The sequence below is a fragment of the Aedes aegypti genome, chromosome 3, assembly GCF_002204515.2.
Source record: "Aedes aegypti strain LVP_AGWG chromosome 3, AaegL5.0 Primary Assembly, whole genome shotgun sequence".
NCBI lineage: Eukaryota > Metazoa > Arthropoda > Insecta > Diptera > Culicidae > Aedes > Aedes aegypti.
The window spans coordinates 6,013,205-6,279,994 of NC_035109.1; the positions used below are offsets into that span (position 1 = coordinate 6,013,205).

Genomic DNA, 266,790 nt, shown 5'->3' on the forward strand with positions numbered 1-266,790 from the left:
CTGTATCGGTAAAGAAGCTACAGATCAGCTGATTTCGGCACAGTAGTGGCCACGAGCACAGAGTGCCCTAAAAAAAAAAAAGGAGAATAACCCTAACCAACCTACAACCTTTTTATTAAACTTTGAATAAAATCCGACTAGAAAAGTTTTTTTTGTTGACCTTTTTTGTGTCTCATTTTTTTCGAGTGTAGCTTTTAATAAGCAATAAGCTTTGAAAAAATGAGACATTTTCCATGGAAGTTTTCTAGTCAAATCGTATGTTGGGAAACCTTACTATCAGTCCCTGATGAAAAATTGTTCCCAATTACTACGCAAATAGCCTTTAAGAGCACCGTGGGTCGTTTTGCCTCAAGGGTGCTTATTACTTCTTCTGGTTTCAGTTTAGGGGATTTTTTTTTACTACCGTACGGGTTTGGGCCGAAGGGTCTCAGATTTTCATGAAACTTTTTCCACAGGCAGGGCTCATGGATATATGAATAAAAAAAATTGAGAAAAATTCAGGGTCGCCTATTTTTCCGGAAAACTCAGGTGGAAATTTTTTGTTTTCCCTTGACACTACTTACTTTGAAAAATCATAACTCAAGAACAAAGCATCGTAGAAACAAAGTTTTCATATGGAAATTTAAGAAAATTTTCTCAAAAATCCAAAAAAAATATGAACTGGAAAAAGTTTTCCACAAAATTTTCCACCGTTGGGAAAACTCGTAAAAAAATCCGGAAAAAACTATGCCCGAACTCGTGGAAAATTTTCAAAAAAATATTTTCGAGAAGGTAATTTTATAAGCTTTAATCACTGAAATTTTTGGAATGCACTTTTTTTCGTTTTAGAGTTATGGCCAATTTTGTGAAAAATGTCCAGATGTGCCATATAAGACTTTTCTTTGAAAAATCATAACTCAAGAACGAAACATTGTAGAAACAAAGTTTTTATATGAAAATTTAAACAAATTTTCTCAGAAATCCAAAAAAAAAATATGATCTGGAAAGAGTTTTCCACAAAATTTTCCCCCGTTGGGAAAATCCTAAAGAAAAGCTGGAAAATCTATCCCCGAACTCGCGGAACTTTTTTAATAAAATATTTTTAAGAAAGAAACTTTATAAACTTAAATTCTGGTAACTTTTAGGATGTACTTTTCTTTAGTTCCTGATCTATAGTCAATTTTGTAAAAAATGCAAAGATTTGCCATACATGCCTTTTCGTTTAAAAATCATGACTCAAGACTCGTCATGACTTGTCGAACCGGATTCAAATTATCTCAAAAATATGAAATTTTTGAAATATAATTTCCCCCGTTTCCCAGGACATTTTTCACTGTTTATGAAAACAAATAATGAAAACCCGATTATCTATTCCAGCTTTCAAACAAAGCGATCAATAAAATCCAATCCTACAATATTTTTCAATACGCTCATTTTTCGTTCCTAAAACATGATCAAATATTGCTAGGATGAGCTGTTTGAACCATATATTTACAAATTTATAAGTTCATAAACAAAATTTCTTAAGAACGAAACTACATAGAAACAAAGTTTTCTTCAATCAGAATGTAGGCAATTTTTTCCTGTTAGGTAACTACAAAATTGACAGTTAAATAAATGGGTAGACAATATGACAAATAGGTATTTACCAATTCAAGTTTAAAGCGTTGAAAGCGTTATTAATTTTTGGAAAGTGAAAAAAGTTTTCCCGAAGCTGTTGAAATGGACAAAGTTCAATATTACGAATACAATTCTTTATGCTGTAACCCCTTCGGACTGGACGGCCACAAATCAGTAAGGACAAATCTACGATCGATCAGCCAAGGCCTCATCAGTAAGCTTCATTCGAATGGAGTTCGGTGGATTATGGAAAAGATGAAAATTTGCATGAAGTGCTCCATTGCCGGTGACCAGAAGGCTCTCGTAACGGATCTTCCAGAAGTAATGGCGTTTAAGGAACAAGTTTCACCACTATCTTCGTTGGCGTCGCCAAAGGAAACTCCTTCCTCGGGTGAGTCAGTTGGTTCTATAAATAATGTACAAAAAATACAAGAGCTTGCTAAATTCTTGGAAATTTCTTTATAAGTAAAATCTTCACGTTTGGATGCTTCTAGTAGTAACTATCGCAATGCTTCTATGGACGAAATGTTCAATCAAATTTTGAGTAAAATAAAGACCTTCCTTTCCGCCTAATATTGTCGATGTTACAGAGGATTTTAATTCCGTTTTATTAAATTTGAACTCAGCTGTTACAAAAGCCGAACCTGACAAGCAAATTGAACTTCTAAAATTACTTCCTAGGAATTGGTCATATGCCAAAGTTAAAGCTCATTTTGACGTGTCTCAACACGTTATAACTGAATCAAAAAAATACAATTTAGGGATTCAACCACTTTCAAAAGTAGGACGACCCTCGCATGGATCAGATGTCCAAGACATAGTTTCAAATTTTTACCTAAGGGATGATATCAGTCGGCCATTTCCTGGCTTGAAAGATACCATATCTATTAAGTTACCCAATGGAGTACGCCAAAATGTTCAAAAACGCCTTTTGCTTGACCCTTTGGATACTTTATATTTATATTATACAATATTTGGAAACCTGTAAGAGTGAACAGGAATCTGTCTCATTCACATCGTTCTGGAAACTTGAACCAAAACAATGTGTTTATACAAAGGATTCATCGGCCATGAATGTTTGTGTTTGCATGATACATGAGAATATGAAATTCATGGTTGATGCATTGAAAAAAACTAATTACTTTGAAGTTCATAATACAGAAAAAAAACTTAACACCTTTTTGACTAGACAAATGATATGTCCAGATAGTACAGATGATTGTTACTTGAGGTCCTGTGAGGATTGTAAATTAAAGAAATTAGATTTTGTTGCCAATCGCTTAGATGAAAACAACGTTGAAGAAGTTAAGTATTGTTTTTGGATTATTTCTCCTCGTTGTGAAATTATCAACAAAGAGGAAAATGTAAATGATTTTATAGAAAACTTGAAAAATCTCACAGAGAAGTTTCTTGTGCATCAATTCAAAGTAGATAAACAAAATAAATTTATAAGAGCTAAAAAGGAATCACTAGTTGAAAACAAAGAAATAATGTGCCAGATGGATTTCGCGGAAAATTATTCGTGCGTGATACAAGATTCCATTCAAAGCCATTACTTTGTACGACCTCAAGTAACAATACATCCAATTATAATTTATTACAAAGACAAATCTTCGATCAAAGTCTTAAATTTTGTTGTAATTGCTGGCATAAAAAAGCATAACACGACATCAGTTTATGCTTTTCAAACAAAACTAATTTCAAGATTGAAAAATAAATTTCCTGAGCTTGAAAAAAACATTTATCTTTCTGATGGTTGCGGAGAGCAGTACAAAAATAAATCAAATTTCAAAAATGTATGCAACCATGAAAATGATTTTAAAATTAGAGCAGAATGGCACTTTTTCCCAACCTCCATGGAAAAGGTCCATGTGATGGTATCGGTGGCAATATTAAGCGAATGGCTAGAGATGCTAGTATTAGAAAGTCAGCGGAAATTAATAACGCCAAACAATTTTTTGACTGGGCTGTGTCGCAAAAGGTGAAAGACCAATTTAAAAAAGATTGGGAATTCATCTATGCAACTGAAAATGACTATTCAGAGGCTGAAAAATTACTTCAGGAGAGATTTTCTAACCTTGTTCCAATTACTGGAATTGGAATTCCATTTTTGCGAGTGAATTCTCAGATGCACATGAAAACCAAGAAAATACAGCATGCTTTGTTCTTAATACTACAAAGAAACGAAAATCTTCTGGGGGTAGCAACCAAAGGCGGTTGAAAAAATAGATAGTTTTAAGATAAAATGTAAGTTATGTACTGAATAATTGAATAAATAAAATTAAAGAAAAATATAAAAAGAATCTTATTTGTTCCATAGAAAAGAAAGAATCCCTTGGAATGGAAAAGAAACAACTTTTTCCAGTTCATATTTTTTTTTGATTTTTGAGAAAATTTGCTTAAATTTTCATATAAAAACTTTGTTTCTACGATGCTTCTTTCTTGAGTTATGATTTTTCAAAGTAAGTAGTGTCAAGGGAAAACAAAAATATTTCCACCTAAGTTTTCCGGAAAAATAGGCGACCCTGAATTTTTCTCATTTTTTTTTATTCATATATCCATGAGCCCTGCCTGTGGAAAAAGTTTCATGAAAATCTGAGACCCTTCGGCCCAATTTGTACGATAATAAAAAAAAAATCCCCTTTATTGAACATATTTTCAAAACATTACTAGTAAGCAGTTTTGCTCAGAAGAAATGCAGCTTGGATATTTACTTGGATATTGAAGGTGATTTTGCTAACACGTCTTTCAATGCCTTATTTGAAGCTATACGAAATTATAGGCTACCTACAATGATTACCAATTGGATTTACCCAATGATCAAAAACCGATATCTCTGCAAATCGGAAATTAAGTGTTTGCATCCGGAGAGTCCACAGGGAGAGTCTTATCACTTTATGGCTTTCGGTCAACGCCTAAACTTGGGGTCTAATATCCAAGATTACCTAATCAGGAGCTATTTTTCCATTTGCTTTCGTATATTATTAGCACTCTTGAATACCATAAGCTGGAAATTTCCAATATCAATTGACTTAAATTGATCATGGAGTGGCCATTTCTTCAAACACCACGAATCCCTCAGTCAGGATGAAAACATTCTCATCCAGAAATTACGACTTCCAGGATTTCAACTTCTTGATGGACATCCGCTTGAAGCGTGACATTGTCGACAGAATGTCGTGATCCTTGCTCTCGTCGTCACTGAGAGTCTCCCCCTCGGAATGCACCTCCCGACGGTTGCTAGACTTGGATGTAGCGTTGCTGCTACTGCTGGTACTCGAAAACGAAGTGTCCTTCTCCGAGTTGTACTTATGCCGCCCGCCGGATCCTCCACCTCCCGAAGCCCCAGACGCGGAATTGCGGGAGTGCTTCGGCTTCGTCCCCAATGCAGCCGCATCCGCAGAGCGGCATTTGACCCGGGACGTCGTTGGATCGCTGAGCGCCACCTGGATCGGAGACTTTGAGGCCAATGAGTGCACCGAAGTGGACGACGAAGACGATCCCCGACTGATGCTGAAGCCTCTGCTGATCTTCTCGATCGGCAGTATCGTTTTACGGATCGTTGAAGGCGTGAGTTGACTTCGCTCGTGAATGACGAATCGTCCGATCGATTTCCAATTCGCTTGCGTTGTATAGACATTTTCGTCATCTAACAGAATTCGCTGCATTGTATCATTGCTTTTGTTGCTGTAGTTCAATTCTTCAACTAGCACAAAGTTGTTGGGGTTATCGAGGCGGCGCGCTTTCAACAGAGCTTGAGCGAGAACATCTTGCGCAGTAGATTTGATTGGTACTCGAAGAATTGCGTACGGTATGTCATGTGATACGTTGAACACGCAGACCAGAAAATTGTCCACATTTTCTAGAGCTAACGGGTCATCTACCGTGGGTCCAGCGCCCGGTACTCCGGATGATGTCTCATCGTTTGCCGTGGCGGTTGCTATCGAGGCTCGTCGGGCATCTGCCGTTCGACGAATCGATGTTACCCACGCTCGACTGCTTGGGTCGTTCCCTATCCGTTTCAGTATGAACCTTCCGTCACCTCTCCAGCTGGCCTGCGATTGCAACGGTTTCTCTACCATGTCCAACACCCTCTGCGTTGGTGGATATCGTTTGTCCTTCTTCTCCCATCCTGTATAAACTTCCTCTATCAATATGTAGTTGGCAATATCGGTTCTCGGTTTTCGCATTTTCTGCAGCACCATCATGAGAACGTCTTTCGTTGTGCATTCTTGAGTAATTTTGAGAATTGTAAATGGATTGTTAGGTACCGCGTCGTAAATAGTACAAAAGAACGTTTTACGCTTCAACAAAGGAACTTTACTTTCCAAAATGGGCTCATTATCTTCGAATTGCTCCTTCCTGTTTGCAGTTCGTAGCTGCTGAAGATATTGTTCGTCAATCTCCCCGTACGATCTATCTAAACCTTCTTCCTCGACTCGGGTATAAACGAATAATGATGCCATATTCAAGGGTTGATTGATCGGAGACCGCAACCGCACGTGTCTGTAACCAGGCCTAAAGCATTTGAGTGATATCACGCGTTGCGCCACAACTACCGATTCCGACTCATACACGGTAAACTTCAGGAACGCCAAGTCGTGGAACATTATTTTGAAGAAGAAGGTTTCGTTCCAAACTGGATTGAACAGATTGTGTTTCACCGGTTTCGTTCGCCGTCTTCCGCAGTCGATAGGAATCCCAAGAAGTTCTATTTCCACATGAATCACATTCCCACCCGTGACATGGTTCAAATATTGCCCGGACACCACGTTGATCACTAGTTGCGTTACGTGCAGTCCATCAAATTCCTTTTCCAAAGGATTGAATCGCCTGTACATAAGATGTGACCTGTTCCACAGTACATCCGGCTTGCGAACGTACCCACAACTGTTGTTTTCCTCGAACATGGCTTTATTGATATGCATGGGCATGTCCTCCGTTTGGTAATTCAGAGCAACCATTTGAAACCCAAACGACCAGAAGAACACCGGATTGAAGTTAGACGAGTCAATTCGCAGTCCCGCTGGATAGGTCCTCATCAGTTGGGTTTCGGTGTGTGCAATCAGTCCCAAAGGATCTTTCCTGCAGAGTTTCTTGGCGCTAGCTTCGTTCAGCGATGAACATTGGTAACAGGGATGGTTCGCGTTTGGCATGGTTCGTGTTCGCGCAGGAGTCGGTAGAACACTCTCACTTCCGCTGATGCTTGATGTGTCGTAGCTGAGAGATAGATTATCCGATAAGTGACCAGATGATGGAAGGCTTAGTGTGTCTCCCGAACTGTTCTTCAAGATGCTTCCCACCGTCACCACACTTCCACTGGTTTTGAGCGGTTGTCGCGGATTGGCACGCATTGAGTTGTGTGGACTGTACGGATTGAGTCCTCGGTACTTTATTGCTTGGATGTAGATCACCAAATCCGAGAGCTCGCGAGCGATTTGATTGCTACGCTTCCGGGATCGATCGTCGGATTGATGGTGCTGCTGTTGCTGTGGTTGGATGAGCTGTTGATGCTGCTGTTGCTGTTCGATGCGTTGCCGTGTCGGTGTAGAAACATTCGCGTGGGACACACTATGTCTAGACTTATCATCTATTGATCCCCAGTTTACATGATATGTTTTTTCTGAAAGTAAAAAATGGAAAGGGATGTAGTAAATGTAGTAAACTATGATTCCGAATAACAGACTGTTAATTATATCTTTTCAGCTTGAACTTCATGGTTAATCGTATGACATTTACACCTCACATGTATGACGTGTGTGGATACTCGAGTTATCAGTAATAACGAATTGGTTACCACAAATTCCATAAATCGACACTTCCTAACTATAGTAAACAATAGTTTGAACCTTGATTTTACCTTTAACCCTGAATCGAAACGGTTGGTACGGTTGTCCCCGTTTCTTCCTTTCTGAATTGAAAATATTATGGCTATCAGTTTATTCATGCGTGAGTAACCTGATCGTCATGATTTTTATCAATTATCTTCAACCCCAAAGTCTGCACAGTGGGCCTGGCCATTTTAATATTTGTATCATATCTATGATATTCTGCAAATATTAATGCTGACACGAAAATACCTGAAAAAAATAGGTATTTCCTGGATGCTTTTCAATATTGGCTGTGCAATCGCTTAGATTAGATTAGATTAGATTAGATTAGATTAGATAGTAAACAATAGTTTGAACCTTGTTGAAAATCTCTGGTAATAATAAAATACTTCTACATACAGTGGCCCAATTTCATATTCGTACGGGGGACTGTTTTCACATCAAGCTGATAAAAAACTATTATATGATACAATGAGCTTCGAATACTTTATCAATAATGAAGGTCATAGGTGTCATCTATAGTTCAACAATCAAGAACAAATTTCTATTTACATTTATCTTATACATAATGGAAAAGTATTGAACTCGTGTCTGAAAATGACCCAATTCCGTATTAGTAGGGGGAAGTCCTCTATGCCCGGACAGTTTGAATTTTCAAAAAAGAATAATGATATAAAGATTTCAGTATTCCAGGATTACACATTTTTGCAGTGTATGCCAACTACGACGTTTTCATGTCCAAACGTAAACAAACAGTAAGTAAGTTTTGCATGAATCACAATGCAAAATTTATTAGAAAATGTAGAATTTCGAAGAAAAGCAACCTTTTTTGTAAAACATTGCAAGTCCTCTATGGCCGGATAGTAAAAATGTTAAGCTAATAACTGGGATCTAATTTATTATTCACTTTTTCATAATTTTGGGGTACAAAAAATAAACAGCAACACAAGTAAAGCATAAACAACAACACTTTCGGTCCTTGGAGGCCTTATAAAGTGCTGTCAATATGATGCTTTTAAGGCAAATGAGCGTACGTGAAGCCACAAGATATGATGTAGGTACAGTCATCTCTCCATAATTCGATAAAGAAGGGACCATCGAGTTAGGGAGATATCGTGTTATAGAATAATAAAACAATGCAAATATGCGATTCATGGGACCATCGAGGTAGCCATGAACACCAAATTTTACTATAAACGCGTTGAATTCTCGAAGACATTTTCATCTGAATACGAGCAACCGCTTATGCAACATAGACGGCGACATATGGCGAATCGATCTATGACGCCGATCAAGAAGGAGTTTATGGAACTGACCTATGATCTCGCTAATATGCTTCATACGTTGTACATCATGCAAAGATTGAACCCACAAGGCGTGTGCTGACATACGAAGCACCTCTTGGCCTTTCTGTGCGTTTGGTGTAAACTTTGATGGTGAAAATCATAGTGTCCGGCCATAGAGGACACATTTCAGTGCACACCAGTTTTGGTACATAATGTAATCCGTCATAAAAATTAATTGTAAAGGTTCATTTTTGGTCTCATTTGAGTTTTTACTTAAAATAATGTGATTGTTTTATACTGTACAAAAATTAACGGTAAAACTAATGTAGATTTTGAAATATTACCAAAAAACCTAACCTACACCTATTAAAATCAAGCATATAACATTAAAAATATAATTTTAATTATCTCTTTGATTTCTCAGGTCCTTGATTACGTTGTTCAGATGAAGTAGAGTACATTTGGAAAACTTAAAGCGGACATATATGAAACTTATGTAAAATTATCAAAAATACATTTTCTTTCAATAAATGCTGTTATAAGGTCCTAAAATTTCAACAATAACGTTCATATTTTTAGATGGACCCATTCTCAAAATTATATTCGGGAGCACTGAGAATTTTTATTGAAATATGTTCAGTTTACACACATCATAAGCAGTTTTTTTTATCGTTTTTGAGTTCAGAAAATTGTAATATCACTAAGGGCCGGCGATGAGGGCAGGATCAAACATGTCGCGCATCGGTCGAGTAAAGTGAAAAAGTGCCGCGTACGATTAGTTCTTTTTGATCTTTCGACGTTGACGCTAGCTCGCCAAGAAAGCCCGAGCAGTCGTCAGTTGTTTTCCCTGTTGGGTCGCGCGCCTATTTTCTCTGAGTGCTTTTATATAGCCGAGCAAACGAGTGAAGCTGAAAGTGGATTGTTGCTGCTCAAGGATGACGGATCAATTGGTGAGCTCGTTTCATGTTACTATTTATAATCTATAAAATATGTATGACTGCACCTTTAATCGTTACAACGGTGAGACGTAAATATGATTTTTCAACAAACTATGAAAGGTTCGTCACTGTGAATGTCGACATAAACTCTGATTCATAAATTATTTGTGTCTAAATTTTTTTTTCAAAATACCTTTTTCCTTTTACCTTTAGTTTTGTTATTAAAAAAAATTTTGAATGGTTCGACACTACGAGTGTAGACTTGCGAAAGGTTCACTTTATTCAACAAACTTTGAAAGGTTCGTCACGTCAAGTGTCGGCATAATTTTTCTCCACATAGATATTGTTCATATGAAATGAAAATATTATATTTACATATAAGCATGTTTAAATCTCACAAATAATTATTTATCATGGTCTAATCGCTTATCAAAGTGAATTCTGTGACCCAACGATCCTCCCCATTAACAAACATCCCTCCCAGTAACTATTGTGGAGATGCAGAGGCAAACACGTTCTCCAAATAGCAAAGGTTACACACTAACATTCCTTCCCCCAATCCTACCTGACTGCAAGGACGTGGCCGGCGCCGTTATTGACCATGTATAAATAGAGGCACTGAATTATGCACACTGAAGAAGATTATGGCCAATCCCAGCCGAACTTCTAGTTGATTCTTTGTGCATTTTCACTGACTTCGGTCAATCACTAAAAAGCAACCATTGATATGTGTAGTCAGTCTAAGCTAAGCTAAGCTAAAATTGTAATGTCACAACTTTAAAGCTCTTTTCGAATGTTATTTTAAATCAATGTAACCCAATTTTTGTTCTAAGCAATAGATAAAGGTTAATTATAAGCTTGTCTGTAGAAAGAATGACAACTACGAACTTTCTTTTACAATAAACCACCTTGTACCATGCTGATTTTACCTTCAAACGATTGATGTTATCTCTATATTCAATTATCTTTGAATTCTTATTCAAATTACACACAAAAAAGGACCATGTTTCGAAATTTATTGATTTTATAATTAAAATACAACATTAATCGAATGAGTAGAGAGCATTGATATGCTTTTCCTAAAATATACCATTTTGTTTTCATCATTATGCGTTGCGATTACGGCAACAATATTTCTATCATCAGTCTTTATGATAATGTTTGATAGCAAAATGTAAAATAAGAATAATAATTAGGCAATATTTCAATAGGAACATAAATCATGGATCATGTGTTTCTACTTAAAAGCCAAACTGAGGGAAAATGGTTAAGTCTTTTGGTTTGGGTTTAGTTATAAATGGTATACCAACCAAGAATCCGAAGTATAGGATGCCGATATCCACATGTAGCTACTTTAAAACTGATTATAAGTTTTTGAAACTTGTTCAGTAATCGCAGCTATTATTCCTAAGGAAGTGGTGTTTAAAAAATATGTTAGTTGTACGACTTACTAGGTTTTTTTTAGCAAAAAACATAAAAAACGTTGTATTTTTGTTCAATTTACTAAATGTTTATTTAGAGTACATTTGGACAACTTATAAGCAATCATATATGAAACTTAATGTTTGCTTATAAGTTGTCCAAATGTACTCTACTACATCTGAACAACGTAATGAAGGACTTTAGCAATAAAATTGATCAGTAAAATTAGGTTTTGAATGTTGTATGTTCGATTTTTAATAGGTGTACGAATATGGAATTGGGTCAATTGGGTCCTAAAATGTTTAATGAATTCTTGTTTTTATTTAATAATACGAAAGAGCATGTTATTGCAACTAATTTAGCAAGTTTTCCAGCTCAAATAAAGGCTATAACATTTTTAAACTTCAATTTTAAAAATGGTTCCAAATATGAACCTTGACACTTGTGCTCTTGTTTGACATTCACTTTTTCGACAAAAATGCCACAGGGCATATAGTTTTAACACTGGGGTTGTTCCTATCTGACATTTCGGAAGGGACACGGAAAACAAAATATACCCAACATTTGAGTTTAAACCAAAGGGTGTGACAAAATCTCAAAAATCTTAAAAAAATGTTTTTTTGTGCTTAAACCAATGAAAATTATTTAAAAATTGAGTAAACATGTGTTTCTGCCCTAAACTTAAGCGTTTGGTACTAAAATTGAGACAGGGCTTTAGGACCCTATTTCAGACAAAAATTCAATACTTTTCCATTATTTTAAAAATGAATATAAATGGAAACATTTGTTGATTGTCGAATTATAGATGACACTTGTGACCCTCATTATTGATAAAGTATTTGAATCTTAATATATCATTTAACAGTTTTTAACAACTTGATGTGAAAACAGTGCCCCGTACGAATATGAAATTGGGCCACTGTACAATAAAATCAGTAAATATTACTCATTGGTTGCTGTTGATCATAGAGATCTTGGAAACTTCAACTTCATGATAATTTGAATGAGCTTGGCTCCATGGCAAATAACATTTTGAAAAGAAAAAAAGTTTTCTTATGCAAATCAATTAAGTAGCAAAATGGTCAGAGTTTAAAGTTCAAACACGGCAAAAAAAAAAAATGTTGCCATGTCGTTAAGAGTCAAAATGTGATATCATTCGAACTAGTGTTGGCTCTGTAGATTTCAAATTACATATATTACTGAGGATTGGGAAGTACCGTCGATCAAGGTGACAATAAGTGTAGGGGAGAAACTAGATCACAACGGAAAAATATAATATATGAAATATTTCAGCAAATAACGCAGATATTACTGAAATTCATAATTCATATGAAAGGGAACATACTATTATACATGATTAACCTTTACGTTACCGGTCTCCGACAAGGCATTTTCAAACAGCTGCCATTTCGTCAATGTTCAAAACATACCGTGCGACGTCTCAATCTTCATGAATTCGGGAGAACATTTCAATAAAGGAATAATAAACTAAATTTCAATAGATTTGGCCACTCCAGAGCACGTGACACCTGGTTCCGCCAGGGCCTCTTTGAGGACATTTCCTTTTTTTGTCGGAAACATACCGTGGACGTATCAATCTTCGTGAATTCGGGGGAACATGTCAATAAAAGAAGAAACACTCCGGTACAAACAGATGTGGCCACTTCAGACCCTGGCACAGGTTCCACGAGGGACTATTTGGGGACATTTCCGTTTTATGTCCAAAATATACCGTGTGACGTCTCAATCTTCTTGAATTCGGAAGATCATGTCAATAAAGGAAGAATAAACTAAATATCCATAGATGTGGCCACTCCACGACACCTGACACAGGTTCCGCCAGGGTCGCTTTGAGGACATTTCCGTTTTTTGTCGGAAACATACCGTGCGACGTCTCAATCTTTTTGAATTAGAAAGAACATATCAATGAAAGAAGAAAACCATGGTACAAGCAGATATGGCCACTCCAAATGTCCTGGCACAGGTTCCATGAGGGCTTCTTGGAGCACATTTCCGTCCAAAAACATACCGTGCGACATCTCAATCTTTATGAGTTCTGAAGAACTTGTCAATACATGAAAAATAAACACGAAATGGAAGATTTGGCCACTTAAGAGTTTCTGGCACAAGTTCCACGAGGACCTTTTTGAGGACATTTCTGCTTTTTGTCCAAAATATAGCATGCGACGTCTCAATCTTTGTGAATTGGAAGGTTGTAGGACATTTCCCAGAAAGTCAAACCCCAGAACGTCATTCCCCAGAATGACGTTCCCCAGAAACCCATTTCCCAGAATGGGACATTTCCCAGAAATCCATTCCCCAGAATAGGACATTCCCCAGAAAACCATTCCCCAGAATGGGACATTCCCCAGAATCGTTTTTATACGTTTTTAAAGAGTGGGAAAAAATTGGTTATTCAGTTTTTTTTGTCGTTAAAAAATGTACCTACTGAATTGATTCGAATTCCCAGAAGCTTCGAAAACCTTTTAAACGGCGAGTGTTTGCTTCCCTTGTCTCAGGCAAACCATCTAAGCGGCCGTCCATAAACCACTTGGTCATCCATGGGGGGGCATGGTTTGGCCAAAGGCACGTTTGTACGGACAAAAGATTACGAAGGGGGCAGGAGGTGGTTCTGAAAATCCAAAATGAATGACTACGTGATACATCGGCAGACCTAACCGAAATCTTAAGGGAAAAATGCTGTTTAACAATTTTACATCTACTTAACATAATTGTACTACTGTTATTTACCTAAATATCATTTCCCGGAATGTCACCTCTCCGAATGAGTCGTTTCCCCAAAAGACATTTCCCTGAATGACTCGTTTCCCTGAAAAATGATGCAGTTCAAACAGGTGCAAGAATAGTCTTGAAGGACTGGGCGCTGAACTAGAATGAATGGTAAGCAATTAAAAGAAGAAGACAACATAGATTACCCGAGTAGCACATATGTTATAATAGAGGCAGAATAACTCTTATATGACCAGATCCGGTCGTATAAGAATTATTTTGCCTCAATTATAACATGTGTGTTACTAGGGTATAACGTCATCCTCGACTGAACACATCTTGCCAAAAATGCCGATGATGGTGAAACTCTAAAGAAAAGCCAATGATGTGAAGAAGGGTGCATATCAGATGACCAAAGACAAGAGATATTTTCCATCGTTCATCACTTTGAAACATTAAAAGTTATGACAATTATAAGAGCTAAAAACTTTTCGGGAACTAGGCTATTCGGGGTAACGGGTTGTTCAGGACAATGGCATTCTGGGAACTGGCGTTCGGTAAAACGACATTTGGGGAACCGACATTCGAGGAAAAGTAGCAAAACCATTTAAGATAAGCTGCTCTTACGTATGTTTTATGATCAAACTTTTATTTGTGTTTTATGATCAAACTTGATCCAAGCTATTGGATTTTGTTTTGTTTTCAATGTTATTCTTCCTTCTTTTTGAACTGGCTGTTCTTTCTAATTGTATTTTCAAAGGGTGATTTGTATACAAAATAAATTGATGAAATTTGTTTTTCTGCTTTCATAGAATATTCTCCCTTCTTTTGAACATATGCTGTTCTTCCTAGGTTTATTGTCTTTGTAATTATGTAGATTAATGGAATATCATGGAAAATATCTCTTGTCTTTGGTAATTTCCTATCATAGCAAAACTAAAGCTGCAAAAGATCATAGTCTTTGTGCACTAGGGTGGCCCATATTAATCAGACTACAATAAAATACTGTAAACATTTGAACAAAGTCCATCAACTCTAAGGAGGGACTAAACGTGCTTGAAGTTTGTAAGGAGAAAATCGTCAAAAATATATAAAAATTGTCCAAACGGTTCGAATTACATTTCTGACCATAGGTGGCGCTGGATTTGATGAATTTCTATAATTATGGATTTTAATATTCTCCAGTGAAAAATTAAAAGACTGCAACAAACCTGTCGTTAAAAAAATACGAAAATGTTTTACCTATGAAAACTATAATTTGGTTTTCCTCGAATTTTGCAGTTAAATGCGTTCACAATTTACTATTAACCCTTTAACTGGATTTTAACACCCCAAAAATCTTTTGTTTTTTTCTGGGTAATGTCCCATTCTGGGGAATGGCTTTCTGGGGAATGTCCCATTCTGGGGAATGGATTTCTGGGGAATGTCCCATTCTGGGGAATGGCGTTCTGGGGAAGGTCGTTCTGGGGAACGTCATTCTGGGAAATGTCGTACAATCAATTGGAAAGTACGATTGTACGACATTTCGCAGAATGACGTTCCCCAGAACGACATTCCCCAGAACGCCATTCCCCAGAATGGGACATTCCCCAGAAAAAAAAATAGCAAGAGATCTTTGAGGTGTTCAAATCCAGGAAAATGGTAAATAGTAAATAGTGAATGCATCTAACTGGAAAATTCGAGGAAAACCATAATTTTCATAGGTAAAACATTTTCGTATTGTTTTTTATTTTTAAGTCCTACCTTTCGGTTTGTTGCAGTCTTTCATTTATTGAATGGAGAATCTTTAAATCAAAAAATCTTTAAAATTAAACACCTATGGTCGGAAATGTGATTCGAACCATTTGGACGATTTTTATATTTTTTGACGATTTTCTCGTCGAAAAAGTTAAAACTTAGCGTGACATAATATGTGTACCATCCTTAATAATTTAGACAATAAACCTAGGAAGAACAGCATATGTTCAAAAGAAGGGAAAATATGCCATGAAAGCCGAAAAACAAATTCCATTAATTTACTTTGTGACATATTACACTACACCAATCTCCCTTTGAAAGTACAATTAGAAAGAACAGCCAATTTTGAAAGAAGGAAGAATAACTATGAAAACAAAAAAAAACAATAGCTTTGATCAAGTTTGATCATAAAACACAGTATGGCATATGTAGGAACAGCTTATGTTAAACGGTTGAGCTACTTTTCCTCGAATGTCGGTTTCCCAAATGTCGTTTCCCCGAACGCCAGTTCCCACAATGCCAGTACCCCGAACAATCCGTTTCCCCGAGTAGCCTAGTTTCCGAAAAGTTTTTAGCTTTTATAATTACCATAACTTTTGTGTTTTGAGGTGGTAACGAACCGGTCATCTAATATGCACCCTTCTTCACTTGATTGGCGGTTCTTTCGAGTTTCACCATCATTGGCATTTTTGGCAAGATATATTTAATCGATGATGACGTTCAAATCTATATTATCTTCTTCTTTTAATTGCTAATCATTCATTCTAGTTCAGCATCCAGTCCTTAAAGACTATTCTTGCACCTGTTTGAACTGCATCACTATTCGGGGAAACGGGTCATTCGGAGAGGTGGCATTCAGGGAAATGATATTCAGGGAAACGACAGTAGCACAATTATGAAATTAATTAAGACACAATTAAGAAAATTTTTAAACAGCCTTTTCCTCCTAAGATTATGGTTGGGTCTGCCGATTAACCACTTAGCCACAAAACCACCTCTTTCCCCCTTCGTGATTTTTTGACCGTACAAACTTTTTTAAATTTGTATGCCACCTCCCTTCCATAGAAGACCAAGTGATTTATGGACGGCAGCTTAGATGGTTTGCCTGAGAAAAAGAAAGCAAACACTCGCCGTTCAAAAGATTTTTTAACTCAATTCCGATTTTATTCGCTTGAGATCCATAATAATGAATTTGACTAAATAATGTTTTGGGTGAATTGACGTCTGTGTCAGGAATTCGAAGTTTCTGAGAATTCGAATCAAATCAGTAGGTACATTTCTTAACGACAAAAAAAATTAAACTACCATTTTTTTTACTCTTTACAAACGTATAAAACCCATTCTGAGGAATGTCTTATTCTGGGGAATGGTTTTCTGGGGAATTTCCCATTCTGGGGAATGGGTTTCTGGGGAACGTCATTCTGGGGAATGTCGTTCTGGGGTTTGACTTTCTGGGAAATGTCCTACAACCGGAAAGTACATGACAATAGAAAAAGGATCAACTAATTATCAACTGATGTGGCCACTCCATAGCTCCAAGCACAGTTTCCGGAAGGGCATCCTTGGGGACATTTCTGTTTTATATCCAAAACAAACCGTGTGACGTGTAAATTTTCGTGAATTCCAAAGAACATGTCAATTAATGAAGTATGAACTAGGTATCAACTAATTAGGTCACTCCTAAGCACCTGGAACCAGGAGCAAGGCCTCTTAGGGGACATTTCAGTTTCATGTCGAAAACCTATTGTGCAACATTTTAATCTTTAGCTTCATGAATTCGACAGAACATGTCAAGTAATGAGGCTATTCCTTCACCCTGTGTTTCCACTCCTGAGCATCACGTTCAGGTTCCAGAAAGGCCTATTATGGCATTACCGTTCTTTGAAGGAAAAAATATGTCAATAAATGAAGAATGACCTCGCTACCAACAGATCTGGCTACTCCGCAAGGAATAGATTTCGCCGAAAACCTTTTTTGAACTGTAGATATCTTTTTCTTATTTAAGACTGTTCCGAAGCCTCTATAATTATAACAACCAAAACTGCATTATGCTCAATGAATTGTATCAATCTTTTATGCTTCAAATGGTTTAGCTTTTCCACAAAACAGTAATCCGTTAAGAATAATTCGTACAGAAAACATATTGTTCAATACCTCTAGCTATGTGAAAAAATATGGGGGAGTCTTAAAAAATGCAGCATTTCGTTACTGATCAGATCTGACCTTAGAGCGTGCATAAGAGGTAATAGTATTCATTTAGAAATTTTTAATTACATTAATACTAAGGTTTCTATTTCCACCCAGCATTCAAAGAGAAAAATGTTCTGTGAATTACACAACAAATCATACAAAGAAGTATTATATAAATTTAACATATTTTTTTTTCTTCCATTACAGGTTCCAGTTGCCTGAGGTAAGTCCGCAATTCATATAATATCAGCTTATTTTCCTGGTGATGAAGAAAATTATTACAAGCGAACACACCAACGAATGAAGTGTATCTATTTTTAAATTCCTGCAAAAAAACAATGTGAACTATATGGGAAATTAACCAACTTATGTAATTGGTATTTCATCATTTTCCTTTGGTTACTTTTCAAGGACAATTTATAGATTAATACAGGTAGAAATCTCAGCAGAATATTATGGGCCAATTTCCTAAATAAATCTTTGGAGATTCGGAGAAGCAATATCGATCATTTTTTTAAGTCGAATCTTATAAACAATAATTTTAAGAATTCTTGCAAACTTCTTTGAGTAATTGATATAACTGAAAGAATTTTTTTTTGGTCTCCAGGGTAACTTATTAAGGTGAAGATGCATCGGTGCCAAACCTCTAATTTTCTAGAGTACAAATCTAGAGAAATCGAGAGAACTAGAAATTTTATTTTGATCGATTGGTCATCCCCTGAGACGGGACTCGCAAAGTCGTAATTTTTAGGTTTTCTTTATTCTACTCTATGTTTACAGCAAGCCGTTCAAACCCTGACATGAACATCTCAGCAAAAAATATTGCGTTTGCATCACACCGGAGCTTTTGAGAGCCAAGGAGAAAGAATGTGTTCATAAAAAATGTTATGTTGCTATAGTAGTAATGTTCACATTCCATGGATTTCATTAGACTATTCTAGAACGTGAATCTAACTTAATTTTATTAATATTTTGCAACTTACCATCAATATTGTCAAAATCGTCATCATCCTCGTATTCATCGTCGCTGAATTCTTCGTTGAGGGAGCTACCGCTAGTGTTTGATATAATTGAACTCGCTCTACTGGAGAGATTTGATTGTTTGTACGTATTCTGACGGCTGTAAAGTCGACACCTCATGTTAGTTTAGGTTTGCAATGGTCGAAATGGTTAAATTAACTTACGTCAAACCAGTTGAGAGCGTGGCTGGCACTTCTACTATCAGTTTTTTGTTTTTGATCAGAATTTTGTGTTTCAGTGATAGAGGTGAGGGCAGATATGGTTCGTCTGTGTAGTCCTGATCGAATAGAAAATTTGTAACTAGTTTCTCTCCAAAAATGGCCTGTTTGAAAGAAAATTCACTATTTAAGTCTTGAAGCAACTTTAATGATTTTTTAATAAAATTACTTGAAAAATAGCGGCCATTCTCTGCTGCTGCGTTACCGAGCAGTGGTTTTCTATCGATAAAATGACCGGATATGCAGACTGTACGAAGGCTGATTTGTTTATTGCTTCTACAACTGCTCGGAATGGAATCTTAGTGGTGAACGTATGTCCATGGTAAATGACCGGTGTTCCGTCATCGCCATCCCAGCAGTCCAGTTCAACGCATCGAGCACCTAATTAAAGAATTTTGGAAATAATTACCACGAAAATTGGAATAAGATTTGAGCATTAACCTGTCAACAGCACTTGGCTGTATAGTTCTACAGAACTTTCACCTTTCAGTTGATGCCCGGTTAAGTACGTATTATGAGACGATGCAATGTAATACTGCGACAGAGGCAAGTTCATGTAGGTACTTTCAGGCATTAGCTCACTGAGAAACGCATAGTTATCCTTGTCCATCATGTACCGAGCAAAGCCTTCGAAGCTCATACAGTTTTCGATGCGGTGGGCAGCTTCTGGCTCGTGCCGCTAAATGGTCGAGAGAAGAGAATTCAGAACAGAAGAATGAAAAAACATCAGCACATCCGGTTTTGGTAACTATTAATGGAAAAGGCGGCATATAGCAAAGCGTGGAGGGAAATGAAATTTACTTGTATAATTGCTTTCACATCCTCGTCGCTCAGCAGTTCCATCTGGCGAGTTTCGAGAAATTTTTTCAACGTTGCTATCGTTATCACTTTGTTGTTGCACGACAGGAAATCGCTGCTCGCTGCTATACTGGAGGCGGCAATAGCGTCAAAGTGTTTTTTCCTCGTGTGTTTCGTGTCCGATAGGTCCAAGTCGAGCGAACAGTTACGCGTCAGAAGGCCTGTAATTTAAAAGGGAGAAATATGTTTCAATCAAGAGATAATACATCTTTCAATAATAAAATATGGGTATTTCGTTTCCAAATCATTTGATCCAATTTAGAGATTTTGAGATCGAAAGTTTAACAAAAATTGCTTTCCAAATTTGATTTTCCCATTTGAACTGTTTTGAAATTTATCACCATTGTGGATTACTATTGGAACCTTTAACTGATTCCTTGCGAATTACTCTGTGAATTATGATCAGAAGGATTGTTGTATTGAAATTGTGATTTGGTACTTCAAAAGTTAAATAGTTGTATAAAAAATGAATTTCTGATCCGTAAAGCGTTACAGCGATTGAAGACGGAGTTGGTGGTCTAATGGCCACCGCTTCTGCTTCATAAGCAGAAGGTCATGGGCCCGTCCCTTTTCTCGTAGTTGGTAGTTGTATGTATCACTCGCTTCTATCTTCCATTCTTAATCTATCACCGTTAATCTATTCGGTCATAGCATTTGCTAGAACCAGAGACGGACAATAAAAAAGTTTCCCTGCGCTTTCATTTTTCCATCATTATAGCACGCTTTTCCTTACGCTTGACACATACACAGTCTGATAACCAAACAGCAATCCTCTCTGTGATAAAATAACCACCCCTGCATCTTCCCGCATGAACTGGCGTAGATGCAGGGGTATATCCGGTCTACTGTGGGCCAGTTTAAAATGCATAATCAATTTCTTCCCCTTCCCATCATTGGTATGCATCCTGACGTGGCAGGAGCCATTGTTGCCTAGAAATAGAAGATCACCAGCACTTATACACCGAGGGTGTGACAGTTCCAAGCAGTCATCTGATTGGTTCTTTGTGTAAGTGCAGCTGATCTGATTATAGTAGATCAACAACTACGGGCAACCAATCAAGCTCATGCTCATAAAGCGTTATAGCGATTGACTTAGATAAATGAGTTAAATGAAAAAAATGACGTCTTCTGTGGGAATAATTCCAGACTTGTAATTGGAATTCCACTAAGGATACCAACATGAATGATTAGTAAAGAAATATGTTTAATAATTACAAAATATATTAATTAATTACTAGAGGTATGCGTAGAAGATATGAGATGAATTTCAAAAAGTATTACTAAAAAAATCTTGATGTGATTTCTATTTTTGTAGTATCCTTGAAATGCTTACCACAAGAATCAGGTCTGTAATTCCTAGAGAAATTTAAGTACCTGTATAATATTTCTGAAGATTCAAAAAATCATTCAAGTAGGCAGTTTATTGAGAATCTTTGAACAATTCATGAAATTTTTCAATTTATTTCAAAGGCGGGAAAATTTGATAAATTTTTGGAGGAATCCTTAAAAGAAGCCTTGGAGAAGTCACTGTAGAAACACTTGGAATAATTCTTGGAGAAATCTCCACAAAAATTCCGTGATTCCTGGGAGAACTACCATATCTTTATGAAAATCATCAAGACCACCAGCTGCCCATAACTCCATATTAGTCACATTCGACATTTTTGACAATTTCGAGTTAATACCGTGGAAAGTCATCAAATGATATATACTTTCGATCAACTTACTAAAATTTATGATTTTTTTCTAGAAAATTCGAAAAAAATACCAAGTTGTTTTGTCACATTGGCAATTGTAACCGTATGAGCTGTACAAATTTTTAGCCTCATATAAGCATTTTTGAGTTCCTGGTAATTTGAGGATATTTTAGTTTCTTCCCATACACACTTGGTGTTCCATTTACTCAATGCCTACTTTTGTCGAATGTTACAAATATGCTGTTATGGGCAGAGTAGGCATTGAGTAAATGGAATACCATGTGTGCATTTTACGGCAGTATGGGAGGAAACAAAAAATTCTAAAATTGCCAGGAACTCAAAAGTGCTTATTTGAGACTGATATTTTGTACAACTCATATCGCATACTAGGTGAATAGTCAGAAAATAATTCTGATAGAAATTTCATTGCTGCATTCATTACGAGGCTCATTTATAATCTCAAAGTGACTGTTATGCGGTTATAATTACCAATGTGACAAAACAATTTGGCATTTTTTTCGAATTTTCTAGAACAATCTCACAGATTTCAGTAAGTTGATCGAAAGTATTTATCATTTGATGACTCTCCATTGTATTAACTCCAATTTGTCAAAAATGTCGAATGTGACTGTTATGCAATTATGGGCAGACCAGGCAAGCAAGTAATTTAGCAGAATGGAATGGTACAAGTCGTCAACTGGACACGTTACCCAGCCGAGAAATTTAACTAAGCCTTGTTTCAGACTCCATTTTGCCCACTATGCAAGAGTGAGAAGGGTAGATGTCTTTTGCAGTCAGGCCCGGATTTGGAGGGGTGCTCCGATGAAGGGGGCCCCCGAGGAATCAAAATTAAGAAAAAAAAACATTTTCAAATACATTCTCTTTAGACATTTGAACATATAATTCTAACGTTAAAGTCAACTTTCCAATGTTTGAGTTATTGTTTTTCTTTGCCTAATCTCACAGTATGGTTTGGTCAATTATTATTCTTCTATTTAATTCAAAGATTTTATCTGGTTCCTATCAGAACTTTTAAAGTTAAACATAAATTCTATCAGAAACTTGATGCGTAAGAGAAATTATTTTGTGACGTTGTAGTCATTATTTTTATATATTTTTCAGTACTGCCAAGTCCCTAGCCAAGTCTAGGGAACTGTATAACAGCTTCTAACGAACCGATTAACATGAAAATTGAACTACATCTCATAAATAACTTGTATTTTGATATATGCGTAATTTATCAAATTCTATTCAAGATTTTGTAAGCTATTTAAAATACTATTTCGAGAAAAATAACAACATTTTCAAACAGGAATATTTTTGAAATGTCAGTATTTAGAAGAAGGCATGTTTTCTGTTTTCAAAATATCTAAGTAACAAAACTTTGACATTTTTGTCAATATGGGTGGAGTTTAAAAGCTTAGATACTTTTGCACAGAATTTGATGATTTATTTACAAATCTAAATTGAAGCTATTTTCAACATGCAGTTCAAATTTCTGGTCAATCAGCCTCGTGCACTTGATGTTTGCTAGTACTGTAAATCTTTTTTTTTTAGAGAATGCGGCAACTTGAGAAAAACTGGAAGCTTGTACTAAATAGAACCTAAAGGAGCTTTGGAGAAAACGAGAGCAATTTTTTACTCCATACCAATTATATAGAAGCCAAAAAACGAGCAAATCTCCTACGAATTATTATATTTTTCTATTCTGGACGCAAAAATCACCTCAAAACATTTTGGAAAGCTTAAAAACAGTCGATTTTTTTAATGGGTGTAGCTCACAACCAACAATGTCACTTACACTACTTTGAATTTGGGCCACTCACCGACCATCTCGTTCAAAACTCAAATTCAAATAAGTTTGTGGAATCCCAAAAAGTGTTGAAAAAAGGGGCCCCCTTTAAGAGATCTGACTCGGGCCTCCCAAAGCCCAAATCCGACACTGTTTGCAGTGTTAGTAATATTTCTGGTTCTTGTATAGCGGGCAAAGCGGAGTCCGATATGAGGCTAAATAAGTTCAATTTCTTGGCTGGGCAACGGGTTCAGTTTACGATTTGATACACTGTGTTACATTTCATACAAAAAATCGAAATTATTATGCCTACAGATATACATTCGATGTGGTCCAGTTATTCGACTAGTTACAGTGATCGGCGAAAAAAAATAATTATTTCGCCGTTCTTCCTACAAAACGGCCAAGTTTGGAAACTTGGATCTTGACTCCTTCTTCTTTCTGGCATTACGTCCCCACTGGCACAGAGCCGGCTGCTCAGCTTAGTGTTCTTATGAGCACTTCCACAGTTATTAACTGAGAGCTTACTGTGCCAATGACCATTTTTTGCATGTGTATATGCAGGTACGAAAATACTCTATGCCCTGGGTAATCGAGAAAATTTCCAACCCGAAAAGATCCTCGACCGGTGGGATTCGAACCCACGACCCTCAACTTGGTCTTGCTGAATAGCTGCGCGTTTACCGCTACGGCTATCTGGGCCCCCCATCTTGACTCCTAAAGCTCCGATTAATCTGAAATTTCTAGCGTGAAATGTATGTATTGTGACGTATATGAAAAAAATCGAAAATTCTTAGATTGCTCTTAGACTTCAGGCGATGTTTTGAGAAATCTTCGATGGGTTTTCAATAGATCTTTCGAGAAATTATAGTTTCGTAAAGAGATTCGAGATTTGAGAATTCTTTGTAAGAGGTTTAGTGAATCTTTGGTGAGTTTCTTGCAAGATTTTGGCCAGCATGCTTGCTTCTTGGTGCAAACTTTTCATCGGAGGAATTCGTAAAGTTATTCAAAGAAGGAACCGCCAGAATTTTTTTGTGACTTCCCTGAAGAAATTATTGGAGAAATTTGAAATGATACGTATAGCTGGAAAAATCCTCGAACAATTCCTAGAAATGCTAGTAGTAGACATTCTAGAAATCCTGAAAAGATTTTTGTGAAGTAATTTATGGTATAAACTATTGGTTTTCAAGGGAGTTTCTTCAGAATCCCCTCGAAAAAAAATTGATGTACCCTTAAAAAAATGTTGTTAAATTCATGAAAAGTTTTGAAAAAAAAAATGAAATCCATGAAATAATTTTAAAAGCAATATTTTGAAAATTCCTCGGTGAAATCGTTGATCATATTCTAGTGATTTGTGATGATTTCTTCTTTCAGGGTCTAGAAATCTATTCACTCGTCATTTTTGATTCAAAAACTACTCTTTGTTTACAAGTTTGGGAATTACTTGTAAAGAGATTTGTTGAAAAATTGCGGCTTAAATTGAATTCGAAAATAATACTTAATTTCTGTCGGAACATTCAAGCACTTACCGTAAAGCTTCTGAAACTTTTTGACAAAATTTCTGAATATACACATATTTGAAAAGCTTGAGTGATTTTTGTAGGATTTACTACAAAAAATTTTGTTAATTTTTCTTCATCTTTTCTGATGGACAATGATTAGCGTTAAAACAGATGGAATGTTTGCTAAAGATGTTTGCTCGTCTTGCTAGTGATATTAATTATTTTATTTTTTTCTTTTAAAAATGAAGTTTAGTGTTAAAGTTGAATTAGTGGTTTTCTTAAAGATATTTGTTTTTAACATCTTGGAAAATATTTTTCATGAACATGAAGTTTCATGATACTATGGCGAACAGATTGGTGTAGAAATCATTTTTTTCCTTACTTGCAGGAATCTTAAACAAACTTTTGAGGAGGGACGTATTTTAATTATTGTGGTAGAACTGTAGAAGTTGATTGGGAAAATATTGACGGTAAGAACATCGCCAATGATGTCTTATGGTAAAATTCGTAACTAGTACAAACTGACTTACTAAATTTATATTTTATTTTTGCATTATTTTCAATTTTTTTTGAGTAATTCCTGATGGATTTTAAGAAATCAGCAGCCGTACGTATAGGAATTATGCAATTTTTAAAACTCCTACAATTAAACTTTTTTCTTTAGTTTCTGTTGCTGTTGCTTTTTGGAGCAATATTTTTTTTTGTTAGAAGTCATGCCAAGGTTGAGGTCCGGGAACATATTCCGGATTTAATATGTGCATTAAATGTAGGGATAACATTACTGATTGTCCTGTAGGAGGAATTCACTTTGAAAATATGAACAAATTCCAAAATATGATATGACTAAATTACAAGAGATTGAAAGCAACATTTCTGACGCCACCCGTTGATGTTCATTAAGAAATGTGATTATACTATAAAATACTGATTATACTAATTCATCAAGGAATATCGAAGGGTGACTTCAAAATATTTGCTACAAATCTGTCGGAAATTAGTTAAATAGTTATTAGATTCTTTGAAGATTTTTTTAAGAACTAGTCTCGGCAGATGTTGTTGGTGGTGGTTGGTCCCTAGTGATAAATCCTACCTCCGTTCTGGTCACGATCTTCAGATTATCGTGATTCGTCAACATTCTTATTGATAAAGTGGGGGGACTGGCTTGAAATGGAGTTTGAAAGAAAAGAATGTCAGAACAGGTATCCACCGGCGACGCCAAACGGACCAACGTAATGTGGTGTAATCTGGGATTTGTGGATTGAATACTGATATTTTTGCCAAGCATCAATATGGGTGACTTCCGAGGATAGCGAAACGTAAGAGGGGTTATGACAAGGTTGTGGGTAAATCCATCACATTGGGGTTGTGACTCTGTGTCTTGTAAGGAATAGGGTCTGCTTGGTATTGTAGTATGCAATAGAGTTCGGAATTGATAGACAGACTTTGAGGAAAGAAGTGGCAGCAGCACCTTGGATCTTCGAGGGCGCAGGTCTGGAGAGTTGGGCAGCTGTTAATGCTGGGTTACATTACGTAGAAAGTGGAATCTGTTTTGTCTCGCATAAATTATGGGAAGTATTTGAAAATGGTTTCTTGTTCAGAATGTGTAACGCAAGAAAGAATCTTTAGCTCTGCGTTATATTAGGAGGTTATTATAGTGCAGGGTCGAAGAGAGGATGAATATTTGATTACTTAAACTTTACGCTGCAAGATATTCGTAGTCGTTTTTCGTTTTTTTCTGATCTGCCCATAACTGCATATTTGTAACATTCGACAAAAGTAGGCATTGAGTAAATGGAATACCAAGTTTGCATTTTATTGCATTATGGGAGGAAACTAAAATTTCAAAAAATCACTAAGAATTTAATAGCGCCTTTTTTAAGCTGAAATTTTGTACAACTCGTATCGCATATTGGATGAATGGTCAGAAAATAATTCTGATAGAAATTTCGTTGCTACTGCATTATGAGGCTGATGTATAATCTCAATGTGACTGTTATGCGGTTACAATTGCCAATGTGACAAATCAACTTGGTATTTTTTCGAATTTTCTAGAACAATCTCACAGATTTCAGTAAGTTGATCGAATGTATTTGTCATTTGATGACTCTCCCCGGTATTAACTCAAAATTGTCAAAAATGTCTAATGTGACAAATATGCAGTTATGGGCAGTGATGTACAGGTATAAACAGGTATATTTAGCCTAAATAACCTAAATAATGAACAATCATACGCGTAGAGCCTACGGGTCATGAAGTTAGGATTGAAATCAAAGTAATATTGCGCATTTCTTTCACACCACAGGATTATCGCAGAAGTTTTTACATGTGCGGAGGTGCCGGTAGAGGCAGTGTTGCCACATTTTTTTCGATTCTCATCTGTGTTTTTAGGCGAAAAAATCTTTTTTATCTTAAGTCAACCTCCAAAAATCTTGGTAAAAATCTGTGTTGCGCTAAAATCAAAATAAACCCTTTTTAGATCGAAAAGAACCTTTGCAAACGTATTATGACTATTCTTGGCATATCAACAATTTTTAATTTGAACTTATTCTACTAAAAATAAATTAAAAGTGCATAATTCATTCTAAAACTATAATGCACTTAAGTATTTCAGTAAAAAAAAACTTTTCTGCTTCATATTTTCCAAAAACCGTGTGCTAAACAGCTGTAATATTCTAAAATCTTTTTTTTTTTGTCTCAAAAATCTGTGATCTGTGATCACAGATATCTGTAGGCAAGAACAGGAAAAAATCTGTGTAAGTAGAGATAAATCTGTGTATGTGGCATCACTGGGTAGAGGTGCGCGATTGCGCCGAGTCGGGTCGGTGTTTTCAGCGGACTCATATTTCGCAAATCGAAGAATGAGTGCTCTGAGGGCATCAACATGATTCGATGCGGTCCCACACTTTTATTTGTGCTTTTGCACTTGTCTTATTAAATAGGAATACTTTGTGTTAGGGAAAGTGTAGGAGAATAAATTATGAATTATTAGAATTTTCTGATAGAGGCAGAGTTCAAATGTTACTTAGGTATTTGAAAGCAAATGAGAATTACATTAAATAATAGATAAACACTAATGCTCATATTTTTATATTTTATATTTTTCATTTCATCGCGGTCCTCATTGCCCGAGCGGAGTCGACAAAACTCGAGGTGGATAGAATCTACGGAACTACGATACGGAAAAGAAACAGATGAGAAACTATCGATACATTTATTCAACTATAAAAACCACGTTTTAACGTAATAACTTTATTCTTTCTTCTCGTTTCAGCAATCCAACAGCCAAACCATTTCTACTATCTTTTCATTTCCTCTTCGTTACATTTATAGTCCCTCTGGTACTGAATCGAATGGCGCATTCCGCTTTTATTAGCGCTGTCTTTGCTGTACGTTGAGCATGGTGTCGGAGGTGGTGTGCTCTGTAGAACATCTGATGTGCTACACGGCACGCCACTTCCGGCATTTTGTTTGGCGTGCGGGATGGGCAGTGCTGGTGATGAGGTGGAGGGCGCTATTCGGTTTAGTGGCAGAGTGACTATATCTATTTAATGTATCTGAAACTTGTGGGACCGCTTTAATTCCGGCGCCTGCTTGTGGAAGAACCCGGTGTGCTAAACGGTATAGGACATGTTAACGGGGGAGGCTTGGTAGGTCCTCACCCAGCCCGTGTCTAGATTGGCGGATAATTGTCTGCCAGGGTGTGGATTGAGCAATTACAATTAACTAGTCTCGGCAGATGTTGTTTTGCGAAGCAGTAGGCTGTGAAGTAGCCCATATAAAATCCCCTGTCAAAATGTTAGAGTTGCGTTTCCCTTTTTTTTTAATTTTTTTCGTTAGATTTTCATCAATAATTAAACTCACGGACACGTCACATCCCTAGTTGCATGCAACAAAGAAAGAACAGTGAAAATCCATTCTCCAGTTCTCAAGCCATTTCGTGACATACAAAAACCATTTAATTTTAATTATATAGATAGATTTATTAACATGATAAAATTTATAAATATTAGAGTTTCACCAATGAGTTTATTCATGCGGAATTACTTGGAAAAATTGAAGCAAAATTTATGAAAGAATTAATTAAAAAATCTTTAAATTTCTGCTATCCATCTAAAGCAAAACTTAGCCAGGTTGAAATTTCTTGAAAAGATCTGTTATGAATTAAGCCTCATTTTTCGCCAAAAAAATTCCGTTTTCTATTTTTTTAAGAATTTCCTAATTTTAAATAATAAATATTATTTGTGATGGCTATATCGGTCATGCTGAAAGGGCATAGGAGTCTATAGAAGATATTTTTTTTTACGAATGATGAAATGAATAAGTGGATAGGCGTCGCAAGGGAGCGACAAGATTGAAAATAATTAGGTGGTGAAAATTGAGCAAGCCATGGGGGAACCAGTAGAGCATCGAAGCGTCCTGTATAGGGTTCCTAGTACCAAGCCCTTTTGACGAGTACCGGTTCTACGGTACTGTAACTCTCAGCACCGGTAGTACCGGTAAAATACCGGTGCTGGAAGATTTTTTTTGCAATAAGTGTGAAGCATACAGTATTTGCCAAAAAATTGCAACTTTTTCGAATTCGTCAATAAACACAAGTTTGCTGATGCTATCACACTGAAAAAAAGGTCTCAAAATAATAATGAGTTGACCGTTCTAATTTTATACAATATGTATTGAAATTCATGTTTTTTCTGACTGGATGGATCTTATGTATTCAAATATGTCTGAGAAAATACTCACAAAAAATGCAAAGCGTATTAAAGATCAATGTTCAACTGCCATTCGATTGCGTATTGTTATGACAAAACTTTCAAATACGGACAAAGCTCTTTCAGGGTCATTCGCAAGTTGCTTAAATTGCTGCCCATGCATCGTGAAATGTCAACAAATATTTCGCTTAGAATAAACGTATAATACACGAATTTATTCGAATAATTTCTCTTGATCTTTGTGCCATATAACTTAACAATTTAAATTCTACAATATTCTGAAACCATTGTTTATATTTGTGCCTAGTTTTCTTGCAAGCTTGATATCACCATCGAAAGCATTGTTTGTATTCGAAAAACGATAATCCGTTAATCCTGTTGGTAATCTTCTGATTCATTTTAGTTCCACAGCTTCACCCTTAGTCTTTTTAGAAAGAAAGAAAGAATTTATTAAAGAAATTTATTGAACCAAACGATTATTATATTTTTCATCAGTACCGAAAATACCGGTACTCAATGCTTTCCAGTACCGGTATTTCGTTACCAAAGAATTGTCGGTAGTACCGGTACTTTCGGTACCAGTACTCCCGGTACCAAAACCACCCTAGTCCTGCATTCTAGCTAGCTTTGCTACCAACACAGGCTGTCGCATGACCGACATAGCCTTAACAAATAATATGGAAGACAATCACAGTCGATACCTTCTCTACTTAAATGATAAATAATTTTAGTAATTTCACCAATCTTTTCAATTTATTTGAATTTATGCAGTGCTCAAGCATATAAAACAGCATTTTTTTCATAATGATTGCGCTTATCGCACACAACAATAAGCTGTTTTAAGGGTTTTTTTTCCCACTACTGTTGTTCAAAATAAAAAAATCTTAACTTAAATAAGAATCGTGTGAATTGATTCAGAAAATGTTTCTTCACTTACGTGAATTGTATTTTTTTTTACATTCATTATCATCCAAAAAAGAGGGCTAGCCTTCCTAACCCCCCTGTTCCTACGCCAATGCTGATAATTACGATTGATGAGTTGAGTTGAGATGAGTTCAACTTGATGACATTGTCTATGGCATCTTTATCTTAGGGAGCTGGTTGGTTTCCGACATAAATTTTCCTATATTGTCCTATACTGCTTGCACTCTAAGCGTCATTGAGGTGTTCATCGAAGTACTACAACCACCTTTCGCTCATCTCACGTTCGCCCGTTAAGATGCTCGCATGCTTATATCTGCCCGTTTCAACAAGATCAACTGCTGTTTCCATTTGCAGTCAATAGCGTACTTTTTTTTACACTACCCGTCATAAATACGGACTCACTAAAATAAGTATTGCAACACTCAGCTGAATATTGAATCACCCTGAAAATTTTAGCATCACCTCAAAACAGGTAAATTCACATTGCTATATCTCGAGATCCTTACGACTTGCAAAGAAGCGATCTTCAGCAAAGTTGTTCAGGGGATCAAGGACATCCGGAAGGCAAATAGTTTAGTTCGCGATTTTGCCACTAGGTGGCGGTAGAGAGCATGTAAAATTTTGCATTTTAAACAAGTTCTAGCATATGATTCACAAGGGATAGAAAGTTCGGGTCTTCGGCAAAGTTGTTCAGAAGGTCATAGACATCCGGAAGACAAATAGTTTGGTTCGCGATTTTGCCGCTAGGTGGCGGTAGTGAGCATGTAAAATTGAGCATTTCAAACTAGTTCTATCTTTTAATCCACAAGAGAAAAAAAGTTCGAGTCTTCCAGTTCAATCCAGATTTAATCGAAATTTTGCGTCTTCAGCAAAGTTGTTCAGAAAGTCAAGGGCATGAAGTGAATCTCACCTGAAACACTTGAATATGAATTGAATTGGACTTGAGTCACTGTGATATGGAGCTAATCAAATCTGAAACACTTGAATATAGAGTGAATGAGACATGAATGCCTTAAATTTACTTCAAAAATCAAACATCAATCATCCAAGTGAACTAATCAAACTTGAAACACGTAAATAAAGTGATTGAAGCATGAATCACTTGAAAATGAAGTGAATCAGCCCTAACCAGCATGAGCATGGAGTCATATCTGAAAAAGTGAAAAATGCACCTACATTCTAGATGAATCAAACCTTCTTCTTCTTTCTGGCGTTACGTCCCCACTGGGACAGAGCCTGCTTCTCAGCTTAGTGTTCTTATGAGCACTTCCACAGTTATTAACTGAGAGCTTACTATGCCATGACCATTTTTTTGCATGCGTATATCGTGTGGCAGGTACGAAGATACTCTATGCCCTGGGAAGTCGAGAAAATTTCCAACCCGAAAAGATCCTCGACCGAAGGGATTCGAACCCACGACCCTCAGCTTGCTCTTGCTGAATAGCTGCGCGTTTACCGATACGGCTATCTGGGCCCCAGATCAAACCTGAACAACTTGAATATAAAGTAATTCGTACTTGCTATAGGTGAATATGAAGTGATTCAGACCTGCAGCACTTGAATATAAAGCGAATCAAACCTGAATCACTTGAATATGGAGCGAGTCCGACATGAATCACTTGGATATGAAGCGAATCAAACATAAATCATTGTAATAATCCTAAATCTCTTTACTATGAAATAAATCAGACCTGGAACTCTTGTACATAAAGTAAATCAAACTTGAACCATTTGAAAATGAAGTGAATCAAGCATGAATCACTTGAAATCATTTGAACATTAAGTGAATCAAACCTGAAACAGTCGTATATGAGTGAATCAGGTAAGAATCACTTGGATATGGAGCGAACTGAATCACTTGAATATGAAATGAATCAATGCTGAATCACTAAATTATAAAGTGAATCTGATGTAAAACACTTGCGGGTATGGAGCGAACAAAACTTGAATCTTTTGAATCTATCCCTAGTCACTTGAACATGGAGTGAATTTGACATAATTTTTTTGGCTCCATATTCAAGTCAAACCTGAATTACTTGAATATAGAGCGAATCAAACTCGAAGGACATGAATATAGAGAGAATCAGACATTAATCACTTGGATATGAAGTCAATCAAACTTGAACCACTTGTATATGGAGAGATTCTGACTTGAATAATTTGAATATGATGAATATGAGTCCTGACTAAATTACTCGCACATGGAGTAAGTCATGCCATAATCACTAGAATATGAATCAGATCTGATACACTTGAATATAGAATTGATCAGACCTGAATCACTTTAATTTAATATGATTCCGTCCCTAATCACTTCAACTTTCAAATACCAAAGGCTTTCTGAACAGCATGGATCACAAGCTAGAACTAGTTTAAAATGCTCAATTTTAAATGCTCACTAGCGCCACCTAGCGGCAAAATAGCGAACCAAACTATTTGTCTTCCAGATGTCCATGACCTTCTGAACAACTTTGCTGAAGACCCGAACTTTCTATCTCATGTGAATCACAAGCTAGAACTAGTTTAAAATGCTCGATTTTACATGCTCACTACCGCCCAGACTGCTCACTACCGAACCAGACTGCTTGTCTTCCGGATGTTCTTGACCTTCTGAACAACTTTGCCGAAGACCCGAACTTTCTATCTCTTGTGGATCACAAGCTAGAACTAGTTTAAAATGCTCAATTTTACATGCTCACTACCGCCACCTAGCGGCAAAATCGCGAACTAAACTATTTGCCTTCCGGATGTCCTTGATCCCTTGAACAACTTTGCTGAAGATCGCTTCTTTGCAAGTCGTAAGGATCTCGAGATATAGCAATGTGAATTTACCTGTTTTGAGGTGATGCTAAACTTTTTGGGGGTGATTCAATATTCAGCTGAGTGTTGCAATACTTATTTTAGTGAGTCCGTATTTATAACGGGTAGTGTATGTGATTCACAATTCCTCACCAAAATGCCAAATAACACATTCCTCTAGTGTTCGCGCTCAATTCAGGCGTGTGCAGAAAGGGACGACTAATTCAACACTGCCAGGCAGCATGCAGGTTCTTCAGCTGACGCTAATCCAACAGCGCATCAAACTACGGAGAGAAGCATGCGCGAGAAATGAATTGTACTTATATTGTTTTGTATTTGTGTATCCGTACTATGCGCCTATATAAGGCGCACCAATTTATGTTGTAAGCTGTTGTTGCAACCGTCCAGTACCCCCCACCAAGCAGGAGCACTGCCTCTCGGTGGTGGGCAATAAATTAGTTAGCGTAAAAGTCGTTTGTTTGTTATTTCGTCTGCCCCTCCGGGACCATCTTAACCCTCTAATACCCAAGTTTTTATTTTCGATTTAAGTATTATTTTTCGTTATCTAAAATAGTTCTAAACACGTTTTGGGCATTTATTTATTTGTATTCGCAAATTTTCAAATTTTGTTTTTTTTTATTATTATATAGGCACTCCGTGCTCGTGGCCACTACTGTGCCGGACTCAGTTGATCTGTAGCTTCTTTATCGATACAGATCTATTTTCAACTTATCTATATTTACATCTAGTTTCACTCTCTCCTACTCTTTTACTCTAACACCGAGCAGGTAGGAGAGAGCTCTGCTATTAGTGAGCCTAGCTGCCTGCGAAGAGTGTCAGTTTGTCTCAGTCAACATCTGATACTGACGGAGGATGGATGTGCTCCCCCAAGCACGGTCCTCCGTGAGGCGTCTTCTGGTGGCTGGACGGTTTTTTTGTGTGGAGGGGCTGGGAATCGAACCCATGACCTTCCGCTTATGAAGCGAAAGCGTAACCTCAAGGCTACAGTCCCCCCTTAAATTTTGGTTTTTGATTTTTATAATTTTTATTTTTGAACATCCCTAGCTTTTTTCATTTTTTCTTGAAGCCTTTTCTAGTTGTTGATTTTTGGCAATAATAAAAATTTTAATTGTTACGGTATTTTGAAAAATATTAAATTTTTAATTTTTTTTCGGAGCGTATTTTATTTTCCGTGTAACTAACGGAAAAACAGGTTTGAAATGATTTTAATACCACCAGGCTCTTCGTTTGTGATAAGTTAATCGTAGAAAAATATAAAAGGTACGATTTTTTATATTACACGTTATATGAAGCCCAGGCATTTGTAGGTTATATAAGAATGCAATTTTTCAAACAATTTCTAAAAATACAAAAAAGTTTCAAAAGTCAAAAAAAAAAGTTCTTATATGCGTGTTATGAGTCAAGGTATAAGCCAAAAATAAAATCATTTTGATTTCCGAGCTACGAAAAAATACACAAAATTCCAAAGTGTACCCCGTCTCAGAGGCGTCGCGTGCTCAAATAAGCCACTTGTGCAACAACAAGAAAAATATATTTTATAATTGGGTAAATAACGCCTATGTAAACGGTAAACTGGTGATTAACTGGATTTTGCACGTTTCAGCCACAAAACATTCAGAAATAACAAAATGTATCAATGTGCGCGTATTTGCATATATTCTTGCATTTAGTAAAATAACTGCAGTGTGCATTATTACGATTTATTGGTACGTTTTACTTGATTTGCAAATGTTTTCATCTGCATATTAATCTCGTGTATCCGGCAGAAATATAGAAAAAAAAAACACAATTTTTTTTAAATAATTTTAAATAAGGGACCAACCTTAGGCATTACAACTAATATGTGAATATGTGCGTATTGTGCTCTGCAAAAAAAAAATCCACGGAATGCGATTAACAGAAAATGGTGGTATATCGTCGCAGTGATTCAGATTTAGATAATTACAAACATTCGCGTACTTGAAGAACGAAAAAAATCAAACCTACTTGAATGTTGACGTTGCGCGCATATCTGCGCGTTATCGCCGCCGCTGGATGTGGATTTAAAATGAGCAATACCGTCGTCTTTGGTCCATAAGGGTGACTTTGGGCCAAGATTTTTACAGCAAACTATAACCAGAATAATGAAAACGATGTGGCAAGCTTCAAGAATACGTTATAAATAGCCACTAGATGGCCATCGATTAGTTTTTTGCCTCCCGTGCAATTCAAGAGATGCATCAAAAAGGGCGGTCAAAGTCACCCCCTAGCACCAATGTCACCCCACACGGCGGTACTTGAATTGTATGAATGCTGCGTAAGAACACATCGCGAATGATTTGTACGCTGTCCGCTTCGGTGGCGAGCCGAAAATCCCGTTAGAAAGGTTAATCCTTCTTTAAAAACAACATGAATCCCACAATAAACTATAGAGAAAACAGATATGGAATCATCTATTATTAAAATATGGAAATTGGAACAGTCTACGGAGCAAAAATAAATCTCGCGGAACATTACTAAAGGACCTATGTACAAATGAGAGATTCTCTCCTCTCTCGTTCTCTTTCGATTATAACAGTGGAATACTAAAGATTTTGGGAAGTTTTTCACTATAGATCGAAAGTCAATTTCCTTGACTAGCGTTTCATACAAAAAACGCAACAGAAGAGGTTAATGTGACTCAGTTATTAATGAAAGAGAAAGTAAACAAAGAGAGCCTCTCAATGTTAGATAGGTCCTTTAGTAATGTTCCGCGAGAAATGCGCTAATTCCATTGATAATACATTCTTCCTGAGCTTTTATCATCTTCTTCAGCTTGTTCAAATCGGCTGGTTGAACCTGTCGAGAGAAACCGATTTCGTATTGCATGAAAGTTAGCACCGTAAAGCATGCAATTTGCACTCTAAGAACACTCTATTTCCATATTGACTGCGCTAACTTCACCAAAGACCAGAAATGATTAGTTTAATAACTACAGTAAACAGTAAACAGTTGAACAGTAAAACCTGTTCAACTTCTTTCGTTGAACGGGTTGTTTCCACACATGAATGCTTTTGAGCGTGTACAGATTACTAAGCTATGAATGTATGTGGGACCTTAGTTATATGGGATTTGGTTCAACAGCAGCAGTTGAACAGGCACAGTAGTTTCTCTTCAACTTTTGCGCTGCTGTCTTTGGTGAAATACCACGCTTGTGCTGTGGATGTCAAGCGAGCTTTTTGCATGGTGCGTGAACTCAGCACACTACGCGATCGTTCTTGGTGCCTTGGGACAATTGTTATGCTACTTTCTATGTAGTACGTATGAACCCACACTCATGCTATTTTAAAATTTGTTGAATTTGATTTACTTTTTTAAATTAGTTGTACGATTTTGATTCAAATGGTCTACCTGTTCAATGAACAGGTTGAACAGGCTGACCAGACGCCTCTGCCCCGTCTAAAGGCGGGGTTGGGTATTAGAGGGTTAAAACACAACGTAGCGCCTGGTCAACCCTGGACGAAACATCTACATTTGCATACAATATGCATGATATTTTGCACTTTTTTGAAATGATTCATTTAACAGCTAACAATTGATTTTTTTATATCAGAAATAGAAATCAAGCCCATAGAAAGACTTAGTTTCGTAATTTATACTCACCGATTTTTCTTTTCACTGCCACCTCGGAGAGCTCCGGTGCACTCATGCTTTTCTCGCCGTTTAGTGTCTTGCGACAAACCGATACCACAGCCAGTTGATTGAAGATATCGCAAAGGTCAGGTCTCGTCAATATGCTAAAATATCGAAAGGAAATGAAAATTTGCGATTTCATTTTTGAGATTATCCAGAAGAACTTCTCACCTGAATGATCTATACAGGGAAACGAAACTTAGAAAGTCTAATTGAGTATCGTGGGTAACCGAACCGATTCGCAGGTTTCTCATGTTCTGCCACAGCTGATCGTGCGAACCGTTCCGATCTTTTCGACGTTCATTTGCGCGAATTTTTTCCATCTCACTAATATTTTGATCTATGGTAGGGTTACTGTGACTGTTAACATTGCTTTGAATGAGTAGGTTGGCCATCGAGCGTTTCTTGCGGATCTTAGTGTTGGAATCCTTCTTGTTCGAAGCAGAGATGCTCGCCGACACCAGCTCAGTAGTGGTATCGTTGATATGCGTCCCCGACAAGCATCTTATGGAAGACAAGTATAGTTGGCCTCCGAAGGCTTTCAATGCGTCAGCTACCGTAGGTTCATTGCAAGCGCTCTCCTCGAAGTACATCTGTATGTACAGTTGCTTCAGCCAAAGCATAGACCGATCTATCAAACATTGCTGCCTTCGGAACCCCCGTAACATCCAGTGGAGTCCAACGTACCATGTTCTACACAGCATCGGTGGGCATAATATGCAAAGAATTCGGTTTTCACTAGCCGAGTTTCCGTATAACAGTGAAACGCAGCATTCCACATGGGTTAGTCCGAATCGTTTACCGGCGGCCAAAATGTCCGGATCATACTCGTGATTCCTGGAGCCCATCGATATATCCTTAACGGTGCCGAGGTCCAGGATTCCCTCCTCCAAATTTTGACACTGAATCTCCATATCACCTAGATTTGAGGCACACCGCGAGTTAAACCTCCAAGCAACACTCTCCTCCGGGTTTTGATTGAAGTGGCAGTCTGCAAGAAGAAGAGAAGTATATCATCAGATAACCTCTCAATTGTTTTCAAATAAACTACTTACCATGCTGCGATTTGATCCTTCGCCATGCCGTTCGTTGCCAAGAAATGTGGGAACAGGACCGTTCTAATCTTAAGTACACGTAAGTGGATCTTTCCGCAGGTATGTCTGGCTCCCAAAGGATAGCCGTTGAACCGTGGTGAAGTATCTGTGTGGCAGAGAGCAAAAGATATCATCCGGCGGACGTGTGTTAGACCAAAATTAGTCAAAGTGAAATGGAAGGGAAAATCCTTTTTGGTAATTCGATTCATCTCGGCACTGCGTGATGGCACAGCACAGTTGATTTAGGAGAACAGGCAAGACACATAATTCGACGTCGGAGAGGGATCGTCATGTGGCAAATCGATTTATATAGGTCATCGTCATTTACTGTGGTTGGGTACATATAGGATACTGTAAAACGGGATAACTTTGATAGTTGCTTTAGCAGAAAATCAGATTTTTTCTGTGTTCTCTCTCAAACATTTTAATTTTGTAATTTCAAAGCAAGTATTGGTATTCAATGTTTCAGTTGCAGTTGGAAGATTCCGTATCGATACATTTTGATTAGACCTATAATTTCTCAAATAAATGAAAATCATTTTTTGGTTTTGGGCCACTTTGTTTAGTAAGTTATGTGTTCTGCACTATTGAAGTTCTCCACGTTATCAAAGATACCCCGTTGTACGGTATATGTATAAGCCAAACGTTTCGATATTGATATTGATGACGTGCGAATTCTCTTGAGGTTTACCCAGCGATTGATTCGTAGTGCGTAGGTGGAGCTGCTGTGCAGAACTTTTGATGCTTCAAGTTGGCAGGATTAAAGCCACCGTTTTCCAATCGAGTAGACATTATTCGAGGGTAAATCTTCTCAATTTAATTGACTTTTTGTGATCGAAATGGCAAGTGCGATACACCCACCGATCGAATTCAAAAGAAAGTTTAATGGAGTAGAATCTATAGCCGTCTTCATCCACTTCAGAGAACACTTAAGTATACCACCCTATTGAGGAGCTCTCGATACGTGGAAAAGACATCCGCCTGATGGAAGCGAGGAATGGCTTGTGACATCAGTTGCGGTTCGTAATGATGGGCACTTAATGAAGTAGATTGGTCAGAATATTGATGTTTCAATTGAGTTGAGGGTTCGACTTGATGAGGGAAGATGGGGAGTTGTTGACCGAGAATTCTTTTCGGTTGTAGCATGCATATCCTTTTTCTTCTTCTTGGCATTATGTCCTCACTGGGACAGAGCCTGCTTCTCAGCTTAGTGTTCAATAAGCACATCCACAGTTATTCATTGAGAGCTTCCTTTGCCAGAGTTGCCATTTTCGCTTTCGTATATTGTGTGGCAAGTACGATGATATTCTATACCCAGGGAAATCAAGGTATTATCAATTACGAAAAAAAACCTGGATCGAACCCAGACACCTTCAGCATGGTTTTGGTTTGTAGCCTTGACTCTAGCCACTCAGCTAAGGAAGGCCACATATCAATAGATTGTATTAAATTTCATTATCTTAATTAACACATTCCTTCGTATTTAATGTTTTTTCCTTACTTATCTTCCTAGAAATCCTTAAGGATTTATCCTCAATTCAGCTTGAAATTCCTCCCAAATTTTCTAGCAGATTTATGACGAGATTGTTGGTAGATACGTTTTAAATTTGTGCTTGTGCTTGAAGGTCCCCATCATTGATGGATTTAAGATTTGTTTCTTGACTAATTCTTTTCGAAATATTTTCTAAATGGCTGGTGAGCTCTCATCGGATTCTACCCGAGTTAATTATTGAATTCTAAGATCTTTGAAGCATAACTCTCTAGCTCATCAGCGAATTGAGCTTGAGCTTGGTCTTGATCAACCGCCCGTTTTTTGCTTTGAAGCTAGCTATTCTTATACAAGGACCCAATCAGATGACTGCTTAGAACTAACAAACGCTTTCGATGAATAAAACGAATAAACTCTGGTGATCTTCTATTTTTTGACAGCACCATTTGTCTGATGGCGTTAACTGTCGTTGTGCCATGTCAGAATAATTGCATTGAGCATTGAAGATTGAATTAAATTTTGATTATTTTTAATTCACGTTTTCTTAACTAAATGTGTATAGATATCAAAGTTCCGGCTGGTGGGAAATTCCTTAAGAAGGTTGAGCCGGATCTGTTAAAGATTTTCTGAAATATTGGTAAGGAATTTGTAGAAGATCTCGTGAATAATTTACCTAAAAAGCATACAAGTAGTCAGACGTCGCCAAGTAATGTTGCTATACACCAGGGTGTCGACTACCTGGAAAACCCTGAAAGGTCAGGGAATGTCAGGGAAATAGTTTTTGACCTGGAAAGTCAGGGGAAGTCAGGGAATTTTGCTATAGGTCAGGGAAAAATTATCTATCAATACTATACTACAACATCAAACGAGTTGATTTTCTGCAAAGATATTCTTCTAATAATTCCCTCAAGTATTTATTCCGCTATTCCTTCAGAAAAATATTACTTCAAGTATATCCGCAATTTGTTATAATAATTCATCGACAGAAATTTCTTCAGAAATCCAGAATATCCCTTTAAAGCAGACATTTGTGAGATTTCTTGGAGATACTCATAAAAGTATTTGTTAAAGAATTCTGCCGTGAGTTCCGAAGTGCATTGTTGGAGGCACGACAAAATTAAGAGATACAGCGCATTATTGAATGTCTGAATGCATTTCTTTAACCACTCTACCGGCAGCTTCACTTTTTCAAACAGTGATAACTTGTTTGTTTTTCGAGGTTTTTGTTCCATTTTTTTCACAAGCCCTCAAAAAACTCTTGTATTCTAAGAATTTGTGTCGATATTCTTCATTGATCATCTGGTTCCGGAGCATTTCCTAAATTGCAAAGGGTACCGACGTTTTTCCATAACCCACGTAAATATCTCAGGCAACAGAATTTTTCTCATATTCGATCATTCGCTTTTCGAAACAATACTTCAATGACAGTCTGCTTTGCAAAAATAAAGCAAATTGGTGCAACAGTTTTGGAGTGATAAACATTTTCGTTTCTGGTACCAATCTGGCCGTATAAAGATCAAGAAATCTTCAAAAAACATAATTTTGTAATTTTTAGATTTCTCGAAGACAACTTAACCGATTTTCATGATTTTTTCAGATAAGCTCCTTATAATCTGACATTGTATAGCCCACATTTTAGTTTTCAATAAATTGACTTAAAAAAGGGGGGAAAGAAATGTTTATATTGGGTATGTCGGTCCCCCAAGGAACATCTAAATATCTTCAAAACCATATGACCAATGATCAATATTGACACAGATTCTAAAAATAGAACAGTTTTTCCCCCGAAAAGAAAACAAAGAAAAAATTCATATCGGAAGTCTTAAATATAAAATAAAACAAATTACCTGTAACGCATAATCGCCAATGGAACACAAAATGTTATTCCTGAAAATTCAAAGACTTTAAGGAATTCATTAAAAAATCTATATAAACCTTCTTCGACTTCTTCTTCTTGGTATTACGTCCTCACTAGAATAAAGCCTGCTTCTCAGCTTAATGTTCAATGAGCACTTCCACAGTTATTAACTGAGAGCTTTCTTTGCCAAAGTTGCCATTTTCGCATTCGTATATCGTGTGGCAGGTACGATAATACTCTATGCCCAGGGAAGTCAAGAAAATTTCCTCAACGAAAAGATCCTGGGCCGAACGGGAATCGAACCCAGACACCTTCAGCATGGCTTTACTTGGCTTGTCACGGACTCTAACCTCTCGGCTAAGGAAGGCCCCATAAACCTGGAGTGCTTAAAGAAGCTTGGATCAGTTTATGAAACAATTCTTATGAAATATGTGTGTAGAAAAACGTTGAAGAGCTTCTGGAGGAGAGGCCTTTCTTAGCTGTGCGGTTAGAGTCCGCGGGTACAAAGCAAAGCCATGCTGAAGGTGTCTGGGTTCGATTCCCGGTTGGTCCAGAATCTTTTCGTAATGGAAATTTTCTTGACTTTTTTTTTTTTTTTTTTATACCCACCACTGACCCCCACACCAAAGAGCTCGCATTGTGAGCTCCCTGGTAGTGGACGCAACTAAAAATTAAATGACTAATAAACTAACAAACGCGAAAATAAAAACAAACAATTACCATACAAAGGTGTGGTGCAAAAACAAGAAGGTGAATATATCTAGGATCCAGTGGAAATCAGCTTTCCTTTGAAGGATCCATTTCTGAACAAGAGACGTTGATATGCTTAAGCATTAAATAAATCTTAATAAGAATTCGAGTGATTGAAAGTAATGTTGAAAGCAATGGATAGTTGAATTTGTGCTACAGCAGATATGCAATAATGTTACCTTTATAATGTTGTTTCAATTTGGTTTTGAAGATATCACGATTATTTATCTGTTTAAGGTATTCCGGGAGGGAATTGTATTTCAGAGGACCGAAATAAGATAATTTTGTTTGTCCAAAACTAGTGCGTGCTCTCGGTTGCACTAAGCTATTAGCTTGTCTTGTGTTGTGACCATGATTGGATGTTGTAAGAACAAAATTATGATGCAAGTTTTGGTTTTTTAGTATATCATACACAAAAAGAGACGATTGCAGTTCGCATAGACAACGTATGGGTAGGATACTGTGCAATGTGTTAGCAAAAAGATGGACCGTAGGATAGAGCAGTGGTAATTTTAATATGATTTTTAAACATCGATTTTGTAGGACTTGGAGTTTTTTAAGTTTAGATTTACAAGCATGACCCCACGCAATTATGAGGTATTGGAAAAGAGAATGTACACAACCGTAATAGAATTTCATCAGTGCGTGACGAGGAACAAAGGAGCTCACACGGTACATCATACCACAAAGAGATGCAACTTTACTTTCTACGCTTTTAATGTGATATTCCCAAGACAGTGTTGAGTCCAACTGAAGGCCAAGATATCTGATTGTAGACACCTCCTCAATAGTGTCTATTCCAAAACATGGATTACCATGATTTTCAAGTTTTCTTCGTGGGCTATGGAACAGCATATATTTTGTTTTAGAAAGGTTTATGGATAACAAGTTAGTATTAAAATAGCGGATGAGGGTTTGCAAGTCCTGTTCAATGCTGATGATAACAGAATTACTATCAGCGTCAGGGTAAAAAATGGATGTGTCATCTGCGAACAATCTTGGTACACCAATTAGTGGTAGATTACCAATATCATTTATATACGTAAGGAACAATAGAGGCCCTATATTGCTCCCTTGTGGCACCCCGACGTTAACTGTACGCAAAGAGCTTTTAACACCGTCAATAGCTACGAACTGCTGCCTATTTTTCAAATAGCTCCGAATGATATCATTCGCAATACCCCTAATTCCATTCAACTCTAGCTTTTTCAAAAGGATATTGTGGTCCAGCGTATCGAACGCCTTTTTTAAATCGATGAAAAGCCCTCCTACAACACATTTGGAATCAATTTTATCAATAAGGAAATCTATTAGCTCTACTATTGCGGTCGATGTACTACAGCCTTTTCTGAACCCGTACTGATATTTGTATAACACATCGTACTTGGTATAAAAATCTGTTATTCTGTTAACTAGCAATTTTTCAAATATTTTATTGAACACAGATAGAGTGGATATTGGGCGATAATTACAGGGATCGTTTAAGTCACCCGATTTATGAATTGGTACAATTTTGGCCAACTTCAGGCAGTTTGGATAGATCCCAGAACATATTATTTGATTGAACATAGTTGAAAGAATATCTGAGAATTTTTGGATATTGTCTTTCAAAACACTAGCTGGAAAATCATCAGGGCCATTACTTTTTTTAGTATCTATCTCTTTTATTAATAGAAAAACTTCATTTACATTTGTGGGTTGTAGAAAAATAGAATGATTTAGGTGACGCATATTATCAAGAGGATTTAAGTCTGTTTGTCTCGGAATGATATCAGCTAGTTTAGTTCCAACAGTTGAGAAATATTCATTTAGCGCTTCACAAGCTTCGAAGTTATTATTTGTTTGGATACCATCGACATGTAAGTTTATTATATTTTTTTGTTTCGAGCGCCCCATAATTTCATTCAAGTTTTTCCACAACTTAGAGTTACTAGTAGATTCTAACAAGTTTTTGTAGTACACAGTTTTACAAGACTTTTTTGCAACTTCTACTTTTTTGGTTAGGTGTTTCAACATTCCCTGCAAATGTTGATCATTTGGATTGTTTCTAAATTTTTTTAAATATTTATTGTTAAGTTTTATAAGTTGCCAAAGATCAAAAGTGAGCCATGGACAGTATTTGGACTTAACACTTAGAATTTCAACTTTTTCCGTCGTACAACGAGATAACATTTCACTATATGTTTTAACTATGGATAACAATGAACAATTGACATCATCTGAACAAACAAATTGGTTCAAATAATTATTGAACATCAACCCTAGTTTGCGTTTGTTCACAACTTTTTTTGTAAGTGTTACACGATCTTTTATACAAGATAACATGAAAGATGATACAACAATCAGATGGTCGCTAACTTCAGTGTAAATCGTATCATGACGAACATTGGGCGTGTCACTTTTCTTGCTGATAAAATGATCAAGAATATTGTTGCTTACTGGACGTGTGACAGATGAATTTGAACATACAAAATCATAAGATTCCAAAAGGTTTTTATAGCGAAGGACAACATTATTGCTGGACAAGTTTGTTGGTACATTCATATCACCTACAATGAAACAAGGTTTTCGACGACAGTTAGATAATAGGTTTTCCAAAACATCTTGAAATCTGTTGTATTCGAATGAAGGGGGGCGATAAATACCAACGACATCATAAAGCACGCCTTTCATTTGTAATTCGATCTGGATCATGTGGAATCCATCAAATGTCTGATTTTTTATGATTGTGTACTGATGTGTATTTTTTATAAACATGGCCAATCCTCCAGAAGACGATTCACGGCACGAGAAAACAGCATTATATTCAGGAATTTTATATAAACTACAGTTATCAGATTTGAGCCATGTCTCTCCTATGACAAATATATCAATAGAAACTGCACAATTATCCAAGAACAAAGCAATATTATCAAATTTTTTTAGCTCATTCATGCCCCTTATATTCCATTGGGCAATTCGCAAGTATTTCATGTTGTTTTCAACATTGTTTGAATTAAAGTCATCGACACTATCATGTTGGAAATTTCTGGTATTTGACATTGCTTCCATAAAAAATAACTAAAAATAAAATAACACAAAGAAAAAAAACAAAAAAAAAGGAACATAAATAAAACAAAACCGAATATGAAGATGTTCATTCTGATTCTGTACTATTAATAAGTTTTTCGACGTTTTCTAAATCATGTCTAGATCTTATTGCCAATGGCTTTGAGTATTCGTATTTTTTCATCCACACGGTTCCTCCCCTTCCAGACCATACATATTTCAAGTTTAAAGACTTCTGCAATTCCCTCGCTTGTTTGAGCAACATTAATGAAATAGGCGTTAACTCATCTCTGAGGTTAACAGTTGTAGGCTGACCATTTTTCATCAGTAGTGGATCAATAGATGACGATAATAATTTACCACAACGTTTCTTCATCTGAAAAACATGATCTTTAAACTGACTTGTTTTAAATGTGATTTTAATGGGAATCAAGGGGTTTGGTAGTTTTTTATTTTCATAAATCCTCGAAACCCGACAGATTGAATCAGAATGAAGTTCAACACCAATACGATCCATGACTTGTGAAACAATTTTCTGAACATCTTCATCGGGCGAAAAGGGAATTCCATGAAGGACAGCAGTGTCATCAACAGTTATCTTAGCGTTTCTATCTACATCAATTTCAAGTTTATGAACTGTTCCTGTCAACGTACTGAGTGAGATTTTTAAAGCTTTTATCTCTTCCTTTAAAATTTCGTTCTCAGACTTGAGAGCGTTAAATTCATCGGCAATCGAGTCAAATTTGTGTGAAATAAACTCCTGAGAATGCTCAATTGCAGTTGTTAGTTGTTTCATCTCAGATCTAACACTTTGCATCTCAGTAGTTACCGCATTAGCCACAGTATCCTTAAGTTCAGCAGACAAGCAAGTAATCAATGATGCTTTTTTATTTTGTAGATCGAAAATTCGTTGATATATTGAGGAGCATTGCGGAGTACAAAAATACATTTTTTCTTTAATACGTACTGCAGCGTTGCTGGAAATATTACGACACTTGATATGTGCTTCCGAAAAACAATACATACATGTAATTATCTTATTTTGGTCCTTCTCAAGCTTACTACACACAACACAACATATCATTCCCTTATTCGCCATCTGACCAAATCAAAACAAAAACAATCTGTAAAGGTAACAAAATATATCTTACTGCAAAATACAAGCAAACCGCTGACAAATAATTATCTATATTAAATTAAATATACGCACGCACACCATCGATTAATACCACATGAAAGATTTTGATACAAATATATATATGGTCGTTGTACTAAAACTTAACTCATGAGAGGGAGGACAACTTGTATACAAGACCCAATACAAGCATGGATCATAGAAGGTACCGTAAGGAGACTTACCGAGGTAGTGGCGTAAAAGAAACAAGAACTATTTTATCTGAATTCCTCTGTACTCGCTCGAACAACCCGCTTATGCTACTTGACTTGAGTTATGTTGGCCACGCGTTCGGTCTGCTTTCATTAAATCTGCGTATTCCAACCTCAGCTGATTAATGTGCCTACAAACTATTTTGTGATAGCTGTACGCATTCATACACAGCCCATGCCAGACAGAACCATTTGCATGTACTACTAACAGACGTACTACAGTACCAGTACTCTATCTTTCGCACCCGGATTACAGTGAGCAACAACAGAGAAGCAGCACAGCAGTCAACAACAATAGCAGCAACAACAGACCTGTAACCACGATCAGCACCAATACAGCCACACAACCAAGATCAATGCCAGATTGGTACCTTGGCGTACAAGATGTTTAACGTAAAATATGAGTTATTTTGGATTTTATACACATATCTTTGATCAAAAACAACAAGTTGGCACTTAAACTCGCGAACTAAACACGCAGGATTAATTAATAATTTCAATGTTACGCAAATTCAATCTCTCAAAAATTCGCTCTTCAAGAGCACACATCAACTATCCACCAGTGTTGCCAGCCATTACCTTCTCTGGCTTCTCTGGGCATAGAGTATTATCGTACCCGCCACACGATATACGGATGTAAAAATGGCAAACATTGACAAGAAAGCTTTCAGTTAATAACTGTGGAAGTGCTCATAATAACACTAAGCTTAGGAGCAGGCTCTGTCCCAGTGAGGACGTGATGCCAAGAAGAAGAAGAATACGTTTGAGAATTCCAAGAGGAAAGTCATTGTTGCATTCTTCGAGAATGTTCTTCAGCATGCTCGTAATTTTACCTGAAAAAATGTATTCAATTTACCTTCGTCTTTTATAAAGAATTGGTATACTCGGGTAGCGAAATATTACAACATGTTTTTTATGTCTGAACTTCGTGAAATCATTTCTGAGGTAGTACAATATGTAACATTCATCTGAGTATGATTAGTGGCTCAGGACTTACTGAGCATCTACTCAGGTTTTACCATTTTATTCATACGTATTTTGAAGTTCTAAAAGTAATTTCTCTATTGCGCAGTTTTATCAAACCGCCATGAAGAAATGCTCTAGAAAATTATCTGCCATGTGTATTTGAATAAATTAAAACCTTTTCTCAGTTTTTTTCAAAAGACCTATAACATAAAATATACAAGTAAAAATAGTATATTACAAATCGTACCTATTACGGTTCAAGTTAACCAATTCAGTGGTCTGGATTTTTTTCTTAAAACGACTGGAAGGTCAGGGAAAGTCAGGGAATTTCATTTTCAAAATTGAGTCGACACTCTTTATTAAGTATCATCAAGTACAGGTCGAACTCGATTATCCGAAATTTTAGATTCCATTATCCGGAATTTAGTTTATGATGTTATTGTTTTTCAATTTTTATGCAAAAATCTGAGATAATTTGGTATTGCAATATACAATATAAATGGTTTTGCAGTTTAGAACGTATTTAAGAAAAGGGGTTGAAAAAGTGTTTTCTTGTGTATGCTGGTCAATTTTTTTTTTTCTTGTAAAGACCCCTACTGTTCATAGAAAAAAAGTCTGGCTACGCCACCGCATCATATAAATAAAATAACGAAAAAATATAGTATTTAAGTTCTTCTGTCAAAGATTTCAATTTTTTTCTTAGTGATTCGATTATCCGGAGGATTCGATTATTCGGAGTGAAAAAAAATCGATACTCCCGATAATCGAGTCCGACCTGTAGTGAGTCTCTAAGGATTTTTTGATTTTTCCTGGATCTTTTCAGAAATTCACAAGCTGTTCTGCAAGACACAATCATTTCGGGTGGTATTCGTGAATACAGGATGATTACTGTTTCCTGTCAGTAAAGTAAATGATCATAGAAAACAACTTTTTATATAGATTTCAATTTTCAGTATATATCCTGATTTGTACATCTATATCATTTGTCTTGAAAAAGTATAGATTAAATCTTTCTTCATTTACCTTAATTTTTAATCAAATGTGTTTTTCCAAAGTTTTACAGCTGGCACGCACGTTTTGCATCGAGATGCATTTTTAGGCAAACCCAAACTTTAAACTTTTTACGATTGAAACAGCATGTTACCTTAATCTCCAATTATGGAAAAAAAAATCTGAAAAAAAATGCCACATTCGATTGAAGTATTTGCTTTTAGATGATGTACGTGCTAAATAAAATGCTTTTAGAACGACGCATGTGGCCGAACATTAAAGCAAGAAAAACCATATGTTACCTACACTCCCGTGCAAAAGTTTGGGTTCACCCCCTCAAAAACATACAAAAGTGTTCTGTCCATATCTCTGTGATTACACGTCCAATTGAAACTCTTTAAGCCGCATTCGAAAGGCAAAAAGTTATTCTTACTTTGTATGTATTATTCCAAAAACATTTTTTGAATTTTGTATACTATTTTTTTACTTAAAGTTGTGACATTTTTCAAAAAACACACTGAAAATTCATATTCAATTTCCTCAGCATTGGGTCGACCAAAATTTTAAATCAAAGTGTCATTAGAATCGTAATCTTATATTCTTTGAAGAGACCCCACGAAATTTTTGCGGAAAAATCTGGAAAGTATTCAAAATCAATGAAACAGTCAGTCAAGTCATCGTGCAAAAGTTTGGGTTCACCTGAGCCGCATGCACATCATTTTTGTCAATATCTCTGCCATTTTTCAACCGATTTTAACAGTTTAAAGCTTTTTTAAGCGCAAATAATGACGCGTACATGATCGGTTTGAGATTTCACAGATTTAGGTAAGTTCAGGTGAACCCAAACTTTTGCACGATGACTTGACTGACTGTTTCATTGATTTTGAATACTTTCCAGATTTTTCCACCAAAATTTTGTGGGGTCTCTTCAAAGAATATAAGATTACGATTCTAATGACACTTTGATTTAAAATATTTTGGTCGACCCAATTCTGAGGAAATTGAATATGAATTTTCAGTGTGTTTTTTGAAAAATATCACAACTTTAAGTAAAAATTTAGTATACAAAATTCAAAAAATGTTTTTGGAAAAATACATACGAAGTAAGAATAACTCTTTGCCTTTCGAATGCGACTTAGAGATTTTCAATTGGACGTGTAATCACAGAGATATGGACAGAACACTTTTGTATGTTTTTGAGGGGGTGAACCCAAACTTATGCACGGGAGTGTATACTGTCAAGACAAAGGTTACAGATGTACAAAACTGAATGTGCACTGGAAATTGAAATTTATTGAAGCATCTTTTTTCAATGATCATTTATTTTACTGACAGTAAATAGTAATTTAACCAACCATCTCGCCGCAGGCATCTTTCAAGGAATTTCGAAAAAACGTGCAGGAACTTGCCTAGGACAGTACTCCTTTCAGCCTTACTGTAGTGAGCTCTCAGAATATGAATAAAATCGTAACTTCAACCAACTAAATTCAAGAAACGTCTTCGGGACCTATATTGCTTTCAGAGTCCTCATTAAGGTGAAACATCTCGGAATCCAAATATGGCCATCGGCTCCATCCCATTACCCCGAACGCCATTACCCCGAACGCCACTACCCCGAACGCCACTACCCCGAATGGGTCACTACCCCGAAAGCCATTACCCCGAATGGGTCATTACCCCGAACGCCACTACCCCGAATGAGCCATTACCCCGAATAGTATGAGATACAGTACAGTATCTTGTTTTGCGTGCAAAAATGCGTCTCTTATGAAGGCTGGTAATTAATGGCACGTAAAATTCGTCGGTAAAATATTCATCATATACTTTACCTTCTTTTATATGCCAGCTATTCTTTCGAAATATCTTGATGGCAACTATATTCTTCTCATTCTTTCTGAGACAGTGCCTGTTTATCAGCTCAGTGGGCACCTTCGCAATTCAAGGGTTCATTCACAAATTTCATTTCGCCAAAAATTGCCATTTTTAACACCTACCCACCCCCTCGTACTTTTTTTTGTATGGGAATTCTACATATTGTGAATGGGCTGTAACATTTTGAGGACTAACACCCACAAAGCCTTTTGCTTCCTTCAGCGTTACGAAATTTGTGAATGGGCTTTAATAAAATAAGCCTTTTATTGACTGAAAAGAATTCGAATCCATAACCCTCAATATGGTGTTGCTTAACAGATGCGTAATCACCGGTATTTGGACTTGTTGGTGGTGTTCATATTTCAATTTTGTTTTTGAACAAATATTTTTCTCTCTTATAGGTTATGTCATAGCATCACGTTGTTACAGTGATCATTCACGTCATAGCTGCAAACATTTCACAATAAATTTGCCCTTCTTTTTTAAATAGGCTGTTCTTTCACGATTTTGTTGGATAAACTAGTCACTAATATTTCCATATAGAACAGCTTTTTATAAAGGAATATATCTTGAAGGCATTCACTAAAGTGATTCCTGCTATAATTCTAATCGGAAATTTTCCCTTTATTTTATCTTCTTGTATTAAAACAGACAGGTCTCTTATGGATTTACTCACCACTTTTCTGCATTCATCATTTCTTCATTATCTTGAATCAAAAAATATTTTTTTTGTGGTTATCTCACAGAAATTCAAATTAATGATCCCACAAATCAACAAAAGTTCTTACTGTAGCGTCAATCAGAGGCCGCCGATTTTTCTAACATGTACAAGTGTACAAGTGCGATAGCGGAACGGTCGTCTATCAGGTTGGTTTTTAGGCGGGTTCCATAGAACAACACTTGCAGAGACTATCTCAGGCTGAACATCCATTACCATCGTTTACGTAATAGACTTTACTACATCCTAATTTTGTGCATATTATAGCTATCCTTCTCATAAAAAATTCACCCTTCTTTTCGAAATAGGCTGTTCTTCAGAGCATTGCAATGTGGCTGTGTGAATCTTCCCAAAATTAGAGGACAAAACTTAGTGTGTAAAAATTATTTGCTGAACAACTAACTGCTTTTTTATCTTCTAATATTTGAAAAATACATTTTTGACCCAAACTCGTGAAATACTCAAAAGGAATCGTACAATTATCTCCCCACTCTCTAACTAGAATATGTCTCAAAATGTTATCCATTCGGGGTAATGGCGTTCGGGGTAGTGACCCATTCGGGGTAGTGGCGTTCGGGGTAATGACCCATTCGGGGTAATGGCTTTCGGGGTAATGGCGTTCGGGGTAGTGGCATTCGGGGTAGTGGCGTTCGGGGTAGTGTCATAGAATCATGGCCATCACAATGGCCGACTTGTGCCCCTAATTACGTTTTCAATGGCACTAAACTGGAAAAATGGTAGGCAGACGTTTCTAATCTTCTTAGTTTAAGCTTTCTGCTAGAGCACAAAGCCAAAATAAGAAGTATAGTGTTGTTCGATGCTTCATTCGCAAACTTAGTGCCTCTAAGTTTTTGTACAAAATTACATTCCAAACTGATTCACCTTAAGCGTTGGAGATTGTGGGGCTTTGAATCTATGAGCCTAACATAGCTTTCCCGAATAAATTCATTAAAGAAGTTTTCGGATATTTCTCAATATAATTTTCTAAGAAATTCTTCGAAGATTTTTCTAGATGGCTGTGAAGACACTATTTTTTATTATCTTCTATCGGCTCCATCCCATTACCTCGAATGCCACTACCCTGAATGGGTCACTATCCTGAAAGCCATTACCCCGAATGGGTCATTACCCCGAACGCCATTATACCGAATAGTAGTGCAGTATCTTGTTTTGCGGCCAAAAAATGTTGACGATACTGTAATAATGTAAACTAGTAATCAATGGTGCGTAAAATTCCTCGGTGAAATTTTCATCGTATATTTTCACTTCTTCTATAAGTCAGCTTTTCTTATGATATTTCCTGTTCAGGACTATCTTCTTTTTCTTTCTCGGACAGAACCTGTTTCTCAGCTCAGTGGGCACTTTCACAGTTTTTGACTGAGAGCTTCCCTTGACAATTGATCAATTTTGTATGTGTGCCTCTACGCCAGGGAAGTCATGGAAATTGTCTTACTGAATATCTGCTAGTTCACCGCTATTTGGATTTAATTTTCAATTCCATTTATTTTTGTAAAACATATTTTTCTTTTCAATAAACGAAGATTTTACCATAGAATCACGTTGTTACAGTGAATATTAACGTTATGCAAGCATTTTATCAGTGATTTGCCCTTCTTTCTTAAATAGGCTGTTCTTCCAAGTTATCATTAGAAAAGCTAGCCATCAATATTTTGATATGGAGGAACAGCTAATTCGTTTGGAACCATCTTTACAGTTTTAATTAAAATCAAGAATAGTAAGAATCGATCATTTGTCAAAACTGAAATAGCAGTTTTTTTTTCATATCGATCAACAAATCAAGAAAAACAAGAACGTCCGTGTATCATAATTGACACAATAAGGAAACAGACGTTTTTATTTTTCTAGAATTTCTGTCAATTTTGGCAACTGGTCAATTCTAAGTAGAACCTTAACCCCACTGCCAGCAGCCTAATTTTTAGCGCATCACATACAAACCGTATTCACACCGCGATAACTGTTTTGTTTCTCAATATTTTTACACATTTTTTTCACGAGTTCTCAAATATCAATATTAATACTTGTTTTTAATTTTGAATCGTGGTTTACGGCTAACCAGCCGAGTGGAAGTTTAACAACTACCGAAAAGCTAAACATTGCATATAATTTGCAATTGCATTAGATGAACAAATTCACATCAATTTGTCCATCTAATGCAATTGCAAATTAAATGTAATGTTTAGATTTTCGGTAGTTATCAATATCAGTTTATTAAAAAATAAAATGTGGACTATAAAATGCCAGGTAATAAAAAGCTACTCGGAAAAAATCATAACAATCGGTTGAGTATTTTTGGAGATATCCGCAAATTTCCATATGACGTTTTTTGAAGTTGAGAACTTAAATGCTCATTACTCGGCTACACGAAATTGCTTCATTTTTTCACAACATACTCTCATTAATGTATTGTTCCAAAGAGTAAATAGCTGAATATGATACAAATTTTGTAGCCTAAAAAATTAACGTGGATTATGGGTACGCGTCGGTCTCCCAAGGAATTTTGGAATATTTCTCGGATCCAGATGATCAATGATCTATATCGATACGGATCCTAAAACTAGATGAGTTTTAGAGAGAACTTTTGAAAAAAATAGTGCAAAAATATCGAGAAACAAAAAAAAATATCGCGATTTGAATTTATATTTGCGGTAAAAAATGAGACTGCAAGTAGAGGGATTGATCTTGTTATAATTTCAATCACAAATTTCATTTTTTTTGTGTGTTAAAACAGTCAGATCTCTTATGGAACTGCTCACCACTTTTCTATCATCATCCTTTCTTAATTGTCTGGAATCAAACAAAGAAAGTTTTTACTGCAGCGGCAAACAGAGGCCGCTGTGTTTCAAGTATTCTACAGTGGAACAATTGTCTATATAACAAAAAATGGAAGACAAAACCAAACGAAACTTTGTATGTATGAATTATTTGCTCTTTTAAAGCTCCTTTTTTATCTTCTAAAATTTGAAAAATAAATTGCTTAAGCCAAAGTCGTTTCATGTTATGCATTCGGGGTAGTGCCATAGAGTCATTCTATCTTATATTGAGTTGATACCTTATAGACATGTATGAAAATAACTAATCATCAGGACTTGCGAATGGATTTGCTCTATACATTAAAACAGGTCGACCGTTAGATGTTCGAAGTTCTAGAGTTCGAGGTACTGTAAACAATTTTCGACAGTATACAATAAAATGTCGTCTGACGGCTTCACAACTGTATAGAGAAGTGGACATTGACAAAATTATGAAATACGGCAGACTGCTTTGGGCTGGTCACTTTACATGAATATCGAAAGAGCGACGAGCAATGATAATATTCAGCAGAGTACCTTTAGCAGATTGTCGATTTTGAGGCAGTCAGTGCACAAATTGGCTTTCTGCGGTTGAAGAAGACTTAAGGGCATTTAACGTCTAAGTCGACTGGAGTTCAGGACCTGGCTCAGTAGAGTGGATCATCAATTCTGCGTAGTTTCAACAACTTAACGGGTGTTCAGTGGAAAATGAGATTTTTTCAGTAGTACAGTAAAAAAAATCAACGGTATCACCCTAAATGCTTTGGAATGTCAAAAATCCTGTGTCTATGCAAAGTGCTTGGTGAGCTTTCAAGAAAATTGCCATTTTCATGCCAAACTGGAGGTGGTTCGTCTTACCCTGGATGGCACTCTTACCCCGTCTTCCCCTACAGCGTTTCGTAAAACGCGGAGTGCTTGCTGTTTCGGTAAAAATGTCGCATAGTGCTTACTGTTTCGACGCCATCTTCAATTGAACTGACAGCACCCGAGCGAAAAGAAACATACCGCCAATTTTTGGAGAGTACAGAGTGCAGTTCTCTTGCAGGAAAAAAATACGCTCTTTACTTAACTTACTGAAAGGTATTGAAATCATTATCATTTTTTTACTGAACACCCGTTAGCCCATATTTTATTTATTTTTTGTTAAATTGACTGCACACAAAAAGGCAGTCAAATAAATTTTATATAGAATGTCGGTCCCACAAGGAACAGCTGAAAATCTTCAAAACCAAATGAACAATCAATATCGACGCAGATTCTGAAAACAGTGAACGAAAGAAAAAAAAATTGAGAGTTTGTGAAAAAATGGTGCAAAAATATCGAAAAACAAAAAAGTTTTTGCGATTTGAATCTTTTTTGATAGTAAAAAAACAAAGCTACTGATAGAGGGATAAACTCAGCAGAAATGATCAGTACTAGAAACTCTAAATAGGATTTTATCTTAAAGCAAACACAAGGAGTACATATTTTTCTTTGTACAAATCTCACAAGTATTCACGGCAAAACCATTTGATTATATTTTAGTCATGACGAATAATGTGAAAAGTGGCAGTAATGACGATGACCATCAGATATAACGAAGCAAGAAGTGCAATTACAGTAGATCTATTCGGAAGAAATAAATCAAACGGCGAGAACTACTAACCTGAAGTATATGATGATCGATGGCATTTGGATCCTTTGCGGAAAGCGAAACTATACTGATACCATGGTCGAAACACAGCGGCTGCACTGGATTGTAGTTCCCAATCTCGACTTCGTAGTCTTCCTCCAGTTCTTTGAGATTTGATGGCTGATAAAGCGGTATTTTAACTTGCCGCGGGCTATTCGATGCTGATCTGAGAAAGTCAAGCAAACTCTGCGGCGATTCTCGGCATAGATGGTCATGATGCTTGAAGAAGGCAGACAGCTTGTCCGCAGCAGGTGCTACCCTAGTGATGATTTCTTCCGCCAAAGGGTCGTTATCCGGTTCGTCCAGCGATTCCGGCGACAGTAGCGGCTCTGTTAACTCATCGGATACATGTTCTGCGGTAGGAGTCGGCGCAGGGAATTTTAAAGGCAGCGTCACCTGGGATAACTTTTGCAACATTTCTTCATCGTCAGGATCTGATGTTTGGTTGCCGTCTCCCAGGTAGTATTTTTCGGTATGCTCTTGAAATTGACTTTGCTGCTTGGTTGCCTTTCGCAACAAGCACTTGATTTCCTCGACATGGTTCTTGAAGTAAGGAATAGTACGACACGTCGGTATTGCCTGGTAATTTAAAAACGATCTGTGAAATTAATTGAGCTATGTATAATTGACTATTGCAACCCACCAGTGCTCTCGAACCAGCATTGCTGTACTCTGCTGAGTCAAAAACGTTTTCAAGAAACTCGTACACGGAATTTCTTCCCCGATCCGTAGTGGACGACCAAAAAGGTTCCTTTTTAAGTGACCTGTAACAGAGAAGGGTAGACAAACGAAACCGCTTGTATTTATTCTGCATCAAAGTTTTCAACGTAATGTCTCTTATAGTAAGAAATTTAAGTAAAACTAAAGGCACAGCTTATTAATCAGATGTTTTTAAACGACGGAAGCAAGTAGTTTCCGCCGGCCTACAACTATCTAATGCCGCTGGAGGCCGAAAGAAACCCCTTCTTCCTTCGATTCTCTCAAATCTAGAATTAGCACCTGAAATATATCATCCATCATAATAAATCAAATTAAAAAGAACAAGTTCGGTAGTTCAGTACCCTCTCAGCAGTAGAGTTCAGGGAAGTTTTGGGATAGGCACTCACTTTAGACCGTCCACTATCTCTTTAGCACCATTGAAATTTCCGATGTTCCAGCATGACATAGCAACACGCAACAGACATGCAAAGGCCGCTTTTCGTTCGTCTTGTGTACCTTGTGATAGGATAAAATAGTTGGTCCACGCGCTTGTCTGCAAAATTAGAGATGGGTCACATAAATCAATTCCCATTAGCTGAGATTACAGTTCAAAGTTAAAAGTATAACACCATCAAGTCGGTACCTCATCGAAGCGTTTGCGTATGGCATTCAGGGTTGATGAAAACCCACTCGGAGTTCGGATTGCAGTTGATACGCTGGAACTTGCAGTCAAATTGGCAACGTTGGTTGTCGACGATGATGTCGTAGTCTGCTCTCGGCTGCCGTTAGCTATGCTATAGGTACTACCGCTGGCGCTCGTTGTATTGGGTGTAGCAAGATTTGGATTACTGTTTATCGAGGAATGGGTCCCCGACTCCTTCTGCAGCTCGTGTATTGCATCATTAATGAAATCGTGCAAGGATACCTGTGAACAAAGGAACAAAAATGGAACAACTTTAGGACGTTGAAGCACATTAACGAAGGCGACCTTTAAATTCATTCGATACTTTGTGCTGTTAATTAATATATTTTTTGTGTAATGGTTGATGGCTGAGATGCTGAAGTATTTATTTTTGATTTTAAAATTGGTTTCGATTTCAACTTTCCGCTGATATTCGACAGATGAAGATTTTGATGGAATCAAAAATTCAGTCAGAAGAAAGAATTAAAAAGTTTTATACGTGCCTCTCATTACATTTCGATATTGGTCAACAATGATTGCGTCAGTGCGTCAATAATAGGAAAGTAATTCAATTGGCGACATTGAGCATGTCCTTCAAAACAATTCAGATTTAAAAATAACTTCCAGGATGTTCTTTGTAGAAAATAAATATTCTATTAATGAAAAAGACATTATTTAGAATCGAAAACAATAGACAATAGATTTTTCTTTAGCATATCTAGATTAACATCGTGCCTGCCGATATACGAGTGCGAAAATAGCAGCTTCGGTGATGAAAGCTCTCAGCTAATAACTGTGGAAGTGTTCTTTGAACGCTGAGCTAAGAATCAATCACATAGCAAGAGATATTATGATTCTATCACTATTTCCCGAGCACGAAAATCATTCGTCCGAATTAGAGTGTCCATCCCAGGATATCTCGGGATAAACAATCCCGGGATTTGACAAATTTCGGGATTTCCCGTTTCCCAGGATATTAGTTCTGTCATCCCGGGAATCCCGGGATTCCCGAAATGTACGTAGAATTTGATGAAAACCACTAAGGTTCAATAAAAAACAAATGACATTTTCCTCACTTTCAAGCCTTATTTGATAAAATAGAAAATCAGTATGAAAAAGAGTATAAACGATTAATAATTTTCATGAAAAGACCTACTTACCAAGTAAGAAACACATATTTTTATTTGTCTAGTTGCAAAGAATTAATGGATTTTTCTTAAACATAAGCCGTTTTTACAAGCCTAGGCTGAGCAAGCAAATTTGAAAGTAAATACACCCAAGCTTCAGTGAATAATTTTCAGTAATTTACTTTTAGCATGATATTTTAAAATACCTTCAATGATCTTATTTAGTTTCTTTTTCTCTGAAGCTTTAAATCAATTTTCAAATGTCTTTAGTAAATTGATTTGATAATCTGACATATTTTTACCATACTCCCATTCATAAGTGTTATAGAGAATCTGATAAAAAAACTTACTTGATATATGAAATGTGGTTCCTTGTTATCAACATATTATCTTGAAAGTTACATAATCTTCTTAATTCGATTCCGAAAAACATTGTATTGTTGAATTTGTACTTCCATTTCAACCAAAATACTAGTTTTACTGACAATCCCGGAAATTCTCGGGACGACAATAGATTTTTGTCCCGACCCAGGACGAGCAAAATGGCCGGGAAATGGACACTCTAGTCCGAATGACAAACGGCCGAATGCAACAAACGCCCGAAACTTATAACGCAGCGTAACAAAAATAGCATTTTTGGGTGTCTCAATGATCATATCATACGTCTCTAGTAAATTTGGGTTTATTGAATCTGGTACCGCTCTCAGAAATGTTCTAGCACGTCACAATTTTGAGCTACAGTTCGCCAAAGATGTATACAATACTGATTTTATTAATGTTTACATAACATTTGATGATTAATGACTGTTTAATTATCTAATCCATGAAGCGATCAGAACAGGACTTAAACTGTCATGTAATATATAGTTTAGTTTAAAATGCACGATTAAAAATCGATTTTTTTTAACATGCCTGCACTGCCCATAAATGCATAATTGTCCCAATATATAAAAGAGTAGGAATTGAGAAAACAGCACTTATAGTTTGAGATTTGTTTTCTAATACAAATGTTTATAATTTTCTAGACGAGTTTTGCATGCCATATTCATTTAGCATACGCTTAGGCCTACCATGTGACATTTTTGTAAAGGAGGACAATTCGAGTGACTGGAACTGAAAAAGGAGGGCATATAATTTTGTACCTTTTTCTCGTAACTGCCGATCCTCGTATTTAATTCATGGCCTTATGCTTAGTGAGCTGATACATTTGTCATTGGTTCTTCTTCAACTCGTATAAAATCTAAATGTTATCATACCAAATTCCAGCTCTAAATATAAGCTCAAATAAATCAATTACTAACAATATTATTATTATATTCAGGAAGCAATGTTCAAAAATAAGTAGAAAGTCGTTATGCTTGATTATATTCTTGTTAGCACTCAAACATAATGGAATAAGTACGTTAAAGATACATTCTTTTACATGCGTGGCTTTGTTTCATCTTCACTCAAACTTATTTGTTCCAGAAAATTTTTTAAAGCAAAAATCGAAGAATTCAAAATTGAAATACTATTTCCAATACAATTAGGATAAAGAATTGTTTGGGAATTTTAATTCTTTACTGTGGCATCTAGAGTTTGCAATTTTCCCGGGATTCGATCTGTCGAACATATATTTAGATATATTTGGTTATTTTTAAGAACTGATTGATGTAACATCCGAAGCTTCTACAGTCTTTCAGTTAGCTTTAGCCAAATTTTGCGACCTTCTGAGCTAAATTCTCTGTGAAGCAATTCTTCAATTTTCAATGATTAAGAATAAACTATACCGTTTTTTAATAAAAAAAATAATCCCAAATATTTGTCAAGCTGGGAATGTTCTAAAACATACAATGATAATTTTCCTTCGACCAACTGTTTTTAATAATCGCAACGTTTCCTATTGAAACTTAATGCACTGGAAGATCATTCTTATCATTGAAAACTTGAAAAAGTATTTGGGAAAAAATAGGTGAAAAGTGATTGAACGCGATCACGCTAATGTAAGTGCATCAAATTCAAACTATTAGTGCAGAAAACGACGAACTTTCGAACAAACCATGAAGGATGAAGATTTACCGTTTTATCTCAAACTAATGGTTCCGGCAAACTTCGTCTTGCCATCAAGTAGGCTGTTGAAAACGCCATGAAACGTCCCATACAAAAATATAGTTCCGTTCAGTCTCGTTTTTTTCGACTTTCCCGGTGAATATTCTGAACTTTTTATGCACACAAACACGTCGGAACACTACACGAACACTTTAGTGAAAGAATTGTTAAAATCTGGTATCCCGTTCGTAAGCCATTTCGTGACATACAAACACCACTCCATTTATATAGATTTCAAACATGACTCATATTCCGATGAGAGATGATTTTAGAGATAAAAACTTATATTAATAACTTCAGTTGTACATGAATTGATCATCGAGTGCAGAAATTTAGATTGATTTAATTGAAACCCCATCGTTTACAATAGACTGTTTGGAATAGAAATTTGAGACAAAATGGTCGATATCAGAAAATTATCTGTTTTAACTATATATATTTGAAAAGTAAAATTTTCCCTAATTCTTGAAACGAATAAAATATTCTTTGGAACACGAAGCTGGTCCTATCCGGCGTATTTCGGAAAATTTTGCATTTTAAAAAAAAACTCTTTTTAACCAGTGGTATAAGTTGATATGGAGAAGTATGCCTAGAGTGGACGAGAAAAGCTAAAGTACGCAAATGTTCTAAAAAAATATATATAATTTTTTCCACTTTGACCCCCGTTTCACCTGCCAAAACCCCCCCTAGAGCCGAATCCTGGTTGCGCTACTGATTCGTATTTCATGTATATATGTTTTATACCAGTAAATTTATATGGTTATTTCTCTTATTTTGTGAGTTTGTGCTTCTAAAAAAAATCTGTTGGCTTCGTTTTAATTGTGAAATTGAAATCATATATACTAACATCGAAGCAATCCTTTCAAGCCCTAGAATAACAACCAACTAGAGTCTTATGTTGAAAATTGTGACTGTTACATCCATGAAAACTTTATAAGCCCACTCAATTAATGAAAAAAAAATCCTTTGTTTACTATAGCTTTTAATCATTTTTAGAAAAAAAACATATCGTCAAAAACATATACATTTTATCAACAACTATTTAATTTCGGAAAACAAAAAAACAACGTCGAATTATAACTAGTTATCTAGTGAACTAATTGCTTCTAATGATGTTATTCTTCTTCTTGGTGTTACATCCTCATTGGGACAGAGCCTGTTTTTCGGCTTAGTGTTCAATGAGCATTTCCACTGTTATTAAATGAGAGCTTTCTTTGCCAAAGTTGCAATTTTCGCATTCGAATATCGTGTGGTAGGTACGATGAGTACGATGATATTTTCCATTACCAAAAGATCCTGGACTGACCGGGAATCGAACCCAGACACCTTTAGTATAGAGCGGTTCCATTTGAATTCGAATGTCGGTTTACTTTTGTATTTTTTGATTTGGATGAAATTTTGCATATGCATATGCATATGCATATTTCTTTATGCCCAAAAATGCCTTTTTGCATCATCGGCTCGCCATTTTGACTCTAGCCTTACTTTTGAGAAGGGCCTAAGAAAAAAATCCTTAATAATTTTCAAAAAATTATAACTTAGAAACGGTTTGTCCGATCAGTTTGGTGTCTTCCGCAAAGTTTTAGGTTATTGTTGGGACTATCTGGAAAAAAAATATACACTATAAAAAAAATGTTGTAATATTTTATATATCAAAGATAAAGCTTAAAAATCAATTTTCTCAAAAATTTTATTTTTAATTTTTTTTATTTTTTTATATGTTAAAGTAGTCAAAAAATGAAGTCTTTTGCACAGTGAGTCAAGATGAAGAAATCATGGACAAAAAAGTTATGATTTTTTTAAAATAGGTGAATTTTTGAAAATGATCATAATAAACTTTTTAAATATTTTTCAACTCGATTTTATGAAAGTACGCAAAATTTACAACAAAAAAGGTATACGGAAAAATCAGGCTAACTTTTACCGTTTTAAAGATACAGCGATTTTATTACAAAATTATGATATAATTTTCAATTTTCGGTCATTATAATGTAACTTAGAAACGGTTTGTCCGATCAGTTTGGTGTCTTCCGCAAAGTTTTAGGTTATTGTTGGGACTATCTGGAAAAAAATATACACTGTAAAAAAATGTTGTAATTTTTTATATATCGAAAATAAAGCTTAAAAATCAATTTTCTCAAAAATCGTATTTTTGATTTTTTTTTTTTATATGTTGAAGTAGACAAAAAATGAAGTCTTTTGCACAGTGGGTCAAGATGGAGAAATCATGGACAAAAAAGTTATGATTTAAAAAAAAAAGGTGAATTTGTTGAAAATGGTCATAATAAACTTTTCAAATGTTTCGGTAGCAATTAGCAAAATTTTCTCATATACCTTTTTTGTTGAAAATTTTGCGTACTTTCATAAAATCGGGTCGAAAAGCATTCATTTTCAAAAATTCACCTATTTTCAAAAAATCATAACTTTTTTGTCCATGATTTCTCCATCTTGACCCACTGTGCAAAAGACTTCATTTTTTGTCTACTTTAACATATAAAAAAAATAAAAAAAGAAACAAAAATACGATTTTTGAGAAAATTGATTTTTAAGCTTTATTTTCGATATATAAAAAATTACAATTTTTTTTACAGTGTATATTTTTTCCAGATGGTCACAACAATAACCTAAAACTTTGCGGAAGGCACCAAACTGATCGGACAAACCGTTTCTAAGTTATAATTTTTTGAAAATTATTAAGGATTTTTTTCTTAGGCCCTTCTCAAAAGTAAGGCTAGAGTCAAAATGGCGAGCCGATGATGCAAAAAGGCATTTTTGGGCATAAAGAAAGCATGTGCAACATTTCATCCAAATCAAAAAATATAAAAATGAAATTTGGGAAAAAAAAGTCGTCGTTTTCTGTGGAACCGCTCTATAGCTTTGGTTTGTAACCGCGGACTCTAACCACTCGGCTAACGAAGGTCCCTGGTTAGAATGATATGACAAGTAAATTGTGCGAAGGTTTTTGTTTGAAAATAGATGGTCAATCCTTTTTTTAATAGAACTACCCGGGAAATACGTGAATCCCGGGAAACAGAAAATCATTTCCCGGGAAATCTCATTTCCCGGGAAATCTCATTTCCCGGAAAAATGTTCCCGGGATTGCAAACTCTAGTGGCATCTTTTTGTCGGCCAAATTGTTTTAAACTCGGCATATTGTTGCTAAACATATGAGTTTGGTACCATGAAAAAAACTCCCCTGGGGGCGGTCCATTAATTATGTAAGGGCTTATGGGGGGAGGGGGGGTCTGAGATTTCTTACGCGCCACACAATTTATTTTAAATTTTCATACCAAAAATCTTACCATGGGGGGAGGGGGTGTTGAAAAACACCGAAAATTGTCTTACGTAATTAATGGATCGCCCCCTGCCGAAGTGAATCAAAAGTGCCAAGAATAGGATCCATCTTATTAGCGCAATTAAAAGGCGGAAATTCGAAAATGAAATTTTAGTGACTACATCGCAACTCAAAAATCATGACTGTTGGTTTTTATATAATTACGTTCTTAACCTTAGTTAGATACTGGGGTCATAATGACCCAAAATCGAATTTCAACTTGCAATATCTCCGTTGTTATCAAACGGATCTTTCTGAAATTCCCTGACTTTTAATATTTTGTGGAAACGAAGCGCAAGACCAAAAAAATTTTTTCTTAAGGTGATTCTAAGATGGCGCCACAAAAAAACAACTTAATAAGATACTGGGGTCATTATGACCCAGAAATGTATACCCCTATAAATCAGCGAAATATCAACCGAATAATGAAATTTATGCCGCATTCGAAAGATATACTCCTCAAGATTCTGATCAATACCTGGAATACCGGTTCCGGATCCAGTGGCCACCGGGAATCGGCTACGAAGGGGACCATGTTGGCCACGTGGAATTTCAGTACAATTAGTCCAGAAATCTGCAGTCATCACCAAATTGTATAAGATGCAGGCCATATAGGAATGTACTGTCTTCAGCAAACTTGCTTCGGGGACCAAGAACTTCCACATAAGATACAATTTAGTTCAGAACTCGATCACCGCGTGGCGCTAGCGTCGATGCGAACTTCCGGTAGGAGCTAATTATGCGATAACTCGAGAATGCGAACACATAGAAGGATGCTGTCTTCGGCAAAGTTGCTCAGGAGGATAAGCACTTCCTCATGAGATACAATTTAGTTCAGAACTCGACCGTTGCGTGGCGTTAGCGTCGATATGAACCTCCGGTAGGGGCTTATTATGCGATAACTCGAGATCGCGAGCACATAGAAGGATGCTGTCTTCGGCAAAGTTGCTCAGGAGGATAAGGACTTCCACATAAGATACAATTTAGTTCAGAACTCGACCACCGCGTGGCGCTAGCGTCGATACGAACTTCCGGTGGAGGCTAATTATGCGATAACTCGAGATTGCGAACACATAGAAGATTGCTGTCTTCGGCAAAGTTGCTCAGGAGGATAAGCACTTCCTCATGAGATACAATTTAGTTCAGAACTCGACCACCGCGTGGCGCTAGCGTCGATACGTACTTCCGGTAGAGGCTAATTATGCGATACCTCGAGAATGCGAACACATAGAAGGATGCTGTCTTCGGCAAAGTTGCTCAGGAGGATAAGCACTTCCACATAAGATTCAATTTAGTTCAGAACTCGACCACCGCGTGGCGCTAGCGTCGATACGAACTTCTGGTGGAGGCTAATTATGCGATAACTCGAGATTGCGAACACATAGAAGATTGCTGTCTTCGGCAAAGTTGCTCAGGAGGATAAGCACTTCCTCATGAGATACAATTTAGTTCAGAACTCGACCACCGCGTGGCGCTAGCGTCGATACGTACTTCCGGTAGAGGCTAATTATGCGATACCTCGAGAATGCGAACACATAGAAGGATGCTGTCTTCGGCAAAGTTGCTAGGGAGGATAAGCACTTCCTCATGAGATATAGTTTAGTTCAGAACACGACCGCTGCGTGGCGCTAGCGTTGATATGAACTTCCGGTAGGAGCTAATTATGCGATAACTCGAGATTGCGAGCACATAGAAAGATGCAGTCTTCGGCAAAGTTGTTCATGAGGATAAGGACTTCCACATAAGATACAATTTAGTTCAGAACTCGACCACCGCGTGGCGCTAGTGTCGATATGGACTTTCAGTTAGGGCTAATTATGCGATAACACGAGATTGCGAGCATATAGAAGGATGCTGTCTTCGGCAAAGTTGCTCAGGAGGATAAGGACTTCCACATAAGATACAAAACATAGAAGGATGCTGTCTTCGGCAAAGTTGCTCAAGAGGATAAGCACTTCCTCATGAGATACAATTTAGTTCAGAACTCGACCGCTGCGTGGCGCTAGCGTCGATATGAACTTCCGGTAGGAGCTAATTATGCGATACCTCGAGATTGCGAGCACATAGGAGGATGCAGTCTTCAGCAAAGTTGCTCAGGAGGATAAGAACTTCCTTTTGAGATACAATTTAGTTCAGAACTCGACCGTTGCGTGGCGCTAGCGTCGATAGGAACTTCCGGTAGAGGCTAATTATGCGATAACTCGAGAATGCGAACACATAGAAGGATGCTGTCTTCGGCAAAGTTGCTCAGGAGGATAAGCACTTCCTCATGAGATACAATTTAGTTCAGAGCTCGACCGCTGCGTGACGTTGGCGTTGCTATGAACTTCCGGTAGGGGCTTATTATGCGATAACTCGAGATTGCGAGCACATAGAAGGATGCTGTCTTCGGCAAAGTTGCTCAGGAGGATAAGGACTTCCACATGAGATACAATTTAGTTCAGAGCTCGACCGCTGCGTGACGTTGGCGTTGCTATGAACTTCCGGTAGAGGCTTAATATGCGATAACTCGAGATTGCGAGCACATAGAAGGATGCTGTCTTCGGCAAAGTTGCTCAGGAGGATAAGCACTTCCTCATGAGATACAATTTAGTTCAGAACTCGACCACCGCATGACGCTAACGTTGATGTGGCCTTCCGGTAGGGGCTAATTGTGCGATAATACAAGAATGCGAACACATAGAAAGATGCAGTCTTCGGCAAAGTTGCTCAGGAGGATAAGGACTTCCACATAAGATACAATTTAGTTTAGAATACGACCACCACGTGGCGCTAGCGTCAATATGGACTTTCGGTAGGAGCTAATTATGCGATAACTCGAGAATGCGAGTACATAGAAGGATGCTGTCTTCGGCAAAGTTGCTCAGGAGGATAAGGACTTCCACATAAGACACAATTTAGTTTAGAACACGACCACCACGTGGCTAATTTTTAATGAAAACAAAGAAATAAATTGCTGAAATAAATTCGTGATAAACTCCAAAAAGACCTAAACAGTAATTTAAGGAGTAATTTTTTAAATCATTGGATAAATAAATAAATTGATAAAATTACGCCTTGAGGAGTACTGGGGGTGTCTCTCCTAGGAAATAATTTATAAGGATGTCCCCGAAAAAAAAATCTGTGGCGTATCCCTAGAAGAAATAAGAGATAGAATTCCGAAAGAAACTCTTGAGCACATTTCATAAGAAACATCCTACATTTTCTTACCCCTACTTAAAAAAGTGCACGTCATAAACTTTAATTTGAACGTAATCGTTATAGAATTCCTGGAGCGATCCCTGGAGGAAATCTTAGAAGTAAATCCTAGAGGAATCTTGAGAGGACTACCAGCGGAATGTCTGGAGAATTCACTGTGGAAATATTTTAAGTAATCCTTGAAGAAATGTTACTTAGAGAAACCTCTGACATTCTGCAAAAATCTCTGTAGAGATCTTCTTGGAGGAATCCTTAGGGGAATCTCTTATTTTTTATTAGAGGAATGTCAGGAGAAATCGCTTGAAGAATCTTTGGAAGAATCGCTGGAGAAGTGCTTGAAGTAATCTATGCAATAATTCCTGGAAAAGTTCCCTGAGGATGGATTAATTCCCGGAGAAATCTATCTGGAGTGAATTCTTCAGAGTTTTTGCAATTCCCACACAGGTCTTTTTTTTATTGAATTCTTCTACGATCTGATTTTAAAATTGTTTTCGGTATTTCTCAAGTTATTATTTTTGGATTTGACGGAATAATAGTCTGATTTTTTTCTAAAGGATAATTTTGAATTTTCTCAAGAGGATTTTTTAAAAACACTTCAGAGTACTTTTTAATAATGCGTCCCAATGAAGCTATTTTTGGAATTCCTCCAGCTGATCTTTCTAGTATAAGTCCATAAGATATTTCCAACATTCGTTCGAGTTAATGTATGAATTCCTCCACGATAATTTATTCAATTGTTCCAGAAATCTACTGAAGGTCTCCTCGAAGTTCTACATGAGTCTAATTTGATTCTTCTAATCCTTTATTATATAATTCTACGAGAAATTTGGATTTTTGGGATTTTTTCATTGGTGTTTGCGAAATTGCTTAATTTTTTTTACAAATCTTTTTTCAAGATAATTTGACGAAGTTTTTCTGAGTTTTTCCTGCCAATATTGTTATCATACAAAACCTTTATGCAAATTCTTGTTGAAATTTCTGCAGAAGCTGATCCAAAAGAAATGTCCAGAAGTTAACGGAGAAGAACTTCAGCACTAAATTTTTTTTTTTTTTTTTTTTAAAGAGACAATTTACACCGTCTTCAGCACATAGGCTGCACAGACTGAACGATCACTAACATTAGGCAACGGACTACACGAAACACCCAGTAGCCCAGCGATGAATTTTTCGTTTGAAGAAAAGTTTTCACCGACTGGAGCGGGAATCGAACCCACACCCCGTGGCACAATACGCCTAGGCGACTGACGCCGCTAACCGCAAGGCCACGAAGCCCACAGTTTAGAGGGCATACCATATGAAACAGTATTACTTGAAACGTCACTTCCTTGTGGCTAACGTCCCCTATGGGAACGGCTTGGGTGTGTTTTGAGAATGACACTACCAAGACAGCCAAAAGGAAGGAGGTTTCAAGCGCCTAATACTAACTTCATATTTCATAATCATAACTGCATATTTGTAACATTCGACAAAAGTAGGCATTGAGTAAATGGAATACCAAGAGTACATTTGATGACAGTATGGGAGGAAACTAAAATTAATAAAAATTACCAGGAACTCAAAAGTGCTTATTTGAGGCTGATATTTTGTACAACACATATCGCATACTAGGTGAATAGTCAGAAAATAATTCTGGTAGAAATTTCATTGCTGTTACATTACGAGGCTCATTTATAATCTCAATGTTACTGTTATGCGGTTATAATTACCAATGTGACAAAACAAGTTGGTATTTTTTTTTTCGAATTTTCTAGAACAATCTCACATATTTCAGTAAGTTGATCGAAAGTATTTATCATTTGATGACTCTCCATGGTATTAACTTCAATTTGTCAAAAATGTCGAATGTGACAAATATGCAGATATGGGCAGTGTAGGCATCCATGAAGGACTCTTGGAGACATCTTTGGAGGAATCACTGATGAATTGAGGTATCCTAGGAAGAATCGATGTAGAAATTTTGCAGGTGGAATCGCTAGAGAAATCCCTGGAAAAACCCCTGTAGATTTTTTGCTGGAAAAACCCCTGTAGATTTTTTTTGGATAAATCCCTGAAATAATCCTTATAGGAGTATTAAAATAGAAAAATTTCTCGAAAAATCTAAGGAGAAATATCTAAAGAAATCCGTGAATAGATTTAAAAAAAAAATTATAGAGATTTTACTGTAGTATATGTAGAGATTTTTTTTAATGAAATCCATGGAGAAATTTTTAGCATAAGTTCTGATAATATTCTAGCAGGAATTAATGGGAGAACCTCTAGAGAAATTTCAAGAAGAACTCTTGGGGGAATCCATGGAGTATTATTGAAGACCCAGTACGAATCCCTGGAGAAATTCTTGGGGAATTCCTGGAAGATTATCTTGAGAAATTCTTGAGGCGTTTCATGAAATTTCCTTGAGGAATTCGTGAATTTTAGAACACCTGCAGAAATTCCTTGTGGAATCCTTGTAGAATTTCCTCGTAGAATCATCCCTGGAGGAATCCCGGAATAACGAATCTCGAGAGAACTGCTTGGGGATATTTTTGTATATATCCGTGGAGGAATCCTCGGAAAAAAATCTGAAGATATCACTAGAGAAACATCTTTAGTAATCCTTGAAGAAATTGTTTTAAGTGTTACTCCTGGAGGAATTCCTGGAGAAAGCCTTGAAGATATCTGTGCAAGAATCCTTGAAGACACTTTCCTGGAGAAATCCTTGCAAAAGTCTGTGGAAAATTTTATAGAGGAATACCAGAAGAAATAACTTAAAAAATCCCTGGAGAAATCTCCGGAAAAATTTCGAAGTATTCCTAAAATGAATCCTGGAGGAACCCTTGGAAAAAATCCTGAAAGAATCCCAATGAAGATTTTTCTGGAGGAATCTACGAAGGAATCACTTAAGACATTTCTGCTGGAAACCTTTGCGAAATCTCTAAAGAAATCCTTATACATATTTTTTTTGTAGGAATCCTTGTAAAAATTCCATGTCAACTCCCTGGAGGAAGCTATTCCATGCATAGCAAACAAAAGTTCTTCCTGAAAGAATCTCTGGCAAAAGTCCTAGGGAACCCCAGAGGAAATCATTGTAGAGCTTAAGGTAAAGAATAGCTTGGATTATTTTCTGGTAAAATACTTGGAGGAATCTTCGAAGGATTTCCTGGAGAAATATCTGAGGGAGTCTCTGGAGATATTTCGAGAGGATGAGGACAGAAGGGCATGGGTTTGTATTCCATCGGATAAGCTCTCGGTAAATAACTGTTGAATCCATCATACAAATCATTTAAGGTTACTGGACTTTATCCTTTGAATACCTCCGATGTGAACTACGACTTAAGATCCAGATAACTTTTTGGAGGAAATCCAGAAGGAAATACTGGTATAAAGTCATAATATTCCTCCGGATCCAATTAAAAACTAAAGTGCACATATACTGCAACAACTTCTAAAGAAAACTAGAAGTAATTTTTTTTTTGCAACTTCATGACGTTATCTGTATCTGAACTCTTGTTGGAATTTTAGAAGTGACTACAATATAGTTCATATCATATCATAGAACTCATTTTATATTATATACAATCGACTCTCCACAACTCGATATTCTATAACCCGATATACTCTATAACTAGATGGATTTTCCAGTTCCTTCAAATTTCCATACATTGTGCTCTCCATAAGTCGATATTTCTGTAATTCGTTATCTCCACAAGTTGATCCCAAGTAACAATTCCACAGCAATTTGGCATTCGTGTGGATTTATTAATGTTTTATGACAGTTACGTGAATGCTGTAATAGCTAGAGGCGACATTTAACGTTGCTAAAAGATGACATTTTGTAAGTCAGCTCTTAGTTGTTTTCAAAACCTTTTAGAGACGAAATATAAAGTCAAAATGTTGTGGCTACAAAACCAGCTTTATGGCAGCATAAAATACCTTATTAAAACTGCTTGCCGTGGCTGAACGACCCTTATTTGTGACGGCAATGATAAAAGACTCATATAATACAGCTTGTTGTCATAAAAGCTGTTTTTAAACTGATTAACTTCCACTTGAATATTGATAACTTACCTTATTTATGCCTCCCAAATCATTATTTTGGCTCGTAAGATGCGATAACACCATTAGTATTGCGAATTCATCATTCACCACACCAACGTAACATCATAAATATTGCGTTATAACTCAGAAACACTTATTCCGGATAGAAAAACGCAAAACTAATGTCTGTTTTCATTGTTTTTGCATAAATTCTTCAAAACAGCACCCTCAAACTGTCAAAGTTTTTTGAATGCTGCTTAGTTACCATAAAATGCGAAAAAAAGCTGAATCATCTTCGATCAGCATTTATTAAGGCAATTTTACACCCACAAATGCCGAATCATAACAGTGTGCCCTTATTTGTGTATTTATGATGACAAAACAGCATTTGTCGATGAATCAATCAATTATGGTCCCGCCATATTAATTTCACTCCGGTTGCCACAATTTCACTTTTTTTAAATCATATTACCTCCACGAATTCGCGCATTTCATGCTATGGTGTGATGATTGAACTGAATGAATATAATTTAAAGCACAATTACTGCCCAATCCAACCAAGAAATTTTAAATTCTTCACCAGGCGCCTTTTTTTAGCAAATGCTAAATAACAAGAAATATTCCACTTTCAAAGGGGGCACAGGCAAATTTTCTTCTTTCTCATCACATTTCACAGTAAATCTCACTTGATACTAAAGATTTGAGCACTAGCACAAATAAATCACTTCATTTAAAAAGCACTACGAAATAATTTATCACAGACGTGTTTTCAATTTTATTTTGTTTTGTTTACGTTGGTGATAAAATCGTTTACAAGATGATGCGACATTCATCTAGAACAGGTGGCCTCAAAATAGCTACCATAAATGCTATTTTGCTTTATTCGTGTGACATAATTATACACTTTATAGAGTGGGCCAACTAGTCACGTTCTAATCTACAAGAGGTTTTGGGGGACATGATGAAGGCAACAGTGCCTTGACCGTGGTTTTATGGGCGTTTATTTATAGCACCCTGGAAGTAATTCGTAAAACTAAAATTGTTACTTGGGAATGTTACGTGAGATGTGAATTTCTCTCCATAACTCGAAATCTATTTTATTTTTTTTATTTTTTTGGGGAAACGTGATCTAATTTTTGTTTGAAGATGAATAAATACTTACAAGTTGTAATGACATGAAAATGATAAAAACTATTGTCAGTAAAAATAACGTGATTTTTTGAGCACTTCGAAAAATGTTTTCAAATAATAGTTTGTAAAATGCTATCAACAAAATAATATTGCTTTATTACAAAAATGATAATAAAAATATTGGAAATACAAAAATTTGTTCCTTCGATTTTGTGTCGGTATATTCTATTATACCATAATTCTATAAGTCGATGGTCCCTTGAATATCGAGTTATGGAGAGTCGACTGTAGTTTATATCGTAACATATATTTACTACGCAGAATTAAAAAAAACTGAACAACTTTGCCGAAGATAAAACCTTTAAAAAAGAGTTCCTTCTGGAAATACATACAGACGCCAGCACCACATGGTGGTTAAATTTTGAACGTATGTTCATGACTAATTCCTTATTCTCTCGAACAATTTTACCGCAGACAGCATCCTTCTATAAGTCGCGTCTCGGGTTTTCAAACCCGAACTCGAATGGTTCGGGACGGATTTGAAGGCTAGAACATTTTTTTTTCGAGTACGTCGGAATCGGGCTTGTAAAAATTCGGATTTAGGTGGACTTAAGTAAGAGTTATGGTAAGAGTAACAACCAAAAAGCTTCCTTATGCATCAGAAACGATGAATTTATCTATTTTTAAAAATCGGTCTTTTCTTACAAAAAATGTTTAGGTTTCGAGTCAGATTCGGATTTGAACAGCGGATTTTTTTTTTTCAAGTTCGGGTCAGGACTGAGTACGGGTCGGGTCCGGGTTTAAAAAAATAAAGTAATTCGGGTAGGGGTCGTGTTTGGGCGAAAAAATGTGAAACCCCCCTCTAATAATTAACCTCTATCGGAAATACAAATCGACGTCAAATCCACCGGGTGGTCCAGCAACTTTGTGGAAGACAGCATCCTTCTAAATGACCCATAACGCGGGTACGTCATAGTTTCGTGGTGCGTTATGGAGAAAAGAGATACCAGTGAACCCTAGTCCTGACTGCTTCAAACGGAGAGGATGTTCGAGTAATGGAAGGAACACTTATTAGTCCTTGTTACATTTTAAACCTTGTTGAAAGTGACAAGTCTCGGTTTTCCCAGTTGCAGAGAATGATCTGACAATGATCGAGACAAGGAAAAAAATGAAGTTGAATTGAACAATTTGTTTCATAATATTTCATTCATTTGATTCTCTAGTTTGAAGAAGTAGGGACTATGATTCTGATGCACGGACAATATCTGTGTAATTTCTACCGAAAGTCCATATCGACGCTAGCGCCACGCGGTGGTCGAGTTCTAAACTAAATTGTATCTCATTTGGAAGTCCTTATCCTCCTGAGCAACTTTGCCGAAGACTGCATCCTTCTATGTGCTCGCAATCTCGAGTTATCGCATAATTAGCCCCTACTGGAAGTTCATATCGTCGCTAGTGCCACGCAGCGGTCGAATTCTGAACTAAATTGTATCTCATGTGAAAGTCCTTAACCTCCTGAGCAACTTTGCCGAAGACAACATCCTTCTATGTGCTCGCAATCTCGAGTTATCGCATATTAAGCCCCTACCGGAAGTTCATAGCAACGCCAACGTCACGCAGCGGTCGAGCTCTGAACTAAATTGTATCTCATGAGGAAGTACTTATCCTCCTGAGCAACTTTGCTGAAGACTGCATCCTTCTATGTGCTCGCAATCTCGAGGTATCGCATAATTAGCTCCTACCGGAAGTTCATATCGACGCTAGCGCCACGCAGCGGTCGAGTTCTGAACTAAATTGTATCTCATGAGGAAGTGCTTATCCTCTTGAGCAACTTTGCCGAAGACAGCATCCTTCTATATGCTCGCAATCTCGTGTTATCGCATAATTAGCCCTAACCGAAAGTCCATATCGACACTAGCGCCACGCGGTGGTCGAGTTCTGAACTAAATTGTATCTTATGTGGAAGTCCTTATCCTCATAAACAACATTGCCGAAGACTGCATCTTTCTATGTGCTCGCAATCTCGAGTTATCGCATAATTAGCTCCTACCGGAAGTTCATATCGACGCTAGCGCCACGCAGCGGTCGAGTTCTGAACTAAATTGTATCTCATGAGGAAGTGCTTATCCTCTTGAGCAACTTTGCCGAAGACAGCATCCTTCTATATGCTCGCAATCTCGTGTTATCGCATAATTAGCCCTAACCGAAAGTCCATATCGTCACTAGCGCCACGCGGTGGTCGAGTTCTGAACTAAATTGTATCTCATGAGGAAGTACTTATCCTCCTGAGCAACTTTGCCGAAGACAGCATCCTTCGATGTGTTCGCATTCTCGAGTTATCGCATAATTAGCCTCTACCGGAAGTTCATATCGACGCTAGCGCCACGCAACGGTCGAGTTCTGAACTAAATTGTATCTCATGAGGAAGTTCTTATCCTCCTGAGCAACTTTGCTGAAGACTGCATCCTTCTATGTGCTCGCAATCTCGAGGTATCGCATAATTAGCTCCTACCGGAAGTTCATATCGACGCTAGCGCCACGCAGCGGTCGAGTTCTGAACTAAATTGTATCTCATGAGGAAGTGCTTATCCTCTTGAGCAACTTTGCCGAAGACTGCATCCTTCTATATGCTCGCAATCTCGTGTTATCGCATAATTAGCCCTAACCGAAAGTCCATATCGACACTAGCGCCACGCGGTGGTCGAGTTCTGAACTAAATTGTATCTTATGTGGAAGTCCTTATCCTCATGAACAACATTGCCGAAGACTGCATCTTTCTATGTGCTCGCAATCTCGAGTTATCGCATAATTAGCTCCTACCGGAAGTTCATATCGACGCTAGCGCCACGCAGCGGTCGAGTTCTGAACTAAATTGTATCTCATGAGGAAGTACTTATCCTCCTGAGCAACTTTGCCGAAGACAGCATCCTTCTATGTGTTCGCATTCTCGAGTTATCGCATAATTAGCCTCTACCGGAAGTTCATATCGACGCTAGCGCCACGCAACGGTCGAGTTCTGAACTAAATTGTATCTCATGAGGAAGTTCTTATCCTCCTGAGCAACTTTGCTGAAGACTGCATCCTTCTATGTGCTCGCAATCTCGAGGTATCGCATAATTAGCTCCTACCGGAAGTTCATATCGACGCTAGCGCCACGCAGCGGTCGAGTTCTGAACTAAATTGTATCTCATGAGGAAGTGCTTATCCTCTTGAGCAACTTTGCCGAAGACAGCATCCTTCTATATGCTCGCAATCTCGTGTTATCGCATAATTAGCCCTAACCGAAAGTCCATATCGTCACTAGCGCCACGCGGTGGTCGAGTTCTGAACTAAATTGTATCTCATGAGGAAGTACTTATCCTCCTGAGCAACTTTGCCGAAGACAGCATCCTTCGATGTGTTCGCATTCTCGAGTTATCGCATAATTAGCCTCTACCGGAAGTTCATATCGACGCTAGCGCCACGCAACGGTCGAGTTCTGAACTAAATTGTATCTCATGAGGAAGTTCTTATCCTCCTGAGCAACTTTGCTGAAGACTGCATCCTTCTATGTGCTCGCAATCTCGAGGTATCGCATAATTAGCTCCTACCGGAAGTTCATATCGACGCTAGCGCCACGCAGCGGTCGAGTTCTGAACTAAATTGTATCTCATGAGGAAGTGCTTATCCTCTTGAGCAACTTTGCCGAAGACTGCATCCTTCTATATGCTCGCAATCTCGTGTTATCGCATAATTAGCCCTAACCGAAAGTCCATATCGACACTAGCGCCACGCGGTGGTCGAGTTCTGAACTAAATTGTATCTTATGTGGAAGTCCTTATCCTCATGAACAACATTGCCGAAGACTGCATCTTTCTATGTGCTCGCAATCTCGAGTTATCGCATAATTAGCTCCTACCGGAAGTTCATATCAACGCTAGCGCCACGCAGCAGTCGAGTTCTGAACTAAACTTTATCTCATGAGGAAGTGCTTATCCTCCCTAGCAACTTTGCCGAAGACAGCATCCTTCTATGTGTTCGCATTCTCGAGTTATCGCATAATTAGCCTCTACCGGAAGTTCGCATCGACGCTAGCGTCACGCGGTGGTCGAGTTCTGAACTAAATTGTATCTTAAGTGGAAGTCCTTATCCTCATGAACAACATTGCCGAAGACTGCATCTTTCTATGTGCTCGCAATCTCGAGTTATCGCATAATTAGCTCCTACCGGATGTTCATATCGACGCTAGCGCCACGCAGCGGTCGAGTTCTGAACTAAATTGTATCTCATGAGGAAGTGCTTATCCTCCTGAGCAACTTTGCCGAAGACAGCATCCTTCTATGTTTTGTATCTTATGTGGAAGTCCTTATCCTCCTGAGCAACTTTGCCGAAGACAGCATCCTTCTATATGCTCGCAATCTCGTGTTATCGCATAATTAGCCCTAACCGAAAGTCCATATCGACACTAGCGCCACGCGGTGGTCGAGTTCTGAACTAAATTGTATCTTATGTGGAAGTCCTTATCCTCATGAACAACATTGCCGAAGACTGCATCTTTCTATGTGCTCGCAATCTCGAGTTATCGCATAATTAGCCTCTACCGGAAGTTCATATCGACGCTAGCGCCACGCAACGGTCGAGTTCTGAACTAAATTGTATCTCATGAGGAAGTTCTTATCCTCCTGAGCAACTTTGCTGAAGACTGCATCCTTCTATGTGCTCGCAATCTCGAGGTATCGCATAATTAGCTCTTACCGGAAGTTCATATCGACGCTAGCGCCACGCAGCGGTCGAGTTCTGAACTAAATTGTATCTCATGAGGAAGTGCTTATCCTCTTGAGCAACTTTGCCGAAGACTGCATCCTTCTATATGCTCGCAATCTCGTGTTATCGCATAATTAGCCCTAACCGAAAGTCCATATCGACACTAGCGCCACGCGGTGGTCGAGTTCTGAACTAAATTGTATCTTATGTGGAAGTCCTTATCCTCATGAACAACATTGCCGAAGACTGCATCTTTCTATGTGCTCGCAATCTCGAGTTATCGCATAATTAGCTCCTACCGGAAGTTCATATCGACGCTAGCGCCACGCAGCGGTCGAGTTCTGAACTAAATTGTATCTCATGAGGAAGTACTTATCCTCCTGAGCAACTTTGCCGAAGACAGCATCCTTCTATGTGTTCGCATTCTCGAGTTATCGCATAATTAGCCTCTACCGGAAGTTCATATCGACGCTAGCGCCACGCAACGGTCGAGTTCTGAACTAAATTGTATCTCATGAGGAAGTTCTTATCCTCCTGAGCAACTTTGCTGAAGACTGCATCCTTCTATGTGCTCGCAATCTCGAGGTATCGCATAATTAGCTCCTACCGGAAGTTCATATCGACGCTAGCGCCACGCAGCGGTCGAGTTCTGAACTAAATTGTATCTCATGAGGAAGTGCTTATCCTCTTGAGCAACTTTGCCGAAGACAGCATCCTTCTATATGCTCGCAATCTCGTGTTATCGCATAATTAGCCCTAACCGAAAGTCCATATCGACACTAGCGCCACGCGGTGGTCGAGTTCTGAACTAAATTGTATCTTATGTGGAAGTCCTTATCCTCATGAACAACATTGCCGAAGACTGCATCTTTCTATGTGCTCGCAATCTCGAGTTATCGCATAATTAGCTCCTACCGGAAGTTCATATCAACGCTAGCGCCACGCAGCGGTCGAGTTCTGAACTAAACTTTATCTCATGAGGAAGTGCTTATCCTCCCTAGCAACTTTGCCGAAGACAGCATCCTTCTATGTGTTCGCATTCTCGAGTTATCGCATAATTAGCCTCTACCGGAAGTTCGCATCGACGCTAGCGCCACGCGGTGGTCGAGTTCTGAACTAAATTGTATCCCATGTGGAAGTTCTTGGTCCCCGAAGCAAGTTTGCTGAAGACAGTACATTCCTATATGGCCTGCATCTTATACAATTTGGTGATGACTGCAGATTTCTGGACTGATTGTACTGAAATTCCACGTGGCCAACATGGTCCCCTTCGTAGCCGATTCCCGGTGGCCACTGGATCTGGAACCGGTATTCCAGGTAGTGATCAGAATCTTGAGGAGTATATCTTTCGAATGCGGCATAAATTTCATTATTCGGTTGATAATTCGCTGATTTATAGGGGTATACATTTCTGGGTCATAATGACCCCAGTATCTTATTAAGTTGTTTTTCTTAACATCCGCGGAAGGTTAACATGTTCCGTATTGGCTACATCCCACCCGTAACCTGCTGTGAGTGCCCAGTGTAATTTACAACTCTGTAATTATCTCTAGATCCATATTATAGAAAAATAATTTCGTTGGCACCCATATTGACATGATTCCAGACATGTTATGTATTCGCAAAGTGCTCCTGAAGAACTAAACCATGGATCACCAGCCGCACTTGGAGTCACGATTATAACTGCTTAGATATCATATCAAAAATCACATTTTTAACGCGACGAAAAAAATTGAGCTTTTGGTATATCCTACAGAAATCAGTTCAAACTCCGGTGGCCAATAGTAATTAGGTATGTCTAGTTACCGTTTTGATTCATATTACGAACAGCTTTAAATTCCGGACACTCTACTTTGTATGAGAAACATTTTACACGAAATGTTTCAACTTCTACCGTTCAAAATGTCTCATTTTTGAGGATCTTTTCAATAAAGATATGTCTATAAGAATTTATAATACCCAACTGTCTTAGATCTCCCGTTAGTGGTTGGACAATTCCAATTAATTATTTGAATTTTCTATCTATGCTTGTCAGAGATTGTCCTAAAATCTTTGATTAGATTCAGAATATAAGGCGAAAGTATGAAAGCGCCCTGAATAATATGCCCACACATTTTCATTTATTTAAAATTATTCATGTTGCGGAATTAGAATCTCCACTTATTATTCGATTGTTAAGTATTTTAAAAGCTCGATATAATCATACAGAGTGATGAATTTTATATCTTCTTCTTCTTTCTGGTGTTACGTCCCAACTGGGACAAAGCCTGCTTCTCAGATTAGTGTTCTTATGAGCACTTCCACAGTTATTAACTGAGAGCTTTCTTTGCCGATTGACCATTTTTTTTTGCATGTGTATATCGTGTGGCAGGTACGGAGATACTCTATGCCCTGGGAATCGAGAAAATTTCCCTTACGAAAAGATCCTCGACCAGCGGGATTCGAACCCACGACCCTCAGCTTGGTCATGCTGAATAGCTGCGCGTTTACCGCTACGGCTATCTGGGCCCCTATAAATTTTATATGTTGTTTGATTAGTTATATTTCACTGAGACCTTAAGTGTCCGTAATATGAATCAAAAACAAGTAATTTTCTCCTCATATACCGTTTTGATTTGTATTACGAACAACTTCAAATTCCGAACACTCTACTTTGTATGAGAAACGTTTCAAATGAAATGTTTCAATTTTTGCCCTTCAAGAGTATCTTTCTTTCAAGGTTCATTTTAATAATCATTTTCCATAGATATTTATGGAAAATTATAATGTCCTTTTTAGTGGTTTAGCCATTGACTTTTCTATCTATGACATTCATGAGCTGTCCGGAATTCAAATCCAAATGCCCGAAATATGAGGCAACAGTAAGGAAGCGTCCGAAATAAGAATCATGGATAGTCCACATATTTCTTTTTGGTTAGTTCTACTTCACTGAGGCCTTAAGTGTCTGTAAGTGTGATTCACTATTATTTCGTTTTGTAGTTATTTTTATTTGTCTAAAAACTTTGCTTGTCAACTTTAAATTTAGGGTTTTCTTTGCCAGTTGCATGATACTCAATGACCAGCAAAAGTCCAGAACATATACAACCGGCAAAAGGTCAGAACAAATGTTCGGTTGGAGAGTAGTCACGATCATTACCACAAAATCATCGATAACAATACTATTGCAATAGTGGTTAGCTTATGCATTTCTAGTATTCGTATCATAGTTATGTCTATTTGGGCGAATGTTTTCGGGGAAATGTGATAAAATCGACATTATACCCCTGAAATCAGAGAATGCACCACCTGAATTTCAAGCAACGTCAATAAATATAACGCTCATATAATTACCTGGTAGAACAGTTGGTATTCCGCGTCAGTTATCCGCAGAGCAACTTCTTCCGGGAAATGAAGAATGTTCTGTAGTTCCTCCAATTCACCGAAGGACGGCGTTGCCGACAATGTCACTGCTGCAGCTGAAGAACTCGTACTAGCAGTTCCGCTTCCCCCAGTCCCGCTGGGCACTGCCGCCGCTGCAGCTGACACCACTAGTGCTGCCGAGCTCGCCGTTGCTGTGCCAATTGTTGCTGCTGATGCTGTTGAGACGACTGTTGGTGGCAGATTGCCAACGTGGCTTTGCGGGCCGTCAGTATCAAATAGAGCATTCTTCTCGGAATCGTTGTCCACCAATGTTTCCTTAATGATTTCACCCTCACGATTAATTATAATCTTTTCTGTGATGATTATCGTTGGCTCCGGTTTGTGAGATGGTGTCGGATTGAGAGTTGCTGCGGTCGGTGTCGGAAACAGAAGTGATATTGCTGGATATTGCTGTTCTGGCACCTCGTGCTCGTCGTGTTTCCGTCCTTCTTGATTAACTGACGAAAATGACGGAACTGGCGGGGTCGCCGATGGTGAAGGTGATAATGTTTCCTCTGGCGCGTTACTATTAAATGGAAGACTCGGGAAAGCTTCACGCATGTTATGTAATCGACGTGGGGAATTTAATATGACATTCTTCTATCGGTGCCGTCCTCTTTTTTTCTTGCTTTTCTATGCAATTACTTTATAATATTGTATACTTTTTTTTTTAAATGAAAGATGATTGATGCAGTCGATCATGACATAAATTATCTTCCTGGTATGCTTTTGATTCTTCCACTACTAAGTTATGAGACACTACGAAAAAGACGTCGGTTTGCTTCACATTGGTGTGCTGTTAGAATACTTGTATGCCATTACAGTGGTTATTCCTGAAAAAAAAAATAAAAAAATATGCATTTAAGTATCATGTATTGAAGAAAACTTTTGAATGGTTCAAAATTAGTTGTCTTTGTATGAATTTTCAAAATGTGCAATAATATTAACCCCTGTACTGTCCATAAACGCATGTCAGTCCCATGTTTGCTGAATTTCCTATTCACATGGGACAATTATGCGTTTAGTGTACAGGCAGCGTATTTATTTAGATCGCTATAACATGTTTGTTCAACTATTTTTTGCATTATGTTTTCACAGGTTCTCAAAAAATTATTCTATTTTTGAAACCTGTGTCGGTTTTGATCATTATACATTGAATCAGATCGCAAGGTTTATTTTTTAGAGCAAAAGTGCCTTGGGCAAAATTGGTACCTACAGCTAAGACTACATTTTAACTATATGGGACGTTAGGGTGGTCCCACACGATATCGAAATAATAGTGAAACTAATTTTTCAATCTAATTTTACGATCTGGCCCAATGTGCTTTGGTCATCTGGTTTTGAAGATGTTCCGAACATCGGTCATTAGAGGATCGACACTCTTTACATACAATTTCTTTAGTCGTAATTTTGTTTTAGTCATTTCATCAAAAATAAAATATGGACTGTACAAGGTCAGGTGTCCAGGAGTTTTTCATACAAACAAGCAATGTAAATCAAGTTTTTTTTTAATTTTTGAGATATGTATACGACTATAGTGGTACCAGAAACATTACCGCTCGTTACAAAAAAAAAAAGCGGTGGCATCATTTTTTCACAACAGCTTCTCATCAAAATATTGTTCTGAAAAGCGAATTACTGAACCAACCGGGTTGGACATTTTACCCATATACTCTTCAGTTCCAGTATTTCCCATTCAAGTTTTCTATCCAAGCATGATTTTTGTGATAAATAGGATAACCATGCACCATTAAACAGTGTATGGAACATGATTTAACGATAAATTATGGAAATTGCCGTATTTTGTCCAAGATCCGTAGAATAAAGTGCTAGACAGCATCCACAATTGGCCTCCCACACAGAGCTTTGACCCATGAATTCATTGTATGGTGCCAGAGGTAAAGGGACGCTAACGTTGCGATAGAACAAGCAAAAAAAAAGAGTCATCAGAAGCCGAAAGTATAGCCCATCAGCGGTGTTCGGCGGCTATTTGAAAAGAAGTTAATCGCTCACGTAAACGGGACACAAGAACGTGGGTGAAATCCCCGGCTGACGAAGGTAAGAAACCCGCCATATCCGGGGACGGTCGCGTAGAAAAATTGCAATTTATATAGATGAAAAAATATAAATAAATTATTTTCAAGCCTGAAGTAAAATTTTGGTAGCCAGTATGAAAGGCTGAAGTTTTCACCTCTAATATCGATTTGGATTGTAAAAGAGCCCACCACCGGTTCAAATCTCAATCAATGCAATTGAGGATTGAGTGCGTATGGAACCTTGAAAAAATAATAATTATTAACAATATGCAATCGGTTAATGGCATCATGCTCCTTGGCTTTGCGGACGATATAGACCTGATTGGAATCGATCGCAGGTCAGTGGAAGAGGCCTTCGTGCCTCTGAAGAGGGAGACAGCGAGGATAGGCCTGACCATCAATTCTACCAAGACGAAGTACATGGTTGCAGGTAGAGATAGAGTCAGGCATGGTGGTGTAAGTGCTGAGGTAGTGTTTGATGGGGATGTGTTTGAAGTTGTTGAAGAATTTGTTTACCTTGGAACACTTGTGACGTGTGACAACGACGTTTCCCGCGAAGTGAAAAGACGTGTTGCGGCTGCGAATAGGGCCTTTTACGGACTACGTAATCAGCTTAGGTCCCGCAGCTTGCAAACCGAAACAAAATTCGCCCTGTATAAAACATTGATTCTTCCGGTGGCTCTCTACGGGCACGAAGCGTGGACGTTGAAAGAGTCAGACCGGAAAGCTCTCGGTGTTTTCGAGCGTAAAGTGCTGCGGACAATACTCGGTGGGAAACTTGAAAATGGTTTGTGGCGCAGACGCATGAATCACGAGTTGTATCAAGTGTACAAAGATGCGAATATTATCAATCGTGTAAAATACGACAGACTTCAGTGGGCTGGTCACTTAGTGCGAATGTTGGAAGAAAGAATTGCGAAAATAATATTCAGCAGGGAACCAGGTAGAGGTCGGCGGCTTCGGGGAATGGCGGCAATGGCGTGATGCTACGCTGTAGCCATCAAGGTATCAATGGCAGGTAATGGCATCGTATTTGAACAACATCTTTCCTTTTTAATTATGATTTCATCGTTTTAGGCTAACCAAACGAATGGCAGACTACCGTAAAACTAAACACTACATACACAGGGTGTTTGGTTACTAATTGGTTTTGAATAATTTGAGGCTTAGTGAACCGATGAAGCTGAAAATTTAATGGGTTGTACACTACATCTATAGAATATAATGATAAATTTTTCGCATCGATATATAGAGTATTACTTGAGATTTGCTTCTTCAAATGGATAGGGTGATTATAATGACGTCCCGTGCGACCTTAATAGGTTTCCATGAGATATGAAAAAGTGCTTATGGAACATATGGTCGCAAATTACTGCTAAGTGAGTTATTCACAAATTAAAGATTTTCAACTTGGTTATCTGTGAAACCTTATATATAATGCACTATGCGTCATACATTTAATCTCAGTGAATCGAGACGAAAGAAAAAAAAAAGTGATCCTATCTGTCTTAGTTTTTTGACATGAATTTTGAGGAAAATAATTAAAAGGTTCAAATTATAAGAGGTTTGACAAAGAGACGACAAAATCAGCATTTTAATGAAATTTAATATGATAATGAAAGTTCCTTTATAAAAGTTCTTCTACAAAATATGTTAGCTGCCAAAGTGCCTTTGAGAGCAACATTGTATGTTTTGTAGGTTCGTCACAATATCGCTTTGTAAGTTGTGCTCCAAAAAGGCCATAAAATCGAAAAAAAATATATCGATGGCTACATTATTCGTTCGTTCGTTGGTTGATGCCTCGGCGTAAGAATGAAGTGCTCGGTGACGACAGATGTCGGTCGTGCCGAAGCGGAGGGAGCACGAATTCGCTTTGCACGTGCGCCGTATCATCTTCGCTGCGGCGTTTGGTTTGCAAACTAGGTTCATACTTTAAAAGTTTTGTTTTAACCTAAGTCCACGAGGGAAAGATATCTCGGAAACTCTGAGAAAAATGACCATGTAGTTTATGGACAGTCCCACAGCACCACAAGGCTTTATCCTATTCAGCATAACGGCCATTTGGCATAATTTAAAAAGGCAACATGTTGAGTACATCATTTTTTTTATAAATAAGATAAAATTGGAACACTTTCAACTGCCGCTTCGTACACCACTCCAAGAAGGAGTGATAAAAGTAGCATCAATATTGGCACTAGAGAGTAATCTTGTTTGGATCATTGTTATGCTGCTCTCTGAATGTTTCTCTTCAGTTATTTGCGATAATGAATGAGCTTGGTTTTTAACCTAAGGGCAGATTCGGTCTTTGAATTTTCAAAAGCTGTTTAGTTTATCGATTTTGTCAATTTGCTGCTTCAAATGATGCACTATGCAGTTTTCCAGACTAACAATTCTAGTCCATGGGGTGACGCCTACAGAGTGGTAATGGCTAAGACCAAAGGAGCCATAGCGCCCCAAGAGAAATCGCCCGAGTTGCTGCGATCGATAATCGATGTACTCTTCCCGCACCATCCCATAAGCCCATGGCCCCCAGCGCCGTATGCGGCAGATGAAGGAGAAGAAGTGGCGAGAGTGACGAACGAAGAGCTGGCAGAAGTCGTGAAATCATTCGCGTCAAACAAGGCACCGGGACCCGATGGTATCCCGAATGTTGCCTTAAAAGCGGCAGTGAACACGGATCCGGACATGTTCAGAACCACGATGCAACGCTGCATTGATCAAGGAATCTTCCCGGATGTATGGAAACGACAGAAATTGGTGCTACTACCAAAGGCGGGGAAACCACCAGGTGACCCGTCGGCGTATAGACCTATCTGTCTACTAGATACGACGGGCAAGTTATTGGAGAGGTTGATTCTCAACAGACTAGTACCGTATACGGAGAGTGCGGACGGCCTGTCCAACAACCAGTTTGGATTCAGAAAAGGTAAATCTACTCTGGACGCCATCCAGTCGGTCGTTCAAACAGCTGAGGTGGCAATCGAGCATAAAAGGAGCGGCATCCGTTACTGCGCGGTTGTCACTCTGGATGTGAAGAATGCGTTCAACAGCGCAAGCTGGGAAGCAATAGCACACGCGCTTCACCGCCTCAAGGTACCGGTGCAGTTGTGTAAGCTTCTAGAAAGCTATTTTGATGGTAGGATTCTACTGTATGACACAGAGGAGGGGCAGAAAAGCGTTCGAATTACCGCGGGAGTACCTCAAGGTTCAATCCTGGGCCCGCTGTTATGGAATGCGATGTACGATGACGTACTTAGGCTGCCCCTTCCGACGAGTGTTAAGATTGTTGGCTTCGCCGACGATATCACCCTAGTGGTCTATGGTGAATCGATGGAGGAAGTAGAGTTGACAGCAGCGCACTCTATTTCCCTGGTTGAGGAATGGATGAAGTCTAGGAAACTAGGACTGGCCCGTCACAAGACTGAGGTGGTGGTGGTCAACAACCGCAAGTCCGAGCAACGGGCGCTTATCTCGGTAGGTGATTGCACCATAGAGTCCAAGCGATCCCTTAGGCATCTTGGGGTAATGATCGATGACAAGCTGAGCTTCGCTAGCCACGTTGAATATGCCTGTAAAAGGGCATCTACGGCTATAGCGGCGCTTTCGAGGATGATGTCTAACAGCTCTGCTGTAATTGCCAGCAAACGCAAGCTGCTGGCAAGCGTGGCGCTATCCATACTAAGGTATGGAGGACCAATCTGGTCAAAAGCGCTTAGAACGAACAGAAACCTAAAGCGGTTGGAAAGCACGTACAGGATAATGTGCTTAAGAGTAGCAAGTGCATACCGGACGGTATCTAAAGAGGCCGTGTGCATCATAGCCGGGATGACGCCCATCGGGCTCATCATCAAGGAAGATGTTCAATGCTTCAACCAAAGGGGTACCAGAGGAGTCCGCGACACGTGTAAAGAGGAAACGCTCAGAAGCTGGCAGCAGGAATGGGATAACTCCACTAAGGGTAGATGGACCCATCGACTAATACCAAATGTGTCAGATTGGTATGGTAGAAGCCATGGGGAAGTGAACTTCCACCTGACGCAGTTTCTGTCAGGACATGGTTGCTATAGACAGTACCTGCATAGGTTCGGGCACTCAGAATCTCCTGCGTGCCCCAATTGTGCTGGTGTAGAGGAAACAGCGGAGCATGTCGTGTTCGATTGCCCCCGCCTCATTGTTGTGAGAGGTCGCATGCTCACTACATGCGGAGGGGACACGTCCCCCGACAATATTATAGAGAGAATGTGTGCGGATGCCGAGTGCTGGAATGCAGTAACTACGGCTGTCACTCACATTATGTTAGAATTGCAGCATCTATGGCGCGCCGACCAAGAGTTGGCTGCAGAGGATTAGCCCTGCCGAGGCTGGTCCCTTGTAACATTGTTTAAGTCGGCTAGGAGAAGCAGTTTGCCTAGGCTACTTCTGCTACACGTGTTGTGCTATATGCACTGGTCCCTTCCCGAAGAAATACCGTAAGGTGGTTCCGGGGAAATGAGGGTCTGAGTCCAAGGGTCATGTCGATGCACTGTTCACCACTTGAGCAATTCTAACTGAATTGCTCATGCACAGTGCATAGGCTGGTTTTAGCGGGTCGTCGTTGATGCGTCATCCCCGCATTCCCTGAGTTATCTTCTCAGGGGATCTGTTTGCAGATTTCCCCCTTGTAAAAAACAAAAAAAAAAAAAAAAAGACTAACATGAAAAATACATGATTGCAAAATCTTATCGATATCTTATCTCATAAGCTTTTGATTGCGTCCTTGATACTTGTACATGTGAACAAACAAATCATCTGTATAGTTTGATGTATTTTACAACAATTATAGGTGATTGCGAATTTAGTGTAAACAAAGCCAATGCTCGAATGTAGAAAAAATAGAAAAAATTTACATGTTACAAACAATCTCTAGATTAGCAGTATACTCAATTACCGTACACCCCCGTTAATTTGAACGGTACCTCATGCAAACCATCGGGGTTCATTTTTAATTTGAACATCTAGTCACCCTAAAAACGTGTTTCTGGTAACCTCTTTCACTGTTTTGTTTTGATTCTGCATTTCGTTCCACAGCGTTCCATTCCACTTTACTCCGTTCCTTGAGCTAAATGACGTTTGTACCATTTTTAATCTAAACGATGTGCAAATTAGCGGGGTGCAAATTAAAAAGTGTTCAGATTAAATGTGGTCAAACCAACGGGGGTACCCGGTATTTTGAACATGAGCTGTTCTTTTGAGTTTGCAGCGTAACGAATCATAAACATTCCTCAATCGATGATGGGTTATTTCAATTCAGGATTGCTTCAGTATAAAATCATTCATGCTGTAGTTAAGAAGAACAGCTTATGTTTGAAAGAAGGTTAAATATATCAATCAAATATGATTACAGCAAATCAATATATTTTTTAAGTGTTTCTTGATTCTCCTCATTTTTATTAGGATTTTTCTCTATGCGGTCTCATAAGCTTTGTCACATGTGCTATTTAAAACTCAACGTGATGATTGAAGTTGTTACAATATTTTTCAACGAGGATTGAAACTGTAACCCTCAGATTAAGAGTTTTCGACCTATCATGTAATAGATGGTTTACATCTGCATAATTAGGAGAAAATAGTTGTGGAGGCTCTTTGTCACTAAGCAGTTGTGTTACTACTTAGATATTGATAAATTATGCCAAATGGCTATTAGGCCGAATGACCATTATGCCAAATGGCTTTATGCCAAATGGCTTTATGCCAAACGGCTTTATGCCAAATGGCTTTATGCCAAATGGGGTAGAGCCCCACCGTGGGCTCATTTGGCATAAAGCCGTTTGGCATAAAGTCGTTTGACATAATGGTCATTTGGGATAAAGTCGTTTGGCATAATAGGGTGCAGAGCTACTTGGGCACTACCAAAATTCACCTTGGCATGGGGGGTTTTTCTCGGCCGAATTGTCTGAAATTTCGCAATAAGAAGCCCTTCAATACGACGCATATTGAGGCCAAATATGAGCTCAGTAGGTTTTAATAAACCCCACTGCCGCAGTGAATCAAAAATGCCAAGAATAGGATCCGGCTCCCTAGTCGTTTGGCATAATGAGTCTGAAACCAAGAATTTCAGAATTTGCACCCTTCTTTATTTAATTGGCCTTTTTATTCGAGTTATACCGCCCTCAGCATTTTTGCCAACATGTGTATAGCCAAGAATGACAGAATACCTCCTTCTTTAGATTGCTTATCGTTATTTTTTGTTCACTATCCAGCTACTGAAGATTGTTATAGCACCTATTTAAATTGCACCACTTTTCGGGGAAACCGGTCATTCGGGAAACTGGCATTCGAGGAACCGATGATTCTGAACGCAATTTTTGATGTCTTCTATTGGTTTAATCATAAATGTTGCCTTCTTTCAAAAATAGGCTGTTCTTTTTATTTATACTGTTTTAAATTTTATTGTTTGATAAAGCTAAATGTTAATTATTTTATATTTTTCTGTTTGATTAATTCTTGCAAGACGTGCTGTTAGAATGATAGTTACTTTAGAACCTGCCAATATTCAACATAATTGTTTTTTTTTTTTTGCAATACATGATCTCCTTTCGAGATATGCTCGAAAAAAAATATTTTAATCACAAATTTTCCCTTCTTTCGATAGACGGTGTTTTGACGGACGCTTCCAAAATTAAAAGTCATATTGAATCGTTCAAAATTTTTGCCACACGAAATTTCAAATGTGTTGTTCATTTGAATTATGCTGTGGGAAGTTTTTTGCGTTAGAGCCTTAAACATTTTAAATGAAAAATAATTTGCTCTCGTATAAAGGCTATTTTTGCACTATGGTGCAATAACAGGTCTTTGGATTAGAGTTTTTAATATTTTGCAAATAAATTTTCCCTTCTTTTATCAAGTAATTTTCATCAAGTGTTACGTCCAAACTGGGACAGAGCTTTATCTGCAGCGAAATATTCTATGAGAGCTCTTTTTATTGACTAACTGCGAACTTTTTTTGCCAATTTAATATTTTCAAATATTTATATCGTAACAAGCTCAAAGATACTCTATGTTCTGGGAAGTAGAGAAAATCATTATTCCGTAAAGATCTTCCACCAGATCCGTCACGAGTTTTATTTAGTTATGATATTCATAGCTCTGAAAATCTCTGAAAGAACATTATGCTTATTGAAAACCTACCAAAAATTATTGCTATGGGCTCGGTAGTGTTGATCTCGGTAAAAGCTTCGAAAATGCCGATATTCGTTCTAAGCCATTATTAATTATGCCAAACGGCCATTATGCCAAATGACCATTATGCCAAACGACCATTATGCCAAACGATCATTATGCCAAACGATCATTATGCCAAACGACCTTATGCCAAACGGGGTACAATCAAAGCCCACCATAATATCCCTAATTTTTCTCATGATATCAAATCAATGTTTCTCGTACAAATGAAAAGCTGGAATACTACATCGAGATGAAAATATCCAGGTCTATTTCTTATTATTTCCAAGTTTTCCATTAATCAATGGAATGTTTTAATTTTCTATGCTACGGATTTTAATAGGAAATTTATCATCAGACGACTTTCTTGATGTTATATGCAATTTTTACGTGCTGAAAATCAAGTAGGAAAGTGTACCAGTTATGGTCATAGTGGTTCCCTATTTGGCCATATGTAAAATTTCGATAGGTTTCACATTTTTTATATTTTTGAATGTTTTGACATCAAGATACATTCTTAACCTTACTCCTAAAACGCACAAAACTTTTTTTTTCATAATGTGAATAATTTCAAGTTATCACGTATGGCGAAATAGTGAACCACTATGGCCATAACTGGTACACCTACCCTACTTACTGACAATGATGGATTATTGAACCTTAATACGATGTTTGAAGTTTTCAAAGTTTTTTTTTTCATGTGCCTCTCTTGATAATATAATTTGAAAAATAAACTACCAAAGATCTCACAACTACTGTCAGTAATATTTCCAGCTCAACTTCTAATTCTTTCACAGTAAATCTATTCAGGAAGTCTTTCAACAATTTCTGACAATATGACAGGAAATCCTCAAGGGATTCTTTCAGGAATACATCAAGAGACTTCTCCAAGAATTTTACCTAAAATTTCAACAGGGATTTTTCTAGATATTCCTCCAGGAACTCTACGGAAGGGAATTCCTCGATGGCATTTCTGGAAAACACCAGCAAATACTTCTGGAGCACTTTATGGAGGATACCACTGAAGATTTGGTGTTGGAATGGTCCGTGACCCTTCAAAACAATCTTTGAAATAATGTTGAAATGTTTTTCTAAAGTAGTTCTCGAGGAAATCCACAAGGAAAGCACGCCAAAGGTATGAAATAGCTTCACCGAGTATTGCTCATCCAAGAATGTCTCAACAAATTCCTCCTCTAGGAATTCTAGTAGTAAATATTACCAGGAATTTTCCAGGGATATCTCCAGACTAAGACCGCTCGAAGAATCCTTTGTTGGCGAACACCAGGTTAGTTTTCATGAGGGCCGCTCGACAATTCCTCCAGGAATATCTGGATACCTTGAACAATTATTTTATGAATTCGATTGTCTTCAGAAATTTCTTCAGTAACTCCTGCAATTTTTTTTTACGAATTTTTGCTTAAGTTTCTTCAGAGATGTCCTCAGAAATATCTCCAAAGATCCCTCTAAGAACTCATCCAAAGATTCTTTCAGGGATTTCTCCTAGGACTCCTTTAAAAATTCTTTTAGTAATTTCACCAGGAATTTGTTCAGGATTTCCTCCAAGGATTCTTACAGGGATTCTTATAGAAATTCCTCCAAAGATTTTTTATCAGGAATACCTCCAGAGATTTTTCTAGGTTGTCTCTAGAAATATTCCCAAGGATCTCTCGTAGAATGTTTCCGAAAGTCCCTCCTTCGTGAAGAACAGGCAGCGTGGATCGTACCGCTCGCTCACATTACCAAGCGATGGAAAATCACCCGATGATAGCGTCGGGAGAAACAGCGATCCGAAAATGAAACACGAACGAATGAAGCACCCGAACGGTTGTTCGGTTTCATTCGCCTATTTTTTGTTGTTGCCTAGGAATAATTCATCGTGCCTCATGAGTTCTCCATGGATTTCTCTAGCAACTCTTCCAGTGAGAAATACCTCTAGAGGTTCCTTCAGGAATACTTCCAGGGTTTCCCCCAGCAATATCTCAAGGGATCCTTTGAAAATACCTCCAAGCAATTATCTAGGAATACCGTCAGAGCTTTCTGTAGGAATCAATAGCACTGGAAATTTTTTTTTTTTCTCAGGAATACCACCAGGTTTTTATCTAGGAATAACTTCAAAAATTCCTTCAGTTATACCTCAAACGATTTCCCCTAGAATATCTCAAGGGATTCCTTCTAGAATTTTCTCTTGATTTTTTTTTAAGAATTCTTCTAAAGATTTTTTCAGTATCTCCTTCAAGCAGTCTCCAAGGAGTTTAAATGGAGTTCATTCAAGAATTCCTCTAAGGTTTCATCCAATAATTTCTCTGGAAATTCCTCCAAGTATTCCTCCCCGAACTGTTCCAATGTTTTCTCTAGGAATTCTTCCTGTTTTTCTTTTTTGAATACATTCAGGAATTTCTCCTAGAGTTTCCCCAGGAATTTGTTTAAAAATTCTCTTGATATTCTTCAAGGATTTTTTTTCAGAAATTTCTCTAGAGTCCCTCTAAGAATTCGTCTATGTTTATTTTTCATGAATTTGTTCAAGAATTCTTATGGAGATTTCTACAGTAACCCACCAGCAACTATTCCAAAGAGTCTTTCAGAAATTGCTCCACGAATATCCTCAAGGATTTTTCCAGATATACCTACGGAGACTCTTTCAGAAATGCCTCTAAAGATTCTTACAATAAAAATCAAAAGTTTTTCTTAATAATCAGCCAAGGGTTTTCCCGGAAACTCCTCTAGCAATTTTCCGTGGAATTACTTACTCTTCCACATTTTTCTCTAGTGGTTTTTACAGGATTTCTTTATTATTTTTTCCAGTTATACCTCCACCAATTTCTCCAAGAATTACACTAGGATTTCTTCCAGAATTTTCTTTCTCTAGTGATGCCTTCAGAGATTCCCAGAAGAGTTGCTACGGAGTTTCTACCAGAAGCTCTTCCAGAATTTGCTTTCGAAATTCTCCCAGTGTTTCTGCCATATTTTTTCCATTAACACTTGTACAAGGATTTCACCAGAAATTCTTGTAAATATTTCTCTGGAAATTTCTTCAGATACCTAGAATTTTTTAAGTGTTTCCTCCATTAATTTCCCTATGAATGCCAAACGATATACAAATGCGAAAATGGTAACTTTGGCAAAGAAAGCTCTCTGTTAATAACTGTGGAAGCGCTCATTAAACACTAAGCTGAGAAGCAGGACAAAGGAATGAGGACGTAATGCAAAGAATAAGAAGATTGGTATATTGCGATTAATCCATTTGAACTTTTTTTTTCAAGAAATCTCTAAAATCTAAAATAATTCACCGCTCAGCTTTTTACCGTCTGGCGCTTGAACACAAACTGTTGTTCTTGTTTAAAATTATATTCTCAAACCTATTTTCATTTCATTTGAAATGTAATCTAAAAGATCCAAAAACAGTTTAATAATATTGAAGCTTTGGTAAAATATAATTTGAATCCTGCAGTGCGACGTTGCTAAAGTTTATTGTATTTTTATTGAAGAAAGTTTTTCAGAACTATTCAGGATTATCGTCCGTCTCAGTCTTCCAGCACATTTTTGGAAATCTGATAAGTTCTCAACGTAAAAATATATTTCCCAGATTGTACAACAAAATCTACATGCAGATACTACATAAACGAATCAGTATTTAAAATTAAATTATATCCTGCCGGGCTTCAAAGCCTTCGCCTCTTTCTCTCTTCAACGCCCGCACGAATCAGTTAGCCAGGCACAAAAGAAAAGGGTTGATGACTGTTCCGGAAGCATGAGGATGTAGACAGCTTTTCAAGCTCGCTTTTTATATTCCATAACTTTCTTCTACACACCACACTTCATCCGCCGCGCGGTGCAAAGGCTAACAATGCTTGTCTACATAAATTTCCTCTTGTCATATATTGTCACGCCACACACAGGGAATGTACTTGACAATGGCAATACTCCTGCCGGTCGAGAAATTCAGAGCCAATTTGTCGAGTGCCCGTACCTTCAGTCAGTCACTCTCGATGACTGATTCTTCTATATAGGCAAAATGTGGCTCTTTCTGGTATTTAACTTTAAACAAATGGTGCAACGTCATCCCGGACATCGTACAGGATAGAAGCAATGGACGACCATAATTAAAAGCAGTTTAGGTATTTCCGCCAGATCGGACAACCGTCAAGTCGACCCCGTTTTCAAATGCAGCATATTATTTTTCAATGTCAATATGGGACCATTGCAAACAAGCGAGGATATTGATGACTGTTGCCAAATAAAGTGGAATGAGGTCGGGAAAGGTCGCAATAATAATAATCCAATTACGATGTAGGTTGGATCTACATTTCTTCCTCTTGTGATTCATTATTGTGCTCAGACAGAATGATCTGTATGTTTATTATTCAAACTTAAAAGAAAATGGGTTTCTAAGATGTCGAGTGAGATAAAAATTTATTGAAACTGGCATTATAAGAGTGTGTTAAGAATATGTCGAAATCGATTAAAACTTCAATAGTGAATCAGTTGGAATGAGTCGAATATGAATATAAATTGAGAAAGATAGAGTTGAAAGTGCTCAGAGAGTGAGTTTCTAGAGTAAGTCGAGTGTGAGATAAGAATGAGTGAGACAGAATGCCTCGAAGGTGAGACGAGTGTAAATCTAGAGAAAATTTTGAATTAGTTTACAATTACTCAGCAGGGATTAGAGAATGAGTCGACAATGACCCGGAGGTGCGCTTACATAGGGTTGATACATCCGGAAATGACTTAGATTGCGGTGCAAACGTGTTAAAAGCGAATCGAGTGTGCGTCGCGGACGAGACGATACTGAGTTCAAATTGATTGAAGAATATGTCAAGAGTATGTCGAGAATACTTCATGAATGATTAACCTTTCGGTCGTCGCGCGAATTTTTGTAACGCGAGTAGTCGCGCGTTGTACTTTGTACAACACCCTTGGTTTTGCGAATATCCCAGGAGTCTGACCACTTAGAAAGATGACGTCTTCGGCAAAGTTGTTCAGTAGCTCAAGGGCTATCATTATTTTAGCCAAGAAATTCGGGATTTTGCCACTAGGCGGCGCTAGTGAGCATGAAACTTTTGTTTCGCAGCTCAGGATCCTGACCACTTAGAAAGATGGCAAAGTTGCTCGGTAACTTATGGACTATCATTGTTCGAGCTATTTGATTCAAAATTTGCCCAACGCTAGTGAGCATAAAAAATTTGTTTCTCAAATATCTCAGGAGCCTGATCACTTAGAAAGATGGCTTCTTCGGCAGAGTTGCTTGATGGCTCAAATTATTTATTTGTTGAATCCTTAAAGTTCGAGGTTTTGTAAAATAATGATAGTTCCTGAGCTTCTGAAGTTGCCTGTCTAAAAAGTCAAGATCCTGCAGTATCCGCAAAACAAAGATTTTATGCTCACTAGCACCGCCTGGTAATAAAATATCCTATTTCTTGGCTCAAATAATGATAGTCCTTGAGCTACTGAACTACTTTGCAGAAGACACTATCTTTCTAAGTGGTCAGGCTCCTGAAATTTCTGCAAACAAAAGTTTCATGCACACTAGCGCCGCCTATTGGCAAAATTTTGAATCAACTATCTCGAACAATGACAGTCCTTAACTTACTTAACAACTTTGCCGAAGATGCCATCCTTCTAAATAATCAGAATCCTGAAATATTTGCAAAACAAAAGTAAAACTTCCATGCCCACTAGTGCCACCTAGCGGTCAAATTCCTAATTAAATGAGGTACCATCAGATAGCGCTTCATCTCCAGAACAACTTTACTAAACACCCCAAGTTTCTATATTATCTGGATTTTGAGATATACCGATTTAAAACTGTGGTTTACTAGTACCGTATATAGTGCGTTTATTATTATGCGACTTTCATGTACATTTGTTGGTTTTACCGCATTATAAAGGGTCATACTGTAAATAAAAACTGTCGAGTATTGTTCTCAAGAAGATTCTTGAAGAATACATTTTGGTTTGGTATCGATAGATATCTTAGTTGCAAAATGATAGCATATAAATCACAAGTGTTGTACAAAGTACAACAGCGCGACAGCCCGAAGGTTAAGGTGAATCATTCGTGATTTGAGAATAAGTCAAAAGGGAGTTGAGAGTGAGTCGAGAATAAGTCGAGAACGCGACGAGATTGAATCCAGAATCAACGCATATACAGCTAGCCGATAATCAATCCAAAATGAATAAAAAAAAAGTATTATTTGAGAAGGAATCGATCTATTACGTAAGTACTAAAACCCACATTTTAGTTTTTTCTTGATTCCTTGGTAGTTTAGTAATTTTGAAAAGGTAAAGTGCAAAATATTCATAGCATATTTCGTTATATGTGTTTTACATAGTGAGTACCGTAAAACGGGGTAACCGTGATAGTTTTTTAGAACAAAATCTGTTTGTTTCTGCATTTTGTTTTCAAAATGATTTTTATATGTTTAAAACTAGAACTGATCTTTCAGTTATTGATTGCAGTTAAAATATTGCTTAATTATGTATTTTGAAATCACCTATAATTGTTCATATAATCGAAAGTCGATTTTCGGGTTTGGAATAATTTTGATAATGGGACATGGAAATCAACCACCAATCTACTGTTTGACATAATTGCAATTGGGACTACACACCAAATTTACAGCAAAATCAGCAAATTTTTGCTGATTTTTTAGTGCTGTAAATTCAGCAATCGATCCAGCAAAATAAAATTTGCTGATCTGATCAGCAATGCAAATTCTCATCCAAATGACAGCTGGATTACTGACCATTCAGCAAAGCGTATTTTAATTTGCTGATTAATCAGCACTAGGTTATTTGTAATTTCGTGGGATTTCTTGCTGTTTCCAGCAATTTCAGATCACCAGCTCCCGGTTGAAGAAAAAAATTAGGTAATATTTGTAAAAGTTGTCATAGAAAACAATAGAAAATGCGAATGCGTTGCATGCCATAAAATTTATTTTTACAAAAAATAAACACTATTTTCTGCGTTGTGGGGGAAAATGGACAACGTCTACCGTAACGGCAATGCTGCCACCTAGAAATAAACATTTTGATGTTTATCAAACCATCAATATGATACTGAATGTTTAGTACTTACCAAATACGATATAACGAAAACTATACATAAATATATGACTGTTTGGGTAAACATTTTTAAGCTCCATGCTGAAGTTGTGAGTGAAACGAGTGGGAGACATTTTTTTCTTGTTTTAAATTTATCGGGTGACAGATAGAACTGTTTGCTAATAGTTAGCAATAATGTTTACTGGTTTACAGCAAAATTTCAAATGGATTGCTGGTTATCAATTATGTGTCATTTAAATTACTGAAAATCAGCAAAACTGATGGTGATGACAAGTATCCAGCAAGTTAGATTGCTGAATTTCAGTAAACAATTTCAGAAATGCTGTATATCAGTAAAATAGTGTATTGCTGGATTGGTTTCAGCAAACGAAATTGCTGGAAGATTGATCGAAAATTTGGTGTGTAGATTAGAGAATGCTAATAGAATACGTAGATTAGGTTTTATGCATTAACCTTCATCTAGCCAACATACTTTTCACATGCTGAAAACACACACAAAATGTGCATAACTTTTTTATTTCTCGATGGATTTTGTTGGAATTTTCAGAGCTTTACGAAAAACTTTTCCAGGTTATGGTCCGGGAAACTTGGAAACATGGTACAAGTGGTTCCGGATTGTCTTGGGATTCCAAAATTGGCCAAATCATCCTTCCAACGGATGTCTCAAGACCCATATGAGTTAGAAGGTTGGTGTCTTCGGCAAAGTTGTTCATCAGATCAAGGGCTATCTGGTAGTAATGAACCTAATCGAAAATTTATCCGCTAGACGGCACTTGTGACAAATTTGCTTTAATATCCTATATCTCTAGATCGTAAAAAGCTAGGAAGCAGGTATTTTCAGCAAAGTTGTTAAGCAGATCAAGGGCTATCTGGCAGTAACAAACCTAATAGAAAATTTATCAGCTACACAGCAAAATATTCTTAAATGTACATGGTACGTAAACTTGTATGACAAAAATGTAAAGCGAGTTTTAACCGAATATTCAACGATACATAATGTAAACTGTCTCATTGCATTCGAAAATGCTTGCAATCTTGAGTGAAACTGAAACATTTCATGATCTTACATCGAACATTCGCCAATATTGCATGCTTTCTTGCATCTTTAAAGTTAAATTGCAAACAAAAATGCTTAGTTTACATGATTCTATGCTGAATATTCTGTCATAAATAATGCACATGGATAGATCGACGGCTTGTCATTTCTTGTGCATTATTTATGATTGAATTTTCAGCGTGAAAATCATGTAAAACGAGCAATTTTGCATGCAACATTCTTTGAGAGAAGATGTTTCGCGTTCAATATTATGAATTTTTGTAAAATTGTTGGATATAATAGATGTGTTTGTAGGTTTTATCATTGAATAATACATAATAAAAGGCTTTGTATGATTGAAGCTAAAATTACGTTACGTGTAAATCTAAGATTTTTTTTAGTGTGTAGGCAGCGCTTGTGACAAATTTGCTTTAACATTCCATGTCTCAAAATCGTGAAAAGCTGGAAAGTTGGTGTCTTCAGCAAAGTTGTTAAGCATATCAAGGGCTATCTGGCAGTAACAAACCTAATTGAGAACTTTGGCGCTACACAGCAAAAATATCTTCGATTAACACGTCACGTATTTTTGGATTCAATCATGTAAAGCCATTTGTAATATTTTATTCCATGATAAATTCTACAAACACCGCTATTATATCAAACTGTGCCACCAAAATCCTAAAAATTGTACGCAAAACAACTTCTCTCTTAGCATGTTGCAAGTGAAACCGCTCGGTTCACATGATTTTACGCTGAAAAATAAATCGTAAATAATGCACATGGAATGGCCAAGCCGCTGATCCGTCCATGTGCATTATTTTTGACAGATTGTTCAGCGTATAAATAATTTAATTTGTCACTGTCATATAGCCCTTGATCTACTGCCCGAGATGAACTAGCCCAGGGCTAAAAATCTCGTTAATAAAGTCAAACCAACCAACCTTGATCTACTGAACAACTTTGCCGAAGCTCATCTGGGTCTTGAGATATCTGTTGAATGGATAATTTGGTCAATTTTGGAACCCCAAGACAATCCGGAATAACTCCGGAACTACTTGGAACATATTCCCAAGCTTATTGGACTCTAAACTAGGAGTTTTTCGAGAAGTTCTAAAAATTTCAACAAAATCTGCCGAGAAAGTTATGCACTGTGTGTTTTTCAACATGTGAAAAGTATGTTGGTTGGATGAATATTAAATAACAAAAAAAGAAATCACCTACTAATGTGTTTGAAGTTGTAACAAACATAATAAACACCGTTATTATTCTCTAAGTATTGATATAAAATTATATTTCTAAATAGATTTTGATTGATTCTCATATTTTAACATTGAATCAAACACTAAAAAATTGTTTTTGGAATACATATAAGTACATTTCAAACAAAATCGATTGAACTACGTAAAGTATATAAGGCGTTGGATAACTCTAAGCGTTTAAGGTTTCAATGAAATTTATGACTTTTATTACACAAATAAACCCATTTTGTAAAAATAATTTTTGCTAAGAGAGTTGAGACCTAATTCAAGTTATACTTTAACTAGGCTGTCAAGGATAAGGGACGATTTTTTTTTCAAAATTCATGAAATAGTGATCGTTGAACAGATTGTTTGTGAGTGTCCCAAAAATGCGAAAGTCTAATCATTTTTCAATATTCGTATACAAACCCTCCAAGGTAATCGTTCCCAACGAAAATAGCTCTGACATGAAATGCCATACTAGTAATTTTTATTTTTACTTTTGCTTAATTCATTAACAGAAATTATGTTATTTCGTGTAGTATGTCGTGAGTCCCATACTATCAAAATTATAAGCAGTAAAATATTCCGTCCAACGGTATCTTTAACTAATTAAACCCGACCCTCGAATATCATTGACTGCTTTGAAAATCCAGAAATATCTGAAGGGACCCATCAATACACGTTAACACACTTAAGTAACGATGGATTACTGAGTTCCACTGAATACACACAAATATCTTAAAATACACGTCCATAGGCTGCCACGTGTATTCAACTATGTTTGTGTTTCCAGAAGTTCAAATGAAGAAGATTTAGTTACGAAACATGTCGATGTCATATAATTATAGGAGATTAAAGAAAGCGACACTTTGTTTTGTGGTGTAACTTTTTATCGCGTGGGGGTTTAAAATTCATTAAAAATTAATGAAATTTTGGGTACCCAGACAACCAAAATGTATGTATAACGAAATCACCTGGAGGCTTTATATGTGCAAAATTTCACTTATAAGCTGTCGCGAAAAGGCCTTCTACGTACAAAAGTGGAGGCGATATGCGTGCATACATTATGTGATGAATAATAACATACAATGCGAGTGTATAAATATTCTACCGAACCAACCTGTGATCTTATGCGACTTAACTTATGATAACAAATGTTGATTTGACAGCTGCTACGGATTGATGCGACTTACTTTGTACGAGTGTACGAGATGAAACAAAATGTAAAAATGAACTCAGAAAAGAAGTGTTTTATGCGAGGAAACTCATCAAACTGACGAGTTTATCCACGGTGTTTTGCGGGTTTGATGTAATTAGTATGAATAAACGAGTTGTAACGTGAACTTTCATGCGATTTCTGGTTGTCTGGGTAGTACTAGATTAGAGTGTTATGTTTATGTGTGCAAAATTTTATCGCGATCTGTCAAGTAGTTTTCATGATGCTTTCAAAACAAGAAGAGCTATGACTGCAAATCTTGAGCGCGGTGATCGATAATCCTGGTCAGTCGCACAGATGGATCGACAAAGGGCTTGGAATCCACCATTTCACCGTGTCCCGCGTTGTGAACATGTTCCAGGAGAAGAACACCATCGAGCGGCGCGCTGGAAGTGGCCGAAAACCGAAAACGGAATACCCAGCGAAAGGAAGATAAGACAGTACTTTAAGAATTACCCGAACCTTTTCATCCGAGACGTGGCCGAAAAGGTCAATTCGTCGAAGTTGTTCGTCCAGCAGACCATGAAGCGGGCTGGGCTACGTCTTTTCAAGGTCAGGAAGGCGCCAAACCGGACTGACAAGCAAAACACGGTGGCCAAATTGCGTGCGCGGAAGCTGTACCCTGAGTGGCTGGTCAAACCAGGCTGTCTCATCATGGACGACGAGACATACATCAAGGCGAACACCAAACAAATCCACGGCCTCGAGTTTTTTGTCGGTACGTCCCTCATGGAGGTTCTGGAAAAGTTCCGGAAGAGAAAGATGGACAAATTCGTGAAGAAATACCTGTTGAGGCAGGTTATCTGCGAGTGCGGACGATACAACAAGCCATTCGTTACAACCGACACCATAAACGGGCAGATTTATCGAGAGGAATGCTTGTAGAAGCGATTGCTGCCTTTCCTCCGCTCTCACCGAGGGACGCTGTTCTGGCTGGATCTCGCTTCGTGCCATTATGCCAAGACTGTAATAGATTGGTACAAAGCGAAGGGCGTTAATGTGGTCCCAAAGGAGGCGAACCCGCCAAATACACCAGAACTTTGTCTGATCGAAAAGTTTTGGCCGATAATGAAGAAGAAGTTGAAGAAAAGCGGAAAAGCATTCAAAAAAACCGATGAAGCTTTGAAGAGAAACCGGGAGAAGTTGTGTAAGAAAGATGGGCAAAGCCTCGCCAAAGATCTCATGCAGTGTTAAGAGAAATGTACTAGCATTCAGCTTGTGGTAGGAAATTCAATAAATAAATTATGCCAACATATAGCTAACATAAAGTTATTTAATCCCTGAAAATTTGAGAAGCATCCGATTTAAAATGAATTTTTGGTGATAGTTTTTGCGTGTCTATTTTTTCCGAGTTCAGTCTTTATGAGGTGATCTTTTCAATTTTTTCCATGCTCTAGCAATTTAGTTCCCTTGTTAAGGTTTTCGTTCTCCAACTTGAATTTCACTCAGTTTCGCTTGACTTGAAAATCATTCCTATGGCGGTGATTTCGCTAAAATTATTTAAATTCTTTGGTTCTTTCGCAGTCAAATTCTTCAAACCTTTCTGGTCTTGTGCTGAATACAAAATTCATCAATTAATAACAAATCATGCTTGTAGATCTATTGTTATATAGTTCAAGAAAGTCCCAGACTGTCCATGAACATTCTTTCTATCAAATTCTATCCAGATTTCAGGTATATGAATTACTTTGAATTGTACTGCATCGATATTCCTGCAATATGTCACTTATGATGCAGTTCCTTGATGTATTCCGTCAAATTGTCTAGTGTTAAAAGCATAGCAAAGGTGATTTTTAATAATGAATGAAACAGCAATAAGAGTTCATGTCGCCGCTTGTAATGACGAACCATCCATAGTTTATTTGAAAATAATATAAATTTAAAATTACCATGATAGAAATGTGTTGTCGTAAGTGTGAAACGAGCTCACCAGTTTGCAATCCATCCTCCACTGAACACGAATATCTTCTCGCATTCGCACAACGCGTACTAACACTTCAGTGGAGTATTGGACAACACGACATTTTTGATTTTCCATACAAAATGATCATTTTCGCTAGGCTAGATCTCAGTTATTCATGGACTGATTTGAATGACATTTTCAGAGCACGTCAGACATATTTTGAATTTCAACATATTATTTTGAGTAATATTTTTAATTACGAGTTCAAAAGTAATAACGGTTTGACTAAAGTGAAGTTTTTGATGAAAAATTATAAATTATTTATCTTAAAATATGAAATTACTATATAACAATTATCTTCGGCAAACTCATTTATCTAGTCTAAATCTGTAACCCATCTGTATCGAAAAAACATCAAAGAGATCCAGATAGCCGTAGCGATAAACGCGCAGCTATTTAGAATAACCATGCTGATGGTAGTGGATTCGAATCCCATAGAGCATCTTCGGAACAGTCACACGGTATACGAATGCAAAAATGGTCATTGGGCAAAGAAAACTCTCAGGTAATGACTGTGGAAGTGCTCATAAAAAAACTTAACTGAGTAGTGGGCTCTGTCGCAGTGGGGACGTTATCTTTTTGCCTCCTTACTAATTTTCGGCCTGAAATATAATCACATTTCAAAACATATTGAAGCTATATTGCCACTGAAGCTTTAATAATTTGTCAATCCCATGAATGTATCGTCTCTGAATGATGAGACCATGTCGCTATACTGCGAGGCAAATATTAAAATAATGTGCAGATCTTACCCATGGCTTTATTTGCTCAAATGCCCAATTTATGAACCATAATCATAAAAGCCAAAGTTGCTCCACATCCATCAGCTGATTGGCTTTTTCAACTCTGCTGTCAGTCAGCCTCCGCATCCTTGATGTGGTCTACAATCATATAGGTACTACACACAGCGAGTAGTCCGTTGGCACATTTTTTTTTTTAAATGGGTCGGCCGGCAAGGTTGGCAGGACGGGAAGGCTTTTTCCCACTTATAATATACTGTGAAAACGGAAAAGTTCACGCTCTTCCTTGGCACCCCATTTGACTTTCTCCGTCTTTTGTAAGAGACGTACACCTACGTTGTTGGTTGTCTAGCTGTGTTCCACGCTAAACATTTGTCACACAGTTATTAGCTCGACTTTCGAATAGATTCAGTATTCCAGAGAAAGAATGTTAGTATGCCTATGTATATATTTAAGTCATTATTTAAAACTTAACGGAAAAAAGTTCATGGATTTACGTTTTTCATTTGTCGCTTATAGTTGGTAAGGAACGAGCTCACCAATATCAAACAGCTCATAATATTCCATACAAACATTCGTCTATATATTTGTTCATTTTTTCTACTCTGTTTCTCATGATGATGATTCAAGTTAAATAAAGGCTGCAACATTTCTAAGGGGCGTAACTACTTTTTTAAACAACACATTTTCCCGTTGCTGTGAAGCGTACTCATATATTTTGGTATCATTAGAAAAAGCAATCCATACTTTCTGATAGAGGGGTTGAGCTGTGTGAGAGAAGTCAAATGCGGACTTCAGCCTCAAAAGAAAATGTTACACCCTTTTGGAATGTTGTTGCTAAAAATTAAATTTTGATAGACTCATCGGGTGCGTTACTCTAATTTTGGGTGGCATGTGGGGAGCTTTATTTTAGTGGCGCCCATCTCAAACACTTTATGCACTATATGGAACAGATTTAGCGTGTTGTTTTCTATGGCGACTTTTTTTCTGTTGTCTTCAAAGGCTATCCATCCTGGAGCTATGAGCAGCACGAGTGTGTGTATTTGTGTGTAACCGTAAAGTACACATAGTTCATTTTTTCCCAGGTATGCAGTAGGTATGTTTGTTCTTGACATGTCGCTGGAGGGATAATTACAACAATCTTGTCTTGAACACGAAAAAGCACTATAACCTGTGAATGGTACTTGTAGTAATGAGCTGGGCTGCTGGTATGATTTGCCTGAAGACAGTCCTTTCTCTCTCTTGGACTGTACAAACTATTCATAGTTTCAATCCAATTGATCGATACGGGTCTGGACGTCAATCACGTTCGGGTTGAGAAGGATATAATGCGTAACATCTACTAATTCGAATGTTTATGTCGGTTATGAATCAAATGATATTGATTTTATTGTCTACTAGTGGTCCCGGCAAACTTCGTCTTGCCATCAAGTAGGCTGTTGAAAAACGCTATGAATCGTCCCATACAAAATGACAGTTCCGTGCACTCCAGTTTTTCCAACTTTCCCAGAGAATATCCTGGGATTTTTATACATACAAACACGTCGGAACCCTTGACGAACACAATGGAGAAAGAATCATTCAAATGCGTTGACCCGTTCTCATGCCATTTCGTGATATACAAATACCACTACATTTTTATTTATATAGATATGGAATGGACGAGACTCAGTTATATTTCAAAAGTTCCAATATTCATTATTATTATTTAATAGTTAGTTGGAGATTAGCATTTTACAAGTCATTGCCAAATTTTATAGCTGTAGGTAGATTCCGCGACTACAAAGCAAAGCCATACTGAAGGTGTCTGGGTTCGATTCCTAGTTGGTCCAGGATCTTTTCTTAATAGAAATTTCGTTGACTTACCTGGGCATAGAGTATCGTCACACCTGCCACACAATATACGAATGCGTAAAATGGAAACTTTGACAAAGAAAGCTCTCAGTTAATAACTGTGGAAGTGCTCATTGCACACTAAGCTGAGAAGCAGAGCCTGTATAGATGTAATGCCAATAGAAAAGAAAATAAGGTATCATTCTTAGGGCTTTCATGAAAAATAAACCATAATTCTACACCCTTGATGGATTATATAATTAGAGGTAAAACAAATGTAATAAATGTTACTAAATCAGAAAATGTCTTTAGAAAGGCGTAATCTTCGTAATACTAAGTCCTATGTTACTGAAGAGTGTTGTGTTTAAATCTAAATTAAATTCACTGTGACAAATAATCACATAATTTGTGCCTTACATTTAGGTTATTTTAGTCGCTTCGATAGGTGGACATTACGTAAATTAAAAATACTTTTTTAGGTGCTTTTGTGTTATGATGTTAAGTGAGTAAAATTTATCAATTTCTTGTGAAAGCTTGTGAATAAATATAATAAATTGTAATTTCATGTTTATTTTGCTGCATATAATTTAAGTTGTGGATATTGCGTAGAATTACATTGTACTACCTGACATCATGTCAATCAAGTAATCACGTCATTGCATATATCCCATTTTAATTATTTGATTGTAATTTTACTCAACATTCACGATGTTAATGATGTTTAGATAACTGAACGTCACATTATATTTTTTACTGTGTAAACAAAATGTTATGCCGACTTCACTCATAAAATGTGAGATTAAGCTGATCCTTACGGAATGAAAAATTAACAAAAGAATACCATTGATCCGAACTAATATGGTTTACTAATTTCACATCATTTGCGTAAATCAGCGAGTGCATTCAAACACCTTGCTCATGTTTGTTATTTTTGCGAGGGCGTATCGTTTGTCATACCGGTTACATGGGTGGGTTGTGTGGAACAGCTAGCATTTTCTTTGGGTTTCCATTATTTCCTGTGGAGCGAAGCGCCCACTGAAGTAGCAGTAGACAAAAGTACACTTACATATCTGTGAACAAGCTCCTGAAAGCTAGCAGCTTTATGTAATGCCGAGCGAAGGAGGATGGAGCGAATAAAGACGTGCACCTGCTAAGAAGAATGATGCTTCAAGTGGATTTTGTTGCTGTCGAGTCATATTGTGTAGCATTTTTTTTTCTGTGCCGTAATGTGATCTTTTAACGATTGAGCTATTGTGGCTTGCTCGTAAATAAAGGTTTTTACATACTCTATAAGCCTAAAGTGTGGAATCGTAGTATATAACACAGTGTTACAAATAAAAAAAAACCTGAACAAATTACGAAGCGACTTATTGAAGGTTTGTAAATCTAGTCGAGCAATATTAAAAATTAAATATTGAAAATTTTCTAATAATTCTGAAACGGATGGTTCTTTATAGCGTCTACATTCATGTAGATTTAAGTCATTTTAAACTGATTCACAATCTTACTTCATGTTTTGAAATAATGAAAGAAAAGGTTTTCTAAAATTAGCAATGTTTAATTACTGACATCAGTCGCGTAAATTATTTTTTTGCAATTCCTCATCGTAATAGGCTGTTTTTCATCACGCCAATCTGTCATTAAACGGCCTACTTTCCTGCACTGAAGTATGCAGTGCGGGGATAGCCATTACGCAACTGAAACCAGTGCTGTAATGATTAATTACGCAACGCTTTTTCATTACTCAACTTTTTTGAGTTGCGTAATGAATCATAACACAACATTTTTTCAAGTGTATTACGAAGATCTGCCAATTTGTCATAAAACGAATTCATCGATGAGTTGTTCTTCTAGGAAGAATCTCAATAATTTGATAATATTCCATGTAATTTATCTGCATGATTTTTTTCCGTTCTTCAGGCAATTTCTTAACCCTTTGGGGCCGGCTGAGCTTTCTCATGAATCAAAAAGATATTTCAAGCAACATTTGGAGTATTCCAGGCCCTCCAAATTACCCTGGAGTTCAGAACTACAGGTCTTCCCTTATTCCAGTATTTTTTCTTTCTAAACTGAGTGAAGTTATATAATCTAGTATGTTGACTGAACCTTCTCATGGATCAATATGCTGTTTCAAGGAACGATTGAGGTATTGCAGATCCTTCAAAATTTCCCCAGGACTTCAGAACTTCAGGTCTACTATTTTTCCAGTAATATTTCCTTCTAAACTGAGTGAAGTTATATAATCTACCATGTTCACTGAACCTTCTCACAGACCAATTGGCTATTTCAAGGAACGTTGGTGATATTCCAGGCCCTCCAATTTACCCTGGAGTTCAAAACTTCAGGTCTACCCTTGTTCCAGTAACTTTTCTCGCTAAAATGATCAAAGTTTTCCCTTTGGAGCCGGCTCGGTCATTTATGACCGTAGTCGGAAAATGGCTGTATAAAAAGAACCAATGAATAAAATTTACTGTCTTCGGAAAAGTCCTTGCAAATATACTTCCCTGTCAGGGAAAAATTTTAGGTGTATGCCTTAATGTCCTACTTGGCAACCTAGAACATCCTGAACATGCAGAAGTCTGACAAATAGAATAATTAGTATAAAAGTAGCTTAAAATGCCTTTTGTAAATACAATTGATGTTCGTACTTGGTAATACATACCTATTATGTCAAGAAAAACGCTGCCTCACATGCCTTTTCATGTCATGGCAAAGAGTTTACCAAGTGCTTAACTGACAATAAGGCAATCCATGAGACAGCTGTGATCAGCTTAATTTTTTTCTTTAATGAATGTTCGAATCCTCTGAGCAGAATCTCAAATAGAGAAACTTTAAAGTAGATGGAGTACCGTGTACCTTTTAATTCCGCTCCTAAATGCTTATCTTTGACAGATACGCGTATTTCGACTACCACTTGTAGTCTTCTTCAGTGTCAGTTACTCGTATCCAGTGGATACGAGTAACTGACACTGAAGAAGACTACAAGTGGTAGTCGAAATACGCGTATCTGTCAAAGATAAGCATTTAGGAGCGGAATTAAAAGGTACACGGTACTCCATCTACTTTAAAGTTTCTTAATTTTTTTGTTTACCATGAATTTTTGACAATCATCGCTTGGGGAACAAAGGAGATTGGAAAGCACTGATGACGCTTAACGAAATTTCGGTAAGTTTAGTGTTCACTGTGCTTGAACTTGGAGCTGTCAACCCAATCGCGAAGTGTCCTCATGGATAGTCTTATAGTCCACACTGCCATCTGTTGCAAGAACCGCGCGAAGCACTGTCTGCCATGATGGATTTTTAGTTGACGTTTGCCTAACACGCACACTACTACACGAATTGCCTGTAAGTTTGGTTCGCATCATTCAGCAACGTGTACACTATCAAAAGTCAAAGCGGTCGAACACTAGCGCCTCTGGTGGAACGATCGCGTCGGTCAAATGAAATTCAAATTCATCGTTAAACGCATGTACCATGAGCTTCTCAAGAGTGTTACGTCTGTTTGTCTGTGACAGTACAGTAGTAACGCCTCTACACGGATAGTCGTGTTGCACGATTGCATAAAATAAGAAGAGCTTGAGATTTGTATGACGATTACCATCTTTTCGTAAAGGAAAGAGTCTTGACTTCCTTGGGCACAGAGTATGGGCGCATGCCTGCCACACGATATATCCATGCAAAAAGGTCATTAGCTGAGAAAGATCTCAGGTAATAAATGTGGAAGTGCTAAACTAACACTAAGCTGAGAAGCCAGCTTCCTCCCAGTGGGAACGATATGCCAAGAAAAAAGAAGAAGATTCGTCGACAAACACATATATTCAAAACGTGTTTCTACTCATTTACGCATTTAGACTCTACTGACGTTTTCACAAACAAAAGGTGAAAAGCAGGGGGGTTGAAAATAGTATATTTTTACGTGACATAATTTATGGATGCTTCCCAATAGATGTCGCTAATTATGAATGGAAACTTTGTCGAATACACCATGTTTCGGAAGTGCTTCGTTTCGGGGTTATTAATTTATTACCACTAAATCCTGACTCTCATCGCGTTGTAGATCTTATGTACTGAACATCCCGACAAGTTAGATAATCTAGAACATTCGAAATGATCTGATAATATTTGCTGAACACTCAGAAGGTTCAGAATATACGGTAGATTACAGTTCATCACCTTGTATGATGAACAAGGTTTTTATTACAAGCATAGACTTCAAGTTATGAACTCAAGAGCAGTTTGGAAGACCTAGCACCTCCCAAAAAAATATTTGTCATCATTTCTTGTTATGTTTAGCATTTTGAGCACCAAAACTATTGAAAGGCGTTCAAAAAACTGTATAATAGTTCTTGGAAAAAATCAGGCCCCAAAGGGTTAACCCTCTAATACCCAAATTTTTGTTTTCGATCTAAATATTATTTTTCGTTACCTAAAATCATTCTAAACACGGTTTGGGCAATGAATTATTTTTCTTCGCAAATTTATGAATTATGATTTTTGATTTTTATTATTTTTATTTTTGAACATCCTTATCCTTTTAATTTTTTTCTTGAAACCTCTTCTGGTTACTGATTTTTGACAATAATAAAAATTTGAGTTTTTACTATACTTTTGAAAATATGATTTTTTTTAATTTTTTTCTGGAACATTTTTTATTTTCCGTGTAACTAACGGAAAAAAAGATTTTAAATTATTTCAATACCATCAGGCTCTTGTTTTGTGATAGGTTGATCGTAGAAAAATATAAAAGTAACGATTTTTTATAATACACGTTAAATGAATCCCAGGCATTTGTAGGTTATATAAGAATACAATTTTTCAACCAATTTTCAATAATGCAAATAAGTTTCAAAAATCATAAAAAACTTTTCTTATATGCGTGTTATGAGTCAAGGTTTAAGCCAAAAATAAAATCATTTTAATTTCCGAGCTACGAAAAAATACACAAAATTCCAAAGTGTACCCCGTCTAAAGGCGGGGTTGGGTATTAGAGGGTTGAACAACCACTCCAGAATTAATTTCAAAATTCATTCCTCGAAATACTTTCAATTTCTGCAATGAATACCGCAAGGTATTTTTTGGAATGCATCTTTAGAACTCTGCCAAAAAAATCTTCAAAACATAAGGTATTCCTTAATTAATTGCTTCAAGAGTTCTGGCAAAGAACCTACTGAGAAGTTATAGGGGTTCCACTATGTTGTTATTAAGGGTGATCTGAGAACATCTCCCAGTATTGCCTTAGGAAGGGTTTCCCTAAGAAATTGAGGAGATTCTTTAAAGTAATCCGCCTAAAATAGACCTTCAATTTCTCCAGTATTACCTTTTCAGCTTCTTCAAAAACGTTTGCAGTGTACCTCCAATAATTGTATTTTTTCTTTCAGAAATTTTAGATATTTTCCCTGTTAGTTTTTTGAGAATTTCTTCCTGGATTGTTCTAAAAAAAATATATATATAACGTCCTCACTGGGACAGAGCCTGATTCTCACCTTAGTGTTCTTATGAGCACTTCCACAGTTATTAACTAAGATGTTTCTATGCCAAATTAGCCATTTTCGCATTCGTATATCATGTGGCAGGTACGATAATACTTGACTTCCCAGGGTCAAGGGAATTTCAATAACGAAAAGATCCTGGACCGAGCGGGAGAACCAAGAAACCTTTAGCATGGCTTTGCTTTGTAGTCGCGGACTCCAATCACTCGTCTAAGGAATTATTTTAGGTTTTGCATACAAAATATCATATGGTAATTCCTGTAGAAATTTCTGCAGACAATCTTTTGGGATTTGAGATTTTTTCAAGAATTTAATTTACGAATTCTCTCTTGAGGAATTTTCTCCCAATTGTCAAACATTTCCCTAAAAATTTTTATGGAAAATTCGGAAACATCCAAGAGTACCTTCTGATTTTTTTTCTATAGTTCAATCAGAAGTAAATCAAGTGATATAATTTTATTTCAAACTGGAAATACATCTCGTTTTACCGCTTCGCATTGATTGGTTTGGAAATAAACCTTTCAGAGATTTTATCAGAACTTCATCTAATGCCTACTTCAGGTTTTACTATATTTATCGATATATTCCTTTAGGAACACCTAAAAAACACTTCGAACGTCAAAGTAAATTTCTTCTTGCATTCTATGAGCTTTTAGGAGGCATATTATAAAAAATAATATGGAGAATTCCTTGAATGAGTAAGGAAAAGGGATTCCTCAAGAAGTACTTGGATGTATTTTCGATTCATATTGGAAAAATGTATGCAGAACGATTTCTTGACAGTAAAGGGCGAACACTAAATTATTGCGACACCGAAAATGTCATGCCAATTTTCTTATAATGTTTAGAATCAAACCAAAATTTAGAGTAGTTTTATACATATATTTACTTCAAAAATCAAAAGAAAAGTTAATCGATGGAGCATTGAGTGTAAAATTGAAGGTATTTTCGCTTGATGCCCTCCGTCAAAGTCTTTACAGTGTAATCTGGTACCAGCTTCTCAGTTGTTTTTTTTTTTCATTTTCTTAACATGTCCTTCTCGTCTTTGACTGTCTTCTTGCTCTTCCGAAGTTCCCGCTTCATTATTGCCCAGTACTGCTCCACTGGGCGCAGCTCCAGACAGTTTGGCGGTCATGTCCTTTGGAACAAACTGGACAGAATTGGCCTCATACCACTCCAGGACACTTTTAGAATAGTGGCATGGTGCTAAATCTGGCCAAAATAGCGGAGCTTCGTCGTGCTGCTACAAGAACGGCAAAAGGCGCTTCTGGAGGCTCTCAGATTTGTAGATCTTACCCTTTGTCACGAAAGGCTCACTCCTCAGTCCGCAAGAGCAGATGACCTGCCAAATAAGATATTTGAAGGCGAACTTCGCCATTTTCTTCTTCTTAAATTTGACGTCCACATCGAACTTGCTCTTTCCGGTGAAAAACTCCAACCCCGGAATTTGCTTAAAATCGGCTTTAATATTCGTTTCGTTGTCCATCACACAGCATCCATATTTTGTCAGCATCTTCTCGTAGAGCTTCCGTGTTTGTTGCCGCTCATCGTGGTTTGGGAAGTTCTGTACCTTGTATGTATGTAGTCCAGCTCTCTTCTTTGCATTCTGGACGTAGCTCTGCGACATGCCGATCTTTTTAGCCAAATCACGGCTTGAGACGTTGGGATTTGCTTTAATCATCCGCTTCACCTTTACCTCCGTCTTTTTGTTCTCCGGTCTCGGTTTTCTTCCAGCTCCTTCGTCGTGGTCCAACGTCAACCGCTGCTGGAACCGCTTCAACACTCTGGAGACAGTTGAATGGTGAATGTTCAACATTTTTCCCAACTGCCGGTGCGACAGGTCAGGAAATTCCAGGTGTTTGGAAAGAATTTGTTCTCTCGACTCGCGTTGGTTCACCTCCATTGTCGTTGAATCGAAAAACACGAATTCGAATTTGACAGCATGTAAACAATACACACCAAAGAGAAAGTGTGCAAAATTTAGTTAATTTTTACCCAATGCTAGAGAAGTTATGCACTGTTGAATGTGTCGCAATAATTTCGTGTGCGCCCTTTATTCTTGAATCAATAGAGAAATTCCAAGTTTAATTCCTGAATAAATTCGAAAGTAAATGCTTTATAACATCTGTTGATGCAAAGAAAATTGTTCAGAGGGTAAGCTACAGCAACAAATCCTGCAAAAATCTCTAAGGAATCGCTGGACATTTTCCTTTGGGATTTTTTGCTGAGTTCCTTAGAGGACTACTTGCTAAATTCCTGGAAGTTTTTCCTGGTAGAAAAGCTAGTGGAATTAATTTTAGGGATTTCTCGGAAGAGAATTAATGAAATTCTTATAAATATTCCATTTCAATAACTGGTAGGACTGGAATTTCTTGTCAATAGGAATTCTACCATTCGAACTTTTTCAATCTTGAATTTTCGAAGGCGTTTAATGGTCAACAAATTGAATTAAGTTGTGTTTTGGACTCCACTTGGCTCAATGTGAGAGCAAAAAGAGGAAAGATGTCCATCATAGTTAATCGTTTCGTACAAAAAAAAAGTGTAGAGATGGTGTAAATTCGCGAATAAATTTTTGAAGTCACTTGCCCTCCCCTGATGGAAAACCTGGCTACGTCATTGGGAGAATCTATGACAATTGGTCGTATGACGTTTAGTCGACAGTACGTTTGGTCGGACATTTCGTCGATTGGACATTTGGTCGAAAAGCGTTTTTGAGGTTTCATGCTGCTCTTTGGATATTCTGCGGGTTGAGACGAGCTTATTTAAACTGGAAGCAGGCCGATTTTTATCACCTTAGTCAACTCGTCTACGTCACCCGATAATACAAAATAAAATTTTCGACCAGTTTTTATATTTCTTCTGTTCACAAAGCGGGTAAGATGTCATGTTATAGAGATTTGATCTCTATTTTAATGCAAGTCTCTTAAGACTTGACGGATTCCATGTCAAATCGGTCAGTGACAGAACTCGACCATCTTCGATTTGGATTAAATTTTGCACATGTTTTTGGTATGGTAGAATGAGTGTTTTCCATAGAAAAATTGTTCATTTTGACTCAAGTGTAACTTTTGAAAATGGCCTATAAATTTTTGCATGCGACTTAGGGGCTGTCCATTTATTACGTAAGACATTTTTCGGCGTTTTTCAACACCCCATCCCCCCATGGTAAGATTTTTTGTATGAAAATTGAAAATAAATTGTATGTCGTGTAAGAAATCTCAGAAAATAAATTATATAAATAATTTCCCTAGAAGTAGCCATTTTCGAATTATGTCAAGTTTTATGCAAAAAAATATTGTTTAAATATTAAAATAGGCCATTATCATAAGTTATTCGCGTTTTTCCATTATTAATAATACGTTTTCGAGAGTAAAGATCATATTTCTTTCCACTTACTTATTTTCCTTGATGGAGAATCGTGAATAACTAATGAAAATAATCCATTTTAACATTTAAATAATTTTTTTGCATTAAAATTGATATAAGGTACCGTGGGGTAAGTGGATACAGAAAATTCATTAGTCAACTTCATTGTTATGTACAGCTAACGTGAATAATGTAATTCAAACTTTTTTCTGTGGATAGCAAATGAGGGACTAATGTACTTCAAATCATCGATTATTTCGATTTTTCTGATTGTTATGTATTGAGTATGGAGGACTTAAAAATTTGAGCCAAATGATCCACTTGCCCTACCATGGTGGGGTAAGTGGATCACCAATAGAAAAAATCTGTTCTTAAAACAAATGTGATTTAATTATGTACAGTTAGAATGATATTATTCTCGTTCTTGTTATTAGTGCTAGTAATGGCACATTTAAGTACTTTAAAATTAAAAAAGTATCTTTATTTAATCAAAATATATTGAAAAATATGTATACATCAGTTTACACTAACTCGAACAACAAAAAAACATTATAACAAGAATAATTTGGAGAAAATTCATCCATTTATACACATAAGTTATACAGAAGTATTGTGTGATTATTCCTAACGATGTTTTCGAAAAACACTCGTAGTTTAAAAATATTAATTCCATTTATTTTTGAATAACGAACTGAATTCCTTTTATTCTATTTATGAATATGTTTGTATCATCTGTCTAGAATAATTTATAAGGTCAAATAAGGTACGATAATATGCTTTCAATTGGAGAATCAGTATATTTTGCTCTTTTTCTACTCAGCTTAGATAAACCAGGAAAAGTTTCGTGTGAGTTTTGAAATTATTATTTTTTTATATATATTTATATAGATTTTATTTTATCAGAAAGGTTAGAAAAACTTCTAGGTGGAGTAATTCAAATTCACTATGGTCAATTTGACAAATTTAAGCTGGGAATGAAAAAATGAAGGAAAACAACATTTGCGGATATTAAAATTTGTTATAATTCTCGTTAGCGGTTTGCCAATAAATGATAATAATACTTGATCCACTTACCCCACCCCATTAAAAAGTAGGGGTAAGTGTACCATGTACAATATATCTGTATTTATTTATAAAAATCACATATTTTTCATTGAGATTCATTTAATTAGAACTAAAATGCTCACCATGTGTTGAAAAAACTAATAGTATTCGACTTTAGATTTTAATATTCGTTTCGTTGTCCATCACACAGCATCCATATTTTGTCAGCATCTTCTCGTAGAGCTTCCTTGTCCGAGTTTTAGCCGTCGATTGTTGCCGCTCATCGTGGTTTGGGAAGTTCTGTACCTTGCACAATGGTCGGAAAAAAGTGAAGTTTGGCCAAAACTATTTTTATCGCCTTAATCGATGAAATATGTAATCTGAATATGTTATTTGGCGTTTTTGTTGTTTCAGAAGGGATTATTCACAAATTACGTAACTTTGAAAAAAATATTTTTTTCAATTTAAAATTGTTATCAAACCGGGCTGAAAGCACAAATTATGTTTATATTTGATTGAGTTTGATCAAAATGTGTATGAATAGTGGTTAAAAATTTTTTAAATAAACTTTGTATGAAAAATATCATCAAAATATATGTAAAATATTGAATTATTCAAATAGCTCTAACTTGCAAATCAGCAAATTTCTGCAAAAATTTTAAAGGTTTTTTGTAAGATCTAAGTATGCTTTTTGATGTGCAATATTCGAAATGGCGGCGACATGACGCGACAAGAGTTGTTTTTCATATTCAAGATCACCAAAATTACTAAAATGTAATATTGAATAGTATTAAAACTTAAACCAAATATTTTTTTCCCATCCTCATGCTCGATAAAAGTGTTGAACCATAAGCTTTCGGATAGTGGGTAGCTTTGGGGAAATATTGCATTCCTAAATTATAAATTTTGTGCTTTATTTTATTGTTACATTTTTCATTTTTTTGACTTCAGCCTGTTTGCCGTCATAAAAATCATAGAAATTTAAATTTTAGTTCAATTTCAATTAAGGATCATAATAATATTACACATGAGGTATATTTTAAAATTTAAAAAATCATAAAAATCTCAAAAAAGTTTTTGGTAGTTTTGGCCGCCCCTTTATATGGAGCCCGACCATTGTGCCTTGTATGTATGTAGTCCAGCTCTCTTCTTTGCATTCTGGACGTAGCTCTGCGACATGCCGATCTTTTTACCCAAATCACGGCATGAGACGTTGGGATTTGCTTTAATCATCCGCTTCACCTTTACCTCCGTCTTTTTGTTCTCCGGTTCCGGTTTTCTTCCAGCTCCTTCGCCGTGGTCCAACGTCATCCGCTCCTGGAACCGCTTCAACACTCTGGAGACGGTTGAATGGTGAATGTTCAACATTTTTCCCAACTGCCGGTGCGACAGGTCAGGAAATTCCAGGTGTTTGGAAAGAATTTGTTCTCTCGACTCGCGTTGGTTCACCTCCATTTTCGTTGAATCGAAAAACACGACTTCGAATTTGACAGCATGTAAACAATACACATCAAAGAGAAAGTGTGTAAAATTTAGTTAATTTTTACCCAACGCTAGAGAAGTTACGCACTGTTGAATGTGTCGCAATAATTTCGTGTTCGCCCTTTATTCTTGAATGAATAGAGGAATTCCAAGTTTAATTCCTGAATGAATTCGAAAGTAACATCTGTTGATGCAAAGAAAATTGTCCAGGGGATAAGCTACACAACAAATCCTACAAAAATCTCTAAGAAATCGCTGGACATTTTCCTTTGGGATTTTTTGCTGAGTTCCTTAGAGGACTACTTGCTAAATTCCTGGAAGTTTTTCTTGGAAGAAAAGCTAGTGGAATTAATTTTAGGGAATTCTCGGAAGAACTTAAAATTCTTATAAATATTCCATTTCAATAACTGGTAGGACTGGAATTTCTTGTCAATATGAATTCTACCATTCGAGCTTTTTCAATCTTGAATTTTCCAAGGCGTTGAATGGTCAACAAATTGAACCAAGGTGTGTTTTGGACTTCACTTGGCTCAATGTGAAAGCAAAAGGAAGAAAGATGTCCTTCATAGTTAATCGTTTCGTACAAAAAGAAAGTAGAGATGGTGTAAATTCGCGAATAAATTTTTGAAGTCACTTGCCCTCCCCTGATGGAAAACCTGAACGAACTGAATTCCTTTTATTCTATTTATGAATATGTTTGTATCATCTGTCTAGAATAATTTATAAGGTCAAATAAGGTACGATAATATGCTTTCAATTGGAGAATCAGTATATTTTGCTCTTTTTCTACTCAGCTTAGATAAACCAGGAAAAGTTTCGTGTGAGTTTTGAAATTATTATTTTTTTATATATATTTATATAGATTTTATTTTATCAGAAAGGTTAGAAAAACTTCTAGGTGGAGTAATTCAAATTCTCTATGGTCAATTTGACAAATTTAAGCTGGGAATGAAAAAATGAAGGAAAACAACATTTGCGGATATTAAAATTTGTTATAATTCTCGTTAGCGGTTTGCCAATAAATGATAATAATACTTGATCCACTTACCCCACCCCATTAAAAAGTAGGGGTAAGTGTACCATGTACAATATATCTGTATTTATTTATAAAAATCACATATTTTTCATTGAGATTCATTTAATTAGAACTAAAATGCTCACCATGTGTTGAAAAAACTAATAGTATTCGACTTTAGACAGAGATACAATGGATTTTTGATTGATTGAAAATAGAGTGTCCATCCCGGGACATCCCGGGACAAAAATCCCGGGATTTGACAATTTTTGGGATTTCCCGTTTCCCGGGATTTTATTTCTGACATCCCGGGAATCCCGGGATTCCCGAAATGTACGTAAAATTTGCTGAAAACCATTAAATTTAAATGAAAAACAATGACATTTTTCCTCACTATAGACCATAATTGATAAAGTAGAAAAGCATAATGAAAAAGAGAATAAACGAGTAATTATTTTCACGAAAAGATCAATTTACCAAGAAAGAAACACATATTTTTATTAGTCTAGTTGCATAGTTTTAATGCTTTGCTTTTCAACTTTAGCCGTTTTTATAAGCCTATGCTGAGATAAATTTGAAAAATACTACAAATTTGAAAGTACACCTAAACTGTACCAAATCGCAAGTCAGACCCACCTGTAAAAGTAGGCATTGAGAAAATTGACTGAGAAGGTTTCAATCTCGTTTTAAAAAAATCCAGAAGATTGGAATATGTTTCGATCTCAATGAAACTTTCATAATTTGCTTTTCACCCTGTTACCTTTCCAAGAAAAATATAAAGATAATCAAATAACGATTCATTTTTGTGTTATACGATGCGAAAATCTGCAGTAAGACTGACATGCGCTTACTTTTCATTATGGGACAATTCGACTTGGTGTTTTTTTACTAATTTTACTGAACGAAAAGTGATTTCTTGTTAGTGCAGCTGAAAGATCATTAGAAGATATAATGAAAACTGATATCAACTTAATTTTGATCAAAATACAGATGCGATTCACGGCAGTAAACTTCAGTCAATAATTTTCAGTATTTAACTTTTAGCATGATCTACAATACTTCCAATGATCTTTAATCTTTTCTTTTGTTCTGAAGTTTTCATAAATTTTCAAATGTTTGAGGCAAATTGCTTTAAAATTATGACTTAAGTTTTTATCATACTTCCATTCATAAGTGTAATAGAGAATTTCAAAAAATCCATTGCAAACCCGTAATTAGTCAAGCTCAGTTTTGATTTGTTAGGTTACTTCATAAGAATAAGAAAGTCTTATCTGAAATAAGATTTGCTATTATTAACATTTTATTTTGAAAAGTAGATTATCTGTTTATATCATTGAAAAAAAAAATTGTTTGATTTGTACTTCCATTTCAACCGAAATGCTAGTTTTATTGATAATTTGATAAATCCCGGGATCCCGGGATTTCCCGGGACAAGCATAGATTTTTGTCCCGAATCTCGGGATGAGCAAAATAGCCGGGAAATGGACACTCTAATTGAAAACAATTTTGAAATTAATTAATTTTGGTTGTTAACTGTTTTGGTTGTTTGCTTGTGTTAGTGTACGTGTAGTACCAGTTTTGCAATAGTATCAGTGTGGATGTAAGAATATAAGCTAAAACGAAGCAATGGTGCAAAAACATTCAACATATTCAAGTATTTATGCTTAATATTCACGAATGATCCACTTACCCCACTGATACACTTCCCCCACTGTACCTTAATTCGAAAATGGCTACTTCTAGAGAAATTATTCATATAATCAACATGGCTTATAATCATTTCAAGATGCTTACTGTATCAGCAGAACGTATTTATTTTGACAAAAAATCAAAATTTTTAAAAATCGATCAACAGTTTTTCTTAGAAAAACTTTTTTATTAAAAGTTTCTCCATCATGAAACTTTGTCCCAAACATCTGTTTACCATCATAGAATCTTGATAGATCTTGATCTGGTGATAATTTAAAAAATATTAAAAATGGGGTTTTTGTGTAATTTGAAATTTAAGTTTTATTTTTGAATTTTTTATGAAAAATAAAAAAAATAAAATATTTTTCAGTGTATATTTCAGTGTATCTTTTTTTTTTTGACCCATTCTGGATGGAATTCGTCACTTGCATTTTACAATGGAAGGTTTCTGAAGTCTTCATTTAAATCAAAATGGTCTCTGAAGTATCTTTTTCCTTATTGTGTTTGCAGTGAATCGTGATGCAAAATTTTACTGGTTACAAAGACACCTTCAGAGACTATAACGCGACTATTCAACGGGTTCCTCAGGAAGCTCGTCAAAGATTCCTCGAGAATAAGCATCATGAATTATCTTGGTGATTTCTCCAGAACTTTCATCTAGAATACCTTCATGGACTCCTACCGGAATCCCTCTAGAAATTATTCTAGAGATTCTTTTACCAATTCTTCCAGCGATTTTTCAAAGGATGATAGAGGTATTTCTCCAGAATTGGTTCAAGGAACCAGTTGGATCAAACGTTACGATTCCAACAAAAAATTAATAAAAAATCATTCAAAATCGAGAGTGATATAATGAAGTGATATTAAAACAAACAGTGATAAAATCGACTGTATTGACACTAGTCAATGGTATTTTGATTTATTTATAAAACCATGTGTTTCATTAGGATGGTGAATACTGGTACACCTCCCCTATGTACGAAATCTTGTTTTATGAAATGGATGTAAGACAAAATACGAGAAGATATTTTCAGTGCAACTAAGCTAAGGAAAACATCCTAAACATGTTGATAAAAACTTATCAGTATTTCAAATTTTTAAATTTCCCTGTAAAAACCCTTGCACCAAGAATAGTAACACGGTTCCTTTATAGTGGATGTACATTTTAGCATGATTCCTTTATGACACAATCCATTGATTTCTCATGGGACCCCCACAGAGCCTGCTTCTCAGCTTAGTGTTCTTATGAGCACTTCCACAGTTCTTAACTGAGAGCTATGCCAATGATCATTTTTGCATGCGTATATCGTGTGGCAGGTACGAAGATACTCTATGCCCTGGGAAGTCGAGAAAATTTCCAACCCGAAAAGATCCTCGACCGGTGGGATTTGAACCCACGACCCTCAGCTTGATCTCGTGGATATTATTCGATTTCTTGTATCATTTCCGCATCGTGCATCATAGAATAATATCACATAGTCATTTATAAGAACGGAACATGTCAAAATACATTACCTCCACTATTGGACCTAACCCCACTAGGGAGCGCACAGTGGGACGAATCTGAAAATTGACGGTCAAAACCTCTTAGAGGCATTTTAGGCCATAGGTGTCTTCGGGACATTGTTTTGAATTAGCATCCCGAGTAATAATAAAAAATCATGAGCAGAAAAAGGTTAAAAAATTATTTAAAATCGAAATTCCAAGCTCGTCAAAAAATGGTTGAAATCAATGTGCCCTGCGAGACCCGATCATTCTATTGCCATGGGGCTTTAACTAATATAATAAGGCATCAAAGTATACTAAATATGGCTGCCGAAAAGTGCCGATTCAGGAGAAACTTGCCTAGAAAAATGGTCGAAAATTATAAAAAATTGAACATAAATTCAATATATCATTCGATGTAACGATTTTAGAGCTTTGGTATATTCGGCAAAGTTGTGTATTTTTATAATATATAAAATGTTGTTGAACATGTTATGTTCATAAATTGCACATTAAGCATAGAAATGGTCAAAAAACTTATATTTATTATAATATACAGTATTGGACAAAACATTTGCAACTTTTTCGATTTTCCATACAAAATGACCAACTTTGATAAACTATATCTCGGTTATTTATGGACCGATTTGAATGAAATTTTCACAGAATATCGGACATAACTTGAATTTTAACATATATTTTTGAGTGATTTTTCCAATCACAAGTTGAAAAGCAGTAACGGTTTGACTAAAGTGAATTTTTTGACGATTTTTTATAATTGACATAACTAAAAATATTGAAGGAATAGCTTCATGTTATCTTCAGCAAAGTTGTAGATTTTGACGAGATGAATAAGTTTGCTGAAGACAGTTTTTGTGTAGGGCTATCAGATTTTGAGATAAAAAGTTTTGAATTTTTCGTCAAAAATTACACTTTACTCAAACCGTTATTACTTATAAACTCGTGATTGGAAAAATTATTCAAAAATATATGTTAAAATTCAAGTTATATCTGATGTTCTGTGAAAGTTTCATTCAAATCGGTCCATAAATAACTGAGATCTAGCCTACCAAAGTTGGTCATTTTGTATGGAAAATCGTAAAAGTTGCAAATGTTTTGTCCAATACTGTAGGTTAAATTTAAAAATTTAATCATGAAAACGAAGTCAAAAATATCAAGTATGTTCAGCAAAGTTGTTGAAAATAAATAGATCTAAAACTTTGCTGAAGTGATGAACGCCCTAAAAATATTTTTTCAAAAAAATATTTTTTTCTCGGGTGCCCTATTCAGTATAATTTAAAAATGTTTTTTTATTATTACTCGGGATGCTAATTCAAAACAATGTCCTGAAGACATCTATGGCCTAAAACGCCTCTAAGAGGTTTTGACCGTCAATTTTCAGTTTCGTCCCACTGTGGAGCGTTTGCCCTACTGAATCAATTGGTGACTCAAAGTCTCAATAAGTAACAAATATTAAATTGATATTCCAACGGATTACGTGGTTCTTCTATTTCTGCTTCTTCTTGCCCTCTCTTTATTTTATTCTATGTTCTGATAGCAGTTCCACAGCGATTGGCAACACCCCTTCAGAATTCAATGAAACTTTTTGGATGTCAAAAGTATGTGAAACTAAGATACTTTGCATACTTTGTTTTTTCAAAATCGATCTAGACTAACAATTGGAAAGGGTCAAAGTTTTTTTTACTTTTTTTTATAACTCAAAAACGGTACGACCTACAAAAAAGTGTTGTATGGGGGACTGTCGTGAAATTTCCTGACGTTTTAGAGAAAATATTAAAAAAATAAAAACACATTTTCTACACTGAAAAAAAAAATATTCAAAACTTTAAAGTCGATTTAAAAAAAACGGCCACTTCAGATTTTGATCATCCTTAAGCAAAAAGTTTCGTAATTAAATTTACTAAAAGTCGCCCATACATTGCAAATTGGGCATATTTTAGAGAAAAAAGTTTTTCTAACATCGAATTTTTTAAGTCCCAAAGTTTTTTTTACTTTTTTTTTATAAATCCTTATAACTCGAAAATGGCAAGACCTACAAAAAAGTGTTGTATGGGGGACTGTCGTGAAATTTCCTGAAGTTTGAGAAAAAAAATATTGAAAAAATAAAAACACATTTTCTACACTGAAAAAAAAAAATTCAAAACTTTAAAGTCGATTAAAAAAACTGCCATTTCAGATTTTGATTATCCTTAAGCAAAAAGTTTCGTAAATAAATTTACTAAAAGTCGTCCATACATTGCAAATTGGGCAAATTTTAAGGAAAAAAGTTTTTCTAACTTCGATTTTTTTAAGTCCAAAACTGAAATTTTTTTCAAAGATTTTGTCTTAAACCGTCAAATATGATCGTGTTTTCAAGTGATAAATGAGTTTGAATCAGAAAATAGATTGTATTTTTTTATTGAGAATAGTTAAAAAACGGAATTATACAGTGATTATGTTTTTTAAATGAAGGCAATCAATGGACTTCGCCTCTGCCTATGAGGAAATCAACTCCGTCTAACAATACGACGGATTTGGTTCTAAAGGTATCACAACAGTATCGCAAACATTGAAAAGTTACAACCTTATCCATATCCCATTAAATTCTCTTCTAGAAAAAGTTTTTTGGAAAATAACTTACTAAACGTACCTGCGTTAAACGCCAGATGAATAAGAAATAATGAATATTTTTGTATTGTTATCTACCTAAAAAAAAGTTGATAAGCTCATAACTCATGATTTTATTTGCAAATAACAGTCTTCTTTTTCACGAAACAAAAAAGACTCCTTGAAACAAGGTTAAATACTGGTAATTAGCGACTTTTCTGAAAATTATAACGCTGCTCAAGGATATCACTGGAATAATTCCCAATTCTAAATTTATCATAAAAAAGATAATAAATTGGAAAATGTTAGTTTTATTATAATATCAGACCCATGACACAGTAGCAGTTCAACTATTAATTTCAAAATTGATAAATTTTGTTAAACAAATCAAAAGTTATTTTTAAGTCAGATGGAGCTGCAGCTCATTATAAAAATAGAAAAAAAATTGCCAGCTTATGTAATTTCAAGAAAATACATGGATTGGAAGCAGAGTGGCACTTTTTTGCCACATCCCACGGCAAAGGCCCCTGTGACGCTATTGGTGGCACTCACAAGCGAATGGCAAAAAAAGCAAGTCTTGCAAAATACTATGGAAACACAATCGCAACTCCGCGAGAACTATTCGATTAAATTCGATTAAATTTCTGTTATGTATCTAATGAACAATATGTTAAAATGTCAGAGGAATTGGTGGAATTGTTTGATAAGGTTAAAACTGTCCCTGGTACCCAAAAATATCATTGTTTTATGCCTACTAGTGATACACAAATTGCAGCCAAACAGTATACCAATTCAGAGGATGAACCAAAAATATTCAATTTATTCAGTAAAGCCCAAAAATAATGTAAATATTCATGTGCAGATACTACGTTTTAGGATATACACTACCCGCCATAAGTATGGCATCGCATCATCTAGTATTGCAACACCTCAATTGAATATTGCAGCACCCCCCAAAAAGTTTAGCATCACCCGTAAGCTATTACACTAATGACGCAATATCTTGTAAACCTTACTTTCTAGAAAGCTGCGGTCTTCAGCAAGGTTGTTCAGAATCCTTACGGCGTTCATCAGCTGACATTTTTAATGTGCCATTTTGCCGCTACGTGGCGCTAGTATGCATGTAATTTGGTCATATTTTAGACGGCTCTGGCTCATGAACCTGACCTCTTAGAATGTTCGTGTCTTCAGCAAAGTTGTTCAAAAGCTTAAAAGCAATGTGAAACAGCACTGATTGGTTAGCAATTTTGCCGCTACGTGGCGCTAGTGTGCATGTAAATTGGTCATATTTTAGACGGCTCTAGCTCATGAACCTGACCACATAGAATGTTCGTGTCTTCAGCAAAGTTGTTCAAAAGCTTAAAAGCAATATGAGGCAGCACTGATTGGTTAGCAATTTTGCCGCTACGTGGCGCTAGTGTGCATGTAAATTGGTCATATTTTAGACGGCTCTGGCTCATGAACCTGACCACTTAGAATGTTCGTGTCTTCAGCAAAGTTGTTCAAAAGCTTAAAAGCAATATGAGGCAACACTGATTGGTTAGCAATTTTGCCGCTACGTGGCGCTAGTGTGCATGTAAATTGGTCATATTTTAGACGGCTCTGGCTCATGAACCTGACCACTTAGAATGTTCGTGTCTTCAGCAAAGTTGTTCAGAAGCCTAAAAGCAATGTGAAACAGCACTGATTGGTTAGCAATTTTGCCGCTACGTGGCGCTAGTGTGCATGTAAATTGGTCATATTTTACACGGCTCTGGCTCATGAACCTGACCACTTAAAATGTTCGTGTCTTCAGCAAAGTTGTTCAGAAGCTTAAAAGCAATGTGAAACGGCACTGATTGGTTAGCAATTTTGCCGCTACGTGGCGCTAGTGTGCATGTAAATTGGTCATATTTTAGACGGCTCTGGCTCATGAACCTGACCTCTTAGAATGTTCGTGTCTTCAGCAAAGTTGTTCAAAAGCTTAAAAGCAATGTGAAACAGCACTGATTGGTTAGCAATTTTGCCGCTACGTGGCGCTAGTGTGCATGTAAATTGGTCATATTTTAGACGGCTCTAGCTCATGAACCTGACCACATAGAATGTTCGTGTCTTCAGCAAAGTTGTTCAAAAGCTTAAAAGCAATATGAGGCAGCACTGATTGGTTAGCAATTTTGCCGCTACGTGGCGCTAGTGTGCATGTAAATTGGTCATATTTTAGACGGCTGTAGCTCATGAAGCTGACCACATAGAATGTTCAAGTCTTCAGCAAAGTTGTTCAGAAGCTTAAAAGCAATATGAGGCAGCACTGATTGGTTAGCAATTTTGCCGCTACGTGGCGCTAGTGCGCATGTAAATTGGTCATATTTTAGACGGCTCTAGCTCATGAATCTGACCACATAGAATGTTCGAGTCTTCAGCAAAGTTGTTCAGAAGTTTAAAAGCAATATGAAACAGCACTGATTGGTTAGCAATTTTGCCGCTACGTGGCGCTAGTGTGCATGTAAATTGGTCATATTTTAGACGGCTCTGGCTCATGAACCTGACCTCTTTTAATGTTCGTGGCTTAAGCAAAGTTGTTCAGAAGCTTAAAAGCAATGTGAAACGGCACTGATTGGTTAGCAATTTTGCCGCTACGTGGCGCTAGTGTGCATGTAAATTGGTCATATTTTAGACGGCTCTAGCTCATGAACCTGACCACCTAGAATGTTCGTATCTTCAGCAAATATTTAGAAGAAGGCATTTTCTAAGAACCTGTTTACTTAGACAAAATTCAAAACATTGTGGAGTATAATACAGTGAGGACCCGATTTTGTCAGCCCCTCGATGAATTTTAAGCTGACAAAATGGGGAACCTGACAAAATCGGGTCATTTTATTATGTTCCTGTTTTTCAAATTTCGACGTGTTCAAGATTGCTTGTGAACCGCGTCAAGAACTTGCATGGACTTTTAAGAGTTTATTAAAAAAATAACGTAACGCAAAATTTGTCAATTTTAGACCCCCTTTCACCTCCACGTAACAACTTTTGTATATATTTTGACCATTGGCGTAGCCAGGTTTTTTTCATCAGGGGGGGGGGGCTTGAGAAGATCGATACTTAACATTTCATTCATGATTTTCACGACAAAACGATCATTATACATTACATTCTTTTTGCATGAAACATAAAACTATACAAGATACCCACCGTATTTTTTCATAGTAAGCTAAGTAAAGTCCTAAACGCGTCTTATTTCAATGTTGAGTGACGCGTCTATTTAAAGTCTTGCAAATTTACCTATTGGAAAAATTCCAAAGATTCGATTCGTTGTGGTCCCTTTGATCGCCAATTTTGCTTTGTCCAGTAGAACAAATGGAATCAACCTGAGTTCCTAGTTATACATGATCGATGAATTATCTAAAAATTTCTCACAGAACACAGAAATCCCTAAAATTCCTCTTGATTAAGGAACTCCTTCGAAATAGCATATATAATTGCCTCGAAGCTCTTCTTGGAATTCATTTTAGTATAATTCAAAGAATGTTTCATACAGAGTTTTCACATAATTTTTCCTAAATATTAATTTAAAACTCAATGTTTGGAAATGGAATGTGTGTAAAAATATTTCTTACTGTACGAAAACCAAGCAATTTTCTTTATTTTTCATGGATTTTTTTTGCTGGGTTTTTAGCGCAGAAGTATTCATAAATTACATCACATGAAGTTGTGAATAAATCTCATAAATTAATCTTATACCTAAGGGATGATTTAATGCTTCAAAATGATTTTAGTGAAATTCCTAGTCAAGTTCCTGAAAATCTCGTGAGCAAATTTTGAAGTTTATCTCGAGACATACTGAAGATAAAAATGGAATGAATTCAACAAGGACTAAAAGAAGATAATTATTGAAGTAATTACTTGAAAAATAAAAATATTGTATTAGAATTTTGAGTGAAGTTTGTGCTCGAGTTCAAGTTAAAGCAAAAATCAATTTTAATTTAGACGCAAAACCCTTTCGGTGTACCCAGTATGTTTCTGGAACAATTTATGAAATTATTGTTTGGAAATTTTTGAATGAAAAGTTTCAACAGGAATCCATAGATTAATTTTTGAAATAGTATTGAGAGAAATTCTCGGAGGAATTCATGAATGAACCTACACACATGTTTTTTTGTCATAAACTCGGCTGTATGAATCCCGTTTTTTTTAATTTTAAGAATGATTTAACTAGCGAGTTGCCAAGTTGCTAAGTAACGAAACACAGCTGTTCATAACTCGTTTAATATTTGGCATATTAAATTGAGTTTTTATGGAAGAATTTTTAGAATCACCTCTAGAAAACACCTTTAAATTTTGTTGAGGAATCTCTGGAGAAATTCGAGGTATAGCCATTAACGATTTATAGAATAATTTCAGGAATAATTGGAGAAACATGTTAGAGAAATATCTGGAGGATTATGAATGATATCTCGAGTGGAATTCCTGTGGGAAATACGAGGAGTCCGATTACTCTAAAAATAATATTCTGCTGAAGACACGAACATTCTAAGTGGTCAGGTTCATGAGTTAGAGCCGTCTAAAATATGACCAATTTACATGCACACTAGCGCCACGTAGGGCAAAATTGCTAACCAATCAGTGCTGCTTCAGATTGCTTTTAAGCTTCTGAACAACTTTACTGAAGACACGAACATTCTAAGTGCTCAGGTTCATAAGCAAGAGCCGTCTAAAATATGACCAATTCACATGCACACTAGCGCCACGTAGCGGCAAAATTGCTAACCAATCAATGCTGTTTCACATTGCTTTTAAGCTTCTGACCAACTTTGCTGAAGACACGAACATTCTAAGTTGTCTGGTTCATGAACTAGAGCCTGCTAGAATATGATCAAATGACATGCACACTAGCGCCACGTAGCGGCAAAATTGTTAACCAATCGGTGCTGTCTCCGATTGCTTTTAAGCTTCTGACCAACTTTGCTGAAGACACGAACATTCTAAGTGGTCAGGTTCATGAGCTAGAGCCGTCTAAAATATGACCAATTTACATGCACACTAGCGCCACGTAGCGGCAAAATTGCTAACCAATCAGTGCTGCCTCAGATTGCTTTTAAGCTTCTGAACAACTTTGCTGAAAACACGAACATTCTAAGTAATCAGGTTCATGAGCTAAAGCCGTCTAAAATATGACCAAATTACATGCACACTAGCGCCACGTAGCGGCAAAATGGCGCATTAAAAATGTAAGCTGATGAACGCCGTAAGGCTTCTGAACAACTTTGCTGAAGACCGCAGCTTTCTAGAAAGTAAGGTTTCCAAGATATTGCGTCATTAGTGTAATAGCTTACGGGTGATGCTAAACTTTTTGGGGTGCTGCAATATTCAATTGAGGTGTTGCAATACTAGATGATGCGATTCCATACTTATGGCGGGTATGGAATAATAAATAAAAATATAGCAATAATAAAAATAAAAACAAATCACGACTTTTTTCATAAGCATAATATTGACCTGTTAAGATTGGCTTTGACCAAATAAGAAATTAAATATTATTGTGATATCTTAGTGTAGAAAATGTGTTTTTATTTTTTTAATATTTTTTTTCTAAAACGTCAGGAAATTTCACGAGAGTCCCCCATACAACACTTTTTTGTAGGTCTTGCCGTTTTCGAGTTATACGGATTTATATAAAAAGTAAAAAAAAATCTTTGGGACTTGAAAATTTCGATGTTAGAAAAACTTTTTTCTCTAAAATATGCTCAATTTGCAATGTATGGACGACTTTTAGTAAATTTAATTACGAAATTTTTTGCTTAAGGATGATCAAAATCTGAAGTGGCCGTTTTTTTAAAAATCGACTTTGAAGTTTTGAATAATTTTTTTTTCAGTGTAGAAAATGTGTTTTTATTTTTTTAATATTTTTTACTAAAACGTCAGGAAATTTCACGACAGTCCCTCATATAACACTTTTTTGTAGGTCTTAACGTTTTCGAGTTATACGGGTGTATAAAAAAAGTTAAAAAAAAACTTTGACCCTTTTGAAATGTTAGTCTAGATCGATTTTGAAAAAACAAAGTATGCAAAGTATCTTAGTTTCACATAGTCTTCACACCCAGAAAGTTTCATTGAATTCTGAAGGGGTGCTGCCAATCCCTTTGTCGAGTTGGCGTGAAATGCGTCAGTTATTAATCGATAGTATCCGTGACAAATTTTCTGTTTTCGCATTCGTACATCTTGTGACATTGCGAAAAGATCCTGAACCATCCGGAGTTCGAACTCAGACACCTTCAGCATGATTTTACTTTTTGACCGCGGACGTTACTTCTAGACTAAAGAAGGCCCTACTCGCTTCAACCTAGAAAAGTTGTGAGGGAGAAAGTAAAAAAAATCCTTATTTCCTAATAATCCCTCTGGTCATAAAAATTTTATTACATTCACATTATACACACTAAGCAAGTCATGAAAAGCGTCCCTATTTTTTTTTTTTTTCGGCAAACCTAATAATGTGAAGCAAGCTTTTGTGTATGGTAGTCACCGCTTGCTTTGATCTTTTGTCTTTTCTCCACGGAAATTAAGTCTTATCTAGTTCACCAGGCGACTATTGCACAGCTTCCATTTGGAAATAATGTTACGTTTATGCATATATATTTAAGGTGCGAACTTATATGTAAGAAATACCATCCGCACAAGAAAAAATAACGAACAATTTGTCTGAAAAGAATCATTCAATATTGTTGACAATCGGAATTGTAATAGCGACTGGTAACTGACATCATAATAGGTGCTGCTACACCGAGTCCTAGGTGCCTGACGGTGTCAATATGTCCACATATATCTGGAAGTTTGTTCATGCCCAAATTAGAAGAGAGGGCATCGATTATATGCTAGGTACAACACCATAGAGCTATTTGCATAAGTGACCTATGAGTCAGCTGCATGAAGTCAGGAACGTACAAAAACTTTATTCTGAATTGAATTGCCTACACTGTTGTCTTTTAACTGTTCATTGTAACCTTTAAATACTTAAATCGCTATATTTTGCTGTTGTTTCAATGGTTCAAAGTTACTGGCAGATCAATATGGCACAGTTATGCTTTTATGAGTACACACCCTGACCTGTGCAAACAGAACGCAATGGGCGTACCAGCAGACCATATCGATGGGGCCCTAGCTCGCAAAAAAAAAAGAAATACATGGAAACAGCTTAGGACGTGATCCAGAGGGATTTCTACGTTTTCATTATTCTCATCAACATCATCACGGGTGGAGTCCACTGTTCGTTTTCCATTATTTCTTTCGGTCGCCTATAATTTATTGATATTAGCTTGAAGCTAACAAAAGTAGGACACACTTCTTCCCTGTTTCCGTCCACCATTTCACAATATGGTAGGTGGCGCCGGCGGAGGGAATTGAACTGAATCCTGAAGCATGCAGTGTGGTGTGTGAAAGAGTTTTGTCGCTCCGTTGGAAGCCCTTCAATCAATTTTTCCTTGTCAATAAAGAACGTTTTTGATGGGACGGTAACTGGGTGGGACTCCCAGCTTTTTCGGTCCTTATGATTGTGGTGCCAAGCCAAAGTGCTCTCCGCAAACTTTGTCCCTCGTTTGTCTAGCAAATAATGTGATTTGGGTTGTTTAACTGTCACATCGCAAAGAAGATGGTAAATCTGCGGCAAAAAAGTGTTTTCCGAGAATCGATCCGATCCGCTATCAGGGACATTGCGATTGACAAATTTGCATCCCGGCTCTTCGGTCGTTTGATGGTGCCATGCTCTCGATAGAGCTCCGTCTGGTTGACTGTGACAAAACGACTACAATCGTATAAAATGGATATTCAAGTGGGATTTTACATTTCGTTACAGCTGGGTGTGAACTGTGGTTGGGAAATATATAGTTTTATCTCTTTCTAGCAACAAATTTAAATTTCAATAGAAATCTATTGTTGGTACTTTCTTATAAAATGTTCTGATTTGTTTCGTAATACCATTCATAAAAAAGGTTAACAAACCATATGGTATACCTAGAATACTGGCTATTACAAATGAAAAACATTGGTATCAATAGGTGAGCTCGTTCCTTACACTTTTTTCATGAAGTTTTTTATGCCTTGTGTTCGAGTGGGTTATTTTTAACGGTATATGAACTACGTAGATCAATTGGAGTAGGAAGATACCAGAAAAATATAGTAAGGAGTAAAATATGGTTTTCAAAAATGCTGCTAAATGATGTATGGCATTTTTTCAATCAAAATGGAAATACAGCAAATCCTCTATGAGTTGATGTTCCATAAATCGATATCGTTTCAAGGAACCATACCAAAAACAAAATTTCATGTTTTCTATGATGGTCCCCTCAAACAGCTTTCCAAAGCATCCATGTTCCATTACTCGATATTTCCAATCTACTCATGCTGTGCGAGACAAATTTTCTGATAAAATAGAGGATCGATGAGTCTTGAACCTTTTTTTTTTCAAAATCCATGATATCCATGATTCTCTCCATAAATTTCTGTGGATATTACCAAAAATACATCCAGAAATTCCGTCAATGAAGCCTGCTGGATCCAAACTGACATTATTATCCAAAAAATCCACAAAACTTTTTTCTACGAATTACGCCTCAAGCACATTCATGAATCTAAGCATTCCACTAATACTTATTCCCTAAACTTCTGATTTCTGAAACCCAGAGTTTGTTTGAATCTTGCTAACAGATTCTTACTCATCAACAACTTTTTTTTTCAGAAATATTGACAAATATTGTTTAAGAAATTCTCATAGAAATTAATCCAACATTTCGGTTTGAGCTATTGTAAGATTTCTTCAAAAATGCCCTCAAGAATTCTGCTTCTGGACTACAGAATTCTGTTAAAAATTACTCCAGGATAATCCTCACGAAGGATATCCTCTAAACTTAATTGCATAAGTTGCGGGTTTCCGAATTCTACAAAATTCTACCTGAACATGTTTCAATCCCTAAGATAACCATGTATTTCCATCTAAAGCCTGATTTGCCGCTGGAAAGTATTTTCTTGGCAAGATAGGCCATGAAAATACTTTTCAGCAACAAATCAGGCTTTTGATGGAAATACATGGTTATTTTGGGGATGGAAATATGTTCAGGCAGCATTTTGTAGAATTCGGTCATTTCTGCAAGGAATCGATCAAGAAAGCGCTTTTTTCAGATCGCAGTACGCAGTTGAAACAAAAAATGAGGTCAAACGATAGTCGGTCTAGAAAATTTCTGCAAGGGATCGGTGAGAAATTTCTTTAGCGATTCCATTTCAGCAACAAATCAGGTTAAAAAAAATTCTATGGATTTTAAAAGTTTTTGTTTACTATTCTCGCAAAGATTTGGCCAGGAATTCGTCTTGCACCTCACCAGGTTTCTGTCCAAAGCCTTACCGTCAAAACCACTAGTTTTTTTTTCTATCTTTATTAACGAGATTTTCATCCCTGGGCTTGTTCATCTCGGGACCGACGGCTTTACTTCCCTTCCGATGGAAGTCCTCACTATAACTTTTACATCATAAGTGACTATATCAGGTATGGTATTCGATCCCAAGTCCTCGGCGTAAGAGGCTTAACTACTACACCAGAATCAGAAAAAAATCCCCTTTTAAGTACCTTTTTTTTTGCTTTAATCTTATTTTTCTAGAACATTCAATAGCAACTACTTTAGGATGGCAATATTTCACAAGTTTTAATTGGAAAACCGCTATTTTAAAACTTATAATAATCTTCCAAAAGTTAATCTAAGGACGACTTTGGAATATCCGAGGTATGTTTCAAGAAAATCCTTCGGCGATTCCAAACATTCATCCTAAATGTTTTCCAAGCATTACCAGTCAAATTCACCCAGACATACTTCGAAGATTTCTTCCAGCAACTCATGCATAAATTTATCCATGAATTTCTTCAAAATAATACCTATTTTTTAAAGATCATCTAAAAACTTTTAGCTGTATTCTTTTAACCTTCCAAGTGCATTGGGATTATTTTTGACCAATCGGCACTCTAAAGTAGCTAAAGAAAAAAGACGTTGAACTAACTTCTGAAAACGAAAATTTTTGTGCTATAGGAAGCTAGGAGCGACGCTACAAAAAAAAAAGACACATTTTGCACTAGGAGTCAAAAATGACCCATGACTTTGAAACGCATTCAAAAATCTATTTTTGAACCATTTTTTGTTCTTTTAGCTTTATATGAAATATATGGAACTCTAGAATGGAACCCAAGAATTTTTTTGTGGTTATGGCCATTCTGAGCACAAGGGAACCAGAAACCTGTTTCAGAAGGAACTGGCTTATATCATATTCAGCAATTCATACACATGTATATAATTCCGATTTACGAGAGCACCAAGTGTACCAACAATTGGATTCGGCCGGATTTGGTCGAAAAATTCCGGAACCGGTTTCGATAGCGTATGATGTGGACATTTTCAAACCATCATATAGCCCCATCTTGCGACAGCTCAAAAATCATGATTTTTCGTCCAGATCTAAATCGATATTATGCCAAATAACACAAACCAAACATGATTATATCGAAATACCCATATCCGTTTCCGTGAGGCCAAATTAGAAAAAAAAAATAATAATACAGCCAGTGTTGTGAAAAACTCAATTTCTCACAACTCACGCTTGAGATTTTTCATGCGTGAGTTGTCAATCATGCAACTCAGCAGTCAAAAAATCATGGATGAGTTGGCTCACCTTTTTAACTCATTGTCTCGTATTTCCACAGTGTACTCACACACGGCAATAATTTCTTGTTAGTCTGGTAAAATTATGTTAATCCTTTCTAACGTAAACAACAACATTCGGGTTTCACGAGTTTTTGTCGGGTTTTGCGACTGAATCATTTTTTACGGTTTGAGTTGATTGAGTTGATTTTGCATCAAAATCTCAAGCGTGAGATTTGCGAAGCAGATCTTTAATGAGTTTGCTCTCACGGGTGAGCGTATTGATTGAGATTTTGAGTGTGAGTCTATCACCACTGAATACAGCAAATCGGCATCTTTCGACAAGTCATCCTTCATGTTTTGAGACCAGTTTAAATATAGCTCCAAGAATTCCTTCAAGAAAACTTCCTGAGATTCCATCAAGAGTTCCTCCCGAAATATCTCCAATGCTTCCACCAGCCAATTCTCCAGACACTCTTCTAGAGACTTCTCCAGGAATTATTTCGAAGATTCCTCCAGGAATTGTCCCAGAAATTCCGCCAAGATAATCTCTACCGTAATCACTACAGTGATTTTCCCAGGAATTCCACTACGGATTTCGTCAGAGATTCCACCGAGAAAGTTTTGATTTTTTAGACCAGTTCCGACATTGCTTCAGGAATACTTTCAGTAATTCATCCAGGAATTCTGTCAGGTATTATATTATTCCAGGTATTTCTGCAGGAGAATCTCTACAAAGATTCTGCGAGGAGTTTCTACAGTGATTCCTACATAGGTTCCTCCAGTATAATCGTTACTGTGATTTCTCCAGGAATTTCTCCGGGAACTTTTCAAGATTATTCCAGGGACTGCACCAGGCATTTCTTAAAGAATTGTTAAAACGAATTCTCCTTATATTCCTATAGAGCTTCCCTCAGAACTCTTGCCAAAATCTTCTCCAAGGATTCCACAAAGAAAATTTCCACATTTTTTTATTTTGGTTTTGTCCAGGAATTCCTTCAGGGATCTTAAATAATTACTCCTGTTATTTTCCAAGCTATTTCCACATCAATTTCTCGCGGTTTCTCCGGGATTTATTCCGGAGATTTCTTCAGGGATTCCTCCAGTGATTCCACCGAAAATTTCATCTGAGGTTTAGCCAGGAGCAATTATTTCAAGATTTCCCTTCAATAATTCTTCCAGGGATATCTCCAAGACACTCGCTACATCAATGACTACATGAAGATTTTTATCAAGTAATCCTCCGGGAATTCCCCGAGAAATTTTTCTAGAGATTCTTTATTGACCTCTGAAAATTCCTGTAAAAATTCCTTCAGAGATTCCCTCATGAATTCCTCCAAGGATCATCAGAAATTACCCTTAAAGTGCCTCCAAGGAAATCGCCACGAATTTTTCCAGGGATTGCTTGAGAAACTCCTTTACTGAAAAAGTTTTTGAAAAACCTCTGGATAAATTCCTGGAGGAATCGCTGCAGAAATTCTTTGACCCTGGAGGAAGCTCTAGAGAAATTTCATAAAGAAATGCTTAGAGTAATCCCTATAGATCCTTGGATGGTCCCCTCTAGAAACCAAAATATGGAGAAATATTTTTAGTATTACATGAAAAAAATCCTTAGAGTAATCCTTAGAATATCTGGGAGAATCCCTTGAGGAATCCTTTCCTAATCCTTGGAAGATTCTTACAAAAATCCTTAGAAAAAAATATTGCAGAAGTCTCTGGCTGAATACCCGAGGAAATCTCTGGAATAATTCCTGAAAAAATCTGTGGAACAATTTTTAGAGGAACTCATGTCGATTTTTCTGGAGTATTTCATGGAGAAATTCCTGAACAAATTGCTGGAAAAATCTCTGGAGGAATCCCTCGATAGGTTTTCCTGGAAGAATCCTTGAAGGAGTCTCTGGAGAAATTCCTGTAGGAATCTCTGATGTATTCCCTGGGTAAACTGCTGAATCAATAAAAGGTTACCTGGGTCAATTGATGAAGAGATCTTTGAAGGAATCTTTGGAGGCATCTGAAGAGGAATCCCTGGAGAAATTTTTGGAGTAACCTTTTGAAGATCACTCGAAGAATCATTGTGAAGATTATGCGGGAGGAGTCCCTAAAGAAATCCCTGCAGATATATTTCTGGACAAATTCCTAGATAATCTTTGGAGGAATCCATGAAGAAATTTCTGGAGAAATCATTGGAGAAATATCTGGAGGAATCAATGAAGGGATTTTCCTTGAGGAATCTAGGTAGAGATTTTCCTAATGTAATCCCTGTAATCTTAGAGTATTTTTTGATAAAATTCCTGGAGGATGATTTCATGGTTAATCTTTGGAGGAATTTCTAGAGGAATACTTGAAGCTGAATTTCTGAGGGAATCCTTACCTGGAAAAATTTCTTGGAGTAAATCACGTAGCGATTTTCCAGGAAGTATTCCTTATGGAATTTCATGAGGAATCCCTCAAAAAAAGTGAAGTAAAGGATTCCTAGAAAAATTCCTGATGGAATCCTTGGAGCGATCCCTGGAGGAATCGATGGAATCCTGGGGAAATCCCTGCATGGAATTTCTCATGAAATATCTTGGAGACTTGGAGACATCTCTGATCTCAATAGAGTTTTTCTTGGATGTATCCTTGAAGGAGTCTATGCAGCAATCTCTGAAAGAATATCAGGACAATTCGCTTTAAGAATCCCAGGAAGAATATCTGATAAGTTTCCTGGCATAATTCTTAGAGAAATTCCAGTAGAAATTTTACTTGCGGAATCTATGATGTTTTCACTGAAGGCATTTATGTGGAAACTCCATGCGACTTGTCTAGAAAAATCCATGTGGAGATTTCCCTTCAGATCTTCCTGAGAAATCCCTTTTGGAACTCTTGGCGTAATTCCTCTGGAGGAATTGTTGAAGCTATTCCTGGAGCCCTATTGGAGCTGGTCTCAAAAAACGTGATGATCAAAAGTTCTTCCCGTAGGAATCCCTAATCTAATTGTTAGTACCCTTGGCTTGCCAATCGAAATGAAAAATCATGAAATTTGTACTGTAGTATCATACATGCGTATGAACTTCTGGATATGATATGTACCAGTTCCTTCTGAGGACATTCTTACAGGGTTCCCTTTTCCGGTTTCGTATCTTTCACATAAAGCTAAAAGAATGAAATTAGGTTCGAAAATGTATTTTTGAGAGCAGTTCAAAGTCATGGATCATTTCTGACCCTTAATGCATAATGTGTAACTTTTTTTCTTTATACATAAGGAAGGTTAGAGACTTTTGAGCAGTATCCCAAGCAGCACAGTTTGTTTCAACTTAAGAATAAAATCATCTCTTGAAAACTAATCAGAGTTGTCAATTGTTGACTTACAATTACACTGAATAGCAACGCAAAAAGCATAAGAGGCGGAGTCTGTTTGCAACATATTTAAGTTATATCGAAATTGCTGATTTGTTGCAAAATACTTAAAAGCAAAAAAAAATGAAAACGAGAATCGAACTTCCGACATCAAGTTCAGTAATCTTCTCCTCTACTTACTACTCCACTAGCTCTTCGAACAATTGCTTCGCCAATGCACTATAAAAGCTACCACGTTGCCTAATCGAAGCTTGTTGCTTACAACTTTACTGCACGTTTCAGGCAATATGTGTAGATGATAAGTAAGGTGCAACTCAACCATATTGCAACTGGATTGAAACAAACAATCTTCTAGCTGTCATACCCCCCCCCCAACTGGTGGGGAACGTGCCTTTGGAGCCGGCCTTCTGATACCATACACGTAGTTTAGTGCAACTTTCGCGCAACTGGGATGAATCTTCTTGAGTTGTGGGCATGGGAACTTATTGAATGCAAGTTGCGGATGGCTCAAATGAAAGTGATTTGAAACATAACATTAAAATCGGCATTTTGGGAAAAGTTGCAAGAGCTTGTTTGAAAAGTTGCTGAACACATCTTGATAAACTTGACTTTATTGCTATTTGCAAAGCACATCTGCAGTAAAGGGGCCTTCCTTAGCCGAGTTGGAGTCCGCGGCTACAAAGCAAAGCCATGCTGAAGATGTCTGGGTTCGATTCCCGGTCGGTCCTGGTTCTTTTCGTAATGGAAACTCATTGACTTCCCAGGGCATAGAGTATCATCGTACCTGCCAAACGATATACGAATGCAAAAATGGCAACTTAGGCAAGAAAAAGCTCTCAGTTACTGTGGAAGTGCTCTTAAGAACACTAAGCTTAGAAGCCGGCTCTGTCCCAGTGGGAACGTTAATGCCAAGAAGAAGATCTGCAGTAAATCTTGTCGTTTCAGAAAGGTTGAACGTCAAACACGGAGTGAAATGCATGTTCTTTGGAACGGCAATGAAGCTTTATGAGCTTTGATATTAATGCAATCGAACTAGAACTAGGTAAGTTACAGATGCTTTTATTGATACGTGCTTGAAACCACATCACATCAACGAATTACTTCACAAAGAGCATCCGCTATGATTCATATCTATTAAAATTTCAGTTGAGACTCCAGAAGAAATTTCTCCATGATATTCGTCTTGGATTCTTCCATAAATTCTGTTGGCATTTCTTTAAGATTTTTGCAGATATTCTTTCAGATTTCTCTTCCAAGTAATATCTCTATGAATGTCCAGGGTTTCATGTAGCGATTACGGTAATGAATGATAAATATGTGCATTCAATATTTTTTATCACATGAAAGGATAAATGTGTCAATAAATTCAACAGGAAATGTAATCAAAAATCTTAAAATGAACTTCTTCCACTTGAAGCCATTTTACCCCTTCGGTTCGATTTGGAACATTCTCCTCTACGTATACATTGTAGATGAAACTTTTTTGTGTGTCCGATTATTTGGGCGCATCAAAACCGTTGGCAGTAGGCGGGAAACGCAACATGACCTTTTTCCCTTCGCCAGAGAGGAGGATGCTAAGCATATACCTATACACACAGTTGTATCGACATGGGTGAAAGGTGAAAATCGATATTTTCCACTTTCAGCTAATAGGTATAACGCTCCTTACAAATAAAAACGGGAATCGTGTCGCATTTGGCGTTACTGTTGTGGATCCCAATGCTGCCCTAAATAACAGTGAAGCTGCGTTTTTTTCTTTTTCAAATTTTTACTTTTCATTCAGTATAAACGCTTGCTAACTTTAAGTTACGTTCAATGGCGTTCTATTTTTTTTTCTCGTGCCCCATATCATATCAACGCGCTCCGCAGCTTCCAGCGTAGCAATTTCCGCTTCCGTTCATAGCGTTTCACGTTTTAATGCATTCTTCTCGCTCAAAATTCTTGTAACGAGAGTAGTGCTGTGTCAAGTATCCCTGATTGTAGAGAACCCAAACAATCATTTCTTGAGGCCGACGGCGTTTTAAGATACGTTTTTTCGTTGGCTACTTTAACGGCGATACTCCCACGACGGTCCCCTAGAATCGTCCTTATCGAGCAGCACCCGACAAAGTAAGCTGAAAAGATGCTGTGCGTAGGCTGTGGCGATATCCGGTTGCTTCGATCGCCTGAGGTCATACCAAGGCAAGCCACGATGAAGTTATTTCGCTGATTATTGTTATGTTTATTGGATGCGAAACACAGCGTGGCGGTCCTGACCGGTGTCTCCTGCACAGTTTTTGCACATTTTTTCACGACGTATTATTTACGAGAGTAACAAAGTGAAATACAATCTTCAATACAATAGACGCAAAAAGCGCGACTGAATCTTTTGAAATTGATATGCCACCCGCGAGAAGTTTTTTGGCAGATAGGTACCCCAATATGACGGTAAAGTGGAAGACATTCAGATTGAAAACGCGCCAAATCGTAGGTGGTTGTTCTAGTAGCAGGTCATAGTTTTTACAGGCGAAGAGATTCAATATTTGCTGGTTCGCGATCCTGGCAGAAACAAAGCAGCTTTCGCTTTTTGCACCATCAGCTGCTACGCCTACGACATGCTTGATTGTTTTATTTCTCCATGGTGACTGTTATCGTACAGCCAAAGCCTACTACACATAAGACAAACATATAGCGAGGACATTTCAACAGGGTGGGGAAATGTCAAATTTGAATTCCGAAACGTTGTCCTAGATGTGATGTACAGTTTGGTCCGGTCTAACGTGTCTCAACTTCGTCTTAGCCGTGTGGAGGCGTATGATTTCGGATGAAATGTTAATACTACGAACGACAGAAATGCATAAAACATCTGTATCATCGTAAGAAAATTGGAAATGTAAATTTCCTCCACAAAACTATAGAAGAATCTATTCACAATTTTTTCTAAAATATTCCTTGGTTTACATCTAAGAATTTCTCCAGGAATTCTATAGGGATTTCTGTTAAAATTCCTCTAAGACGCTTTGCAGAAATTTTCTCAGGGATTCCTTCAGAAATTCTCAAGGGATTCTGCCAGGAAATAATCTAAGATTCATGCAGGGTCCAAATTTATCTAAGTATGCATTTTTCAACAGACTTATTCAAATATTCTTGTGGAAATGCCTCAATCCTTTGAAAATTTTCTACAGCATTTACAAAGAGTGCGTATGTGTGCAATTGTTTCTTCTACAAAACAGATATTCCTCTATGAACTTCTTCAGATATTTTTAACACGCTATTTCAAAAAATCATTCGCTAAAAGACTATAGGAATACATATTTACATATTTACGACAATTTCTTCAGACATTTTGCAAGGTTTTTCATCACAGATTAGTTTAGCAGCTTCTTAAAACATCACTCCAGAGTTTACTCCAAGCAACAATTCATGGATTTATCCTGAAATTTCTCAAATAATGCCACGAGTATTCTCATTAGGATTTTTCCTACCAAATCGTTGAAGGATTCCTGCGAGAAATAGTCCATGATTATCTGTTATCATTTCTGCTTTTTATGCAACTTCAAGCATTTCGCCAGCAATTTCAGAAAAATTTCTATAAAAAAATCATTAATAAATTTATTCTGAGGTTTCGCTAATAAGTCCTCCATGCATTTCACAGGAATTCCTATTGGTGTTTGTCCAGGAATTTCAACAAAAATCCCTGCAGAATAGTGTTTATTAAACCGATGAATCCAGACGGGAAAACTCTGGAATTTGTAATGTTCAACTTGTAATGAAAATTGATATAAACGAACAGAGAAAGTTTGATGAATTGTTAGATATATCTCCGAAGTATCCTAGAGGAACTTCAGAAGGAATCCTTAGAGAAATATGTAGGGGAAACTTTTGTGAAATCCGTAAAATTAAATATTGTATAATATCATTACATACTAAAAGCGTAAGTTTATACAGCCAATGTTAAGTTTTAACACAAAAAATCCGGGGGCAAACTGATCACTATTTAACAACTTTTTGTTATATTTTATTTTAGGATTCAAATAGTGGTAAGCTAATTTTGACAAAATCAGTACTTCATTGATCTTTATCAGTTTATGTAATCGATTTTTTTTATTATACAACATTTAAAATTTCATAAGATTAGATACAATACCAAAAATTAAGAAGGACATACTGGTACGAAATTGATCACGATACAACAAAGCAGGGCTTAGAATTAAAAAAAAATATACATTTCTACTAAATTTGGGTCCCTTTAATCTAAAAATGACGGTAAAGTTCTTATAACACGTCTATTTTATCATTTTATCTCAAAATTAAACTTTGTAAATCTGCATAATACGCCTAAATGTAGACAATCTCCCGTAAAATAAGCAGGTTATTCGAGAAGGAACGTTTTTATGAGCTAGAAACTATGTTTGTAACAAAGCTGTATGAATTCAAAAATGAGCTCAAGATTTCACACTTGAGCTTACATAACATTTTCAACATTCAAAGTTTTCATGTATGCTTAGCACTAGCAACTTATTTAGTTTCGACATTTCTGGTAGAATTTGACCTTAATAAAAAATTAAATACAGTCAACTCTCCCTTACTCGATATTGAAGGGACCATCGAGTTAGGGAGGTATCGAGTTACAGAACACAAAACCAATGCAACTGCGATCCAAGGGACCATCGAGTTAGCCATGAAAACCAACTTTTACTATGGTTCTCTAACTCGATATCGAGATACGGAATATCAGTAAGGGAGAGATAACTGTACTTCAAAATCATCATTGGACATCTATAAACTAGTTAAACATGGAATATGGTGACGAAACATAACTAATACATCCTTGGAAGGAAATACTATTTGGTACCGACCTGATCAAATTCACCCCAGTGATCAATTTGTCTCTGGATTACAGTAATACAGTACTACATTATCTTTTTCTGATTTTTGTATATTTAAGAAACTAATACTGGTTTTGTATTGTATAGTGTGTAGTAATTTCTTGTCCCCGCTGCCAGATTCTTCAACGATGTTTGAAATAAATCCTGACGAAATCACTAACTATGATAAGTGAAATTACCGTAAAAATACGTGAAGTAACTCATCAAGGAATTTATTTATTCATTCAAATAGGAAGATTTTTCAATTTTTTGTAGGGTTTCTGGCAGGAAAAATGGAAAAATTTTAAATGAATTTTGAAAATCTCCATATGCTCTTGAATAAATAGTCGCTACAACCATTTGGATGGATCGCTAAAACCGTCTTGGAGAATTATTTTCACAAATTCAAGGAGCAATATCAGAAGGAATCTTTGCAGGAATTCCTGTCCTGAGAAATCTAAAAAAAAATCCTGCATGTATTTCCTACTTCTTTCCTAATGATTCTTAGTTTCCTACTATAAGAGACTTTCTTTCTTTCTTATTATGTGTTGAGGTCTTATCGACTGGTGATTTTGCCCTCGCTAAATGGTAAAAGGTCTGAGAACAAATTTATTCCGGAATCCTATCAGATATTTTTTTATAAACTCTGGGATAAAAAATCTTCAGGGTATTGTTCTTAACAGAACACATTTGTTTTCTTAATCAAGTACTTTAAGGTTCATCTTAGAAGCTATCTCCAAGGGTTTGTCTAGAAATTTCTCATTCTGTTTCCCTTTGGATTCCTCCAGGAATTACACCTGGAATACCTCTAAGGATATCGTGTAAGGTTATTGAAGATTTTTCTTAAATTATATCATCCAATTCACTCTATTAATTGCTCCCTCTCTTTAGAGACTTCTCAGGAGAACTTCAGAGATCATTCTTAGAAATTATCGTGAAAACCCTCTGCTGAAATCGTTAAGAATCCTCTGAAGGAATTCATAACGGAATCGCTGTAAGGATTCTTCGATTCAGTGCCCCAAGTAAATTATGGAAGAATGTTAAAAACTATATCTGTAAGATGTTTCAAAAATATTCTTTTAGAAATTCCCATTAACTTCGAGGAGAGAATGCCGCAAAGAATTTCTGAAGAAATTTCCAGAATAAGGAAAGAATAATTTCCAGAAAGAATCCTTTTTTGGTAAAAGATCCTGATGGCGTTCTTAAGTATCTTCCTGGATAGATTATGTTTTAAGTTGCTAGTAGTCTTAGTCAAATCCTTGAAAGATTATTGTAGGAATACTTTATAAAAGAAGTCCTGATAAAATTTTCATATTTCAGGAATGTCTAAATAATATTTGTGTAAAATTCTATTACAAATCCAGAATTTATTTGGCCTGGGTTCATAGAAGAACTTCTTTCAAGAATATTTGTAATAATTCTTGGTGAATTGGCTCAGAAACTCTGAAAAATTGAAATTTCTGGAGGAACTCTGAACAAATTTCTATGGAGGCCAGTGGTTGAAATGTTCGAAGCACCTCATGAGTGTTAACCAATGCAAAACACACATGACTGACTCGCGAACAAGCTTTAGTGTGAGTAAGTTCGCACCCGCCTGATCGGGAGAGCATACCAAAAGTAATAGCAAAAAGTTCGCGAGCATTTACTCGCTAGTAATCGAACAAAGCGTGAATTGTTACGGTTTTGAAAGACAAATAAATTGTATATCCATCACATCGACAGTAAACTACCAGTTTATAGTCAAAACTCTTGAAAACCGTATAATTCGGAGGGAAAATAGCCTTTTTCCCAAAAGCGCAATTGACTATGAACTGCTCCGAACACGTTCAGGAATCACTTTAGCTTCGTTTACTCGCGAACAGGACAGATGCGAGTAAATCATTACTGTTCATGTCATTACCCGTCTAGAAAAATATAACAAGTTTGCAACATATTGTGTTATAACGTTATGAACATTTTCTATAACAGGATGTGATAGAAATTAGATGCAGGATAATACTAAAATTATTCTATTCATATCCAAAAAGTGACATGTTTTCTTACAATTTAATTAAACTACTGCAATTTTATTGTTGGCCTAGGCTCATGGCTCATGAGAGAACTTCCTATAGGAATTCTTGTAACAGGTCTTGGTGAAATTTCGCAGAAAACTCTGAAAGACTGAAATTTCTAAAAAAAAAAACTCTGGAAGGTTCCTTGATGTTATGGAGACGAGTCTATGTAGGTATTCATGTGATTATTCAAAGTAGAATCTCAGTAAAATCATTAAAGGCATTTAAAAGATATCTTCCAAATTACTCAAGATATCGTAAAATAATTCCGCTTGGGACTAGTTCTAGAAAGAATTCCTAAAGAAACTTCTTAAAGAATCTGTGACGGAATTATTGGAGATGCCTTTCGTAGAATTCGTAGACAGGAATTTGGATGAATCCCTTAACGAATCCTAATAAGTTTCAAAGAAATCTTTGCTAAAAGCTTGAGAGGGAATTTCTGGAAATTTGTTTTGAAGAATTTTTGGCTTTTATTCTTTCTTGACATATATTCAATAGTTATTCTGTTTCATTATTGTATGGTCTCAACTATATGAAATTGTTACGTGATAAATTTTTCATCAATGGTTGGTGCATTCGCATGAAAAGTCTGATATTTTATTTTTAAATGCTTAGAACACAACCTTAAAACTTATTTTGAAGCAATTGAAACGTTTTTCAATATCCTCAGGGCTGAATTTTTGACATTATGCTAGTGTTGAGCACCTACGATATATGGTAGGTGTCAAGTCTGATACCATTCAATAAGGGTTGACTCCTTCCTATACGCTTATCAATTAGAGTTTTCAAACTTAGCATGGGCTGTAGGACAAAATCGACGCATGCTTCAACAGTCGAGAGTTGCTCTGGCTACAACTGGAATTTTTGGTCAGTTGAATACGTACTTAAGGGAGTTGCAATGACCTTTCCTTTTTCTTGGCATGAACATGGTAACATAGAATTCTCGATATGAATGTGGTAGACATGTTATGTTCTTTGTTATAAGGGATGAACCTGGGAATAAACTCAAGAATGTTTGGATAACGACATGATCGAGTTTATTTTAGTTTTTATAAGACTGTCGACTCCGTCATATTTTGCGCATAATATTTTATCCCTGAAACTCCATAGCATTGTACATATTATAACAAACAGCTATTGATTAGGTCCTGTTTCAAGAGGTAAAGGAAGAGGTCCAGCAAAAATTAGTAATTTACTGGAAATTTTGGAATATCCATACAATTAGTATGGAAGAGGGAAGAGGGCTGGAATGCCTGACAATTCGAGAAACTATTGATACTAGACGTTTCCATCCAAAATTTGTTGGGATCTTGATCTTTGAGCAGACACCTCTTCTCCACATGCAGACCAAAAGGTTAATTAAATGTCTTATACCAACATAATAATCAGCTAATAACTCTATAAAAAAGTTTCTAACCAAAAAGTTCTAATTTATTGATGCTTGTTCTAGAGTTTGTACACTTTTGTGAAGTTGATTAATTTATTTAGATTTTCTGTTGACATTTGAGTGCTTTTTAGTTGGAATATTTTCCACCTAGCGAACTTCCAATCATGAGTTGTGTTTGATCCTTCGACTTTGACGCTTGCTCCTGCGGGAGCCGGCGATGAGGGCAGGATCAAACATGTTGCGCGTCGGTCGAGTGAAAGTGAAAAAAAAAACCGCGATCGCTTAGTTGTGTTTGATCCTTCGACCTTAATAATTCGGCATAATTTTTCTCTACATAGATATTGTTCATATCAAATGAAAATATTATATTTGCATATAAGCATGTTTATACCTCACAAATAATTATTTATCATGGTCTAATCGCTTATCAAAGTGAATCCTGTGACCCAACGATCCTCCCCATTAACAAACATCCTTCCCAGTAACCTTTGTGGAGATGCAGAGGCAAACACGGTCTCCAAATAGCAAAGGTCACACACTAACATTCCTTCCACCAATCCCACCTGACTGCAAGGACGTGGCCGGCACCGTTATTGACCATGTATAAATAGAGGCACTGAATTATGCACACTGAAGAAGATTATGCCCAATCCCTGCCGAACTTCTAGTTGATTCTTTGTGCATTTTCACTGACTTCGGTCAATCACGGAATAGCAACCATTGATATGTGTAGTCAGTCTAAGCTAAGCTTTTGTGAAGTTGATTAATTTATTTATTATTTTTTCTACTCAACCTAGAACTAAAGTTTATTTTAGTGTCAGCCTATCCGTAATCTTACGCAAAGCTAAAAGGCGAAGGTGACGCTGTTCTAGAATGGCGATTAGTGCAATCCCAGTCAAAGTTGGTAGTTATATCTTTAGGAAGAAAATTCCCACAATCATTTCACTCATAAGATTTTGGCAATTCAAAGCACAGCATTTAATCGCTAATCGGATGTGATCAAAAATGCAAAAAATGTACCTTGGCAAAAAAGCTCTCAGTTGATAACTGCGGAAGTGTTTAGAACACTAAGCTGAGAAGAAGGCTCTTTCTCAGTTAGTCAACCATGGTTGCAAATCAGTTGATTCTGATTGTTTGAGTTCGCCAGGAAGACAATGCCTCATTTGATATACACGGAAACCTCCATAACTCGACATTGGAGTTTAAGAACTGAAATTTACTTGAAGGACCTTTGCGATAAACGCACAGCTATTTAGCAATACCAAGCAGAGGGTCGTGGGTCCGAATCTCACCGGTCAATGATCTTTTCGTAATGTAAATTTTATCGATTCCCAGGGCATAGAGTATTTTTGTGCTTGCCACACGATATACAAATGCAAAAATGAACAATTGGCAAAATCTATCTCTCAGTTAATAACGTTGTACTTATTCGTATAGAGGATGGAAGACATCATAATGTTTTTCATGGTATTCTCATATCTAGTAAAACGTGATATGATTTGCGTATGACCCCCAAAAGTTCTGGCTCTTAAGGAGATGGATTAAGAATATTTATAGTGAAAGTCCTGCGAATTTGACTGTAATAATTGCTACAAAAAACTTTTTAAACCGTTACAAAAACAAATGTAACAGTTCTTAATGGCATTTCTGAATAAATGGTTTCTTAAAAATATCTATGGTCAACCCTGTATATCTTCTGAAAGAAATTGCCGTGAGCACACCTGGAAGTAATTCTTAAGAAATTTTTGGAACATCCATAGATAATTATCAGAAGATTATTAAAGAATCTTTGGATGAAATACTCGATTAATCTTATATCAGTCGCATCGTATTATACACACATTATACTATCGATTTCTTAACGTGTCACTCTTGATATAATCAATTGAAGCATTGCTGAATCTCTTTCCTTTTTCCTTATTCTGCTTGTATGGAATCCTGATGCAAAATTTTACAAGCTCAAAAGAAACATTCAGAGACTATAACAGGTTCAACAGGCTCTTCAAGAATTTCGTCTCAGATTTCCAGAGGAAAAGCTTCAGGAATTATCATAGTATTTTTATGTAGAATACTTTTAGCGATCCTACAGCGATCGCTCCCGGATGTTTTTCTAGAGATTTTTCTATCAATTCTTCCAGAAGTTATTCCAGCGATTTTTCGAGGGATGCTTAGAAGAATTTCTCTAGAATTCGCTCTTGGAATCCCATGAGAACTCCTAAGCTACTAGCTCTAGTAGTTTCCTCAGATATTACTTTGATTTTTTTTTCCAAAACTATCCTAGAATTTCCTCCAGATATTTTTTCACTAATCCTTCAACCGAATTCTCCAATTGTTACTTTAGCAGATCTTCCAAAGTTTCTACAGAATTTCTTCCAAGGAAATCCTTAAAGCTTCATTGCAGAGTGTTCAAAAAAAAAGTTAAGGATGAACTTCCTTAAGAGTCCAGGATTTATTACGAAGATCCTTTTTGATTAAGGTTGACTTTAAAACATACACAAGTTTTATTAGAGGTTAACCTAGTTAGAGGTTACCTCTCTTTCTTTAGGAATGCCTCATGGATTTCTTTTTTTTCAGGAAAATTTTCTTTACATTTCCCTGGAGACCTTCCTAAAAAACAAATATAGAAAAAAAAAACTTTCGAGACTTACTTGAGAAAATCTCAGAGAATTACTGGATAAATTTTTGTAGAAATCCTAAAATAAATCTCTGGAGCAATTGCTGAAGGTATTATTAAGGAAATCCTTAGTAGAAATCTTATAGAAATCCTAGAAAACAATTTTAGAGTAAATCACCAAAAATTTCTGGAGAAGTTATTGACTGGATTTTAGAAGACGTTTTGATCGGTAATCTTAAAGGATATTCCGGGGAAATCCATGGATGAATCATTGGATAAAATCTTGGAAGGGTCAGGACTTTCATGAAAACATATCTCAAAGAATCTTTGGAGGAATTCAGATGGTTTCTGAAATAATCTTTCATTTCTGTGGTTCTCCTTGGAAAATTTTTTCTAGGAAATGAGCGGACAAATCAACTGCAAACATCATTGAAACGCTAGGAAACAGTAGAATTCCATCAACTCAACTCAATTAAAAACTGACCAAAATATCACCCATTTGCGTTTGAGCCATTCCAATATTGAAGCTTTCAATTTTCAATCCAAGGTTAAAATTTTTCCAACATTTGTCCTACCCATGGTTTCGAACGTGGACGCGCCTCTGATACCAAGTTAAGGTTTTGGCTACTGAACAATACCTAATTATGGTATGATACCAAAATATGGTAAGCATAGATCATTTCGAGTTTCATTTATTCCTCATCTGGTTGTTGGATGTAACACCAGAATAAAGAAAAACAGAAATGCTTTGGAAATTTGTTTGAGATAAAACATAGTATCTATTATTATCATAAAATTTTGTTACATGACTTTATGACACACTCATCGATATGGAGGTTTTACTGTATTGCAAAAAAAAATTTAAATATTTTTTTCGGAAACAGATCGCTGCTTCCAATCATAATCTTGATATAAAAAGTCAACACTGAAGAAGCCTGTAAGTCGCAGACGAAATAGGTATATTTGTCACAAGATAAGCAACATATAAGAGTTGGACATATACATATGCAATATTTGCTCGCCTTACTAGGTACATTAAGTATTTTATGTTTTTCTTTTGCAAAGTGAAGTGAAGTGCTAAAACTCAATAAGTTTTTTAATAGATAAAAATAGTCTAATAATTCCCCCACAGTGAAAGTGTAGATATTGATGTCCAGTATAATAGTAGAATAGTGAACGAGAGTATTGAATACATATACGTGTGGGGACGTAATGGAGTGTAATTGAAATATCTATTCATACTATTTGGATTTACTGCAATACGCAAAGCATGATTCATCAGAAAAAATATTGTGTGTCTCACACAAACTTGGACTTCGATTGATGAACACCTTGCATTGTATGATTTCCTGAACCATCGCTAGCTCAAACAAGCGTTGTCGTTTAAACATTATGAAGCATCCGTATGCATAAAAACAGAAATTTAAAGCAATTTGAACGCAAAAACCATCTGAACATTTTACACATGCAAATTTATTAGTCCATTAGCTCAAACACTATCGCCGAGATAGATCACCATGCACATGATTCAAGCGGCTAAAAACTTTTTCGTCAACATAGTTTATATGCAAATTTCCCATCCCCATACTAATGCACATTTTGTTGTTCTAATTTAAATCATAATGAAAGTCATACAAAATTACGCAATGCAAACTTACCTTTTTCCGTAGGTATTCCGTATTACTTTTCAGATCTACCAACGCCTTCAAGCTTGTGCCGCCCCAAAAGTGTGCCCGAAAACTGCTGCTCCTTTGCTCATTGCAACCGCACACTCTTCTGATGCCGTTTTGTATTAATTGAAACTTTTTCCTTTGTCCTACCCACAAAGAGGTGTGTTCGGAGAAAAGCCAATGTCTTCGAAATTGGATAGTTTATGGCTATGTTTTCACATCAAATTTGATTGCATAAACACACAAAGAACGAAAAGTTTTCCTCTCGTTTGGAGCCGTTTTTCTCTCTTTTCGCTGATTTCACATGTTCACATTATAGTTTATCCTCTTGGTTTTGCTCGGAAATTGAAAACTGTTTCCGCACTCTCACTCTCGCTCGCGTTCTTAATCTCACTAGAAACTGGAATGTTTTCGTTCGCCAGAACCAGAATGGAGATCCAGCACACAGACATTAGCCGCACTCATATAAAACAAAAAAAAACTTTTCAATCAATTATACATGCAGGTGCTTATTCCTATTAATTCCAACATGTAGATGTAAACTCATTTTCTCATAGAGAAGGAACATTCCAAAAAAGGTGCTGTGGGAATCTTGAGGTTAGACCATGGCACGATGAACACACATTTTCCACGTAATTAAAACATCCAAAATGTAAGCTGGTGGTGAATGGAAAATTTCCATTAGTGGAGATAGGTCCCTGCCCTCTTTTGTGGAAAACTTTTTCTCCTCCAACCACTTCAGGTGATTTTCAACTTTCTGTATGCCACCCACCAGCAATTTTCCGTGTGCGTTCAATACCGAAACGTCGCTCTAATGGATATTCAAATTAATACAGTTTTGGTATGCCAATAATGCTTTAGGAAATAATCACATAAAATGTTTAAAAATTTTGACGCCCTAGTTCACGTGCAACCAACGAACAGGTAGCCTCCGAGCTTGTCAACGTCAAATAAAGAACTGTGATGAAAATTCCGTGAACCAGTGAATTTCACCTTCAATTTTCGATGGCCTTCGTTCAATGTTCGGGTCTCTGGATTCGTGAACTGCTCACCAATACTCGTTCGCTCTGGAAAATGTAATTGAGGAAATTCACTTGCAATCACTGGGAGTGGGTGTTCCGTTATATTTGTTGATAAATATTTAATCCTAAAGCTATTTGCACATCTACCCAAAGTTGACTAACATTTCAGAAGTATTTTTCACACCAAAACGTGCAGTTGGTTGTCCTCTACACAAAACTACGGGTCATTATCACAATGAATCTTCACATTTTAGAACACAACTTGCGTCTGGTTGGGTGAGCTGACACGTGCGAAATGAGCTTTTCCTCATTAGGAGGGCCGGTTTATAGGAGCTTCCTTGCTTATCAATGATCGGAAAGTTTCGGGAAAATGCAAGAGGGGAAGTTAATCTCCCCTATTTTCCTCAGGCTGGGCACAGTGTGCCAATGTGAACAATGTTTTGGCTAAAATAAAGAAGGTTTCATTTGGAATGCGGCTATTACGCAGTACGTGTTGATTGTCAAATTTTCATTTTTAAACTTGGTCATTCCAATAGAAAGAATACTTAGCAATTACTTTTGTGAGAGAATATATATGGAGTAATTATTCAGTACCATCTATTACCTGTCTGTGTTTTCAACTCTTACTAAGATTTTCTGTACTGTTTGTTGTATTGTTGAATGTAATATTAATGTTGTCTGTCTATATACCCATTTTTCAGTTATATATTTTACTTTTCCTATACTGTCTATCTTTTATATTCTTTTTCTATTCTATTTGTTTATTATTCTTCTATTCACTTCTTTTTCTTTTTGTTTATTATTTTCAATTTTATTTGTCTCTTTATTGCGTATCTTTTAAAAATTTCTAGTTTTTTATCAATTGATTAAAAATTGTAGATTTTTTTTGTGTTGCTTGTTTCGGACCCTTCAAGTTTCTTTTGAAAAAAACAGTAGATTACCACAGAAGTACCGCTGTAAATGTCTTCGTTCGCTACCAATAATTATTAATCATAGCGGAAGCGGTTCTTTTCTTAGTCTGGTGGTTATTGTCCGCGGCAACAAACAAAGCCATGCTGAAGGTACAGCATCGATTCCCGGTCGGTCCAGAATCTTTTCGTAATGGAAATTTCCTGGGCATAGAGTACCAATAGAAACTTTTGCAAAGAAATCTCTCAGTTAATAACTGTGAAAGTGCTCATTGAACAATAAGCTAAGAAGCAGGCTGCCCAGGGAAGACGTAATCCCAAGAAAAACAAGAAGCGGAACGATATTTAGCAAGATGACATGTTAAAGAATTATATCGAGCAAGATTTTGTTTTTATTGTTTTATCAATCTTATTGTACTGATACCTAAGGCTACATATTTTCCAATATATATATATTTTTTTATTCTTTATTAGTATTATTTCAAACATTACATTAATTTATTATATGTAGGTGTTCTGTGTTAAAAATTTATTTATTTATTTATTTATTTATTTATTTATTTTATTATAATTTGTTTATTTATTAAAGACTGTTCATTTTATAAAGTGGACACCTTGTGCATGCTGTATCTTTTTAATTTATCAATGAAATTTCAATCGGTTTTTTGCACATCGTTCGGTACAATACTAACAATGTTGTAATAATAAAAATTCTCCAAAATAATGAAATTTGACACGAATATGGAACAACGATTGGAACGGTCGATTTTTGAAGGTTATCAAAATCAATGATTGTTAGAAATTGGCTGAAAAATTCGATAATTTATATTTTTTATTTAAAAAAAAAGGCTTGTTCTTCGAAAGCATCATCAATCAGAAGCCTGATGGAAAAAATCAAGTTATTTTTGGAGCAACAATTTTACAGATATAATAAAACTATTTTTCCCGTATATTTTTGAAGAAAAATATCTTAAATTCCAAGAGAATTGATATGAGTAGATTTTTTTGGTTAAAAGTACGTCCTGACGGAAGTGCTAATATAGTATTAATATGAAAGGTAACTTACGCTTTCATAGAGTTACTTATTAAGTCCCCACGTCACATTTAAAGCACAATAGAAACATAATTGCTTTATTCTTAGAAGACCTGTCAAAATACATTGACAAAAATTCAAATTGGCAACACTGCTGTAATAAAATCGATTTTATTTTCCACATATTATTTTCATAATATGTTATTCTGAGATTACCAATTGAAAAATTCGGAGAAAACCGTTTACAATTTTCTGCAGATCGATAAATATGCGTACATGATTTTAAAAGTATGGGACTTTTTAGTAAAACTACCATAAACAGTAAAATGTATGCTGAAGACTGTGGTTTAAACTCACGATTTAGCTTTCGTTTATACAAATATAGTTGCTTTAGTAATCCAAACTAGTTTCGAACACGCTTTTTACTTTTCTCTTTTGCTGGGAGTGAAAGGATGGTGTATCAGCAAATTTGCCCATGAATGGGTAAATCACTAAAGTTACCTAATATCAGAGAATGGTGGAATATAATTGATTTTTTTCAAAGCTTTACCTTTAGTAGAACAGTAAAGGATACAATCAAACAATTTGTTCATAAAAATTAGGATTTTTGTTATGCGAATAATAATGTTAAACTTTGACGAACAGCTCTTCTTAGGAGTTTTTGGAAAAACTATTTAGCTCTTCACCCAAAAGCATTTTCTAAGATCTTATATTTTCATAGCATTGTAGAATAACAGTTGAACGATACACAGAAAACCGATTACGAGTTTATCAATAAATAAAAAAAGATATAGCATAAATAAAGTGTCCACTTTATAAAATGAACAGTCCTTAACACTTCGTTAACAACATAATATGTTTCATTTGCAGTATCAGTTCAGAATTTTTACAGGTGAGTTGATTTCACCTGCTTATGAGAGAAAAGAATAATTTTAATGGAAAATTGCAACGATTTTGTCTAAAATTATTAATAATTTTATTCGACATTTGTTCTAATGTTTCAACATTGGATATTATATGTAACTCATTGGTACACCAGGGTGGGAGCTTCAAAATTTTCATTTTCAAAAGTTTATTTTGAATGCTCTGCAGAGCTTTCTTCCTGGTATTACAACAGCTAGTGCATATTAGAACAGCATACAACATGGGTGGCCTGAAAGTTCGTTTGAATATCAAAAGCTTGGTCTTAAGACAAAATTTCGATTTTCTATTAATAAGTGGATAAGGACATTTTATATATTTGTTACATTTGGCTTGAAAGCCCCCAATGTAATCTTTGAAAGTTAAATTTCTACCTAGCATAAGGTTTCAAATAAAGAGCTTTCGGTTTATGTGGGAATATTATTAGTTGAGTTTTGGAAGCATTAGGAGATATCTTCCATTTTTTCAAGTATGAAGAAAAAAAATATCCAAACTTTTTTGCAATCGACTACAGATGACACGCAGGCTTCGTCCTTCGGCGGAGAGGCCTGTGTCATCCGCAAACAAAGATTTCTGACATCCCTGAGGTAACTCAGGTAAGTCAGATGTGAAAATATTGTACAAAATGCTGCCTTGAGAAACACCAGTAAGTGCGTAACCAGTTGGCTACAAAGATGACTAGAGTCGGTTAAGACCAAATCAATCGTAGCAGGGTTTCTAGAAGAGGAAAACAAGAAGGGCTATCAGGGTATTGAATTAAGAAATATGCTGAAGAACACTCGTCACATAAAACTCTGCCGTTGGAATTACTTTGTGAATTATTCAATGAGCGATGTTTTGCATTAAAGTCAACAATGATAAAAATCTTGACTTATTTTGAGTCAATTTCCGCAAGTCATTTTGAAGCAAATTAACTTACTGCCCAGTGCATTGAAATGGCAAATAAGCAATTATGAAAGCATATTTACCAAGCTGTGTTTCACCGGAAAAACCCAAATTTTCAAAAACTTCCGTTTCAAATTACGAAAAAAGTTGATGTTCTATACGCAACTCCCCCATCAAGTCGATCATTACAATAAACGATAAAGTTTGGATATCTTTTTAGTTTGGATCCAGGTTTCAAATAAGTTTCAGTAATAACTGCCAACGGAAGAAAATTAGCTTATGGATGAGCATGATTATAATTTACCTGATGGGTATGATTCTTAAGCAATTGATCGTTAACTGAAAAATGAGCATTGTTTGAAATTCTCCCAGGGAAATTCCGGGAACGAAAAACATAACCATTCATCTGCCTGATACGAGTCTCGATGATTCGCTTACGCGAAGGGCAATCCCAAAAGTTAGACTTATGGTTGCCCCCGCAATTTGCGCATATAAACTTTTTCGTATCTTCCTTCACAGTACAGACGTCCTTAGCGTGAGAAGAACCTCCGCAAATCATGCATTTGGCGTGCGGCAATGTTTTGTTCCATGACCCCACTTTTGGCACCGACGGAACTGAATGGGTTTCTGAAAATTTCCTCCAGATTCCTGGAATTTTTCCCATGTCACACGGACATCGAACATAAGTCTTGATTTTTCTAAAGCTTTTTAAATAATTTAGATCACTTTTGTTAAAATGAATCAAATAATACAGTAGATTCTCGATTTTATCACTGCTCGTTTTAATAACGCTTCAATATATAACTCTCGATTTTAGCACGGTTTTCTTTTCTATTTTATCACGTCTTAATAACAGTATGAAATTCATACATTTTACATTGAAAAATGACCCTTAACAATCAATATATATCTATTAGTCCCAACGCCTACATGCTTTTTATTACATTCGCTTAATTTCTGCAACATAAATCTCAATTTTTGATGAAAATCATATAGGAGAAAGATACATTTTCATTTTATCACTCTTTGCTATATCACGCCAAAAAATTTTAGGTCCGTAATATAATCGAAAAACTACTGTATTCATAAAAAAAGTCCTTTCCATTTTTGATCTCTTTAGGTGACTTGAGAGACTTTTCAAGACGACTTTGAACAAACGTTCAGTTTTGTCGTCATAAATAAAAAAGTTGTCCTTCTTCTCTTCAAGATGTTTGAGTAGGTGTTCGCGATGTTACAGAGTTTTTGTGACAAAACGCGACAGTCTCCTTTCTTTGCGATTTGGAAGGAAACCTTGATTGCCCTAATAGAGTTCAAGATCTACTGCCTAAAACCCCAAAATTCGGAACAACTGACCACGATTGGCGGCACTCTTTGCTTCCTCACTTGAATCAAAGAGCCTGGGCTAGAGACTGCTTCGATTTAGTGTTCGGAAAATTTGTCTAGAGCATCGAACTGATTGCTCATTTCGATGCAATTATCAACATTATTCATTTCACCCTTGGAAGAAAGTTCGCATTCCTGAGAAACGTCCTTTCTTCCATTCTTGCCACGTTTAGTGACAGTTTTAAATCCCACTTTTTTGGAAGGAATGTGAATTCAGAGATTCACCCTTCCTTTTGTTTGTAGTTGCAACCATGTTTAGTGAATAAACGAAAGAAGACGTGACCTTCTAAGAGGTTTTTTCCCAAGACGGATTACCACCGCTAGCTTTCGCTAACGGATCCAACGAAAAATCACGGGTTTAAACAAGGATTGTAAAGGGATCAATGATAGAAAAAAAAAGTACTGAAGAGTACTGTTTTAGTGGCTCTAAAAAGTCCCGGTTTTTAGTTTAGCACTGAAAAGTACTGTTTTTGTAACACTAAGAAATATTGTTTTTTTTTTTTTGCTTTTTGCTCTCAATTGATCTTCTCCAAATCGTATGAAAATTACTTACATCGATTTAAAAATGTAATCGAGATGTGCTTCGTGTGTTTCATTTCTGATCCTTTTCTCATTCTTCTTCTATTTTGGTTGTCATATGTCTATTCTTATTGTTCTTTTTTGTTTGATCTGTTCATTTTTGCAGAACAAAAATCATTCCATGTCCTTTTTCTTCTTAGCTTCATATTCCCGGTGGTACAGATAGTCTGTTTGTTTTCTGCTGTCTGGCTTTTTCGTTTCCCTATTTCTTTATAAACTTTTATGTTTCTCTCATGTCTGTCTATTTTTTCTTTATTTTTCTGTGTTTCCATTTATCTCTGCCTAGAACTAAAAATTACAACTGCTATAAGCTTAACAATCCCAAAACTACCCAGTGCCTTATTGTTTTCCCATTGTCCAGTCTCACCGAGTGCACAGTAAACGATTGTGCGCAAGTCCGCCCGATATCCGAACTGGAGCCGATTCGAAGCAATTGGGAAATGGGCGTAGGACACCATACGGTGCTGCTCGTCGATACTCATTGACGAAACTGGTATCGGTTGTGTGTGCGATAGAACCACGATTTGCGTTCATTCGTCACATTGTTCTGTGAGAAAATGATAGTAAAATTGTGTTAGATATACATATTTTTTTTTTCAATTCCAAAATTCTGTTAGGATAGAAGAAATTCACCAACATCCAGCCAAGAGTGACGTTGGTTTCTCTGTTCGAATGTTGAACCATGCTCCCGAAAAGCTTCACCATTCAGGGGTAGGGTGCCGTATCAATTCTCTGTATGGCTGTGCTCGTTTGTCGTATCTCTAAAAATGACCATTTTCTGCTTAATCAAGTCGATTTCCGTTACATCAATCATAATCTTTCTGGTGCAGTCGTTGCTAGTAATTTGACGATAATCAATCGTTTGCGAATTTGTCTTGGCACATGGCATTCATTTTACTGACAGAATTCAAAGTTCAACAACTGCTCGGTCAGTGAGCTCTTTCTTATCCACAGGATTCTTTAATATTTAATATTTTAATATTTTACACTTGGATATCATTCATGCGTTGATTTTTTCTAACGTTTGCTTCCTTGGCATACTTTTAGAAATGATATTTCATTTTTTGGTTAGCCATATTGAACGGTCGGTTCCCTATCTATACGGAAGGCCCTTAGGTAGCGTCCATTTATTACGTAACGCTAAAATTGAAAATTTTCGACCCCCTCCCCCCGTCCGTAACGCTTTTTGTATGTTTTTTTTTTTTAATTTTTGTATGAGCCACTTGAGAAAAATGTTATATGAAGAAATTGTAGTGAGCTGTTTAGCCTACATGTAAAAAATACACATTGAAAAATATTTTATGTTTTTTCATGAAAAAATTAAAACTTAAATTTTAATTTACACAAAAACCCCATTTTTGATATTTTTTAAATTTTCACCATAGAATCTTGATTGTAAACAGATGTTTGGGACAAAGTCTCATGATGGAGAAATTTTTAATAAATTTTTTTTCCTAAAAACAACTTTTGGTCAATTTTGATTTTTTGTCAAAATAAATACGTTTTGATGATACAATAAGAATTCTGAAATGATTCTAAACCATAATGATTATATGAATAATTTCTCTAGAAGAAGCCATTTTTGAATTATATCGAGTTTAATGCAAAAAATATTATTTAAATATTAAAATAGGCCATTTTCATTAGTTATTCACGATTCTCCATCAATAATAATACGTTTTTGAGAGTAAAGACCATATATTTTTCCACTTACTTATTTTACTTGATGGAGAATCGCGAATAACTAATAAAAATAACCTATTTTAATATTTAAATGATATTTTTTGCATTTAACTCGATATAATTCGGAAATTGCTACTTCTAAAGAAATTATCCATAAAATCATTATGGTTCAAAATAATTTCAAGATTCTTATTGTGTCATCAGAACGTATTTATTTTGACAAGAAATCAAAATTTTGAATATCGGCCAAAAGTTGTTCTTAGAAAAACTTTTTTATTAAAAATTTCTCCATCATGAAACTTTGTCCCAATCATCTGTTTACTATCAAGATTCTATGGTGAAAATTTAAAAAAATAAATTTAAATTGGGGTTTTTGTGTAATTTTGAATTTAAGTTTTATTATTGATTTTTTATGAAAATAAATAAAATATTGTTTCAGTGTATATTTTGTTCTTAGGCAGCGTCCATTTATTACGTAACGCAAAAATTGGAAATTTTTGATAACGTAACGCATTTTGTATGAAAAATTTAAAATTTTTGTTTGAGCCGTAACGCTTTGTGGATGCCGCCTTATAGACCAAACGGTTCACTACAACTTTTCATAGAACATTTTTCTCTAAAGTCAACAGTTTCGACGTTAGAATTTTTCAAATAAGTTGCATGCAAAAATTTATAGGCCATTTTCAAAAGTTATTCTTGAGTCAAAATGATCAACTTTTCTATGGAAACATTTATTCTACCCTATCAACACCATGTGCAAAGTTTAATCCAAATCGAAGACTATCGGGCACGATTTTATTTATTTTTTCAACTCATTCTGGATGGAATTCTTCTCAAAGTTTCTCTAAACTTTTATCGACAAATAATAAATTCTTTAAGAGTTTTTTCACGCATGGATCACCATAAGGTTTAGAAAAAACGCCCTATGAATATCAAATCATAGTATCCACAGTCATACGCTCAATATTGAAGTTAAAAGGCTGAACTGATCGGTGTCCGGCCATTTAGCGGAATGCCATTTGGCCGAATGCCGTTTGGCCGAACGCCATTTAGCCGAATGTCATTGTCAAATGTGGCCCAATAACTGATCAGCGATTAATTAGATGTGTTCTCTAAGCTGATGGTTAGTTCGTCTCTGGATTACCAACGGAGTGCTAGGGTTTGAAGTTTTGTTTTAAAATAATAATTTAGCTTATATTTTAAAAACGAATTTTACCTTCTTTCAATGATCGACAGTTCCTTGTAGTTATACTGATATAACAATTATTTTCCTTACACCTGCTCTAATTTTTATAAGAGATTTTTGCTTCTTTTAATCATTTGCTGTTCTTTCATATTTAAATATTTTTCGTAGTTATTGAAATTAAGTCTTGTAATACGTTTACAAAACATATATTTTATTAAAAACATGTATTAAAAATATATATTTTCTAGCACAAGGGATAACTTAGGTGAGATGTCATTCTCCTCCAGGATTAAGATTGCAATTTGTGAGCTAAACTCTGCATCGTTCATTGCGTATCATAAACCGAACAACTCTGTGAATAGAAGCCAAACTTGTGGTTGTTAAAAATTAATTAATCTATTAAGTACCATCAGAATTATTTTAGCAAATCTATGCTACAGAAGGATGAATAAGTCGTAAACCGTTTTAGTATCTGTCAAAAGCTGACTACAAATGCAATGCGAAAAGCAGCTCTTACCGCTAGCAATGAAGTGAATAATTGCTCACATTAAGGATGTTCTTCTAAACTTTTCTTTAACTATAAGCTTTGAAATTCATTACAAATTCATGTTTATTTCACTATTGTTTTTAATTTCGGCGCCAAACGGTATTCGGCCAAATTACCCTTTCGTCCAAATGGCTTTCGGCCAAACGGCATTCGTCCAAATAACCCGGCACCGAATTGATCAATGACGCTTACGTCGACCTTGCGAACATGGGTAGGCGAGAATAACTTTCCACATATCTTCAAACTGCACATTTGAACAGCACTCAAAGTCTTGAGCAATAAAGGCGCCGGCCAAGTCCTTACAGTCCGTTAGGATAGAGAGGAAATGTTAGTGTATAAAGAATGTTGCTACTTGAGATCGAGAATACCTCTACATCTCCACAATCACCACAAGAAGGGTATTTTTAGCGGGGAGGAATCGATCTGGGATTCACCTTTGGTAGGTGATGCGATCCGTGGATATGAGAGAACTTGGTGGTATAATTTGATAACTACTGCGAGAACTCTACTTATACACCGAGCACAAATGATACTTGTCTGTTGTTCACTTCACGTATGAAAAGGCAGGGTCATCGGATTGTTCCGAACAAATCCCTATAAGATCTTCACGTCTATTTAATTTTACTCCTACATCGCATTGTATAGTCGGAGAAGCTACATGATCTGGTTACACCTAGCTATGCGATGTGATTCATGTATCCTCAGTTTTTGAAGTTATCTATCAATACATCGACACTTTTAATGTCGAGCTGTTCAAAGTTCATTTTTAAGTGATTGTGACAAATAAATATGAGGAAAGTCATGTGTCACTTTCAAAATTATATAAAATAGAGAATAGGAGTTAATACCGATCCTTGTATTGGCAAACCATCCATAGTTTGTTTGAGAATTACATATATGTAACGTTGCCATGATAAACATGTCTGTTATCATTAACATGGAACGGGCTCACCAGTTGGAAATCTATCCTCGACTGAATAGTCAAAACTTCGGTATCAACACTTCGCAAGCACTTGCTTATGTATTTAAATAATTTTGTAAATATTCAAAAGTACCGTCGTGTGGGGTGACATTGGGCCATAAGGGTGGCTTTGGGCTAAGATTTTTAGCTTAGCTTTAGCTTAGCTTAGACAGACTACATAGGTATATCAATGGTTGCTATTCCGTGATTGACCGAAGTCAGTGAAAATGCACAAAAAATCAACTAGAAGTTCGGCTGGGACTGGCCATAATCTTCTTCAGTGTGCATAATTCAGTGCCTCTATTTATACAGGGTCAATAACGGCGCCGGCCACGTCTTTGCAGTCAGGTGGGATTGGGGGAAGGAATGTTAGTGTGTAGCCTTTGCTATTTGGAGACCGTGTTTGCCTCTACATCTCCACAAAGGTTACTGGGAGGGATGTTTGTTCATGGGGAGGATCGTTGGGTCACAGGATTCACATGCTTATATGTAAATATAATATTTTCATTTTATGTGAACAATTTCTATGTAGAGGAAAATTATGCCGACACTTGAGGTGACGAACCATTCAAAGTTTGTTGGACAAATACCTAGATGTAACATTCCTACAGCTGTCAGGACGAAAGCATGTGTTATTATATTTTACTTATTTGAAAAGAAACAAAAAAAAACTCGAATGCCTGGAACATCATAGAACACTTTTATTCTTATGCCAACACTTACAGTGGCGAACCATCCAAAGTTTATTGAATAAAGTGAACCTTTCGCAAGTCTTTACTTGTAGTGTCAAACCATTCGAAGTTTTTTTAATTACAAAAATAAAGGTAAAAATAAATGAGCAAACTAAAACCAAAATAACGAAAACAATGTAGCAAGTTTCAAGAATACGTTATAAATAGCCACTGGGTGGCCATGAATTAGTTTTTTCACACCCGTTATAGACATGAGATGCATCGGAAAGGGCAGTCAAAGTCACTCCCTAGGCCCAATGTCACCCCGCACGACGGTATTGTTTATCAAGTTGAAATATAAGGTGATACGTTGTTTTGTGTCGGATTTAACACATTTGTGATTTCTGGAAAAAGCATGCATATTTTAAGGAGGTGTTCTTCCAGGCAAAAATAGCTTTCTAACTTAGATAACATTTCTTCTATTATAAAATATTTATTGGATCATAATTTCTCAATTTTTCGACATTTCCCGGTATTGGGCGACCTCCCCACGTCAAAAAGGGTAATTGGTTATATATTTGTCACAATAGGATAGCAATTCTCAGACATCTTATGTCTATGAATAACGATATATTTGCGATACTCTGAGTCCAAAAGTATTTGTACGTGAAAAATCGTTATTGCTCACAATAGATCTGTTATTCCACCAAGCATAATGAAATTGTTGCGCGGAGCACCTATGATTTAATGAGATGATTATGTGTGTAAATGGTTTACATCGGTAGAGACATAGTAACCAGCATAATCGAATACCGTTTTGATTCATATTACGGACAGCTTCAAATTCCGGACACTCAACTTTGTATGGGAAACATTTCACACGAAATGTTTCAATTTTTGTCGTTCAAAAGTTCTCATTTTCGAGGCTCGTTTTAGTAAGCTTTTTCCATAAATATCTTCGAAAATTTATAATGCCCAACTACCTTAGATGTCTCTTTAGCGGATTGACGATTTCAATTGATGATTTGACTGTTCCATTAATGATTATCATGAGCTGTCCGGAATTCGATTCAAAGTGTCCGGAATATGAGGCAAAAGTGAGGAAGCGTCCGGAATAAGAATCATGAAAAGGCCACACATTTTGATTTATTTAAAATTATTCAAGTTGCGGAAGCGTATTCTTTACCCACCATTCGAAAGATAAGGGCTTCCTACGCTCGATAGCGCTAAGGAATCAAACAGAATGATTTTTTTTGTATGCTCTATGCTGGGTTATACTTCACTGAGTCCTTAAGTGTCCGTAATATGAATCAAAACGGTACACGGAAAATCATTGAATACCATTTTGTTAGGAAAATTTGTATCTTATTTTGTTGGTATAATGGCACGTATCTGCCCTCTCTGGCTACACTCAAGCTTTTATGCTGTGTTCCTTAGAGATTATGACCCAAGAAAGACCACCTGATCGTTTTAAATGAATATCAAGATTTGGACCTAATCACCTTTACCATAATTCTTCTGAATTGCTGCGCTTCAATTGACTGAGCTGAGAAAGGTTCAATTAGCATGCACATTTGCTAATTATTCGCTAACGATGTGATGAAATTGTCCCTAACCATCGCATCACACACGCATTACCAAGCAGGAGGTAATAAACCGTGAAAACGGGTTAAAGAGTTGTGCCCTTTTTGTACAGAGCAATACAACCGAAACCAATAAAAATTACACCATCGAGCTAGAAAACCCACACATTATCCCGTTGGGATATCCAACCAGTAATTTCCACAGTTCGCTTAGCAGCGTCACAATACCGTAACGAGGAGAGCACTTCAAAGAAAAATTAATTCCAGGATACAACATATGCAAAACAACCTCTTCCATGCTGCGTTGTTGTTAGTCAGTCCTTATATCAAAAGCAAACACTGCTAACAAGAGAGGTAGGTATGTAGGTATCCCCATTTCTGATACGCCATGTGACCAGAAGTTGGTCAACCCGACACAGAGAGATAATCGTTAAATCATGCTTGTGCACTTTATCTGCTGCTTCGAATGACATAAGGTACCAAGCTAGCAGGTATTCGCCGGGATCGGACCAGAATCTTGCAAGGATAGGTACATCAAACAATCCGCTTTCGGATATATTCGCTCTGGCTAACTAAATGCATTATGCAAATAGGTGTATTGTCACCCTTATCTTGAATTTTTAGCTTGCTTCGGTGAATTCGCAGCGTGCCGAAAAAGCGCTTCTGAAGGCTGTGTCATTTAGTCCCCTATTTGATGGGACGCAATGCTCAATGAGTTGCGAAAAAAAAACCGCGGCGAAACCGCGTCCGAGGGGATGCACCTCTATCATTGCCACAATGGTTCGAATTGGAAATTTTGCAGGGAAAAACTTTTTTCTCTGTTCTCTTTGATTTTAGACGTGAGCGGTTCCACAGAAAATGACGACTTTTTTTTCCCAAATTTCATTTTTATATTTTTTGATTTGGACGAAATTTTGCACATGCTTTCTTTATGCCCAAAAATGCCTTTTTGCATTATCGGCTCGCCATTTTGACTCTAGCCTTACTTTTGAGAAGGGCCTAAGAAAAAAATCCTTGATAATTTTCAAAAAATTATAACTTAGAAACGGTTTGTCCGATCAGTTTGGTGCCTTCCGCAAAGTTTTAGGTTATTGTTGGGACTATCTGAAAAAAAATATACACTGTAAAAAAAATGTTGTAATAAAAATAAAGCTTAAAAATCAATTTTCTCAAAAATCGTATTTTTGATTTTTTTTATATGTTAAAGTAGACAAAAAATGAAGTCTTTTGCACAGTGGGTCAAGATGGAAAAATCATGGCCAAAAAAGTTATAATTTTTTTAAAAAAGGTTGATTTTTCAATATGGTCTAAATAAACTTTTTGAATATTTTTAAACTCGATTTTATGAAAGTACGCAAAATTTAGTTTATTATGACCATTTTCAACAAATTCACCTTTTTTAAAAAAAAATCATAACTTTTTTGTCAATGATTTCTCCATCTTGACCCACTGTGCAAAAGACTTCATTTTTTGTCTACTTCAACATATAAAAAAATAAAAAAAAATTAAAAATACGATTTTTGACAAAATTGATTTTTAAGCTGTATTTTCGATATATAAAAACTTACAACATTTTTTTACAATGTATATTTTTTTCCAGATAGTCCCAACAATAACCTAAAACTTTGCGGAAGACACCAAACTGATCGGACAAACCGTTTCTAAGTTATATTATAATGACCGAAAATTGAAAATTATATCATAATTTTGTATTAAAATCGCTGTATCTTTAAAACGGTAAAAGTTAGCCTGATTTTTCCGTATACCTTTTTTGTTGTAAATTTTGCGCACTTTCATAAAATCGAGTAAAAAGTTTATTTTGACCATTTTCAAAAATTCACCTTTTTTCAAAAAATCATAACTTTTTTGTCTATGATTTCTCCATCTTGACCCACTGTGCAAAAGACTCCATTTTTTGTCTACTTTAAATTATAAAAAAAAAAAAAATCAAGAAAACGATTTTTGTGAAAATGGATTTTTAAGCTTTATTTTCGAAATAAAAAAAATTACAAAATTTTTTTTTACTGTGTTTTTTTTTTCAGATAGTTTCAACGCAAAACTTTGCGGAAGACACCAAACCGATCAGACAAATAGTTTCTGAGTATTATTTTTGGAAAATTGTTAAGGCTTTTTTTCTTAGGCCCTTCTCAAAAGTAACGCTAGGGTAAAAATGGCGAACCGATGATGCAAATAGGCATTTTTGGGTATAAAGAAAGCATATGCCAAATTTCAGCCAAATCAAAAAATACAAAAGTAAACCGACATTCGAATTCAAATGGAACCGCTCACGTATAATGTCTTCAGAGAAGTTGTTCGTAACTGAGTTTCGCATTTTTTTTAGAAAAAAGGGGGAACTTTTTCAGTAAGATGTTTGGATTTCTTAAGATTATCTTGTAATTTCTGAAATCCCAATGAAATATTCTAGGATTTCGGAGGGAATCTTGGAAATTTCGGTGAGAGCCGGAATCTTCCGGGAGCTTCAAATCAGAATCTCAAATGCTTTCTCCTGAATCCTAAAAATTACCAACGCAATCATTTGGATTTTTTACATATGTACCGTAAACCGGGGGCAAATTTATCACTATTTCACAAAGCGTTGTTAGCATTTATCCTAAAACGTTTTTGAGTGAAGGCCTTCGTATCTACACGCATAATCACAGATTTTTCAAAGTTTTATGAGTATTATTCATAGCCAAGCAGACTCAAATAAACATATTTTATCAAGTTTGAAGTCCAATGGATTTCCAGGATTACTTAAGAAAATACGTTGAGCTAGTAATCTTTTAATCGTATTTAGTAATCTTTTGACGATTAATCTACATGGTTTACGCTCATGATTTACATAGCTTATACAATCATGGTTAACCAAGTTTAACCTTTTCCGGTAAACTTTTAACTTCTTTGAGCAAAGACCTTTATATCTACAAGATAAATAATTAATCTTCTTTGGTTTTTTCATCTACTTATAGAATACCTATAAGTAGATGAAAAAACCGAATTTAGTACTATACCATATAATTCCACTAGAGTTTGTATCCTTTGACAGATACGCATATTCGACTACTAGTCGAGTCTAGTACACGACACTGAAGACGGCCTTACAGTTGAGGTCGAAATACGCGTATCTGTCAAAGGATACAAACTCTAGTGGAATTAAATTATTATTATTATTATTATTTATTAAGGAGGTTTTAACATCAATGTCATTCGCCTCCAGAGGAATTAAATGGTATAGTACTAAATTCGGTTTTTTTCATCTACTTACAAGATAAAGTTTTTTTTTATGTTAATGAATAAGGTTAACAACATAACAGATTAAATATAATGTGTTCCGATATCAACGGTTGATGGTTTTCTAAAATCTTCTGTGAGTAAAAGCCTTCGTAGCTACTTTTGTGATCAGAGGTCTTTCGAAGGTTCATACCTAAGCAGACTCAAACAAACGTATTCTATCAAGTTTAAAGTCCAACGCCTTTCTAGGATTATCCAAGACCTTCGTTGAGGCTAATTCTACAGATCAACACACGTAACCAGTAGAGATGGTCGGGTCTCGGGTTTTCAAACCCGAAACCCGACCCGAACCCAAACCCGACGGGTTCGAGTCGGGTTCGGGTTTGAAAATTTTTATTTTTTCGGGTTCGGGTTCGGGTCGGGTTTAAAGGCTAAAATGTTATCGGGTACGGGTCGGGTTCGGGCTTGAAAAAAGTCGTGTTTACCCGGGTTTGGTGAAACTTGTTCACAAAGTAACAACCTGAAAGCTTCCCTATGCATCAGAAACGATGAATTCTTCATCTGGCCGAACTCGGGTTCTATTAGGGTTTTTCTTAGAAAACTTTTTCGGGTTTCGGGTCGGGTTCGGGTTTGAACAGCGATTTTTTTTCGGGTTCGGGTCGGGTCCGGGTTTGCTTTTCAAATTTTGTCTGGGGTTCGGGTCGGGTCCGGGTTTGAAGGAATAAAATAAGTCGGGTACGGGTCGGGTGCGGGTTTGAAAAATGTGAAACCCGACCATCTCTAAACCAGTAATCTCTTGACGATAAATCAACAAGGTTTACACTTATGTGGGCTCATATAATGATGGTAAACCAAGTTTAAAATTTTCCGATGATCATTTAACTCCTGCCTTCAGATATACAGGGGATAGGCAAAATGATTGAGATAGGCAAAATTTTGCCCAAATTCAAATGCTTATAACTTTATGAAAAATGGATGAAATTGGATGCATCTGGAAGCAGTCGACGGCAAATTTGGTCCAGTTTTAGGAACTTCCTTGGCCATGCATATTGGCCACTGTACATCGGAGATGTTCCGGATTTTCTGAGGGCATGTCCAAATGTCATTTTTTCTGTCGCTTGTATTTTTGTGTGGTGTAAAGTTAGATAGATGTTTGCAATTTTCCTAGAAACTAGAACTAATAGGAAGTTGAATGCCACCGGACGCATTAAGATTGGTTGGAAATCTTCAGAAATATGACCATTTCCGTAAAACTGGTTCCGGAAAGCATGGTCAGTCATGTTTGTATTTCCAATCATGTAAATATTATCCGGAGCTATATCCAAGCGGACACCAACCTTAAAAATGATGTTTCCTGCAGCGTATTCAGAACCATTAGATGTACAGACCACTCTATAGAACGTTCCAGGTGCCCTGGGGGAAGTGGTCAATTAGGAACATATCCGGAACCATATCAATATGGGCATCAAACTTCATTATTTTCAAAGGTTATGCTTTCCGAAGCATTTCCAGCATCACCGGCTGCCATAACCACTTTATAGTAGGTTCCAGGTGCCCCGGGGGATGTGGCCAATTCGGAACATGTCCGTTCATCTGTTTAGAATCACATTCTACCATAAACAGTAAGATCCATGTGACTTGGAAAATGGCGAGCATTTTCAGAACCACAAGATATAATAATCACTCTATAGTATATTCCAGGGGCTCCTAGAGATGTGGCCAACTCGAAACATGACCTCATCCCCCAGGGCCCATGGAACCTACTATACAGTGGTCATATAAATAAGTTGCGCTGTAAATACTTCTATTAGCATCACCTTCAAAAATCTTGATGTTTTTACCCATATTGATGTGTTTTCGGGCATGTTTTGAATTGGCCACATCCCCGGGGCACCTGGAATCTACTATAAAGTGGTCATGGCAGCCGGTGATGCTGGAAATGCTTCGGAAAGCATAACCTTTGAAAATAATGAAGTTTGATGCCCATATTGATATGGTTCCAGATATGTTCCTAATTGACCACTTCCCCCAGGGCACCTGGAACGTTCTATAGAGTGGTCTGTGCATCTAATGGTTCTGAATACGCTGCAGGAAACATCATTTTTAAGGTTGATGTCCACTTGGATATAGCTCCGGATAATATTTACATGATTGGAAATACAAACATGACTGACCATGCTTTCCGGAACCAGTTTTACGGAAATGGTCATATTTCTGAAGATTTCCAACCAATCTTAATGCGTCCGGTGGCATTCAACTTCCTATTAGTTCTAGTTTCTAGGAAAATTGCAAACATCTATCTAACTTTACACCACACAAAAATACAAGCGACAGAAAAAATGACATTTGGACATGACCTCAGAAAATCCGGAACATCTCCGGTGTCCAGTGGCCAATATGCATGGCCAAGGAAGTTCCTAAAACTGGACCAAATTTGCCGTCGACTGCTTCCAGATGCATCCAATTTCATTCATTTTTCATAAAGTTATAAGCATTTGAATTTGGGCAAAATTTTGCCTATCTCAATCATTTTGCCTATCCCCTGTACAAGCGTAGCTTGTAACGTTTCTGACGTTAATGGGTAAGGCTTACAGCCAAATAGGTTCAATATAACGTTTCACATAAAGTTTCGAAATCAAAGACTGTTTACGATTACTTCTTCGAGTGAAGGCCTTCATATCTAGAGACGTAACCAAAGATCTCTTGAAGGTTTCTGAATGAGGTTTACACTCAAGCTGACTCGAAAAACATATTCTATCAAATTTAGAGTCCAACGGTTTTCTAGGGTTATCCGAGAACTCAGCCGAGTCTTGGTCTATAGATCAACAAACGTAACTCTTGACTATATATTTACAAGGTTTACACTTATGTGGGATTATACAATTATGGTAAATCAATGTTAAACTTGGTTTCCGGTTATAATTGAACTCCTTTGAGTGTAGATCTTTAGAACTACAAGCGTGACTTGTAACGTTTTTGATGTTAACCTTAAACAGTCGTTTTATGAGTCTCTGAGGGTATAAACCTTATTCATAAATGTACGAAAGATCACTGGTTACGCGTGTATATCTGAAGGCCTATACTCGAAGCAGTTCTTGGATAACCTTAAACAGTAATAGAGTTCTAAACTTGACACAATATGAGCCTATATATGAGTATATATGGGTATAAATCCTATTCATAATCGCTTTCGAAGATTCCGCTAGTAGATTTGAAGGCCTGTATTCAAAAAACTTCTTGTATAACGTTGAACGGTCGTTGAAAGTTCCGGATCATTTGGCCCAATACCGTATGTCCGAACGCCATTTGGCTCAAAGAGTAATTTTACCGAATTCCGTTTGACCGAAAATGAAAACAACAGGCAGTTGTGATGAAATTCAAAAAACAACTCTTTCTTAAAGAAGGATAAATCATCGTTGATAGAAAAAACTCAGTAGGCCGCGCCGCAACTGCCTGTCACGTTTTTTTTTTTCGCGCTCCTCTGCGTGATAGATTCTTTCGCGTTTCCGCTGGTGGTTCGACTGGTGGATAGATTTATTTTTCTTTTGTGATAACTTATCACTGATAAGTGTGATTCTGATGAGAAATTGCAACAGTTATATGGTTGTAACATTTGATAGTGTTATTAAGTGCTTTCTTCAGTAGAAAATAACATGTTCTCAATTGTGAAAACCACCTTTCCGCACATCTTTACTCTTCCACAATACAGTTTTTGTGGAAGCGATGTAGGCGCTCGTCTAGCATACAAGAGTCCTGGGTTAGAATCCCAGCAGAGCACGTGATTTTTTCCATAATTTCACTCATAATTTATTCATCTTACTACTTACTAATTTACTTCATTACTACGCGTAATGAGTTAATTTAAGTTAATTTTAATCCGGTCGTATCACTCGCTTTTAGTGAATCCTAGACTATTCCCTCCCCTATCATCCAATTCCCTGACATCTATGAAGCCATCGGTGAGTCGCTGGCCTCTCTTTAAGTAGGTGTCATATTATCATTATCCTTCTCTTTCCTTGTAACGGAGAAAATGGACGTGGCCGGCAATGGAAATTGTCATGTCTTTCCATCTTTGACTCCCGATTGAATAACTGTTTCATCCAAAAGTTTTTCATAAGTAATTGGAATAAGTGTGGTAAAATAAATAACATGGCAGTTTTTAGTATGCAATCTACGAAATACTCCGTTACGCAACGCAACGCAACGAAGGAAGGATAAATCATCATTGGTATACAAATGATAAACTCTTTAGTGTTAGTTCAAGAAACAGTCAGTGCTGAAAGAAGAACATTCTAATAGTAAACCCCCCTTCTCTGCTAGCTATAATAGCTATCAGCAGAAAATTTACAATTCTCGAACACTTTTTCAAATAGACGTAAGTCACTCTCAACTCTAGTTGAGATAATCAACTTCGAAAAATTATTATTTGATTTTAATTCCTATTTAAAGCCTGAACGGATTTCTACAATATGAATACGCCTATACTATAACATTTGTAAAGGAGTTGCTCCACGATTGAACATATTTCAAAAAGTATTTAGAAACGCGATGTTTTTTGCGAAAATAAACTTTACCACGTTTTGCTCTCATCAACAGAAATACGCCCTTTTCATAAGTCACACTGACAGCATGAGCGTTACTTTCGTCAAAGCGTTACGCTATTTTATCATCCAGTTGTTTACTTGCGTCCTCATGTTTAGTCAATTGTCAAACGTAAACATTACTTACGACAGAATGAAATCAAACAAAAACGTTTTGTTTGTGTACTCTATGTCAACATAAATAACTTGTTGTGTTGAATGCTGGTCAAAACCGTTTTCGTTAGGATTTCTACTGGTTATAGTTCTTATTCGAGTTCGCTAAGGATTGAATCCAATAGCCAGCAACACCCAAGATCTTGATGAAATTGCAGCTCATGTTCAATTACAGATGCACTCACACTCGACGAACAATCCAGTTGAAAGCTGGTATTTTAGAAAAGTAAAAAAAAAGGATTTCACCCAAAGGCATGTGCTGGGGCTAGGTGCGCTGTGTTGCATACCAGTTCTACTGCCCAGTATGCCCGACATTAAGTATAATTCCGGTTTTCAACCGGAGACGCGATGTCTCAATGAAATTTAATAATTGGGAACTTAACCGATCAATCTTAGTGCTTGCAAAAATAATCCACCCATAATTTGCGATAGCAGGGCTGGTAGCAGGTGTCGTTTTCGGACTAAATCTATTAAAATATTTGTTTTAAACGGAAGGTCTCTAAAGTCTCTATTTCAAATATTTTTTTTTTTTAATAAATTCATTTTTCTTAATTCTGCTTGCAGTGAATCCTGTTGATAAATGTTAGCGGTTCCAAAAAAAACCTCCAGAGACTATTATGCGACTATTTCACAGGATCTTCAGTCATTTCTTCCCAGATTCCTCGAAGGACAGCTTCAGGAATTCTGCTAATGATTTCTTTAGAAATTATTCCTGGCGTACTTTCAGGGACTCATTCAGAGATTTCTCTAGGAATTCCTTTAGTGGTTTATCCACCAATTCTTCTAGCGGTGTTTCAAGGAACGCTTAGAGGAATTTATTCATAATTTGCTTAAGTAAATTCTTGACAACTTCAACCTCCAGTAATTTCCAAGAGACTATTTCAGGATATTCCAGATATTTTTGTGTAATTCTGTTAACGATTTTGCCAGTTGTAATAATAGGAGAACTACCATAGATTTCAACAGGAGTTTTTTTTTTAATAAAATCCTTAAAGGTTCATGGAAGGTCAAAGTTCCTCCACAAATTGCTGTAAAAATATCCCCTGCATTTCATTCAGAGATTTCTCGTTTAGTTCTTCCAATCAATTTTTCGGGATTTTTCGGGATAACGCGCCTCAACTCGCGCGATTTTGAAATCAGTTTTTCAGTGTGGCGCTGCATTCTTACGATTTTTATGAACACAGCGCACTATTCACATACTAGCTGCGACGCACGGGGCCCGAGAAAACAATAATTATGAATAAATTTTGGTCTTGATTTCTACCGGATACATAGTAATAATTCCAGTCATGCATCCCATCATTGATGTACCATTTTTCCATGGAATTCGTCCGATAATTTTTAAGGGATTCCTCAACAAACATTTTCACGGAATAAGAGTTGAAAAATGACTTTAAAACATATTTCAGCTAAATAAACTATTACTTAGCTACGAATGTTTGTTGGGTCCTGTGGGATGTTGTCCAAAGATTTAATAATTTATTTTTTTTAAATATCCCTTGGTTCAGAGAACTTTGTGAGAGTAATTCAAGAATTACTTGGAAACTTATAAAATTTTATAATTTTATTAGATGTTACAGGGGAAACAAATCTGGTAAAAATTACTAGTTTAGTTGACTACACCCATACTTGAAACCACCATGGAATTTCAGACCAATTTACTATGTTTACGGGGCCTGTTCATCAATTTCATAACGCTGAAGGGGGTGGGTGGTGTCCTTGAAATGTTACAGCTCATACAAAATTTGTAAAACACTCATACAAAAAGCGTTACAAGGGGGTGGGTGGGTATCAAACATGCCCATTTTCGGCGTTATGAAATTTGTGAATGAACCCACGGTACATCCTACCACATTACTGGTACATATGACAGAAATATTTTACAACAATCTTTCGACTACAGACATGGTAAAATCAAGTACATTTCTTGTCTGCTGTAAATTACCGGTGCGAGCGCTTAAGTTAACCCCCTAAAATGGTAGTTTTTACCGCACAATTTTATTGCGTGTACTTTACAATTTCCTTCTGAAACATGTCTGGGATTGAAAAAAAAAATTTCTTTAGATCTTTGACTTCATTCTGGAGACATCCCTGTAAAGTTAGTAAAGAGTTCCTTGGGAAATTTCTCAAAGAACTTCTGATAGAAATTCTGAACGAATCTAAGGAAAAATCTTTGTAGTAATTCCTGAAGATATTCTTAGAGAAATTTCTGATTGAAATCTTCAAGAAATCCAGAAAGACAATTTTTTAGAAAATCTCTGGAGATAGTACTAGTTGAGAAGGTGTTCTAAACAAGAATCTTGGAAGGAGTCCTAGAAAAAAAGATGATAGAATAGCTGGGTAAATTAAAGTAGGAATTTCTTGAAAAAATCTGTAGGATTGTTTGGAGGGATTCCTTAAAAAGTCCGTAAAAAACACTGAATTAATTCCTTTGAAGCATGGGCTATACGATAGCCCATAATTATCAAATTTCAACAATCTTGATTTACACCTTCCCCAAATTTGTTCATTTTGATCCCCTGAAGCTACTGTGAAAATGTGAACGGAATCCGTCAACGGACCTTGAAGTTTGTATAGAAAAAATCGACCAAATATGTGGGAAAACGATTCCAATTACATTTTCGACCAAAGATGGCGTTGTTGTCAATGAGTTTCTTCCATTATTGATTACAAGATTCTCGAATCAGTTTGCTCTTTTAGTCTCCTTTAGATGATGTCCCTCTTTTTAGTTCCCTTTGATGGATTTCGCTCAAATTTCCACAGTAGCTCTTGGGGGTACAAACGGACAAATCAAGGGAGTGGTGTAACAAAAATGTTTACAGTTCCACCTTAACAGTCGAATATCTGAATCAATAGAGTACCGCAATTCGGGGTGTCGGGAAAACGCGGAAATTATCAACCGGCAAAGATCCTGGACCGGTGTGATTAGAACCCACGACCCTCAACTTGTTCTTCCTGGATAGCTGAGCGCTTACCGCTACGCCTTTCTAAACCTTTCTTTCAAATTCACACTCGTAATGCTGTTAAGATTCAATGAGGAATAGACACATTATTTCCCAGTTCTTTTCAGGTTTTTTTTTTTTGTTTTTACCCTTGTTTGGTCTCTTTTTCAGGAAAAGGATTTCTAGTGTTCTTATTTTCAAGTCACATAGCCGCTACCAGCCCTGCGATAGTTACAAACACAAAAAGTGCAATTTTCTGTTTCTCAATGTATGTATGTTCATCATTGTGATCAAAATTTGAAATTCAATAGGATAATTTTACATAACATCTTCCCCTATCTTGGGTTGCCCACAACAGTCAAACTCGATCCTTGTCCTGATACCTGCGTAGTTTTGAAAACCATCACTGATGCTAGCTCTTCAGTAACACTGGTTCAGAGTACTCCATTTCCTTGAAAACTACTCTCTCTTGCGATTCTGCGAGGTGGTACCCAAGCTGTTGGCAATGCTGAGCTCGTCCATCCTAAATATTGTAGGTTTGCAACAAGTGAAAACAGGTAATGCATGATGTCCTTCCAAAAAACCTGAGAGAAAAAAGTTGGACTGAAAAATACTGTCGAAGCCTTCAACACAGTTGGTGCTTCTGTTATCGAAAAATGCAAATTGTTACTCTCTATGTCCGGATAACAAAGCGGTACCGAAATTGTTTTTCAGCAGCATCTTCGACAAATCTTTCCACAATAATACAATATTTAACTTACCATGGTATTTCGATACTGAGATCTCAAATTTCCACTTGTTTTTTTGTTTAGTTTAACAAAAATAATAGCCGGCGACAGAACGACGATAGTCGGTGCACTACAATGTTTATTTTTTTTCATGACATTCGCTGTTTTCGTTCGAGCGAATCTATGCTGTCAGTTGATTTGATGGATTCGTCGATTTGAAACCAAAAGGGTGTATGCACGAAATGGTATAATAGGGATGTTCAGTCGTTTTGCAAATTTTATTTTAAAAATCTTAATGAGCGATTTTTTGAAAAAATCTTAAAATACCATAATTATTGCTTATTTAGCAGTCGATTGCAATGAAAATCTGATTTGTTCACATTTTTGGACTTACGTCTATTTGAAAAAGTGTTCGAGAATTGCGTTTTTAGTCGGCTTTTGACAGTAACTAAACAATGTACGACTTGACGAGATGACTCGAATCATACTTAGTAAATTATTTCATAGTTCTAGTAACCACAAGTTTTCGCTTCCAATAAATTGAAAAATAGTTTTCTTTTGAAAGAACAGCCTATGATCAAAAGAAGGAAAACTCTATTATGAAATTTTAAGGAATTGATAATGATTTATCAATATAGCTCTAAAGAACTGTCGATGACTTGAGAAATGTAAAATTCTCAATTAAAATATGAACTAAATTATTGCCAATAGTCAGGCTTGATAGAAACTCCTCTGCGAGGCAAAGAGGAGGCGATTTTGCCGTTTTTCTGAGGAGAAAAACATGAACTCAAAATTTTCAACACAGATCCTCAAGCAATTCGAGTGAGAGTGCAAAAAAATGCGGTACTCTCTATATCTCGTTGCGATGCTCACCATAACTCAAACTTCAAAACAACTCTTGAGTCTGCCGTGCCGCCCGAACAGACAGTCCTCGGGGAGTTGTGAGAGCACCCTTTTTTGATGGAATTTTACTCTGTTGTGTTTTGTGCTGCATCTTCCTCGCTCATTTTTTCTTGCCTCTCTGCTTAGCATTTTTTCGCTTCCTCGCAAAGAGGCAAAGGCAGCACGCTGCTCTAGAGTATGTCACCGAACTCTGGTGATGTTGAGGAGAATTATCAAGCCTACCAATAGTATTGAAACCATGCCCAGGAACGAACCAACCAGGAGCTTAGAGTCTTGACGCGATGTGTGGAGTTCACAACTGAATTTACGGATCGATTTAATCATTCTCTTGGAACACTTATAAGGGATGGCACACAAATTTTTGGACCCCTCCCCCTTTGTCACATTTTTTGTATGAATCCTCCGAAATTTTTGTAAGGCTTGTCATGCTTGGCTCGACCCCCTCCCCCCTTTGAGCGTGACATAATTTGTGCATGACCCCTAAAGCGTCAAACATGACCCTACACATCGGCGTTGCAGCAATTTGATTATTTTTTATTCGTAATTTGGTCAAATGGCCGGACACCGTCCTTGAACTCAAAGCTTGACGAAACATATGTTCATGAGCCTATGTGTATATAAATATTGTTCATAGTCCTTCGATAGATCACTTCTTACGCTTGTAGATCTGAAGGCCAATTACCATATACCAAATAACCATATAGATGACATAGCTTTGCAAAGTCTTATTAACAGTCTCTTTGATATCAATTTAAGAAATTTCATACAAACTGAATTTCGCGGGCTTGAATTCGATATCCGCAACGTAAATTCAATTTACGTAATGATTCCATTTACGCAATTTTTAGACTGTTTTTCATCACGCCAATCTGTCATGAAACGACCTACTTTCCTGCACTGAGTTATGCAGTGCGGTAATAATAATAATAATCATAATAATAACGCTTTTTCGTTACGCAACTGTATTGAGTTGCGTAATGAATCATTACAAAACAATTTTTTTAAAATGCAAAATAATGGTGAATGCATCCCAATAATATTTCTGGTACCTTCAAGTCGTCATCTACCAAATTGAAAAAAATGTTGTACGTAACTCATTGCAGAACTCGCATTTTACAGCACTCGTCGTGAATATCCAACTCGGAATGCTTCGTAGGATAAGTTTACGACTCATGCTGTACAAATCATCGTTCTGCAACTTGTTCCATAAACTACTATTACGTATCCCCGACCCATTACGTAATGGGATGCAGTAAACCAAACCACTTTTTGTTTATACCACCCGGTATCTCATAAAATTGGTTCGATATTTTTTTTTGGCGACATGTTGTGTGGAAATGTTGTAGATCTAGTTAAATATATAACTTTGTTGCAAACAGCACAACCTGAGATATTGGCATAATGAGGTTTCAAGGTTTTTCTCCTAAATATGCTCATAACTTTTAAATAATCAAAATGTATATCATTACTTTCTTTACAACTCTTCTGATGACTACATTCTCAAAAGAAAACTAAAAAGTTAGAACAAATCTGATATTTTGGGTCCACCCTAAGCTTAAACATTCAGAATCGATTTATCAAGCTAAAACAATGTGTTAGATCAATAGTTCATAATGACATTCTCTGAAAGTTTTCTGAAGAGTGCAATCACAAATTACACCTGACAAAAAAAATTGATTCAAAATTGTATCCTAAATAAGCACCACCTTATCCAACTTTTTTTTTCTAAAAACATGCAAAATTCAATTACGAAACAACTTCTTCGATGACATTGTATAAAATCAACGATAACAAAGAAAAAAGTTTTTGCCTGCCTCATTATCGTTTCGGACCATTGTGCAATGTGTGATAATATTGGCGGATCGGATGGTAGAACCAATCATGGGTAAAACTGGCACCGCCTTCTCAAGCGTATAAACAAGGGGCAGGCAAAGTTGCAATAGACCATTTAAATCGCACCAGAAATAGATGATCAAGCTGCTCTAACCAGCACACTATAAATTAGATGCAGTGATAAAGAAACAGGCCATAAAAGCCTGCTTTATATTTGATTATTCATCAATAAAAATCGAACTCCCACAATTTGCATAACGCTAATCCGTTCGAAGGTTTTTTCTCGCCTTTCAAATATCGATTTTGGTCACGTTCGGCTTGATCATCAGTGACAAATTAAAATGAAAAGTCCATGATTTACTACTAGATCAGTCCAAACAGAGTTTGGAAACTGACCTGCGCATATTTTTTATTATTTTATGAATCACCAAAACAGAGATAACAATCATTTTTTGTACAAACTCACTTTCCGTTTCATTCTCCTTAAACTTTACGCTATATCTACGTTTCGAACTCGATCGAACAAATTTCGTATCACTTTCAATCGAGCGTGCTATTTTGTTTACTCTTCATTCACTTTTCACTTTCTTCCGGTTGATTTTCTGCTATTTTTCTGCAGTATGAATCGTGGGTGGAACCCGTTCTCGTCGGCACTAAACTCTATATCGTAGTATAATCCTTCCTCGAACGGTTGTGCCCAGGTTCCCTTGACCGCGATGATCAAATTTCCATCCGCTGTCGTCTTCAGCGTTCCCACTTCGCTGCGTGTGACTCCATTCGATAATGTGTACCTGTTGATAATTAGAAATATAACTATTAAATTTATGTTGCATCATTTCTAGGTGTTCTGTGTTGGACAACACTTTCATCCTTATTTGGTAAAACAAATTTAAGATATTATTAACAACATATTACATTTCATATGTCGTAGCAGTTCAGATTTTTCACAGATGAGTTGATTTCACCTGCTTATAAGTGAATAAATTTAGTTAACCTAAATATATAACGCATTAATCGTGGCAATAGAAGATTGTAACGATTTTTGCCTGAAATTATTAATTATTTTATTTGACATTCGTTCCAATGTTTCAACATTGGATATTCTATGTAACTCATTGGTACTATACCAGGGAGAAAGCCTCAGAATCATTCTCAAAATTTTATTTTGAATTCTCTGCAGAGCTTTCTTCCTGGTATTACAACAGCTAGTCTATTTTGGTACAGCATACAACATGGCTGGCCTGAAAATTTGTTTGAATATCAAAAGCTTGTTCTTAAGACAAAGTTTTGATTTTCTATTAATAAGGGGATAGAGACATTTTACATATTTGTTACATTTGGCTTGAATGCCCTCAATATGATTTTTGAAAATTAAATTTTTATCTAACATGAGTCCTAGATCAGAGTTTCTTAACCAGTGGTCCGCGGACCCCTAGGGGGCCGTGACGAGCTCTCAGGGGGTCCTCGAAGCCATTGAGAATAAGTGTCGTTTCTCTTGATATGAGGATTCTGTTCATAATATATTAGGCGCCGTCCACAAATTATGTAACTCTCTAAGGGGAGGGGGGAGCAGGCTCAAGCGTTATTGGCTCATGCAAAAAATGAAAATTTTCATACAAAAAGCGTTACGGACGAGGGTCATAAATTTCCAATTTTAGCATTACGTAATAAATGGACGCTATCTTATTTTAAGTCTTTCAAATATTGTTAAGCCGTAATCTTATTTGTTTCATTCAACTGTGATAATACTGGGAAATTACCTTCAATGTCATTCTGTCGGCTTACATAGCAAGCCAAAGATAATTACTTAACGCGGATCCGTTCTACTTCAATACAGTGTGATCTTGAAAATAGTTTAATTCTTGTCAGATTTTGCCAGCTTCCAGGCAAGATCCTCATAAACTTTGTTGGTTATTGGAAGTAGTGAACAAAGCAATATTCTTCACAGCTTCTACAAAAACCATTCGCGGAAGTCTTGTGAATCTTCCATCAAGTTTTCAAGTAAAATTTTCGATTGATATTTGTCGCAGCGATCTTTGGTAGATTTTTGCGAAGATTCCTCACGGATATCTGACAAAGCTTTCGAAGATTTTCTGGCGAAACTATTGACAAATTTTCCCCACAGCAGAATAAAGCATAGAGGCCCATTAGCAAGTGTTTTAAAATATTCTATGCAGAGCATCCAGAGATGACGATATCTGATGAAATCTTCAATTGGGTCCTAAAATTTTTGATAAAACTTATTCTTATTAGGTAGGGCCATGTTCCGCTATATCATATTTAAAATTAAAAAATGGGTAAAATTTGAACCTTGACACTTTTGATCATGTTCGACGTTCACTAAGTCGACAAAAACGCCACAGTGCTAAACTTTTTAACACTTGGGTTAAAAACAGGGACAGGGAAACGAAATACACCGAAAATTTAAGTATAAACCAAGGGGTGTGACAATATCTCATAAATTAGGAAAAATGTTTTTGGTCGTACACCAACAAAAGGCATTTAATTATTGAGTAAATGTGTGTTTCTGATCTAAACTTGAGCGTTTGGTACTAAAATTGGGACAGGGCTTTGGGACTCTATTGACTCGTGGGAATATTTTTGTTGAGAAGCTAGTGGGATTTAGAATGTTGAAAAATGTTTATTCTTCACTTTTGTTTCACGTCGGCAGGATATTTTAAAAGCTACTGAGCTTATATTTGGGCTAAAGTGCGATATTTTGAAAAAAAAAAAACATTTTAATTGCAAAGTTTTGGCCGAGAAAAATTCACCATCTTAAAGTGAATCGTTGTTGTCCCAAGTTTTTCTTTACTCTATCCTAAAACCGGATATAAATGAGATTTACCGCAGAGTTTCAGGAGAAAAATCCACAATGTTAAAGTGAAAGATGAAGGTGCCCAAAAGGTTTATGCTACTTGCCCTGCATTATTTTTATTGGATTTTGTCAACATTATATATGGAGGTTTCTTGTAATACTTTTGAAAAGATGCTAGTAGCCAGAAATCTACATTCCTGGCTTAATTATTAGTAAATACCTCCAAAGGATCATAGCAGGATTCTTGCATTTAGTTGATTGCATTTGATTTCAAGAACATTCACTTTTGAGGGTCCTCGAGACGTTTGTAAAGCTTCAAAGGGGGTCGCAGCACCGAAAAGGTTGAGAACCACTGCCCTAGATACTTAACTTCATCTGACCAATTTATTGGAACCCCTCTCATCGTGACAACATGTCTACTTGATGGTTTCAAATAAAGAGCTTTTGGTTTATGTGGGAATATTATTAGTTGAGTTTTGGAAGCATTAGAAGAAATCTTCCATTTTTTCAAGTATGAAGAAAAAATATCCAAACTTTTTTGCAATCGACTACAGATGACACGCAGGCTTCGTCCTTTGGCGGACAGGCCTGTGTCATCCGCAAACAGGGATTTTTGACATCCCTGAGGTAACTCAGGTAAGTCAAATGTGAAAATATTGTATAATATTGGTCCCAAAATGCTGCCTTGCTCTTACAGGAAATCTTTCAGATCTGGAGTTCTGATAATTAACCTGAAGTGTACGATTTGACAGATAACTTTGAATTATTCTAACAATGTATGTTGGAAAATTAAAGTTTTTCAATTTTACAATCAAACCTTCATGCCAAACACTGTCGAATGCTTTTTCTATGTCTAGAAGAGCAAGACCAGTAGAATAGCCTTCAGATTTGTTGGAACGGATCAAATTTGTTACACGTAAAAGTTGATGAGTGGTCGAATGTCCATGGCGGAATCCGAACTGTTCATTGGCAAAAATTGAATTTTCGTTGATGTGGGCCATCATTCTGTTCAAAAGGACCATTTTAAAAAAGTTTACTGATGGAAGAAAGCAAACTGATTGGACGATAGCAAAAACCTTCTGCAGGATTTTTGTTTGGTTTTAAAATTGGAGCAACCTTAGCATTTATGCTATTGGAAAACATTTGTTCAATATATCACCAAAAATGACAAGCTACTTTCTGGAAGTTTCTTGATGAGGATGTAGAAAATTCCATCATCGCCAGGAGCTTTCATATTTTCGATTTTTTTAATAATAGTTCTCACTTCTTCCAAATCAGTCTCACAGGCATTTTCAAAAACGTTCTCTTGATTGAGAATATTTTCGAAGTCCTGAGTAACTTGATTTTCAATTGGATTAGTAAGTCCTAAATTAAAATTGTGCGCACTTTCGAACTGCAAAACAAGTTTTTGAGCTTTTTCGCAATTAGTTAGTAATAATTTGTTTTCCTTTTTTAATGCCGGTATTGGCTTCTGAGGTTTTTTCAAGATTTTAGATAATTTCCAAAGGGCTCAGAGCCATCAGGGTCCAATTGAGAAATCTTATTTTCAAAATTTTTGTTTCTTAATAGTGCAAAACGTTTCTTGATTTCTTTCTACAAATCCTGCCATATAATTTTCATAGCAGAATCGAGAGTGCGTTGAAATTGCCTTCTCCTCACGTTTTCAAGACGGATCAAGAGTTCAATATCATCGTCTATAATCACGGATTAAAATTTTACTTCACATTTTAATTTAAGAGCATTGTCAATATCAAGTTTAGTTTGTAATGAAATGTTAACATCAAGATTAGAGTCAACATACGTTTCATATATATTCCAGTCGGCTCGAAAATAATTTTAAGTGGAGCTGATAGGATTGAGAATCGCTTCATGGGATATTTGAAATGTAACAGGGACATGATCAGAATCAAAATCAGCATGAGTAACTAATTGGCTACAAAGATGACTAGAGTCGGTTAAGACCAAGTCAATCGTAGATGGATTTCTAGAAGAGGAAAACATTTAGGGCTATCAGGGTATTCAATTGAGAAATATCCTGAAGAGCACTTATCAAGTAAAGTTCTGCCGTTGGAATTACTTTGTGTATTATTCCATGACCGATGTTTGGCATTAAAGTCACCAACGACAAAAACAAAATTGACTTATTGCGAGTCTATTTTCGCAAATCAGTTTGGAGCAAATTAGCTTGCTGTGCATTGCAAAAGCAAATAGGCAGCTATGAAAGTATATTTACCAAGCTGTGTTTCAACAGAAACACCTAAAGTTTCAAATGACGAAAACAGTTGATGTTTTATACGCCTACTAGTGGTCCCGGCAAACTTTGTCTTGTCATCAAGTAGGCTGTTGAAAAACGCTATGGACAGTTTCGTACAAAATGACAGTTCCGTTCACTCCCGTATTTCCTGACCTTTCCGTTCAAGCACCTGTGCTTTTTATATGCACAAACACGTCGGAACACTTTGTGAACATAACCATGGAAGAATTTTCAGAATCCGATAGCCCATTCTAAAGCCATTTTCGTTTTTGTATAGAAGATGAATTGACTGCAACTCCCCCACATGCCCCATCAAGTCGATCATTACGATAAACAATAAAGTTAGGATCTTTTTTGAGTTTGGAGCACGTCCTCTGTACCATTCAAAGAACGAGCATTTCGATTTGAAATATTTGAATATTTATTTGGATCCATTAGAAAAACGTAATCCAATAACAATTTGATTAGTAAATTTCACACCTACTTGGACTGCTTCAGTCATAGTGGTGGCTTTGAACATTGCATCAATCATTTGATTCAATTGTTCAGTTAGAAAAATAAAATTAGAGGGAGACATATTACTTGAAGTGGGTACATTATCTGATGTTTTCCGTTAGAATTTTTAGTAGACGAAGAGGCGGAGTAAAGGTTTCGTATGGCGGCAGGGTTTTTTTTCCATTTGATTTGAAACAATTAGAATGGCCATAGTATGAAAAGGGACGGAGTTCAAATTACCTACTACGATATCGACATAGGATTTTTCTTGCGTAGACCCATTCCAAATTAAAAGATTCGAACGGCTACCCGACGGAATAAAATTAGTTTGTGAATGAGCATGATTACAATCTTCCTGATGGATATGATTCATAATCAATTGTTAACTGAAAAATTAGCATTGTTTGATACCAAGGAAATTCCGGAAACGACTGTTATTGTAACGGACATTACCGTTCATCTGCCTGGCACGAGCCTCGACGACCCGCCTACGCGAAGGGCAAGCCCAAAAGTTCGATTTAAGAGTGCCCCCACAATTTGCGCATGTGAACTTATCGGTATCTTCCTTCATAAAACAAACGTCCTTAGCGTGAGAAGAACCCCCACAAATCATGCATTTAGCATCCATGCGGCAATGTTTTGTTCCATGACCCCACTTTTGGCACCTACGGCACTGGGTGGTGTTCTGGACATTTCCTCCAGGTTTCTGGTCACACGGACATCAAACATAAGTCTTGCTTTTTCTAAAGCTTTAATACTTTTTAGATCTTTTTCATTGAAGTGAACTAAATAATATTCTTGAGAAAGCCCTTTCCGAACAATGGGTTCAGATTGGGTTCTCTTTTTCATAATCATTACTTGGACTGGGGAAAATCCAAGTAAATCATTAATTCCATTCTTGATCTCTTCAGGTGACTTATAGTCACTTGAGAGACCTTTCAAGAACAAACAAACGATCAGTTTTGTCGTCATAAGTAAAAAAATGTGCTTCTTCTCTTCAAGATGTTTGAGAAGAAGTTCGCGATCTTTAAGAGTTTCCGGCAAAACGCGACAGTCTCCTTTCTTTGCGATTTGGAAGGAGACTTTGATTCCTCTAATGGAGTTCAAGATCTCCTGCCTAAAACCCCAAAATTCGGAACAACTGATTACGATAGGTGGCACTATTTGCTTCCTCAATTGAATCAAAGAGCCTGGGCTAGAGACTGCTTCGATTTGGTGTTCGGAAAATTTGTCTAGAGCATCAAACTGATTGCTCATTTCGATACAATTATTCATTTCACCCTTGTAAGAAAGTGCGCATTCCTGAGAAACGTCCTTTCTTCTATTCTTGCCACGTTTAGTGACAAATTTAAATCTCACTTTTTTGGAAGGGAGTTGTGAATTCAGACATTCACCATTCCTTTTGTTTGTAGTTGCAATCATGTTTAGTGAAGGCTCCATCCCATTACCCCGAACGCCATTACCCCGAACGCCACTACCCCGAACGCCACTACCCCGAATGGGTCACTACCCCGAAAGCCATTACCCCGAATGGGTCATTACCCCGAACGCCACTACCCCGAATGAGCCATTACCCCGAATAGTATGGGATACAGTACAGTATCTTGTTTTGCGTGCAAAAATGCGTCTCTAATGAAGGCTGGTAATTAATGGCACGTAAAGTTCGTCGGTAAAATGTTCATCATATATTTTCCCTTCTTTTTATGCCAGCTATTCTTTCGAAATATCTTGATGGAAACTATATTATTCTCATTCTTTCTGAGACAGTGCCTGTTTATCAGCTCAGTGGGCACCTTCGCAATTCAAGGGTTCATTCACAAATTTCATTTCGTTAAAAATTGCCATTTTTAACACCTACCCACCTCCTCGTACTTTTTTTTTGTATGGAAATTCTACATATTGTGAATGGGCTGTAACATTTTGAGAACAACCACCCACAAACTTTTTTGCTCCCTTCAGCGTTACGAAATTTGTGAATGGGCGTTAATAAAATAAGCCTTTTATTGACTGAAAGGAATCCGAATTCACAACCCTCAATATGGTGTTGCTTAACAGATCTGTGCATCTATGCGTAATCACCGGTATTTGGACTTGTTGGTGGTGTTCATATTTCAATTTTGTTTTTGAACAAATATTTTTCTTTCTTATGAATATAGGTTGTGTCATAGCATCAAGTTGTTACAGTGATCATTCACGTCATAGCTGCAAACATTTCACCAGAAATTTGCCCTTCTTTTTTAAATAGGCTGTTCTTTCACGATTTTGTTGGATAAGCTAGTCACTAATATTTCCATATAGAACAGCTTTTTATAAAGGAATATATCTTAAAGGCATTCACTAAAGTGATTCCTGCTATATTTCTAATCGGAAATTTTCCCTTTCTTTTATCTTCTTGTATTAAAACAGACAGGTCTCTTATGGATTTAGTCATCACTTTTCTGCCATCATCATTTCTTCATTATATAGAATCAAAAAAATATTTTTTTTGTGATTATCTCACAGAAATTCAAATTAATGATCCCACAAATCAACAAAAGTTCTTACTGTTGCGTCAATCAGAGGCCGCCGATTTTTCCAACATGTACAAGTGGCGCGGTAAATGGCTGGGCATGGCGTACCATTGGTACCTCGCGTACCTGCAGGAATAAAATAGACCCCTTTGTGCGGTCCTTAGCCTCTTGCCCAGCAACTCCTATCCCTACCTCCTCGTGGTACTGGCCGGGGTACGAGTAACCTTGGGGAAGATCGGGTAACCAACCCCCGGTGGGAACTTTGGTCGTATGCTGACAGGGAAGGGGGGGTTTGCTTTTGCAAACCTGGAGCGTCTGTACTCCACGTTAGGAGCGGCTCACAACAGCGTCTGTTCCTCATGTCAGGGGCGGCTGATCATCGTCCGAGTGCCAGAGAAGGACTCTAAGCTAAACTGCGCACTATGGCCCTCCGAACATTTAGAGGGAATGGTCCTCCGGAAATCTAGGGGGTTGGTGTCAGGCCCTGCGAGCCAGCCGTAAAAACACATCAGCACAGGAACGTCAACGAGAGAATACGGACCGGAACAATCGGCAAAGACCACAGCGACGAAAATGGACTAGCGATTGGAAACTCGGTACGTGGAACTGCAAATCTCTCAACTTCATTGGAAGTACTCGCATACTCTCCGATGTACTGAAGACCCGCGGTTTCGACATCGTAGCGCTGCAGGAGGTGTGCTGGACAGGAGCATTGGTGCGAACGTTTAGAGGTAATCATACCATCTACCAGAGCTGCGGCAACACACGCGAGCTGGGAACAGCTTTTATAGTGATGGGTGATATGCAAAGGCGCGTGATCGGGTGGTGGCCGATCAATGAACGAATGTGCAAGTTAAGAATCAAAGGCCGATTCTTTAACTTCAGCATAATTAACGTGCATAGCCCACACTCCGGAAGCACTGATGATGACAAGGACGCATTTTACGCGCAGCTCGAACGCGAGTACGACCGCTGCCCAAGCCACGACGTCAAGATCATCATAGGAGATTTGAACGCTCAGGTTGGCCAGGAGGAGGAGTTCAGACCGACGATTGGAAAGTTCAGCGCCCACCGGCTGACGAACGAGAACGGCCTACGACTGATAGATTTTGCCGCCTCCAAGAACATGGCCATTCGTAGCACCTATTTCCAGCACAGCCTCCCGTATCGGTACACCTGGAGATCACCTCAGCAGACAGAATCGCAAATCGACCACGTTTTGATCGATGGACGGCACTTCTCCGACATAACCGACGTCAGAACCTATCGTGGCGCCAACATTGACTCCGACCACTACCTGGTGATGGTGAAACTGCGCCCAAAACTATCCGTCATCAACAATGTACGGTACCGACGCCCGCCCCGGTACAATCTCGAGCGGCTGAAACAACCGGATGTCGCCAATGCGTACGCGCAGCATCTTGAGGCAGCGTTGCCGGATGAGGGCGAGCTCGATAGGGCCCCTCTTGAGGACTGCTGGAGGACAGTCAAAGCAGCCATTAACGACGCTGCCGAAAGCGTTGTCGGATATGTGGAACGGAGCTCAAGAAACGATTGGTTCGACGAGGAGTGCCAAGAGGTTTTAGAGGAGAAGAATGCAGCGCGGGCTGCAATGCTGCAGCATGGTACGCGGCAAAACGTGGAACGATACAGACTGAAGCGGAAACAGCAGACCCGCCTATTCCAGGACAAAAAGCGCCGCCTGGAAGAGGTGGAATGCCAAGAGATGGAGTTGCTGTACCGTTCTCGAGAAACGCGGAAGTTCTATCAGAAGCTCAACACATCCCGCAAAGGCTTCGTGCCGCGAGCTGAGATGTGCCGGGATAAGGATGGGAGCATCTTGACGGACGGACGCGAGGTGATCGAAAGGTGGAAGCAGCACTACGATGAACACCTTAATGGCGCAGAGAACACAGGCACAGAAGGTCAGGACAGCGAAGGCGATGGCTACGTCAGCATAGCGGACAGCGGAAATCAACCAGCTCCCACGATGGGGGAAGTCAAGGATGCCATTAAACAGCTCAAGAACAACAAAGCCGCTGGCAAGGATGGTATCGGAGCCGAACTCATCAAGATGGGCCCGGACAGGTTGGCCGCTTGTCTGCATCGGCTGATAGTCAGAATCTGGGAAACGGAACAGCTACCGGAGGAGTGGAAGCAAGGCGTTATATGCCCTATCTACAAAAAGGGCGACAAACTGGAGTGTGAAAATTATCGTGCAATCACCATCCTAAACGCCGCCTATAAAGTGCTATCCCAGATTCTCTTCCGTCGTCTATCACCTATAGCAAACGAGTTCGTGGGAAGTTATCAAGCAGGTTTCATCGACGGCCGCTCGACAACGGACCAGATCTTTTCCGTGCGGCAAATCCTCCAGAAATGCCGTGAGTACCAGGTCCCTACGCACCATTTGTTCATCGATTTCAAGGCGGCATACGATAGTATCGACCGCATAGAGCTATGGAAAATCATGGACGAGAACAGCTTTCCCGGGAAGCTCACAAGATTGATCAGAGCAACGATGGACGGTGTGCAAAACTGCGTGAAGATCTCGGGCGAACACTCCAGTTCGTTCGAGTCTCGGCGGGGACTACGACAGGGCGACGGACTTTCGTGCCTGTTGTTCAATATTGCGCTTGAAGGTGTCATGCGGAGAGCCGGACTTAACAGTCGAGGCACGATTTTCACGAGATCCGGACAATTTGTTTGCTTCGCGGACGACATGGATATTATTGGGAGAAAATTTGAAACGGTGGCAGATTTGTTCACCCGCCTGAAACGCGAAGCAACAAAAGTCGGGCTAATGGTGAATGCGTCGAAAACAAAGTACATGCTGGTTGGCGGAACTGAGCGCGACAGGACCCGCCTAGGAAGCAGTGTTACGATAGACGGGGATACCTTCGAGGTGGTGGACGAGTTCGTCTATCTCGGATCCTTGTTGACGGCTGACAACAATGTTAGTCGGGAAATACGAAGGCGCATCATCAGCGGAAGTCGTGCCTACTATGGGCTCCAGAAGAAACTGCGGTCAAGAAAGATTCACCCCCGCACCAAATGCACGATGTACAAAACGCTCATAAGACCGGTAGTCCTCTATGGGCATGAGGCGTGGACTATGCTCGAGGAGGACTTGCAAGCTCTTGGGGTTTTCGAACGCCGAGTGCTAAGGACGATCTTCGGCGGCGTGCAGGAGAACGGCGTGTGGCGGCGAAGGATGAACCACGAGCTCGCTCAACTCTACGGCGAACCCAGTATCGTGAAGGTAGCTAAAGCTGGAAGGATACGCTGGGCAGGGCATGTTGCAAGAATGCCGGACAACAACCCTGTAAAGATGATGTTCGCCACGAATCCGGTCGGAACAAGAAGGCGTGGGGCGCAGCGAGCTAGGTGGATTGACCAGGTACACCAGGACCTGGAGAGCGTGGGTCACAGTCGAGGATGGAGAGAAGCGGCCATGAACCGAGGGAATTGGCGAAATATTGTTGGCGAGGCTTTATCAAGATAATTGATGTAAAGCCAAATAAATGAAATGAAATGAACAAGTGTACATGTGCGATAGCGGAACGGTCGTCTATTAGGTTGGTTTTTAGGCGGGTTCCATAGACGAACACTTGCAGCGACTATCTCAGGGTGAACTTCCATTACCATCGTTTACGAAACAAAATCTTTAAGAAGATCTTAATCTTAATGCCCGACACCTTTAAAAATGAGTAAAGGAAGTGGCTACCGACGTCCAATAAGAGACTTCACTACATCCTAATTTTGTGCATATTTTAGCTATCCTACTCATAATAAATTCACCCTTCTTTTCGAAATAGGCTGTTCTTCAGATCATTGCAATGTGGCTGTGTGAATCTTCCCAAAATTAGAGGACACAATTTAGTATGTAAAAATTATTTGCTGAACAACTAGCTGCTTTTTTATCTTTTAATATTTTAAAAATACATTTTTGACCCAAACTCGTGAAATACTCAAAAGGAATCGTACATTTATCTCCCCACTCTCTAACTAGAATATGTCTCAAAATGTTATCCATTCGGGGTAATGGCGTTCGGGGTAGTGACCCATTCGGGGTAGTGGCGTTCGGGGTAATGACCCATTCGGGGTAATGGCTTTCGGGGTAATGGCGTTCGGGGTAGTGGCATTCGGGTAGTGGCGTTCGGGGTAGTGTCATAAAATCTTAGTGAATAAACGAAAGAAGACGTGACCTTCGAGAGGTTTTTTTCCCAAGACGGTGTCCTAGAAGGATTACCACCGCTAGCTTTTAATAACGGGTCTAAACAAGGATCGTAAAGGGATCAATAGTAGAAAAAATATTACTAAAAAGTACTGTATAGTAGCACTGAAAAGTACCGTTTTTTTATGTTAGCACTGAAAAAGCTTTTTTTGTAGCACTGAGAAGTACTGTTTTATTGCTTTAGGTAGTTTAAAAAAAACTTTCAAGAGCAGAGAGGTAAGGTACGATGCGCACTAACTTCCACAGTTATTAAATGAGTACTTTTGTTGACAATTGATTAATTTCGCATGTGTATATGGCGTGACAAGCATAAAAATACTCTATATGCTATGAGAACTCGATAAAATTTGCTTTACGAAAAAATCCTTGACCAATGAGATTCGAACCTACGACCCTCAGCTTCGTTTTGCTGAATAGCTGCATGTGTACTGCTACGAAGGTATTATTTTGGAATTCTTATTTTTCACCTAATTTTCTGACATATTCCTCTTCTTTTTGGTATTACGTCCCAGCTGGAACAAAACCTGTTTATCTGCTTAGAGTTCTATTAGCACTTCCACCGTTATTAACTGAAAGTTCGATTTTGCACTTACATTAAATCGTATCCATCTGGGTTGACCTCGTTTATTACATCTCCTACTAATTCAATAGGAGCCGCATGGCACACACTTATCGTCACAATTCCAATTATCAACGTAACGAACATCGTTTGAAACCACAGGTTACTCATATTTTGGTCACTTTCTTCGGCACCCACTTGATCGGATCACACAATCAACAACTATATCAAGAGCTAGCTCACGTTTTTATCAACCGATAGAATCAAACTTGCTGTGAACTTTTTTCGAGCCATGTTTATATATCTAGCGAAAAAGATTCGCTATCCCGTACGCAAAACAAGTTTTGCATTTTATGCATTTGCTACGGTGATATGGTTTGTTTGATTTTGTTTGTCACTTATGCGTGCTCATCCTAAAAAGCATAGACCGTTGGCAACAGTCGTTCTCTTCTACTATAGGTGGAGGTGGAGAGAGCAACCTGGAGTGACTCACATGGAATATCAAGTGGGATTGTATCTCTTGTTGTGCTTAGCATCTGTTGATATTTGCGTTATTTATGGGATTCTCTTAGTGTCATCAGATTCTGATCAAATTTAAATTAAGATTATTGTTGGATTTGAAAGTTTCTGTTCCTCCTTGTTTGTATGGCAGTCCATACAAACAACTGTAATTTAAAAAGTTCGTTTTAAGTGTTTTGAATACACAATTGTGTCTTTGCAATAACATAACTTACCTATTTGAAGATAAATGAACCAGAGTTAGGCTAACAAGTTTGTGGTAACGTTCCATTTGGCATAAATGTAGGTATTTAGCATTAGGCCGCTGGCATAAGATCATTTCCCTTATTTCGAAAGATGCCTGTTCTAGAGTAGTTTTTGGTCCTGTGATCGCGTCGCTAGTTCCTGCGGGGGTGAGCGATGAACAACGTTTATCGAGTGATATCGTAAATCTGATTAGGCGTGAATATATGGCAGCCCACGACCCAACTTTCAACGACTCAGCTGGACGTTCTCCAGGAGGCACTGCTGTTTCGAGTAGAACAACAACGGAACTCGACAATGATGCCCAAGTTCTCTAACCTTATCTACAAGTCTGGCCATATGGTTCTTATTTGTAAGGATCAGGAGACTGCGGAATGGGTAAAGGAGATAACACCTGCATTAAACCCCCTGGAAGGCGTTGAGTTGGTTGCAATGGATGAGGATAAGATTCAACGTACAGAACTGATTCGAGCCTTCTTCCCTCAAAGCGCACAATACACCGATGATCGTATCAAAGCTTTCATCGAGAGTCAGAACTGTAGGAGTGACAGCAATCTCCATCTCTTATGAACCACCCTATGTGGAGAAATCGGCGAGCGAGCGAAAACCCATTCTTCATCGGGCAATCCTTTTTCGCCCCACTCGACACAGGTCTACCGCTACAAAAGTGATCGAGAAGTTTCATTCCATTTTTGAACTGTATCCAAGTTAGAAGTATTTTTTCATTAAAGTTGTTTTTCCTTTCGTCGTTAATTAAAACCGCGTTTTTGTTAGCACATCCGAAGGAATGGTATTCCCACTGTCCTCCCAGCTCCAACAGGTCATGGGCCCAGTGGATGATCGGAAAACGCAGAAGTGATTCGGTTTTCGCAGGTAGTGATTTTTTTTTTTTCGGCCGGTGCGGTTTTTTGCGGCACGCGTGTGTGAACTGATCGACGGAAGAAGTAAAGTGCAAGTGGATACAAAATGGCAGACGTTTCGAAACTTTCTTTCGTACGGCTGAATAACAGTAACTGGCAGTCGTGGAGTTTCCGGATGCAAATGCTCCTCATTCGGGAGGAACTTTGGCATGTTATTAACGCTGAAAAGCCAGAGGAGCCGGACGACGACTGGGCGCGCGATGACCAGCGTGCTTTGGCAACAATCGGCTTGTGTCTGGAGGAATCTCAGTACAGTCTGGTGAAGAAGAAAGAAAGTGCAAAGGAAGCGTGGAAATCACTAAAAGCGTACCATGAAAAGCCAAATATGTCGTCGCGAGTGTCACTTTTAAAAAGATTGTGCTCCATTAACCTTTCCGAAGGCGGTGATATGGAGGGACATCTCGTCGCGTTGGATGATTTATTTGAGCGGCTTGAAAATGTTGGGCAGAAACTGGATGACTCGTTAAAAGTGGCAATGATTTTGCGTAGTTTGCCTAGTTCGTTCGACAGTTTAGTGATGGCTTTAGAAAGCCGACCGGACGCGGACATTACACTCGATCTCGTAAAATCAAAACTGTTGGATGCGCACCAACGGCATGCGGATCGGGTGGACGATAAATCGGTCAGTGAAAAGGCAATGAAATCGAACACAAATCGCGACAACGAGAAAGTGTGTTTCTTCTGTAAAAAGCCAGGGCATTTCAAGAAGAATTGCCGAAAGTTTTTGGCACTTCAGAAGAGCGGAGGTAGTGATTCGAAGCAGGACGGTAAACCGGCGCCTCCGAAGGCCAAGCAAGTTCAGAAAACGAGTGAGCCGTTGTGTTTTATTGCGGGACATACTGTGAAAAATGCGTGGATCATGGACAGTGGGGCGTCTTGTCACATGACTAGTGACAGAAGCTTCTTTACGTCATTGACGGAGCGTGCCGGAGCAGATGTTGTTCTCGCCGACGGGAACGTAACCAAAACGGTCGGTTCGGGTGAAGGTGTAATTCGCGGTATCGGTGGTGACGGAAAACCGGTTGACATTCGTATTACCGACGTGTTGTTTGTGCCGGGATTAGACGGTAGTCTGTTGTCGATCGGTAAGATGGCAAGCAAAGGACTTGAAGTGCGTTTCACGGACAACGGTTGTGATATCGCGAACAGTTCGGGCAATATTGTTGCGGTCGGTGAGCGATTCGGTAATCTGTATAAACTGAGTGAAGTGGAACGAGCAATGCAGTCCGTCGGTGAATGCCACAGTGAAATGTGTCGTCATTTGTGGCACCGACGATTTGGCCACCGTGATATGGACGCAATCGTTAAGGTGAAGCGGGAAAAACTCGGAAGTGGTGTAAAAATGACGGAATGTCGAAGAGAAGAAATTTGTGAAACTTGCCTCGAAGGGAAGCTTACTCGAAAGCCTTTCCCCAGTGTTGTGGATAAGAAATCGAAGAACACCCTGGATCTTGTCCACACTGACCTGTGCGGGCCGTTCGACAACGTCACGCCGAGCGGTAACCGGTATTTTATGAGTCTAATTGATGACCATAGCCGGTTCACCGTTGTATACTTGCTGCGCGAAAAGTCGGAGGCCAAGGAGAAGGTGAAGGACTACGTGTCGTTCTGCCAGAACTACTTCGGGAGGAAGCCGAAGATCATCCGATCAGACGGCGGCGGTGAGTACATAAACAAAGATTTGAAACTTTTCTATGCGAAAGAGGGCATTGTCGCCCAGTGTACTACCGCGTACTCGCCGCAATCTAATGGAGTGGCGGAGCGGAAGAACCGCTCTCTGCAGGAGATGGCTTCATGCATGCTCCTAGATGCCGGCATGGAGAAGAGATACTGGGGCGAAGCTATTCGTACGGCAGCGTACTTGCAGAACCGGCTTCCCTCCAGAACTATCGACGGAACACCCTATGAAAGATGGTACGGTAGCAAGCCGGTGTTGGATCATTTGCGAGTGTTCGGGAGCGATGCGTATGTCCATGTACCCGACGTTAAACGGAGCAAATTGGATCCTCGGTCGCGGAAGCTGACGTTCGTTGGGTATGCGGAAGATCGGAAAGGATACCGATTCTTGGATCGTACGACAGGCACAATAACGCTGAGCAGAGATGCTACCTTCGTCGAATGGGACAACGGCTCGTCGCAGGTGGAACTCCAGAGCCGGAAGAACGCCAATCCAAACTGGCAGAAGCAGCGACAATCGGTGTCGGTGAAAGATTCTGGAGAATCCGAAGACGAGGGCTCCGACGTGAGTGAAAATGGAGAATTTGAAAGTTTCGACGAAGAGCATCCGATTCAGGAGGAGCGGAATACTGTAGAGCCGACCAAGCAGTTGCCGACCAGGAAGACGCGAGGAAAAATGCCCACCAAGTTAACGGATTACGTTGTCGGAGTTGCTATGAGTGCCGTTGAAGAACCAACGACATTTCGTGAAGCCATGGAGTCGTCGGAGAAGAAATTTTGGATCGATGCCATGGAGGATGAGATGAAATCACATGACAACAACACCACATGGGAACTTGTGGAGACACCGCCGAACCGTAAAGTTATTGGAAGCCGGTGGGTCTTCAAAGTTAAGCGAAATGAGAAAGGTGACATCGTGAAATACAAGGCGCGTGTTGTGGCCCAAGGCTACGCACAAAAGTTCGGCGTAGACTACGACCAGGTCTATGCTCCTGTGGTTAGTCACACAACTTTGCGGACGCTGCTGGCTGCGGCGGGTAGAAACAACTTCGTTCTGAGGCACTTCGATATTAAAACTGCCTACCTGTACGGGACCTTAGACGAAGAAGTCTACATGAGACAGCCGCCAGGTTTCGAGATGCCGGGGAAACAAAACCATGTTTGCAGGCTTCGGCGGAGTATATACGGGTTAAAGCAGTCCGCTCGCTGCTGGAGCGAGAAGCTCTCGACGGTGCTTACGAAGCTAGGATTCCAGCGGAGCTCAACAGATCAATGCCTCTTCTTTAAAGCGATGCCAGATGGAAGTAGGATCTACGTGTTAGTCTACGTAGACGACATGTTGGTTGCGGCGTCAGAACCATCAATGATCGACGATGTCTACCGTGGATTACAACAATTCTTCGAGATTTCTGACCTTGGGAAGGCCCACTATTTCTTGGGAATGGAGATAGTACAGGAGAACGGAATGTATTCCATCAGCCTGCGCAGTTACATTGCGCAAACGATTCGAAAGTTCGGGATGAGTGAAGCGAAGCCTAGCCGTACACCGATGGATATAGGATATCCGCAAGATTCGGAAACAAGTCAGTCGCTGCAGGATGGGCAACACTATCGAAGCTTGGTAGGTGCCCTTCTGTACATCGCTGTAACAGCTCGACCAGATATAGCAAACACCGTTGGGATCCTTGGCAGGAAAGTGAGTAGTCCCTGTGAATCCGACTGGACAGCAGCTAAGAGAATCCTCAGATACTTAAAGGGAACGCAGGACTGGAGATTGGTATTGGGACAATCGCGAGAAGAAGGAAATAGACTGGTAGCTTACTCCGACGCTGACTGGGCCGGAGATGTGTCCAGCCGGAAGTCAACGACCGGGTGTGTTATTTTCTACAACGGCGGTGCGATAAGCTGGATTAGCAGGAAGCAAAATTCGGTGACCCTGTCTTCTATGGAAGCCGAATACTGTGCCTTGAGCGAAACCTGCCAAGAACTGCTCTGGATACGCCGTTTGCTCAAGGACTTCAACGAAGAACAGCAACAACCAACTCTTGTTTTTGAGGATAATCAAAGTTGCTTGAGTTTTGTCAGCTCTGATCGGATGAGTAAGCGTTCAAAGCACATTGAAACGCGTCAACATTTCGTTCGGGATCTCTGCGATCGCCGGGAGATACGTTTGGAGTACTGCCCCACAGAATGCATGGTCGCAGACATCTTCACAAAGCCTCTTGCCGCAATCAAACACCACCGTTTTTCGGAGATGCTGGGACTCACGGATGGACGAGTTGAAGATTGAGGAGGAGTGTAGGAGTGACAGCAATCTCCATCTCTTATGAACCACCCTATGTGGAGAAATCGGCGAGCGAGCGAAAACCCATTCTTCATCGGGCAATCCTTTTTCGCCCCACTCGACACAGGTCTACCGCTACAAAAGTGATCGAGAAGTTTCATTCCATTTTTGAACTGTATCCAAGTTAGAAGTATTTTTTCATTAAAGTTGTTTTTCCTTTCGTCGTTAATTAAAACCGCGTTTTTGTTAGCACATCCGAAGGAATGGTATTCCCACTGTCCTCCCAGCTCCAACAAGAACGATCTGATAACCAACAACTGGCGTGTCATGCAACGGCTCACTCCTAACAACAAGCATGTGGTGTGGGTCTTTAATGTAGATGGACCGTCCATGGAAAAACTACTTCAATCCAAGTTCATCCTCAACTACCGCTTTGGAGAAATACAGTTGAGGAAAGTAAAGAGCACAACCCCAAACTACAATGACAATCCAACTGGAAAGCCGACCCAAGAGAAATCTAAAGAGGCCTCTAGTAGCATCCCACAACCAACTCCCACCATACAGGCTAGCTTGTCTTCCTCTGATGGAAAAGATGCATGTTTGACCTCACTTCCTGGCCTAAGCGGTGTCACCTCAATGGCTCCCAATAAGGGCAGTGGAAATGTCAAAAGTGTAAAATTGACCACAGGGGATAAACCAGCAGGCCTAGGTAAGGGAAAGGACAAAAACCAAAATCTAAGACATTCCCCAAAATCAAAAGTTGATGATCCGCAACATCCAAGGAAGGACGGCAAACGTCCGGAAAATGCGGAACGCCTCAGCAATGATTAAAATCCTCCAAGTGAATCTCCATCATGCTCAGTACGCAACAGATGTGCTTTGCAGGAGGTTCACAAAAGAACACCTTTCCGTGGCACTGATTCAAGAGCCATGGGTCAACAAAACTCGAATACAAGGTATTCAACTAAACTCGTGTAGATTGGTATATGATGACAGCCAGCTCTCTCCCAGAGCAGCTATTCTAATACGCAATGATACTAAATGTTTTCCAATTACATAATTCATCAAAAGGGACATCGTGGTGGTCAGGATGGAGGTTTCTACTGCTAGGGGCAGTACTGAGATCATTATGGTTTCGGCGTATTTCCCTGGCGACGCAGAAGACATTCCTCCTCCAGAGCTGGCTGCTCTTGTCTCTTACAGTCAAAGCAACAACATCCCCTTCGTCATCGGTTGTGACGCCAATGCTCATCACCTTGTATGGGGAAGTACAAACACAAATATCAGAGGTGAGCATCTTTTGCAGTTTCTTTTCTTCAAAAATATTGACATATGCAATAGGCCTTTTCATGTGACAGCTCCGTCTATGCATTTGTTTAAATCGGTGGAGGACCGGTGCATACACGAAGCTGTCATTTTCATAGAAGAACTGTCAAAGAGCTTACCGATCAGCTGTTTTGGAACGTCATGTGAATAGGCCTATGTCGGTGATAAGTCTACATTTGAAAACATCTTACGACAAGAAGTCCTTGATCTGACTTTATGCAGTCAATCCATCTCGGATAAAATAAAAAACTGGCATGTTTCTAATGAAATATCTATGTCAGACCCTAGGGGCGGGACAGCATTTGATTTTGAGGTAACTCTTGAGTTAGATTTTGAGTAGCTCTGAGTAACTCTCGTTGGATGTTAACTCGTTAGGGGTCGTCCATAAATGACGTAGCTTTTTAGGGGGGAGGGGGGACTTCGCGAATTTGTGAGGATGTGTGACGAGGGGGAGGGAGGGGTCCTAGCTAGTGGACGTAGCATTTTGAATCATGTCGGTGAAAAGAGCCGCTGAATAAAATTGCATACAATTATTTTTATTGAACTTATTTTTGTTGACTTATAGACTTGGGTTATAAAATGATGATTGAGCTTCAAAAGATACATATGACAAAATTGAAAAAAAATCTATGAAATTTTAGATTTTCTTAGTAAATACAATCAAACAGATTCTATTAGGCTCTAAATAATTATGTGAATATTATATTATATTCGTGTCTAATTTAATGATTTTTTAAATAAGCAAAATAAAAGTTCAATAAATTAATTAAACATCAATGCTTTAACGACTTGGAAAGCATTGTTTCCCATTTGTTAACAAGACATAAAGTCAACTGGTTTAGTTTTTTTTTCATATTTTTTGTTGTGGCTTTATTTTTTTAAGAGAATGAAATATGCTCTTTTCGGCAAATAATACATTAAAACAAGATATAACAAGATTATTCCGTGATTTATGCATTCATTTCCACCCGATCAATTCATCTATTTGTTTTGATATATCAATGCCCTTGATGAAATAGCCTTAATATTAATGAATACAACAGATTCGAGTGTTACAGAAATTGCCCTGCCATTCAATTGTCTTAATAACTCGTTAATAAGATGGATGTTCCATTAGAGGTTGTGTAAATTTTTTTCAGTTTGGGGAACGACAATCAAGTCCAGCTGAAGTATTAATAGAGATGAATAATTTGTATAATAATCGCAGAACTTTTCCATATCTGGCCACTGATTGCTGGATTTTAATTTGGATAATAAAGATCCATTTCAAATTAATATATTTTGTTGATAATTTTAATTGAAATCTATTTCCTAACAACGAATAATTAAAAAAAAAAAACAATCCTCCAATATAACGAAATTTCTGTTCAAAAAATTATAAAATATATTGTACTCTAACTCGTCACTGTTAGCTTTATCAATCCAATCAAACAATTTTATTTTTATGTTTTCACTTTTTTATTGTAAACTTGTTTTTATTTATGGCAACAACAGCAAAAACAATACAATTTAGCCTATATGAAACTGGAAACCAAAATTTTGTAACTTAAACAGGAAATATGTTTATTTAAAATTGTTTTCTAAATTACTTTTGAGCGCTACTGTATATTAAACTGTTATTCGTTAGATCATACTTACATTTCAGTCAGTAATTAATATAAAACTTTGTGTTGAACTTTTGAATTCCGATTTTTTGCTTCAACCCAGTCGCTAAGAAAAACAAATAAAAAAAACTATAGAGGGGGGGGGGGGGGGTGCTTGATATGCTACGTATTTTCCAAGGGGGAGTATCAGCATTTGTGACGAAATGCTACGAGGGGGGACGGGGGTGTAAAAAATCGGTGAAAAAATGCTACGTCATTTATGGACGGTCCCTTATTGTGTTCGGCATAGCAACCAGTTGTTATGTTTAAACAAGTGTTGTCATTCGTTAATTCACAAGGAAAATGGGTGAACATTTTTTTCGAAATATTCAAAAAGATGTTGGAATCGTGCTTCCCCATTTGAAAAATATATTGGAGCTTGAAGGATTGGCAGGTAATGAAGCACTGGGGAAGCTGGATAATGAAGACATCTTGGCTATGCAAGCTCAAATGCGTTTTCGAGTAGAGCGAGTTCGACGGATTGTGGCGAATGATCCTTCCAAGTCATTGGAGGACTATTACGGTGATTACGTGGGACAGCCAGAATTGTTCAGCTTTACCGCTGGTGATTTGCGTGTGCTTCAAACTTTAGCAGTTGCAGTGGGGAAAAACGGATTGCAGAAATATTTAGCAGCCGAGATTTCCCGCACCGTTCATGATCAAAACCAATCAAATTATCAACCTCAACCAGTCGCTGATGAACATTCTGCTCTCGTTTCCCGCCTTTTGGGTCACTTTAAGGGGACACGGGAGACGTTGTTATTTTCCCTATCTTTCGTCTCACTCTAACAATAATCATCAAAATTTTGTGAAAGCAAATCTCGAGTTTAAGTGAACCGATGAAGCTGAAAATTTATCGGGTTGTGCACTACATATATAGAATCATAGTGATACATTTTCGCATCGATAAATGGAGTGGTTCTTGGGATTTGCTTCTTGAAATGGATAGGATGATTATGATGACGTCCCGTGCGGCCTTAAGCAATGGTATTTATTTATTTTATGGTTCTATCTCAATCATTTACCTACTGATTTGTACAGCATGAAGAATGACCAAGAGTGGCAGGAAGCATCACGTTTTATAAGTTCAATTACAACCAAATTTGAAATTGGATCCGGTGGTAAAATCGTTGGGTTAATAACCTGCCCGGCATGTAAGAAAAAGGGAAAACCTAAAAATATTAAAATAGTTAAGGAAGCTACTAGGAGCTGGCCACTTTTCAACATAGTTCGACATTTCAACACCAATCTCCGTTCATCAACCGTATCGATAAATGCAGCGAACAAGCAAAAACGTACTCATGAATCCTCCTCAATAATGCCAGCGAAACTATCCCGTTCAAATAACTCAACCGTCGGACCGATTGCCGCTGATGCGAATTACAGCGAACCTTCTCCTGGTAGGTATGACCAGGAAGCTTCATTTGAGATGCCAAACATAGACAATGTCAATGAAGAAGGAGGATCAAACATTGAAGAAGAATGCTTGTTCAATTCATCCAAGTTTCTAGGAGGCGATCCTGATAAGAACATGATAGGTATAATTGTATGATTCTGTAATAATAAATCTTAATATTATCGAAAAACTACTTGATTTTGTTATAGATAATGACAACGTCAGTGATAGGGTTGATGAAATTAGCCAACCAGATTCTTTTCTCGTCCATCTAAAGTCTTCTATGCACCACCGGCTTATGGGATCCAATTTACATGCAAGACGGTACACTGAAGTTGAAAAAGATATTATGACGTACGAATATCTCACGGCGGGGAATTCTTTTTTTGAATACACATCTTCCAATACAACAACAATGTGTAAAAAAAACAATTCAACGCCATTTTCAAAAATATACGATTAATATTGAAGAAGGAGTTCTCGACATAAATGGATTGAAAACATATCTTGAAGACAATGAATATCCGTTGGCAGTTGCTCTTTGTGAAGATGGCACAAGAATAACGGCTAATACAGAATACGACTGTATGCAAGATTCAATTAGAGGCTTGGTTGCACCTTTTGACTCAAATGGATTGCCAGTACGGAACCTGTTCGTAGCTTTAACACCACAAAAAATGATGGAAGATTTGAAAAACTATTCTAATGGCAATTACGGATACGTCCAACTAGCTCTACCGTTAGTAACAGGAGCAGCACCTTTCGTGCTGTATCATGCATGCTCAGATAATAGATTTGGCTACGATGATGTTTTGAATCGTTGGAAACTTACGGAAAATTTGTTAATACAAGAAGGAATCAAAGTTGTCTCACATGCATCTGATGGCGATTCAAGATTATTGAAGGCGATGAAAATACGTTTTGGACTAGAGAAAGAAGCAGTTTGTTCAACTTGGGGATGGTGGTTTCGAGTAGACTGTGAGAAAGGGTCGCCGGTCTGTATTCAAGATATGATACATACCGTGAACAAGTTCCGGAATAAGATAGTGAGAAGTGACTTGAAAATAGGTAAAATTACTATTATTATAACATGACTATAGAATAACAACGTCAATCTTAAATGTTCACAGGAAACTATACTATCACAACAGCACACCTGAAAGAACTTGTCAAAAAACACAGCAAAGATAATCATAACCTTTGTTTGTCAGATGTCGATATAAAAGATAAAATGAAATTTGGACCAACACTAAGATGGATTGATTCGGCGATGATTTCATGTTTGAAATCAAATGTCTCAGAGAGTGCTGGAACAGTGTTATTTTTAAACTTGATGAAACTGATGTATCGGTCTCTAGTAGAAGATGATATTTCTCCCATACAAAGAATATACGATATATGGTAGGTTCTAGTTCACACGTATGTTTAGGAGAAAATAAATAAATAAAACTATATTTTAGGAAAGCAAATTTCATAGTGCGTGCTTGGAGAAACTGGAGCAAAAGACGATATAATAATCTTCAATTTTGTATTACCGTCAACGCCTACCACTGTTTGGAAATCAATGCCCATAGTTTGATTTTGTTTCTGCAGGAATGCCGCGACAATAACTGTCCTGAACAATTCGTTGTGTCAGTTGATAAAACAACCGAATGAAAAACTTTTTCGTCAGCTCCGGTCAATGGGTACAACCGAACAAACCGTTATCAATTTCACAGCAAAGGAACTTACAGATAAATTGAAACGAATTCATACAAAAAATCAAATAACTCAAAAGTATAAAGACTCCATTAATTTCCCGGCAATCACTAGACGTCAAGGACAACGAAGAGAGATTCCTCAGCTTCCTTCTAACGAGGAAATAGCTGCAACAGTTCAAAATGCGCAGGATGCTGCTAGAGAAGCTTTAATTGAAGTTGGAATTAGTGATGAGCATATTAACATGACTGATTCAATCAATTTTCGGCAATGTGCAACACTAAACGTTGATGACGGTAGATTGGAGGAATGCGATGAGAATCAAGTCGGAGAAAAAACAATCGAAAATGATGCTAATAATTTCGAACGTGATATTATGTTTGATGAAATTGAAGTTGTGGAACGTTCCGGAGAGATTTTGGAAGATAATACACCGATATACGATGCTACAGAAATATTTCCGCATTGTAATGGAACATTGAAGCTAAAGAGCAGTACCGTAGGAGAGAAATATTGCTTTAAAATAAGGGACGCAAAAGGAAATGTAAAGAATGTCAAGAAATCTACATTCTTGTGGATGTTAACATCTGAAAAACATCGTTTGTCGAATGATAGGTTGCGTAGATTTGCGCAGCGAGAATATAAGAAATAAATATAGAAAAGACTTCATATAAAATATTGTATTCACTATATGTTAATATAAACTAAAATAAATGATATGATTGTACGTACAAGGGAATCATTTGCTGCATATAAATTCCTCATATAGTCAAAATGTTTGGCTCCCTTACACCAGTAGTCACCGTTGTGTTCCAGAAGCGGATAAAATGATAGAAGCAATTCTAGACTGGAAATAGATGTATAAAAATAAATAAAAATCCTAAAGATAATATTTATGTATTTTTTGAGAGAAAGGGGAAAACCACCTTTGTGAAAATAATCTATTTTGTTCAAAATTGTTTGCGTTATTTACGAACGGTTACTACTGGAGCATTAGCGCAGCTACTGGAACACGTAGCTCAATCAAATTCATATACACATAAAACTTTTATATTTTTTCTTTGTAGTAGAGTGTAGAATATTTAGATTGACGCAAAAAGCTCTTTATAGGACTTTTCGTTATTATGTTATGATGTTTTGTGCTAAGATAATCCACTTTTGGTACCGGAACCCTATTGGGTTCGAAATTGGCTATAATTGGAGTGAGGCATCTCTCTTGAATGAAGTGACTCGTTTTGCAAATCAAATGAAATCTCACCTCATTCGACTTGAATGTTGTCACCTCGCTATACGAGACCGAGATCTCTCACCACTCAAAACACGTCAATGAAAACATTCAGATGATTCTTTGTTCTGCCCGCTTCCAACTGACGAGATTTTCGAGACTGAACAAACAATATCGCCAGAGATGTCATCAATTCAAATGAACACGCTTCAAAATGCGACTGATTTGGAGCTGCCGAAGAGGTTCGCCAGCAGTTCTTATGGAAATGTTGCCGAAGAGGAAGAGGCTGCCGATAATAGTCACACTGACAAGAGGTGTTCGCAACATTGTAAAAATGTTTCCAAAAGCATTTTAACAAGTCTGTCGGTGTGAATCGATTGAGGATTGAGCAACGTATTAATGTAAACAGACAAACACGGAATTTGTCTGTTGATGTCCAAGAAAATTACAAAAGAATCGCGGCATCGGCTTAGATTGCAGAGAATACGTAAGTTCCCCTATTCCTTTTCAATATGGACTACAAGGACTTTGTTCAGTTTGTAGTTTGACCACGTCCACCGAAACAACTAAAACTTCGAACCGTTGCATAACATCACTCACATGTTGCGGAATGCAAAAAAATCGTTCATTTTAATGTAACTTCAAACATCGATTTGATAAATATGTTATTGGGAAACCAACGTGCTTTATACGGTGTGGTAAACTAGTAATTTCATTCTACTTTGAGCTGAACGGCAAAATTAAATAGAAGTGTGCAAAACTCATGCGCGCAATTCCATTTTATGATTACCATACTCTACTTGCATAGATACAAAGTTTAAGATCATCGACACTTGTTTTTAGATCCAAGCAATCATGAGCAAAATTGAGCAAAATGTGAGTAACTCAAACTTACTCGATTTCCACTGTGTTGCTCTGTGCAAAGCTGTCCCGCCCCTAGGTCAGACCATAAACATATAGTCTTCGAGTAGAAAGGGGGTCTAATGATTCAAAAGTCGTTTAAAGATCCCAAGAAAACTGATTGGGAAACCTACTCAGCTATTCTCCGTTCTGAAGACTATATAATAGAGCCGAATATTCAGACTATTATACAGTTAGAAGCAGCTTCGAATTCTATTAAAAACAAAATTCTAAATGCTTATCAAGAGAGCTGTCCGATCAAAACAGTTAGTTCGAACAGAGATGTTCCATGGTGGAACTTCAACCTTGATAAACTCAGAAAAACCGCTCGGAAGGAATTCAACCGAGCCAAACGCACTTCTGATTGGAGTCTATATCAAAAGGCTCTGACAGAGTATAACAAAGAAATGAGACGAGCAAAACGGAAATCATGGGTTCTCATGTGTGAAAGCATTGAGAAAACTCCCGTAGCTGCTCGACTTCATAAAACTCTTTCGAAGGATCACTCCAATGGTTTGGGAAGTCTTCAAAGGACTGACGTTTCACTCACTGTGGAACCTCGTGAAACACTGAGTGAAATGCTAAGAGTTCACTTTCCTGATTCAATCCCACAAACGAGTCTAAATGCTAAAGGTGCCAGAATTGACGTCTCAGTTCCACACGGGTTCCTATCAGGGGACTCAGGAACAAAAAGGGACGCAATAAAGGTTGCCAAAGAAGCTTTTACTCGCGATAGGGTTGTTAGGGCAGTGAGATCTTTCAAACCATTCAAATCTGCTGGCATGGATGGAATCTTCCCAGCGCTTATCCAAAAAGAGGAAGAGACACTGATTCCACACATGCACACTCAATCTGTTCGGTAAAAATAACTGGGTTTTGGAACTACCGAAAAAGTCAGTAAACTAAAAATAAATGTCAGAAATCGAAAAACAGAGATTTTTTACTGAAATTTTGCAGAGAGCTTTCTTTTTATACCATATATTGATAAAAAATAGAACATGTTGAAATTTGCTTTTCAATTACGCGTGGCGACAGTTTTCATTTTACTGACTTTTTCGGTAGTTCCAAAACCCAGTAAAATTTTACCGACCCCAGTAATTTAATCTAAGTGTGTGGTAGAGATTTTTAAGGCAAGTTTAGTTCTGGGACACATTCCAAACGATTGGCGTCAAGTTCGAGTTGTCTTTATTCCAAAAGCAGAAAAAAAGGACAAAACCAACCCTAAAGCATTCCGACCGATAAGCCTATCCTCGGTAATGCTTAAAATCATGGAGAAGGTATTATGCGAGTATAGAGTAAGGTGGGGCAAAAGTTCGACCTTAGTGGTATAATCAAAGTTTCCAGGAAAACAATAGCAGTTAAAACAAAACAAATACCATACAGTGAACCTTTAACATATTGTCTATAATTTTGCTGAACAAACTTGTATCAGAATATTTACCCATTTTTAGTTGTAACAGTTTCAAAATTGATTGTCTTATTCGAACTTTTGCCCCACCGGTGGGGTAAGAGTTCGAATCTAGTGTGGGGCAAAAGTTCGCTGGCTAAAACACAAAATATCGATCCTTCTATGACAGGCATACTTTACACCAGCCGTAAACTTAAGTTTGCCGAAAAATACACACTAAATTTTCATCAAAAAATTGCCCAAAACCGGGTTAATTGTAATATACTCAAAAATAGCAGTTTTTTGCAAAATTAAGTGGAAATGTAAAATTTTGGTCACAGTTTTCACACGATCAGACAAATTTAACTAAATTTAAAGATAATATGTGGATTTTAAGTAATTTGAAAATTTTTCTGTGATTTTATACATGGGTCGAACTTTTGCCCCGCTGATTCGAACTTTTGCCCCACTATGAGCCAAAAATTGTTTTCAAGCATTTACTGCCGTGAATCGAAAGTCAGTCCCATCTGCATTTTTGTCAAAATTGAGTTGAGTTCAGTTTTCAACATATCTTCCAATGCTCTTTCAGCTGCCTTAATGAGATAATAAGATTTGTTCGGAAAAAGTAGGAAAAAACAGCAAGTCAAATTGTCCCATTATGAAAAGTAACCGCATATCAGTCCCACTACATATTTCCGCACCGTGTAACACAAAAATTAACCGTTTTCTGATCATTTTTATATTTTTCTCGGAAAGATATCGTAGTGAAAAGCAAATTGTGAAAGTTTCATTGAGATTTGAACATGTTCCAATCCTCTGGAATTTTTTGAATATTCGTATGGAAAACGAGTTTGATAACTTCACACCCCATTTTCTCAATGCCTACTTTTTACAGATGGGACTGACTTGCGATTCACGGCAGTTTATACAAAATCTAATACACGTCAAAGTAACCTTATGATAGGCCTTGAAACGCCCTTACATAAAATATTGAAAAAGATTTTATCTTCAATTGGTATCATGCAACGAAAGTTTGACCAAAAATTACAATATTCACATCGAAAAACAACAAATAGCCATAACTTTTCCAAATCTCAATCGATTTTTATGATATTTGGAGTAAAAGTCTCTCACTTGAATAGCATTTGAACCACCAGGACATTTATAAGATTTGTTTTGAATTGAGCTAGAAATCTTAAAAAGAAACTCTTACCCCACTCGAACTGTTGCCCCACTTTACTCTATAGATTCTAAATTTATGAAAACTATGCCTCTTTCTAAATCCCAATTTGCTTATCAAAGCGGAAAATCAACGGTCTCAGCACTGCACACGCTAGTGAACAAGATCGAGAAAACCTTTAATGCAGAAGAAATCGCTCTTATAGCATTTCTTGATATTGAGGGCGCGTTCGATAACGTTTCTTATTCGTCTATAGGTTCGGCAATGCTGAGGAGAAACTTCGACCCATGCATTGCAACCTGGGTACATGCTATGCTAGCAAATCGACAGATCTCATCTGAGCTGAGTGATTCGCGCATTACTGTAATGGCTACAAGGGGGTGCCCTCAAGGGGGAGTACTCTCTCCCTTATTGTGGTCATTAGTGGTGGACGAACTGCTAAATAGCTTAGAAAGATGGGGTTTTGAAGTTGTTGGATACGCAGATGACGTAGTCATTATTGTACGAGGCAAATTTGACAGCGTTATTTCATCAAGGATGCAAATTGCTCTCAATCACACACTCTCCTGGTGTCAAAAAGAGAAACTAGGAATAAACTCTTCAAAAACAACAATTGTACCGTTCACAAAAAGACGAAAGGTACAACTCCACCCTCTTTTCTTGAACCAAATACAATTAGTTTACTCAAATGAGGTCAAGTATCTTGGCATCACACTTGACGCAAAACTAAATTGGAACACCCATCTTCAAAAAATCATAAATAAAGGTCTCAATTCACTCTGGATTTGCTCAAAGACCTGTGGTAAAACATGGGGTCTGAAACCCAGTATGATCATGTGGATCTATAAAACAATCGTTCGGCCTAAAATAACCTATGCTTCCCTTGTTTGGTGGCCTAAGACAAAGGAAGCTGCAGTTCGCAGTACCTCCTCTTTTGCTCTAGATGCTATACTCAATCTGCCCCGGCTGGATCAATTCATAAAGCTGGATGCTGAGAAAAGTGCTCTTAGGCTAAAACGATCAATAGTCTTACGGTCAGGGGACTTAACAGGTCACCTCAGTATATTAAACGAATTTTCGATAAATCCTATTGTTGAGAAATGTAGTGAATGGAAGGAAAAAGTGGTAAACTATGACTCGCTATTCACGGTGGTCATTCCTTCTCGTGAGGAATGGGAAGGAGGTGGACCCACCATTTCACCGGGATCTATTAAATTCTACACAGATGGTTCAAAAATGAATAATTTGACAGGGTCTGGAGTATACGGACCGAAAACCAAAATCTCTGTCTCTCTTGGACAGTGGCCTACAGTTTTTCAAGCAGAAGTCTTATGCAATCAAGGAATGTGCGCAGCTGTGTCTGAAAAGAAATTACAGACATGCCACCATCTGTATTTTCTCTGATAGTCAAGCAGTGCTTCAATCTTTGAAGGCTTTCACTTGCAACTCAAAACTTGTGTTGGAATGCATTCTTACACTGAAATACCTAGCTGAACGCAATCGAGTCAAACTATATTGGATCCCAGGACATACGGGTCTAGAGGGTAACAAAATTGCCGATCAGCTAGCAAGGAATGGATCAACCAATATGTTGATTGGTCCAGAGCCATTCCTTGGCATTTCAAACTCTGCACTAAACACGGAATTGAACAACTGGTTGTTCGGTCAAATTCAATAAAATTGGAATACAGTTTCCAATGCGAATCAGTCCAAAAGGTTCGTAACAATAAACACGACACAAACACAAAAACTTATAGGTCTCAACAAAAGGGATCTCAGAACATACATCGGTCTAATAACTGGTCACTGCCCAAGCAGATACCACTTATACAAGATTGGTGTCGTCCAAAACACAAATTGCCGTTTCTGTGACGAGACGGACAAAACCTCACAACACCTTCTCTGCTCTTGCAGTGCACACATCCATCGTAGGTTCAAAATATTTGGCAAGCACTACTTACAGCTAGCTGATATTTGGAACGCATCCCCCAGGGAGGTGGTTAGCTTTATTAGGCTGATCACGCCAGATTGGGGGAACTACAACACTGCAACCTAGGACTTCTGCCCATCAAAGGTTCAAAGTTCAGTCAAATGCGCAAAGTATTCCGGAGGCACATTTGCTACTGGAAAACATTGTGTACATAGAGTAATAGGGTATATCACAATAGTCCTAAAAAATGGACGCAGTGATCCCACACCCGACAGAAGAAGAAGAATGGCTCGCATCACCAATCATAGATCCGTACCTAATACCCCCAGATCCGTACCGTATCCCACTAATCCAATATCCTTTCCTTGACAACTGTGGAGATGAAGAAGATTCTTCAGTCTCTAGTAACAACCTGTAAAAATTATGAACGGCTACGGAAAATGAAATATAACATGTTGTTAATAAAAGCTTAATTTAGTTTTACCAAATTAGGAGGATAGTGTTTTCTGACACATAACACCTTGACATAAGAAATGAATGTAATGATTGGAAAGATACTAATAAAGGAATTAAAACAATGTTTGAAGTTTAAAAATTATCTAACGATAAATTTTTATTGTGTATAAATATAAAAAAATCAGAATCAGAAAAAAAAAACTTTGAATCAAAGAAAGTCTAAAATGAAAAATTGAAGACTCCAATGAAAAAAAAAATTAGAAAAACATCATCAAAAAAGTTTCATAATAAGAAAATAAGCAACATAAAATATTGAAAACTCAAAATGTTTATTCTATCTAATGGAAATGGTCTGCTGGAACCCGTGCTAGAATACGACCTTATCTTAGGAAATTATGCCACAAAACCATTCTTTGTGTGCAGAAAATTACTGAACCAGAACAAACGCTGGCTAAGAATATTTCCATAAACCTGACATGTAGAGGTGGAAATAATAACCATTGATCACATTGACAGCGTGTGATGTCCCCTGGGCTATATGAGGGGTCCTTTTCCAGTAGGTATCGTGCTTACCAGTCGGTGTATAATCCTTTGATGATTTTAATCCTAGCATAATAAAATTCTATCAAAGCGTTAACTGTATACAAATTATCCTTCTCCCGGTTAGCCATTCGTCGTCTACACAAACACCTTTGGGGACATGCAGCACCGGCGATTGGCAGTTAAAAGTTCATCATGTGTGAATTTTGTGGAAATTATCGCGCTTCATTGGTACAAAGATACGCAGCGTGACACATTAGCTGCGGTAGGGTTAACAGAGATTTTGCATCGGAAACGGGTAGGCTGACCATCCGGAGCATATTTATCGGTACAGTTCCCTTCTCATGCCATATCGCCTGAGTTGATAAGCGCTAAAAGGAGTGCAGTAGGACCTTCCTTAGCTCAGTTGGCGCGCAATTATTATACGCAAAAATTCTGATTTCCAAGCCGATCTGAATGCTTGTTTGGGACTTCGACAAAAAGCGAATGCGTAAAACAGAAAACTAGGTATTTCCCTAAAAAATAAATCTTGGAAGTTATATTTCATTAAACAATTGGTGGACGTTAAGTCAAAGCGGATCAAGCGATATTTTTCATATAGTGAGAAAAATGGACTTAAAGTGTGTTGTTGATTTTTTTTTTATTTCGTGAAAATGTTGGTTCAATATTTCTACACATCTATGTGTTACTTCCAAACAATATGATAGGAAATGATAATCATAGAAAAACAATACCCAAACCTGGAACAGAACATTTTTAATGGACTAAGTATACTCGGGGCCCAGATAGCCGTAGCGGTAAACGCGCAGCTATTCAGCAAGACCAAGCTGAGGGTCGTGGGTTCGAATCCCACCGGTCGAGGATCTTTTCGGGTTGGAAATTTTCTCGACTTCCCAGGGCATAAAGTATCTTCGTACCTGCCACACGATATACGCATGCAAAAATGGTCATTGGCACAGTAAGCTCTCAGTTAATAACTGTGGAAGTGCTCATAAGAACACTAAGCTGAGAAGCAGGCTCTATCCCAGTGGGGACGTAATGCCAGAAAGAAGAAGAAGAAGTATACTTGGTCCACTCTGACTCCATATCTCCAAGATATACAGATTATCAGCATCATTCGACATTAGTATCGTGAATTCTTCAAGAATCCATATCCTTAATTCTATAATCAGTGACATTAAGATAGCTTGGACACTAAAGTTTTTTTAGGTCAAGGCATTGAAGACCAGAAACATTCAAATATGCGTGCAAGTAAAAATCTTGAGTACCGGCCAAAATATACTGGTTCAAAAAACAAGTTCTAGACAGTGCTGTTAAATGTCATGAATATCACGTGACTTTGGCAATTGAATATTTCTAATATCATCGTTCTCCGGGGAAAAAGTAATTGGAAAAGTTTTTTCCCAATAACCTTTTCTGAATCACTTGTGATATTTCACACGGGAAAGTGCTATAAGCAATCTAATTTTTCCAAAATTTTGACATTTAACAGCACTGGTTCTAGGATATTCCATACAGATACCATATACCTATCAAAAACTTCTATGGGAGTCTGGAACCGACTTTAAAGAATGCAATAGTCAATCAGTTCATTGCGTTCGGACACTTGGTCCACTCTGTCGGCACAGAAATTGTTGCAATTTCTGACCAACTATCCAAATATGGTAAATGGTCATAAATCAAAATTAGATGCTTCGAAATAAGTAATATTTATGAATTTCTATTGATGGGTGGAAAGAAGGATCATGCCATGCCGAAAAATCTGAGGAATCACGGGAAAAGTCTTGCATTTTCTCAAACTCCTCATCGCGCTGATCATTTTCGTTGTTATGGTAGAATGCATTTTGTCCACTCTGACTGCATACTTTTAACTATTTTTATTGATTATCCAAAGTAAATTTGTTACATATCTTTCGCAGTTTACAACATTCATCAAATCTAATCAAAGTGGAATAGGGTCCTATAGCCCTGTCTCAATTTTAGTGCCAAAAGCTTAAGTTTAGGCTAGAAACACATGTTTACTTAATGTTTAATGTTTTTCGTTTATTTTAGTACAAAAAACATGTTTTTATGTTTTATTTTAGATTTTGTCACACCCCTTGGCTTAAACTCAAATTTTGGGTGTATTTTGTTTTCCGTGTCCCTTCCGAAATGTCAGATAGGAACAACCCCAGTGTTAAAACTAAAACCCCTGTGGTGTTTTTGTCGACTAACCGAACGTCAAACATGATCAAAAGTGTCAAGGTTCATTTATGGACCCAATTTTTTGAATTCAATTTTAAATATATTATAGCCGTTATTTGAACGGGAAAAATGCTAAAGTAACATTTTAGGACCCTATTGAGAGGTAAGGCGCCGTCCACAAATTACGTAACGCTCTAGGGGGAGGGGGGGTGTAGGCCCAAGCGTTACGGCTCATACAAAAATTTGAAATTTTTCATACAAAAAGCGTTACGGACGGGGGGGAGGGGGTCCGAAAATTGCCAATTTTAGCGTTACGTAATAAATGGACACTGCCTAAGGTAAATTTGCATTCAATGACAGAATAATACAATTATCCCAAGTTTTGTACTTGATCCACCCTGACTTAACGTCGACCAATTGATCATCTGTATGTAAACAATTATTTCAATGTTTATTTGTTGTTTTTAGTAATAAAAAAATGCACATCCATTCGACGATATGTGTTTTTCAAAGAAAATTATGTGCAATACAAATCTTTCTAGAGATCTATTTAACTTTGTAAGCCTACTTTAGGCTTACAAAGTTCGTCAAGTTCTTCTGTTCAATATAAGTCACAAGTTCAACGTAAGGCTCAAGTCGATTTTTATTCTAGTGCTTGATCAAATTTATTCAATGTTGGCAAATATTTTAACGTGATGCAAAATCTTCGGAATCATTTTACATACATGACTCTTATTATTGACATAAAACTCTTCAGTAGTTAGGTTTTTTTTTATTTTGTTCAGCAATAGTGGAGAAAAGAGCATCGCTTGTCGTACAGAGCATCAACGTGGCGGTTCTGACCAAGGTGTGTGCATTGTACTCTGTAGCCAGTGAAGTAAATCCGCCTTGGTTCTCACTTCGGTGAATCGCGCGTCAATCGAAAGATTAATCGTCCGGCTTGCAAAAAATACCATGGTACAAAAAAGCATCAATATCCTAGATATCCGATTCCCAAAATTCGTATTTTCTGAAGAATACAAAATATGCTGTTTTGAATGTTTCATCATAAAGCAAACTATTCGAATTTACTAGAGAAATGGAAGAAATCCATACACCAATTTAAATTCATATAAAAGTTCACAAAAATAATTGCAAAATGAACAAAAATTACTAAATGACTAAGAAATTCCAGTCAAAAGTTATCGGGAATTTCAAGCGAAAAATATGGCTTAATTCATAACAAATCTTTTCAAGGATTTTCAACCTGGCTAAGTTTTCTTTAGATGGATAACAGAAATTTAACCTGGTGTAGGAAAGTCTCACAAAATCGACTATAGTTTATTCTATTCTAGCAATAAATTATTTTTATGATTTTGCTTCATTTGTAAAGTAATTTCGAATGAATAAACTTACTGCTTAAACCCTAAACTACATTTTTCCATGAAAACTTTTGTTTTAAATATTCCAAAAATTATTTGACCAACTTCCAAGAGAGTTGTAGCAAAAGTCCTTCAGCCACCCTTCGATATTCCTTGATAATCCGATAGTCAAGGTCAAATAATATTGTGAGATTTGTTCATACTTTCAAAGTGAATTTCTAATAGCAAACCAATTATTTCTATGTTTTATCAACAAATAGATTCCGGAATATGTTCCTGGACTCAACTAAAAAAAATACTTGACCTTTGAAAAGTTCAAAGTTGTCCTTTGCATCGTCTCCATAAAATCATTGATTCTGTCAAATCTTATTTTGAGATATTTCGCTGAATGTTTCACTAGAACTTCCTCTGTAAATTCCTTCGAATAGTTTTTCCAAATGCTTTATTTTCCGCGAAGTTTATCCAAAGTCCTTCTTTAATATTTCCAAAATATTGCATCAGAAATTCTTCTATGTTTTTTTTCAGGAATCGGTAAAGTAAATTTGTTGAAACATTCCAAAAATATATTTTGCCTCCGAAGTTAGCATAGCGGTAAATGGAACTGTGCAAAATAACTAGGAATGGGGAAGGGATGTATTAAGATATTCATAAAGAATGTTGTAAGGCTCTTTATTGAAACTTTTCTGCATAAATAGTTTTATCAATTATTGTAGAATCCATATTCTTGTGTCGTTCGGACATTTGGCATTGAAACTCCCGAACAGCTTCAGGTTCAAAATCAGAGTACTACGTTTATTGCATTCCATCTTACAGCTTACCTATTTCTTAAAGTCTACAAAACTAATACATCGATAGTCATTCTGACTGGAGGAGGTGCTTAGCATCGATCGGGCCAACCAATGACGATCGGTATGTACTGCATATTTACTGTAAAGATATGCAACATCTGCATATCACATTCTGGTTTGGTTCACGCAGCAACAGTGGAGGTCTGTAACATGACCTTCTGTCTATTCGGGTCTGCTGAGTACAATGTACTCAGCAGGGTGCATTGATTTATTGACCGGCACTTGGAGAGTGCATGATTAGCATATGTAGCAATTGTAATTTGAGAGTAGAATGAATATTAAATGAGAAATTCAATGTTTGTCTAACGAGCTTTGCTTATATTCTGGGATTGAATTCTTGAATTCCAGGGTGGAATTTCTAGAGGCTTTCTGGTACAGCTCCGGGAAATTCAAAAATATTTCTAATATAAAATAATGATATCGAAAAAGCAATAGTTGGTTTTTTTCAGTAGTAGTAAAAACGAAATCCAGAAGCAAAGAAAGCACCATGGAAGATGAACTAAAAACAAAAAGTTTTCTATTCACATCACGCTTGATTTCTCATTACTACTTTTTCGATCCAGTTTCCTAATTGCTAGTAATTCTAGAGGAATTCGCGATTAGGGCCTATCTGACAAATCAATAACAATGAGAAAATAATCAATGAAATTTTCATGTGCAATTTTAAATTCCAATTGGAGAAAATATACTCAAACTTTAACTTTTTCACATTAAAACATATTTCATAAACCTAGTTTTAAAATCCTCATCAATACCACACACATCTCCTACAATTCCCCTAGCTATTTCGTACTCAAAAAATCTTTAAAGGTTTCGCCTAAAACGTACTCGAGAATGCCAGTATCGCCCAATGTTATGAGCCTATAATCGATATTATTTTCAGTGTCGCCTGTCACTTTGCGCCGTGTTTACATTCTGGTTTCAATTAAGCCCGCCATGTACGCCTTGTTTATTTTTTGTTTGCAGTGTCGCCGTTTACTCTCGCCGTGTTTTGATTTCGATTTCAGATGCGCCCATCACTTTGATAAACAAAAACACAGGCGTAATCAATAAAGTGTGTGGTTTTGCATGACGTGAAGTTTCGCCTTCTACAAACTTGCGTTTTTTGAATAGTTAAATTATCGATAGGGGAAAAGTTCAAGTGCAGTGAATAGACAATCGAGCTACAATTTCAACGCTTTATTTTCTTAAATTGTGTACATTTTGTCAGTTTCGCCTGATTCGCGAATCTTTCTAGAATTTACGTTTTTCATTATTTTTAATACGTTTTGACAGCTCTCGACTACCATTCTTCCATGCGCTTGAATTCGTCATCAAACGTCAACATCCCACCGCAAAATCGCTAGTGTTTGGAGGGGATTTTAATCTCCAAATTGCCAAATAACCGTTATATGAAATATGGTGGCGCGTCGATCGTCGCAAGTTTATCGTTAAACAGTCAATTGTATGTTTGAGAAATTTGAGAATTCAGAGTAGCGCGATCAGTGAGTGAAATACAAACATCAGTGTCGATGCTCGGCCGCCAATTCGCGTCTACGAAGGTAATTACCACAGTTGACCCTATGCGTGAAGCTCCGATTATTTAACATGGCAAAGCATAGGAAGTAAGTTTTCAAATGCTTCTAAAAAATTCAAAACGCTTTTTAATTAAATTCTGTTAAGTGTACGGGGTTAGACTATTGATCACCTATAGAATCAACAGCATATTGAGAAAAAAATACAAAACTCAAAATTATATGCCTATAATGTAGCCCATCAAAAGTATATCAACATATACTGAAAAGATTTTAAATAACTATTGTAGTTAATTTTTTATGAGCATTTGAAATTTCGCTTCCTATACCTTGCCGGGTAAAATTTTCGACGCTTCACGCATCGAGCAAACTTTTCCCAGATGGCAGCACCGTACCTTCGTACACTCGAATGAGAGAAACTGAATGTTCGAAAGGTTGTTGTCTGTACTTTTTGCCGCTGGCGTCAACTGTTAGCGATAATGAACGAAATAAACAGTCGTTACCCTATTGATGCTGAAACAGGATATGTATTCGATTTGTTTTCCTTTTGATGTTAGAGTTTGCTCGTGTTAGGCTTAGAAACTAAGTTTTGAATTAAAAACTTTTGATTTTTTTCGTTACTTTTTCGGACCACATAGTATAAAAGACATGCACCAGGAACGTTTAAATAGGGCGATATTCAAAACTGAAAAGGCAATAGATGGCTCTTTTTAAGTGGTAGTAAAAACGAAATCCAGATGCAAAGAAAGCTCTACGGAAGATGAACTAAACACAAAAAGTTATGTATTCACTTTACACTTGATTTCTAATCACTACTTTTTTGATCCAGTTTCCAAATTGCAAGTAATTTACGTTTTTCATTATTTTCCATACGTTTTAACAGTTCTCCGACTACCATTCTTCCATGCGCTTGTGTTGAAAGTTTGGAAAAATTGAGAATCCAGCGTAGCGCGTTCAGTAGGAGGAATACAAACAACAGTGTCGTCGCTCGGCGGCCGGTGAAAGAAACTGAATGTTCAAAAGGTTGTTGCCTGTACTTTTTGCCGCTGGCGCCAACTGTTAGCGTTTAAGAACGAAATAAACAGTCGTTTCCCTATTGCAGACTTTAACTTGTTCCTAACTTTTCATTGTCGCTTATAAACGTTCAATTAATACTTTAACATCGAAATATTTTGTTCCACCATGAAACATATTTGAGGGAAATTGAAATTTACAATAAAAATACAAAATCTTAAAAAAAAAGTTTTAGCTTCATTAGCTAATAAAATATAACCTAGCAGCACAACTATTGTAAGAACTTAACTGTTTAACGTTAAAAATCAATGAACTTAAAAAATTTATGATAAAATTATTTGATCAAACATTTAAATTTTCGTTCTTGGATAAATTTAGTGCTTGTGTCTGAAATTTGCCACATAATTTTAGTATGCAAGTCTTAACTTCTTTCAAAAGCTTTTGTACAGAAGCATTGACGTGAAAAAGTTCATCACGTATTACTTTTATGATATGAGTAAGTAAGTTAGTTATTAACAAAAGATCGCGACCCAAAGTTTAGGAAGCTATTAGAGGTTTAGTTATGCTTCATATTTAGTTATTATATTAGAGGTTTAGTAATCCTAATTAGGGATTTTAATTTTCCAAAATCATTCACCGCAAGAATAAAATATAAATATTCACTTATCTTTACGTTGTTTCGGCACTTTCGTGAGGAACTTCATACAAAATTTTTTCATACTCCAAAAAGAAAAACTTTAAAGAATTTAGAGAAAAAAAAATAAATCTAAAATTTTATGAATTGCAGAACTCTTATACGTATGGTTCCTGATTTTAGGAATTAAGTAAATTTTGAAAGTAATGTAAAAATTTCCTCTAAGATTCAGTAAATTTTTGTAGTACGAATTTTACCACAAGACATTTTTCGCTATGTTTTAAAAAAAATACTGTCAATATTTTTACGTTAATTTTTGTCGAATTCAGTTTAAGCTGAAAATATCTATCAAATTTCTTAATAATTTCTCCCAATACTTTTTTGTATGTGTTACTGTTGAAGTCTGATGTAAATTGAATTTGGATATGGTGTGGTTTTAAAGTAATTGGTAAAGAAATCCCTTAAAAAATATTGAGATATCCCTGAAGAAAAAGAAAAATAGAACCTGAAAGAATACCTAATGGATTTTTTTAATATAAGGAAATACTTATTAGAATAGGAGACATCCTTAGAGTAAGACCTGGAAGAATGATTTTTTTTTTTGTATGAAGTCCTCGATAATTTTTGCAGCGAATTTTCCAGGCAGTCATTGTAGAAGTTCTGAGAGATTTTTTGGAAGATTTGTTGATGTAATCTGAAGAGAAACTTAAGTAAACCCCTCAACGGCAAAGTTGAAAAAACTGTTGGTGAAATTTATGAAGAATTTAAAAAAAAAATCCTTGCTCGGTGATTTGGGAAATAATTTCGCTAAGACTCTTAGATATTTTGTACCATTTCTTGGAGAAATCCTCAGTGATTCCGCAAAATTCTAAACAAATTATTAAGAAACAACAGAATGATATATCAAAATAACAATTGAAATTTACAGTGCTGTTCTGAATAATAGCAGCGCATGTCGATTTTCATACAAAATGCTCAACTTTGACATGCTGTAGTTTTGTTCCCTTTCAAGCAATCGAGCTGAAATTTTCTCCACAGAACTACAAATATGATCAATTTTGTAACTTCGAAATTTCAGTTTTTTCTGAGTCCCTGCCGAAAAGTGAGACACTAGGTGAAATTTTTAAAAAATAGCAGTTTTTTCATTTTAAAATTTTTTTTCTACAAATATTCTAAACATTTTCGGTATAGGTGTAGGTTTGATAAGTAGGAGGAGATTGTTCCAATGGTAAGTGATATACTATTTAAAACTATAATGTCAAGCAGAAATTCAAATTTTTAAAACTGCTATTTTTTCGAACAATTTCACCTAGTATCTCACTTTCCGGCAGGGGCTTAGAAAATTTTGAAATTTTGTGTTTACAAAATTGGGCATGTTTGTAGTTCTATGGAGAAAATTTCAACTCGATTGCTTGAAAGGGAACAAAACTACAGCATGTCAAAGTTAAGCATTTTGTATGAAAATCGACATGCGCTGCTATTATTCAGAACAGCACTGTATATGTTTTGTGTACGTAGAGGGCCTTTCTGGAGAAATGTTTATAATTTTTAAATTTTCTGGCAGAATTCTTCAAGAGATTTTTTAAGCAACTTGATAAAGATTACACCCGATTCTGTTTTTGCACGGGGGATGCGTACCGTGCAAAAAAAGTTTTCAGTTCAAAATGTCAAAAACCGTGCAAAAAAGTAACACCAGTTCGCGACGTTTCATGCAAAAATAAGGTTTTGGTGGAAAAAAATGTATGCACGGCCGTGTAAAAAAAAATCCGTGCAAAAACAGAATCGGGTGTATACGAAAAAAAATCTGTTAATATCAAAAAGCCTTAGAAACTGCAGCAAAACATGGTTGAATACCTAATAATTTCTAATCCCGACAATGATTTTCCGTGGGAATATATTCCGTAGTGAAAATTTAAATTTACAAATATCACTGAAGTGCAGCGATATGAAATAAATCACAAACTAATCCAATACAAGTCTGTGCCAACTACGGAAATTGTGACGATCGTGAACATTGCGACCAACATTACTTCTGTGGAAAATAAAATTTGCTAGGTCCCTTCCATAAAAAAAATCCTAACTACGAATGCGAAAATCTGGACAAACATTTCAAAAGGTCACATAGACATTGGCTTTGCAAGACGCTGTTGAGCCCAATTCAACTCGATCACGCTCACCAATACCACTATCAGGAAGAATTAACACCAATCTTTCTGATAGTGGTGTTAGTTTGCGTGTGCGGGCTAAAAATGGTTCAACAGCAACGTTTCTGAAAAAAAGGCTCTAGACCTCTTGGGCCCTTTCCAAATGTTTGTCCAGAAATGGCAGCTTTGGCAAAGAATGCTCTCAGTTAATGACTGTGGAAATGCTCATTGAATATTAAGCTGAGATGCAGGTTCAGTACCAGTGAGGACGTAATGCCAAAAAGTAGAAGAAGAACCTTTATGAATTAGATTTTTAAGGATTCCAAAATAATATCAAATAATGAAGTTAGAATCAAATCTCGATTACTTTTTCAAATCGACGTAAGTAACTTTCATACGGTTTTGAGAAAACTAATTAAGAAGAATCACAACCTGTCTTCTAAAACTGTTTTAAAATGAATCACCTTTTTAACATTTTTTCGCCGTGTACATCGCTCAAATTTTGCATACAATCAGATCACGTTCAAAAACTAGGTAGTTTCTATTATTTTCAACAAAAATAATTATAAAAAAATGATAAGCCGTTTCATATAGTTACTTTCGACGTTTTTCTACCAGTGTAAAATCGACTCAAGTAGTGTTTTGTTTTGATTCGTGGTTAAGTCACTTTGTCTCTCTATACAGCGGGGCGGCGAAAGTGGTGGTTAGGTTGCGAAAGTTGAAAATCTTACTTTCGTCGTTTTGTAAATCCGGAAATTAAACGTTCTAAAAGTGGAAAATCTAGTTGGCTAGGAGCGGAACATGTAGGATTTCGCCTGCGACACACGTAGGATCAATTCACTTTTTTGACTTGAGACTATTTGAACAAGTTTTCGAGAAATCTAGAATATGGTTATTAAAAACTGTCATAAATATATATATTATGGAAAACAATATTTGATATAATTTTGATAAGATTATCCAATTTTGTTCAGGAAATGAAAACTACTCACTTAAACAGTATATATTTAGCTAAATGCTAAAGCAAAATGTAATAAAATTTAGTCCGATTTGTGGCTCCGTATACCGGTAGCGATTTCCGCATGACGTCATCGCGAAGCGAATCACTAACATACTCCTGTTTATTTTCTTTATACCCCTTCGCATGGAGCTTTGCGCATGCACCACTCAGGTCAAATTCTTTCGTGCAGTGCATCGCAAGTGCATCTGATACCGCTGACAGTTTCATTGATTTTCGTGCAACGACGTATTTACAAACATTCAACATTAGAAAATTGTGCAAATTATCATTGAAATTACAAATTTTTGATACTGCATCGGTATTATTCTGTGATAAGAATTTCGTGGGATGAAACAGACCTCGGTTCACGATGAGCAGTAGTTATTATTTTGCTATTGTTGGCCACAACGATAATCCAATCTTCGAAATGGAGTTCGTCAACGCCAATAAGGAGGCTAAGGTAAGAAGGATGAAATTAAATTTTAATATGTTTGAGAATGATTTACTGCTATAGTGTATTCAGTAGGATGTTATGTTAGTAACACTCTTTACATCAAAGACTGTTGCCTTTATCAAAGCTGGTAGCAAGTCTTTTAATGACAGTCTCTATTTTAATTTTTCATTTTAGTTTATTCATTCGCTTTTATTTGCTATTTATTTGAATATTTTAGCCGGAATGTTTGCAAGGCTGGTAATAGGTTTCTTTTATTCTTCCACGATTTCTTCCAACGATTTTTCAAGAGATGCTTAGAAAAATTTTCCTAGAATTCGCTCTAGGAAAATCTTGAGTAATCCAACGCTACTATTACCAGTATATTCCACAGATATTACTCTATTTTTTGCAGTGACTATCGCAAGATGTCCAAACATGGTTCCACTAATTCTTCTACCGATTTCTCCAAATATTAGTCTAGGACTCTATGAGATCTTCCAAAGATTCCTACAGGAGATTTTCCAAGAAAATTCGCAAAGGTTTGTTTCATAGGTTTAAATAAATTCTTGCAAGGATTATTCCAGTTATTTTTCCAGGTATTCCAATATAAATCCCTTCCATAATTCGTCCACGGTTACTTTCAAGAATTGTTCTTGGAATTCTATGAGGAAATCTTCCATGCATTACTCAATAAATTCGTCATAAAAATCCTCAAGCATTTTGTTCTTTTAATTTCTCCAGAATTTCATCCAAAAATTATTCCTACAGACGCAGTTCTTCCAAACATTTCTCAAAAAATTTCTCATGTAAAATGTCCATGATTTTTCAAAAGTTCGTTTGAATTTTCATTTCAGTTAATTCCTATTCAAATTTCTTCAGAGATTCGGTCCGATGTTCTTAAAAAAATCTTTCAGAGAACTCTGCAGGATGTTTTCCAGAGATTCGATTGATTATTTTGTTTAATTATCTTGACAACTTATGTAGAGAATCCTCTAAGACTTCCCCAAAGTCCAGGAGCTCGTCCAGCGATCCTCGTAAGAGTTCATCAATGATTGATTTTGAATTTACACAAGTTTCATTCATAGTTATCCAGTAATTTATGGATAATACCCTCAAATTTTTTTGAACGCCCAGAAAAAATCTTTGAGCAATATTTCAAAAAAATAATCGTACAAATTACTGAAGGAATCTTAGAGAAATTGATGGTTGAAATTTTAAACAAATATCCTGAATGATAATTTTGTAGGAAATCCTGATCAAATTCTTGAACATGTTATAAACGCGAATCTAGGAAGAAGTCCTAAAACAATAGGAGATCTTCTTCTTCTTTCTGGCGTTACGTCCCAACTGGGACAAAGCCTGCTTCTCAGATTAGTGTTCTTATGAGCACTTCCACAGTTATTAACTGAGAGCTTTCTTTGCCGATTGACCATTTTTGCATGTGTATATCGTGTGGCAGGTACGAAGATACTCTATGCCCTGGGAATCGAGAAAATTTCCAACCCGAAAAGATCCTCGACCAGCGGGATTCGAACCCACGACCCTCAGCATGGTCATGCTGAATAGCTGCGCGTTTACCGCTACGGCTATCTGGGCCCCAATAGGAGATCCACTGGTTAAATTCCTGGAGCACTTTCATGAAAAATGTCTGTGAAAATTTGGAGGAGTTCCTGATGAAATTTATGAGCTAATTTCTGTGGTCATCCTTAGGCACATTCCAGGTTGAATTCTTGAAGGTATCTAAAACAAAATTTGTGGCGAAAGAAGTATGTAAAAATGAACTCCTGAAGAAATCATCGAAGGAATATCTAAAGAAAAGTGGGCGAATATATGAAATACTTCAAAATTCATACCGTAATGTAACAAAAAAATCTAAAAAAAGTCTCCCGAATCCTGTTAGGTTGTTTTTTGATTTCCTGATTCCTTTTTGTTCTCCTCTCGATTTATGTTTGGTCTGGCAAGATGTCTCTAAAGTTTTTTTTTAAGACACTCAGTTGTTACCAGTGTGTTCATAAAAAAATCTAAAAAAAAACCTTCAACGAAATGTCTATCTGATAAACCTCTGAATCATTTTTTTTTTTGTTAATATACGTATGCCTACGAAACGTAAATGTCTACCTATTATTTGTTTTTATGTAGTTTTTTTTTAACTTAATGTAAGAATAGAGAAAAACATTTTAAAGCTAAAAATTTGTTTTATTCTACTTCTTTTCAGAAAGAGGATCACCGACATCTGAATCAGTTCATAGCGCACGCCGCGTTGGATCTGATTGACGAGCACAAGTGGAAAACGAACAATACCTATTTGAAGTCGATCGACAAGTTCAATCAATGGTTCGTGTCGGGGTTCGTGACAGCATCGCATCTACGGTTCGTCATGGTGCATGACACGCGGAACGATGACGGTATTAAGAGCTTTTTCAACGAGATGTATGAAATTTACATAAAGCATCTAATGAATCCGTTCTACGCTCCAAATACGCCCATCAAATCGACGGCTTTTGAGAAGAAAGCTCAACTCTATGGGCGCAAGTTTCTGAATTCCTAGATTTAGAACGTCGAAACGTTGGGAGGGATAGATCTTTTTTTTGTTGAAAGGAATAAATAAGTTTAGTTAACAAACATTCAATATGGAGAAGACCGTTGGAATGATTCTATAGAGAAATGCTATATATAAATATCTATTAACAACCAGTTCGAACGTTACAATAATTGTTCAAGTGAAGCATTTTTCAATTGCAAACAGGTTTGCGTTGTGTTTTTAGTCATGGAGTGGGGTACATAATAATAGTGAAACGCATAAGTGGCAAGTTTTTCAAATGAAATCAGAGTTCTCGCGAGTGATAAACGAGCCTAAACTAAATCCGAAGAAGTGCGCTCAAGAGAAGATACATCAAAATGAGTGCACCAAATTGTTAAGGTGTAACTTCTTTTTTTATATACCAATGGATATCATCAATTCTACGTCCTACATATGGACGACTTAGAAAAGATATATATGAATATCCAATCATCATTGAATTTGATTCGGAGGAAGCAGAGCCTAAGAGGATCAAAAGGTAAGTAAGCAATTTTAATTTACTTGTGTTTTTACCAAAGACAATTTCCATGCATTGCATCAACTTATCTGTTGCGACTAACATAGCGAACTTCTCCCTTCTTGAACAATGAACATTGTGCAACCTAAAGTCCTGAAAGTCTCAGGTCTACCTGAATTCACTTTTCCATTCTATAGGTTGGTTCTATGCAGAAAACCCTTCAAGATCTCATGTAGAAATTCCCATGAATGTTTTTTATAATAACATTCTAAAGTAATAAAAGAACTCAAGAAAGACTACATGACTTAGAGATTCTTCCAATGATTTTTCAAGGGATCCATCCAAGCAGCTTCAAGTGATTTCTCGAAGAATACTCAAAGAATTGCTTTGAAAATTTCCTCATGTCTTCCTTCAGACGTTTCTCTAAGGTTGTCTCCAGAGATTTACCCATTCATTATTCTATCGATTTTTCAATTGTTACTCCAGGAGTTCTTTCGAAGATTTCTAAAAGAATTCTATCAGAAAAACTCGTAAAGATAAATTCCACAATTTTCTAAGAAATTAAAAATAACCTAACAATAATAACAACAAAAATAACCTCATTGAACTAGGAGGACTAAGCTCGTGTTCCGATTTTTCCATTGATTGAACAAGCATTTTCATCAGAGATATTCTCACAAATCTTACAATAGTTTCTTGGAGGAATTGCTACAGGCACCTTTCTAGGAATGGCTCCATCTTGAAGATCTTTCAGAAGTTCGAAGAAAAATTTCGGCAGGATTTCTTAATAAATTTGTCCAAGGTTTTCCTCGGGAAGTTCTTCAGGTTTTTTTTCTAAAGATTTTCTAGAGTAACAGAGGACTTTCGAGATTGGTAAGCATGTTGTTGGTGTTCCGACTGGGGAACGTAGATGGAACTTGGAGGGCTAAGACTAGGGACATAATCGCTGGGTTTGACCTGTATCAAAGCTGGCTTAAATGAACTTGTCTAGTCCACAGTGAAATCGCTGGGTTTCTCCGGGACCTATACTGTACACTTGGTGGTAGAGCCTTAAATTAAACACAAAATCTACTCTTAACAAATTTACTTCTGTTTTTCTTCGTGGCTCAAATACAACTAATCGTGAATGTTTTGAAATGAACTACTGCTTTCCAGAGATGGGCTTCGAGGGGCGCTTCAATGTGATGATTGATCGTGACGGACGGAACAGTTGGAGAATGTGTCTATCTAAGGGTCAGAAATTTCCGAATTTCTTACTTTGGTAACGGCCTGGAAGAAGACATTTCTTATAAATAACGGTCAAAGACTCAACCACAATTGGCGTGAATTTGTCTAAGCTAATGCTAATGGACTTTCTTTCCTTGTAAAATACATACTCCCGCTTTTACACATTTGTTACGATGATACAACTCAAAGAATACTTTAAATTAAATTATAGGAAAACGATTTGGCAAGCGATCTTTTCGTTGTTTTATTCTTTTTATGTACATTGTGCATAATTGTTTTAAGTAAGAGAGGCCAATACAACGTTGCAATACTTTGAAGATTTCCTATTCTATAAGGCTTCTACGCGGAATACGTTTTCATTTTCATCAGTCTATCTGTTTATACAAAATACTATTTTCTTGCGCGGTCAAACGGTCATGGAAAGTTAGATGGTTAGTGAACAAACATAAATGCAAATTTTTAGCTGCTTTAGGAATTTAAAATATATATATGAGATTCGGCAGCCGTCCTAATATAAAAATTTACGTCCGATAAAATGCTTATCATACACATCCATACTCGTACCATATCGCGCTTTCGCGGCTTTTAGGTTCATTTTTGGGCTTCTTATTCGATGCATCTTTCTTGCTGGGGTCATCAGCGTTGAGTCCGGTCGTTGCAGCCGAATTCGATGGGCTTCCGGAGGGGTTTGGGTTGACTATCATGGTTTGCGGCACCGAACTGGATTCGGTTGTTTTGAGTGTGGTCGTTGTGGTCGAGACTCGGTTGAGCAACAGAAATGAGTCGTTGTTTCCGGACGCGTTGTTGTTGTTCGAAGTGGTTTGGGATGAGTTGGGGGAATTTTTACTGGAAGTGCTGGATCCGGGCGGGGAGGTCAGTGATACCGGTGGGGATGATGATGGTAACCCTGGTGCACCGGTGGGAGTGCTGGATCCCGAGTTGGACGCGTTGGATGCTTTTCCGTCCATTAGGTATACGGTGCGCCGGGTTCCGGCGGTTCCCAGGTTCAGGGAGTCCGTGTTGGTGTCGAACCTAGAAAATTGTCAGTTTGTTAACTTCTTACGTGACACAAAATGTCCGTCTAAAAAGAGTCAAAAAGGCTGTGAGAAAGAACGTTTGAGTACCAGAGCCAGTCTAATCTGTGAATTTGAGAGCAAGTTCTTCTGCTGCAGTCTAATATGTGCTGATTAGACGCGCTTAAAAAACAATAAGCCCGAAGACATGCAGAACGAATTTTATGATAGCCTGGATAAAGCTTACGAAGACCGCCAAAAATAAAATGTCATAGATGCCATGAGTCATGGCCCATGACCTTTCGAAGCCCTAATATCGACTTGAAATATTATTCAATTGTTGTTGAAATTTTGGCGTACAGTCGACTCTCCACAATTCGATATTCTACAACTCGATGGATTTTTCGGTCCCTTCAAATTTCCATACAACGTGCTCTCCATAAGTCGATATTTCCATAATTCGATATCTCCACTAGTCGATGTGAAGTGAGATGTAAATTTATCTCCATAACTCGATATCTATTTGAAAAATCCTTCTTATTCGAGGAAACTTGGACTAATTTTGGTTTGGAGGTGAAGAAATACATACAAGGTGTAATGAAAGTGAAAAACATGAAAAGAAAAATATTGTTTGTCAATTAAAATTATATGATTTTTCGATCATTTTCAAAAAAGTTTCCAAATAATAGTTCCCAGAATATTATCAACAAAATAATATGCCTTTGATTTTAGGATGTTTTGCTTCGGCATATTCTATAAGTCGATGGTCACTTGAACATCGAGTTATGGAGAGTCGACTGTAGTTATCCAACGTCACGATGTTCAGAAATAACAGAGCTACGCGATTCAATATCCCATGTTTGTCAACGCATAGAGTGGCTACCGTAAACGTACCATATTTGACGCGGGTCCAAATTTGACGCATTTTTTAATTAATTTTATCATAAACTAGTTCAAGTTCAGACTATCTCTCGAAAATTAATTGCTTAATCTTCATTTACATGTAATTGAAGGATTCCAATCGAAAAAAGTTGAATTTTGATTATTAAAAGGTAATTAATAAAATTTATTTGAAAAAGTATCCGACAAGTGCGTCATTTTTTCCATTCCTTAGTGAATGAGCTAAATATTGGTAATCATTTTTCGTAAAAATATTGTGCTGTTTTACAACAATATCATCAATAACAGTCAGGTATATTCTCTCACTCATGAATGAATTGACGTAGAAATTTGTCTATTTTTAAGGGTTAAGACTTATTTTTGTATGAAGATCTTGTGCGTCAAGTTAGGCACACAATGTTCCTTATTATTTGCTGAACACAATGTTGAATCGAATATAGGAAAAGAAATATTTATGAATAAAAAAATATCGTCCTCAGTACAACGCAATACTTTATGTAATCATATGTAAAGGGCCATCCATAAATTACGTAACATTTTAGGAAGGGGAGGGTGTTCAGGGAAACACAACGATTAATACAAAATTTTCGCACTTTCCATATGAAAAATGTAGGCAAGATGGAAAGGGGTTGAAAATGGTAAAATTTAGCGCGATTTTTGGACATCTCCTAATGTTTCAAGGGAGCATTAATAAATCACGTCAGGAAGCATGTGTGGGTTAATGGTTGGTTTAGTAAAATGTGTAAAATAGGAGGTGTCCATGAGGCACGTGACGCAAAAACATACCATTTTCTACAACAACCTCGCCCATCCGAACGGGCATGAAATGAAATGGAAATGAAAAAAAAAACAATAGGGTCAGTGTTCCCTTAGTGGACAGTCCCCTATAGTCGCACTAGTGGCTTTTTACGGCCGTTTTGCTATGAATCTTTTCAAAATATTTTTTGACATGAAGGTCAGGAGCTATTTATCTAAGTGCCATTGATACACAGCTTGATTTTGTTCAAAAAATGATCGAAATAATTAGTTTTGCTTAAAATTTGAGCTCCCTTGCGCCTATAGTTAACCTATTGTTCCTATAGTAGCACTACTGAGAGAAACTATTTTTTATTATACGAAATAATTAATGAATTAGGTACTTTTTTTACATCAAACGAAAGCTTTTGATCCACAGTTTGAAGGAAAAATATAAAAGCTTTATAAAAATACGGTTTTGATTAGTATTTTGCCAACGCCGTGATGCTAGTGCTACTATAGGAACAGAAATTAGAAATAGTGCTACTATAGGCACATGTATTCCTATAGTGGCACAAGCGATAATAAATGCAAACATATGAATTTTATCAGTTTTCATATTTTTCCCACAAAACCAAGATAAAAAGCTGTCAGATGATGTAAAAATAATGACGCTAGCGTTATTTTTCGATTTTATACGAATATTTGTTCTTAGCTATGCGGCTATTGGTACATCGACCCTAATGCTTGACTATGGATTGAACTTTAATAGGACGCACAGCAAAAGATACTTCCGGATGACGTCATTCAAACTTTTCCAAAAGTTTCAACTCTTATGTTCAATCTAAAGCGCTTTTTTCAGTTAATTAAGCTGTTGAATACTGAAACACTTGAATATTTTAAACTTTAGCAATTATTATTTTAGTGTGTCAAATAAGGAACATAGTGCGTCAAATTAGGCACATTGAGGAAATTGCTGCGTCAATTAAGGAACATAATGTGTTCCAAAAAAAATCATTAAAACATGAAGAGAAAAAAGTTTAATATATTTTTACTAATTTTTATCTTATTTTATAAAAGTTGAGCTAACATAGCTTCACAATTTCAACAAAATTGGACAGCTTTTGACGATTTGACAAATTTTTGAATTTAGAATTTCCTTAACTGCGTCAAATATGGTACGTCCCATGGTACACGATGTGGCTAACAGCTAGATGGAAATTTTAGGAGAACCAACGTTTCTGGGGATTCTAACAGTTTGACAATCCACAAAGTGGTGACCACAATGGCACGGAGGAAAATTGTATCTGATTAACGAAGAAGACATAACGGCTGGTTCGATGAAGTGACAGATGTGAAGAATTCCACCAGCACCTGTATGCTAGCGCTTGAGCTTTTTTTCCGTGGTTGCTACTCCAGATCAGCTGCACTTACACAAGGAACCAACCAGATGACAGTCTGGAACTAACAGAACCCAGTACAATGTAACTTCGTTCCTACTGGCCAATTGCTTCAGAGAAAGAATGCATTCCTACACTAACTTGTATGTGGATGCCTTTAGAGCATAGTTTCCCAAACTGAGGGTCACGACCCCCTGGGGGCGCACGAGCTCGCCCAAATCTACGGTGAATCCAGTATCCAAGAGGTGACCAAAGCTGGAAGGATACGCTGGGCAGGGCATATTGCAAGAATTCCGGACAACAGCCCTGTACAGTATGGCCCATAAAAAAATGCGAAAATTGTTTGAACGTGAATATAGCATCCACAAGCGTTTTTTTTTTTTCATTGTTTTTGATAGTGAATGTAATTTCTGATTATTGTTGTATATTCTGGCATAACTTCGCTATCCAGGGCAATTTTTGTCGTATTTTTCTAACTGTCCTAAATAATGTAATAAAGCAAATAAGTTCAAAGGTTTTATCCACCCAAAGCTAAAAACAGCGTCTGATTGTCGTATACTCTGGTCATAAACTGTCCACCTTCAAAAATCACACTTTATTGTTGAAAATTTTAGTTTGTTTGGTATCAGAGGATGGAGGAGTTCTTAAAGAACGTGTTTTTCATGGTCACAATAAAATATTTTGCCAGGGTCATAGTTTTGAGGGCATTTGTGTCTTATAGGTTTGATATGCTTTTATTTTTTGTTAAGGTTGAATAAAAACTAAATACGGAGGCCTGTAACAGATTTTTGAGGATGGAATTTATTCCTTCGGTTAGAGACAACTTATATCAATACTAGCCCAAAGGTTTTGAGCAAAACGGAGCCGCTTATCACACTTATACGAAGGTTTTATCAAAGCTCTCCAAAATGAGCCGTATTATCGAACATATGTTTAAGTCTCAAATTACCCAGGTATAAACCAATTCTATCATTTGATATGGGCGTATTCTGGAGACAAGGCCTGTGAAGAATCCCACGCCATCGTTGATGTTTTAGAAGCTTTCATCACACAGATATTGAACTCGACGTCCGCATGATAAAATTTGAAGGTATGCTTCCAATTCCTTTCTGGTATGGTGAAAGTAACAGATAAAAATCATATCCAAAGCGAAAAACTGAGTCTTAATAGATTAAACAATACAAGTTATGAATAATATTTAGTTTCATTCACATTTTCTATGTAAAAACTATCATAAAACATGATATGACGATTTTCGCATTTTTTTCTGGGCCATACTGTAAAGATGGTGTTCGCCTAGAATCCGGTCGAAACAAGAAGGCGTGGGAAGCAGCGAGCTAGGTGGAGTGACCAGGTGCACCAGGATCTTGAGAGCGTGAGTCGAAGTCGAGGATGGAGAGCGGCGACCATGAATCGAGTGGATTGGCGATATATTGTTGGCGAGGTTTTATCAAGCTGATTGATGTAGAACCAAATAAAAAAGTAATAATGAGCGCAAAAAATGCACACCAATCAATAGGATGCCCCAATCCCCATGCGCAATCTGCAAGAAAAGGCACAGACTGGTATGCGCCAATTGCAGAGAAGTTTCCCGCATATGGATTCAATGTTGACAACATACAGTTGGGTATCATGTTTAACACATTGAGCCTCAGGAATCCTTCGTCAGCGATTACCAATAATGTCTGCACATGGTTTTCCGGCAAAACTGATTGTGCTAATACCTACGTACAATGTGTCAACCTCGACTGTGACGCGTAAAACAGATTGAAACGAGGAGATGCATTTTTGAATTTACTGTTTAACAATACACTCCTAGAAAATTCGACGTGAAGAGAAACGCCACAATCATCACATGGTTGCGTATGCTCCTTAGCGTTATGTTGTTTTTTCTCCTTGGCCTTATGTTGTTGTTTTTCTCGATCACGCAAACCATAAATAAAATAAACTTGCAGATTCACCCTGTTTGTTGCGGCCTAGATCAATATCATTGGCATCGATCGTTTGACAGTAGGCACGGTAGGGGAAAGTGGGGCAGTTTGGCCATCTTGAGAAAAAGTCGATAAAAGTGCTGAAAATATTATGGACACTTTGGGTTTTTACGTGATTTCCATCAATTCTTATATCAATACACTAGATCTGTATGATTTCAGTTGTCTTATAAAATTCCAGAATGAATGAGAGATTTTTCAAAATTTGTAATTTTGAGTCGATTTTTTACCGATTGGGGAGTACCCTATTTTTGGTTGTAAAATTATCTCAATTAATTAATAACAAAAGTAAAAGTTCCATAATAATTTAAATTATTTAAAAAACAACTATTTTTTTAACTTCACTTGAAAGTTATTAGTATTTATAAACACTCCGTGCAAAAAGATTTAATTTTAAAAAATATTCTGAAAGTCAAATTTTATCATTCTTTAAATGATGAACTTTGTAAGAGCCATTCGGGGCAATATGGGCAGTTTTTTCAAACTTCATTTATTTCTTTTTCTTTGAGTTTAGAACACTGACTTGTAACATGTCTATTGCTACATTTCCTTGTTAGCTTTGTGGTTGCATGTTATTTCAGATGAAATTTCAAGAATTTATGCAGTTTTCAAGGGGTGCTCATTCTAGCCCCGACTACCCCTATTCCTAATTTTTAAAGCGCGAGACAACGGGAGAAATGATAGGCTTGTTCATCAATTCTACCAAAAAACGTACATGGTTGGAGATAGAGAAACAGTCAACCCTAGTGTTGATGCTCACGAGCAGAAAATTTATGAGAATGTAGGAAATTGCAAAAATGATATTCCGGATATGAAACCATCATAAAGATCTTCTTGGCCACTCAGAGGAAGTCTTGAATGTTCTGGAAAACCATTAACCCAGACTGACAAAGATACACTGTAGTCAACGTTGTACAAGACAATATCCAGCGAAATGGCATTTTATTTAAAAGCAGATACCGCGATACTATCTAATCTTGTTTAAAGTTTGCAGTCATTTGAGTAGCTCAGTAGATCTTACCCGGGAAAGCTATTCCTATGGGACTGGTTTGCGTCATCCCGCCGGGATGCCTGCAAACTGCTTCGGATGCCACCTCTCAACAGGCTGGTATTCAACGCTTCATTGTTGGGCTTCCGTTGCAGGCTTTGCCGTTTCGCCGAGTTCCGCTGCAGTAGATTGGTATCCGACGCCACCGAGTTGGGCTCCTCAATACTGTTGTCCGATTCGTTGCCTCCGGACTCCGATCCCAACGTAAACTGGGATTGCGTCAGGCGAGATTCGTCCACCCACGAGCGACGATTCTGTTCGAAAAAAATACGAAATTGTTCGAAAAGACGATTAGTTTTCTGCTTTAGTTTGCATTAACAACGACATGCTAGCTAATACTTAAGATGCATATCCAACTTACTCTGTTAGGGACCCTGTTCATTAGATCTGAACCAGCTTTGCGGACCTTCTTCACGAAATTCAATGCAAACGGTTTTCTACAAAAGTAAATAGTAACTGGTCAGTATCAGTATGGAAACATTATTTAATGCTAAAAGGTGTAGGTTACCCATTTCGCATAAGGACGTTTCGCGTTTGGAATTATGGGAAATGTAGTTTTATGAAGGAACTGGTAGCGTTCTTCAGAAGACAATGCGAAACGTCCCTAATGGGTATTTATGCAAATCGTCCCGCTCCGCGAAAAACCTACTTTTTCGGCGAACAGCTGTCCAGCTTCCGATAGTGCTCCATGATTTTTTCCTCCAGTTTCTCCTTCTGCCGGTGCAAATTGTTGACGCGATCGGTGAAACTCTTCTCCTCGTCATGGTAGTGCTGCTTGTCTTCGAGCGAGTGGGCCAGCAACTCGTGGTACTGCGTCAACAGCTGAGACACGTGATCCATCAAGGTTCTCCGGTCAATGTCCAAACTGGAATTCATCTGCAGTAACATCTGGAACGTAAGGACGGATTTCATGAGTCAGGTGGCTATACAAGAGCCCAAATTCCCTTGGTTTGAGATTTTGGTTGTAAGATTAACCCTTCAACGCTCATCCCTCCCCTTGATTATGCGACCTTGCCGCGATGGGAGTGCATAATCCATTAGCCCATATGATGGAAACCAAAGGCGTAACCTGTAGTGGTGGTATCACTTTTTGGCATTTTTTGCTTAAAGCCGCGTCATAATTCATATGGCATAGACGCAATAATATCTCGGATGTGATCCAAGGGACATTCTGCGTCATTGATAGAATTGATGCCCATTTCAAATAATTAATCTATTCAAAGTGGACATTAAGGTGAAACAGTTTATAATCAACTTCTGAGACTGCACTAAAACTTCAAAGGCACAAATCTCGCGTAGAAATCATCCAATAGCAGTGCACTTTTTATTTTGGCTTTGTGCACTAGCAGAAAGCTTAAAATAAGAAGATCAGAAACTTTTGTCAACTATTTCTCCAGTTTTGTGCCTTTGAAAACGTGAGTAGGTGCACAAGTCGGCCATTGTGACGGCCATCTTTGGATTCCGAGATGTTTCACCTTAATACTATTGGTGACGTTCAGTTTGCCTTTTGCTAACCAGAATGATCCGCAGCCACTCTTACTGTTAGCTAGCTAGACACATCGTTATCATATACGACGTAGGGAACACTTGGGAACTCTTAGGAAAATGTCTAGTAGATTCACTGAGTATAAATAAGTGGCGACAATCTTATTTTAATATGGTTTTTACATTGCCATAAACAGAAATACCTCTTTTGTAACAACGGTATAAATAATCTAATTCCAGCTTCATTTTCGCAAAATTTACAAGTAGAAAGTAGGCGTTGTGAAGCATTGGATTTGCCACCGAAAAGTGAATCTTGTAGGAGACTGTAATAGAAGCCTAAGGTAACTTTACTCTTCAATATTCACTATAAAAATGACTATGGAAAGTAAGACGCTGAGATCGATCATTAGGGTACACTTGCTAGTTTCGAAAAATTGTTGAACAGACAAGGAAAGCGACTTTTTTCTTTAAGGATATATGAACGTAATGACCAATAAATACTTTTAACAACAAACAATGAAATTAACTAAAACTTCTACTAAACAGCCTAATTTTGTTAAGACTTGACGACAATTGACATTTATGACTTTAATCTTACGTAAAAGACAGGAGTAATCAGAATAGCACCTGAATGCCAAATTATTCAAAACCATTTCGACTAGACAGTATTAGTAATGACACTACTTTTTCAAACAAATTCTGATGGAGCTGCTGATTTTCACAATGCTCCCTTTTCTCAGAAGCAAGGGAATATGGGTACTTTTCAAAAACTACCACGTCACAATACTAACAAAAAAGCAGTGTTCATGTGGGCGCCATTGCCTAGTCCGTCTGAGTATTGGTCCTGGTAGAGGGGAAACTTGGCAAAAGCCAGACCGATGGTTCAGCCTTGACAAGTTAAGCTATCAGGCAGCTCCAACTAAATACCATACAAAAAAAAAAAGATTACCCCTTCAACGCTCATGGTGTCTGTAAAGCACCATCACTTTTCAACGAATCCAGCATAAACAAATTCAGTTCGATACTCTAACGCTAAGACAAGACGTGACAGGTCAAGGTACAAAAATGAAACCAATTGCCTGTCAAAAAAGACCACTTCTCATTGGTCGTTTTGGCAAAGGCCTACTTTCACATCGTTGAGTTGGATTGCAACAGGGCACTTTGTTACTAGCTCGACCGTGTTGCCAGTTCATAAACTAGAGTTTCTTCAAAAGTTTGGAAATTTTTCGTGAAATCTTTTCGTTTCAAATCTATTTATATTCGATGTTAAGTTCAAAGCGTGTGCTCCTACAATGATAAAATAAATGTAATTAACCTAAATGAGACCAAAATAGTGGAAATTGTGTCAATTTTCTTCAAAAATATCATCGGTTTTAAATTTCAACCTAATTGTTTAAAAAGATAGCATCCTCTATTGCGCTAAATGAATAAAGCGTGCAAGAAACAATCAGATTATGAGCCTTGATATTTGAATTTGTTCACAAGATTTACATAATAAGGATACTGGTAACACTGGCTTTCGTATCGACAAGGTTATCGACGGAAAAACAACAGGGCAGTCTTGGTTGAGCTGTCACGTCCTGTCCTAGCTCTAACGTAGATATTGGAATACGGTTATAAGTTGATTACACGCAGAGAAAAGATTTTTAAAATCAATAATATTCTGTATTGAAATCAACAGAAAAAATATAATTTCTCGGCTAATAATATATTTTTTTGAATTCAACAAAAAACCTTGTTGTTTTAAAAAAATATTTTTTTGTTTCTAAAATCAGTCGTCAACACAAACAAAAAATAGTTTTTTTGAATTCATAATAAATATATTTGTTTATACAATACCTTATGTTGGAACAAAAATAACAGTGTAGCTTTAAAAATTTATATTTTTTGAAACAAAAAAAGTATTTTTTAAAACAAAAAAGTACCTTTTTGATTCATTATTTAATTTTTTATTTATGTAGGATTTATTTATTATTTTCTATTTCATTTGAAATGATCATAAATAAAAAGACTATTTTCTCTCTATTTAGATTTTATTTACAGTATTGGACAAAACATTTGCAACTTTTTCGATTTTCCATACAAAATGACCAACTTTGCTAAGCTAGATCTCAGTTATTTATGAACCGATCCGAATGAAGTTTTCACAGAACATCAGATATAACTTGAATTTTAACATATATTTTTGAATAATTTTTCCATTCACGAGTTTACAAGTAATAACGAAAAATTCAAAACTATTTATCTCAAAATCTGATAGCTATACACAAACACTGTCTTCAGCGAACTTGTTCATCTCGTTAAAATCTTCAACTTTGCTGAAGATATCACGAAGCTATTCCTTCAATATGTTTAGTTATGTCATTTATAAAAAATCGTCAAAAAATTCGCTTCAACCAAAGCGTCACTGCTTTTGAATTTGTGATTGGTAAAATCACTCAAAAATATATGTTGAAATTCAAGTTATGTCTGATGTTCTGCCAAAATTTCACTCGGTCTATAAATAAATGAGATATAGCTTACCAAAGTTGGTAATTTTATATGAAAAATCGAAAAAGTTGCAAATGTTTTGTCCAATACTGTACATCTGATTTACAAATAATCACATTCAATCTATGCATGCAATTCATCCGGTCAGCCAAGAATGGCGGCGGTATCAATTCTTCAATTTCCTTCCGTTCCAGGATTTTCAGAATTTATAGATAGTATTGATTTACTAGAGAAAAACGATCGAATAAGTTCGTAGATCAGATAGTTACATGGAAACAAGACAATTTCTTACCCTGAAGACGATTGATAATTCCTTCAGAGATTCCAAAACTCAGCAAAAAATTCACCGTCACTAACTTCCTCAACTTCCATTACCAAAACTTCTTCTTCTGTTGAATCCATTTTGAGTTATGCTTGAAACCATGAAAATGGCGTCTGACAAGCCGTGCGTACATAATAGCGAAAAAAAAACATACACACTCATATAATAAATATGTATGTGTGTATGGGAAGTGGTGGTAAAATGAACACCGTGCTTTTTACCGAGAAAAAACAAATTTTGTTGAATTTTTATCACGCACGGACGATTTAGAGCATAAATCTCAGTGTTCAAGTTGATACGTAGGTCAATTGAAGTGAAAATATCAACGAAATCTAAGATTTTAGAAAACCATGTTTGAAAATTAGAACTGACATAACTTTTAGCTCGGACGACTTGAGGTTTTTCAGTGAGGATAATATCGTTAAGATATGATGTCAAATCTGATACCTTTAGAATTCTTTTTGAATGGGTTACAATCATTAATGGATGTATTTTCGGTGGGGCAATGAAAATTTTCAGATATATTTGTTTTGTCCACGTTTTTTGCATGGTGTTCATTTTACCACCAACCGCTGTTCATTTTACCCACATAGTGCAGGTAAAATGAACATTTGCATCGCTTTTTGATAGCGATGAAAACATGTGAAAATTTAGCTATTTTAGTCTGAATCCATGTCGCTGCTATAGATTACATCCCTATTTTTGATGTTGTGCGATAGAACTAAACAAATTCCTCGTTTTTCTATCAGATTCAAGATGATTTCCTTAAGGTGTTCATTTTACCACCCCTTCCCCTAAATATTAGGGTTTTTTGAAACCAAAAAACTTTTTTTGGAAACAAAACAGATTAGGTCAACAATCAAAAAAATATTTTATTAAATCTACGCAACTTATGTTCCCATCAGTATGGTGTAAAAACAACAATTAAAATTTTTAGAACAACGAAATTTAATATTTATATTCAACAAAAATAATTGTAATTTTTAAAAAATATTTCAATAATATTCATTTTTGAAACAAAAACGTCTGTTTTCTCTGCGTGTAATACACTCGTATATTCTACTTGGGACCTTCCTTAGCCGAGTGGTTAGAGTCCACGGCTACAAAGCAAGGCCATGCTGAAGGTGTCTGGGTTCTATTCCCAGTCGGTCCAGGATCTTTTCGCAATGGAAATTTCCTTGACTTAGAGTGTCATCGTATTTGCTACACGATATACGACGTTGTCTTAAGGCTCAAGAATCCATCATTCAATCATCAGTAATCATCAATAACGAAAAATCAGTTTTTCAAATCCAAATGCATAAATGGCAACTTTGGCTAAAAAAGCTCTCAGTTAACAACAAACAAAAATTCTTTTCATCCTTACTTCCGGAAAGAAAATTTATGCCTTACAACACCACTTATAAAGCTAAAGTAACAAACCATAATAAAACTACCTAAATGAAACATTACTCACCTCACATCTTTGGTTCATTTTAGTGTACTCAATCTCTAAATTCGTTATTTGCTCCACCTTGTTGCTCAGCTCCCCGTTCAGCTCGGTATTCTGGAGCTTCAATCGGCTGTTCTCGGTGCGACATGCCCGGTACTGTTCCTGGCGGTTTTTGTACTCCTGCTTCAGCCGTTCACTGTTCGTGAACAGACAGCGGAAGTCGTCCTTAAGCTTGGAGTGCTCCGCTCTCAAATTCGCCAGGTTCGTGATACCATCCTTCATGGACGACAGCTCCATCCGGCATTCCTCCAGCTGTTTCTCCAGCACCATGGCGTGTTCTTTCATATCGCGATTCTCCGTCTTCAAATCCCGGATGGAAATTTTCAGCAATTCCTTCTCGTTGTTCAACGAGTCGTACTCGCTGCTCAACTGTTCGTGGAGACACTGAAGCGTGACTTGATCGTGTTGTAAGGACTCGTAAGCTTGCTTTTTGGCTTCGACCTGCTTAACCAGCATGTCCTTCTCTGCAGCAAGCTGAGAATTGGCGAGCTGCAGGGCAACGTGTTGCGTGTTTAGAGAAGTGATTTGCGAACTCTGTGTGGCAACTTCGACTTTTTGACGAGCATTCTCCGCCTGTAGAGATTCGTTGGTTAATTGTAGAGCTGTGTTCTCAGATTTGAACTGTTCCAGTTTAGCCTCAACTTCTTTAAGAGTAGCTGCTTCGTCATAGTTAGTGAACTCGATGTCTTTTTCCACGGTGTAAATTTCCTGTCTGTGGCAGAGAACGCACATATCTGCAGACTTGGTGGACTCCTTGCCAACGCTAAGCACAATTTCCCGGACGGTTTTAAATGATTCTGGGTTTTTACAAAGCTTCTCGACAAACGATTCCACGTTCAAATCGTTCTTCTCTATATCATTTTCGTTCAGTCCTAGTCGTTCCAAATTCTGTTCAACCCGTTTCTTCGCCAAGGTTCCATCGTACAAGTCTTTCTTCAGTGTCAAAATGGTTTCATCTTGAATTTTCGCTTGTGATAAAAGCTCTTGGTTCTCCTTTTCCAGATCTTGCACTTTTTTCTCCAACCCTATGTTATCCTCCTGTTGCTTGATAAGCTGACTCATTTCCTTATCCTTCTGTTCTATCCTTGTAATGGCTTCATCAAGTTCAACGCTCTTTTGTTCCAGTATTTCCTTATACTTGGCAAGGTCCTTCCCTTGATTGATGTTCTCCTTCTCCAGCGAAGTTACTTTTCCTTCAATCTCGTACGATTTCTTCTTTATCGTATCGAACTCATTACATCGCTTGTTCAACTGTTGGACTTCCTTCGTTTTACTCTCAATAGAACGTTCCAAATCTATGGTCCTTCGTTGGATACTGTCACACAAATTCTGCACCCGTTGCTTATCCTTCGTTAGGCTTTCGATTTGCTTTTCCAAGTCAATTTGTCGTATCCGATCCAAATCACGATCATTAACTTGCTTGTCGATCGTAACTTGCTTGGCATCAAGCGCATCTTGAAGCTTTTTGTTCTCCTTCAATGCACCCTTGAAGACCTCTTCAAGTTCACTGTTCTGCAGCGCCAATCTGTTGCAGTTCTCCTGCAGTTGATCAAGACGGAGCGAAAGTTTCTTTTTGTCCTTTTCCAGCTCTAGGATTTTGTTCGATTTCTCGTGGAACGAAGACTCCTTCAAACTGTCTAGTGCCGCTAGGAGGCGTCGATTTTCCAACTCTAATTTCAGAGCACGTGACTACAACGAATTCATCGTTAATACAATCAGAAAATACGACAAACTCAAATCATTACCTGAGCATTGGTGGTCAACTGTTCCGATAGGCTGTTGTCATTCGACGGAGCGTCCTCTTCCGTATCCGATTGGGTCAGGTTCATGGCAGTGTCCGGTCCGGCCATCAGGTTTTTGGTGGCCAACTGAAGCTGAACATTCTCCTCTATCAGCTCTTGCAGTTTGCTTTTATCCACATCGCGCTCGAGCGACATGTCGTTTAGCATTTGCTTGAACTTCAAGATTTCTGCCTCGAGAATCATCACCTGATCGCTGCGCTTCCGCGATCGTAGAAGTTGCTCCTCCAGCATTTCCCTGTAATTTCAATCAGTGTTGATTAATATTTAGCCCTTGAAATAATTTCGGAGAAATCAAGAGATGAATTGAGAATTTTTCGGTAGATTTGCAGTATGAATTTTAAATTTTATCAAGGTCCTGAGTTGTATCTCAAAAATATTCAAGGAATTCCAAATAAAATTGTTCTGTGTTCTGTCTGTAATTCTTCCAACAACTTCTTTATGCAATAATTTACGCAGTTGTTAAAGCTTCAACTAGGTATTATCCGATTCTTTATGTACTCTGTTAGAAAATTCGATAAACACTAATAAGCTGTGTTAATAAGCGAATGAAGAATCATTAACTTATACGTACTTCGTTTCCTGCAGCGTTCGGTTATCCTCCCGCAGCTCCTCGACCCGCGTCCGGTAGAACTCGGCATCGGACAGTTTTTCCCGTAGTTTTTGAACTTCAACCTCGAGGCGGTCTGCCCGTTCGCCTCGTTCCCTCAGCACATCCACCTCGTCCCGATATGCGGCGGCTCTCCTCGCTTCCGAGTACCAGTCCTGACTTTCGGAGCGTAGTTTCTCATACTGACTGCACTTGTGATCCAACTCCTCTTTCACTTCCATCAACAGCTCGGACTTCTCCTCCAGTTCTTGGCGCAGCTTTCGCAGTTTGGATTTGTAATCCGCCAGCTCAACGGCCAAATGGTTGTTCTCGGAAGATGTCGACGGAGTGTTGGCCGAACTGGTCGCCGACGAGGATGAGTTGTGTAAGCTGGATTTGGACGTTGAGCTGTTCATGGTCTCGTTCTCCAGTATTACCGACGACATCCATTTACTATAATATTGATCTCGCTCTTTGGCGAGCCGAACAATGTGTTTGCACATCATATCCGAAGGTAATTGATCTACTGCTTCTTGCGTTAGCACCAGAGTTTGGCTGTCCGTGACTTGCTTGATCACTTCGACAATTGCATGCTGAGTATTGACGTCCAGCTCCTTTATCCGGGCGATGAATATCTCCTTGTTGGGACACTGCACCGCTGCTCCCAGGAGTAAGGTGATTAGTAGTTTCATCTGCTCAAGTCCCCCGCGAGATTCCGGCGCGTGGCCTAAAATTGTGCAGTCTGGTAGAGCCAGTATGGTCTGCCCCAGCTCTTCATCGTAGAGGTTTCGCAGGTTTCTCACGATGGCGTCAAAGTTGCGCGAACGTGCAGACGAAAGCGATAAGTTTTCGGCGTTCTTCAACTTGACCGGGTGGTGCTGTGGTTCCGGATCGATCTGCAGATACACGCTATGAAGGATTGTTCCGTCCAGAAGTGATACATAGCCGGCAATGATCTCGTCTCGAGGCAAGCAGGATTCAATCTAAAATCGAAAGAAAAATATTTTTATGTGGATTAGTATCAGTTGAAGTATCGCCCTCCCCTTGGTTATGCGACCTTGCCGCGATGGGAGGGCATAATCCATTAGCCCATATGATGGAAACCAAAGGCGTAACCTGTAGTGGTGGTATCACATTTTGGCATTTTTTGCTTAAAGCCGCGTCATAATTCATATGGCATAGACGCAATAATATCTCGGATGTGATCCAACGGACATTCTGCGTCATTGATAGAATTGATGCCCATTTCAAATAATTAATCTATTCGAAGTGGACATTAATACTATTGGTGACGTTCAGTTTGCCTTTTGCTAACCAGAATGATCCGTAGCCACTCTTACTATTAGCTAGCTAGATACATCGTTATCATATACGACGTAGGGAATACTTAGGAACTCTTAGGAAAATGACTAGTAGATTCACTGAGTAGAAATAAGTGGCGACAATCTTATTTTAACATGGTTTTTACATTGCCATAATAAGAAATACCTCTTTTGTAACAGCGGTATAAATAATCTAATTCCAGCTTCATTTTCGCAAAATTTACAAGTAGAAAGTAGGCGTTGTGAAGCATTGCATTTGCCACCGAAAAGTGAATCATGTAGGAGACTGTAATAGAAGCCTAAGGTAACTTTACTCTTCAATATTCACTATAAAAATTACTATGGAAAGTAAGACGCTGAGATCGATCATTAGGGTACACTTGCTAGTTTCGAAAAATTGTTGAACAGACAAGGAAAGCGACTTTTTTCTTTAAGGATATATGAACGTAATGACCAATAAATACTTTTAACAACAAAAAATGAAATTAACTAGAACTACTACTAAACAGCCTAATTTTGTTAAGACTTGACGACACTTGACATTTAAGACTCTAATCTTACTTAAAAGACAATAGTAATCAGAATAGCACTTGAATGATAAATTATTCAAAACCATTTCGACTAGACAGTATTAGTAATGCACTACTATTTCAAACAAATTCTACACTACTATTTCAAACAAATTCTAATGGAGTTGCTGATTTTCATAATGCTTCCTTTTCTCAGAAGCAAGGGAATATGGGTACTTTTCAAAAACTACCACGTCACAATACTAATAAAAAACAGTGTTCATGTGGGCGCCATTGCCTAGTCTGTCTGAGTATTGGTCCTGGTAGAGGGGAAACTTGGCAAAAGCCAGACCGAGGGTTCAGCCTTGACAAGTTAAGCTGTCAGGCAGCTCCAACTGAATACCATACAAAAAAAAAAAAAAAAAAAAAAAAAAAAAAAAAAAAAAAAAAAATTAGTATCAGTTGAAGTATCTAGAGAACCAATGAATCGTAAATCGAATTTAATGCTAACGAGCCGCTAAATAGCTTTATATCAGCTAAATATGGATGGTGTGGATCGATATACGACTTTGCTTTGCATCTTCATATCGCGTTATAGAACCCAGGCATGGTATTTTGATGAGCATTTGATCTTCTGAACAAGATACGGATCAAATATAAGATAAGTAAATGAAAATCGAAATTAGTACTAGGGATAGGCGGGGCATAGTGAGCATATCAAGCATTTGGTCACGAATTTTAACCCGTATAGGCCTGAGTGAAAGCAAAAATACTGAAATCCTCACCATTCAGCGAATGCCTCACGGATTCAAATGATTTTTTGTCAGTTCATTGGCCCACATATCTAGTTTCTAGAAGTGGCAAGAGGAACTTGGAAATGTTCCTGTGGCCGGAGTGATTCTGGTGGGTCAGTGGGTCAAGTCGGGTAAAAAAGGGCTATTTTTTGAGACATGCCAAGTTACCTTTATTGATTTGCAATGACAATCATTTTAATTTGCACAAATCATTAAGATCTGATATTCAACGTTATAAATGAAGAGTTGTGCACCCTTTAAAATCATTCGGACGTAATGCCCGGAAGAACCGACTGTAAATTTGTTGGATACTAAATTCTCGAAAAGTAGAAATCAAACATAATTGTGCAGTAAAATACGTTTCCATAAGCTTGGCACAGATGTGTAGGTACAAATTGGCCACTTTATCGTAAGTTGGAGGCATCCCGGGACCCGAAAATGGTCATTTTTAGTATTAATCAAATGCAAAACTCATAGTTATCCAAATCAATCGTTTCGCAAAAGGTTTACACTGATGCAATTTTCTTAAAATTCCGCCATGGTGTGGCCACATTATAGCCGATTCCGGAAATTATCTATGACTTGAAATTTGCCTACCTTCAGGGGCACAAACGCACAGTACCCTTCTCACCCGACCTGACCCAGTGATCCACCGGAATAACTCTGGCCACAGAAATATTTCCGCGTTTCTCTGTCCACTTCTAGAAACAAGATATGTGTGCCGGTATACTGACAAAAAATCATTTCAATTCATAGAGAATTCGCTGAGCGGTGAGGGTTTAGAATTTTTGGTTCCACTCAGGCCTATACGGGTTAAGTAAATGCAAAACCGAATTTAGTACTAGGGGAATGCGGGGCAGTATGGTCATACGGGGTGAAATGGGCCACCTTCCATTTGAGCTTAAAAACAGTTTTTGACCTCGATAACCTTAGGACCTCATAAAGTATGCTTCAATTAGCCACCACCGTGAAAACCACGCGAAAATATGATTTTGTACTTCATATATCGATAGAAATCTGAAACGTTGATGCTACTACGAAAATCTTATAAGATTTTGGATGTGAAAATAAGCTTTGCATAAAGTTTTGTTTATTGTTTTCACAGCAGTTCGTTTTTCCATTATTTAATGTCATTATGCGCACGAAATTGTATTGATTCTAAAATAAATTTTCAATAAAACATAATTTATATGAAACATCTAGGAACGGGGCAATATGGTCATAGCCGGTCAAAGCTATCTTATTACAAAAATAGATAATCAAAAATGGCATGTCATTTTTGCAGTTTCATTGCAATATTGTCGTTGCACGTGATTTCAATTAAAACTAGAATTTTTAACTGGTTCAACTTATTTGAACGATAATGTTTGAAAACTGAAGCTCTTAGAACCATGATTTTTTGAACGGTCAGCGAAACATACCTTTTCATGATTCAAAACAGACTGCAACCCAGTTTTTGTACTTAACTCTATCATATATACTGCCTTTCTTCTAAAGTAAGCCTTACGAACGGTTTTCCATTTAAAATAGTAGGACTTAGTATGATGGCTCATATTGCCCCGTAGGGGGAACCATTTCGCCCCGTATAGTGTAGAGTCACACACAAAACAGTGTTTTTCAAAAATGTTCCCAACAAAATTCTAAGTAATTTTTTTTACCAAAATACAATTGTGGTATGAAAGGAAATACTTCAAACTACAAATTAAGCTTATGAATCGATTAAATTGTTTTTGTTTCTATGCTTTTCAAGAACTTTTGCTTAGGTGGACCATACTGCCCCTATTGACCCTATACCATTTAATTCCACTTTGTATCATTTGACAGATACGCGTATTTCGACCTCACTTGTCGAGTCTATTACACGACACTGGAAACGGCCTTACAATTGAGGTCGAAATACGAGTATCTGTCAAAGGATACAAACTCTAGTGGAATTAGTATAGTACTAAATTCGGTTTTGCATTTACTTATAGGTATTCCACTAAACAGTTCGATGTTTTATGATCACAAATTATAGTTAAGTAAGCAATATTAATGTAGTTTTTCATCATCCATTTCTTGTATGAAATTCAACCAACAAACGAAGTCAAGTCTTTGTTGGACAGTCCACGAAAAGTTGAGGAGATAACGGGGTTGAAAACATAGGGTATTGTGGAGTAGTATAAGTTTTCCGGCCATGTATTTTTTATAGATCCTGAACAACTAACTTTCCAAAAATTAATTAACTCATTACGCGTGGTAAAGATGGACAAATTATGGGTGAAATTATGAAAAAAATCCACGTGCTCGGCTGGGATTTGAACCCAGGACTCTTGTATGCTAGACGAGCGCTTTACCAACTAAGCTACCGAGCCACTTGGTGACCCAACAACTGAGTTGGTTACAAGTTTAGAATTCAAATCCCTACAGACCACGCGGACCCCTTTCATAACCAATATCCATCCATCTCATGTTACTACACACGCGGAGCGAGCGAGTGCGATTTGTTTAGTGTTGAAACTGTTTGCCTATCGTACCTACATCGCTTCCACAACAACTGTATTGTGGAAGAGTAAAGATGTGGGAAGGCTATCAACGTGTCGTTCTCACTCAAGTGACGACATGACTACTACAGAGAGGCAGTACACTCTAATATAAACTGACACTTATATTGAGCTATTCGGTAATCCAATCCGCATGGTTATTAAATTAATTAACTCATTACGCGTGGTAAAGATGGACAAATTATGGGTGAAATTATGAAAAAAATCCACGTGCTCGGCTGGGATTTGAACCCAGGACTCTTGTATGCTAGACGAGCGCTTTACCAACTAAGCTACCGAGCCACTTGGTGACCCAACAACTGAGTTGGTTACAAGTTTAGAATTCAAATCCCTACAGACCACGCGGACCCCTTTCATAACCAATATCCATCCATCTCATGTTACTACACACGCGGAGCGAGCGAGTGCGATTTGTTTAGTGTTGAAACTGTTTGCCTATCGTACCTACATCGCTTCCACAACAACTGTATTGTGGAAGAGTAAAGATGTGGGAAGGCTATCAACGTGTCGTTCTCACTCAAGTGACGACATGACTACTACAGAGAGGCAGTACACTCTAATATAAACTGACACTTATATTGAGCTATTCGGTAATCCAATCCGCATGGTTATTAAATTAATTAACTCATTACGCGTGGTAAAGATGGACAAATTATGGGTGAAATTATGAAAAAAATTCACGTGCTCGGCTGGGATTTGAACCCAGGACTCTTGTATGCTAGACGAGCGCTTTACCAACTAAGCTACCGAGCCACTTGGTGACCCAACAACTGAGTTGGTTACAAGTTTAGAATTCAAATCCCTACAGACCACGCGGACCCCTTTCATAACCAATATCCATCCATCTCATGTTACTACACACGCGGAGCGAGCGAGTGCGATTTGTTTAGTGTTGAAACTGTTTGCCTATCGTACCTACATCGCTTCCACAACAACTGTATTGTGGAAGAGTAAAGATGTGGGAAGGCTATCAACGTGTCGTTCTCACTCAAGTGACGACATGACTACTACAGAGAGGCAGTACACTCTAATATAAACTGACACTTATATTGAGCTATTCGGTAATCCAATCCGCATGGTTATTAAATTAATTAACTCATTACGCGTGGTAAAGATGGACAAATTATGGGTGAAATTATGAAAAAAATCCACGTGCTCGGCTGGGATTTGAACCCAGGACTCTTGTATGCTAGACGAGCGCTTTACCAACTAAGCTACCGAGCCACTTGGTGACCCAACAACTGAGTTGGTTACAAGTTTAGAATTCAAATCCCTACAGACCACGCGGACCCCTTTCATAACCAATATCCATCCATCTCATGTTACTACACACGCGGAGCGAGCGAGTGCGATTTGTTTAGTGTTGAAACTGTTTGCCTATCGTACCTACATCGCTTCCACAACAACTGTATTGTGGAAGAGTAAAGATGTGGGAAGGCTATCAACGTGTCGTTCTCACTCAAGTGACGACATGACTACTACAGAGAGGCAGTACACTCTAATATAAACTGACACTTATATTGAGCTATTCGGTAATCCAATCCGCATGGTTATTAAATTAATTAACTCATTACGCGTGGTAAAGATGGACAAATTATGGGTGAAATTATGAAAAAAATCCACGTGCTCGGCTGGGATTTGAACCCAGGACTCTTGTATGCTAGACGAGCGCTTTACCAACTAAGCTACCGAGCCACTTGGTGACCCAACAACTGAGTTGGTTACAAGTTTAGAATTCAAATCCCTACAGACCACGCGGACCCCTTTCATAACCAATATCCATCCATCTCATGTTACTACACACGCGGAGCGAGCGAGTGCGATTTGTTTAGTGTTGAAACTGTTTGCCTATCGTACCTACATCGCTTCCACAACAACTGTATTGTGGAAGAGTAAAGATGTGGGAAGGCTATCAACGTGTCGTTCTCACTCAAGTGACGACATGACTACTACAGAGAGGCAGTACACTCTAATATAAACTGACACTTATATTGAGCTATTCGGTAATCCAATCCGCATGGTTATTAAATTAATTAACTCATTACGCGTGGTAAAGATGGACAAATTATGGGTGAAATTATGAAAAAAATCCACGTGCTCGGCTGGGATTTGAACCTAGGACTCTTGTATGCTAGACGAGCGCTTTACCAACTAAGCTACCGAGCCACTTGGTGACCCAACAACTGAGTTGGTTACAAGTTTAGAATTCAAATCCCTACAGACCACGCGGACCCCTTTCATAACCAATATCCATCCATCTCATGTTACTACACACGCGGAGCGAGCGAGTGCGATTTGTTTAGTGTTGAAACTGTTTGCCTATCGTACCTACATCGCTTCCACAACAACTGTATTGTGGAAGAGTAAAGATGTGGGAAGGCTATCAACGTGTCGTTCTCACTCAAGTGACGACATGACTACTACAGAGAGGCAGTACACTCTAATATAAACTGACACTTATATTGAGCTATTAGAGTATATTAGAGTGTACTGCCTCTCTGTAGTAGTCATGTCGTCACTTGAGTGAGAACGACACGTTGATAGCCTTCCCACATCTTTACTCTTCCACAATACAGTTGTTGTGGAAGCGATGTAGGTACGATAGGCAAACAGTTTCAACACTAAACAAATCGCACTCGCTCGCTCCGCGTGTGTAGTAACATGAGATGGATGGATATTGGTTATGAAAGGGGTCCGCGTGGTCTGTAGGGATTTGAATTCTAAACTTGTAACCAACTCAGTTGTTGGGTCACCAAGTGGCTCGGTAGCTTAGTTGGTAAAGCGCTCGTCTAGCATACAAGAGTCCTGGGTTCAAATCCCAGCCGAGCACGTGGATTTTTTTCATAATTTCACCCATAATTTGTCCATCTTTACCACGCGTAATGAGTTAATTAATTTAATAACCATGCGGATTGGATTACCGAATAGCTCAATATAAGTGTCAGTTTATATTAGAGTGTACTGCCTCTCTGTAGTAGTCATGTCGTCACTTGAGTGAGAACGACACGTTGATAGCCTTCCCACATCTTTACTCTTCCACAATACAGTTGTTGTGGAAGCGATGTAGGTACGATAGGCAAACAGTTTCAACACTAAACAAATCGCACTCGCTCGCTCCGCGTGTGTAGTAACATGAGATGGATGGATATTGGTTATGAAAGGGGTCCGCGTGGTCTGTAGGGATTTGAATTCTAAACTTGTAACCAACTCAGTTGTTGGGTCACCAAGTGGCTCGGTAGCTTAGTTGGTAAAGCGCTCGTCTAGCATACAAGAGTCCTGGGTTCAAATCCCAGCCGAGCACGTGGATTTTTTTCATAATTTCACCCATAATTTGTCCATCTTTACCACGCGTAATGAGTTAATTAATTTAATAACCATGCGGATTGGATTACCGAATAGCTCAATATAAGTGTCAGTTTATATTAGAGTGTACTGCCTCTCTGTAGTAGTCATGTCGTCACTTGAGTGAGAACGACACGTTGATAGCCTTCCCACATCTTTACTCTTCCACAATACAGTTGTTGTGGAAGCGATGTAGGTACGATAGGCAAACAGTTTCAACACTAAACAAATCGCACTCGCTCGCTCCGCGTGTGTAGTAACATGAGATGGATGGATATTGGTTATGAAAGGGGTCCGCGTGGTCTGTAGGGATTTGAATTCTAAACTTGTAACCAACTCAGTTGTTGGGTCACCAAGTGGCTCGGTAGCTTAGTTGGTAAAGCGCTCGTCTAGCATACAAGAGTCCTGGGTTCAAATCCCAGCCGAGCACGTGGATTTTTTTCATAATTTCACCCATAATTTGTCCATCTTTACCACGCGTAATGAGTTAATTAATTTAATAACCATGCGGATTGGATTACCGAATAGCTCAATATAAGTGTCAGTTTATATTAGAGTGTACTGCCTCTCTGTAGTAGTCATGTCGTCACTTGAGTGAGAACGACACGTTGATAGCCTTCCCACATCTTTACTCTTCCACAATACAGTTGTTGTGGAAGCGATGTAGGTACGATAGGCAAACAGTTTCAACACTAAACAAATCGCACTCGCTCGCTCCGCGTGTGTAGTAACATGAGATGGATGGATATTGGTTATGAAAGGGGTCCGCGTGGTCTGTAGGGATTTGAATTCTAAACTTGTAACCAACTCAGTTGTTGGGTCACCAAGTGGCTCGGTAGCTTAGTTGGTAAAGCGCTCGTCTAGCATACAAGAGTCCTGGGTTCAAATCCCAGCCGAGCACGTGGATTTTTTTCATAATTTCACCCATAATTTGTCCATCTTTACCACGCGTAATGAGTTAATTAATTTAATAACCATGCGGATTGGATTACCGAATAGCTCAATATAAGTGTCAGTTTATATTAGAGTGTACTGCCTCTCTGTAGTAGTCATGTCGTCACTTGAGTGAGAACGACACGTTGATAGCCTTCCCACATCTTTACTCTTCCACAATACAGTTGTTGTGGAAGCGATGTAGGTACGATAGGCAAACAGTTTCAACACTAAACAAATCGCACTCGCTCGCTCCGCGTGTGTAGTAACATGAGATGGATGGATATTGGTTATGAAAGGGGTCCGCGTGGTCTGTAGGGATTTGAATTCTAAACTTGTAACCAACTCAGTTGTTGGGTCACCAAGTGGCTCGGTAGCTTAGTTGGTAAAGCGCTCGTCTAGCATACAAGAGTCCTGGGTTCAAATCCCAGCCGAGCACGTGGATTTTTTTCATAATTTCACCCATAATTTGTCCATCTTTACCACGCGTAATGAGTTAATTAATTTAATAACCATGCGGATTGGATTACCGAATAGCTCAATATAAGTGTCAGTTTATATTAGAGTGTACTGCCTCTCTGTAGTAGTCATGTCGTCACTTGAGTGAGAACGACACGTTGATAGCCTTCCCACATCTTTACTCTTCCACAATACAGTTGTTGTGGAAGCGATGTAGGTACGATAGGCAAACAGTTTCAACACTAAACAAATCGCACTCGCTCGCTCCGCGTGTGTAGTAACATGAGATGGATGGATATTGGTTATGAAAGGGGTCCGCGTGGTCTGTAGGGATTTGAATTCTAAACTTGTAACCAACTCAGTTGTTGGGTCACCAAGTGGCTCGGTAGCTTAGTTGGTAAAGCGCTCGTCTAGCATACAAGAGTCCTGGGTTCAAATCCCAGCCGAGCACGTGGATTTTTTTCATAATTTCACCCATAATTTGTCCATCTTTACCACGCGTAATGAGTTAATTAATTTAATAACCATGCGGATTGGATTACCGAATAGCTCAATATAAGTGTCAGTTTAACTTTCCAATTTTTATATTGATAAATCATCGAAATTTGAAATACCTACTTTTCAAGGAGGTAGTTTTTATTTCCCGAACAAAATTTGATAATCAAATATTATTGTTCATAATATATTCACAGACACAGATGTCTCTGATATATTTATGACAGTTTTTGATAACCATATTCTAGGTTCGATTCCAACTTCAATATTTGATATCATTTAGGAATCCTTAAAAATCTAATCCATAAAGGTTCTTCTTCTTCTACTTTTTGGTATTACGTCCTCACTGGGACAGAACCTGCTTCTCAACTTAGTGTTCAATGAGCACTTCCACAGTAACAATTATTAACTGAGAGCTTTCTTTGCCAAACTTGACATTTTCGCATTCGTAGCTAGGATTTTTTTCTGGAGGGGGCGCGGGGGACCCGGGTTTTTTTTTGTTTTTCAGAAGTTATGTCGATCGCAATATTCACAATCGTCCAAGTTCCGTAGACCATAGACTTGTATTGATTTTTTTTTATATCGCTGCACTTTAGTGATATTTGTAAATTTTAATATTTACTACGGAAAATCATTCCCGGGATTAGTAGTAATTATTCAACCATTTTTTCCTGCCGTTTTTGATCTCAACAGATTTTTTTTTTTTTCGTAGAATCTCTATCAAATTGCTTAAAAAACCTCTTGAAAAATACCACCAGAGATTTTAGAAATTAGTAACATTTCTCCAGAAAGGCCCTCTAGTACACAGAACATATAAAATTCAATTGTTAGTTTGATATATCATCCAATTGTTCCTCAATTTTTTTTTATTTTCTGGAGTTACTGAAGATTTCTCCAAGGAATAGTACAAAAAATCTAGGAGGTCTCCCAAATCACCGAGCAAGGATTTTTTTCCAAAAATTCTTCAAAAAGTTCACCAACAGTTTTTCCAACTTTTGGCGTTGGTGTTTTTCCTAAGATTCTCTTCAGATTCTACATATATCTACAAATCTTTCAGAAAAGAAAGTTAATAATAATAATAATTCTTCCAAATGTTACTCTAAGGATGTCTCCTAATATTCCACATGTCCTCCTTATATTTTACAAATTCCATCAAGTGTTCTTTCAGGTTCTACTTTTTTATTTTCAGGGATATCCCAATATTTTTTAAGGGATTTCTTTACCAATTACTCTAAAACCACTCCATATCCAAATTCAATTTATATCAGAATTCAAGGGTAAAACATACAAAAAAGTATTGGTAAAAATCCTAAAAAAACGATGAATAATTTCAGCTTAAATTGAATTTGAAAAAAAAATACTAAATTCATGTTGGAAAGTTCAAGAATTCAGCATAGCATTTCAGAAAGTTTTTGACAATATTCTCTACGATATACCTGACCTCTGTGTTCTTAGTCTTTTATAATGAATAATCATTGGCGTTCAAAGTCAAGTCGTCGTTAAAAATCAAGTCGAGCACTCGACACTGAAGAAGTCTGTAAGTCGCAGACGAAATAGGCCTATCTGTTAAGATAAGCATCATATTAGAGTTTGAAGGTATTTGCTCGCCTTATAAGTGATTTTAGTATTTTATTTTATTGCAAAAGTGAAGTGTTAAAGTGCGCTTAGTAGTTTTTAATCTGTTAAAAGTGAATTTTCACTGAAGGTATTTATATCTATTATATTAAAAAACGTTTCCGAATTTTCATGATACTATGGAGAGCAGATTAAAGTAGATACTATTTTTTTCTAGTTGCAGAAACTCCAAGCAAACTTTTTTTGAGGGACAATTTTTTTTATTGTGGTAGGAACTGTAGAAAATTAACGCGGAAATATTGTCAGTATTTTTTAAAAGCATTGCTAAGGATGTCTTATGGTAAAATCGTAATGCAAAAATTTACTGAATCTTAGAGGACATTTTTGCATTATTTTGAAAACTTTCTGAATTTAAAAAATAAGAAATTACACGTAAAAATTCTGCAATTTTTCAACAATTTCTAGAATTTCTCTTTTTTATATTTTTCAATGTGTTTCTTTTTGGAGTATGAAAAGATTTTTGTATGAAGTTCCTCAATAAAGTGTTGAATCAACGAACTATAAGTGATTATTTATAAGTGAATGAAATCCCGAATTTAGTATTATACCATTAAATTCCACTATAGTTTGTATATTTTGACAGATACCCGTATTTCGACCTCAACTGTCGAATCTAGTACACGACACTGAAGACGGCCTTACAGTTAAGGTCGAAATATGCGTATCTGTCAAAGAATATATACTTTAGTCGAATTAAATGGTATAGTACTAAATTCGATTTTTAATTTACTGATAGGTATTCCACTTAACAGCTCGAAGTTTTATTATGATTATTTATATATTTTCTCTTGTGAATGATTTGGCGCCGTCCACAAATTAGCTCTACAAGAGGAAGAATAGGGTCAAGCGTTACGGCTCATACAAAAATGTTAAATTTTTCATACAAAAAGCGTAACGGAGACGTGGTCGAAAATTGACAGTTTTAGCGTTACGTATTAATAGGCCGCTTCCTTTTAGCATAAAAAAAACACTGTAATACAAAGCTTTCCGAACTTTGGGTCGCGACCTTTTGTTAAAAACGAATTTTCTTACTCGTATCATAAAAGTCTTGCGTGATAAACTTTTTCACGTCAATGCTACTGTACATGGGTGTATATATGTAATAGTAATAGGACATAGGAGATGTCAAGACATGCATACTAAATTTATGTGGCAAACTTCAGACACATATACTCAATTTATCCAAGAATCGAAATTTAAATTTTTGACCAAATAAATTTATTATAAATTTATTAAGTTACTAGTGGTCCCGGCAAACTTTGTCTTGCCAGCAAGTAGGCTGTTGAAAATGCCCACAAACAGTGAGAATATGAGAATATGGATTCCGTCGATGGGTCTAGGGGGTGAGATTGGGTCAAAACGGAAAAATATGTTTTGTGAAATATTTCAGCTAATAACGCTGATATTACTAAAATTAATAATTCATATGTTAGGGAACATATTATTACACATAATTCATAACAATATGCATTTTTAGAAATAGTTGTTTTTGTTTACTACATCAATAAACTTGCATGTTGAAACTAGATAAAATTTACAACATTAAATTTCTCCTGTACAAAGTATCACGCATGTACTCTAGTCTCTATCGTTGTATTAGTAGAATGTTGAAAGTCTTTTCATTACACATCACAGGTATTTTCCGGAATCTGTTTGATTTTCCCACAAAAAAATCGTTTTTTTTTTGGTACAATGTCTAAAACATTGAAAATGGGGGTGAGATTGGGTCAAGCACGAACGATAGTAAATGAAATTCCAAGTCCACTTTTTTTACATTTTACGGTGCCGGGTGTTCTCTTTTTTCATTAAGATGTGTTTATTCTTTCTAAATACAGCATCTCTGAAACATCAAACAAGTATACTTGAGTATTCCGTGCATTGAATAACAATACAACGCATTTTGACAACTTCTCAAACCAGCAACTGTGTATCGTGCGCAGCAACATCGTAAATTTTTATCAAAAGGGTGTTTTTTTTCTAAATTTGATTTCTTATCAGTGTTTTTATATTATAGAAACAACTCACGGAAGTACAAATGAGTTGGATCGCTGAAATACTGGGATTATGACGTCAACTTCTGCCTGAAATTTATTGATCGTGGAATGTCGTACCGAAATTTAACGATTTGCGAAGGTTTAAAATAATCACTGAATCAGTGCACCTTTGGGGAAACTGAATGGGCTTTATAGCAATGGGGATGAGACTTTGAAGACAATTTGAGAGAAACACCAAGAAAATTTATGTAAATTTGACGATATATGTTGGGTTTTCATATTTTTTCTCATAGCTCTTCAATTTTCAGTATAATCTTTCTTTTAAGTGGGTCTATCATACTTGTGAAACATCTTAGATATCTTTTTGTCTTGTTTGCATCGTTTTTTACCAATATTTTTCAGTTGTGAATGATTTTGAAATCATATTCTCAAAAACAAGTTATTTCAATTACAGTGACCCAATGTCACCCACTCTATGGGGTGAGATTGGGTCATTTTTCATTCACTTGTGGTGCCGCTGTGAATAAATATTTGTCTTTAATTTTTTTTAACAGTTGTTAATGTACCACCAAAGTACATACACACCAAATTTGAAGTTTATTGGAGTTAAATTGCGATAGTTATTCAAAAAATAAATCGCACGTATCCCTTTTTGACCCATTCTCACCCCCAACGACGGTTCTGCAATAATTGATGAAACTATTTCTCAAGAGAAGTTTTAAGGAAGATCCTTATAAAACTCTTTATGAACATCATAACACATCCCTTCCCCTTCCTAGTTATTTTGCTAAATGTTTCTTCGCAGTTCTTTTTACCGCTATGCGAATTTCAAAAGCAAAATTTATTCCTGGGGATTTTCAACAAATTTACTCTGACGTTTCCTGAAAAAAAAAGAAGAATTTCTGACGCAATATTTTGGAAATATTTCAGAAAGACTTTGAATGAACTTCGCGGAAGAATTTGAAATAAAGTTTTTGGGAAAACTTTTCGAAGGAATTTATAGAGGAAGTTATAGTAGAACTTTCAGCAAAATATTTCGGAATAAGATTTGACAGAATCAATGATTAACTGGATGCACGGGAAAATTTTGAACTTTTGGAAGGTTAGGTATTCTTTTTTTTAGTTGAGTCCGGGAAAATATTCCGGAATCTTTTTGTGGATAAAAATATGGAAAGATTGTTTGCCCTCTAGAAGAAATTCACGTTGAAAGTATGAAGAAATCTCACAATACCATTTGACTAATTTCGAAGAGATTCATAGCAAAAGTTCTAAAGCCACCCTTCGAAATTCCTTGATCAATCAAGTTTCATTATACTAAAATAATTTATGAAATATCGAAAGTGGCTTCAAAAATGTTGCTACAAATCTTTTGGAAATCAGGCAAATAATTTTTGGAATATTTAAAACAAAAGTTTTCATGGAAAAATGTAGTTCAGGGTTTAAGTAATAAGTTTATTCATTCGAAATTACTTTATGTTGGAATAGAGGTAGTGTCGCACCTCAGGTTGAGAAGCATGCGTCGTCGTAGGTAAAAGTGTGGAAGATTTGTCGAGAGGTAGGTATGTTATTTGTGTAGGATGTTGAATTGTAAAGGTATACCTATGGTTTGAATAAAGAGAGTTGCAGCTGCTGATTTAGGTATCAGTTGCAGGAAACATCTGATTCGGTGATCTTATAAAATACAGATGTTTCGGTAAACAACAGCCTGTTTACCGAAGGCTGTGAATAAAATTGCCGTCTGTCGGTGATTCTATTTAGATTTGACGAATACGGTAAAATTTTTTACAGACAAATCGGTAAATGAGTCAAAGAACGGAAGTCGGTGAAATATAAAGCTGACTTTTCGGTAAACAAAGCGCTGATTACCGAATTCGGTAACGTAGCAGCACGAACTGTCAAATCCGCCATAATCATTTTTTCAACTGACTGCAAATCCTGTAGTGAAGAAGTCATTTCCAAAAATTTAAAGTGAGGAAAGTGTAATTTCAAATGGAGCAAGAGCTGAAATATGTACGAGAGGAGGATGATCGCATTCGTAAGGAGCCCCCGTCGCTAGTAGTGCGAGGAAATTTACCGGATCTGTTTGTTGGATGTGCGGTCTGCTGAGGTCCGATAGATATTCCCGTTGAAGATGGCTTGAAAACTGAGTTTGGCTAGGCATTTGGCATATTTGTACAATGTTTCAATGTCTTCAATGTGCCGTCAAACCCTTCCGACAAAGATTTCTTTCTGTTCATCGCAGGGGTACAAGTACCAGCAGATTGAGAATTTATTGAACCGTATCTTTAAGTGAAAAATAAAAATTTTGCCGTCTCAACAGAATATCATGTCTTTTTTATATCGACTACATATTTAAAAATATCACAAAAAAAAATGGGGCTTGAAAAATTACAGTTTTTCGGTAATTCCAGGGATCAGTATTGATTTCAAAATACAGATTTTCGGTAAATTGAATTACATTCCAAGCTCAATTGATTCGGTAAAATTTATCGATCAATCAGCAATTTTGACAGTTGGTCCTGCTGATCCAAATTACTGATCGATCGGTAATTTTGTTGATTACCGAACTCATTACCGACCGTTCAGCTGTTGAGATTTCGGTAAATGAATTACCGAAGTCGGTAGTTTTTTCCAAGTGTGTATAGTCGTTACACCACCAAGTTAAATGTTCTGTCCCCCTGTCGTCGCTAAAGGATATTTGCCAACATTGAATAAATTTGATCAAGCACTAGAATAATAATCGACTTGAGTCTTACTCATATTGAACAGAAGAACTTGAAGAACTTTATTTATGAAACATATCGTCGAATGGATGTGCATTTTATTAATTACAATTGCATCAATAACTATTACACCATCCGAAGATGGTCAAAATAATCCGATGAGATTGTAATGCCTGTATGGGATTTTAACTTCCATCTCATTTGTCAGAATTGATCCACTTCCATAAGAAATCAATGTGATTGGCCTATCCAGGCACCCATGTTAAGAATGTTGCTGAAACAGGTTCTGGTAGCCTATATTAGGTAACAATCGCGATTTTCAATGCCAAAACAAGTTTAATGCTCAGTTCTAATATTCTTCACATATAATATTTCAATCCAGCTTCCAAATAACCAAAACGGCCGCTATGGAAAGCATAGATAGCGCCACCGTACACACTTAAATTATTTTACCGACCTCAGTAAAACTTTTCGCCGAGAACCCAACAGCTGAGAGTTCGGTAATTTTCAATGCTGAATCTCGGTACTTATTTTACCGAGATTTCGGCAATCCAAATATTTTGCCGAGATCTCGGCGAACGTTACCGAGATTCGGTAAAAGTTTACCGAGATCTCGGTAAAAGTTTTACCGAAAATCGTCAAACCATTACCGAGATATCAGCTGTTGGGTTCTCGGCGAATTCGTTTAAGTGTGTAGTCTTGTGTGTTTGACAGAACAGCAATGCTGTCACAATGTTAAATCCCATATACAGTGGCGCCTTTGTTTTGATGCGATGAGCACTGACAAATTTGCGTATTTGCAGTACATGCAGGGGTTTCCACATATTTTTAAAAATATTTTCTCTCAGGCTGGCAAAAATCGGGGCTTTTACCCTAGAACAATAGCAAAAGTAGATTTTCATAGCTACCTCAATGGCCCTTAAAACCGCCGATGTACTGAATGTGTGATCTATGTATGAACCGATGGTCCATTCAATGTCGAATTATAGAGACTTCTTCTTCTTTCTTCTTTCCACAGTTATTAACTGAGAGCTTTCTTTGCCGATTGACCATTTTTGCATGTGTATATCGTGTGGCAGGTACGAAGATACTCTATGCCCTGGGAAGTCGAGAAAATTTCCTTTACGAAAAGACCCTCGACCAGCGGGATTCGAACCCACGACCCTCAACATGGTCATGCTGAATAGCTGCGCGTTTACCGCTACGGCTATCTGGGCTCCTAACACCTAAGATACTCTTTTGTTTTTTTTACAAGGGGGGAATCTGCAAACAAACCCTCTGAGAAGGTAACTCAAGGAGTGTGGGGATGCCGCACCAACGACGACCCACTACAACCAGCCCATGACCTAAGAGACTCTAAAGACAATCCACTGTAGTAACTTGGTACATTGGGTTTATTTTCATTCTTGTAAATATACTTAGGGTTCATGCACAAATTATGTCACGCTCCAAGGGGGGTGAGGGGGTTAAGCCAAGCGTGACAAGCTTAACCGAATGTTTAGAGGTCTCATACAAAAAGCGTGACAAGGGGAGGAAAGGGGTCAAAACAGTTAAAATTTAGCGTGACATAATTTGTGTACCATCCCTTAGAACCGAAATATCGAAATACACTGAGTCAAAAATGATTTATTAAGATTAGGCTGGGAAACAAACATCTAGGTACCTAACAACGATAGTCAATCAGACAATGATAGATTTCGTTCGTTGTCAAACGATTGCATGGCTTTACGGTAAAATTTGATTTATTCTGACTCTACTTATCAATTAGGGCTATGATCCAATCCAATCTCTTTATTTATGCTCGATGTTAGACAAATCAACTTCACTATTATCAATGGTTTTCAAGTCAACTTCATCTGTGCTTGCATGTAGTTTATTAACAATTCCTGATTAAATGTTCCAATCACCACAAACAGACTTTGATTGCAAAAACTGCAAATTAATTCACTAAACGTTGTTTCGCGTCAAGGCTCTCAATGGCCTTGGAAAATATTGATGAATTAGCAAGAGCTTAGCCTACGTTTGACCTAAAGTCCATAATCCAATTGTAGGAATCCGTTCGTCGTTTTTCAACCCGAAGTTCAATCACCGCATCAATCTTCTTGGGGCAAATAATAGGCACTTACCCACGATATAAGTGCCCCGTTCACGAATTCCTCAATTTCGTTGGTCGACATTTTTCTTTTCGTCTCTTGATTTTCCTCGCACCACTGAATGGAACAAACTCCAGCCGCCTCTTCTATGTCATATGGTGTGTATGCTTCGTTTTATTTCAGTACACAAAGAGCGACAGGATTACCGTGACTATTGTGGAACAACACACATCTATTACTAAAGCAAGACAGACATCTCTTCGACGGAAAACTAACTTCACTTGATTGGGGACATTTTAACAACTAAAATTCACGGAAAACACCAATAAAAGCACAACACAAATCACTGATGTCCACTTCACCTTACTCCAACGCAATAATTTATCTATGTGCCTTTACCTTACGGGCTTTCTTCTCTTTATGAGTGCAGGCTTGAATGACACGGCTTCAGAAACGTTTCCAATATATTTATATCGCAGTTCGTTAGGTGCGAATGCTTCGAGCGCATACCTGTAGTCGTACTATACGCTGTATACTGTAGGTATTCACAGTCTATCGCACATCTATTAGAACCTATACCTAAAGTTTGGAAAACAAATATTCCAATAGGATTCACATGATGCTCCTCCTTGATGTTAATAGAAAAACTTTTATTACGTGAGTAAATTAACAGAAAAAAAAATCATGCTTATAGAAAATCCTTTGTAACACTGAGAGAATCAAAGTTTTGCTCTGAACTTACGTGCAGTACATTTGCAACTCTTTCGATTTCCCATACAAAATGATCAACTTCGGTAGCCTAGATCTCAGCTGTTTGTGGACCGAATTGAATTAAACGTTTAAAAGAAGATTTAGAAGAAGGAATTAGTATTAACTACTGTTATTTCGAATACAACTGTATTTCAGTATAAATCAACAAATTCTGGAATGTTCCTGGAAAACGACTGGAAGGTCAGGGAATATCATTCTCAAACTTGAGTCGACACCCTGATTACATGAATCATTTAATAAATTGCAAAAAATGTGAATGCATCCTAATATGATTTGTGGTACCCTCAAGTAGTCTCCTACAAAAAAAATGTTGTACTCGTTGCAGAAAGATACCCAGGGTGTCGACTACCTGTAAAAACCTGGAAAGTCAGGGAATGTCAGGAAATTTATTTTTGACCTGGAAAGTCAGGGAAAATCAGGGAATTTCACTTGAGGTAATTGATCATGCTAAATCAATACACCTTCAGCATGGCTTTGCTTTGCAGCCGTGAACTCTATCCACTCGACTAAGGAACCAGGACCCAGAAAATTCACCAGAAATTCCGAGGATGATTCTCAAAGTTCCTAGATTATTTTTAGTAATCCAGATAATGATTGAAAAGCAGAAATTTCAGGAATATCATTTGAAATAATCTTGATAATCTATAGACCAGTGCTGGGAATGGTAATAGTAGTAGGCTTGAATTTCGCTAAAATCACGTGGCTCTTCCCAGTACACTGTCGTGTATCGCAAGTCAGTCCCATCTGCGTTTCTTCTTCTCAGCCAGTCCCATCTGCATTTTCGTCAAAATTGAGTTGAGTTAAGTTTTCAACACATCTTCATATGCTCTTTCAGCTGCCCTAATGACATAATAAGATTTGTTCGGAAAAAGTAGAAAAAAACAGCAAGTCAAATTGTCCCATAATGAAAAATAACCGCAAATCAGTCCCACTACAGATTTCTGCACCGTGTAACACAAAAATTAACCGTGTTTTGATCATCTTTATATTTTTCTCAGAAAGAGTAAAAAGTAAAAATCAAATTGTGAAAGTTTCATGAAGATTTGGATATGTTCCAATCATCTGGAATTTTTTGAATATTCGTATGGAAAATGAGTTTGGAAACTTCACACCCCATTTTCTCAATGCCTACTTTTTACAGATGGGGCTGACTTGTGATTCACGGCAGTACAGTAGTTCAAAAACGTGAATCTCATAAAGTAGCCTATGTTGGGTGCATGAATTTGTTATAACGTTAGTGTCATTGAAGGCTCTAAATGCGGGAAATGCAGCGGAACATTTTTCTACAGTAATTTTGGGTTGCCCTTAGCAATGGGTGTTTTGCAATTGTCAAGGCTTTTTGCCTACAGCAGCGATGGACGTGAGTTTCAATGGCTTCGCTGACTGTGATTGACTTTGTTTGGCTACTGTAGAGTGAATTTTAAAATTTTTCCCAGCCCTGCTATTGACAATTTGTGATATTACTTAGAGATACTCGTAGATGAGTTCTTAGAAGAGTTCCTCGGAGCATTGCTTAAGGTACGACAAGTACAAGAAAAACATCAGAAACCTTCTAATAAGCGCGTTGTTCAAGGGATAAATTTTTAACGCGGAGCGCTGTTTGGTTCTTAAGTCTTGTGCTCTTGAAAATTTTAAGTGTGGCTTCGTTCTATAATCACCTTAAGAATATTTAGATATTTTGCTCGGGTAGAAACGCTAGGGGTAATTCATATCGAAATCCTAAAATATTAACGAAGAATTATCAAAGATATTCTAAGAAAAAAATAAATAAAAACAATTAAAAAAAAAATATGTTATCATGAAAAATATTTTTATAAGCATTCCTGAAATAGTTCTAGGAAATCAAAATGCTATTTTTATAAATATTTAAGACTGAAAGAAATTCTCTATCAATTTTTAGAGAATCTTGGAGATGAGGAGCTTCTGGAGGAAATCTTTCAAGAGTTCATTGAGAAGTATTGAAGGAATATATGGAAAAATATCATAAGAATTTCAAGAAGAATTTCTGAGCAATCTATGTGGAATTCCTTGAAGCAATTCTCCAAGAAAGTTCTATGGCAATGGCTAGAATTTTGCCTGAAAAAAGAAATAGCCAAATTTTTGGATAGCTTTCTTCCACTAAAAAAAGTATGGTGGATGATCGTAATAGTGTTGCCTCTTGTATAAAAAAGTTATAATCAGGAAGGAGTCCAAAATTTTCGTTCATGCCTAAAATTTTAAATTAGGTCTGAGGTAGTTCACTAGCTGATAACATCTTTGTTCATACGGATCTTCAAGTTTGAAAAGTAAATAGATTCTCAATTGTTCAGTTTTATCATATATACTTGAATAAACGTTCAAAAATGCCATCTGGCAGGTACATATATCTCAATAAAATAAAAGCTTTTGATCAGTTTATTCATACGACCTATACTATAAGGTAACGAATATGTATCTTCTTGTAAAAATCTTACTTATTTCGTTTCAAATTAACCAACTCAGTGGTTTGGAACTTTTCTGGAAAATGATTGGAAGGTCGGGGAAAGTCAGGGAATTTTATTTTCAAAATTGAGTCGACACCCTGATACCATTGTAACATTGAGTGAATCAAAAATTCGCTAAGTAGTTACGTAAGTTTTTCCTTGAAAATTATGGTGAAAGCTAGCACGTGAGCTTATTGTTCAGGTGATTGCCACGTAAATTGTATGAACAGTGTATGTTATACGATGTGTTAAATCGTTGGTTTTCTAAAAAAATTGATAACAATTCTTTTCTGCTATAAACCACCGATTTTTTGCAGATTTTTTAGCGGCAGAATATTAAACAGAGGAAATATTATGGAACGTCATTGAGAATCGTGAAAAATATCTAGAAAGCTAACCAGAGCTCTTATCAAGTTCCTTGGCGAGATTCTCAGTAGATTTTAGTTGAGATCCATGACAAATTCTTGATGAGATCACTGAGTTTTTAAAATCACTCTAAAGATTATGAGTGGATTGCTAAAAGTGAAATTAAAAGTTCGTAGATTGTATGTATATTTTTTTTTTAATTCTTATCGGTCAGTACTGTTATGATTTTTGAGGTGATAGAAGGTGGTAGAAGCTGATCTTCACTTCTCGACATAGCGTTGTTCAATCTTCCTTGTGCATTGGGGTCATTTTCGGCCAATCGGCACTCCAAAGGAGCTGTAACTTTGCAGAAAAAAGCATAGAAATATGAAATTTTCTGACTTTTTCTAACTTTTGAAAACGAACATTTTTGTGCTAAGAGGAGCTTTCGGCGACCTCTAGAAGTTACGCTACAAAAAAGTGACGCATTATGCATTAAGGGTCAAAAATGACTCATGACTTTGAAACGCTTTCAAAAATCCCTTTTCGGAACCAATTTTTGATATTTTAGCTTTAGATGAAAGATATAAAACCGTAGAATGAAAATCTGGAAAATTTTGTAAGCATGGCCATGGTTCCGGTAGGGTGTGAAGTGAACATTTTCAGGCCATCATATTGTGTATTTCTATCACTACTGGACTGCGAAGTGCGGCTTCATAAGTGCGAAAATACCGAAAATACGAATAAAAGTGCGGGATTGCATCGAATCATGTTGGTGTGTTCAGAGAACTTATTCTTTGGATGGCGAAGAATATGCAATTGCGCACTTTCATTAGCGTTTCCGCACTTGTAAAAACTTCTGCGATAGTCCAGTGGTGAATGAAATGCGCAACCCAGGTAACATTTGTAGTTGGTTGATAGCTTATTCAGCTGAAAAGAGGCTGTATAAGCAGCATTTTAGTTGAACAAGCTGCTATTCAGCTACCAATGTTACTTGGGGTTACTTGGGAATATAGTCGTAGCATGATGGGATCCCTGGATGATTCTCTCTAGAAAAAAATATGAAGAAATCTCTGTAGTATTACATGAAAGAATCCTTAGAGTAATCTCTAGAAGAATATGTAGGAGAATCCCTTGAGGAATTCTTGCATAATTACTACACTTTTTTATATTAAATTTAGGGGAGGGATTACTAGAGTATGTTTAAAACTACAAATTGAACTTTAAAACTACACTTTTTGCAAAAAAAATAAAATACTAAAATCACTGTAAGGCGAGCAAATACCTTTAAACTCTAATATGTGTTGCTTATCTTGACAGATAGGACTATTTCGTCTGCGACTTACAGACTTCTTCAAGTGTTTTTTGTAAGATTTACTACAAAAAATCGTGTTCTGTTTTCTTAGTCTTTTATAATGAATAACCATTGGCGTTCAAAGTCAAGTCGTCGTTAAAAGTCAAGTCGAGCACTCGACACGACATTGAAATATGAGCCGCTTGCTTGCCACCTAACACTGCCAATCAACGAACGACAATGATTCGCCACAACATGTTGAACTACAAAACACAAACCTAAAATGGATGGACGAGAGCGGTAGACAGCGTTTCAAACAAACTAAGAAATTGGTTTGTTTTGAATTCTTATTAAGTTTGTTTTTCGCCTAACCAAAAAATCAAGTTATTATTACCGATAAAAAAGATTAAAATCAACCTAAGATAGTAGTTTATTTTTATCAGAACGATCCGTTGTATTCAAGCTATGTTTTGGTGAGAACAAACTAATATTTAGTTGAAGATAACAATTTTCTCAGCTGGAATCAACTAAAATCCACTTAGAAACAAACATTTTATTTTGTAGAAATAACCTAATAAAACAGTTTGTTTTAACTTATACCGCAAGATAGAAACAAATAATTAATCATTTTGAAACAACCATAATTAAAGTTTGATAGTCAACCATATTTTTAGTTGTTTCAAACTAGCTCAATTTTTCTCCGTGATTGTTTCAATGATTTGGCCTGCAACTCAAAAAGGTGTTTCGGCCGTGATCTAAATGTAACCTAAAAACAAAAGGGAATAATAATTAAGCGATTAAAGCATTAAGCGAAGTATGTACTTCAACAGAAAAGTAATCACCTATCCCGATGCGTGGGAAATTTCTTGCAAGAAATGCTCAAGAAAAGCATTTTTCTTTGATCGCAGTACGCAGTTGAAGAGAAATGTCAATTCAAATGGAGTTCACTGTAGAAAAATTCTTGACCATTTCTTGCGCAGAAATTTTTACTTTTCTTGAGCGGAACAGCATACTTAGCTTTATCTATGCAAATCGAAATTCGATTTTATTTTAAGTGACAGAAAAGCAACGAAAATTATTTCAGTAAGTGATGGGTTACTAAGGCTTTATTTTTGAGTTTCAGTTCAGTTCTGATAGTTAGCTTCTGTCAAAGATTTTATAGTATGGCTAGCGTAAAAAGCTGGATATGAACCTGTGCCTGCTATAAAACGTTTGACTTTTACTGTGCGCTCTGTTTTCAAGTTACCCGTGATAGAGAGCGAGACAGCACCAACACACGGCGCACAGTAGAAGTCATGAGAACAAAAGAATTTATGGCACGTACAGAGGCTCATATATATATATATATATATATATATATATATATATATATATATATATATATATATATATATATATATATATATATATATATATATATATATATATATATATATATATATATATACACTGAGGCAAAAATCTCGCATGATTTTCATAAGATCACACTAATGAACGCGTTTTTTATTATATTTTTGTTGGTTCATAAGATACTTGTGTATTTCATACGACGAGATTGAAATTCATACGACTAGCGTATTTTTTTTTTCATAACTATCAATTGTCAATGTCATAAGAACTCTTTTACTCATCATTGTGAAAAACCACATGAGGCAAATTTTCTCGGTACAGGCATTTCACTATCAGAAATTCAATAAGGTACCGTGGGGCAAGTGGATAATGGAATTCGCATAGTTGAGATTCTTCAAATTCTGGAGACTTTAAATTGAAACAAATGAGGTCGTGTATATTTGTTAGCTTGACTACCACCAAACATAAGCAGCATGCTGAAATAGATTTTTATGAAAATTTGAAGAAAAAAATACAGAAAAAGTTTTTGAAAAATGTCTTCTTACTTTTCACTTCACCCAAAAGTGGGGCAAGTGAAAAGTTTACCGTTTTGAACAATACATTCAAAAACAAACAGTTATATTCACGATTTCTATTAGCCTTAACATTTGTTAAGGTTTCCCAATGAACAATAATATAAGTAACAAAAAAACAAAGAAAATGTTATTCTTTTCACTTGAACTTTCTTCTGTTCAGTTATGTTAGTTGAAATGATTCGACAACATTATCACTGCAACATTTCCAATGTCAGTTCTTGCATTATAGGACAGCAATTGCATTTCTGCTCTGTAGAATTTCCACCGCTCGTTATTTGTTTTTGAGAAAGTCGGATATGACGTCGGATAACTCTTCGGGAGAAATCAAACGAAATCCTTCAATACCGTATTTAGAATCTTTTTTATGTGGATAGACCTATACCCCATTTTTATGTTTTGAACTAGCTTTACATAGACATTCCACGAGATTTCCGTGTGTTCTCTAATATTGCAACTTTTAAGTCAACGTCTTCCTTTTAATTGGCTGCCCGATGTAGACATATTAATATTGTAATGTTTGGCAACATCTTTTAGAGAAGTTCCATGATTTCTAATAGCTTTTAACGCTTGAGTATAGTGTTTCTTGAATTATCAGCACGTTATGTTTTTATATGATAATTGCGAACCATGTTTACTCATGGCTGCTTAAAGAGAAAACATAAATTGAATCTCTAATGATAAACTTTTCACTTGCCCCACCTGATAAGAAAATTGACGGTGTTTAAATTTAGTTATTTTTAGGTCTACGTCGAATTAATTCTAAAACTTTTTTTATTGCAGTTTGAAACTGTCACAGAGGACAACTAAGAAGTGGTGCAGGAAATTATTGTTCGCAATTTTTTTCCACTGAAAATATTAAAATAAGATTATACGCCGCCAACTTTTTACGGAGTAACAGTTGACAGGTTAACAATTTTTCGCTCTATTATGCAATAATGGCTGAAAAATCTCAGAAATCTCTTACCTATCGTAATGTTCTCAATGGCCTCAAAGGTTTGCGCATGAGTTTAAAACGTTAATTCACATATTCAGTAAAATATATCAATTGTTTTCACTTACCCCATTTACCCACTTGCCCCGCGGTACCTTCCCGCATAACTAAGAACAATATCAGTACTGTTTCCCGTAAAATCCAAAACCGTTTGCGACAGTATTCAAACAATTTCCTACAACATCAAAAATAACAATAAGCCTACTGTATCACAAACTATTTTGACAGTCTGTTGAACGGTAATTGAAAAAAGTACAGTATGGGGAATAGGCGGTTAAGTTATGTCACCATTCAAAAACGCCGATTTTCTCGAACATTTCTTTTCGTTTACAGTCTGCTAAATGGTCGATATACCATCCATTTTTTGGCCAATCAACAGTATAACAAACAGTACAAGAACAGTTGAACCATAACATTTGAAAAGAATTTTTACTGCATGTAAAATTTCCGTTTTATTGTGCTTTATTGTATTTTTACTATATACTATGCTGTTGTGTTGTACTTAT

At 37.0% G+C, this 266,790-nt stretch overlaps 5 protein-coding genes and 1 long non-coding RNA gene across 9 annotated transcripts; 2 read left to right on the forward strand and 4 right to left on the reverse strand.

Annotated features, from left to right (window-relative positions):
- Positions 1-4,576: 4,576 nt before the first annotated feature.
- LOC5570306 (1-phosphatidylinositol 4,5-bisphosphate phosphodiesterase epsilon-1) lies at positions 4,577-150,369 on the reverse strand. Of its 4 annotated transcripts, XM_021854285.1 has the most exons (17): positions 150,231-150,369; positions 150,040-150,113; positions 149,035-149,506; positions 79,924-80,825; positions 56,920-57,201; positions 56,684-56,829; positions 56,221-56,341; positions 55,551-56,156; positions 37,980-38,124; positions 37,096-37,915; positions 36,895-37,028; positions 19,773-19,990; positions 19,413-19,650; positions 19,141-19,352; positions 18,918-19,075; positions 18,717-18,853; positions 4,577-7,222 (listed from the first exon to the last, which is right to left on the reverse strand). In XM_021854285.1, the coding sequence occupies exons 4-17, from the start codon at positions 80,551-80,553 to the stop codon at positions 4,710-4,712; spliced, it is 6,360 nt and encodes a 2,119-aa protein (XP_021709977.1). In that variant the 5' UTR covers positions 80,554-80,825; positions 149,035-149,506; positions 150,040-150,113; positions 150,231-150,369; the 3' UTR covers positions 4,577-4,709. The 4 variants fall into 4 exon arrangements, with proteins under 4 accessions (XP_021709977.1, XP_021709980.1, XP_021709978.1 ...); XM_021854288.1 differs by lacking the exon at positions 150,040-150,113 and having other exon boundaries at positions 149,035-149,446; XM_021854286.1 differs by lacking the exon at positions 150,040-150,113.
- A 23,213-nt stretch (positions 150,370-173,582) lies between these two features.
- Positions 173,583-174,388, reverse strand: LOC110679349. Its single transcript, XR_002502417.1, has 2 exons — positions 174,097-174,388; positions 173,583-173,919 (listed from the first exon to the last, which is right to left on the reverse strand). It is a non-coding gene; the product is annotated as an uncharacterized LOC110679349 (long non-coding RNA).
- A 2,767-nt stretch (positions 174,389-177,155) lies between these two features.
- LOC5570308 (endocuticle structural protein SgAbd-6) lies at positions 177,156-189,963 on the reverse strand. Its single transcript, XM_001653082.2, has 2 exons — positions 189,704-189,963; positions 177,156-177,590 (listed from the first exon to the last, which is right to left on the reverse strand). The coding sequence occupies exons 1-2, from the start codon at positions 189,838-189,840 to the stop codon at positions 177,380-177,382; spliced, it is 348 nt and encodes a 115-aa protein (XP_001653132.1). The 5' UTR covers positions 189,841-189,963; the 3' UTR covers positions 177,156-177,379.
- Positions 189,964-198,527: 8,564 nt separating this feature from the next.
- LOC110679694 lies at positions 198,528-200,140 on the forward strand. The gene is made up of 4 exons (XM_021855278.1): positions 198,528-199,022; positions 199,264-199,268; positions 199,323-199,819; positions 199,887-200,140. Exons 1-4 carry the CDS (start codon positions 198,585-198,587, stop codon positions 200,138-200,140), a joined length of 1,194 nt encoding a protein of 397 aa, XP_021710970.1. The 5' UTR covers positions 198,528-198,584.
- A 19,738-nt stretch (positions 200,141-219,878) lies between these two features.
- Positions 219,879-222,754, forward strand: LOC5570309 (probable trafficking protein particle complex subunit 2). Its single transcript, XM_021852702.1, has 2 exons — positions 219,879-220,152; positions 222,341-222,754. The coding sequence occupies exons 1-2, from the start codon at positions 220,063-220,065 to the stop codon at positions 222,671-222,673; spliced, it is 423 nt and encodes a 140-aa protein (XP_021708394.1). The 5' UTR covers positions 219,879-220,062; the 3' UTR covers positions 222,674-222,754.
- A 1,791-nt stretch (positions 222,755-224,545) lies between these two features.
- LOC5570311 (girdin) lies at positions 224,546-258,939 on the reverse strand. Its single transcript, XM_001653084.2, has 8 exons — positions 258,530-258,939; positions 239,640-240,637; positions 239,012-239,303; positions 237,231-238,955; positions 232,127-232,365; positions 231,839-231,914; positions 231,451-231,731; positions 224,546-225,422 (listed from the first exon to the last, which is right to left on the reverse strand). Exons 1-8 carry the CDS (start codon positions 258,578-258,580, stop codon positions 224,933-224,935), a joined length of 4,152 nt encoding a protein of 1,383 aa, XP_001653134.2. The 5' UTR covers positions 258,581-258,939; the 3' UTR covers positions 224,546-224,932.
- Between the last annotated feature and the right edge of the window lie 7,851 nt (positions 258,940-266,790).

Excerpts from the sequence above, each read along its gene's own strand:
- LOC5570306 (XM_021854288.1), bottom strand. The coding sequence starts at position 80,553 with ATGCGTGAAGCTTTCCCGAGTCTTCCATTTAATAGTAACGCGCCAGAG. Across the intron at positions 56,830-56,919 it reads TACGCAAACGCTTCGATGAG|ACAAGCGCGTGGACCAACTA; the intron begins GTACCGACTTGA and ends CTAATTTTGCAG. Across the intron at positions 56,157-56,220 it reads ATGCTGGTTCGAGAGCACTG|GCAATACCGACGTGTCGTAC; the intron begins GTGGGTTGCAAT and ends TTAAATTACCAG.
- LOC5570308 (XM_001653082.2), bottom strand. The coding sequence starts at position 189,840 with ATGAGTAACCTGTGGTTTCAAACGATGTTCGTTACGTTGATAATTGGA. Across the intron at positions 177,591-189,703 it reads CCAGATGGATACGATTTAAT|GTACACATTATCGAATGGAG; the intron begins GTAAGTGCAAAA and ends AATTATCAACAG.
- LOC5570309 (XM_021852702.1), top strand. The coding sequence starts at position 220,063 with ATGAGCAGTAGTTATTATTTTGCTATTGTTGGCCACAACGATAATCCA. Across the intron at positions 220,153-222,340 it reads ACGCCAATAAGGAGGCTAAG|AAAGAGGATCACCGACATCT; the intron begins GTAAGAAGGATG and ends ACTTCTTTTCAG.
- LOC110679694 (XM_021855278.1), top strand. The coding sequence starts at position 198,585 with ATGGGTGAACATTTTTTTCGAAATATTCAAAAAGATGTTGGAATCGTG. Across the intron at positions 199,820-199,886 it reads TCCTGATAAGAACATGATAG|ATAATGACAACGTCAGTGAT; the intron begins GTATAATTGTAT and ends ATTTTGTTATAG.
- LOC5570311 (XM_001653084.2), bottom strand. The coding sequence starts at position 258,580 with ATGTCGACCAACGAAATTGAGGAATTCGTGAACGGGGCACTTATATCG. Across the intron at positions 232,366-237,230 it reads AAATGAACCAAAGATGTGAG|ATGTTACTGCAGATGAATTC; the intron begins GTGAGTAATGTT and ends CTTACGTTCCAG. Across the intron at positions 231,732-231,838 it reads TGAACAGGGTCCCTAACAGA|AATCGTCGCTCGTGGGTGGA; the intron begins GTAAGTTGGATA and ends TTTTTCGAACAG.